The sequence below is a fragment of the Cavia porcellus genome, unplaced genomic scaffold, assembly GCF_034190915.1.
Source record: "Cavia porcellus strain 051 isolate PalLab524CR breed Dunkin Hartley unplaced genomic scaffold, mCavPor4.1 scaffold_19, whole genome shotgun sequence".
Classification (NCBI taxonomy): Eukaryota; Metazoa; Chordata; class Mammalia; order Rodentia; family Caviidae; genus Cavia; species Cavia porcellus.
Window position 1 is genome coordinate 12502574 of NW_026947502.1, and position 255828 is coordinate 12758401.

At 43.6% G+C, this 255828-nt stretch overlaps 4 protein-coding genes across 8 annotated transcripts; 2 read left to right on the plus strand and 2 right to left on the minus strand.

Annotated features, from left to right (window-relative positions):
• Positions 1 to 6651: 6651 nt before the first annotated feature.
• Garin3 (golgi associated RAB2B interactor family member 3) lies at positions 6652 to 9770 on the minus strand. Its single transcript, XM_003473283.2, has 2 exons — positions 9069 to 9770; positions 6652 to 7925 (listed from the first exon to the last, which is right to left on the minus strand). Exons 1-2 carry the CDS (start codon positions 9693 to 9695, stop codon positions 6747 to 6749), a joined length of 1806 nt encoding a protein of 601 aa, XP_003473331.2. The 5' UTR covers positions 9696 to 9770; the 3' UTR covers positions 6652 to 6746.
• A 14271-nt stretch (positions 9771 to 24041) lies between these two features.
• Itk (IL2 inducible T cell kinase) lies at positions 24042 to 83631 on the plus strand. The gene is made up of 17 exons (XM_003473285.3): positions 24042 to 24333; positions 45692 to 45796; positions 47544 to 47625; positions 49115 to 49243; positions 52845 to 52885; positions 56818 to 56969; positions 60518 to 60583; positions 61774 to 61828; positions 66215 to 66297; positions 67694 to 67827; positions 68199 to 68273; positions 69999 to 70170; positions 70620 to 70836; positions 71712 to 71776; positions 71863 to 71981; positions 76241 to 76398; positions 81072 to 83631. The coding sequence occupies exons 1-17, from the start codon at positions 24196 to 24198 to the stop codon at positions 81141 to 81143; spliced, it is 1863 nt and encodes a 620-aa protein (XP_003473333.1). The 5' UTR covers positions 24042 to 24195; the 3' UTR covers positions 81144 to 83631.
• A 9814-nt stretch (positions 83632 to 93445) lies between these two features.
• On the plus strand, positions 93446 to 211734 carry Cyfip2 (cytoplasmic FMR1 interacting protein 2). 5 transcript variants are annotated; one of them, XM_063230705.1, is made up of 32 exons: positions 93446 to 93598; positions 112034 to 112173; positions 113396 to 113555; positions 117870 to 117947; positions 119454 to 119555; positions 123427 to 123608; positions 124973 to 125069; positions 126262 to 126390; positions 128323 to 128427; positions 130235 to 130326; positions 132489 to 132606; positions 135559 to 135678; positions 136149 to 136274; positions 150455 to 150621; positions 151353 to 151500; positions 153527 to 153601; positions 154561 to 154714; positions 155680 to 155836; positions 156402 to 156498; positions 158933 to 159009; positions 159821 to 159929; positions 161630 to 161749; positions 166765 to 166964; positions 168398 to 168485; positions 181508 to 181651; positions 182663 to 182753; positions 183537 to 183667; positions 200382 to 200454; positions 201124 to 201218; positions 205929 to 206167; positions 207412 to 207559; positions 209035 to 211734. In XM_063230705.1, exons 2-32 carry the CDS (start codon positions 112082 to 112084, stop codon positions 209200 to 209202), a joined length of 3882 nt encoding a protein of 1293 aa, XP_063086775.1. In that variant the 5' UTR covers positions 93446 to 93598; positions 112034 to 112081; the 3' UTR covers positions 209203 to 211734. The 5 variants fall into 5 exon arrangements, with proteins under 5 accessions (XP_063086775.1, XP_063086778.1, XP_063086774.1 ...); XM_063230708.1 differs by having other exon boundaries at positions 113466 to 113555; XM_063230704.1 differs by lacking the exon at positions 93446 to 93598 and having other exon boundaries at positions 113466 to 113555; positions 130238 to 130326.
• Fndc9 (fibronectin type III domain containing 9) lies at positions 169324 to 172509 on the minus strand. Its single transcript, XM_005005150.4, has 2 exons — positions 172347 to 172509; positions 169324 to 170385 (listed from the first exon to the last, which is right to left on the minus strand). The coding sequence occupies exon 2, from the start codon at positions 170376 to 170378 to the stop codon at positions 169674 to 169676; it is 705 nt and encodes a 234-aa protein (XP_005005207.1). The 5' UTR covers positions 170379 to 170385; positions 172347 to 172509; the 3' UTR covers positions 169324 to 169673.
• Positions 211735 to 255828: the final 44094 nt, after the last annotated feature.

Sequence of the window (255828 nt, forward strand, 5' to 3'; positions counted from 1 at the left end):
ATTTTTCAGTCGTTGATGTAGGCTCTAAAAGAAGACCATCCCTTTGGGTGAGGAAATTCTGTGCACCTGAAGCTGTGTCCACATTTGCTGCTTGCTGAAGGCTGTTGATGGGCAGTGCTCCCCGCACATGAAGCCACAGCCCCTCATTGAAGGACTTTCTAGGTAGTGCATCATTTTTGCATATCTTATAGGGCACCCATTCTGATGAGAGGTTGTCTTTTAGAACTTCTAATTTCTCTTTCTTTTTTTTCTTCCTGCTATACTAGGGATTGAATTCAGTGGCCCTATCCTGCTGAGCTTGCCCTTTATTTTACTTTGAGATAAAGTTTCACTAAGTTGCCAAGGCTGCCCTGAAACTTGCAATCCTCCTGCTTCAGTGTTCCAGCTAGCTCAAATTCAGGTGTGTGCCACCTTGTCTGACTTTCATCATTTTATGCAGCCTGCTGCAAAAGACCTGTTTCCTCTGCTTAAGACTCCATCATGACAGACCCATGAAAGACCTTATATTTCTGTTGGTTGCTTGGTTGATCCCTTAGTTAGCATGTGTATATGCTATGCATTTGGCACACTTGTTTGTAGTCAGCTGTAAATGGATGGCTTCATTGCACCTGCAGCAGAATTGCTACTGTGGTGATGTTGCTGTTAAAAATATTGGCCTTTATCTGACATGGGAATTGCCCTGATGCCTCAATTGATATTTCTCTCTGGAGGAAGAGGCCTGTTGCTTTGAAATGTGTGGGTGTTTATGCATGTGTCTCTTGATCAAATGTCAGATAGAAAAACAAATGCAAAGAAAGTGCCTGGTAGGCAGAGCACACCCTGGTAAGCGAGTTACCACCTCCACTTCACTTTTTGGCATTTGGGTAAATTGTGTCTGCTCAGCTGACATCTTGCATGATTTATAAACTGTGCTCATATCAAAGAAGCCTTCAAAGGGAGAGAGTATAAAAACAAGACTAGGAGAAGGACAAAAGATGAAGCCATGTTCTGTAAAATGAGTGAGGTTCAGCAGTTTTTAGGTAGGCTGTAAATTTCAGACTCTGACCCAAAGATCTTGGGACGTGTTGCCTGCCTTTTTCTTCTGTTTTGTGCTCTCTGCATAACAACCTCTCACATTCCAGGAGGTTCCAACACAGACTCTTAGATATTTAAAATGTACCCGCCCCTCCTACTTAGACTACTATTCAAGGGCCAACTAAAATGACATATGGATTCCTAGCATCTGTCAACCCTTGAATGTTGAAAATCACAAGGTAAGATTTTCCAGACATCCCTCAGACCAACTGATAAAAGCTACCCTTGCTATTGCCAAACCCGCAGACATTTCTGACTTTTTGCTCTTCAGAGATGGTGCCTGTTTTTCTGGAAATCCGGCTTGTGTTCTAGAAGATGCAATTACAAGACAATAAGCCAAAAATTGCAAGGCTGGGAGATTTCTCTTACCCAAGCTCATGTGAACACATATATGCCCATAATTATTATTCTCAAGTCCAACCTTTATCATGTTGTAAAAGTAATAATTTCCATAAGCTCATTAAGTTATCATTTTTAAACTAAGAAACAATTCCCAGAAGTTCAAAATAGGCACAGAATCTAGAAAGCTGTTGGAGAAAAGCAGTAAATCACTTAAAAATGGAAAATCATTAGAATTACAGCAGATTCTCAACTCAAACCTTAAAGGCCAAGGGACCTTGGAGCAAAGTGTTTCAATCCCTAAAAATATAACAACTTTCAACTATGACTTATATATCATGAAAAACTTCTCTTCAAAACTGATGGGGAAGTAAGGTATTTTCATGACAAAAAAGCACCTTAAGAAATGTGTGACCACCAAACCGACAATACAAAACATTCTCAAGAATAGCCTAGAAAGAGACAATGACACCAGCAATGCAAAGGCTAAAAGAATGTATGTACTAGGCAGGGTAAGCAGTTAATCAAAGGAGGAGGATCATCAAGAACAGGAAAATAATGCAGTTACAAGAGTAAGTTAATACCTTTCAGTAATAATGCAATGTGAATGTTTCGTTTCTCCAATCAAAATAAAAAGATTGGAAAAATGGAACAATAAACAAAACCCAATGATATTCAGTATATAAGAAACACATTTAATCTAAAAAGAAATTCACAGATTGAAAAATCAAAGGATGGAAAACAATATCCCATGAAACCAGAACCTGAAAAAACAGAAGTAATTAGCTGACATATTTTCAGACAAAGTAGACTTCAAGCCAAAGCTGAGCAGAAGAGGCAAAGGTCTCTCCATACTGCCTAAGGAAACAATTCAACAGAGTTAAGAATTAAGAGTTGAGAGTTAAGAATTGTAAACATATGCACACTGAACACCAGCACACCCAATTTCATGAAACACTACTAGATATAAAAGAGCAGATAAACACCAACACAATTTTAGTGGGGTGTTTAATACCTCACTGTCACAACTAGACAGATCAAATACATAAAAAAATCAACGAAGAAATATCAGAGTTGAATCAAACCTTCAAACAAATGGACTTAATATATAGAGAGTAGTCCACTCAGTAAAAATGAAATACACTTCTCAGCACCACATGGAATTTTTTCCAAAACAGGCCACATGCTGTTTATATACAGCTAGAAAGCAGCTGTATATAAATTCAAAAGAATCAAAATTATCCCAGGCATATTATCAGATCATGGTACAAGAAATTGGAAACTAGATATTAATGGAAGAAAAAAAAGCATAGAAAGTATGCAGTTTCATGGAAAGTAAACAATACCTTCTTGAATAAACAATGGGCAACAAGAGAAATGAAGGAAGAAATTATACAATTCCTAATATCAAATGTTAATGCTCGTACAACATACCAGCACCTATGAGACACAATGAAAGCAGTCCTAAGACAAAAGCTTATAGCTATGAATACCCAAATCAGAAAAACCCAATGAGTGAATCCAAATGAATAACCCAATGATGCACCTCAAGGTCCTAGAAAAACAAAGGCAATGCAAATCCAGATTTACTATAGAGAAAGAAATTATAAAGATCACAGCAGAAATTAAGATTAAAACCTGAGGTATAGCTCAATGGCATAAGCACCTGGTCCTGGCAAGCACAAGGTCCTGATTTCAGTTTCTGCTGCAAGAAAAAAAGAAAAGGAAGGAAGGAAGGAAGGAAGGAAGGAAGGAAGGAAGGAAGATTAAAAATACAAAGGATCACTGAATTAAAAAGCTAGTTCTTTGAAAAAAAAAAATAGACAAACCCCTAGCAAATCTTAACTAAAAAGAGAAAAGAAAATGCAATTGAAAGTAAAAAAAGAAAAAGTCATAACAAACTCGGCCAAAATCCAGATTATTAGTATCTAATTTGAGAAACTATACTCTGATAAAATGGAGAATTCAGAAGAAACTGATAGATTCCTAGACATGTATGAATTACCAAACCCAAATCAAAATGACAAAAAGTTATATTTAAAAAACTCCTCAATAACCTAATAACAGGCAATGAAACTGAAGCAATAATTAAAAAGAAAAAAAAACTCTCAACTAATAAAACCCTAGATCTCAATGGATTCACCACTGAGTTCTATAAGAACTTTAGGGGAGTTGTAATGCCAAATATACCCAAATTGTTTAGTGAAACTGAAGGGAAGGAGCACTCCCAAAATCATTCCTAGGCGCTAACAGTATCCTGATTCCAAAATCAAAAAAGGACCCAACCAAAGAAGAGAACTACAGACCAACCTCTTTAAATGGACCTATCTTCAAAATTTCTTTATAAGTGCAAGAGATGAGGGGGTGGGGAGGATAAGGGGAAGTGTATTAAAAAAAAAAGAATTAAGATATTTCATGTACATGTAACAACTCCCCACGATGAATGTAATCTTAATGTATTACAAATGTGTACAAAACAGAGCAAAGAAAGAGACAGATAATAGGAAACATGGAAATAGATCTTTTGCAAATGGGAATGAGACCAAGAGATGCAGTAGGGGGTAGGGAGAAGGAAGGGATGAGGGGAAGTAAAAAAAATTAAGATGTGTTATGTATATGTACCACTCCACATGATGAATGTAATCATTATGTACTACAAACAATAAAAATTAAAAGTTTAAGAATTTTTAAAAAATCTTCCACAAGATACTGGCAAACAATGCAATAAAATCATCAAAAAGACCATAGCCAAGTAGGATTCATCCCAGGGATGCAGAGATGGTTTAGCATATTGCAAATCACTAAATGTAGCACATCATATAAATAGAAGCAAAGCCAAAAATCACATGATTTGACAAAATCCAATATCATTCATAATAAGATCCTTGAAGAAAGTAGATGTAGAAAGAAATTATCTCAGTCTGATAGAAGCCATTAATGACAAACTAATGACCAATATCATATTAAATGGGAGGACTGAAAGCTTTCCTTCTAATATCAAGAACAAGACAAGGATTCCATTAGCACCAATTCTGTTCAGTATCGTTCTTTAAACATTAGCAAAAGCAATCAAGCAAGAGAAAGAAATAAAAGGGGTACATATAGAAAGGAAGAAGTCAGATTATCATTATTTGCAGATGACATGATTCTTTACACAGAAGACAAAACATTTCACCAGAACTCCTACAATTAATAACCAAATTTAGCAGTGTAGCAAAGATACAAAGTCAACACTCAAAAAATCAACAGCATTTTTATGTACTAATAATAAATTTATCAAGAAACAAATTATGGAAACAATACCTTTCATAACAGCAGCAAGAAAAGTTAAATATTTACTTATTTATTGTCTTTTTGAGACAGGGTTTCACTGTGCAGTTCAGCTGTTGACATCCCTCAAAAGACTAAAACTAGGAATTCTGCTTGACTGAACTATTCCCCTTCTAGATACATATTACATCATATTACATATTACAGTGATACATGCATACTTATCTTTAAAGCCGCACAAGTCATACTGGCTGAATCTTGCAAGAAGCCTATATATCCATCAACAGAATGGATAAAGAAAATGTGGTAATTACACACCTGGTCTCCTATTATTTAACTATATATTTAAAATTCTTATTTCAGTGTTCTGAATATTCTTTTATGTCACTAAGATTTTATACTTGTGGAAGATGTCTTTCAGAATTAGATATTTTCTTTAAATCTCTCACAGATATAAAAAGGAAGACATAAATGAAATAATCCAGCTAAAGTATTTCTAAGGCATTGCCAGTGACTTAAAAATTGTGATTTCAGGGGCTGGGGATTTAGCTTAGCGGCATAAGCGCCTGCCTTGCAAGCACGCAGTTGTGAGTTCTATCCCTGGTGCCAATATTAAAAAAAGTAAAAAAAAAATTGTGATTTCAGAGATGTTAAGATAAAAATATATTAAACTCCCATGTACATACCCTCTTGATTAAGAAATAGAACAATTCAGCTGGACATGGTGGCACATCCCTGTAATCTGAGCTACTCAGGAAGCTGAAGCAGGAGGATCTTAAATTCAAGGCCAGCCTGAGCAATTTAGCAAAATACTCTCTCAAAGTAAAAAGTAAAATTAAATGGGTACTGGGGATTTAGCTTAGTGGTATACAGTATTTGCCCAGAAGGCATGTGACCCTCAGCTCAATCCATAGTATTACAGAAAATAATTCCCACTCTGTTCCAACTTCCTCCTATAGCCCACATCTCTCCTTTCATCCTGTAGATCACCACTACCCTGAATTTTGTTTATTCTACCATTTTTTGGCAAATATGCACTTCAAACATGGATTTTTTTTCTTTGTTTTGAACTACTGTATATATGGAACCTTATGGTGTATAGTTCTCTGACTTACTTTTATTATTCTACATTATGTAAGGTTCATCCACACTCAAATGAATACCTGCTATTCATTTTTATTTTTGTATAACAAGCCCTGGGGCATGTACCAGTTTATCAGTTCTGTTTGTTGAACATTTGGACTGTTTCCAGGGTTTTGTTCTTGCAAATTGTTTTACTATAAACATTCATCTCTCTGTCTCCTGATAAACACTCGCAAGCTTTTCTCCAGGGCATGTACACAGGAGGAAGGGGAATTGCTAAATTTCGATCAGGAGTCAGCAAACTTTTCCTGTAAAGAGCTAGAATGTAAATCCTCCAGATTCCATGGGCCGTGTAGTGTTTATGGCACACTGCAAAGCTGCCATTTTGGTGTGAAAACAGCCAAGGCCGCACCGAAATGAATGGCTGTGACTGCGCTCCAATAAAACTTTGCTTACAAATCTAAGCAGCTGGCTACTGTCTGGACCTCCCAACTTGGGCAGCAAAGTCCTGATCCAGAGGATGGCTCCACTATTTCAGTTACATACAGATGTTAGTGCATCCTCCCCTTCCCCTACAGATATATGGCAGTAGTCTTTCTTAGTCTACAGACTTGACTGGATCTCTGTATTCACAAACCTTCAGGAAGAAGGGAAGACGGACATGGGGACCTGAAGGTGGTGATGCATCCAGCCCATCTTCTGTGACCTTAGGGAACCAGAGACAAAAAGGAGCTGAAATCCTGTCCTCAACATTGGCTCTGTTGGGTCTGGGGATGTGAGGCTGTCCTTGCCTGAAGCATTAACATCACAGAAACCACTGTGAGGTCACTGCTGCTGGGGGACAGAGAAACTCAAATAAGACAGCACACTCTTGGAGTCTTAGGATCTTTATTATTTAAACTGTGACTGGCTCACTGGGGATCCTTTCCTGAGCCCAGCTCTCTGTTGTTATTGTTTCAGCTTCCCAGTTCAGCTCCTATTTAAATGGATTTGGCCTCAAAGATGACGGTCTCCTTTGTCTCAGACATCATGGTGCCACTGATCTCCAGCTCCTGGCCTTTCTGGCCTGTCTCCACCTTCGCCTGTATGTTGCACTTCTCCACTGTCTTTGACACAATACCTACTTCTCTGTCAGCTGATGTGATGGTTGTTTTTGAAGCAGGCACAGTTATGAAGTTCCTAAAAAATGAGCTGATTTTACTAGATTTCTTACTTAAAGAGCTTGAACTGGCTGAAGATCGTTTCTTCCCCACTTTGTGAGAGGACCTGGACTCCTTGTTGGAGGAGCTGTGGCTGGCACCTTTGTGAGAGGAGCCGTGCCCCTTGCTCCTTGTGTGACTCCGCCTTTTTTCTTTTCTTTCATCTCTCTTGTTCTTATGGCCAGACACAGACAGGTGGGCAGTTGACTTCCGGCTCTTGTCCCCACCTGACCTGTGCCCATGTCTTTCACCTGTCCTGTGGTGATGTGAACTTTTCTTACTGGCATTTCTGTCTTTCTTTTCTCTTCTTCCCCGTTTTTCCTTCCTGGCCTCCGCTTTGACCTGGGGAGCCTTCTGACTGCCATCCCGTTCGCACATGTAGCCTTCGCTCTGCAAGGTTGATACAAGAGGTGCTGCCTGTGACTGTGCAGCTTTTTCTCTCACAGGCCCGCTAGTCATCATAGCACCTGCAAAAACCATGTTCATGCTGTTGTCCTGGGAGATGCTGGTGGCCCCTGCCGTGGAAGTGCCCATTGAGGAGGTGCTTGTAGCAGCACCTGCCAGCAGCACTTTGATATCCTCTGAGGATAAGTTGGCAGAAGCCGCCATGGCCTTGCTGGCTACGTCCTTTCCTGGCTCCTTGGTGGCAGTGCCTGCCAGGGCTGTGGTTACCTGGCCTGAGCTTGCGGACTTAGTTGCTGCCAGGCCCATCGCACCGGCTGTGGCTCCCGGGCGCGTTGTTGTCCCTGCTATGACCATCCCTGTTGTAGAACTGGTTGTCGACCCCACAGCTGCCACACCACCCGTTGTCGTTGCTGTTCCTCCTTTGGTGGATCCTGCAGCAGCAGTAGCAAGTTGGATTCCCTCTCCTCCAGCAAAAGCTGAAGAGGTGGCTCCACACACCTCAGAAAGCTTCAGAAGCCCAGAATCCAGAGCCTCTTCTTCATAGAGGTCTGAAGCCTGTGCCAAGGGTGGGCAGAGGGGACAGGTAAAACAGAGAACGAAGTCAGAACTGCCTGATACACACATCCTGGAGCTGAGCAACTCAAGGGCTTCTCATTAGAACCCCCAAACCATCAAATCTCAGCTCCCATCAATCACAAGATCTCTTTTGCACACTACTGCCAAAAATCAGTTTCACTTGAACAATTCTAGTGCCAAAAATATCACAGATGCAATACCCTGCCCTGTGATTTCTTGTGCTTCTATGTTTGCAGTCCCAGAAGTGGGATTGCTGGGTCAGGGCATACATTTCACATTTTGGTGACTGCTGAAACAAAGTGTGTGTTTGTATGCACACATGTGGGCTGTTGTGATTTACACAAAACTCAGCTTATGATAGCCACAGGGAGGCAGATCATGGTTCAAATGAAACAAGGACTTTCTAATTGTTAAAACTGTTTTACACTAAAAAGTTGATCTCAAAGAAATAGAGAATAGACTAGCATTCAGAACCTGGGGAAGAGTGCGTAGGAGGAAGGTATGGACGGATGATTAATGGAGACAGGGATGTCTTGGCTAGGAGGGTTAACATAATGCTCTATGTCATAGTAGAATAACTTGGTTGACAAAAAATTAGCTGTATATTTTAAAAACTAATATCGAGGATCTTGAATATTCCAAGCACAAAGAAATGATAAGTGTATAAGGTGATAGACATGCATATTACCCTGATATGATTATTACATGTTATATATAAGCACTGAAATATCACACTGTACTGTATATATATAAGTAAAATTCCTATGCATCACTTAAAATACAAAATTGTATATTTTTTAAATGTTTCATAATGAATGGGTTTACTTATAAAATGCTCAAGAAGAGACTGGACCCTCAGGATGTTGTAGAAGCAGTTATAGCATTGGGGGTGAGACAGAGTAGTTGATGCCTAAGATGTCTGATATTTGGCATTATGGTGCACTTTGGAGAAGTACTTGAACTTCCCAGGGTGCTAAGTGCCCTAGCAGTGGTTCATTTGGCCCTAAGCCCTTTCAAAAGCAATGCATCTCCCAGCACAGAAATCCCTGTAGGACCTTCCCTGGGATTCTCCCCCTCCCTAAGCACCCCATCCCATTTCCTTGAGGCTCTCCATCTGCTTACCAATAGGCTCTTATCATCAGAACAGGCTGTATCCGCGGTCTGAACAGTTGGGGTACTACTGCTGCTGTCTGCTGGTCGCCTCAGGAGATACACAAGCTTTTCCCAATAGCAGAAGAGATCTTCACGTGTATCTGAAGAAGGGCACAGCTGCAGATAGAAAGTCCGACCCGTGGCAAGCTTAAGGCGCAGCTGTTGTTTCTCACGATCATGGACGGAGATCTTGACAAACTTCAAAGGAAGAAGCCTGGTGAGCTCCAGAGTCCTCGAGGGCTTCTGATTTCTTTTCTTGGTGAGCGGGCCACGTTTGACATGCTCATCACAGGCTTTGGCTGGCCGGGCCAGCAGCATGACATCAGGTAGCGGGAGCATGGGGCTGGTAGATGCAATGCACACGGTCACCATTCGGACACGGTTGTGCACGTCAATCACCTCTCCTTTTTTGCTGATCTGGATAAAGTCGCTCTCAAACATTGGTGCATACCTGAAGATCTCATACTCCCCTCCCTTGTACAGTTGCCACTGCAGATCCCCCATGGAATTGTTAAAAACGCCCATCCCGCGGTAGTCGCGGGCTGTGTAATAAGGTAGCACATATTCACTGCTGACGGTTCTCTTTGCTCCAGACATACTTGCCAGCTACAAACTGAGTTCCCAAGAGAGAGAGGGAGTGATGGCAACATACCATCTCCCTGCAAGGCTTCTGTCTACATCTCTTCACATCACTACATTTATCCTCTGCTGTCCTTTGTGACCTGTCACCAGCACATATCCCTTTGTCCTGTCCTCCCAGTAGCCTCCCCTCAAGACTGCTTCAGCGGCCCTTCCAAAGCAAAAAAAAAGACCCAGGCTACCACTTTCACAGGAAACAGGCTGGCCCTGCCACAGTGTGTTCGTTTTCATTTCTTTTTTTGTTTGTTTGTTTTTTGTTTTTGGTACTAGGGATTGAACTCATGACATCACGCTTGCCGGGCAGACAGGTGCTTACACCACTGAGCTAACGTCCCAGCTTAGTATATTGTTTTTAATTGGAAAAGGCAAAATACTCTTTGTAATGAAAAAGTGGATGTACTCATCCACAGATCATCTTACAGCAAAAACATTTTTGCTATGAATGAATTACTTCCTGGAAATAAAATCCTGGAGGGGGACCTTGTACTTGCCAAGGACAGGGATGCAATCTGGTGTCTTACCATGTCCTCAGCATGTAGGTAGCACAGTTCAGACAAGCACTCTGTAGATGTTGGATGAAAGGTGATGGAGCAGAGAAGCTTTTTTACCTCTCAGAACCAGTCTGGTTGTCACAACGGTTTCCAGAAGATAGAAAATTTTCCCAGCATTCTCAATTTTCAGGAGGTTAATTTTTCAAAAACAAGGTTACAGAGGGGGAGATAGGCTCAAGATTGTCTTGCGTAGGGCCAGCGTGCAGAGCTGGATTCTCAGGCAAGTCTTACAGCTCGGGTCAGAGCTTTTTGTCTGCCTTAAGCAGCAGGTCCAACTGTTACACGCTTGTTCCTGACAAGGAGATGTGGCAGTAAGCAAAACATGTGGGGATTTACTAGGAACCACAGGAATTCATAGAGGTCTTGAATCATCATAGGATTTCCCACTATGATGTATATTCTGCTTTACTCTTGATGTCTACTTGATAAACCATTGACGTTTTGTTTCTTTGAAGTGCTCTTCAGAGAAATTGTGGCAAAGACATTTTTCTGGATTTTTTTTTTCTTGGCACAAGGTGATGAAACTAAATTCCCCCTCCCCCAGTTAAAAAACTACTTCTGAAATCAGAACACATGCTCCAAACTCACTGATTGTTGTGTAGAAGTCTTGAAATAAACGTCAACCACAGAATGTTCTTTTTATATCTCCGTTACCCACCGCAGTGCCTAGCACATTATAGCTTTTCAAACAATATGAACTTACTTCTGCCAGCTGGGATTCATCCTTCCTTCCCTCTAATAAGCAAAACTTAATGAGCGCATTTATTGTTCAAGAACAGCTAGAAAACAGAAATGCAAAAATAAAGTCTCTGAAGATCTAAAATATTTTTCAATAGCTGTTGTTGCTTCTCCAAAAAAAGAACAAAGTGGTTTACATTGATTGTTTTATAAAGGGACAATCTCTGAAAGTCGACACAAGTTTAAAAATAAGAACTTGGTTTTCCTGTATATAATTTGTATAAATGATTATATATTAATATTACATGTAAGATATTAAACCATATAGTCTCATTAATTCAATTTAATTGAATCATTAAAAAGAAAGAATCACAACCATGTTATTAAGAACTTACTGTAAGTAAGGTGTGAGGCCAACCATTTTGTTGTTTTGCTTTTGAGAGACCGAGTCTCACTACGTAATGCAGGCTGGCCTTGAAGTCATGTATGTAGCCTAAGCTGGCCTCAAATTCTCACCTTAACCTCCTGAATGCTGAGATTTAGGGATGCACCACCATCCATGGCATGCCAACCATTTTAAAATTTTAAAGAGTTTTAATCTTCACAGCAGCCATAAAAGATATATTAGCTTTGATTTATAGAAGGGAAACTAAGACTCTGAGAAGTTAAGCAGCTTCACCAAGTCATAAGAGATCAAACGATATGAAAGTCCCAAAATATGGCAGTGTATAAATTATAGTAGACTGGGTTGCACTAATAGAACTCAAGTATATAAATAGTACTACATGTGCATAAATTCATCCATTCATTCAATTAATACTGTCTGGCACAGACTTTGTGCTGAGTATCCAGTAATGGATAAAAGATAAAATTCCTTGGTCTCATAGTTCTGTACACACTTCATGCCTCTCTGCCTTGTGAGTTCCCAGGTTTTCTGATGTTGGACCATCTCGCCTCCTGGTTTTACTCTATAAAAGTCTCTAGAAAAGACAGGGTTTTTGGCAACCCACTGGGGACCCCTTCTGTCTCTCTCAGAATCTTTTTCTCTCAAATATATTCTGCTTTTTAAAAAACAAAATTCCTTGGTCTCCTGGAGCTTGTACACAGGCAGGAGTCAAGTAAATTATATGGTGTGTCAGTGCCGATAGGGATACACAGAAAGAGAAGTAGGCATCAAGTGGGATGGCAGTGCATGGGCAGGGGGCACTGTTAAGGAAGAGTCAATGAGAAGCGACCTTTAGGCAGAGACATAAAATGGGCCAGGGAAAATCCCTTGCAAGAGATCTTAGGGATGGAGCCTGAGCTTGGGGAGGGGGCGTGTGATAGGGGAGGGGCCTGTGCTTGGGAGAGGGCTGTGTTTGCGGATTTAGCGTGCCCCTTGTGTTTAAAAAACTCAAGAATGGAATGGGGGAAGAGTGGTTGAAGATGAGGCTGAAAGGCAAGTGGGAGATGATGGAAGGGCAACTGTCATGGGACAGCCCTCATAGACCATTATAAAGTCTTTGACTTTGCCCTGAATGGGCAGCACTCTGGCCCCCACACAGAAAGAGTCCTTATGGCCACCATACTGAAAGGCGTTTGTGGCTATAACAGGGGAAGGAGTGGAGTTGGCAGCTCCTGCAAGAGGTGACTGGGAAAATATATGACATCAGGGAAAGGAATGGAAAGCAGCCAGTCTGCAGACACATGTGACAGATGCTTGTCTCAATGCACTGATATGTTATGGACATTAAACAATTTTTAATAAATATTAAATAATTACAAGTGAGATGTGGTGGTGCATACCTGTAATCCCAGTGCTCGGGAATGGCTGAGGCAGGAGGATCACTGTGAGTTGAAGGTCAGCCTGTGTTACATGGTGAGTTCAGGGCCCACTTGAACTACATAGCGAGACCCTGTCTCAAAACAAATAAATATTACAAAATAATGCAGATGGTGTCTTTTTTTCCCCCTCAAGCATTGGGGATTGAACTCAGAGTCTTGCACATTAGGGCCATGTTCCAACAGTGAGCTGAAAAGCCAGCCTTGTTATCTTGTTATTGCATAATTTTGAATAAAAAGTTCAAAAACTCTGTCTGTGTGTGTGTGTGTGTGTGTGTGTGTGTGTGTGTGTAAGGATGCACAAGAAATGTACAAGAGCTACCCTGAGGTACCTGAGGGAAGTAATGGCATGAAGATTTCATTTTTTTACATTTCCTTTTATACTTTTAAAAATTTTCACTGCATTTTCACTGCATATGCTATTTACATAAAAAGAAAGTTTATAGGTTTGTAAAAATATTGTACACAAAAATATTGTGTATTCTTAGAATATTTTGTTGATTTCCAACTTTCTTGTAGAAGTCAGTAAATAGCTTCATTTAAATTTAACTGGCATAAAATTTCAGAATTTGAAAATGAAAGTACGAAATAATATGCAACTTTATTTGCTTATTTTTAAGGCCATGTGAAAATTCATTCTCCCTCCTAGTATTTAAAAATCAGACAGATTTCCAGTCAATTAGGTTATCTTTGTTCATTGCCCACTATGTCCCATCTTCAGGCTAAGAAAATTCAGCTCATCAGAATATGTTTAAGAGTTTAAACATATGTTTAAAACTATGCCTCTCATATAAATGTAGAATGAACATGTATCAAAGATGTAATTCATTCATTCATGTTGGTTGATAAATCAGCATCAAAGGACAATAAAGAAGCAAGCCATAGCATTAAAAGAAGGAATGTTGAAATAATTTTCCCAGGTTAGATACCATCTGGTTAGATGCCAAAACAAAATTGTAACCTATGGAGTTATTTTTGTTACTAAACAAATAATTTTCCTCTCTTCTGAATAAAGATTCACACATTATTATAGAACTTTAAGGTGCTGAGACTTTAATCAGTTATAGTGTTCTTGTGTTGAAAATATTCTAAAATTAAATTGCAATTCTGTGACTATACTAAAAACCACTGAACTGTATGCTTACTGGATGGATTTTATGGTATGTGAAATATATTTTATGAAAACCATTAAAAATAATGGGTAGCAACACTTTAGGCTTGACACACTGAACCAATACAATTGTCTTCCTTGTTCTCCTAGACAATGAAATATCCTGGGGCAGCCAACGGTATCAAAGCTTTAACATGATATTGAAAGTATATTTGCCTGCCTTACATGTTTGTTTTATGTTCAAGCTTTGGGCACTTCTTTGTTATTCTTGTTGCAGCACTGGTGTTTGAACCCAGGGCCTTTGCACTAAACTACCTCCCCAGTCCTTTTTCTGTATTTGATTTTGAGATAGAGTCTCATTCAGTTGCCAGGGTGCCCAGGCTGAGCTCTAGTTTGGGATATTCCTGTTATAACCTCCCAGTGTGCTGGGATTACAGATGTATAGCACCACATCTGGCTGAGTACTTTTTCTTACAAGGAATAGACTGGGACATGTATAACCCATGACCCTAACTTCAGAAAATTTACAACCAGTTTGGAAAACATATATGGAGAAGAAAACAGGGCAGATAAATACATGGTGCAACCTAATAATATTTATCACTTGAAACCAACAATAATTGTTTCATAAGAAAGAAAACCATCAAAACCACAGTTCTAAAGATAGTATTCTATACATTTTAAACTGGTGTAAAGTTGAAGAGATGTGAACTTCATAAAGTGTATATAAGACACGGAGTCTATTTATAGACACATGAGGGAGGGTATAGGTGGGCAAAGTCTACACACTTATGCTGGGAAGCAGTTTCATGTCAATAGCTTTTGCTCCCCATGTATTATTTTGAAAGTTAAGGCAGTGAAGCAGCTATATATAGCCTTTTCAATGTGTATGCAGCCTAGGGAGGGGAGATATTGTGAGCTAGGCAGGATGTGAGGGTGGGGAGATTTCCATACCATACACAGTACATACCTGTTGGGTAAATCCCCGGCCTAAAATATAATCCACTGTACTTTTATGTCAAGCCAACTGAAGTGGCGTGGGACGAGCTGCGGTTCACCTTGGGCACCTAGGATTTCAGGAAGCCAACCTGATCTCTGTTTGGTAGAGAAGACTGCAGGCACCTAAATGTTCCCCTGAGTGCTATTTATGCAAATTAGCTTGCATCTGCCTCAGGTTTGAAAGAAAAATGAGTTGGTACACATAAAAGAAGCTGACCAGCAGTCAGAACAATTTTATTCTGAAGATTGTGGTCCTTTCTTCTTCCCTGTTGCTGTTTTGTTTTTCTGCTTTGCTCAGCTGCCTTCAGCACTATTCTGAACCAACATTCCTCCCTGCCTGTCCCAGTCTTAGAACTATTTCCCTCTCACCACTTCAGTTGGGCTATGCCAGTAAGCCAGAAGCTGCCCCCCAGGGTCTATGTATTTATTTCTTTGCTGTTACATTGAGAAGAGATTGTAGCTAAACACAAATATGATGAAAAGATTAATTCAGAGATAAAAAATTAAGATTAGAAACTATAAAAATAGAGGGAATGGACTGAACCAGGATCTGGGATAAAATGGTTATTGCAGGTAAACACCAAATTTACCTCTGAAAAATATAAAAGAAACATTAACATAGATGATCATTATCTCTGAGTGATGAGATTAGAAATGATTTTTACATTTGCTGATCTGCTTTTTCCATCAAACATGTATATCACTTTTGTACATATTTCTAAAAGTATCTCCTCCTGGCCACCTCAGTTATCACTATGGTTTTTGGTGTTTTTTTGTTTTTGTTTTGTTTTGTTTTGTTTTGTTTTTTGTCTTTTTTGAGACAGGGTCTCATTATGCAGTTCAAGCTGGTCTGGAACTCACCAGATGTCCTCCTGCCTCAGCCTCCTGAGTGCTGGGGTTATGGGTGTGCACCACCATGCCCGGCTTTATCACTATCTTTTACTAGTCAAACCAATGATTTCTGACACAGGACATCTTTTTCTTTTATTTTAAATTAAATTAGAAATTAAAATATTTTATGACTATGATTTTTAAATTATATAAACTATAACATGAAATGCCAGTTCCATTTGCTCAAAGTGTGATAATGTAAACTTTCTGACATTTTCCTGTTTCTTTTTTTTTTTCTTTTTATTTATTTTTTTAATCAGTACCAGGGATCGAACTCATGACCATGTGCTTGCAAAGCAGGCACTTATGCCGCTGAGCTAAATGCCCAGCCCCCATTGTCCTGTTTCTATACATGTATTTAATATTGATATAAAACATTAGTACAAAAAGCAAGATGACTTTGTACTCAGTTGCACTACTGAATTTGGTTATTAAATCTAGAAGTTTTTTGGAGGAGTTTTTGGGGTCTTAAATGTAGAGTAGCATGTCATCTGTCAATAATAATTTAACTTCTCCCATTCCTATCCCTATTGCTTTTATTTCTTTCTCTTGTCCAATGACTTTGGCTAATGTTTCCAGAACTATATTGAACTGGAGTGGTGACGGTGGACATCTTTGTCTTGTTCCTGATTTTAGAGTGAAAGTTATCAGTTTTTGACTATTTAGTATGATGTTAGCTGTTGGTTTGTCATGCATGGTTTTAATCAGATTGAGATATATCATCTATTCCAATTTTCTGTAGGGTTTTTATTATAGATAGGTGTTCGGTCAAATGCCTTTTCTGTGTCTATTGAGATGATCATGTGATTTCTGCCCTTGGCTCTATTAATATGTGTATTTTTTAAAATTATTTTGAAGGTAATAAAATACAACAGAACAAGACAGAATAATGCTAGTTGATACAATGCAGTAAAATTGTTATAGAACTTCACAGCAGGTTACCAGGATAACAGTAATAGGTACCATAGTATATCTCATTATCTTCACAATAGTTGTCCTTTCAATCAGGTATAGCAAAATCAAACCAAATACAGAACATCATAAAACCTATCAAAACAGAGTATTGAATAGAGCAATACAATTGATCAAAACAAAGCAAAACAGTGATAACACTATTTGCCTTCAAAGAGATGGTAGAAGGAAATCCCCCATATTTGCTATATTGCATTTGGTCATCCTCCCGAGAGATGCTCAGACCTCTGGCTCCCATTTGCTAATGGAGAGAAGGATGTTTGATTTTCAGCCTGTGTGCTGGTAGGCTCACAGCTGACAATCAGGGCGGCAAGTGGGTTGCTTTGTTGCGCAGCACCCTAACTTCCAACTTGGCGAGGATCTTGGGAGATGCTGGCTGGCTGGTTCTCTCCCTGGATCGCCTGCTGCTCAGTTGAGCCTCGCCTGCTTACCAGGGAAGCGAGTGGGTTCCTTTGTTGTCCAGCACCCTAAGTTCCTGTATTATGTTTATTGATCTGTGTGTATTAAACTATTTCTGCATCCCTGGGAGGAATCCTACTTGGTCATGGTGTACAATCCTGATGATTTGCTGCATTCTGTATGCCAGTGTCTTATTGAGGACTTTTGTGTCTATGTTGATTACAGAAATAGGTATGTAACTTTCTTTTTTAGTTGGATACTTCTCTGGTTTTGGTGTCAGGGTAATAGTTGCTTCCATGAATGATTTTGGAGGTATTGTTCCTCTTTCAATTTCATTAAAGAGTTTCAGTATTAGTGGCATTAGTTGTTAGTTCTCTAAATTTCTTTCTTTTTTTCTTTTTGTTTTCCTTTCTATTCTCTCTCTTTCTGTCTCTCTCTGTCTCTCTCTCTGTCTCTCTCTCTGTCTCTCTCTCTCTCTCTCTCTCTCTCTCTCTCTCTTTCTTTAACATGGAATCAACCTTAAGACCTCAGGCTTGCCAAGGAGACACTTGTGCCACTGAGCTATATCCCTGGCAAGTTCTCTAAATTTCTTGTAGAATTCAATAGTGAATCCATCAGAATCTGGGCTTTTCATTTTTTGTAAGTTTTTCATTACATTTTCAATTTCATTGACTGATATCATTCCTGTACATAAACAATAAATTCATTGAGCGAGAAATTAGGGTAACCACACTTTTCATAATTGCATCCAATAAGTGAAATACCTAGGAATCAATCTAACAAAGGAAGTAAAACATCTGTATATTGAAAATTACAGTGCTCTAAAAAAGGAGACTGAAGAGAATTATCAGAAAATAGAAAAATATCCCATGCTCATGGATAGGAAGAACCAACATAATGAACATGGCCATACTCTTCAAATTGTTATACAGATTTAATGCAATCCCAATTCAAATACCATTAGCATACCTCACAGAACTAGAGAAAACATTCCTGAAGTTCACTTGGAACCAGAAGAAACCTAGAGTAGCAAAAGCAATTCTCAGCAACAAATGCAAGGCGGGGGCATCACAATCCTTGATTTGAAATTATTATGTTGTAAAAACAACATCGTTGGCAAAAACAAACAAACAACCAATAACAGAACAACAAAAATAGACCTGAAGATCAATAGAACAGATTAGAAAATGTAGACACAACTCCAAACACATTCATCCACCTAATCTTTGACAAAGGGGCCAAACAGGTTCACTGGAAGAAAGCTTCTTTAATAAATGGTGCTGGAAAAACTGGCTTTCCACATGCTGAAGACTGAAACTAGACCCATATCTATCACCATGCACTAAACTAAAATCAAATGGATCAAATATCTAAATATTAAAACAAAACCACTAAATATTAAAACAAAAATTCTTAAAGACATAGGTATAGGCAAGACTTTATGAATCAAACTCAGATTGCTTGGGAAAAGTACAAAGAATCAACAACTGGAATCTCATTCTATTAAATAGCTTTTGCACCGCAAAAGAAATTACCAACAGAGTGAAAAGACAACTGATGGTATGGGAAAAAATTTTAGCCAGTTGTCCATCAGACGAAGGACTTATATCTAGAATGTATAAAGAACTGAAAAAAATCAGCATTCAAAACCCAATCGAAATACGTATGTCTGAGATGAATATGTACTTCTCAGATGAAGAAACATAAACAACAAATAAATATATGAAAAAATGTTCAACACATTTGAAAGATGCAAATTAAAATAACACTGAGATTCCATCTCACTCCAGAAAGAATGGCTAGCATCAAGAACTCAACCATGTGGGCCAGGAGGAAAAACAAGAAGCCAATTTGTCCTTCCTGTGAGCCAGCAGGAGCATGGGCTGGGATAAGAGAAGAGCCTCTCCCTCCCCACTAAGCAACCAGTTGATTTGGAGCATCACAGACTGAGTTGACAGCAACTGAGGTACAAAAACAAACTTAATTCTTGTTTTGACTTGGTGGGCCTAAAGCTGGTAGTCCAAGCATCTATTTAGAGGGTAACAATATGCAGTATAGCAACTGTGGTGATTTCCCTCTATCTTATTTTTGAAATTCAACATTCTCACTGTTTTATTTTGTCCTATTTTATTGTGCTTTTTTTCTTCAATGTTCTGTTTTGGTTGGTTTAATTCTGTTCTGTTTTGTTTGGTTTTATTATAACTTATGGCATGGGCAGCAATTTTGAAGATGACAAGAGGCATTATGGTAACCATTGTTGATTTCCTATTATTCTGTATTGAAATCTTGTATCATTTTCACTGCTTTGTTTTGATTGTGTTTTGATTCTGTTTTATTTTGTGTGGTTTTATTCTATTTTATTTTTATTTTTATTTTTGGTACTGGGGATGAAATTTATGACCTTGTGCTTGCCAGATAGGCACTTGTGCCGCTGAGCTAAACCCCCAGCCCTCTGGTTTTATTCTTTGTAAAAAAAAAAAAAAACTTAAAAAAAAAAAAAAAAAAAAAAGAATTTAACCAGTGGGGCATGGTGGCTCGTGCCTGTAATCCCAGCACTTGGAAGGCTGAGACAAGAGAATCATTGTGAGTTCAAGACCAGCCTAGTTTACAAAGTAATCTCAAGGCCAGCCTGAACTGTATAGAGAGACCCTGTCTCAAAAGGGCCAAAAAAAAAAAAAAAAAAAAAAGAACTCATAACAAATGCTAGCAGGGCTGTGGGGGAAAAGGAACACTTTTCCACTGTTGATGGCAGTGTAAACAGGTTCAACCACTAGGGAAATCAGTGTGGAGATTCCTCAAAAACTACACCTAGACCCAGTTATTTTCCTTCTGGGTATCTTCCCAGGAGAATTAAAAACATTATACCATAGCAACATTAAATTTAGTTTGCAAAGAACCCAAGGAAGAGCAAGGCCTTCAAAATCATTTAAAGAAGACAGCTGAAGGATCTCTTTGGTGTGGACATAAGGGAGGCTCTGGAGATATATAAGAAGCATGTTTGCTTATCCAAAGGACTGTCTCCTGCCCCAGGGAAGATGACTGCAGTTGTAGAGCCTCAAATGGTAAGACAACAAAAGAAGGCTTTTGGTCAGCTTCCTGGTGAGCCCATTCTGAAGCTCACATAATGATCAAGCTAATGATCAACTCATAGACCTGTCTTCTCGAAGCAACACTGTGGTGTTCCCTGGAGAAGCAACACTGTCCACTGTTTGGATATTTGGAAAGGGCAGATTCTACATCACCTCCAAATTCAGGCGTGGGTGAAGACCTAGAACTGACACAGTCATCATGTAGAAAGCACCATAGGGGTAAGAGGCAACTTCCTAGGCCTGTAACCTGTTACTCTTTAACAGCATGATTTGTATTTTAAGGTAGACGGGGACTCAAAAGTGTTTTCTTATGCTAAAAACTCTGCCTCAAGTGTTGAGCCTACATGTGCCTGGTAGGCAACCAGAAGGAGAAAAAAGCTTGATCTTAATTTTGTAAACTCTGGATCACATGCTTTTCAGCTCTGCGTATAGGCACAGTAGCCATTTCAGGAGTGCCTGCCTAAAAGCTGACAAAACAAGTTTTGTTAGCCCTGAATTTACGTACTCTATCTCATCTCTCTTCAAAATTGAGAGATTTACAGAAACTTTCAGTTATACCCAGAAATCTTCACTGCCTAAACCTAGGTTACCTTGGATTCTAGCAGAGCCCCACATGACTGAGACTACCCTCTGAGCCATGAGGATTCCTTTCACGAGAACCAAATTGCCCTTTCTTTATAAGGACTCAGCCTAAGCTATGAAATCAAAACTGAGATGACCAACTAGACCCCAGCCCATTACAGCCCCATGAAACTGGCCTGTGATCATTTGCTGGCAGGCCGGTCTGCTCCTTATCACACTGCTACTCCTCAGGTAGGGTCCTTTATTCATCTCCTCTTACCTTCTAGGTAAAGTTTTTGTTTGTAAATTCATACTACCACTTTAGTTTTAATTTCCATTATTACTAAAGCAAGGACCTATGCTAGCCAGTGGCAGCTTCAAATAAATGTCTGTAGCAACTGGAATATATGTGAATATGTTACTGAAGGTTAGCCAGTGATTCACAATGCCAGGACTGTCACTGAAACTGTGAGAAAAGAAAACCCAGTTCCGCTGATAAAATGCCAGCTTGGGATACCTAGCAGCCATCTTGCTGCCATGGAAGGCAACCGTCCTACCTGTGAAATTGGCACGGAACAAAGGAGTGAGAAGCACAGTTTCTGATATCATTGCTTAAATACTGGCATTCAGCAGTACCAAGATGAATTGGCATTGGGTATTTTTGTTTTGTTTTTAGTTATAGGATATTAAATGAGACTTTATCAACTCACCTTCATTTGAGGGTCCCAAGGCATCTAAAATATAATTGAAGGAATCAAGTACTTAGATGCCTTACAGTGGGGTTCTATAGACTCCACACTTGACACAAGAAAAGACAAAACCAGTCCTGCCTGTAATAGTGTCCCCCCTTCCAGCCTTTAGAAAACAAGACTTGCAAAGCCAAGAGAGACAGCTCCTGGAGTGCTGTGTGTTTCCTCTCACCTATACTTGTACCTACCAGCAATCAAGGAATGGGGACTTTAGAGAATGACTCTGAACTGGTGAGAGGTTCAGAATTTTGGAAATGTAAGGACTGTGTCTAACTCCTGCTTGGAAAAAGATAATAGTGAGCTCTGCTTATTTTGGTGGAAAGGGGGCTGGGACAAGCAGTATGACCTTTGATAGCAGGACAAAAATATCTGAGGTTTTCAGGCGGACGATGGCAAGCAATAAGTGGTATGTGGCTTTTTTTTTTTTTTTTCTGTTTCTTGGTCTCTTTCAGACAGTTCTCGTTATGCAGTTCAGGCTGGCTTTGAGCTCACTTTGTAGCCCAGGGTGATCTACAACTTGCAACGATCCTCCTGCCTCAGCCTCTTGTGTGCTGGGATTACAGGTGTGCACCATCACACCTGGCTGCATGTGGCTTATTTTCAAGGACATTTCACCCCAAGAACAATCTAGTGGGCAGTGAGACCTAAAGCAGTCAGAGGGTAGGTGGGGAGGTGAGCCAGCAGAATCCAAAGTCCTAAGGTTGAGTTCATTAGCCAGTTAGAGTGACATCTCGCATAAGGGAAACAGCTATTGAAGCTCTCAGCTAAAATAATTCTCTGAAAACAACAAAACATAAAACAAACGTTTGTCATGAAAGAAAAGCAGCAGTTGTATATCTAGCCCATCCTTCACACTGCTGCAGTAGCTGTGTTGAATGCTGTGATCCAAAATGCCTTTGATCCTTTTCCTTTCTTCTCTCCAACCTGAGCCTGACCTCAGAAATGGATCACAAGTCAAATGAGCACATGGGGAAAGAGGAGGGATGAGGATATGGTGCAAAAGCCGGTGAGCTTCAGATCCTGGGGCAAACCGCAGTGAACACAGAAGAAAAGCATTTCACTGAATATGTGCTTAGAGTATTGGTTATCACACTGAACTGGACTGTCTTTTCTTAACTTGGAAACTTTCAAACATGTTCAATATAAGGAGAATGGAGTTTAAAAAAAAACCCCACATTTATTCACTGGATTATAATGAGTAAATGTCAGGCATCTGATTATTTTATCAATCATTTAGTATGTTTCTGTACAAAATAAGGATTGTCCTTTAAGATGAGTACAGTGTCATTATCATGCCTTAAAAGTCAGTATTTATCTCTATCGCCAAATATCAATGGTTGGAATTTTCCCAGGTATCTCATCATGTCTTTGTGTGGTCAATCTGGTTTTTGTGCTCTGAATCCTAAATTCTCACTGGTTTGATGAAGTAGTCTTTTTATCTGTAGGTTCCCTGTAGTTTATTTCTTGCAGATACCAGGTAGTTTGCCCTTGGTGTTTCATATCTTCTGCAGATACCTAGCTACAACTCCATCTTGTCATTTGCCATGTTCTTTTTTCTCTTCTATTTCCTACAAACTCAGATTTTGGTGTAGAGGCTTGGTTAGATTCATGTTTGACTTTTTTCTTTCTTTTTGCAAGACTTCTGCGTGGGTGGCTAGTACACTTCCTCTCGCATTACCTCAGGGGACATTCGGTGTCTGGCTGTCTCTCTGTGATGTGAAAGACGGAACAGTGTGTCACCATGTTGTCAGCTTCTTCCAGGGATAGTGTGTTTTCCCACTGGTGTGGCATATGGTGATTTTAACAATCACTAGTGATTGTTGTCTAGATCCATTTGTTTTCCTAGGATTTCAAATCTAGGATGTCATGGCCCTGACTAAAGACACCCTTGCCCTATCCTCCATCCTGTATACTAGGATGCATGGCAAAAGACAATTAAAGCAGTAAATGGAGTGTGTTAGGGGCTAATCAGCTGGCCTTCAAATAGCAAGACCATCCTACATGAGCCTAGACTGCATGAGCCCTGTGCAATCAGGAAGATCCTTACATGTGGAGGAGGGTTATGGAAGAGCTCATGGGGATACAAGGTGAGCAGTACTCAGTGTGCTGTTGCTGGCTTTTGAGGAGGAGGAAGAGGCCAAGACCCAAGCAATATGGGTGCTCTTCAAAAGATAGGAAGGCCAAGCACATGGAGCTTACCCCAACAACCCACCAGAAAAGATCACAGCACCACAGACTCTGATGCTCTTACCCCTTCTGCCAAGGTCTTCCCCATTGGAGGACCTAAGCCAAGATCTTTCAGCGTTAAAATCCAATCCTTAATACATGCTGGAGCCTTAAGTTTCTTCAAGTAATCCTTTTCAAACCATGCAGCAAAGAGTACATACATTTTTTTTTTGCATGTGCTTTTTGGTTTTGTGAATTTCGAAAGGATGTGGTTGTGGCCTTTGACATCAAAAGAGAAGCTTGGCACTGTCAGCTGAAAGTTGATAGAGAGATAAGGTGAGAGGCAAGTTGCCTTTGAGAGACTCCCTGAAGATCAACTGCCTCCTGGTCACATTCTGGTTTGGAAGCTGCTTCCCCCTGGTTGTGCTAAGGGGTGATGCTCAAGACGCATCACTTTTCAAGAACTGGATCATGAACAACTTCATCCTCCTGGAAGAACAGCTAATCAAGAAATCCCAACAGAAGAGAAGAACTTCTCCCTCAAATTTTAAAGTCCGCTTCTTTGTTTTAACCAAAACCAGCCTGGCATACTTCGAGGATCGTCATGGGGTATGTGATAACTTTCATCTGTGTTTTCTCTTTGTATAGTATTTTATATTTGGACTGGGCAGACTGTAAAGGATATACACAAAATAAAACAGAACACATGGAAGACAAAAAACCAGAATACAATACAACTGATCAGAGGGGAATGTGGAAAGGAATCAAGAGATGAGGTATGCTTGACAGTTTTGGTCCTGAGAACTATAAGTTTGTATCCGTCACCTACAAAGCTAAGTTTAAGTTTTAAATCATAATGATATTTTATATGGCAAATTTTTATGGGGCTGAAATTGAACTTCATATGAAATATGCTACATTTTATGGGCCATAGATTAATAAAGTATTAGTATGTGATGAGACCCAAGGGATAATCTAGCTAGTTTTTCTTATTATACAGTAGAAGAAATAATATTTAGGATGCTGAGGTAACAGATCCAATGTTAACATTTTTATGAATTCTGAACATTTATGAATCTATTTGTTTCAATAGTCATCACTGTCTAATACCTTGCAACAATAATCTCCAGACATTTAATAGTCTGATATTTGCAAGGCACAATGCCAAGCCTCTGTATGCTTTGGAAAATATCCCAGGAGACTAGGTGTATCATATACAACTTATTCTGCATGTACGCCAGCAGTCCTTACCTGGAGGATTTTAGCAGCTTAGTGAGACTGGATTTATTCTTGTATCTAAAGGGATTCTCATATTCTATAACATCAGTGAGAGCAAAAGAAATGTAGCAATGTAGTTTGGTAGAAAATGGACTGGATGAGGGTCAGAAGATCCCACCTGCTTCTCACTGAGGGACTGCACCTGTCGAATGTCCACCTCCTGCTTTGGGGTTTTTGTTTATAAAGGAAAGGACTGGAAATCACCTTAAGATCCCTTCCTTCTTTAAGAATCATTTGTTTCTCTGCAGTTGTGTGTGGTTAATCTTTCTCAGCCTTTTATCAAAGCATATTTGATTTCTTATTAGATCATTGTATTATTTTACATCATTAGCAATGTAGAGCAGATGGTCACTTACATTTTACCAAAGGGGGAATCACATTAGGTGCTCAATGGTCACTTAGGCATGAAGGTTTTCAGATTCCTTGTTGGTGTCTGGACTGTTGGATGCGGATGTGAGTCTGGAAAGTTTGGAAAGCCAGGCCATAGAGCAGTAATCAAAGGGAATCCTGGAGGAGGTCAGGCTGGGTATGGGCCTCCGTATGCTTGGCCTTTTGAAGTTGCAAATAAAATAATGCCACATCTCCTGTAGAAGCAAAAAAATTATCTTCGGTAGATTCTTACTGATCAATAACTTATCAGTCAATCCAAAAGCACATGGAATTAAGTATGTGCAAGGCCTCATTGGCAGATAGCCAGGAGCCAAGTTTTAAACTTGGGGAATTCCGCATATCAAGCTGAGACATTGCATGGTGTCAAGCAGAGTTTATAAAAGTTAATTTCTTTTTTTTTTTTTTTTTTTTTTGTCTTTTTGAGACTGGGTCTCACTATGCAGTTCAGGCTAGCCTTGAGCTCACTTTGTAGTCCAGGCTAATTTGAAACTCACAATGGCCCTCCTGCCTCAGCTTCCCCAGTGCTGGGATTATAGGTGGGCACCACACCCGGCTCAGGATTTTTGTTTTTTTAAATAAATGGGACGTTTAAAGTTCATGTTTCATATTGAAATAACAGTCACAAACCTTAAGTTTTTTTCAAAGTCCACTTTGTGGTTTTACTAATTTGGTTTCCTGATAGTATGACATTGAATAGCTTATTTAGAACCGCAGGGCTTGACCACTTTGCTGTTTGTAAACCATTTGATGATGAAGTCAGTGCATTACTTGCAAATAATCATCCAACGAATGGTCTTGATTCAAGATTGCACTGGTTATAATTTTCATGTAGATAATTCGAAATTAATCTACTTTTTGTGAGCGTTATGAAAATTTGAGGGGTTATTGAATTCTTTCTGGGCATCTCTGGCCATAGCATCTACATTTTCTGTGTAGGAAGATAGGACACATGCGCAAATGTCAAATTTCTTTAAAATTCATAACAGCTTTTAAAGTTTCTCTCTTGTTTTTAAGTTTCTCTTTAAATGTCATAGAAATTTATTAGTTTAAAAGTTTTTCAAGGCCACTGAGAAAAATATGTGAATTAGTACCGGGCATGCTCCATCTATATTGTATTGCTTAGGATCATCACTTTGCACACAAGAGTATGCTGTGCATCATTTATAAATAAATGCTACTGGTAATAGTATCCATTTCATAAGAAGATGATGAAGACTCAGAGGGATAATGTTTAGTTTGAGCTATCTGAATGACAATTTGTCAGATAAAACATGGTCAGATAGTGGCAGTTTCATATAGCTCAGCTTAATACATAAAGTACTTAATTTAGGCCCTGTTATCTACTCGGTACCTAGTAAAAGCCATTTTCACGTTCCTGAAGGAAATGGCATGGTGGCATAATATGTTCTATTCAAGTGACGTATAAACTTAAGATTTCTTCAAAATCAAGCCATGGTCAGGGTTCTAAACTCCTATTTTGTGACTAAATGCAAGCTTGTGCGGCCATATACACTCATCGTAAGCCACATGATCCTTTCTTGCATGCCTGCGATCCCAGTACTCCACATGCTGAGGCAGGAGGGATTGCCATGAATTCAAAGCCAACTTGGACTACATAGTGAGTTCAAGGCCAGCCTGATCTACATAGTGAGATCCTGTCTTAACAACAACAGCAACAATGACAAAAATGAAATAAAATAAATGACATAATCCTAGTTTAGTCCTTTTTAGGATCTCAGCTTCTTTTCTGGATTTGCACTTATAAAATTATGCTCCTTTTAGTTATCATCCGTAAGTTTATAACATCATATGAAAAAATGGCTCCTTACATACTCAAGAACAAATTCTACAATTCTGCTAAGTGTTCTTTCTATCTTTGAACACCGTGCCTCTTGCTAAGGTCCTAATAATTCAATGAGCCTTTTATTTTATTGTGTACTCATTTGGGGCATCAGCTGCCTCTTCCCTTCCCAAGGGTTCTATGCAGATGTTTTCAGGATGCCCAGAAAGCTCCTCCATACTGCTGTGGCAGAGCCTCAGGAGGATCCACAGAGTTAGCAGAGGGTCCCTCACAGGCAGACCTGATCTCACGTGCTCCCCTATGCTTGCCGGTGTCTTGGCAAAGTGGTCTCTGGTGCCTGAACACCTTTAATAGAGGACAGTGAGTTATGAGGGCCTGGTGGTGCGATGGTAAATTGAGTAGCAGGCAGTGTGATGGGGCAGGGAGCTGGGGAGTACTAGTGAGTCACGGTGTTTGTCAATTTCTCCGGTATAGATGCTTCTATTGTGGCCATGTCAAGCTACCAATATGTTATCTACTCTTCACAAATTTTTGCAAATTTAGCAATCCACCCTCATGGGCCAGTAAAAGTCAAATCTACCTCATCATTGAAAGGCTTAAGTACAAATAATCTTCAGAGAAGTAGTTGCCAGCAATACACTTAGCTAATTATGGCTGACATAACGTCCTTTTAAGGGGTAAAACAGAAAAATGGGGGCCTTAGGTACTTAAGTAGGCACATAACGGAGGGGCAAGATGAAGACAAGCACCAGGGAGCGGCGAGGACAGTGTGGGCCAGGACAGCCGGATTCAAATCCTGCCTCCCTCAGCTTTCAGAGGGGACTGCAGCTGAGACATTTCACCTCTTTAAGCCTCTGTTTCCTGTTTGTAAAGTAAGGACTCTAATACGGCCTATCTCAAGAGATGTTAATGAATCATGACAAAAACATTTAACAACCTTAGTACTAACTCTTACATGGTAAGGTGATTAATATTCACATTTTTTGCCAAGCACCACCTGTGTCTTCTGAAAAAAACACTTAGGAGTCCTGGAAAGAATAGGATCTCTTTGCTGTGCTTTGCACGGCAAGGGAGTCATTGTTGTGGATGTGGGACAGAGTAGATACTCAGCGTCACCACCCGGCCAGCGTCCTCAGGAGGGCCTTGCTTCTGAAGCCTGCAGTCTGACCTAGCCGCAGAACCACCTCTTACTGTTCCCCCTCCCAAGATGTCAGGAAAGGAGAAAAGTCTCCTTTTTACTTGCTTTTGGAAGCATTACTGCCTACTGGTCAAAAATACAGCTTATGGTATCAGAGAGGTCTAGATGAGAAACCAGCTTCACCATATGAGCTGCGCGTATTTGTGTGAACTACTTAGTCCTGTGAAAGCCTCTAAAAAGCTATTTGCATTTTTAATGATTGCTTTTTAATGAGCTACAGGCCACCATTATTCTATAATAGGAAGAGAGTAACTAACATTTTCTGAGACTGAGCACTCACTGTGTGTGTCAAGCTCTGTGCTGAATAAGGATTACTTTGTCTAAACTTTATAACCATCCTATAAATTAGGAAGGATTATGCCCCTCCCCCCACATACAGAGCAGGAAATAGAAGCAAAGGGAATTTGAGAAGCTTGCCTGAGACCCCTTATGTCACCAGGGCCTTCGCCGCTCCCTGAGAAATAGTGCTTATTTCTGCGAACAGTTGTTTTTCCCTGGTAATTGGATCAGGCTGCTACCACACGTGAGATGTGTTCTTGCCGTGAAGTTCTCACTATGAAGGATGCCCTGGAAAATCACTGTCCTGGGGTACTTGGGTACTTCTCAGTGAGGCACGCGCTGAGCTCCGTGATTTCCACACACACCTCAGGACAAATCTTTGTCTCCATTCACTTTAGAGAGCTCCAGTGTGACCAAAATGGTACGAAAGCTCTGGGCAGATTTATCTCGCGATGTTCCTCTAGAATGTGCCTAGACGGCCACAGTCATCTTCCTGGCGGCAGCCACCAGCATCCCTTGCCGGGAACATCTCTAAGGAGGGGCCTCTTTACCTCTTAGCCCCTTGCACTCCTCTCTCCAAATGGCAAACCTGCACGAGCTTTCACATCAGGACTGTGACCCTCATCAGAAGCTATTGCTTCCGCATTCTTCCTGCTACCAAAAGATGGACACCGGAACCTACCAAACTGCGCCAGCTCACATACCTCTTCCTCCTGTCTGATTTCCAATCACATCCAATCTTGTTCAACTAACTTTAAAGCCTCATCTTAGATGGCTTAGATGCTTAGAGAGGTTTGCCTTGAATTCTCTACACTAGGTCAGAGTCTTCTGCTGTGTCCTGTATAGCAACGGGTATTCTTTTTTTTTCAGAGTATATGCCAAAGTCATCATTATCCATTTATTATTTTTATTATTATTGTACTAATATCATTCCCCCATCACCTCTTCCATCACATAATAGCTTTCTGAAGGCAGGCATCCACTTTGCTGAAGATAATGTTGACAGTCTACAATAGTGTCTGGCTCATACAACTCACCCAGTGTGGATAAAATAAAAGTAGAAAAGGAGAAAAGAAATGAGGTATAGATCCGAGTGGAGGTGAGAATAACACAAATGAACCCTCAATAGAGAAAGTCTCAGTGCCCAAAGAACAGACAACAAAGCATCACGGGACATGAAGAGGGAAATTCTGAGCATAGAAGCAAGTAACTAACACTCCTTGAGGGGGAGCAGCGATGATCTCTTTTTGAACAAGAAGTAGGTGGTTGTAATTTTGTCAGTCGGGTTTGAAAAGTACCTGTAGGAGTGAGCACAGGGCCAAGCTCCTCACCTCCCAGTTCTCTCTAGGAGAACCTTGCAACTCTGTTCTTTTTCCCCTCCCCCTGACTCTCCCAGCCTGCCTGCCTTTTTCCTTAGCTCCTTCCTTCCTTCCTTCCTTCCTTCCTTCCTTCCTTCCTTCCTTCCTACCTTCCTTCCTTCCTTCATCAGCTAAGCTCTCTGGAGATGGCATTCTGTCTGAGACTTTCTCCTCAGTCGGCCTCCTCCCACCTCATTGCTCTGGGATTCAGTTGATTCCAGCTGGACTCCTGCAGACCCTTAAGGCTGTAGCGCTGGTCATCTATACTACGAGAGTGAACTTTCCAAATTATAAATCATGCATCCATCCCTGCCTACCGCTGTTTAGCCACTCCGCAAGCCTCTCCCTTCCATGGTCGCCTCCGGCCTTTGGGATTTAACCTCATACCAGGCTGTCTTTATGTGGCTTCATCAGTCCGTTGTCCTCCTGAATCTTGTTCCAAGCTCAAGTTCCCACACAGCCAGAACTAGGACGAGGTGGAGGAGGCTCACACTTAATGGTTTTCAAGATTTTATGGTATTTGCATTCTAAATCCATTAAGAATTGAGTTTTTAAATTAATTTTATTGGCACACTTATTTTTGGTCCCTGCTAACATACATAAAAATGAGATTCATCATAAGGAATTTGTACCTATATAAGTAATATGTCTTGATTCTTCTTTTTTCCCCATTCCCCTCTTCTGCTTTCAACCCTTCTTTCCCTCTTTATTCACAAAAGCTTTTTTCCATTTTTTCCCTTCTGGTCTCTTTTTTGTTTTTCACTTCCTTCCCTTTGCCCTCCCCTCCCTCTTCTTCCCCTTCCCATTTGAACATTTTCTTCCTACTTCTCAATATCTGTCATCCATTGTGGTCTTTATTTATGCTTTCAGTTTCTCACACAAGAAAAACAATGTGATATTTACACATGTGTCTGATTTATTTCACTTAAAAGTGTAGTCTCAAGGAACATTCATTTACCTAAAAATGCCTCCACCTATCCTTCTTTATGGCAGAGTAGTACTCCACTGCATATAAAAACCACATCTGCTTCATTCATCCTTTGACGGGCACCCGGGGTATTTCCAAGATTTAGCTGTTACAAACTATGCTGCTACAAATGTGGGTGTGCATATATTATTGTGGTAGTATACTTTTAACTCTGTTGGGAAGATACCAAAAATAGAAATAGCTGAGTCAGATGGAAACTCTAGTTTTAGTTTTTGGAGTAATCTCCACGCCTATTTCCACAGTGGTGACACCAGTCTACACTCCTCCCAGCAGTGGAGAACAGTGCTCTTTTCCCTACAGCCCTCCTAGTCTTTGTTACTGGTTGATTTCTCGATAATTCCCATTCTTTCTGGAGTGGGAAATCTCAGTGTTGTTTTAATCTGCACCTCTTGAATACCCACCCGGTGATACTGAACATTTTTTCATATATTTATTTGCTGTTTGTACTTCTTCATCCCAGAGGATAAGGTAAATGAGACACATGCTTAATATTTACTTATTTATCTATTTGTGTATGCTGAAGACCTGACCCACAACACCTCGTGTGCTAGGCAAGCTCTCTGCCACTGAGCTGTCTCTAACCTGAGACACACACTTATCATTACTATAAAGTTATTACTTAGGTACTGGGGATTGAACCCAGGGCCTTTACACCGAGCTACATCCCTAGCCCCTCTTTATTTTTTATTTGTGATAGAGTCATCTTGCAGAGTCACTAAATTGTCCAGAGTGGGCTTGCTCAAACTATCCATCCTCCTGCTTCAGCCTCCCAGAGTGGTGGGATTGCAGACATGTGCCGCCATCTGCACTTAAAGGGGCACTGTTCTCAGGAAGAAGAGGGAGGGGAGGGGAAGGGAAGGAAGGGAAAACCCACCTAAATGCGGGCTCTTTGAATTAGTGTTCCTCCTCGCTGGCTGGAGCACTCAATATTTTTGCAGGCTGGTTTCTTGTTTGTTTCTTGCCTCTTCAGATACATTCTCAGACTCCTGTTTCATTTCTCCTCAATTTCTCCGCACGTACACATTTCAGCCTTTTGCATCTGCACTTGAATGGTTGGATTGTTGCCGTGTTTCCCTGTGTGTTTTCTGTCTCTACATGAATGAGAAGGGCAGTTCCAGGAGAGCACGGCTCATGGTTTCCTTCTCATCACTGTACACCATCCTCTAAAAGAGTGCTGATCACACAGTAAGGTGGTCCATAAATACCTGGTGCATAAGCAAAGCTCACATAACTCAAACTGAATTTTAAAGAAACATCTGGACATGAAAAGATGTTCAGCATCAATGGTCATTCAAGAGATGCAAACTAAAACAACACTGAAATTCCGTGTCACCCCAGAAAGAGTGGCTGCTATCAAGAAAGCAAGCAATAACAAATGGTGGTGGGGCTGTGGGGAAAAAGGAACCCTTCTCCACTGCTGGTGGGAATATAGGCTGTGGGAATCAGTGTGGACATTCCTCAAAAGCTAGGATTGGAGGTTCCATTCAACCCGGCTATTTCCCTTCTGGGTATCTTCCCAGAAGAATTAAAAACATCTTACCACAGTGATATATGTGCACCCATTTTTATAGCAGCACAGTTCATTATAATAGCCAGATCTTAGAAACAACCCAAATGCCCGTCAACAGATGTGGTATTTTTATGTAATAGAGTACTAAGCCATAAGGAAGGATAAACTGGACACTTTATGAGTAAATGGATGCACCTTAAGAACATACTCATCAGTGAAATAAATAAGACATATGTATAAACATCATATTGTTTCATTAGTGTGGCAAGCTGGAAGAAAATGTGTATGTGAATGTATATATATATATATATATATATATATATATAGTTAAATACATTTATACTACTGATTTCTCTGAGCTTGCTGAAGAGAAAGATCTGTGCTGGTGTTGTCTGGATGATTGAACGCAGATGTCTTGTACTCTAGATAAATGATTTGGGGGTGACAATACGCAGTGTATGTACCATTGTTGCCCCCTGATTGATGTGTTTTGAAATTTTGTTGTAATTTTTTCTTCTTCTTCTTCTTCCTATTCTTCTTTATTTTCTTTCTTTTTATCCTTTAATAAAATGGATTGGGGGGGAGCATCTGGGAGCCAGGAAAAGGAAGGACCCATGCTAAGTGCTTTGCAGTAGAGGCCTGTGCGGTACCTGTCTTCCTCAAAGGGGCCACATCATGAGCTAGTTATCCTTGTCATTGTAAAGAGAGCTTTCATTTTGGAGGCAGATATTCCTTCATTAAAATTAGATTTTCTTCCTGCTGCTTGAGGACTGATGCACTCATTCATCAGTTTCTACAGTGAAAATAGGCCGCAGAGAATAGTTTAAATAGGAGAGGTTGGTTTTTAACTCAATCTGAAAGAAATTTTAACTGGAAAGCACAAGAGCTCAGTGTCTTGAGCTGTGGGGTCCATGTGAAATAAGATGCTTTCATATAAAATTTAGAAAGTGGGTTGACAAGAAACTGCTGTAAAACTTTTCTCACTGGGGTCAGGGATTTAACTTAGTACTGTAAGCACCTACCTGGCAAGTGTGAGGTCACGAGTTCTATCCCTGGTACAAAAAAACAACAAAACTTTTCCCAAAGTTTCATAGGCCAAGTGTAAATATGCATTATCTCCTTACCTAGCTGGTAATCAATCTCGCCTTCATCTGCCAGTCTTGAAGGACACAGTTTTCCTCCAGATTCAGTGTCTCCTTCATGATACCCCAGGGCCTTGCTGAGAGGCCCAGAGAAAATCCCTTCTTTAGGTCAAATGTCCGATCTGTTTTTTGAAACTCAGTGCAAGTTTTTAATATGCTAATATAATAAGAACTTGATATAGGTCTTATGTTGCTATATCATTCCCATTAATCTAAGGGTTTTTTTTTTTTTTTTGGCTTGTTGTGGTTTGTTTGTTTTGGTACTGAGAATTGAACCCAGAACCTTCATGTTGAGTTACATCCCAATTGGTTTTTTTTTGGTACCAGGGATCAAACTCATGACCGCATGCTTGCAAGGCAGGCATTTATGCTGCTAAGCTAAATCCCCGGCCCTTTTTAAATTTTTTTTTTTTATTTTGAGACAGTCTCTCTAAGTCACTATCTATACAGGATAGGTTTGAACTTGTGACCCTCCTGCCTCAGCCTCCCAGAGTAAGAGGATAGATATGCAATATCACACCACCTGATCTACAGTTATTTATAAGCAGGTTTCCCTTATATTGTTCATCTATAAAAGAATTAATACCCAGAGTACATAACAAACTTTAAAAGCTCAGTAAAGGCAAAATCAAATAATACAATTAGAAATGACAAAATGTATGAGTAGCCACTTTTTGAAAGTAAATACAAAAGGCCAACAAACTTATTTTTAAAAACAGTCAGCTTCATTATCTATCAGGGAAATACAAATGAACACCACAGAGGAAATATCTTCTCATCCCAGTAAGAAAAGCTATCACCAAAAGGCAAAAAATAAAATAAAATACAACATACATGCTAGAAGAGATACGGAGAAAAGAGAACTCTCATACACTGTTGGTGGGACTGTGAGCTCGTGCAGCCACAATGAAGAACAGCTTGGCGCTTCCTCAAGAAAGGAAAACAGCAGCTCAGCAGCATAAGCGCCTGCCTGGCAAGCACAAGGTCGTGAGTTCAATCCCCGGTGCCAAAAAAAAAATGTAAAACAGATTTACTCTACACCTGCACACCATGTTTACTGTGGTGCTATTCACAATAGCGAAGATATGGGAGCAGCCTCAGTGCCTATCAAGAGATGAGTGGACAGAAACATTATATATGTATGTGTATATGTATATACTATATATGCATATAATATAGTGCGTATGTGTTATGCAGCCATAAAAATGGTATCATGTCATTTACAGCAAAGTAGGTGGAATGGGAAGAAATGCTAAACAAAATAAGTCAGACACAGAAAGATAAATTTTCTTGTTTTCTCACATATGTGGAAGTTTTTAAGTCAATCAAAAGATAGACTCATTGTGACCGGCAGCCAGAAAGCTTAGGGTAAGAGGACCAGTGGAAGGTTAGATAGATAAGGGTTCCCTGACACCGTTCGTCAGAATAGTGGGGAGAACTAGTTCCCAATTGTCTGTTATATGTTTTGTGTCTTTTAGTTAGAGGAGAGGAGCTCAAAGTCTCCAAACACAAAGCAATAATGAAGAAACGAAAATGTCACCTTGATTTGATCCGAACGTTTTCTATCTATGTTGAAATGTCACATTGTGCTCCGCAAATATGCACAATTATTATGTGTCAACCAGACATTCTTTTAAAAAAACTTAAGGAGATGGCATTGTTAATTGTCCTGATTTGGATCATTGCACACTGTAGGACTATACTGAATTATCAAACAATACAATTTTTACAATTAAAATAATTACATAATTCATGCAATTTTAATTTGTGTACTTAAACTACTAATTAAAAATTAAAATATACATATGTAGAGTCACATAAATTATACCTGCTTGATACAAAAAAATTGAAACACGGGCATTTCTCTAAAACTGATACCTATTTTTCTTGACCTAACACTGTACCAGGGAACTGTTTCTATTTTAGTAGGGAAAACAGACAATGAGGAAACGTCTAACTGCACAGCGCAGATGAGCCTGGTAGGTCTTACAATATGTCTAAGCATGCCCTGAGGTCAAGAGGAGAGGTGACTAGGGAGGAGACTGATACCTAAGCTGTGGTTTGAAGGACAAGGAAAGTGCCCATCAAGCGAAGAAAGGAGAAAGAGCATTGAACTGCGGCAGAACAAGGCTTGGCGGAACAGACAGGTTCATAGCTGCAGAGTTTAACAGCAAAGGTGAAAGACGCAAAGGCAGAAGCCCCGTGAGTCACGGTGGATCATGACGAGGAGTTTAGATTTTATTCCATGCACAGAGAAGCTGCCAAAAGGCTGGACAGGAGCGCGACGCCATCCCCCTTCCTTGCACACGTGCTCGTTCTGACCGCTGTGGGGACTGCAGAGAATGCGCATGCAAGGAGAGCAGGCCGGAAGCTGGGTGCAGCCACTGTGGGGGTCTCCTGCTCTGCTGTACGATATCCTGTTCTCTGAGTGGTTCTTCGCTTATTTTTTGACTTTCTTGTGGCAGGCTTCTTCCTGGGGGGGTTTTAGCCAAAAACATGTTTTGATGGGAAAAGTGCCTGTTGTATTAGGGTCAACATGAGGTAATCTTTAGTAAGGAAGACAGAAAACAAAGCTAGAAATGAGTTCAATAGACTTTGATTAAGCTCAAGAGAGAAAAGAGTAAGTTTTCAGCTCTTCATATAGTTAAAACAAAATTAAGGAAACAAACTGGGTGTGATGGTGCACACCCAATCTTAGCAGTCCTCCTGCCTCAGCCTCCTGACTGCTAAGATTACAGGCGTGTGCCACCATGTCCTGCTCCAAGTCTCACTATATCTTTTTCTGAAACCAGCACGTATAATTGACATCTTATAAACTCATTTAATGATACTTTACCCATACACATCTAAATATAGATAGGCATTCTTCCCCTTATTTTCTATTAAATGGCAGCATAATCTACACACATTCTGAATTTTTTTTTAGTTGGTTAACAATATATCTTGGAGATCAGTCTATACCACTACATAAAGAGGTTCAGTTTTTTAATGGCTGGATAATGTTTCATAAACGGATAAAATATCCCTGTTTTACATTTAGTCTATTTCCAATGGCTTGGTTAGCACAAGCAATGAGAAAGAAATAACTTTGCACATATGTCACTTGTCACAAGTCTTACAGTTATTCTCAACCAGGTAATTTTGCCATCAGAGGAAATTTGGCAATATCTAGAGAAATTTTTGGTCATCATCACTATGAAAGTAAGTTCCTCTGGCATCCAGAGCTTAGAGGCCAGCGATGCTGCCAAATGCACAGAAAAGACCTGAAATATAGAACTATCCAGCCCAAAATGCACTGAGGTTAGGACTCTGGGCTCTACAGAAATCTATCTAGAAGTGGAAATGCTGAGTCAAAGATATTTGCATCTGTTATTTTGTGAAATATAAGCAAATCATTCTCCACAGAGCTTGTACCAGTTAACTTTCCCCAGGGTCATGTATACAATTCTTGTTTTCGCAAAACCTCAATAACACCAGTATCTCATGTTTTGATCTTTGGTAGTCCAATGTTTTTTAAATGGTATCTAGGCCTAATTTATTTTCACTTCTGTTATCATAGTAACTTTGAGTTTCATAGTAACTTCATGTGTTTTAGAAACTTTTATTGTCTTTGTCTCCATTTTCCTGTAAAGTTGTCAGCATTCCCTGTAACTTTTAGGAGCTGTTTTTCTATTAGCTAAATCCTTTGTGCAGCCGTTTTAACTTACTTTTTCATGGTTGAGTGACTCTTCATCGAACAATTATTCTGGAATTCTCATTCCAAATATTTCCATTGACAGCATTGTCATAGGCCACAAACAGGAGCTTCTGCAGGACACTTGGCCTTATTTGCCACATGCTCAATCTGTCATTTAATAAATATTAATTGACCAGCATCTCTGTGTGAGGAGTTATTTCCTGAAATGCAGTGAAGTTGTTAGTGACTTACGTACTTTGGCTGCTGAAATTTCAGTGCTTGAGATGAAGACATTAAAATACACTCTTTCGAACTCATGAACCATCCCCTATTTCCTCTCCTGGCAAGTGCAGAGCTCTGAAGACGGATTGCAGTAGGGACACCTGGAGCCGTCATGTGCGGGGCCCTTGGCAGATCCCCTTCCTTGGCCTGCAATGCTTTGTCCTTGATCTTGTTTTCCACATAACTTCTTTTCTCTCTTCCTGTTTTTGTAAGTGAATCTAAATGAACTTTTTAAAAAATCCTAGAATCATTTATCTTTGTGTGCTATGTATTGGGCTTAGAGATTACTCCTGAAATATTACTTCATTTGCAAGATAAATATACCCACAGAAAGGCATCAAGAATTGCTTTATTAAATCCATAAAGAAAATAGCTATCCTTCAAGAGGAACTGTGGTGAATCTGAACCTCGATGGACATAAAATAGCAGGTGTCAGGTGCTGCCTGGCTGCCTCAGCTGGCTGAAGGGGTGACAGGGTTACAGGGACCGAGGGCTGTACCCAGCACTTGTGTACCCAGCACTGAATGGGCACCCCTCTCCTAGTCCTCACCAGTGCTGCACTGCAGGTGGTGTTTGTAAAGTTTCCCACAGCTGTGAACATTACTTTCCTTTCTTTCTCCTTTTCATATCTCTTAATACTTACTGTAAAAAATCTTGAATATCACAGAAATTTATTTCACTGCAAATTTCTGCTACACTGATGCCCACAGGAGATGGCCAGTGTTAGCAGTGTGGATCTTCTGTCCTCTTGGATTTTTTTCTTTGGATATTGTATATACTGATATATATTTCGTCTCTTTTTCAAAAATGAGATACTATGCTTTGGTTTAAATTTGCCCTTTTTTACACTTAGCCTGTATTTGTATTCCTCCATATAGATCACATCTTTTCTGTACTAATGGTTACCTAATAACCAGAGTGGATGCATGACAATTAATTGAAGCTTTTTCTACTGATGGATTGAGCTTATCTAGATTTACTTAGTATCATAAACAATGTTTTCATGAACATCCTTCTACTAAAATCTGTATACATTGTGAACAAATGTGTCCATGGGATAAGGCCTTATAAGAGAAATGTACTCATTTATTTTATTTAACTGGGGTGTGTGTGTGTGTGTGTGTGTGTGTGTGTGTGTAGTGTTAGAGATTAAACTCAGGGCCTTTGCACTAAGCTACATTCTTGGCCTTTTAAAATTTTATTTAATTTGGTTTTTTTGGAAGGGTCTAAAGGGACCTGTTCTCCTCTTAAGGGTCTCAGTATGTTCAGACTGGCCATGAACTTACTATGTAGCTCAGACTGGCCTCAATTTCACAGTGATCCTCCTGCCTCAGCCTCCTGAATGCTAGAATTACAAGAATGCATCACCATATCTGGCTTATTTTTTGTTTTGGGATGTGGTTTTATCAAATCCCTGAGAGCCAAAGCTAGGCTTACACTAATGATCCTCCTGCCTCAGCCTTCCAGAGCACTGAGATTATAGGCCTGAACCACAACACCTGGTTTTAACTGCCAGTTTTTTTTTAATACAGTAAAAGAAATGTGTGATCATGCCAAAATATTCAAACAATATGGAAGGATATAAGTTTAAAAAAAAAAAGAAAAAAAGAAGCTCTCTTTTTACCCTCTGCTTGCAAACCCTAGGACCATTCCCACTGGTCTCTGTTCTTAAACAGTCTCTTATGAGAAAATACATCAATAATTTGATAGATGATTAACTGCCCTCTCACTATTATATTGCATTATAGTTCTTTTCTTTTTTCCCCCCTTTTCTTTTCTGCATTTTTTCCTTTGTATAAATTCACACCTCTTACTTTGGGCAGGCAGAGTGCTACTATTGAGAAGATAGCAGACCTTAAGAAAACTAAATTGTGTTCCCCACAGCCAGCCTCCTCGTAAACCATAGTGTGAAAACCTGCAACGATGAAAGCCAGATGACTGTGGGTTGGTCTTGTGGAGAGGAGGAGAGAGAAGGCGGGTGTGGATGGGTCATAGTTTCCTGGCTTTCTATTGGCCCAGAGAGCCCCAGCCTCAGCTGCCTTTGCTCCAGACCTTCCCAGAGCTTTCCGAGTTCCTCTGCTTTAGCTTCCGTTGAGGATGGACTGGGGAGAGGGTGGGAGCAGTTAATGGCAGTTGCATGGCTTCTCTTCCTGTGAAGTACTATTTCCATAGAGACATCAGTGATAGCACCTTTCACTGGGTGCCTTCCATGGCTTGGATTATGGTAGCCTTGAGCAGCAGTTGCCAGCACCTGCATTGGTACTGGAGCACTAAGGAGCCAAGAGAACCGAGCTCAGAACACATCCCTCACCCAATGCCACAGGCACTGCAGGGATTCAGATCCTGGCTTTTCTACATCCTGAATCCCTGCCTTTCTCTTCCTATTGTTTGAGAGCACTCTTTTTCATTAGACAGAGAAAACTGAGCTAGGAGAATGGCAAGGAATTTGTGGCCTACCTTAAACAAACTTTGCAGAGGGGATGAACCCCAAATCAGGGAAGACTCCTTAAAACCAATTTTAGAACTGATAATCTGCATTGTTCTGTGGGTGGGGAAATAACCCCCAAATCAGTCATTTAAGTTTTACTTCAGTAGGATATCAGTTTTAATTTCATGTATACCACTGTGAAATTTCAGATGATACAGTAGTATACTATATCCAGAAGGGGCATTAAAGGAAATATTTGAAATGCCATGTTAAAATCATAACAAGAAATATTTCCTGGGCTTAGGGAAATTCAGATACTGCTACATATAGTTACTGTTAGAGTGAGACCCCAGGAAGGTCTGGAATGTGCCATGCTCTTGTGTGATTCAGTGAAAAAATGCTCTAGGCCAGTGCCTAAAATTCCATTACCAAATCCCGCTCTGATCTCAAGTGTCTGATGTCTCTCCTAGTATAAGCTCCTCAGAAACAAGCCAAGTTTTAGGCCCTCAGTTAACTTATACTTTATGAGTGTCTGATGAAGGTTTTTATGGGAGAAGGAGAGGAAATGCAAAATGGTAAAGCCCAATTAGAACAAATGTGACCCAGTTGGAAAGTTCAGGAAACCACCTCCTTTCATGATTTTGCCCTGATTTTACAAATAATTGGAAAAATAAACAAATGACTCATATTGTCAAAATCACCACTCTCAACAGTTAAGAGCTGTCCTCCCCATTGGTAGTTCCTGGTTGCACTTTTGCCCAGAAGAAAATTCCCAAAAGAAAATGTAGATACATGAAAATGAAAGATCAAAGTGTCCTTTATGGGCAGCATTTGAAAAAGGAAAGGAAAGGTAGTAATGTTGAGTGGCCCATTTATCATTTTAATGATATTCATTTGTAGCAGATGGATGTAGTTGTTTTAAATTCTCTTAATTAACCCTTTGGTCTAAGGGCTATTTTATACCACTTTTTAAAAAGTGACTGAGAGACTCAGACACTTGCCTCAAGTTGTACATTGTAAAGAACGAAGCGAAGACTCAAACCTGAATCCTCTTGCTCTAAAGGCTCCAGTTCTTCCCCACGCTGCTTCTCCAGAGTAGAAATATGAAATCCACAATATCCCCTTTACATGGGGATCCAACACAGAGTGTCTCCTAAGGTGTGTGCGGAGCTAGCAGAGCAGTGTCAAGGTCAAGGTCCCTTGAGTGAAGAGGAATTGTCATCCTAAGGAACAGAGGATGTGCACATCTTTGAAACCCAGCACAAGCATTCCACAATGCCATGGGGGCAGAAATCAAATTCTTTTAGGTCACAGCCTGGAGAAATAGGTCATGCAACAGGTTGTTCAACACTGAGCTTGGGTAATGAGATCTTCCTGTGACAGTCGGAGGAGTGCAGAGCCAGGAAGCGCAGTAGTTACCCACTTAGGCTCTGGAGTTGTAGACTTGAACTGACGTGCTGCTTTTGCACTGAGATGAACACTCTGAATCTCAATATTCTTACCAGTACACAGGTAAGAATAATATTTTGTTGGGTCATGGTTAAATCAGATGAAATATTGAGTATAAAAGTGCCCCCAAGCATTGTCCTTTTAAATTTTCCCTGCCTATATCTCTAAAATTCACAATCCAAATTCTATATTATGAATTAACATTTAAAAAAAAAGAATGTAAAAGCCATTCGCAGTCTCTGCACAGCAGCATCCTGGATGGCATTTGGTATACACAGATGTCTGGATGAGACATTAAAATGTGAGGTCAGTGTAGCTATGAGCACAGCCAAGAAAAACAAGGCTAAGCAAAGTCCTGTGACCTTCATCCCAAGTGGTACAGACAGAATAACAAATAAAGATGAGAGCAGGTTTATTTGGTGTCTCTCCAGTGGCTTTCGTATGGTTTCCTTGGAAGAATTTGCCCTGACATTGTGCAGAAATAGTGCAGTTGTTAGGGATGATTATAGGCAACTGCCTTTTCCCAGAGACTGAACTGTGTTTACCCACAGACCTGCTGCTCCCCAGTGACCCACTAAAGAGGGCACAGTGAGTCCTGGTGTTTCCCACAGATTAGGTCTTGTGAGAGCCACAGAGAACTGGCTCAGAGCCTGGAGAGGCAAGCCAGATACAGCGAATTGTAGGGGAAGAATTCAAGCTATTAGGTGGGGATGAGAGTGGGATTGGTGGTAGGTCACGGAATCCATTCCAACAGAAGCGCAAACCCGGGAGAGAGCAGGCTCACCTGACAGACTAAATTCTTTTCTGAGCCATGTTTGAAATCAATGAATGTTAAGAAACCAAAGGAGAACATTTCAGTTAAGAGGGGAAAAACTTCCTTGAAAATTGTGTGACTATCTAGTACTTAAAACAAGTCCAGACCAAATAGACATGTGTTAAAAATGTGACTTCAAAGACTCAGTACTAATAAGGAATATATTACATTACATTGCATATGGTTGAACATGATAGTATTTTAGATCTCTCTCTTTCTCTCTGCTGCCCTAAGAACAAATCATTCCATTCTTTTTATGGAACTTATTGTCCTTTCTGCCTTCCCAAACTTATGATGGGGGTCACATCCTGATCAACCCATCCTAAGTTAAAAGTATTGAAAGTAAAAAATGCATTTAATATGCCTTACCTACCAAACATTCTAGCTTAGCAACATGGCACACTGCAATGTCAAATCTGTCCCCTCATGACCATGTGACCAGCCAGTAACTATCTTGCATGGTATCTCAGGAGTATCAAAGTGTATATTGCCAGCCTAAGAGAAAGATTAAAATTCAAATTTTGCAGTGCAGTTTCTAAGAATGCTGTTGTGCTCTTTTAAAGACAAATAACTCCTAAGTGGAAACATTAGGTGCGAGGCTGTATGTACCATGTGAGCCTCGTCACTCCACTCCCTGAACTCAGAACAGCATCTTAGACACAGCTGGCCCTTGGTCAGTATTTTCTGGATGGTTAATTGTGTAAGCCTCAAATCCAATTAAAGTGGTTTAAAATGTGCTTTGCTGTGGTGAACTCTGTTCCTTTTTTCCTAGCTGAGAAACACTGAGGACCAAATATGGTCCACAGATACCTTTGTTTCTGTGCTTATGAATCTCTGAACTCAGTTGTTTTCATAGACAAAAGTTTCAGCAGAGTTGTCATGTTTTGCCTTGAGGCTTCTACATCATTTCATTTCACGGACTGTGCTCGGGAAATAACCCCACAGCAAGGAACAAGGTAACCTCAAAGCACAGACTCTGTTTACCAGGAGCTGCAGATGGTTGTTGAAGGAGTGGTTTCTTTGTACTATTCTGTTTTGGAAAGACAGATTAGCCATTCCTGAGAACTATGATTATGGGCAGCGTCGGGGTATGTATTTCTAGCTGCGGAAGGCACTAACTGAGGAGATAGTTTGAACACAAACAGCACATGTTTTCAGAGGTTTTTATGGGAAGACAGACCTACTACATCAATAGGTTGAAAAAGCAACTTCTATAGCAATATGTAGAACAAATGTTCATTTTTAAATGTATTTTTTTATTTTAAAGAGAATAAAACCAAACAAAATAAAACAGAATAAAGACAAAATCAAGACAAAACAGTGAAAGTGATGTAGAACTTCAAAACAGCACAATAGGAAATCAACAATGGCTACCACCATGCGTCTTGTTATCTTCAAAATTGCTGCCCATATCCGCAGAATAATAAAATCAAACAAAACAGAACATTTAATAAAGCAAAATAATAAAATAGGACAAAAAACAGTGAGTAAAATAACAGATTTCAAAAACAAGACAGAAGGAAATTCCCCAAATTTGCTATATTGCATATTTTATCCCTTTAATAGATGTTCAGACTACTATCCATAGGCCTGAAAAATTGACCAAACAGAACAAATTTTAGGCTGTTTTTGTACCTCCGTTGCTATCAACTCAGCCTATCCTCCAAATCAGTCTCAGCTGGTTGCTCACCGGGGATGGGGGTCAGGTGGGGTAGGTAAGTGTTCTTATCTCACAACCCACGTGTTGGTCAGCTCATGGGAAGGACGAATTGGCTTCTTGTTTCTCCTTCCAAGCCCAGAACGACTCAAATGTACATGTTTGTTTAAATATATCTCACAAATGTGCGAGGAAGACCAATCTATCCTAAATGGTTAATCTTGGCTATGTCAGGGTTGGAGAAGGTGCCTCAGCACTATAAATATCTTTTTTGTGTGCCTCCATATTATTTTATTTGTCTAAACATGAATGTGTTTTGCACTTTCAGAAACGAATAAAATAACTTTTCTAATGAAAAAAAAATTTAAAACACCAAAAAGCTTCCTGTGTTTGATGGGGTCTGCTTCTTACATCATGAATTTGTTCATCTCAGTTCTGTACATCAAGTATCAGCTGCCAGGCTGGTAATTAAAAATCAAGAAGTAAAGATTTTAGTCTGAAGATATTGGTGATGTCATGGCTCCTGCACCTGCCAAATATACACATAAATCATGATTCCCATGCAACAGTTAGGACTTTCTTAACCTCTTTATTCAGGAATGTTGGTGAGGTACTTGTTATGACTCAAGTACTTTGTTTACATTGTGCTGTTTTATTCTTCAATGTAAGTGTTATTATCCTTATAAGATGTAGGATCCAGGGTTGGGGATTTAGCACAGTGGCATAAGCTCCTGCCTGGCAAACATGAGGTCATTAGTTTGATCCCTAGTGCCAAAAAAAAAAAAAAAAAGATATAGAATCCTGGAAGATCAGAAGAGTTGCCCAGTATCACAGAGTTGATAAGAAGCAGAGGGCAAGTTTGAGCCTCCTCTTTCCCATGTGGTGCTCATTTCCCCACTATTTGCTACCCTGTTAGGAGCATAAGTTTTAGTAACAAGTCCTGCAACTGGTTCCATAGCTAAATGAAACTATTTTCAATAGCAGCCTAATTCTAGGCTCCTGCAAAAGGCTTTTGTGCTCCAAAAAGATTTTCTTTCCTTGTCCCACTGAGTGAGACATCCTATCCCCTTCTCCAAACATGAAGTCCCTTAGAAAATGCATGATATGTAACATCATTATACATCACAAACTAGCATATGAATGAATTTGTTATCCAGAAACTATATCTGCAAAGGAATGAGACATGAGGCCAGTGAGATTTGATAGGGAGGGGAAAGGAGTAGAGAAGAAACAACTGTAGAGCACAGACAGGAATATCATGCAGAGGTGTCATTGTGGGGCTGGAATAACTGAGGAACAGCAAGAAGCCAGTTGTAGAAAAAAGAGCTATCACTAGCAAAACACATCAGCAACCAGGTCAGGCCTGAGCTCAACTGCTGTCTAAAAAGTCATGGATTTGCTTATGCATGGTTCATTCTGCATTGATCACACTACCCATACCAGTGATGAGTTCTGCAAATACTGCCATTTGTCACCAAGGCAGTAGGGCATTGATACTGTGACTCAGTAGCTAGAAATTGGTCACCTCATCAAGAAACAATTCAGATGGCACATTCTCCCATGAGTCTGTTCCAAGTCTTTCTCAGATTGAAGGCCAGGAGCAGTTGGTTTACAATGCTGTCCTAGAACTTTTCTAGTACTAGATTTCTAGAAGCAGCTCTAGTCCAAAGCTTCAGCTTCTCTCTTACTTAAATGGGATGTTCTGTTCTTCTCATAGAAAAAGCGCACCTTGAAGGGCTCCATCGAACTCTCCCGAATCAAATGTGTCGAGATTGTGAAAAGTGACATTAGCATTCCATGCCACTATAAATACCCATTTCAGGTAAGTTCATTGTCCTAAAGTGGACAGTTCCCCATTCCCTGGGCCATGGTTAAATTCCTGTCATTGCAAGAGAAAGTGAAAAAGGCGTGATTCCAGTCCAGACTTAGAATTTAGACCAATCCTACAAGGAAACTTGTGCATTGTTCTTCCAGTCAGTGACATTCATTCATCACTTGTTCCACAAAGCCTACGCACAAAATCTTGAAAAGGCTGCTATTCTTCTTCCCTTTTTCTCCCCTGCCTCAATGAAAGTCCTAATTACTCTGCTTCTGGGAGAAGAAAAAGCTTTTATCAATGACCTCAAGCCTCGAGTGCTTTAGATACAGTTCACTCATGAGGCCACAAATTGTGATCCAACGTTAGAAATTTCTTGCCATTTTCAAGGGGGAAAGCCTCAGTTTTTACAGTCTGAGGGCTATCAGAAAATGGTGTCTTGTCCAAAATCTTAACCACTAGCAATATGTGTTTTTTCCTATTTCATTGTAAACTATTTAAGATTAAGTGGTAGTAATATTCTAACTCCCTGGTCACACTGGTCACATTGCCTGTGTTCAGTGGCCATATGTGACTAACAGGGCTAGTATTGGACAACACTTTACAGAATATTTCTCATTGCAGAAAGTTCTACCGAACAGTGCTGAAGGCTGTCCCTTTGGAACCTTTGTCTGGGTTACCACCCTTGGTATTTATGGCTCCAAAGGTGATACATCTCAAGTGATACATCTCAATGCCTCATTGTTGCTTGGCATCCTGAGGGGTGAATATTCTGTTTTTAATGTGGTAGAGAAAAGTGACCCCTGTCAGTTGGAATTTTTAGGACTGAAAGTCAAAGGAATGACATTGGTTTCCCAGTTATTAAAAATCTCAGTTGCAAATGAGTGCATGAAAAAAATGATGAAATTCAAAGATCTGTGCCCTAATTGATAGTATTATACCAGTGTCAATTTCCTGCTCTAAAAATGTACTGAGCACTAGCCGCATAAGAACTGTTCTTAGCTTGGAGCCTTATAAGAATAGGTGACAGGTTATCTGTCCAATCTTGATTATACAGGTTGTTGCCTGTGATTGGGTCTAGGGTAAAAGCTTGAGACCTTCACTAACTTTCAAAGGGAGAAATATTTGAAATCAGGCCGCATGCCTGTAATCCCAGCAATCAGGAGGCTGAGGCAGGAGGATCACAAATTTGAGGACAGCCTAGACTACACAATGAGTTCAAAGCCAGCCAGAACTGCATAGCTTGAATCTGTTTTTTAAAAAAAGAGCTGGGTTTATGTAAGATGTTATCAGTGGGAAACGTGGGTGGAAGCATACAGGAACTCTGTAGTATTTTTGGAACTTGTGAATTTTAAACTATTTTAAAACAAGAAAGGTTTTTTACAATTCTTATTACATATTTGTCATCTAACAACTTTTACATATTCTGGCAGAATATTTTGTTAATCCCTGGAAACTTAAGAGAAATAACTGTGCCACCTAAGCAAGCGAACTTTCTCCTGCCATCTTAACTTAGCAATTTCTTTCCTTGTGGCCTGAATTTCTGAGACCCCGAGCTGGGAGGGTCACTTTCTGATTTCACAGCACATAAACACCTAGCTGAGAAGGACACTGGTTCCCTAGTCATCCAGATTTGCTTATGTGATGACAGGCACTGGAAGCCCCATGCTCAGCCCTGTAGACTAATTAGAGCTGTTGTTATTACATCTTTGGACACCCTGCTCACCTGGACTCTGTGTGTATGTTTCTCTAGGTTGTGCATGACAACTACCTCCTGTATGTCTTTGCTCCAGACCGCGAGAGCCGGCAGCGCTGGGTGCTGGCCCTTAAAGAAGGTAACTAAACTCTGTGCCATTGAGGTCACTGAAACTCTTGATCTCATGGTAGACACAGGTTCTGTGATAAAATACAGTGTGGTTTGAAAGCCCCTGATTTCAAATATTTCTCCCTTTGAAAGTTAGTGAAGGTCTCAAGCTTTTACCCTCGACCCAATCACAGGCAACAACCTGTATAATCAAGATTGGACAGATAACCTGTCACCTATTCTTATAAGGCTCCAAGCTAAGAACAGTTCTTATGCTTTTAAGTGGTTCATTTTAAAGGATTACATTTACTATCTAGGCTTTTAAGGAAAAGTTTGCCAAGTTCTGGCATAGTGACCAGATAAGAGTCAGGCTTTTGAGTTGGATGACTCCTTTCCACATAGTCGTTTCTTGGGCCAATTCTTAACCACCCTGGGCTTCAGTTTCCATGTCTACTAAACAAGGAGAGTGGCAGTAATAACAATACTTGCCTCTAGGGTCAATCCAAGTATAAATCTTAACCCATATTCAGCACCCAATAAATATTAACTAGTTTTAAAGTCACTCAGACCGTCAGGGTCTTTCTTAAGCCTTACCTACCTGCAATATAATTAGAGCTAGCACAGTGTCAGAGTCCTGTGATGTAGAGCAGGCTGCTAAGGTGAAAATCTCCAGTTATCAGTGTATAATCTTAGCCAAGTCTCTTGACCTTTATGAGTCTCCATTTCCTCAGGTATGAATTTTGACTATTAATAGTCATAGAGTTGTGAGAGCTAAGTGAATTAGGACATTAAAGTACTTAGAACAATACCTAGCCTCAAAACACCACTGATCAATATTCCTGATTATTATATTATCATTCTTCAGCCCAAAGCATCCCATGTGTCCGGAAGTCTGGGCTCAGGTAGTATTCTGTCTATAATGAACTATGGGAGCTAAGGATACAGAGGTCTGAAAAATGGCAACAAAAAGTCTGTCCACTTCCACAGTTGCTGTGTGTCTCAAGTGAGATATGAACAGACAAGTGCTGGGTAAACTGGAAAGTGCTCTCACATAACAGCTACAAGAATGGACCTCACCATGTCCACTGGCCAGCCTCCCTGTGTGAATGGGTTTACATGAAGGATATTGAGGTTAGAAAAAGTGCTAGAAATGAACTGTCTAGTTCTGTGGGGTTTACGCCTTTTTTTTGGCAGTTCCAGAAGCCATTTTTTTCCTACCAAATTCTTACCTCAGAGCCACATGTCTCTAAGGGACAAAAGCAAAATTGCTGTAGTTGAAGGTGAAAGTAGTGATGAGGTAGAAATCCCGTCCTCTCTTCCGATTACTGCTAATGCACCAGTGGGGTCCATTGACCTAACAATAAGTTTACCAGTCTCATTGTTTAGCAGCGAAAAGGGAGGCTCAAGATGATGGTTCACTTGACCCAAAGACACACACAACCAACTGGAGGCCTAGCCAGAGAGGAACCCTAACAGAATGGTGTGGAAATAACTCTTCCGCTGGTGTCCATCCCTTTCAGAAACAAGGAACAATAACAGTCTGGTGTCCAAGTATCACCCCAATTTCTGGATGGATGGGAGATGGAGGTGCTGTTCTCAGATGGAGAAGCTTGCAACAGGTTGTGCCCACTATGATCCAACCAAGAATGGTAAGACTGGGAATCTGCTTTCATCTTTGTAAAACCCTGTGAAGACAAAAAGTTGTCAATGTCCTGCCATTGAGAGTGTCATTGACTGAATGCTACATTTTCAGAGGAAAATCCTCTTCTGTCTTTCCTACCAGCCTGTTTATGCTTTTTCACCTCAAAGCTCTTGCCTTACATCTCTTGGCTACTCAGAGTGCATCCTTTGACCACCTGCAGCAGCACACTCTAGAAAATTACTAGAAATGCAAATTGTCTGGTTTCAGCCGAGATCTATTGGATCAGAATGTGACCTGGAATAAGATCTCCAGGAGACTCATGTGGACAGTAAAGTTTGAGGAGCACTGCTATAATCTCATATTAGGAAATTTAATCAATTTAAATTATAGACACAGTCTTAAGTAGTACAGAATAATATTCACTTGTCTGTTACAATGACATCATATGACACACATGTCTATAATTACACAAATTTCAACTGTTTTATTACACAAGTTCAACTTGGGAAAGACGAGAGAAAAAAGAAACTTCATTTCATTGTGTGGCTTCTTCCTACCCCTCCAAATTTGCCCTCTATCCTACCCAATCTCAGAGAAAAAAGAGTGCACACTCTAACTGCAAAGTGAAAAAAAGTAAGTTGTTTATCAGCGTTTGATATGAGAGGCTGAAGTCCTGGTGACTGGAGTGCAAAAGCTGATTTTATGTTACGTCTTGACTTTGGGACCCTCACTTCCCTGTCTAATGCACGGCCGCATGTTTTATATCTTGTTTCTCACAGCGCTCTGGGGTGGGTAGTGTGATGTCAAAGACGTGGCTGACCTTGAGCAGTTAAGTATGTGCAGGGCTGTACAGCCAAGAAAGGCTCCGCCAAACCATCCTAGACTAGCAGGCTGGGGCAGGAGGATTGCCACAAGTTTGAGGCCAGCCTGGGTTCTATAGTGAGTTCAAGGCTGGCCTGAACTGCATAGCAGGACCCTGTCTCCAAAAAAAAAAAAAAAATAGGAATGATGGCCATGCAAACTCTTTTGCACCATTTTCCTCTCCTCCCAACCTTTTTTTTATCAGTTACCTTTTCTCATCTGTCAACTTCTTTTTTGCACTAAGTTTACATATATTAGATTGACAACCCACAGTGGACGTAACACGTGGCTGGGTTTTCCGTGGCTTCCTGAGTCAGTAGCACTTTTAAAACCACCACTTCTCACCCCATACCTTGGGGGGAAAAGTCTTATAAGGGTAGCAGCTCTTTGCCTCAGGAAAATCACATTTAGCAAGACTTAGAAGTTAGTGATCCGCATTTTAATCCTGTTAGCCCTACTCACAAGAGCCTGTATTTTGTAGAAAAGAAATGAAAGGCTTGACATCAGTGGGATCTATCATACTAACAGGAGGGCATGGGCTTACTTCTGTAAAAGCCCTCTGCAAAGCTAGTGATCTACTCTCTAAATTCCTGCCAGCACTTCCTGTGGGCCTCTGAGGGGCCTCTTGGCCACTGAGGCCTCTAATATCCTCATCTCTAAAATACTGGGGAAGGTCTTAGTGACCTAAGATGAAATACTGTCTCTGCCCCCTTCCACATCTGAAATGCTGTGAGTCTGAGTTTCCAGTTTTCACCATGCATGTCACAGCTACCCCTACACACTGTATACAGGTGTTCTTCCCCCGAGAACTGCATGAGTGACAGCAAGTGTTGGAGCACCCTAATGAATCACCATAACTATGCTTGGTCACAGCAAGCTCCTCTCCACAGGAACCCAGGGGTTAACAACTCTCAGCCACCTCCACACACGTGCCACGCTGGTAATGGTGTTGCTTCTGCACAGCAACATGCTGCTGTGCCCACCACACAGAGAGGCACGTAGCACCTCCTTACACCATCCTCTTGTGCCTTAAATAAATAACCTCACACACATCGTTTTAACTGAAGTGGGAGCAGTTTTTAAGTTTTAAGCTGTGAACATAGCACATGGTCATACGCTTGAGCGGAAGGCTCGTAAGATTCTTAGTGTTGGCACATGGATAGTGCTGGGACAATGAGCCCAGAGCTTTAGAGTAGAAACAACCATCTGGGATGAGTCCTAGCCCTGGGATTTCATGCCTGTGTGATTTGATGTTTTTTAACTGCTTTAGGCCTCTGAGGCAGCTTCTTCATCTATAAATGGGGTAAGGATAATGATATATTGTGGGCTGGTTAAGAGATTTATAGAAGTGGCAGAACATTCCTATCGCTCCTGCTGGTACTTGAGTCCTTGATAAATGGTCTTTGTGTCTACTGGTCTTCCTTATTTGTGGACTAAAGAATCTGCGGCTGATATACAGCTGCGTGTGTGTGTGTATCTGGAAAGAAGCAGAAGTGGTTGAGTGGAAACAGATCCTACTCATAGTCACATCCACTGGCATATCACATCAGTGTCGTGCAGAGGGAGGGGAAGAAAGGGAAGGTGAAAGACCAGGGTCACAGGAAGAAGAAAGAGATAAAACAGAGTGTCCCAGGCTAGAAGGAGCCCAGGCTCATCATGCTGGACCTGGGGGGCTGGGACCTCAGTTTCTTGGCTCCAATCTGAGAGCTAATAGGAACCATGCTTCTAATCATGTGGGGTATGTTAATTATATACCCAAATTAATACCCTGGCCTGCCCTAGCTTAAGGATTCAGCACTGAGCAGGGCTCCAGTATCAAGATGTGAATCTCTCTTGCTATCCCTGCTGTGAGCTGTCCATCTTCAAGTTCACTTCCCATGTGGATGAATGAGGACCTCACACCAGCCTATGGAGCCCTTTCTGCTTATCCCTAATTATTAAAGAGATCTTTGTACTGAACTGAAGCCCATATAGTTACACACACTGCTGGACACACACACACAGCTGTGGCCCACTGATTCCAGACCTGACCTTTGCAGTGCCATGAAAGAGACATAGTGAAAGATGGAGATGAAATGATGAAAGGAGGCACAGAGGTAAAAGGAGAGAGAGAAAAGAAGAGAAAGGAAGAAAGGAGAGAGGAGAGCTAAAGAGAGAGAGGTATGGAAACAAGAGGAATAAACACAGAAACACTGGAAGTGTGTGGTTTGGGGGAGGCAGCAAGAATGAGCAGTCAGATGCTTCAGGCAGTGAAAACCAGATCCCATCCCACTCAGAAAGCAGCACACTGACACCCTCCTCCTCTTTCTCCTCCTCCTCCTCCTCCTCCTCCTCCTCCTCCTCCTCCTCCTCCTCCTCCTCCTCCTCCTCCTCCACCTCCACCACCACTTCCGGCACACAGCAGCATTAGGAAACCAGTGAGTCACCGTCCCCTGAGTCACCTAGTTCCACTCTGGGTGGCAGATAAGTTCATAGAAATCTCTGTACCAGAGGGAAGGGCCCAGGTGCCACCTTCCTCTCCAGTCAGGCTTTAATGTTGACTTCTTGAAGTTTCTGGTGCCTCCTAGAAAAAAGGAATTGGGAACCAGCAGCCTAAAGACATAAAAGGCAGGCTCTGCCAAGGCCGCCGCTGCTTGCTCCGCGTCTCATTACCTCTTCGCAGCCCCTTCTGTTCTTTTCCTCAGGCCCCTTTTCTCTGAAAGCCTGAGTGTCTCATGCTCACTTGCTTTTTCTTTTTTTCATTTTAGCTTCAAAAAAGCCTCTTCCTCCTACTCCTGAAGACAACAGGGTAAGTGAGAGCCCATGTTCCAGGTACAGGAGGAAGTGGGGGCGGCAGCACTCTGGGTCTGGCGTCTGCCTGTGTGTCTCCAGCCCTGGATGCCTGCTGCACACTGCCGAGATCCACGGAACCTGACATGTCACTTTCTCGGGCTGTTCCTTGGTTTGGTCATTAAACATCCACTGCCCTGTTTTCACTCCACAAACACTTGTGCTATCAAACCATGTGTTTACTCTATGGCTTGCCATGTGATCGAGGGCTTTGGAGACCCACATTTGATAATACATCCCGTATTTCACTTTTACTGCCTATGTTAACACTGAATATCTCTGCTGTCCACTTCAGAGGGTAATAGTTTCGTGTTTCATTCCCACTCCCTTTCCTTCCCTCTCTCTCTCTATCCCTCTCTCCTTTCTTCCCTCTTTATTTTTCTGTGGTGCTGGGAATTGAACCTGGGGCACAGGCTAATCCAAACATTAGGCCACTAAGCTACAGCCCCAGGCCCTCATGCTCACTTTAAGTCTGGAGGCAGGAGCTCCAGGAGAGGTTTTGAGGCTTACCTAAGGCCACTTACCTACTTAGCAGGACCGAGTTTCTTCCTGGCATGATGCTCCAGTGGTGCTTCTCAAAGTTTGGTCCACAGAGTCATGGCAGGCATCAGCCTCACCTGAGAGCTTGTTAGAAATGTGAATTCTCCATGGCTACCCCAACCTGCTGCATCCAAAATCCCATGGAAGGAGCCTGTAATCTGGATTTAGATAGGCCTCCAAGAGATTCTGAGGTGCATCCAAGTTTGAGAACCACTGGGCTATAGTGTCTTGACTTACAAGACTTTGGTGGTGCAGCACTGGCTCTAGGGAAGATTATTCCATTAAAAAGGCAGGAAAATGGCAGAGGAATAGGCCTTTACTTTGTGAACACATACACATACACACATTCAAGTAACAGTCCTCTGTTTCAGGGCCTACAGATCCTGCTTTCTCGTGCTTCTTCCTGAAGAATGAGCCCGCTTTTTTCTTTTTATTTTTTTTCCTTTTTTCTTTCTTTCTTTTTTTTCCCCCTCCTCCAGCCAACATGTTGACATTTCAAAGCTGGCATCTTCCCCATCGGCAAAGCTAAATCCTCCAAAGCTCGGCTTGGTTTTGAGCTGTCATCAGCCCACTCGCTCACAAGCCAGAAGAGGTGCACTTACACTGTAGTGGAAGACAAGCTCTCTTTCCTTTCTTTCCTGAGATCTGAAGCCGTGGCAAATCCCCCCACCCTCCCCAGCTCCATCACAGCCCCACTTACACCTGCACTCCTAGGTGCCTCTGCTCCTGCTCCCTTTCAGTACCGGTGAAGGGGGAGTCCATTGCCCCTTGGACTCACTCCATTTGGCTTTCTTGAAGGAGCAGTGTCCATGCCATTTTGCACATCCTTACTGTGGGCTTATGCTTACGTTATAATTTCAAGTACACATCTAAAGCCATTGCAGGGTTTCTCTGACCCTGAGTCCTTGAAGCCACTTCTCTCTCCACCTTCTTCTGTCACTCAAGGGGCATGACATCTCAGGATAGCACCCAGAGAAACAGCATTTTGAAACTATGTTTTTAGGCCTCATGCTCCATGTAAGAATGCATGAGAGGCATCAGTCCTCCTCAGGGAGACAGAGGTTATTTTTGGTCAAAATGGACACTATCCATGGTAGGAATAACTGACAACTGCAGGTGTCTTTTGCTTGTGGGGAGTAAAGGAGCTCAAGCTCCACAGTAAAGCCCAAGTTCCTGTCTTTCTTGGCTCCTCACTGAGTCCTCTAAAGCCCCTCCCAGTCACCCAGAAGAGCTCCCAGAGGCCATTCAGGACATGTCTGCCTTATCCGTTCCCCAGCATCCCTGGGAGGCACCCTTTTCCTGATCCTGCACCCCAGGTTTTCTGTGAAGGCACCTTAGCCCATCAACACTCCCCCCAGTAGGGCCAGGAGAGCCCTTGTGTACAGGAAATGGGGTCTGAGGCCTGTACAGAGTGGCCAGCAAAGCCTCCCTAGCTCATAGGCCTCACATAGTCCTTCTGTTTGTACAGATGCCATCCTTGATTTTTCTAACATTAATCCAGTCGTTCTTGACCATATCAGACCCAGTGTTCCCTTTTGTGACAAATATTTTGTGTGTTTTTTTTTTTTTTTTTTTTTTATCAGTACCGGGGATCGAACTCACAACCACGTGCTTGCAAGGCAGGCACTTATGCCGCTGAGCTAAATCCCCAGCCTGACAAATATTTTGTAAAGTTCCTTTTTGTTATCTGAAAAGGAAGTCATAAGTAATACAGCTATTATAAACACATATTTTTAAAAGAACCTATACATGCCATAATTATAATATTAAGCACAGGGGAGAATTTATATAACACACATTTGTGTGTATAAATATTGAGATATGATTGTCCCAAAGTACATGCTAAAATAACCAGTTACTTTCGCCTGTAAACTGAATCCCATTGAATTTGGCAACTCAATGCAAGTGATATAGAAAGGTTTTATTGGTGACTCAAACACAATGTTACCGCCACTCATGCTATGATTTTCTGTCTTTGCCACATTCTGAGTTAAGTGTAAGCTCCCCTCAGTGCATTTCTGGGAAACTTAATACTCTGTGCCAGCCAGAGGTAGGACCTAGGCTTAAGGTCTTCGTAGACATTATAATTATAAGCAGATTTCTTACCACATGGGAAATCAGGGGGTGTTCACAAGTTTTACAGGATGTGGGACCTACAGAGCATTCTTCAGTGGTCCATGCCCACCAAATACCTATAACCACACTTCAACTTGTAACAACCCAGCTACTCTCCTAGAGATCTCTACAGAAAGGTACCCTATAATTTGAGAATTCTGATCTTTCTCTTCCTGGTGACTAACCAGTGAGCTGGACCTACTGTAGTGTCCTTCCATTTCTTTCCTGTGTCTTCTTCAGATGTCCTTGAGCACTATTTCTCTCTCCACTAGTTCCTCAGCAAAAGCCTCCTGTGCATCCATGCTTGTGTGTAGTGATTAATACACCACCACCATCACACCCCACCCCCGTTAGCTCCTTCAGTTTCTGTTCTGGGGACCCACTCCCTCAGAAAGATAAAACCCTCACACCCTTTAGCTCAGATAATTGTGTCACCAAATACTTCATCGTACTTAGAGAACTTGTGACTTCCTGACACTGTCACTTCCCAGCCAGTGACTCAGTCTGTCTCCATATTTACTTTGTGCCTGAATCTGCCAGCGTGTCACAAGTGTGTTCATCTTGAACTCTGGTGATTGATTTCTGATCTTGTCGTCACACTCCCAATTGTTCATCCCAAGAAAAGTCCCACAAGACAGAGAAGTAGTTCAGAGAGGGTACAAGAGAAAGGAAGGAGCTTGTGTACCAGTAATGCAGGAAGCATGAAGACTGATTTCCCTAAACTGGCCATATCCATTTCCCCATCTGAGCCTGTTTCCTATCCTACATGACAGAAAAAATTTAATGATCTCTTAGAGAAATTTCAGCTCTGAGTCTATGGACGTGGACACACCCACAAATTAAACCAGCCATGCATGGGCTGAGTGACTCCGTAAGGAGCACACCTCCTTCCAAAAGTGTGATGCCTCCAGGAGGGAGGCTGCAGACCAAGACATGGTGCAGACAGAGAAGCTTGTGGGCAAACAGGCTGCTTAGACTCCAGAGTGGTTGAGATTTGCCTCATATAATAAAATCCGATACTGATGTCTTTGCATCCTATTCAGCTGCACAATTCTAGCTCATAAAAAAGGCCGACAGAGGAAAGCAAATAATCTCTGTAAATGCCTCTGTGGATGAAGGAGCCAACCTATTGATTTGGCATAAATCTAGAGTAAGTCATACCTTAGGAATTTTCTGACCTTGCTTTGCATTTCACCTCTTTTTATGTCCTTGCTTGGTTTTGTTTTCCCTTCCCAGCGATCACTTCCAGAACCTGAAGAGATCCTGGTCATTGCCTTGTATGACTACCAAACCAATGATCCCCAGGAGCTAGCGTTGCAGCGTAATGAAGAATACTACCTGCTAGACAGCTCTGAGATCCACTGGTGGAGAGTTCAGGACAGGAATGGGTAAGGCGTCTTTGTGGTCCTTGACCCAGCATGTGAGGTGCCATGAAATGGAAGATTGCGCTGCAGTGATCCGGTCCCACCCTCCTCAGTGTGCCCTCCAGGCCCTCAGCACCCCATAGGGAAGGAACACAGGGGCGAGAGGAGGAGGGGCATAGCGAATGCTTCTTCTTCTCAGAAGGGGCCAGGAGGCAACCACTTGCCCTGCTGCCCTCTGTACCCGTCTTCAGTACTCCGGGCCCCAAACACATCTAAAAATCCCCTGGGTTTTTCCACCAACATCTGCAGTTTGAGAGCTTGGAACTTGTTCTGCCCACCACTATTATTCTTGAGTGTTAAAGTGCTGTTGATGTACACCCATGATGAAGTGCTTATTTTTGGTGGAAGAAAAGTTATGCAGAGATGGCACAGATCGGTAATTATGTCAGGAAGCATCAGAACATACTAAAGCTTTATTTGTTTTGTTTTAAAGGGAATAAATCAAAACAATCAAATAAAATGAAACAGCAAAACACTGAAGATGATATTGGCAAAAACAAGATAGTAGGAAATTTATAATAGTTACTATACTGTATATTGTTAACTCTAAATAGATGCTCAGACTACTGGCTTTAGGTCTGCAAAGTCAATCAAACAATATAAGCATTAAGATCTTTCTTTACTTTAGTTGTTATTATCTCAGCCTGCTGTCCTCTGAATCAGCCAGTTGCTTGGGGTTGGAAGGAATCTTCTCTCCCTGCCTAGGCACCACCTGACTGCTTCCTGATTCTCTCCCACCTGACCCGGACTGTAAAGATTTAATTATGAGTACAATCATTGAACTAGCCATCCAGGTGACTTGTGGATGTAGTAAGGATAAAATTATTATTAATTTAAAAATATGAAAAAGGAAAACATTCTAGCTTTTTCTATATCAATATTTTATTTGAAAAAAATAATGTAAAAGAAAAAAATTCAGACTAGGAATGTAGCTCAGTGGCAAAATGTTTGCCTAACCTGTAAAGGCCCTCAGTGGGATTTCCAGCACTAAAGAAAAACAAAGGAAAGAAGGAAGGAAGGGTTGTAGGTAGAAATATAAAAGCTAAGCTTCTTCTTGACTCCTACCTCAATCCTATCAGTACTTTCTGGTGTGTCCTAGACAAGAAATATATACTGATATAAAGTGTTCTTTTTATATTTGCATTAAGATGATTTAATCTGTACTTTGACTTTCTTTTGACATTAAATGATAAATCTTAGTCATCTTTTTATATCAACACACATATCAACCTCTTTTTAACACACTTGTATACTGTTAGAATGTATGGTTTAATTACAAATATTTTAAGATTTTGTGATAGAACATTTATTGCTCAAGTTAGTTGAGTTTTTCTTGTTATTTTAAACAAGTATGCAATGAATATATTGCATTTGTTGATACAGCCTGGCAATCTTTTGACTACATTATAGAACATTTTAAATTGTTGAGTCAGAGTATGTGACAGTATAATTTTGATAATAATCTCCTCGAAAAGCTTGCCAAATTTACATTGCCCCCAAAGGGTTAGGGATGTGCCAACTCTATTATTAATCAGATAAACGAAGGAAGGGAAGGGAGAGAGAGCGAAATCTGATGAATTAGAAAAAAAGAGGCATATAAGTATTTTTAAAATCAAGGCTTGACTTTTAAAATCCTAAAATTTATAATCTTGAGATTGCTTCTCTTTAAGTATCCGCATCAACCCCACTGTAGGGACAGATGCAGGAGAGGTGAGGTGCGTACAATGTGGTTAGATGGAGAATGGTGGGTTGAAACACAGTAGCTTGCTAGCTAAGAGCAGAACTCAAAACTCTTTAAACTGGAACTTCTCATTCCAGTTGACTAGGAGGGGCAATCTAGATTCTAGACTACCTTGGTCTACAAACACCGAGGTCTTACTCAAAAATGTATCAGTTCAATCACCTGACATTTAGCAACCCTAATGTGCCAGGAACTCTGCAAGGTCCTTCCCCCCAATGACAGTTTGCCCTTCTTTCAGTGGTCTATGGAAAAAGACTCCATCTGCACTTCAAAGGGCAGGGAAGAGGAGCCCCTGGAGGCAGCCTGTGGGGGAACTTGCTAGGTGTGCTTTCAAGTGGCCTGGTTTTGGGAAAGCACATGAATGGGGAGAGATATGACTTGGACTTTAATATCAGGACTCTTCATATGTGACTGTGGTCAAGTCACTTACCTTCTGGGAACCCATTTCCTTATCTGTACAATGCAGATGATATCAGCTTTTTCCATCTTACTGCCTTGAAAAAAAAAATCAGTGAAAGGATGAAAACGAAAGGCTTTGTAAATACTACATATCCCCATGGCTGTGAGGATTGTCAGTTGTGGAAATAGCCCAATTTAGGTTGGCATATTAAAACACAATTATTGTATTCAATAGCAAAATATTGTTTGTTCTACTAATATAATTGTCAGCATATAATGCAGCTAAAAAAAAAAAGACAGAATTAAAAGAAATTCCAAAAAAAGAAACAGAGAAGGATTAGTAAATTTCACAAGCTGATTCCCATTAATTAGCCTTGAGTACCATTTAGGATGATTCTGAACCTAGATGCTTGATCTTCCAAGAAATTGTGCCATGACTGATTAGTCACGATTGTCTTGAAAACAGTTTAGGTCCCTTGATGTTTTTAGGTAAGGGCCAGATGCCTGGAAAACAGAAGGGACTTTGCTCTCACAGAGTATGAATATGAAAGTGCCTGGAAAACTGTAAAGCTATTCATAAATGTAAAAAATGTTGATATGCTTATTAATCTCTGGGGTTTTTTGTGCACAAATACTAATTGCTGATCAAAATTGCCTTCACACCCCCAAATACAGTCTGGCTTTATTTTTTTTTTCTCTTGCTTATATAACTGAAGAAGCTCAATCAAGGAGTCCTTGAATTAAAAACTTATAATATTAAATGGGAACATCTTTTAGGGACTGTGGTTAGAAAGTAGTTTCTTTAATTACATTAGTTTCCTGGCTATAAAATGATGGCACTAAAGTGGAAAAAAGTACTGATTATCACACACACACAAAGTTTCATTTTGAAAAATAGAATCTAAATATATTTGTTTTTTGGTCTTTTTGAGTCAGGGTCTCTCTATGCAGTTCAGGCTAGCCTTGAGCTCACTTTGTAGCCCAGGCTGGTCTCGAACTCAAAACAACCCTCCTGCCTCAGCCTCCCAAGTGCTGGGATTACAGGCATGAGCCACCACACCCTGCTCTGTAATATTTTTTCAGTAGAAAAAATTTCACAATAAAGAGAGATAGCAAACAATTTTTTAAAGTAAAATGGACATTTGTTATGTATTATATTTGAATAATGAAATCTATTGCTTTTAAACAATAACAAGCTTTTGTTACTTCTACCAATTCTCTTACTCTAAAACTTTAAAATACATCTTATCGCAAATGTCAAATACTCTGAGACTTCTTCACCTGGAACTGACTTTTGGTAGACTGAACCTACAAAATGGAGATGTATTAATCAGCTCTGTATTAGTCTAACCACCAATTTTCTTTTTAACAGGCATGAAGGGTATGTACCAAGCAGTTATCTGGTAGAGAAATCTCCGAATAGCCTGGAAACCTATGAGTAAGATACTTTGTTTTTGGAAAAAATACCTACTACCTAGGAATCCTCCCTTGCTTGAGAAAGTTGTGGTTGACTATAATAATCAGATGGTTTCTTTTCTTGATATGCTTTCTTCTCTGTTACTATCTAATCCGCTAAACAATAAAAGAAAGAGGATGGGGTTGATATGCTATCTTCTTCTTTTATCAAAGGAATGATTCTCAGGTATCTGAGAAGATTGCAGTAAAAAGAAAAGATTCTATTGGGAACTCCAGAAATATTGAGGAAAAAAAAAACCCTATGAAAACTGGCTCACATATAAACTGATATAAAACTTAGTTTACTGCATGTGTTACTTCCAATACTAGGACACCTTAAACCAGTAGGCATTAAATGTCTGTTTAGCCTATTAAAAGTGTTTATTTGTAAGCTGTCATTTAGGAGGAAAGCTCCCAGAGGTATAATTTTAATGGAAGTCCAGAATGTTTAGTGAAATTTGAGTGCACAGTACAAAGAACCTACCATGCACACCTGTGTCCTAGTTCAGAGCCCTCAGTGATTCAGAAGTAGTTACACAACCATTGCAATGCTTATGCATACAGCTCACATCTTGGATCCTAAACAACACTCCCCACTGAAAAGAACCAGAACTCCTTGGTGAAATACCTTGAGCATTTTGAGGTTGGGACAGGAAAAGGACAAGATGAAAGTTTTACTTATTTTCATCAGATTATAAAATTATAAAAATAATGCAATTACTTTGCAAAAGATTTGGAAGACCGGCCTTAAAAAGAAAAATATGGCAGTTGTTTTAAAAGGATATTTGCTGAACTTTCAAATTGGTGTTAACTTTTTATAGCTGTACTAACACTTTTCTACTTATAACCACCCACTGACTTATGAAATAGAGAGGAAATTAAATGTTTTTGTAAAACTCTATCATGGAAAATCTCCAACATGCACAAAAACAGAAAATAATATGATCAATGCTCCCAAACCCAGCATCAACAATTATAAATATTTTGCTAAATCTGATCTCTTTGTGCCTCTCCAAGTGAACATTTTACTACCTAGAAATGAGTAATGCGTTTGCTTTTGAGTTAGAAAACACTGATAGAAACAGAAAGTGAATAGATGATTTGTCTGGTGTTATTTTTTCTCAATTAAAGCTTAAAAAATACTATTGACACATGACTTTTTCCTGCTTCCAGGTGGTACAATAAGAGCATCAGTCGAGACAAGGCTGAAAAACTTCTTTTGGACTCTGTAAGTCTCCTTAACCTATCTGTTGAATTAAAATAAATGGCTGCATACTGTGGCTATGCCAATGCAGTCGGTTGGCATGTTAGAGTAGCAACAGTTTTCATGTCCAGGGGCAAATATTCTGGAAGGTTTCTTGACCAGCGACCTTTAGGGAGGAAACCGGGGGAGAGCTCCAGACCATGGTAACAGCACGGCACCTGCGGAGTCTCCACCCTGGGAGCTATCAAGACTCTCGCGGTACGCCCACTGCCCTGCTGGCTCTGGAATCAGATTCTGCGTGGCTGGTCTGTGTGTTCAGAGGAAATGTGGCACTTGTTTTCACTTACTTTCCTCCTCAGCAGTTTTTCCTCTAAAGCCATTCACTATGAACAGCAGGACTGACCTTACCCAGGAATATCAGGATGAAGGGAGAGGGGTGCAAGAAGGCACAAAGCGAGGTGAAGTGAGGTTGAACTGTGTTCTGGTCCCTGTTCTCCAACTCAGTAGGCTCTGGGATAATTTTTCCTCTTCTGGGATTGTGTCCTGTCTGTGTTGCCTCCTCCAAGATGCCTTCCATACCTTCCCAGTCCCTCATCACAAAGTGTTGTTTCTGTCACCTTGGAACCTCTTGGTGCAATGTTACTATTTCTCCAATGACTCTGTTCTTACTCTGTCATGGCGCTTTTGATTTCCTCTCCTGACTTAATTCCATCTAGTTAGAGATGTAGTTCTTAAAGAGTAGGTACTTAGTAAATCACTTAGTACCCTTTTAGTATCTCACACACCGTGTGGCCTGCATCTCAGGCAGGAGCCTTATCCAAAGCATCAGTTTATCATATTTGTGTGATTCTAAGACACCATCAGAATGCGCTGTCAACTTAACAGTAGTGTTTCAAGATAAGAAAGGACCCGCCTCAGAATGAAAGTTGGCTGTGTATCAGAGGCACTTGGAGACACGCTGCATATTGCAGCTGGACAAGGCTACAACCATCAATCTGTCTTTTTATCACAATTTACCTTTGGTGGAGATTATTTTCCATAAGGTCACGTTTGACTTGCATAGACAGAAAGAAAAAAATATATATTCCTAACACAGCCAACCTGTCTCAGGTGAAGATGGGCAATGGAATTCAAGCGTCCAACAGATAATATACTACAGCATGTAATAATAATGACCAATCATAGCCCTAATAGTCCTTGTACTGGGATTGTATTCCAGGAACAGTTCTATGCGCTCTACTTAATCTTTTCAGCAGCCTTATGAAGGTACAGACAAGGAAACTGGTGTAAATCAAGAAACATCTGGAATTCACAATGTTAAAGTCCCTTTAGAGAGCATCTGGTTCATGTACTTTATATTAAAGGCAGATAAATGAGGAATAAGTTCAGAAAGAAGATCATTAGCATAGTTTGGACTAAAACAGGGATCCTTCTTCAAACGTATGTGGCACACACAGCCATTAATGAAGACAGTATTAATCAAGGAATACATGAATTGCTTTCCATTTTTCTATCCCACCAGAGGTGATACATCACCTACTTTTTTCTGTTGTTACCCCTTTGTTTTTCTGGATAAGGTAGCAAAAGATAAAGTGAGACCTTGGGTATGTCCCAAGGAAGTACTTCGTGGCTGCACTGCACAAGCCAGTGCCCCCTTGCATAGCAGTGGAACAAGTGCTGACCTCTGAGGTCCTTGTGCCTTGGTTGTGACTATCTCTGAGCTCCTTGAAGGAAGTGGGCAGTAAAGCACATGCTACACTTTCATCGGAAACCTTGACGGCCTCGGTTCAAACCAGAGCTTCCTGATGCTATCATCAAATGCTTCCCACAGCAGCTACAACGTGCTCTTCAAAGATAACTTAATACCTATCAGCTCATCAACAAATAAACAAATGTGATAGATCTGGATGATGGAATGTCAATCTGCCATAGAGGAAGTGAAATATTGCCCTCTGCTATGACTGAAGTGAGCCTTGAAAACAGTATGCTAGGGGCTGGAGATTTAGCTCAGCGGCATAAGCGCCTGCCTTGCAAGCAGGCAATTGTGAGTTTGATCCCTGGTACCGATAAAAAGGAAAAAGACAAAAAAAAAAAAAGAAAAGAAAAGAAAAAAGAAAACAGTATACTAAGTGAAAGAGGCCCATCACAAAAGATCCTATGTTCCTATAGACCAGAAATTGCATAAATTGCTGACCCAAATGGACAAACCAAATTTTTGAAAAATCAGAATTGAAAAGAATGATTTGTAAGCAAAAGTTAAAAGGGTTTTTGATATTTTATCGAATAAAGAGTTAACATTTATATCCAAAACAGGATAAGTAAGAATCTGTTGGGTTTCCTTCTCTTTACTCTGCTCAAGATCCCACACACAGCTCCTCGCAGATGATAAATCCACAAGAAGGCCAGCAATGTGCAGAACATTGCATTTTCCAAAGATTTATAACAGTCTCCTGAATTTAAAAAACATGATATGTAAAATACCTAACATAACCTTGATGTGTGCAAAAGACAAAGTGAAAGGACTGTTTGAGGTCATCTTAGAGAAGCGAATGTAGTAGCTTTCTAATTTTGCTGAATTCTTCATCTACACTCAAGCCGCAGCAAGAGAGGGCAGCCTGAGCTCTCTGCCTGGAAACGGAAGGCTGCAGATGAAGAGCAGAGATCTAATCTGAGTGTCCAGTTCCAAAATAGATTCCTGAAATTTCCAAGGCAGATCAGAGAAGTTTGGGGATTTCAAGAGTCTGTTTAGTACTCAAACTCAAAATTTGTAAGTTTGACCAGGATGTACAATGATGTAAGAGCAAAGCATCTCCCACTTCCGTCCCTTACAGGGTTACAGCCAAGTTATAGGAAGCAAGCATGACTCTGTTGTGAGGATGAGCTTTTTAACCATCAGTGTAAAGAGAGAGACTACTGATTGGGACTGTTAAAAAGATTAGTTTTTGTTCAGTTAAATCAGCAATTAAGCCAGCAGCTACCAAACCCACAAATGCATGAGCTCATATGGCAAGTTTTCAAAATGTCCAGGAACCAGGATCCCCGTGCTGGAGATCTTGGTGCTTAGGCACGGGGTGGGGAGCATATTCTGTTACACTGTCATATTTTTTGTTTTCAGTTACTTCAGAGGATTGTGCAAATGAATGATTTGGGTCACATGGGTTTAGGGGGCGGGATCACATCAGTGGTTCTCAATCAGGAGTGAGTTTTGTCTTCTGTGAGACGCTTGATATGTAAAAGTAGAGGCCAGGATACTACTAAACTACCAAGAGCGCACAAGATGACCCCACCTCCCATGACAGAGAGAACAACTGGGCTGAGGTTGGGAGAACCCTGGGGTGGATTATCTTTATAAGATTCTTTTAAAAGCCATGAGTCTACATTTCAAACAATTACCTTGATTTACATGCATGTGTATGTGTGTGTGTGCCCATGCCCACCTTTGGGACCAGAAGATAGATGGGTTTATGTTGTTCTACATGATATCTAGTTTGTTCTGTATACTATTAGTGTATACCCACCACATGAGACCCCTGTCTGACTCTGACCTCCACTTAGGGCTCTCACAATGTCTATATTAAGTAAATAATAGGTTTTACAAATATTACCAGACAGAGTTATAGCTGGGTGGGAACAGAGCATTATGCAAGAAGGACTTAAAAGAGAGCTCAGATTTTTAAATTCTCATCAAGAATGAATAAGTTGGCATATCTATTTGCTTATGCATATTTTGTCAGAGCTGGCAAAATTTCCAGAGTTATGAGAGGTACACTCTTGGGGTGCTCCATTCTCCCAGCTCCCCTATGAAGCCAGGAGCACAATGCTTTTCCTCCTCCCCTGCAGCAAAGTCAGGACCTGGGAAGGGCGTGAGAAATATATTTCCATTAATGAACTGATGACGCTTCCAGGAAAGGAAGTTTTGTGCCTGTGTAGGGAATGGAGAAGCGGTTTCCAAATCTGCAAAATGGAGGCCTCATGTAGCAATAGCGTGGCTATGGGCTTTGCTCATATGCCAAAGTTCAATTCCCAGCTCTGCTACTTTCTAGTGTCGAGCAGTGGAAAAGCCACTTAAGCTCTCTGACACTCTGTATCCTCTTTGGAAATGGATGATGATAATGTCCAGGTTGCAGTGTTTTAGAAAATATCTGCAGAGTTCAATTCATGATGAGCCCTAAGAGGACAGGATGTGAGTCTGTCTGTTCTCACTCATGGCTAGAGTGAGCCCTAGAACTTGACCCATGCAGGATCTCAAGAAACAGCTGTGAAATGAATGAGTGAAATGGTAGCGACTATTACTGAACATCTGATCTGTGCCAATTAGTACTTTTTCCTTTCCCGAGAAAAAAGTGGAGCTGCATGCATGGGCCTGCTTTTCTGAGATCACTAACCTATCTCTCTTTCCAACCAACCCAGGGCAAAGAAGGAGCCTTCATGGTCCGAGATTCTAGGACTCCAGGAACATACACTGTATCTGTTTTCACCAAGGCCATTGTAAGGTATGGTACTGACCCAGCCACGTAGAGAGGGAGACACTACTGAGGTGGGGGTGGCTTGGGTTACACACAGCAAAGTCAGACAGTGCAGAAGGTAGAGGCTCCCTGGAAATGCTGTGGTCTGAGAAGGTCAAGGCCACAGAGGTTCAGAACAGAACAGAAGGTACTTAGAGCCACAGCAAGGGATATGTGCCAGTCTGTCTTCTTCTGCATCAGTATGCCTAAGAGCAGAGGTCTCAAGAAGCAAAATACTCAGCCCTACATTTGATGAGACTATCATTTCATTCCATATATAAAGGAATAAAATTGTATTTCCAACTGGAAGTGAAAATGTATAGATTCCAGTTCTGTCTCGACTAATAAACTCTATTAATTGCTTACTGTGTGGCAGGAAGTTTGCAATTTCCAGTCCTAAGAACCCCTGGGAGCAGGCATTACCCTTACTCAGCTCTCACAGAAGAAACCAGGAGCTCAGGCACTCAAAGAGCTGCTGGTGCCTCCCTAAGCCGGTAGGGCTGGAGCGGCCATGCCCCCTCCCTGTTCCAGCCTGGCAGATGACAAGAGCCTCACCAGCAGCATTTGCTTTCTTCCTAGAAAACGGTGTCTAGGGGCCTATCTAGCTTTGAAAGCTCATTAATAATAATTAAACAACTTGGTAAGCCCAGAATGCAGTAATTAAAAAAGGAAAGGAAGACAATTTTTGAGGTGTCCTTTGGGAATGTTTGTCAGAAGATAGAGGACATAAACAGAACCCAGGGGAAGAGCAGCATTTAGACAGGTGATGAGGAGCAAGCCACTGTCTCTGGAAGGGAGAGAACACAGTGAATGTCACAGAGGGGTTGCAGCTCTGTCATAGCCAGGGGACAGGGAGGAGAGTGACCTCAAACCTGTAAGATGCAGTAGAGATGAGAGAATGAGAGCTCAATTCTGGTTTGGGGGCCCCCCAGATCACCTGAAGTTCTAGAAATTCATAAGGATGATCCCTCATGCATAAAATAACATTCATTAAGATAATTTTAGCAAAGCAATATTGAAAAATCCACAAAAGGAAGAGGCATATTGGGCAAAGTCCATAGGAAACTAAATGCAAGCTTTTAAGAGACCTGTTGGAGTGGAGTCATGCAGGATATGCTTAATTCCTCCAGCCATGAGTTGTGGCAACACACGTGGAGTATTGTCCACTCGCCCATCCACCACTGCACTGCTGGCTAGTTGGGCCAGGTGCAGCCTCAGAGAACTTCTGAACACCACAGAGCTGGCACCAGCAACCAGTCTGTCCAGATTACTGTATATCTGCCATGCTTGTGGGAGGCTATAAAGACGATACAAATCTGGCAATAGTAGATGTTTTATGTCTCGATATTTTTCTTAATAATCACTGTGCCTCATTTGTTTAAAGTGAGAACAGCCCCTGTATAAAGCATTATCACATCAAGGAAACAAACGACAACCCCAAGCGATACTATGTGGCTGAAAAGTATGTGTTTGACTCCATCCCTCTCCTCATCAATTACCACCAGCACAATGGAGGAGGTGAGTTCTTAAGGCAAAGCCAAAGGGGGACACTTGCAAGGAACTTAGAAGGAAGTGATGAAAAGCCCACCTGGCTTCTTCATTCCAGACAAGCTGGCCTTAAATAATAACTAGATAGGCAAGCAGAAAAGGGTGCCAAACGGTTGATGATCTCAGCCATCTTCCATGAGCAAACTGTGCTATGGAAATAACTCTCACTGCCTACCTGTCCGTGTGTGTGACTCTGCCCATGGATAGTGATACCAGTGGTTAGACTTGGGGATTGTTTTCCAGAATAAAAGGGGCTTTTACATCGGATCTTTTTCCCAGTAATTTACTTTGGATTGGTTGCTACAGCAAAGCCCTAACCTTTGGCTTCTCAATCAACCCAGGCCTGGTCACTCGACTCCGGTATCCAGTTTGTTCCTGGAGGCAGAAAGCTCCAGTAACTGCAGGACTAAGATACGGTGAGCAATAAAACAAAAGAATGTTAAGCATTTGAGCTAAAACTCGTGTCTCTGAAAGTGAGGGACAAATTCTGAGTGGATTTCCACAAGCCTAACTATTCCCAGACTTCAAATGATCCTTAAAACAGGAATATATATATATATATATATATATGAAACTCTGAGTATTTTACAACAGTTTGTTTAAAGTGTATGTATGAGCACATAGACCAAATCCGTATCCTCTAGCTTTAAGGAACAGTTTGTCAATGTAGTGTTTATTAACAATGTAGTGCCTACTTTGAACAAAAGGCTCTTCTAACGCTTTTGGAATTGTATTAGAAAGAAATGCCTTAGGACTGTGTTTCTATGTATTTTCTAGAACTTTTTTATTATCCAGTTTGTCAGGCATTTTGCAAAGGCTATGAGCCAGCAGTATCCAGGATGTTTGCATAGCAGAATATTAAAAGTTTTTGAGAACTAGGGATGCAGATCAGTGGTGGAGAATGTGAAATTGATTTCTAGCAGTGGGAAAGAATACAAAGTTCAGTATGCTTTCGAGGGTGGCTCAAACATTTACCTGGTAAGCTCTAGGTCATGAGTTTAATTCCTGGTACCAAAAACATAATGATAATAAAATAAAAGCCTTTGGCACAGGGTGCATCTCCAGCAAGGCAGACCCTACCAAGTCCTTTTGTCCTAATGACCTGCTTCACTTATTTGGAATCATCTGCCTGGAACTTAAAACCATTTGAATTTACATCTCTTCAACAAGACCATGTATCTTTTTGTGTATCATAGGTTGGTGGTTCTCAAATTTCAGTGTGCATCAGCACCTTTTGGAACACTGATTAAAAATGTTAACTGCAGGACCCTGCCCAGTACTTACCAAAACACACACCCCGAGAGTGGAGTCTGCATTTTAAACAAGTGCCCTGGATGATTTTGATGAAGGTGGACAGAGAGAAGCATTTCCTCCCTAACCAGCAGCATGCCGGGCGCACAGCAGATACTCCACACAGTTTGCTCTTAAGTGTCTCCCCCAAAGAGAGAAGTCTGGCTATTTCTGGTATTAAATACCGAACATCAGGAAAATATAATGCATCTTATTATCCTTATGAAAATAGTCACCATAGAATCCTCAAGTGCTGGGTGAGATCTCAGAGATTATCTGGTCACTCATGCTGTCACTGGTAAAATTGAGCTCACATCCTTTCATTTGTTTATCAAATATTTATTGAGAACTGGCCATGTGCTGGGCCCTGTACCTTTGTACAGTTCTGTCTGAATGTGTCTCATTAACCGCTGCTGCTGCTTACCCAGCAGAGTTCTGTGTATATGGTGGATGATTCCAATGGATGGGTAAATGAATGAATGAATGAGTGAGTGAGTGAGTGAATGAATGAATGACAAACTCAAATGAAATTTGTCCTATGTGAGAAATAACCATAAAAATTTATAGAAAATGATTGGGTCCTTGCAATAATCCTTTTATTTACTTGCTTTCGTATCTTGATGAATGTCATTCTTCTCCTTTCCACATTACTTTCACACACACATTTCTAATGATTTTGAATGCATATTCCATATTACTGGTTTGGGGGGAAGATAATTATGTGTGATAGTTCCAAGTTTAGAATTTATACCATTTGCCATCTAACTATAGGCTAAATTTCTAGCGAAGCCTATTGTTTTCTGTACCCCCATAACTCATTTTCTTGCTTTGAAACACTCTCTCTCTTCCAGGAAAATGGGTCATCCATCCCTCAGAGCTCACTTTTGTGCAGGAGATTGGCAGTGGGCAGTTTGGCTTGGTACATCTTGGTTACTGGCTCAACAAGGACAAGGTGGCTATCAAAACCATCCAGGAGGGGGCTATGTCTGAAGAGGACTTCATCGAGGAGGCCGAAGTCATGATGTGAGTGGTGACAGCAAGGCTCTGTGGCCACCTGGAGAGGGTGCTTGCTGCTGGGTTCTTTATGTGTCACTCTAATGTCACACAGTGTCCCCTCCCGATGCAAATCCCAGCAGCAGCTTCTGTTGCACAGAGAACCGTGAACCTCCTCACTCTGGTTTAAAAGGCCTGTGTGGTTGGCCCTGCCCACCTTCGAAATTCATCTCCTACTCATCTGTCCTCTGATCTGTGACATGCCAGCTGCACTGCCTCTGTTTCTGTTGCCCGCCAGCTGATTCTCAGCCATCTTCAGGTCTTGACTCCAGTGACACTGTCATTTGCGTGAGTGGATGGAGTCTTGTCTCAAAACCATGAGTTGGACAAAGTGGCATTCAGCTGTCTAGTGCTGTAAAATATTCAGCATTTTTAAAAGCCTGAGTTTGGCCCAGCTCACCCTTGTCTTTTTCCTCTAGGAAACTCTCTCACCCCAAGCTGGTCCAGCTGTATGGTGTGTGTCTGGAGCAGGCCCCCATCTGCCTGGTGTTCGAATTCATGGAACACGGCTGTCTATCAGATTACCTGCGCAACCAGCGGGGGCTCTTCGCAGCAGAGACCCTGCTGGGCATGTGCCTGGACGTGTGTGAGGGCATGGCCTATCTGGAAAAAGCGTGTGTCATCCACAGAGATCTGGTACGTGCGCATGACTTGCTGTGGGAGGAGGAAGGGACATGGCCACTGAAACGCAGAATTACCGGGGCTGAGAACGCATTAGGAAAGAGCAAACCACACACTGCCTCTCTTCCCTTCTTAAGCTGCTTCTTTCCGTGCCCACTGCAGGAAGTCCTGGCAGGAGAATGTTCTGTGAGCACTCACATCTCTGCTCTCACCTCTCCCTTCCTCCAACTTACACTCTGAGTGTTGGTTTGTGTTCGTCCACAGTGGACCTACCCACCACTCCTTCTTAGTCTGTCTGAGCTTCAGTTTCTCCTGGTAAAAGAAGGAAATGGGCAAGCCCAGTTTTTCTTGGGGTTTATTGAATCTTCCGGAATCTCTGGTGTTCACAGCTCAGGACTATTCTTGTGACCTGGGGTGACTTGCAGGCTCTTTCACACACAGCACTCGCTGGAGTCCTATATCTCCAAAGCCCTTTCCAACACAGCCTCTGCGTGCGAAGGAGGGGCAGGAGCTCCCTGTGTGGGAGGGATTCTAAGAAGCTAAACCAGTTTTAGTCCATGGTAATCTAATGGGAATCCATTTCTTCCTATTGCCCATACGGTCAGCACTTCTATCCCGTCAGGCTGTGTTCAAGCATAACCCTGGGTCTGTTATCTAATTGGGATCCAGGAATGAAGATTAGCTTACTCATCCTAATAAGAGTCTTACACATTCCCATTCCGCCTTCCACTCCCTCGTAGCCGGTGCTGGGGAAGCTTGGTTAGTGTTCGGAAAGCCCCTCGGTGCCATTGCACAGCAGCACTCAGCGAAGCAAAGGCGCTGATGCTGGGGGACTCCTTCATCACCGACATCCGTCCACGGTTTGCCTTTCTCTGTTGTCTCCTCTCCAGGCTGCCCGAAATTGTTTGGTGGGAGAAAACCAAGTCATCAAGGTGTCCGACTTTGGGATGACAAGGTAACATGGGAGTGTGATGTCCGGGGTCTCAGCAGTGGGACTCAGGCTCCTGGACATGCTAACTTCGTCCCCCCTGATGTCCCCAGGTTTGTCCTTGATGACCAGTACACCAGTTCCACAGGCACCAAGTTCCCCGTGAAGTGGGCATCCCCAGAGGTGTTCTCTTTCAGTCGCTACAGCAGCAAGTCGGACGTGTGGTCATTCGGTGAGTGACACGCTGGCCCCACTCCATGTCCCTGGGACTGTGGCCCACCCATTTCTCTTTCAAATGGGAACCACTTACCCGGTCTCAGTATGGGGAGGGTGTCTGTGTGGGGACAGCCCCAAAATGTACATAGGGGCCCTTATGATTGTGTTTGTTCCTAGAGATTTTAAACTGGGAGGGAAATGAAAACCAAGTAGAAATAATATTCTGCTAGTGTCAGCAGCTAGCATGAATCTTTGCTTCAGGAATAAAGAAATTTGTGCACGGGGCACAAATTTACAAGGAAAGTTTTCAACTGAAAAGAGAAAACAAAAGGTTACAGAGCTCTGATAAAACCTTAAAACTATCCCCTAACAAAGAAATGTAAGAAAAAATAGAAAAAGGCTTTGCTTTGAGAAACTGAAGGTAGTACAGGTCTCAAGAGGTGTATCAGACTGCATGCTCACAAAAGGACGGAGGTGCAGTGGGGGGCTGGGGTCCTGTTGGTCTTTACCTCCGTCCTGGTTTGTAGCTTGCAGAGAACCCTCTGACCCATCAGTCCCTCCTGACTCTGCTCAGGGCTGTCTCAGTCAGGTGAGGCTCTGCTGGAACCCAAGGTGCCTTTAGGTTTAGGTCAGTGAAGATTTCTGGGTGTAACTGAGTGACCCTATAATTATCTTATCTTGGTAGCCTGGATCTTGAGGTGCAATGAGACAGGCTAAGGCAGTTAGGCCTAATAAACACTGTTTAACCAACTTTCAGACAAGTGTCCTCTAAATAACTCGCGTGCCTATAGGCAGAGCTGAGAGGATTTGGTGTTACAGAATGAAGGTCAGTTTCGTTCTATTTTTAGTTACCTAGTAAGCATCCGGTAGGCCCAAGTGAGTCACAGTGTTTAGGAAAAAAACTTTTTAAGTCCACATATGCCTCAAGAAAACACACACACACACACACACACACACACACACACACACACACCCATGCTTTTAATGGGTAACAGTTTAAGAACCCAAGAGTTTGTCTTCTATCCCTCTGACTCTCCTAAGGTCAAAAACTGCAGCAGTCTGAAAATGAAAACATCAGTGCTCTGAAGGCAGGGAGCTTTTGTGTTCAACATTATGTTTCAGTGCTCAACCCTCAAGGATTCAGGAAATAGAATTCCGGAAGTAGGATTCAGGAAATAGAACTCAGGAAGGAGAACACCGGAAGTAGGATTCAGGAAACAGAATTCAACAGCAGTATATTGAGTATCTACTATTGCCAGGAGTTAATCTGGGTGCTGAGACTGCAAAAGTGCATAGAACATGAAAAACCTCTGTCATCTTGGAGCTAAATTTTAGGGGAGGGGGAAGAGGCAGATAACAGCATAAATAAGCCAACCAACATAAGACACAGTCAAGCAGGGGTTAGTAAGGGCTATTCCTAAGACACTAATGGGGTAGAGGGTAGCTGGGGTGGAAGAAGAGTCTGCTTTAAGTCTTGTTATCTGACACGGAATGCGTGAGCAGAAATACAAGTAACAAAAGGGAAGTGTGAACATTCAAAGAGCCAGGGAACAGTGTCAGCAGTCAGCAAGGACAAAAGTGTGATCTGTCCAAAGACCAGGGGACACTGACTCGGTGCAGAAGCAGGTGATGCAGCTGGCAGGGGACAATGCGGAATCAGAATTCCTGAGAAGGCCAGATGGACATGAATAAGGGAGGAATGACTGATGGGAAGGACCCGGAGGTCTTGCTGGATTTGTCTTGTTACATCACAGTCCGCGCATGCTCAAGATGTCTGAGTCGCGTTCTTGTCTCTAAGAAGCACACCAGACACCTGCAGCTTAAAAGAGGAGAGGTTTGTTTCGATCCTGGTTAGAGTCTGTGACGGGCCAGCTCCAGGGCAGTGTGGGCTTGACAGGGGGGCACAGCAGAAGACAGCTGTCCACTGCACGGGAGCCACGAGGCCCAGAGAGACAGGACCAGTCTGGAGGGAGACAGACCTTTCCAGGTCACATCTCTGGTGACTCACTTCTTCCAGCCACACCCTCCCTCCTCACAGCAAGGCAGCTCTGTGGCCCTCCAGTTCTCTTCCAAAGCCTTGCCTGTGAGCCCATGAGGCTCTGGGGAGTGTTTTTGATCTGAGTCGTAACACAGGGTAGGCACAAAAATACACCAGATAACCTCTTTTATTTGGATTACAAGAAGCATTATACTGTGGTAGAAACTGGAGAGTGAGCTTGCCCTTCTCTGTGAAGGGCCTAAAAAGGTGTACTAGTGACCGGAACCAGGGGAAACCTGGCTAGTTAAATACCTCAGGAAAAGAACTAATTTAAACATCGTTAACATTTTAGAATGTCCATTTCCAGGAACCAAGATTGATTATGAGTATCTCTGATCTATCCTTAAAACAATCCCTGTTCACCATGTTTGGCTGCTACTTTGTTAGCCAGGTTTCAGTCATAGAATGAACTTGGAAGAAACTGCGCTGATGTCATTCTCGATGACAGGCCTCTCCTGGTGCATAGGGCTGGGAGAATCAGGGGCCACACTCCCTCCTTTCCCCCACAGGTGATGGAGGGGCCACACCCACCCAGCCAGCAGCCCACAGAGACGCCTGGAGCTGCACTGGCATCTGCACCTTCTCACTCTGAAAGGGCCTCATTCAGTCACGGGGTATCCGTCAGGCTGGGAATTTTCTGCTACAGTTTTAATTGAAGGGTTGGATGCAAATCATCCCTGCCTAAACTGTGCTGTTTGAAAACCATCCAGGAATGAGGTTGATGGCTGAGTGCAGAAGGAAGTGGCTCAGCGAAGAGAAGTTTGGGGAAACCAAGGTGGCAAGAGACCTGGCAGGGCTGAGAGCTTTCTGCTGCCTCGGCCCACTGGACTTTGTCAAAAAGTGTTTCCCCCACCCCCACCCCTTGGCCCTAATTAGCTTTGATATTTGAGCAAGTCAAGGAACTTATTTGAACTTTCCTCAATTCCCTCATCTATGCATTAGATGGTTTTGTTTTAGAGCAATTGTTTTCATGCCATGTTTCAGTAGTGTTCTACTTTCAAAGTGAATCTCACTGGAAATCCTGGCACTTGGGCCACTAATCAGCCTTCTTTACAGTCAGGCTTTGAGTTTCCAACTCCTCAGGTATCTCTGAAGAGTCCCCAGGAATTCTGAGCCAGGGGCATGGCCTGAGACTCAGGAAGCTGCTGTTTGACCAAGTCTCTGAGATGATTTCTATGTAGCTGTTTGGGGGATTATAACTTGGGAGCCCCTGGGTTAGTTCATGTGCTCTGCTGACCTGTGAATATAATAAGCACATGATAAAAATAAGGCTGGCTGTGGCCTCCTGCTAAGGTTAGAAGAACAAAAGGGATTAAATCAGAGATGAAGAATAGAAAACACAAAGATGTATTTTGCTGGGTCTATAAAGTATGTAATACAGGTTGAGTTTCTTTACCTGAAATGCTTGCAACCAAACAAGCATTTTAGATTTCAGATTTTGAAATATTTACACACCTAATGAAATATTTTGAAGGTAAGACTAAATCTAAACACAAATTCATTTGTTTCATATATATCCATAGCCTGAAGGTAATCTTCTTATACAATGTTTGTTAATAATTTTTGCATAAACAAAGTTTTCATGCTGTGGAATTTTCCATTTTTTGTGATGTCATATCAAGTCTCAAAAAGCTTGAGAGTTTGGATTTTCAGTTTTGTTTTAGTGTAGTTTTAAAACTTAAATAAGTTCCCATTTTTAACTGCCAATATCTGACTTCTTTTCTTTTAAAAAAAATCAGAAAATAAGACAATCTTGAGCCCCCATTTCTATATGCCATGCTTTGACTGGCAGCCAAATCCACGCCACCCTACTAAGGCAAAAGTTTCAGTCTCTGGTTTCCTACACTCTTATCAGTTCCCACTGTATCTATCACGTGCCGCCCCTTCCGTTTATAGCACATGTAGACATTTGAGTTTTCCTCCTTTAAGAATTTTAGTTGCAATGTTTTAGTTAAAAGTAATAAAGGCCTGATCTTGAAAATGCTTTGCTTCTAGGAAAGTTGGGAAATTTTTAGTTCCTTAAGCATTTTACAAAACAAAAAAGAAAAAGAAAGAACAGAAAAGAAATAGAACCGGCTTAAGAAGCCTTGGCCATGCTTAATAGGATACTTCCACAGGTCTGGGACAAGCGACTTGATTTCTGACTGCCAGTGAGCCTCGGTTTCTAGGGACAGGTGGGCTCCTTTGCCACCTGGGGACGCTGCCCTTAGCCGTCTTGTGTTCCTCATTGCTTGTAGGTGTGCTGATGTGGGAAGTCTTCAGCGAAGGCCGAGTCCCCTATGAAAACCGAAGCAACTCGGAGGTGGTAGAAGACATCAGTACCGGATTTCGGTTGTATAAGCCTCGACTTGCCTCTGCTCCCATCTACCAAATCATGAATCAGTGCTGGAAAGAGGTCAGTAGACAGTGGTGTCCCCCTGCGTTAGAGTATGTGACCACAGCGCTGCATCCTTTCCCAGAGAAAGGAAGCCTTTTAGAAATAAGGAGCGGGGATGAATAAAACAGATTAGCAGGAATATGACTTTAAGAATCCCTTAAAAATTTTGAATTACTATTTTAGTTGTATGTATTTGTGGAATACAGTGAGATAACTCAATACATGTACTAATGCATACAGTGTGTAATGATGGAATCAGAATTTTTAGCATTCTTTCTCCTTAAATTTTTAAAAATAAATTTTGATTAACACAGCAATTATAAATTTTATAGCATACAGTATGATGTTTCAATACATGTACATAATGTGAACTGATCAAATCAAGATAATTAATGTTTCTATCTCCTTATCATTACAGTATAGTTAGAGCCTTATACTTTTCTAATTAAATATATAATGCATGCTGTGAACTAACCACCTACTGCACAGTGGAAGGAGAGCTCACCCCTTCCCCATCCGTGTCCTGGGTCCCATTATACAGCCTGGCTCTGTTCCTCCTCCCTCCACCTTCTCCAGCTATTCCACATTCAGCCTGACTCTCGGCTTCTGTGGATGAGAAAGAACATGCAGTATTCGGGGGTTTTTGTATGTGTGTGTGCTCAACTTATTTTACTTAGTACACTGTCTTCTATTTCCATCTATTTTGCTGCCAATGATAAGATATTCCTTTCTGTGGATGCCTCAAATTCCCTGGTATATATAGCACACAAGCTTTCACCTTTCACCTGTTGATGGCACCTAAGTCGATTCTATACCTTAGCTATTGTGATTCCTGCTCCAACAAACAAGGGAATTCAGGTAACCTTTGATATGCTCATTTAAATTCCTTTGGATACGTACCCCAGAGGAGGAATTCTGGGATGTACTGTAGTTCTAATTTTAGTTTTTTGAAGAACTTCTATTCTGTCTTCCATCGTGATTGTTAATTCACATTCTTACAACTGTGTATGAGTTTCCTTTTTCCACATTCCCACTATCACTTTTTTTAGTCTATTAACAGATTTCCTATTCCTAACACAGGTAATAGCAACCTTAATTATAACTCAATTTACTATATAATAGCACAAACCATAAGATTCAAAGATAAAGATAGGATCAGACTTCAATTTTATTTTTTATTTTATTTTCTTTATCATTATTACTTTTGTGGGTGTGGTGCTGGGGACTGCAAAAAGGGCCTTTCACATGCTAGACAAGTGTTCTACCACTAAGCTACAATCCCTAACCCTGGACCTCAGACAAGAAAAATCCATAACATCATAGAACCACTGTATATTTATTAGAGGAACAGAAATTTACCTTTGCTATGAGACTATTAAAGTGGATTAAATAAAGATCATACTAATCTTTAATACTTCACAATTTGTAGTTGCTCTGTACTCTCGCAGACAGCTCAAGTACCCTGGACTTCAGTCGAAGGCTTTGCCTTTAGCCATAGGAACACACGTCTCAGATATTTTTGATAAACCTGAAAACTGTTCATTGCTGCTGTAAGTGGGAAGTTGCTGAAGCAGAGCGTCAATAAAAATTCACAACAATGAAAGACAACAAAGCGGAATAATTTTTAAAATACGTATAGAGAGGACGTTTGGATTTTGTCTCGGCTTTAACACATCTTTATCTCAGACAAGTTTCTGAGCCTCCTTTCTCTTATTTTTAAGATGATTAAATAATGTATCATCTGTAAAATTATAGAGCTTTTCCATACAGAAGCAAACAGCAAAAACATAAGAACACAGAACTATAACATATGTAACATACCAAGGAGAGAGGGAGCCAGGAGAGATCACCAGGCTGTGTAAGGGCAACACGCCATGAAGTGTATCGTGCCTGGGTGCAGGAGGCAGAGAATGCGATGAGACCATCTGCCCTGAAAAGAGACAAGCCTGTGCCTTGCATAGGGATAGCGAGAAGGCAGGGAACATTGGGCAGGAAGACCCGCAGTAAGCATCTGTGCTCAGAGTTCTCCGGCAGTCTTGCACCTCGGTAGGCAGAGTCCTTGAAGTATCCAGTATAAATTCTTGGATGCTTCCAGATGGCCCCACGACATGCAAAATTTTTTGCCATATCTTATCACCGCCACAATGTCCCATGCTGGCTGATGACAGCCTCAGTGCTGAGCTGAGTTGCCTGCAGAGAGCAGCTCTTCTGTGGGCAAGCAGGCTGGGGGCTGGAGGAGTCGGGTCCAGGTGGAACCTTACAAATACAAATCCTGGTCACTTTATAAGGATTACATAATATTATAATCATGGTACCTAATATTTCATATGTTTTTCTCTTTAAACTTTAATTAATAGGCTTTACCTTTTTTTAGAGGTTTCCAGTTTAGAGAAAACTAAACTAAGACTGCAGAGAGTTCTTGGACACCTTCTCTCTTCAGTTTTCTCTAATTAACATTTTGCCTGAGTTTGGTACATTTGTAACGAGTAAAGAACCTCTATTTATACATCATTACCAACTGAAGTCCATAGTTTACATTAAGGTTCACTCTTGGTGCTGTGGAGTTCTGTGGGTTCTGACAAATGGTTAATGGCCTGTGTCCACCATCACAGGATCACGTAGAATATTTTCTATCCCCTAAATTTCTCCTGGACCTCTCTTTATCTGTTCCTCCATGTCCAGACTCCTGGCAACTACCAATTTGTGCCATACTTCAGCTTTTCCAGGATGTCACATATGGGAATGATACACTATAGAGCCTTTTTAGGCTGGCTTCTCACATTTAGTAATATGATTTTAAGGCTGCTCCGTGTCTTTTCTTGGTTTGATGGCTCCTTTATATTGCTGAATAATATTCAACTGTATGGATAGATCATTGTTTGCTTCTATTTACCAGCTAAAGGAAATCTTAGTTGCTTTCAGTTTTCAGCACTGATAAATAAAGCTGCTGTACATATTTATATGTAGACGGATCCATTTATGTGGATCTGTTTCTGATCACAAATTTTCACCTCAACTGGGTAAATGTCTGGGAATGTGACTGTGGATCATAAGGTAAAGCTATGTTTAGTTTTGTGAGAAACTGCCGGGCTATCTTCCATAGTGGCCTTACCATGTTATCTGTGTCGGTACTTTTTGTGCGGTATATCAGTCATTTTCAGAGACATGTAGCAATATTTCATCTTTGTTTTAATTTGTGTTTCCCTAATGACGAGTGATACTTTACAGCTTCCATATGTGCATTTGCCCTCTGTACGACTTCTGGGTGAAATATCTGTTCAGCTCTTTGGCCCATTTTTCAAAGAAGGGTTTTTTCTTAATTGTTGAGTTTTAAGAATTCTTTGTATATTTTTGTATAGAAATTCCTTATCATATGTTTTGAAAATACTTTCATCCAGTGTATAATTTGTCTTTTCATTCTCTTAGCAACATCTTTCTCAGACCAGGTTTTAATTTAATAAAGTTCAACATCCATCTTTTTTCCTTCATGAATTGTGCTTTTGACATTACACCTAAAAACTCTTTGCAAGACCTAAAGTCACCCAGATTGTTTCCTATGTTACCTCATGAAATTTGCATAGTTTTGGATCTTAGATTTCATTCCATTAGCCGCTTTTGTTTTTTTTTTCTGGGTGCATTTTGTGTTTATAGTTAACAAATGAGCACAGTTAATACATTTTAGGATTTTTTGTTTGTTGGTTGGTTGGTTGGTTGGTTTTGTACCAGGGATTGAACTCACCACCTTGTGCTTATCAGGAAAGTGTTTGAGCCACTGAGCTAAATCCCCCACTCTTTGAATTAGTTTTTGTGAAAGGTGAGATGTCTTTTGCTAGAATCATTGTTTTGATATGAATGTCCAATTATTCTAGCACAGGTTTGTCAGAAAGATTTCCCTTTCTTCTTTGTTCCTTTATCAGAGGCCTGTTTACTGGATTTATATGGCTCTATTTCTGGTCTCTCTAGTCTGTTCCACTGTTCTATTTGTTTATTTTTTTCACCAGTGCCAAACTGACGTGATTACTGTAGCTTTGTAGGAAGCCTTGACATCAGATAGTGTCAGGCCTTCAACTTTTTATCATTATCATATTGGCTCTTGGAGTCTTTAGCTTTACCAAGTAAATTTTAGAATCAGTTTGTCAATATCCATAAAATAACTCTCTGGCATTTTGACTGGAATTGGGTTGTTTAAGTTTTGAAGAATTGCCATCTTAACAATGTAGTCTTTCTATCCATGAATGTGAATGTCTTTATATTTATTTCAATCTTTGATTTCTTTCATTAGAATTTTTGCATTTTTCCCGATAAAGCTCTTATTATATTTTATGAGACTTAATTTTATGAGACTGAGTATTTCTCTTTTTTTATCTAACACTAATTTTATGATGCATTATTACACGATGTACTTAATTCTCGAAACAATTTTATGAGATAGGTTTTCTTATTTCATCTCCTTCTTACAAATGACAAAAACAGCCTCAAGTAGTTGAGTAACCTATCATATAGCTAATGACAAGTAGCGCTGAGATTTAAAACCAGACTGTCTGATTGCAGAAAACCTGGTATTAACCATGAGGGCATAATGGCTCCAATATAACCTAGATAGAAACATGCTTGCTTTGTGGGCTTGCTTTGAATTTAGCTGTGATAGATGAATACGAGGAACTCACAGAGTCCTCTCTCTTCCTCTCCAGAGACCAGAAGACCGGCCGCCCTTCTCCAGACTATTTGGACAACTGGCCGAAATGGCAGAATCGGGACTTTAGTGGAGATTCGCTGCCAGGCCATGGACTGTACACCCTGAGCGGAGGAGGACTGTCCTCCTTCCACAGAGCATTAGCAGCTGTCACCATCAGCCCCGGACCCTCCAGAAGCAGCCTGGCCTGTGGTGCCTGCTCCTGAGCTGCCACGAAGGCAGCATTTTGACAGAGGCCAGTGGCCAGACCATAGGCGGGCAACTCCACCACGGAGCTGAGGGCCAGGCCACACAGCAGGGCTGTCCCTGTGCCCCGCTAGCCTCTGGTCCTGGAGTGCACAAACTTCCATCTGACAGCTTTCGGGAAACATTTCTTGCACTTCTTAGCAATAGGGAGAGACAGATGAAGATCACAGATTCTTACTTTTATTGTTATTTTAAGCCTGCATCTCAAGTTTATGGTCAAGGGACTTTTTTTTGATCCGATGTAATATTCGAGTATACGAGGGAGGGCAAGGAGAATGAGAAGCAAGGCCCTTCCTCTGAGAAAGCAGTGAGTTGATTAAGGCCAGGAAGAGAGTTCTGTAGCTGTAAGCTGTCAGCCCCCACTTCCTGCCACAGATGAGCTGGAGCAGCTTCTCACATAGAGGCCGGATGTCCTGAGAGGCAGCTCTCTTGAGGTTACAGAGCCCGCTGCCATCTCTCTGCTTGGTGCAGCATGGGGAGCTGTGCTGGATGGATGGGCTGAGCCCTTAGCATACTTTAGTTGGACCATTGGTATTTGATATCCAGACAAGAATGGGACAGTTTTTAAGAGCAGGAAACCAACAAGTACCAAACAGGCCTTAAGTTCTAACCACTCCAGCTCTCCCATTTTATACCAAGCCACACAAGTGACTACGCCTCCTCATCTACACAGAATGAGAGGAAACAGCTACTTCTGGACTCTCATCTTTCAAGCCTTTGGCAGTCAGCCCCTTGTCTGCACTGTTTACCCACATCAACAGAGGGCAGCATCGTGCTGGTCAGCACAGCCCTGCAGAGGGATTGAAGGTTATTTAGGCCCTGGGGGTTGACACTTTCAAGGTTGAGACATCAAGACTCCCCAACTTCTAGGAGAGAAAAAAGGAGTTTGTCCTTCCTCAGCCTGTCTGGATGGAAACTGAGTCAAGCACTGACTGAGGTGCTTCCATGATGTACAAGGATGTCTGCTGTTGATTGAGCACTTGAATAAGCAAAGTGAATATATGCAGAGTTACTAGCCATTCCTACAGAATCTCAGTTCACCATGGCCCATGCCAACCCCTTGAGATAGTAATATTGTCCCCATTTTACATATTATAGAACTGAGTCCTTAAAAAATCCATGGTACCTGCCCAAAATGACAGAACTGGGGAGTTCAGAGCTGGGATTTTAGTCCAAATATTTCTTGCTAGAGTGCAAACTTTTTTTATTCTTATTCAACATTGCCTCCTACTGAGAAGGAAGAGAATTGCAAAGGAGGTCCGCATTGCAGAGGGGAAAGACTGAGAGCCAAGGCAAGTCACGCAACAGCACCAGTGAGTAATTTTGCTTCTGCCTAGGCTACAAAGGTGAGCAGTGCAGCCCCCAACTTGGATCAGGATCTTCACCTTCTCCATCTTCACCTTGATCACAGTTAATGACTTTGGAGTTACTCAGTTAATTAGCGTTAATCTTCCCGGTTCAACAGTCAGTTTGCATAAAGCCATTTATAGATGAGCTTGAAAGCAGCTTTAAAAGATGCTACGGCGGAAGCGTACATGTGCCCTCTAATTATCATCCTAACTTCGAGTGTTGTCTTCTCATGGGGAGCGCTTTCCATGATATGAGAGACTTGATTCTCCTGTAGTGTTCACATAAAGCTCTTAGGAAAATTAGCACGAGTGTTGCAATCAACGCTTCCTAAGTCCTATGATGTCTGACTGGCTTCAGATATAGATGCATATCCTTTAACTGTAATTATTGTGAAACAGAGAGCCTTAAGATAAAATATCGTTCTGAAGATAATTTTACACAACTTACCACAATCATCCCTGTTTATTTCTCAGCATTTTGTACATTCTCTTTTGGAAACCTTACCTAGGGATGATTTCTGGGACATCCAGCCTACAAGAAAAGCATCAAAATTGACTGGTCTCTGTGGTTTGGTTTAGAAAACTTTCCCTAGTATGGTATTATCTTTTTTAATCTCAGATTCATGGGCCTTTAACTGAACATGTGTGAACTGCTCATGCCCAGGGTTCGGTGTCACAGAATAGGCTTCTTGCCTGACGTTTGTTGCCCTCACGTTTTGAAAATGGTGCCCTTTTCGCAGAAAATTCCTTTATTCAGTTTTAGTTGTAGTTGCATTTTGTAGAAATGTATTTTGTATCTTTCGTGACTGTGTATTTATATGTGGATCAGATGTCTATTTATTAGTATATAATCACTGCTACACATTCAAAATAAAGAGGTTGCAAGTATCCTGTATCCTTTGTAGAGCACAGCAAGTCAAAAAAATTGCATATGGCAAATAAAGCTGTGTATGTTTCAACAAATGCAGTCTGTATGACTTGGGTTCCATATTTCCCAAAAGGCTAACTCCAGAACTTTGCTTAAGTAAAAGTGACCGTGTGGTTTCATCTTCCACAAATAGATAAAGACTATATAGCCAACCACATTCATTCAACACACAACTATCAAATGCTTCCTATGTGCCATGTGCCCTGGGGGACGATGAAACAAAGGTGAAAAAGACAAAACTCCTGGTCTGACTGACATATAAACAAGTGAGGTTGTAATGCAGCATTGACAGCAGCAGAGAAGGCGGCATGAGCCTGGAGAAAGAGTAGTGGACTCTACCAGGGGAGGGACAGCATCATGGAAAACTTCTCCGGGTCAAAGCATGGTCCCTGGACCAGCAGCATCAGCACCAGCACCTCCTGTGAAATGCAAGTTGTCAAGCGGCTTCCTTATTTGTCAGATAAGAACCTGGGCTGTAACACTGTCCAGACAATCGTATGCACATTTTAGTTTGAAAAGTAAGTTTATATCTAACTGAGTTTTGCAGAGCAAATGTGTATATGATGCAACAAATACTTTCCAGATAAAGGGAACAGAATATTTTGGGAAGCTTTAGCTCAGTGTCTCTCTGTGTGTTCTACTAGGAGGAAGAGAAGTTGAAATTGAGGATGTGTATCTAGGCATATTTTAAAATCCCAAAAAGGTAAAATTTTACCCTGTCGGTAGAAATATCATTGAGCAAGAAAAGAAAATCCAAATTGCACTTAAACTATATTCTGCCAGCCATGTGGTGAGTAGACTGGAGAAAGGCAAAGCTGGTGGAAGAGAAATCGATTTGGAGATGAATTTTTTCCTGTTCACAGCACCAGGTTATTGTTCATACTCGTTCACTGACATCTGCTGTGTGGGTGACGTGTGGAAATTTGTAATTCAGAGTTCTTCAGTGACTGCTGGGCAGCAATAAATAGCTGTTCCCTTGTCTCTTAAAATTCCAGTGCCATAAGAGTTGTGTTACTTTTTGGGGATGTGGGGCACTGTGTTTATCAAATGCTGGTGTCACTGTGGGGGTCAGTTCAGTCCGTGACTTCTCTCCAGACGTTCCAAGGACTCACCTCGGGGCTGGGCACCCACTGATGGAAATTCACACGGGAGAGCTCTAAGGGAGGTTGAGTGGCTCACCACGTATCCCTGCTGACCCCATTCTCCCTGAATCTCTCACCACATGAGCCCACTGTTCTGAGAGAGAGACAAAATATACCTCGCTCAGCTGAGTGGGGAGTGTGTGTGTGTGTGTGTGTGTGTGTGAGAGAGAGAGAGAGAGAGACAGAGACAGAGACAGAGACAGAGACAGAGAGATAGAGGATTGCAAAAAGGGCTTTAATTCCCTAGTTAGAAGGGTTTGAGGTTGTGACATCAGAAAGAGAAGATTAAAGGTGAAAGCTCATTAGCACAATAAACATCTGTTTTTATGTTAGAGTATGTGTTAGTTTAGAATGCTTCTACGAGGACTGCTAGAAATTGGGTTTCCCATACCCCATTCTTGAGAGCCATCTCGTGTGTGTGTGTGTGTGTGTGTGTGTGTGTGTGTGTGTATCAGGACTCTGAGATTCTCTCCAATGCATAATGTATCACTGGCTTGTAAAATAATGGAAACACAGGTATTATTGTGAGTTTTAGAAATTATTTATTTATTTCATAAATACTATCCACCTACTATGGTTCTGTATTAGGTAGAGGGTTTAGCACGATGAATAAGACCTCCATTAGGTGACAAACACATCCCAAATCAGGCTAAGTTAAGGAGAGCATATTTACAAAAGAGCTATTGGAAACATGTGGTTCACATTAGGAGCACGTAACAAAGTGGCACAGAGGGAAATGGCAGCTGAGGAGTGTTACAGTTCAAATGTGTGGGTCCCTCCACAATTCATAACCCCAAGTTAGTAGTATTAAGAAGTGGGACCTTTTGGTGACAGGTCTTGAACACTCCAACCTCATGGTTAGGATTAATGCCTTTATAAAAGAACATGAAGGACTATTTCTTTTGCTCTCCAACTCTCCACCATGTGAGGGCACAGCAGCATGGCACCATCTATGGAGCAGACGGCAAACCCTCGTAGAACACTCAGTGTTCTGGAAATTTGATCACAGATGTCCCAGCCTCCACAACTATGAGAAGAACTTCACGTTGTTTATAAGCTATTAGCCCAAGGTATCTTGTGATAGCAGTGCGAAGTGACTGAAGTGAGGAGTTGCCATGCACACGCCCTAAGGAATGAGGAAGGGAAGTGGCCTTTCCAGTACAGAAAGGAGCCACCTGGAGAACATTGCCTTGAAAGGAAAGAGCTTTAGTGGTGGGCAGAGAAAGCTCAAGGCAACAAACTTCACAGGGAAAGATGCGCCCCACTCACCCCTCCATCAATCCTTAGTATTTCTGGTTGGTCCAACCCAATTGAAAGCCAGAGGATCCAGGAGCTGTGCTCCAGCACAGCAGTCCAGAGAGGTCAGGCTCCCGCGGCAAAAGAGCAAATTGAACAGCCTGCTGCAGACACAGACCCTTCCTCTAAGAAGCTTGCAGGACAGAAAACATCCCAAAACATAAGCATTGGTCCTCATTATATGTGGACTGTATATTTGAAAACTTGCCTATTTGCTAAAATTTGTTTTAGCCCAGAAATCAATATTCGAGGACTTTGGTTTTGTTTTAGTTCTTCTGCAGTCATTCATGATGTGCCTATTTGTAGAACAGTAAAATTTTGTCCTTTTTTACATGCACATTCCCAACTGAGGTCAAAGAGGGCAATGTTTTATTTTCCCATCTTGTGCTGTAAACAAGTGGTCTTTTTGTAATCTGTTTAGTGTCAGAACTTTTTGCTTCTGTAGGAGTTACTTTGGTATTCAAAGTAACCCAAAATATAGTGGCAAGGTGCTATTTATGGTTCCTAACTGTGAGCACATTGTAATGTCTTACATTTAAAAAATAACTACTGTATAAGCTTTCTGCAAGCATGAGTTCCAGTTCTGTTGACCATGTACAGTATTAATGAATCAACAGTATATATTAAAGGTTATTTTAACAGAAATGTGCATAAAGCAAAATTATATATTGATTGGTTGACAAGTATGGTCTGCTGTAATCAGAAGCTTCTAGGAAAGTCAATGTTTGCTAGTTTATCATTCATGCTAACTTTAAAGACATAACTTCCGTACAACAGGAGTGAACTGCAATTGCCAGGGGTCGTTGTAGGTTACTTGATGGAGATGAGGGAAAGCACAGAGAACCAAGTAAAAACACCTGAGAAAGGGACCAGGGAGGTGTTCCCCAAGGATGTGTGAAAGGCAACTAGAGGTTCCCGAGTAGAAATGTCCTCCCTTGGGATAGGGCCTGAAAGGACATTTCAAGCAGAGAAACTAGCATGCATCAAAGCATATCTTCTTCCAACTTCTCTCCCTGCATTATGTTTATGTTAGAAACAAAAGCCTTGAGGTCCAAGCCAACAGATACCAGCCACAGTCACAGGAGAGTTTGTTGAAGGAGCCAAGGAGATTATCCATGGCCCTCTAGGTTGGAGCCACACACCAGTCAAGATAGCATCACCAATCTCTGCTTTTTTTTTTTTTTCAAAGACTGATTTTGAGTAGAAGTGTTGAGAACCTGAGACAAGATACACATTCCCATGTTTTTCTGTTTTGTTTTCTTTTTCTTCTTTTTGAGGCAGGGTCTCACTATGCAGTTCAGACTGGCTGAGCTCACTTTATAGCCCAGGCTGGTCTTGAATTTGCAGCAGTTCTCCTGCCTCAGCCTCCAAAGTGCTGGGATTACAGATGTACACCACCATTCCCGGCTTGTTCTGTCTTTCTTAAAGCACTGTGTTTGACATTTACAGCAATTTGAGGATGACATTGCAGTGGGATCTTATTTGACAGGGGAGGAAAGTGATAAACAGAGACGGTTAAGTGACACACAGGGGCAGTAGACTTACTTAGCACATGTGAGACTGAACTCAAAGCTTATGCCAAGCCTTGCATTGTCCCTAGGAATCACACCAAAATTTAAATCATTTTAATAGCAACACTGATGGTGATGATAGCTTACATTTGTGAGCACTTATGAGGTTCCAGATTCTGCTTAGCACTTTACATTTGCTATCTCATTTATTCACCATGAGCACCTTCAGGGATAGGTAAAATCATTGTCAGTTTTACAGATAAAACACATAAGGCTCCATAAATTAAAGGGATCTCTCATGGCCTGGTAAGTGGCAGAATGGGGTGTGCAGTCAGACCTGTGTGTCCCCAAGTTCCAATGCTCACAATCATTCTGTGGGACTGATATTAGATCCACTTATGCCAAACTCTGAGAGCACAGCAACACCAAGGGTTATAGCTCGGTTTCACTGCAGAATTCTAAATCCAGTTGGGGATATGCTTATACTGTTTTGATCAGTTCTTATCTGAAATTATTGCAAAAAGTATTTGTTTAAGGATGAAATGTTCTTTGCCATTAAGTTATGTGTAAAAGAGCTGATCTTCAAGGGAGGTCAGGTATCCCAAAGTTGTAGAAAATGAGCACAATGAAAGAAATACCGCAAAGAATGGAAGGCATGCATTTCCATAGGACCCAGGATGAAGCCTGTAATGTTTCAACTACAAAATAGTCCTCCAGTTTCCAATTGAAACAAGAACAACAAAAACAGAGCTGCTTCTCGGAATGTTTTGAGCATAAAATGAACCTACTCATATAAGCATAGAAGCTGGCTGCATGCAGATAAGTATTCAAAAAATATCAGGTCAAGGACATACACTTTAACAAGTTGTTACAGATTCAAAGGAAGAGTTAAACAACCCATTATCCTTGAGAAAGGCCCAGGATCTAGGACAGGCCAGCCTTCCTCTTTCTGAGCCTGAATTCCTATACCCATAAAATGAAGCAATTTGGAGCAAGTAGGCAGATACTATCTAGTGGCTAATCTAAATCGTGTAACTGACCATGAAGTTTCTCTTTTGCTCCCAACAGTACAAATACTACAAATACTTAAAGCCAAATATATGGGGCTAGTGCAGCAACCTGAGAGCACAAAGAGGAATTTTTATTATTTTGGGTTTTTGTCAGTTTCGTGTCTTATGCATGCTTTTATCATAATTGCCTATTTATTTCCTTATTAAGTAAGTCTCCATTTCATTTCGAGTAAGTTCTGGTCCAGAAGAACATTTATCAGTTGGTTTATTCATAAGTCCAACAAAGTGAGTCTCACACACCTTTGACACAAATACAAAATGTGCATTGCTCTGTGCTTCTAGCAGTGCCTTCCACATCACTGCTGCCTTTCCTCTCACTCCCAGACGCCCTGGGCTCTGACCAAACACCGTATGACTCCACTGCACACTGTCCCACTGTACTGTAAGCACATAGCAGCACAGCTGTGACACTGTCCAGCAGATATGTGAGCTATCTCTGAGTTTCATTCACATCTACAAATATTCATAGCGTGAGTCTGTCTGTATCTGCGGAAGTTCACAGCTCAAACTTTTGTACTTCAAACTTCAGTACAGTACTCAAACTTACTGTACTTCAAATTTTTTTCTTGCTAATTTTTATTTTCAATCTATATATTCCTGCAACACATGTGTCTTGGTTACTTTTCTCTCTTTGCTGGGACAAAATACCTGACGCCCAAAATGAAGGAAGGAAAGGTTTATTTAGCTTACAGTGTGTGGAGGTTTCAGTCCATAATCAGCTGGCTCCAAGGTAGCAGGGATGGTACTGGAGCAACACTTCAAGGCAGCAGCCAGAAAAAGCAGCCAGAGCAGAAGAGGAGGAGGTGAACAAGCCTCTTCCCCTCCCTTATATATTGTAAGCAGGCTACACTCTCCTGCCCCAGGGCGGGTATACCACCTCTGTGCCTTCTTCTTACACAGTTTGAGCATGTTTACAAAGTGAGTTGGCTTCCTGTTGAGTCTCTTAGTTAAACTTCTAAACTTCTCAAGTTGATGAAGTGTATTGACCATAACATGTTAAGTATAATTTTGGGATAATAAACAAATGAATGTGGCTTGGAACAAGGAAAATAAAGTACGTAACTGCAGTAAATGCCATGGGTTTGGTTTCAGTAACTCAGGCAAGTTTTTTAGTAGCTTTAGTTTCCTCAATTGTACAGTATCACAAAGGATTATATTTCCCTTGTAGAAGAATTGTGAAAATTAAATTAGTAATGTGTGCAACATATGTTAGTCATTTTTATTTTGTGTGTTTCCCCTCTCTAGAATCAATTCTCATGACCATTCCAGATATTCCATGGCTGGTTTCTGTGAAGCAGAGTGTGACAAAGGTTTTTGAATGGAGATCTCAATGTCCTCAGTGATTTGATACTTTTCTTAAATTAATCACCATTGCCTTCCATAGAACAGGGCCTGAACCACAGCTTTGCAAGTGGCAAAACAGTTCTCATACAGTAGCTGCCATCTTCTCATTGCTGATTCCTAGAGTCTGGAAGGGAGGGTAATTTGAAGGCAGTAGATAGTCAGTTACTAATTTAGTCAGTCAGCTAATTTTTAATGACAATCTGTGAAGATTTAACCTTGAATTGGCTGTTCATCTGATCCATTTGTTGACAGAAATGTTATATTTCTGGCTCCATGTCAGTCTTTGAAGATTCAGTGGGATAAGATAAATATATCCCTGGCTCTCCCAGATGTTATCCTCAAATGGTGAGACGCAGGCATTGTGTTAAACACTGAAATGCAGCATAATTAGCAATATGAAGGAGGAAGCACAAGGGGCCATCGGATCAAAGACAGAGAATCCTAAAGCAATCTGCACAAGGAGGGATCATGGAGCAAGTAACAGCTAAAGGTATACCAGAAGAAATTAGGCAGAAAAAGCGAGGAGAAGTGTGAAAAGGGAGGGAAGGGAAGAACAAAGTATTCTAAACAAGAAGCTTTGGCTTGTACAACAGTCAAACATGAGTGAAAACATAGCAAGTTTGGAGAACTACAAAAGGTTCCTTTTAGCTAAAGCACAGCAAGGGTGCTCGCATAGGAAGAGACATCAGAGTTAGATGCTAGATCATCGTGTGCGCTACCTTCCTCCTTGCTGAGACAAAATACCTGACACCCAAAGTTAAAGGAGGAAAGTTTGATTTCAGCTAATAGTTTGTAGAGGATTCAGTTCACAGTTGCAGGGTGGCATGGCAGAGGGACATCACAGAGGAGAAAGAGTTCTCAGCAGGCAGAAGACAGCAAACCAATGGAGCAGCAGCAGGAGTATCAGCAAGCAATGACAGCGGCCCTCTTTCTGTCCCTATGATGTATCCAGGCCAAATGCCCTTAGTGCGTAGCACTCACAGCCAGAGAGGGCCTTCCCATTACACACACGATTGCTGATTTCTAGAGTCTGGAAAGGAAGGTAATTTGAAGGCACTAGATAGACAGCTATAATTTTAATGGCAACCTGTAAAGATTTAATCTTGAGCTGGCTGTTCATCTGATCCACATGTTGACAGAAATGTTATGTTTCTGGCTCCTTAACTATGTCAACCCAATCAGTGGACTAACCTAGTAATCACACACCCTCGGTTCCAGCACTGCACACTCAAGATCCAGCCACCTCTGGAAAGTCACCATGTTTGAAGTAATGATTTAAGTGAGATGAGTGATATAACATCTAACTATAAAGAATCGTGAATTCTCAGTACTTGCGAAATGATGTGAGCTCAGAGAAGTTAAAGACTTCATAAGTCCTCCTGAGACTTGAGCAGCCCACCCATGACCACATGTAGCTTCAGGGGAACATTTATCTACAAGCTATAACAACCGCTAAGACCAATCTGATAGGTCATAGGCGTGAGTTTGGGCTTCATTCTGAGAGCAGGGTGTAGCTAGTGGACTACTTAGCCTGGAAGGAGCATGCCCTTTTGTTCCCATTCACGCAATTTCCACATAGAGGGCTATTGGATTGTGTCCAATCTACTTAATTTTACACATGGGGAAATACGGGGTTGAGTCTACTTGCCTAATATCACTCTGCAGTTGGTTACAAAACTAGGACCAAAAAACGAGCCTCTGGATTTCTGACACAGTTGCTCTACAAAACCCTTAAAAGCAGCTGGAATTCAGGGATTAAGTTAATTTTTTTTTTGCCTAGATCTAACCAAATCTATAGGTAATAGTCTTTTCTTGTGATCTTTTGTAAACAGCTCCTTCCTGAAAGGTGAAAAGAAAAAGAACAACAGGAAGAAATATGTCTTCCAGATAATTGAAACCTAAAATAATATGCACTTCAGAATAAAAATCAGATTTACCAGGGTTTTCACTGTTTCACTAGCACTGGAAATCCCAAGGCACACAACACAACAGAAAATGGAAACTTAATCATTAAAAAAAAAGAAAACAAAAGGAACACGTGTTCTTTTTTTTTTTTTTTTAAGTCATCATCCTCCACACTACACAGTTTTCCCACATAGCATTAGGGAAAGAAATATATGTGTGTCTATAAATATGTAAGTCATCATTTCTGAAATAGGCATGTAAATGAGATGAGTGATGTAACATCTAGCTACAAAGAATATGAATTCTGAGCACTTGTGAAATGGTGTGAGAGACCAGACTTCACAAGTCCTTCTGAGACTTGAAAAACGGTGGCTCCTATATGACCTGCGATTTATAGGAACAAATAGCTGGGTGATCCTGGGTAAATTTATGAGCTCTAGTGAACACTGCAGAAAGGCTCCCTTGTATCAAGATGTTATACCTTGTTATATATATATATTATAAAGTCTCAAGTTGCTTTCAAGTTAGTTACCCTCAAATTATTGAGGTACAGAGGGTAATTGTTATTCTTTATGTTGCAATCTCGCAGCATCTCAAGAGCAGAGCGGTAAAATAAACCCTTTGCTTAGGTTGAGACTTCTACCTGGTCTGAAGGCTCCCTAAGCTGCATCTCAATGAGCACAGCTTCTTGGAAGAGTCCCAGCAGATGCACCTTGAAGGGAAAGGAGCCAATCATCTCAGTTCCTTCTGGATCCTGGCTTTCCCCAGGGTTGTTCAGAAGCGCTTTCCGTCTCCTCTTTGCTCCAAAAGCAATTCTTCTTGAATGTAGTGGCACCTGCTACAAAGATGGACGCTTCACGATTCTGCTCCAAGGAACAGAAAGGAAGTGGGAGAGGACTGGTCCCCTTCTGCAGTATCGGAAATCAAATCCAGGGACGCTCAAGCACTGAAGTGCTCCCCCAGCCTTCTCTAGTTGCAGGAGCTGAGCTTCAACTTGCATCTTCCAGCCCGAGCCTCTTTCAGTGCTAGGGTTCCAGGCGTGCACCACTTTGCCTGGCTGGGAGTCCTGAGCCAAGAGCCTAGGAATAAGCAAGGTCAATTAGTGGAAGGTCCTAACCCCGGCTCAGCTGTAATAAGACTTCACCCCGCTCCTTCCCTTGAGCTCCCAACGTTAACTGGACGCTTGCTAGGTTAATTGACTCTGGTGATGATACATTTCACGAGGGCAGGGACCCTTTTCTGTACACCAGTGAACATCCAGCTCCAGGCCAGGCGCTTGGCACAGAACAGGTGACCCCTGCAGATGAGCTAGATAGATGAGCACTTGGAGATAATGAGACCAATGAGATCCGAAAGGGGCCGAAGCTTCCGCCCTGCCCAGGCTGCAGGTGTGGTTCCGGGTTGATGGTGGGGGGAAGGGGGGCAGCCTTCCTTCTCCAGCCCAGAGTAGGGCGGGGGCTAGTTTTGGGGTGGAGGACCCTGGACGCGGGTCACCAAGCCCCGAGGCCCCGCGCCAGCCACTTCCGGCTCTTTGTGTGACAGCTGTGGCCGCTGAGGGGCCCAGCGCCAGGGCGCGGGGCCGGGGGTGGGGCGGGCGCGCGGGGCGGGGCCGAGGGCGGGGCCGAGCGCGGCCGGCGGAGCGGAGCCGAGCGGAGCGGAGCGCGCACAGCATCCTGCGCCCGGCGCGGGGCCTGCGGTAGCTCTGCCCCTGCCGCCGCCCTGCTGCAGACCCAGGTAAGCGGCGCGCGCCGGCCTCGGTTCCCGCGCGGTGCCGAGGCGCTGCGGGAGCCCCGGACGCGGCCGAGAGGATGCGCGGGGACCGGCGTCCTTTCCCTGCCCGCGGGGGGCGCTCGGCGCGGTGCGGCCTGGGGTCCCCGGAGGCCTTGCGGCGGCCCTGCGCGACCCCTTGGCCCTTGGTCCCACCGTGGGTCCCCCGCGCGGAGTCACTGCGCTCCACTGTGCGGGGGGCGCGGGCAGATGGGCGGCAGGTGCGCGGCCTGGGCCGGAGCCGGGAGCCGGCGAGGAGGCGGCGCTGACCGCGCGGGCTGGAGACACCTGCCGCGGCCACCAGCCCGGCGACGGCCGCAGTCTTACGCCCAGGTAGCGCACAGCGCGCGCCCCCGCCGCCGCGGTCGCCGGCTGCTCCGCGGAGTCCGCTGGAGCCGCCCGGGCCCTGCCAGCCGCCGCCTCGGGCACAGCGCGCAGCGGTGCACCGTGAGCGCGAGATGGGTGGGGCCAGGGGCGCGGGCGCCCGAGGTGTTCCGTGGTTGGCGGATCTGAGGAGCTGGAGGCACGGCTGACCTGCTTTGAAGCTGTGGCCTACGTGGGCATCACTTTTCAGCCTGGGGGGCAGGGAGCAAGTCCTGGGGAAAAGGTTGGTTTTCTTGATCTCTGTAGCACCTGGAAACTGCCAGCTGTCTTGGTGGCTTGTATTTTCTGGACAGCCCTAGCACTCTCTCAAAGGCTCGGCCCAACCCCGGTGCAGGGGCAAGAAGCAGGTGTGGTCAGTGCGGGCACCGCAGCAGGTAGTATGGTCTCGCAGAAGGATGGCACCCCAATCGGAGACCCTGGCTGGAAAGGACACAGTGACAGCCCAGGTACCTCATCAGGCCGCGGAACGTGACTTTGAACTTTTCTTGTCCAGTTTTCCAGAACAGTGGAAACAAACATCAACGGTTGCTGAGCCATCGGTTGGCCCTCCTGCTAGGCCAGGAATGGGCAGCGATCTTTTCCTGCCAGTGGCTGGGTGCCAGCGCCTCTCCAGGGTGGCCAGTGGGACAGGGGCAGTGCTGCCGGTAGGAGGGATAAACAGGACACTGGGCTCCTGGCTTCCACTTCTCACCTCCTGCCTGTAGGTCTCCACCCAGGGGTTTAGGCCCTGTTGGGACCCACACAAGAGACCCAAAGGCCTTCTAATCCTGGGAGACAAAAATCTAGGTCCATAGCCACGGTCAGGTGTGGGGGGCCTTCAGGACTGTTTTCCTCGCTCTCTGTCATGGCTCATGTTTTTTGTGAGGCCTCCCACCTCTACTTCCCTGGAGCTTCTTCATCATCAAGCCTTGTTTTCAAGAAGCCTAAATACAAAAGAATTTCCCGTTTGATACAGAACCGATACATTAGTGCGTTTGACCAAAGAGGAAACGGGATGGGAGACATTTTAATGGAAGGCAAAGCTAAGCAATTGATGATCTCTAATGGTAGAATTTCAGAGATCAGCTGGAAGTGGGGGTGAGTAGCTCTTTTGGGGAACAACTTCCTAAAATGGTCAGTAGCTGTGGGAGCTGTATTCATCAAGAGCGCCTGGGTTGGTCCTGAGGTCAGATGTGTGGAAGTATGCACAGGTGAAGCTGCTCAGGGATTGTATTTACTGAAGGCTTTTGCTGTGCATGCAGTGTCCACCTGTGGGATGTGACACGGAGAGAGCTCCTTGTTAGCTGTAACTGCCATTCACCAGGGCCATTACAGGCCACAGGAGTGTGTTGTTGATTGCCTTGTTGTTTACAAAAGCCATTGCCTCTGGGTAGTTTCCATTGCTGAGCCCAGGGGCAAGCACTCAGTGCTCACTAAGCTTCTTTTACTCTTCCCAAATAATGCTGACCAGTTCTGTGGGCACCCAGGCTGCCTCATTCTGTCTGAGTTGGAAAATGGAAACAGAAAAGCTTGCACTAAGCATTAGGTCAAGAGTGGGGTGTATAGTCCAGTCCAGTTGGAGAGTTTTACTCTAACCAGAGGCTGTCCCAGAGAAGGAATTTAGAGAGTACTGTGCTAGACAGCCCCAGGAGAACAGCCCGTGTCCCCTCTGATAAACTGTGCCCTGTCCCTGTTTGCTGTTCAGTGGGCCTTTGCTGCCCTCATTGACCAGAAAGCAGAATTAGGTGATGATTGGCAACAAGCTAATTAACATTGGTAGCAGCACTCTGGGGAACAGCGCAGGGCTCCTCCTCAGGCTGGAGGCTTCTTGGCGGCTGTTAGCCCCAGGGTTCCACCAAGAGCTTCACAAAATGGCCTTTTGTAGCCTCAGTGTGGCCATCATAACAATGAGTCTATTTCTTCACTGGTGAGTATTAATTATTCACTTGTAGCTGACTGTGAAGAACGAAGCCAGACATCAGTCACCGCCAGACATCAGTCACCTCGTTGGAGCCTTTGTAAAAGCCCTTTGGTCTTGTCACTTGGAGGAGCACAGCCATGTCTGTGGTTCAAAGGATGGCCCTGATTGGTGGCTGGAGGGGGCGGTGCCCGCTGCTGTCTTCTAGGCACTGAATGGGAGGCCAGCTGTGGCGGAGGAGGGGCGGGACATCTGGGATGCTCTTGTGAGAGACACATGTGAGCAGAGTGCTTACCCATAACTTCTGTTTATAGCTGGATTGTGGTGATGTGTTATTTACATAATTATTAAGAATTTGGCTCATGCATGTAGTGAACGCACAGCTCTTATTAAGCCCTGTAGGCACAGAGCTTTCCTGGACTTTGCTTTTTTGAGGGGAGTTGGTCTCTGCCAAAGGTACTGAAATGAGCCAGGGACTTTGTGTCAGTGAGGGCGCCTGGTGGGAACTTGAGTTGGCAGGGAGAAGGAAGAGGGAGAAACAAGTGAGCAGAAGCCCCGAGGTAATGCTCACATTTCAACACACGGTTCAGAAAGGACCTCTTCCTCTGTGCAACCAACCAGAAATGTCAAGGGTGTGCCTTGCCTTGCTTCTGGGATGGACAAAGCAGAAGGCTAGGCCATCGTGACTTTCTGTGTGCCTTTAAGTCAGCCACCATCATTCTGTCTTTCAAACTGAGCCCTGGAAAGTAGTCTGTCCAACTTGTTACCTGCCTGTCCCCACAGGAGCGCTGGGAGGAGCTAATGTCTGTGAATCACAGTCTGTGGTGAAGCCATGGGAATAGGAAGAGAAGGAGGCTCCTACATATGTGGCTGTTTTGGATGGGCGTCCTCGATTCCTAAAGGAACACTTGTATGAATTATATAGTGTGTGTCGATTTTAGCAGATGAATCTATGGCATCTGCCCTTTAGCCAGCTCAGAACTGAAAGGCACTTTGTGATTCGCAGATTCTAGAAGGTCCCTGGTTTGCCTTGCTGTACAAAGACACTTCAGAATTCAGGCAGTGGGTGAAGGATACCTCCCAGGATGCCCAGCGTGTGGACACTGGTTTTCTAGCTGTGGCCATTATGCCGAGGGCTATATGCCATGTGCCTCCAAGTGTGGCACTTGAGCCATGCTGCTTGAGCCCTGGCAACAGAGAAGAAAATGGATTGAGTGCGAATCTTAAAAGAAATCATGGTGAGAAGGCAGAGCTTTGCAGAGATTATTCTGGGTGTGTGGCCTTAGGTAGCCTCATAGCAGCTCAGAAGCAGGGCAAGTGGAGAGGAAAACAAGCACCAGCCCCATTGCTGGCTGCACCATAGGCCTTTTCGTAGGGTGTTTGCACCATTGGCAGGTCATCTTCCAGCAGCAGCTGCTCGCTCCCAGACTTGATTCTCCAGGTAGGGTAGACAGATGCGGAGTTTGGCCACATTATGTAATGTGTTCAAGTGTAGCAGGAAGGGAGGTCTTCCATTGAAAGCAAAGGTGCGGGACTGCCAGGGAACCTCAGGAGACTTCTGAAATTTGGAGCAGCTGCCCCTGTGGGAGGAATAAGAAATCATCAGGGGATGAATGAGAAAATTGTCTGATTTCACTGAAGGCCCAGTGAAATCAAAAGACTCTGTGGGGCTGACCCTCATCAGAGATGCCCAGTATCTCAGTGTTAAAGGAGGGGAGCACCTGAAAACTATTTTCGAGTTGTGCTTTTAAATTGTGATGCTTCAGTTGGGACTAGGTTGAGATCCCATCTCATTTGTCAGAATGGCTGCCATCAAGAAGACAAAAGACAGTGTATTTGGGGAAGAAAGTGGGGGAACTCTTCTGCGCTGCTGATGGGAATGTAAATTAGTCAATCTCTATGGAAGTCAGTATGGAGGTTCCTCAAAAAACTAAAAACAGAGCCACCATATGAGTCAGCTCTGCCACTCTTTGGTGTCCAGCCAGCACAGTTAAAGTCAACATACTCTAGGGATACTTGTGTATCCATGTTTGCTGCAGCACAGCTCAGAGTAGCCAAGATACAGAACTAACCTAGGTGTCCATGTCCATCAGGAGTGAGTGAATAAAGGAAGTGTTGTGTAGATACACAGCAGGGTATTAGCCATAAGGAAAAACAAAATTCTGTTGTTTGCAGGAATGTTGGGTGGATGTGTGAAGGTGTTGAGTGAAATAAACTAGACTCAGAAAGACAACTACCCATTTTCTCCCTGAGACATGGTGTTATGGCTTGTACCTGGATCTCCCCTATCAAAGCCTCATGAGGTCATAGGTGGGGCTTTTCAGAGGTGGTGGGTCTAGCGTGTGATGCTGAGATGAAGGAAGTGATGCTAGGATTGAGTCATCCTGTGATGCTAGGATTAAGCCTGCCCCACCCTCAGGGTGTGTAACCTGGATAGGCTATCGGAGTGGAAAGAGAGTCCCTACTTACTGCTTGCTACTTCGCTTCTTCCTTACTTTGCTGCTTCCTGCCCATCATGAACCGTTTATCCTCTGTGATGCCCTGCCTTGGAGCCAGCCAACTACGAACTGAAACTTCTACAAACTGTGAGCAAAATAAACCTTTAACTTTGGGTGTCGGGTCTTTTGTCTCAGCAACAAGAAATAAATAAAGATGCATGGATTCTTAAAAGATGGCAAGAAAGGAGAAGGAAAACTAGTGTTAGATAAGAGAAAAGAAATAAAGAGGTGTGGGGGAAAGACTGTAATGGCAGGTAATAGGGGACTAGCAGAAGGAACTTCAGATGTGAAACTAGCAGAGGAGGGCAGGCAAAGGGGTGACGGGGTGCAGATGATCACAGCATGCTGAGGGCGTGTGTGAATTTGTTTGGAGGAAATCCACTTACCCATATAGCCAATTAAAAGTGAAAACAAAACGATTTCCTTAAAAAAATGTAACTTTTAAAGACTGCTTTTGATGAGGTCTGTATGAGGAGACAGTAACACAAAGGCATAGGTCAGCCTTCAGTCTCTGAATCTGTTGTCTTTTCATGTGGGAAAGCATAGTGAGGACATATTTCTTACGGTTGAAGATGGAAACTATAAGGTGACAGAGTTTTCCAAAGAAGTCCTCTCAGGTTCTTAGAGTAATAAGGCTATTTATTTATTTTTATATGAATTTGTTTATTTTTTGAGTCAGGGTTTCACTGTGTAGTTCAGGTTGAACTTGAACTCTTGCAGTCCTCCTGCTTCAGCCTCCTGAGTGCTGGGATTCGAGCCATGTGCCACCATACCTGGCTTTAAGTAATAAGGTTAATGTGGGTATGACAGCTTGGAGAACCGTGATGTATTATACACATGTATATGTTTAACCAGAAGACAGATATTTTGCTTATTGGTTCACGTACTCAACAAATCATTTACAAAATGTTAATTAAGCAAGTGACACCTAGATCTTCTAGTTGTTATGGATCACATTCAGAAAAGATGATGATCCCAGCATTCTTCATCATCCGAAGAATTAGCAAACTATAAAGCAATTTGTAAATGCAATAAGGAATTACCAACCCAGTACTGCAATTTCTGTAGAAATCGAGGGAAATGAATGTTAAGTAGGGTTTGGCTGTGCAGACCTGTGTGGGAGAGGCGAGTGTGGACCTGGCCCTTGATAGGTGGGTGGGGTTTAGGAGCTGCAGCATACATGCCCTAGGTTCGCCACCACTGACTACAGGTAGTGTTGAAAGTTTGAGCAAAAGCAAAAAGCATAATGTCCTTGGACAGATTCCTGTCAGTGCCCTGCATGCCTTGGCCTCCTTGTGTGGTCTGTGTGTGTCTTGGTTACTTTTCTCTTGTTGCTGGGACAAAATACCGGACACCCAGAATGAAGGAAGGAAAGGTTTAATTAGCTCACAGTTTTTGGAGGTTTCAGTTCATAACCAGCTGGCCCCAAGGCAAGGTGGCATGGCTCTGGTGCAACACCTAAAGGCCGCAGCCAGAGCAAGAGGGGTTGGGACACCAGCAAACCTCTTTTCCTCCTTTATATTGTACACAGGCGACCCCTGCGTTCCAGGCTGGGGGTAGCAATCACAAAACCTCCTTGCCCTCCTCTTGCCAGGATAAGGATGTTTACAAACCAAGAACCCCGGCTCCCTACTGAGTCTGTTAAACTTCTAAACTGCTCAGGTTGACTCAATGTATCAACCATAACAGTGCTGGTCTTTAAGGAAATTCTTTGGCTGGAATGTCCCAATCATATTCATAGCAATTTGCTTTAGGGTTGAGGCGCCCACACAGAGACTCAAGTTCAGTGATTTGTGGACTGCTGGTGGTGGTTGTTCTCTCCACTTTTTAAAGATGCATGATAGACAGGATGGCCATGGTCCCTATCACACATCTACAGCCCGTTGCTCAACTCTACCCATTTTCTTCTATTCAGCAGGAAATGTTGTGGGGACCTCTGAGCCCTTTCCTCATATGTAATAAAAACTCCAGATATCCAGATATGTGCAGATATCGGTGCTTAAGTGGTTAGTGCAGCCTTCATAACACCATGAATATTGTGCTTGAGGATCACTACTAGGCCAACCTCTATGTTTTACATACAAGGAAATTCGCCCTTTTTAAATGACCGATAGTATGATTTTAGAGCCCACAACAGTCTTCAGACGGAGCTGTGTTCAGTTCAGGCATTACATGTTCATGTGTGAGAGGCAAATTGGCTGAGCTGCAATGCGGTTTCCCAAAGCTGAGGTCCATGTGCTCCTATCCGTTGGCTCTGCTTTAAGGCTCGCTGAAGGGTGTCTTCCCTTTCTGAGTGTGAGCAGGTGCCCCTGAGAGGCAGCTCCACCCCCCAGGTGCAGTCCCACTGGTGTTCCTCTTGTGGCGGTGGAGCAAATCAGCAAGCTGCCTTTGGCAGCCTGACCTCCCTCGGGGTGGTGGCCCTGAGCTGCTGGTGTCTGTTGTGCCAGTTACCACCGGAAGCCTTTCCTCAACCCTGACAACACAGGAAGCAGCCAAGAAAGATGGCAAGCCCAAGGTCTCTTTCTCAGGCACCTCTTCAAAAAACAAGAGGAGGGTTGCAGAGGCTTGTGTCAAGGCTGACTGGGGGTGCTTGCTTGGACTCAGGTCCCCCGAGTGGAGAGAAACTACACACTTAAACAGCAGGCTGCCCTGCTGATCGTGCCACCTACTGGCCTGGTGTCTGAGCTGCTAGCAAGGAAGCCTTAGGTTGTGGTTTTATAAAGTGAACTTAAAAATCTTTGTCAAAGCTAGACATTCACATGTCTTAAACAGAAAAATCCAATAGCACTGAAAGTCTCATAATGGAAAACAACTGTCCAGGACTCACTGTTCCCTGGGGCTTTTGCCTTTCCTCACCATTGTGTCAGGAGCTGCTCCCACAGCTCTAACGCAGCCCATTACCTGTCCTCACATTGCCCCTGTGATTCCTGCTGTGCTGAAGGACAGTTCTGCTTTCTTCTCCCATCCCTTCCCCTTGCCCCCATTTCCCAATTTAGCAGGAGCTGTGTTCTAACCTAAGTCCCACGTAAAGCATCTGTAGCGTCAAAATGTGTAAGTAGTAATAAGATGACCAGGTAATATTCTTGGTGTTTCTTTTCCTGTATGGATTTTCATCATGTTGCAAAATTAGAATTAAATATTTTGCTCAGTTTTCTGTCTTTCTATTTAAAAAATACTCTTTTCCTTTTCAGGGTTTATTGACTCTGGGACTGCATCAAGCGGTCTTCCCAAAAGATTGTAGTGTTGCCCCCCAGTAACCAGGTGACTTTGCACTAGTCTCTCTGGGCCCATTTCTTCATCAGTAGGAAGAGAGGAGGCAGGCGCTTTTGCATGTTGTGAACCTCAGAGCCCATCACCCCGCCTCCCAGAGGCTTTTGTCATCTGCAGAGGGTTTCCTTTTGGGTGGGGCAGCCCCAGCCCAAGAATAGGTGGTGAATAAACAGCAGAGGCAAGAATGGAACAGGCTCCTGGAGGGGCTTCAGGATTCTTTATATATCCCATACACTTAGGCGATACAGGATTTGCAAATATTTCCTTGCATCCTGTGGGATCCTCTTTCACTTTTCAAATGGTGTTCTTTGAAGCACAAAAATTTTTAATGTGTTTGTCTTACACTTTATTGCTTGTAATTTTGATTTCATTCCATAATTCGAGGTCACAGAAATTTTCACCTTTGCTTCCAAGAACTTTATAGTATTAGCTATAAGTATTTATGTTTAGATCTGTGGTCCATTTTGGGTTGATAATGTTACATGCTGTGAGGGTAGGGGTTTATTTCGTTCATTTGCATGTGGATATGCAAGTGTCCCAGCACCACATACTAAAAAAAGTATTCTGTCTGCACTGATTTATGTTGGTAGTACCCTTGTCAAAAATGAGTTGACCAAACTGTGAAAGTGCTTATTTCTTGATTCTTAGTTCTGTTCTATTGGGTCTTCATGTCCATGCTGCTGCCAGTACCACACTGTTTTGATTACTACAGTTTTATAGTGAAGTAAAGAAGTAGGAATACTTGTGTGTATTTTCCCAAGATTGTCTGCACTATCCTGAGTGGATCTCTTGAATTTTCCTATGAATTTTAGGATCAATTTATCAGTGTTGTATAGAAGCCAGCTGAGATTTTGATAGGCGATTGTGTTGAATCTGGATCAGTTTGGGGAACACTGCAGGCTTAACACTGTTAAGCCTTCTAATTTATAAACCTGAGATATCTTTTATTTAGGTCTTTCAGTTTTTAGCAGCATTTTATAGTTTTTATTGTTTTATACTTGGTTTAAATTTATTCCTGACTGTTATATTCATTTTAATACTGTTGTAAATAGAAGTTTTCCTGTTTTCATTTGCACATTTTGTACTGCTTGTGTGTAGAGCTAGAATTGATTTTTATATGAATTTCATTACCATTTTAAAAATAAAAGGAAATGGACTAACTGCATTCAAATTATATATCTTTTTAACCCAAAGTGTTATTTCAACATGTAATCGACATGTAATCAAGTAGGAGTGAGATATTTTGCCTCCTCTTTTTGCACCAACTTCTTACGGTGTGGGATTCATTAGACACTGCATGCTGTAAGCTTTTTAAACTAGTTATTTAAAACCTTAAAATGGATATTTTAATAATTTTACATATAAGGTCATGTCATCTGCATATAGTTTTTTAAAAAGTCTTTCTGTGTATTCTGGATGCCTTTAGTTTTCTTAGCTAGGTACCTTATGTAGGATCTTCAGTAAAATAGAAATCATGAGAGCAGAATTTCTTGTCAGCATCCAGGTGGCGGCTGCTTCTTTTTTAAAGATGATAAAACCCAACAAAACAAAACAGAATAAAGCCAATCAAAACAAAGCAGTGAAATTGGTACAAAACTTCAAAGCAAGATAATAGGAAAACAACAATGGCTACCATAGTATATCTCGTTATCTTCACAATAGTTGCCCATTCCATCAGGTATAGCAAAATCAAAGCAAAATAATAAAACCAATCAAAACAACATTGAATAAATCAAACAGTTGAGACAACAGCAGCAACAATAACAACAACAAAAACAGAACAACATTGGCCTTCAAAAACAAGATAGAAGGAAATCCCCATATTTTCTGTGTTGCATACCATTATCCTCCCAGTGGATGCTCAGAACACTACCACCGCCCCCCCCAGCTGCAAAGTCAACCAAACAATACAAGTATTCAGTTGCTTTTTGCACTTAGTTGCTATCAAGTCAACCTGTCCTCTTAACCAGCCGGTTGATTGGTGGGGGGCAGTTCTTGGGAGGTGCTACCTGACCTCTCCGTGAGCCCCTCATGATGGGCGCTGCTTACCAGAAAGGCTAGCTAGTTGGCTTCCTGGTGGGCTCCTTGCAGTACCAGCATGGCCCATTCTCAGGAAGCACTGACTTTTCTCTCCATCCAAGTGGCTTCTGTCCTATGGCTTCACTTTACGGGTTCATGCAGGAACACCCTAAAAGTGGTTCCAAGTGGCTACAAGGTTGGCTCATTGGTAAGTGGATTGCTCCCGTAAATGTTTTCTTCTCCCAGCATGTCAGAATAGACTTCATGATCCATTTTGGTGTGCACTGTGGGATTCTTTTGAGACAGGGTTTCATTGTACAGTTCAGACTAGACTATATATAACTCAGCGATCCTTGTGCCTCAGCCTCCCAATTACAGGTATGCACCACTGCATTAAGGGGTTCTTGGAAAATGTCTTTACCCCAGCTTCTGTGAGAAAGTGGGCTGTTGTGTGTGAAAGGCTCTCAGCCCTAAGGAAACTGTGACCTGTGGAGCCATACACACAGTGTCACAGCAACTTCAGTTCCATACATGATCTCCAAACACACACAGGTTACAGCCTTACATAGTAACGCCATAGGATCTGGCTGTGCTCCAGACTCCTCCTTTGGGTTTTCCCTTAGACAAATGCTTTTGATTCATGTGTATATTTGTATTTCCACAGTTTCTTTGTATATATAAATATATACACACACCTATGTGTATATGCAAGTGTGTGTACAGGGTGCATGCAGGCACCTCTGCACACATGTGTGCACACAGGCAGGTGTGTATTACTTCTAGCTAGAGAACCACACAGTCTGGGAATATATTTCCTGGCCCCTTGATGTTTATGAATCCCAAAGATGACAGTTACCTAGTCTTTCTAGCTTGGCAACATTGTGTTCTCCAAGAAAGAAAAGGCAGCTGGCCAAACTGGAAAAGAAAAAAGTGCTTGGTATTTTTCAAGAGAGTATAATATGAAATATGGTCTAGTAGAGACCTATAGAACTAAAAGTCAGGCTATCCCATTTTGACCCCACCCTACCTGTGCTAGGAGCTGACTGTGTGACCTTGAATAAAAAGCTTGTCTGCTCGGTAACACTGTATCCTTGGAAAAACCGATAAAGTAACATTTGCTGGAAACCAATGTGAAAGACCTATAGATTTGATATCTTGGGGTAACAGTAATAATGCCTTCCTTATCTGTAGGAGAATTGTGGCAATGCTTAATTTATTCTTTTAAAAACAAGCTGTGGACTCACTGATATTAAACAAAACTATGAGGCTGTGACTGAGCTCCTGTTCCAAATCTCATTGATCAGACCAGACCAGGAAAGGAGCCACTCGTGCCAAATGCCACATAATCAAGTTGAAACTTTAGGGATGCAGGAGACCCTCAAACTGGCCAGTGTCCTCAAAAATGTTAGATTCAGTACATCTGAATCAGTATAATAAATGAGGAAGTCCTCTCTGTTTTAACTCCTACGGAAAGTAACTGGATAGGACCTAACTCACCTGCTCTGCTGCTTTGTTGTACCCACCTGACCAAATCCACTGCTCTGCAGTTGCGTAGTGCAAACTCTCCTTCGCTTTGGGAAATGGAAGCTGCCCTGGAGCATAAATCATGAATAACATCCAGCTAGGTTGATAACTAAATTCATTGTGCTTTTCTCTTTTGATACTGACATTTCCTGAGTGCTTTCCCTGGTGCTGGCTACAGTTTTAAGTAATCTACATGCTATAAAGTTATATAACCCTCATAATAAATCACCGAGTAGGCATACTTTATAAATTATCATCCTTTTACAGATTAAAAAAAACCCAGATTTAGAAAGGTTAAATAATATGCTTGTGATTAAATAGTTTGTGAGTAGCAGCTGTCAGGCACAAATCCAAACCTCAGTCTTACCCACAATTCTAGCCTAGTGTTCGACTTCCGCAAGAATACCTTTTTCTTTTTCCTCCTACAGAATCCCAAAGAAAAAGACAGTGCAAACCTTCTGCGTACGGGTAGCAGTGTTCTGGTTGTGAGTGTTGGAGCCTGCATTTCCAAAATCAGGTTCTCCTAGCATGTATTTTTGGGATCTGCTCCCACTTACCTGGGTCCATCTGTCATTTCAGTTTAAAAAGGGCAAAAACTCCTCTCTGAAGCAAAAAGCCCCAGTGAAATCAAGCCACTGACTGTAAGATGCTCAATTGAAACCTGCCACAAAAATCCCACTGAGAGCTTGCAGCTGCTTTTGGTAAATGGTGCCCCAGGCACACTGTTAATTTGAAAGTATTTAATTTTTCTTCCAAAATGACAAAATGGCCAATGTTCATAGACTTCACATTAAAAAAAATTTTTTTAAAGAAGATTGCCCAATGGGTGGGTCATTTGGACCAGAAAAGCAGGACTGACTTAAAGTACACTCCTGTTCAAATTTGCAGAACATTTTTTCCTTTCTGATTTGATGTGGGTTTGGCAGTAACTTCCATCACTTGAGCTAAAAATGTCTGATTTCCTGCTCCCTGAGGCAGTGAAGGAGCTAGGAACACACACAAACCCATTAGAGAAGCTGTATTTGAAGAAGAAAAGCGATTGCTTTATGTAAACAAAGCCTCTTAATTGATTGGTTTTGTGGGTTGTTCCCTTCTTGATTCCCTTCAAGGAATGTAAGCAGTCCTGTTATTTTAAAAGGGGAAAACCTTATAGGTTGTTCTGGTAAATGAGAATTTTGAAGTTGGAGAAGCTCTGAAGAAACCCAGGTTCAGGGGCTGGGATGTAGCTCAGTGGCAGAGTGTCTGCCTGACAAGCTCAAGATCCTGAGTTTGATTCCTGGTACCAGAAATAAAAAATAAAAGAAGAAACCCAGGCAGATTCCAGGAGGAAGAAGGGAAAGACCTAGGCAGATAGGGATGGAGGCAAAAGAGAGAGAAGGGATCTAAATGAGATTGAGGAACTAATACACTGAGCTGAGGCTTTTATGGGAAATTTCAAGCATGTATAAAATTGCATAAATGTGTTTCTATAAAAGTATAGATGTCATCTCTGTGAATGCATTGCACGGTGCCAGAAGTTGTTTACTTGTGTCTGATTTTGTTGAAACAATCCCTTATATGAGTTTACTCATACCTTAGTAATTATTTCTACAAGATACTGACCTGCTTATCATTGTCTAGAACATAACTTTATATCGTTATCACACCTGAAAAGGTTTAACACATGCGCCATCAGTACTAATTGTCTAATTTTCCCATACATTTCATGATGTTATTTTCATGATGGTTTGTCTGAACTAGAATCTTAATCAGGATCTGAATACACATTGTAATAATGTTAGATCTCTTAAAAGTCTTTAGTTTTCCCCTCCATTTTTTCTTTTCCTTTTTTTTCCTCCCTTTTCAGTTTGTTAGTTGACACTGAGTTGCTGGTACAGCAGAGTTTGCCACGGGTGGTTCTGCGCTGACTGTGTCCCTGTGGTGTGTTGTGTCCCATTCCTCTCCCCTCCGCACTTGCTGTGAATTGGCAGTGGGGGCTTTGTACATTTCCTGTTGTATCCAGCGTTCTTCATAGGTGTTTGGGCCTTGTTCTGTCAGGACCAAGGTAAGGTCTGATTGCCCTCCCTTTAGTGATCATAGCAGCTGTTAGGACCAGTGTGTAGATCCTTTTATTCATTAGACACTGGAAAACAGGGGTATCCTAGTTTTCCCTCTTCTGAGACAGACAGGGGGAAAAAAAACCCTCTCTTATGCAGGAAAAAGTGTCCTGCTCTTTTCCCGTTTGGTTTTCCCATGCTCTATTGAGGAAAGGCAAGCCATTTGCTTCTTTCCTTTATGTTTACTGTGTTTTTGCTCTCAGCTTGAAAGTTGATCCGTAGGCATCCTTCAAGATAACAAAATGATGAAACCCTACTTTTTATGAAGTGTCTTTCTGATCTCACGCATGTGACATACTCACTGTTGTTCTGGTGCATTGCAGTTATGCAGATTGATGCCCACGTCGCCCCATCTTTTTGGCTTCAGATGGACTCAAGTGTCTCTTAGACATAGCTCCAGTAACCGCAGGTAGATAGTTTTCTTGATTTCTGGTTCGACGAGATGTTTTTGCATTTCTCATGTATTGCTGTTTTGCCCCTCCAGATCTGGATTTAAGGACTGCTGATAGCTTTGGTAGGAAATGATGTCTGTAGACCGCAGTCTTCACGCTGAGGGTGCTCATTGCTCAGGGTTGGTCTTTGCTTTTAGATCATCTCAGTAAACAGAAACACATACACATGACACACACACCTATGTATATATAAACACAATTGTATGGACCAAGATATGTGTGTTTTCTTATGTATATTTGTGTGTATTTAAAATATGTGTATGTATACATTTTAAAATATATACAGGTGTATTATATATATATGTATACATTTAAAAATAAAACATAAATTTCTATGGATACTACAAATCCATATCTAGGATTTTAGATACTTCATGTAAGCCTATCATAAATCTAGGACAAGATCAAAATTTAAAGTATGTTTGCTACAGAATGCCTATTGTTTTTGTATCACTGAAAAGAAAGATAACCAAATTAAACCGTCCTGAATTGGAAGCCATCTGTATTGGTTGCTTCTATTTTGTTTTGCTGGTACCGGAAACCTAGCCTGAGGCCTCCTGCACTGAGCTACATTCCCAGCCGCCACTTTTTTTCCCTGAGTCATGGTCTAATAAACTTGTACTCCTCCTGCCTCAGCCTTCCAGTGTGTTCTACCATGACTGGATTATGTTATATTTTCATGTGCTCTCCTCAGGGTTATATATGTATCTCCTTTCTGGAATGTCAGGAGTGCCAGTTCTTAACAGTGATAGATATTTCATAATTGTTCATTTCTTTTACCCTACAGTGCATCCAGACAGTATCAATATATTACTAAAAAACAGATTTTATTTTGCAGCTCTTCACTGGGAATCTACCATCACATAAATGAACTATAGTATCACTTGGAATAGTTCCTTTTTGTGTTGTGTGATTATCCCAACAGCTAAAATACACATCCCTTCATTTAGTTCATTCTGCTTTTTGTTTTGGAAATTACATTTAAATTTTAAATGCTATTTTATAGTGACAGAAAATATTTTCACCATTTCACAGTCAAATCTACAAATCAGAGTAACTCAAAGAATTCTAGCCTGGGGGCCGGAGATGTAGCTCAGCGGCACAAGCAGCTGCCTGGCACGTGCAAGGGACTGTGAGTTTGAGCTCAGGTACCAAAAAAAAAAAAAGAATTCCCTGTCCCCTTAAAACCTATTCCCTCCTCTCCCTCCTTTCTGACAGGTAACCAGTGTTTAAAAATTTACAGTTTGTCCTTCCATTGTTTGAGTCGTTTTTTCTTTCAGCGCTTTCTGGGCAAGCGTTCTGTTCTCTGCTGAGCAGTGTCCCCAGCCCTCAGCTATGGTTCTGCCTCCTCCACCTCCCAGAGTGCTGGAATTGCAAGTGTGCTATCCCTGGTGGCTCACAGTTCTTAAATAGGAGATGCATGTGTGTGTATATACTGCCCCTCTTCAAATAAAGGAGAGGTGCCCAGTGGGCTGTATCCTGGAGCGCATCCCATGGGTCACGTGATTTCGCTCCTGTCTTAGTGCTCCTAGTGCATCATGGGAGAGTGGTGCATCTCTGTGCTTGGGCTTTTTGCAGTTTTTCAAAGTTGCACATTATTCTGGCTGTGGTGGCCTTGGGCAGATGCCTTTTTGCATTTTGGCCAGTGTCATAGATACCTAGTTGCACAACTGCTGGTCAGCAGGTAGAATGCTTATGAAATTTCCTTAGATGGTGCCAGATTACGTTCCCTGAGGGTTGTCCTGTTTTACATATGAGGGCCTGATTCTTTGCAACCTTGCTGAAAGACTTGTGCCATCAAACTTTTGGATTTTTGCTGCCAGGGTAGTCAGGAAGAAGTGATATCTCCATGTAATTTTAATCTGGAGTTCTGTATTGCAAATGAAGTGGGATATTTTCTAAAAATGTAGTCTTACAGGTCTGAAGCGTGGAGCCCAGTCATTGTGTTATTAAGAAGCTTTGGCCTGAACAGAGCCAAGAACTGCTAATGGACAGCGCTGAGCATAGGACAGACCTCATGGCGTTAAGCATAGGCTCACACTGAGGTCCAGGCATTTGGGAGGAAGTGTGTGGCGACAAAGATGACCAGGGACTGCATCGAGGCAAACTCAGATTCCAACTGTGCTCCCCCACTTGATGGCACCTCACCTGGTCACATAAATTCTGAGCTTCTATTTGCCTGTCCAGTAAAGGAGTCATATTTCTTACCTTTATAAGGTTGATGTGACATTAAAATAGCTGAGTGCTTCCCACAGTGCTTGACAAAGACTAAGCCCTAAAGAAATAGAAGTAGTAAGCCAATTACTATTTGATTGAAGAGAATTAGCAGGGCTCTTGAAAATGGACTTGATAGTATTACAAGAAAGAAAGGAGTCTCTTATGGTTTGCCGCAGGCCTGGACACCACCCCTAGGGGTCTGGAGAGAAGCCTAGGTGTGGAGAGGGCCGGAAACCACCGGAAGCCAGGCTTGTGCAGCGGGTGTGGCCTGTACAGTTGCTACAGTACACACCAGGAAGGTGCGTGTGAGGAGGCAGTGAAGTGTGACTGGGAGCTGGGAGCTGACGCTTTGCAGCTGGTGCGGGCTCCACCCCCAGCCTCCCTCCTAAGCTTGGCCCTGCAGAAGTTCTGATGGAATGACAGCGTGACCTTGGGTGCATTCTGCAGCCCTCTCAGCTCCTCACACCCGTGGACCGAGGTTGTATGTGGATGGTCCTTTCATCCTCTACTGTCTGACCCAGGGTGCAGTCAGTGAGCTGCGCCTCCAGCCATGTGGAGGGAGCTCTGCCCCACACAGTGTCCTCTTTATGGTCCTCACCTTTCTGGCAAGCTCAGTTGAGATTTTTGTTGTTGTTTACCTCTACTGCTTTATGTTTTGGCCTTGTTTTATTTTTTTTCTTCATTTATTTCTGCTTTTGTAATGATTAGTCCCTGTGTTCTCATTTCTATGGGGTGGTTTTTCTCTCTTTAGATTTTTGAATGGAACCTTAAGCTCATTAAATCCTATATTTTTATTTTCTACTAAGCATGTTTAAAACATTTTTAAGTGCACCCTGCCTTTGAGCTCTAAGTGCTTTATCATTTTGGTTTGAATTCCTCTGTAGCTATGAATAACCTTTATGTGGTTTGTGCTTGCTTGTTTGAAGTCTTGAGTATTGAACCCAGGGCCTTGGAACTGAGCTGTGTCCACAGCCCGTTTTTATTTTGAGGCAGCTTTCAGAAAATTGCTAAGTTGTCCAAGCTGAGCTTGACTTTATGATCCTTCTGCCTCAGCCTCCCAGAGTGCTGAAATTACAGGCATATATGGCCATATCCAGCTGCTCTGCATGTCTTATAAATTTCCAGAGGAGTGGATTTTTTTTTGCTATTATTTGTATTATTGGCATCTAATTTCATTGCATTATAATCAAGGTATGTAACTTCTAAGATACCATTTTTGGAGGAAATTTGTGACAGTCTGATTTTTAACTTAAATCATGCATTGTCAGTTTTTAATCACTGCTTCACGTGTTTGGGGAAAAAATGAATATTCTGTTTGCTGGGTGCTGAATTCTTAAAATAGCAATTAGCTTGAGTTGGTCAATTGCTTTGTTTAGATCCTTTCAGCTTCAGTGCCTGGCAAAGTTATCGTCCAAGCAGCTGTGCTTGCCATGGTCCAAGACACAAAAATACCCATTGAGGGCTGATTGGTTTTGTGTAGCTCATAAAACAAAGCCAATCTAAGGAAACCATTAGGGCCCTTCCAGTTTTTTCAGACAAAGTTGATTCTCAGCAGTTGAATTCTTTTAGTCCCAGCTTAATTAGCCTATGAAACTGAGGCTCTGGCTTTTGTGATCATGGATATTTATGCTGTGTAATCATGGAAGGGTGGAACTGATAAATATTCATATGAAGAATGGAAGGTGGAGAACTATAACCCATATTCCAGTGTCTGGCATTAGTTTGAAGTCCTTTTGCCCTTAGCCACGTGGTTAGAAGATGTCACAGAAACAACCTTACCAGCTATGGGGACAGAATTCAGCCTTCATGTTGGTCAGAGAGGGCAGCGGTGAAGCTTAGCCCAGGTGTAATGGGCACACTGTGTTTGGAAACTAGGTTCTCAGCATCAGAGGCACAGGTGGAGGGCACTTGTGACAAAAGTGCCAGGTGGAAGTGGCCTCAATGCGTGGGATCTCCCTTGATCCTCCAGGAGGGGCTCAGACAGGGTGAGGTCGAAAGAAATGTCTGCAGACCCCTGCAATCCTTCTTTGTCCTTCTCTTCTCAGTGCAGAACACAGAAGCCGCAGCCATGACGACCCACGTCACCCTGGAGGATGCCCTGTCCAATGTGGACCTGCTCGAGGAGCTGCCACTCCCTGACCAGCAGCCATGCATCGAGCCTCCACCATCCTCCATCATGTACCAGGTGATGGAGACAGCAGAGCATGCCAGGGAGCCCCGAAATCCGAGGGATCCCTAAAATGGTCTGCCCTGTAGGCCGTGGTGGGGGAGTGGGAGCTCAAAGGTGAAGGGTTGAGAGCCGAGGAGTCCCTTGTGTTCTCAAGGAGCCCAATTTAAAGTGTAGATGAGCGGATAAACATGCATCAGGACTATTTACTTTCTCCAGGGAGAGCTTGTTGATCTTTTCTGACCCAAATCCCTTCCCAAGTGTCACTGCTGCTGCACCAACCATGTTTTCGAAGCTCTGACCTTACCAATGAAATATTGCAATTTAGAACCCCCTAGAGCCTGCCTGGGTAATTACTTTTCCTCCCTGTAAGTGAGAGGAGTGTTAGGACCTGCACAGCAGCTACAGCTCAGGGAAGTGGGTCACAGTTGTTAGCTTTTGCCTGAGAACAGATCTTGTGATAAACGCGTTGGATTGCACAAAACCGTGACCCTGGCAGGGTGCAGGGGGGAGGGCAGCGATCAAGTGCTGCAATCAGAAAGCAGATGTTCACTGGAAATCTGTGCTGCACTTGACCTTTTCAAGTCCTTGACTGCTAAATGTGGCTACAAATACATAAATTTTAGTTATATTTACTAAATTGTTCAGCACATGCTTGGTGCTTCCATTCATAAATTTATTCACATTTTCTAAACCAGATTAAAATCTTAATTTTAATTTCTCTCTGTATACACACATGTATTTACCAAATATATATATATATATATATATATGGTAAATATATATATACACATACATACATTTTTTTCCTTTTTATCAAGAAAGAATTTCTGTTATATGTATTGCCCTATGATGGTTTTTGCTTAAAATTTATTACCAATACTTTTCTATGACCATACTATAGTAATTCCACATTATGTTTAATCACCTTATAGTACTCGTAAGATGTATAGATATACTTAGCTTTTCACTGTGGATAAACATTTAGGTTGTTTCCAGTGTTTTTCACTGTAAAAATGCTGCAGGATGGCTCTTACACATGCTTCCTGAATGACTGGAGCCAAGCGATAAACGTCTTCGCTTTGAGCAGCTGTGGACTTGTGTCTTTCCGCATTTGTGCAGCTGAGTGTACCTGATCATTGGGAGACCCTGTCCCAAGCCTGCTCCTGCCTGGTGTAATTAAGAGAAGGGTTGATGTCACTGTACGTTTGCACAGAGAACTTGTGGTGTTTGTTGGCAGTGATTTGCTTCCTGGACACCCAGCCATCCAGGACCTGCCTCGCAACAACCAGCGTTCTCTAATTCCACAGGCTAACTTTGACACGAACTTCGAGGACCGGAATGCATTTGTCACAGGCATTGCAAGGTACATTGAGCAGGCAACGGTCCACTCCAGCATGGTAAGTGTGGTGCACATGCGCAGACCTGCTCCGCCTGGAACAGGCAGGGCCTCGGGTATCTTCTCACACCAGGGGCCTGAATTCCAGTATTGGTAGAGCCCTATCTCAGCCAGGCTTATCTCTGAGCCCAGTATGTAGCTCTGCCGTACCACCTCAGTGCCTCGGGGCAGCTGCACCCCATTAACTTTCAGCTCTGCAAATCCTGCTCAGTGTAGGGCTCTTCTTAATCCCTACTCCTCACTTCCCTGAGCTGTTAAGAGTTTTTGGGTTAACACATGGTTGGATCCTGTCTTGTCTTCTATTTCATAGGTTACTGAGCACTGGCTATGAAATTTTCTTCTCTTAACAAAGTAGAAATTTCCTCAAAGAACAGACATAGTGGTCTTGACTTGGTAATAACACGGTTATTGACTCATAGTTACTGATGGCTTAAACTGCTTCGCAAGAGGAGCTGGTTATTTCTGTCTCAGGATATGACCTAAAGAGGGAGGGAATGATCATGCCCCTGCCTCTGGGGCTGCCTTCACAGGCTCTGCCTTTGGCTCCGGGGCCCCTTCTCAGTGTGGCCTGTGTATCCAGTGACTTAGCAGACCTGAGTCCTGAAGCCAGTGCCAGTGTGTGCCTAGAGAGATCAGTGTCAGTGCGGAGGAGGTACCCTAGGATACTAGGGACAAGTCCCAGTTCCTGGTGAGTCAAGTGGGAAATGGATGTGCTCCTCACTTGCTAAACACCTGTTCCCTGCAGATATTTTCAGTTCATTGTCTTATTTATCCTTGCATGAACTTTTTCTGTCATAATGCCCATTTTACAACTGAAGCCCTAAAACAGGGAAGAAACTTGCTCAGGGTTGCACAGTTGACAACTGACAAATCTAAACCCAGATATGGACTCCTTTCTGAGACCAATAAAAATGCACAAAGAGTCCATGTTGTGCTAAAGGTTTTGAGTTCTGTATTTCTGAAGGGGCTTCAAGACGGCCAGATAAGTTTGATAAGGGAAGTGATGACCCATTAGGGTATAATAAAGTATTACTGCACTTTAAAATATTTTTGGGATTACATAGTAAGACTGTATTCAAAAAAATATATCTGGGGCATTCATGTGTGATATCACTGAAGCCTCATAGTAGCCTTGTGACTTGCAAAGAGATCTTTGCATCCATTTGAGAGATGAGAAAACTGAGACCTAGAGCAGTTACTGACCAAGTTGCCTAGGATCCTACAAGTAGTAAGTCCCAGCATTAGACCTGAAATTCAGCACTGATGTCCAGTCCTGATCTCTTTTCTGTACTCTGCTCTCAGTCAGGGATGGGGAAGGGACACCAGCCTGGGGGAAGGGACACCAGCCTGAGCGAAGGCACAGGATTTTGAGTGATCCCTAGGTTTGGGCTGAAAGGCACAGGCGGGGACTTGTCTGCTGCATTTCTGGATGTTAGAGAGGGGTCAGAACGTGGAGGGCGTGTCAGTGAGACTGCTATACCAAAACACCACAGTCTGGGAAGCAGAAATTTCTTTTCTCTCCATTTGAGAGGGTGGTGTCAGTGGGTTTGGTTTCCCTGATGACTCTGTCCTGGGTTTGCAGACTCCTGCTTTGGGCTGCTTCCTCGTGTGGCCATTTCTCTGTGTGTCCACCCTATGGCTCTCTTTGTGAGCCCGTTATCTCTGCCCAGAGGGACACCAGTGCCATTGGCTTGGGCCCAGCACAGTGACCTCACTTGAACTTCACCACCTCTGACAAGGCCTGGCTCCTAAATCTAGTCAGAGTCTCAGGTACTGGGTTTAGGGCTTCAGTAAAGGAAAGGACACAGCTCAGCCTAAAACTGAGGGCTGTCATGCATTTAATGGAAAATCATACACGGTAGAGAGTTTTCCTCCCTGGGACAGGGCGGGCAGGCCCTGCCTGGGAAGGTTCCCTTGGGAGCTGTGAATGGTAGTTTGGTGATGGCCAGGGGGACGGGGCTGTGAGCAACACTGGAGATGCCTCCACCTGGCTCCACAGTCCCCCAGGAGCCTTGCTGAGTGAGATATCCCAAAAGTTGCACATTGGGCACACCAGCAGGGAAGTCTGAGGGAAAGACTGGGTCTGAGGGTGATCAGGTTTTATTTTCTGTTGCTTTGGGAAAAATCGATCATCAACTTCCCTGCTGAAAGCTGTACAGATTCATTCACTGACAAGAAGTTTAGGTCAGAAGCCCTGCATGGGTTTCCCTGGGTTAAATCAAGGTGCCCACAAGGCCATGTGACCTTTCTGGAAGGTCCAGGGGGAAACCCCGTGGCCTCCCTTTTTCCAGCTCCCAGAGGATGCTCCTGGTCCTTGACTTATTTCTAAATAGTCTGTGACACAAGGCACCAGATGAGTCCAGGAAGAGCCCAGGATCAGAACTTGAGTCTCCTGAGTTGGTTCCTGGGGCTGTTTCTGCCCCACCATGCTGGCCTTTATTCCTGGCTGGCAATGCAGCAGGTCTGGCTCGGAGACCCTGGGCGGGGTCTGCATCCTTCTTGTTCCCCACTCTTGCTCAGGACCCAGCACAGAGCCTGGGCCCCATGAGTGCCGGTGAAACATTGGTTGAATGAATGAGTTGAAACTGCCATGGGCAGCGTGGGTGCTAAAAGCAGCCTCCTGTTCTTCACGTTGCTTCACTTCCCCTTTTTGACTTAGCAGTACTGACTTAGTACTGAAGCAGACGACAGCAGGAGAGACCCACAGGGCGACCTTGGTTCTTTCTGATCTCAAGCACAGTGTGTTACTGGTTTTTAAAGTTCTCTAAATTAAGAATTGAAACTGTGACATCTGCTGTGGAAAATAGAACTGTCCTAAGTTGTAAACTCCAAATTAATCAGATCTTGTTGACAAGATCAAAATATTCTGATTTAAAATTAAATCCATAAAATTTAATTTTTAGATAGATACAAGTATATACAAAGACAGATGGTCTAATATTCTTTTTATATTTCTGAATCATACTTCCTATAACAAAATCATTTAAATTGGACAGTTGAGCAGTGTTAGCATACTCACCATGTTAAACAGCCATCCCAACCATTTAATTTCCATCACCCCCAAAGATGCCCGAACCTTTTAGCAGTCCCTCCCAGTTCCTCTCTCCCTGCTTCTCGGGGTAAGCACTACTGCTCTTTCTGTTTCTATGGATTTCCCTATTCCGGAAATCTCTGCCCTGTAAACCACACAGTATGTGATCCTTTTCGCTTGGCTTCTTTCACTTAGTGTGATATCGTCAAGGTTCGTGTCGTAGACCTGTGTCAGTGCTTCATCACCTTTCTTGGATAAGTCGTATTCCACGGTGTGGATGTACCACATTTTATTCATCCAGCCACTCACTGATGGGCGATTGGGTTATTTCCGCTTTGGGGCTGTTGTGAATAACAGTGCTGTGACATTTGTGTTACACACAAATCTTGAATCTACGCAAGTTTCCATGTGGTGTTTGAGAGGCAGTGACTTACTGTCAACCGAGGGGTTGAGAAGTGGGAAGCTGGGATTTCTGCTCAGCTGTTTGGATCTTGAGCTTAGGCTCGCTCCACGGCGGCATTTGGCTGTGAGTGCGGGTGAGTGAGCCTGGCGCCCGGCATTTCTGAGATTGATTTTCATGCTGCTGTTCCTCCATGGGTTCTACTTACTATTTTTTAAAACTTGACATTAGTTTGTTTTCCTGCTTGTGAAATAGTAATATGGTCTCTTAGATTAAAAATGTGAAAATTTTGCTCCCGTATATTACTACAGTACATTATACAGTACAGTATATTACATATGTTCTAGTACTATTATACTACATTATTCATATAAAACAACTCAAAATATTCCAGCCCCATGAAGAGCTTCTCTTCCCAGCTTGGTGCCTGTCCCATCAATTTCTTTTTAATACACCATACTATGCATTCATAATTATTGCTGTTTATTTTAGTTTTTAGCTTACCTACTGCCCAGATGGTTTTACCAGTTGCTTTTTCTGTCTCCCTATCTCCTGGATTCCTCTTGCTGTGGAGATGCACAGACTTGCATCATTCTGCCTAAGGTGGCCATGCATCTTCCTCAAAAAATATGGTCCGGTTTTAGAGGCCTTGAGTTTATGAGGAGGATAATTTAGGTCAGTTCTGCCCAAACTGAAGGTCATGTGACATAATTGGGACTTTGGGGGAAAAGCAGGTTCCATAGCCCAGGGAGGGCTGGACAGAGCCTGGCAGGTGTTTCTCGTAAAGCCCGCCCAGCTGGGCAGTGCAGAGGGCTGAGGGGTGCAGGTGAGCGCATTCAGGGAGGGTGCAGTTTCTCTCTGCTGAGCCCACGTTGCTCTTTCAGAATGAGATGCTGGAAGAAGGACACGAGTACGCGGTCATGCTGTACACCTGGCGCAGCTGCTCCCGGGCCATTCCCCAGGTGAGACCTCCTTGCCTGTGTCTCTGGCTGGCGTTCCCACTTCCTACCCCTCCCCCGAAGCTGTGCTGAGCCTCCCCAGTGGTGGGGAGTAAGTCAGGGCCAAGGAAGAACGTGGAGGACATTCAGGGGACTTCCTATAAGACCCATGACAAGACCTAAGCCCCAAGCCCAAACATGTACTTCCTAGTACGTAATAGGGAGAGTGTTTTATTTCAGATGCTGTATATGTTAACTGTCTGTCCCCAACCCCTTGCAGAAATGTATGAAGTTAAAAACAAGACCTCCTCACCCCACACCTAAGCCTGCCTTCCACCATAGATAACCACTCTGAGCACTTGGCCACAGCATTTTCTGGCTCTTTCCTGGCATTAGTATTATTTTGTAAATGACCTCTTTTATAAAAGTACATTGTTTCTATTTTATATTGTTCTGCCTATTTGCTTTTTTTCCACCTAATACTTTATGACTGACTTAAAGTTGGAACAGATACTACCATCATTATCAGGCTCATATAATTCACAGGTTCCATTGTGACAAAAGCAACAAACTATAAGTGTGCAAAGTAAACAGAAGTGTCTCCTCCTCCTGCCTTCTAACTCTGGTCCTAAAGGATATCTGCTGTTCACAGTTTGACTTGCACCTTTTCAGATTCCCTGTGCTGGTGTTATCTATGGACACTTATTTTACAGTTTTGTTTTGCTTAACAAAAATGGAATTGGATTATACCTACTGTTCTGTAACTTTATTCACCTGTTGATAGTGAAAATTTATGTAGGTCTCATTCCTTCTGTCAGTTCTTAATGCAGTACCATCGTATCATTTTGTCCATTTAAGCATCCACTGATGGATATTAGTCAGATGCTTCCATTTTGAGACTCTCTAAGCAATTATAAAAATTTATCCTTGTGCCTGCCTTTGCTCGTTCTTTAGGCCCGCCAGCATGGTGCAGTCTTGGAATGTGTGCTTTGGGAACATCTGCTGTGTGATTCTGTTGTACTTGCTGGTTGAAAACCATTGGGCAGGAAAAATGGGTTTCTTCATGACACATCTTCCTTGGCTAACACTGGCTTGGGGATAGTTAGGGGAGCTTTGTACCAGCTATGTTGAGAGGATTGGACAGGGTAATTCTTCCCGCTTAGCGTTTCCAGGTGCAATAGAATAGGAATTGGGGAAAAGGTAGCAAAGGAGGGAATCCATGCAGATTCCTTTGATGTGTTCTGCAGAATCCATGCAGAGCATGGCTACTGCTCACGGTCACGGCACAGAGCAGAGATGGAAGAGGGTTCTGGTCCCAGGCCAGCTGGTGTCTTTTCTACAGCCAGTCCCTAAGTGATCCTTCCGCCTCCTGCCGGAGCTACCCCAGCCTCCTCTAATCGGGTGACCCTGCCAATTGTCATCCAAAATGAAGCATGCATGAGGGTAAAAAGAGGCCTGCTTAATAAGGCAACAGGGGTGAACCATGGCTGCCTGGGCAAACCAGGACTTTGAGATGCTCCGTGCCCACAGGTGAAGTGCAACGAGCAGCCCAACCGAGTGGAGATCTATGAGAAGACGGTGGAGGTGCTGGAGCCAGAGGTCACCAAGCTCATGAAGTTCATGTACTTTCAGGTGAGCTGGCCTGCGTGGGGCCACACGAGGAGACTTGAAAAGGCCTCCGTTCTTGCCAACCCTGGGCTCTGGACTTCCGTGCTGTGTTATATTATTTATTCATCTAGCAGTTATTTGTTAAGAGCTGCCCACTCAGCCCCGAGTGAGCAAGACAGACAGACAGGTGCCCCGCCCTTGTGCAAGTTATGATCTCACCACTTTCTGAAACAGCTCTGGAATTCACCTTTCCTTTGTGTCTTTACAAAATATGATAAAATATATGGTGACTATTGCTACCAAGTGTTCTGCAGGGGAAAGGCAGGCTTATAAAAACATTACAGGGTGTCCTCATCCACCTTATTCATGATGTGGCACCGTACAACCTTTCACCCTTCCTCAAAGTCAAAATGACCATGAAAAGCAAATATTTGCATCAATTCAGAACACTGAGGTAACTGTGACAGTGCAACTAAAGATGCAGGAAAGAGGACAATGGCAAGAATGATAGGATAGGGGCTGGGGATTTAGCTCAGCGGCACAAGCACCTGCCTGGTGAGCAGGTGGTCGTGAGTTCAATCCCCGGTACCGGTAAAAAAAAAAAAAGAATAATGATGGGATAATGAAATTAATGACAATGTGTCTTTTACTGTAATATTTTTTTTATTTTATGAAAAAGGTAAAAACAATTCATAAAACAATGGAATAACAATAGTTAGTACATTACATGTTATCTTTAAGTTGTACATCCTAGCGAGCATGTTAGTATGCTTTGGGCATAAAGAAAGACTAGCTGTGAAATGGACAATACATTTCCAGGGCACAGCAAGGGCTGCAAGTAGCATAAAGTTCACAGCATGCCTGGGTTGTAGAGTGTCTACTGGTGGGTGCTGCTTTAGGGCTTTTGCAGAAAGTGGCTGCGAGTGGACTTTGCATGTGGGAGTGGCTGTCGTGATGGTCAGGAGGAAAAGCTCCAGGAAGAAGGCGCCGCAAGGCCAGAGCTCTGAGGCCTGGAGCGCTCTGATGTGCTCAGGAAGTAGAAGGCAGCTAGGGCGGCTGTGGAGCAGCAGCCCGGGGGGAATGGTGGATGGGGGTGTGGGGTGGGAGATAGGGAGCCCTTTACGTGGGCCCCGTGGGCTGTGAGGTTTTATCCCAGCGGCACGGGATGTCCCTGCCAGTTTTGGTTGCATGATCTGATCTGAGGTTTTATGACATCTGACTGCAGTGTTGCAATAGATCACAGTTGGGGGACAGAAAGATACTGAGGGGGGCAGCTGGGGGACCAGTGGGGAACTGGAAGAGCAGTCATTTAAAGGAGGAAGGAAGAGGGGACCAAGGGCTCCCGGGAGTGCCAGGTGAGAGAGTGGGCTGGCTGGACAGCAATGACAGAAGAAGCACATCGTGAGCAGGTCATTGTCGCGGTCACTTTGGAACTTGTGGAGGACCACAGTGAAAGGCCAGTTTGTAGCCCAGTGTGAGCTTCATGCTGCACTGGACCTACCCTGTGTATATTCCCTGAGGAACTGAGCTTCCTGTTGAGACTCTGGAGTGCTGGGGTCCACCCTGCACCCAGCACAGGGCTGGTGTCTGGTAGGTGGGACTCATGGAGCCATCATGTGGCTCCAGCCAGGAGCTCCACCGAGTCAGATCCCAGCTCTGCACTCACGGTGTGTCTGCGAGCTGGGTCACCTCCCTGACACCTGCAGGTGTTTCCCTGTGCTGGTGCCTGCCTCCTAGATTGGTGGGGGGCGAGGGCACAGGAGGTCTGTATGCAAACAGCCAACTCGAGCTACTGTGACGGCTACAGAACGGCTCAGCACTGGGGTAGCGCCAGTGGCCTGCCTTCCTCAGGCCTCTGTTCTCTTCGAGAAGCAGACCTGAGAGGAGAGACGTCAGAGGCTGACAACGAGCTCATCAGATCAGTGAGAGCTGTGCTTGCTGTCCAGAGCTAAAGCCCTACCCTGCATGTGGCTGTGGACCTTAAAATCACATGAAATGAAATATTCAGCTCCTGAAGCACATGGGGTGTATTTTAAGTGCTTCAGAGCACATGTGATAAGCAGCTGTCTATTGGACAGTGATGCCCAGGAACATTTTCATCACCACAGAAGCTTAATTGAACTCAACTCTGGCAGCAGCGCCTGCAGCCTGGCTTGTTCTTTCTGGGAAAGCCTGGCTGGTGAGCATCTGAGCCTGTGGGGGTGGAGAGGAGCTCACAGCGAAGGATTCATCTTTCTTTCCCTCCTTGTCCCTTTCTCCCGTCTCTCCCTAAATTTCTTCTCTTTCCCTTGCTCACTCTTCTTAGGCTACTACATCAGCCTCTTTTATCTTGTTGGACCATCCCCCACAGCTGCTTCACTGAGATGTAATGTACACCCCATACATTTCACCCATTCAGCATGCACAGGCACAGTTTTCACTGTATTAGAGTTGTGCGTTCATCACTAGAATCAGTTTGAGGACCCCCTTCACCCCCCAAACCATCACCTGATAATACCTCCGAAACCCTTCTGCCCCTGGAAGCACGCATCTGTATTGTATCTCTATGGATTTGCCTGCTCTGAACGTTTCCTGTAAATAACGTCACAATATGTGACCCTGTGCATCTGGGTTTCTTTCAGTAGTGTAATGCTTTAGAGGACCACCTCTGTTGAAGCACCTGTTAGAAATTCATTCCTTTTTATGACTGTAGCATAGTCACACATTTATTTGCATTTTTATTTTTTCCCCCACCTTTTTTTGTTTAGTTGGTTGATTTTTTTGAGACACAGACTCTAGTGGAGGCTGGCCTTGTACTCACTATGGAACTTAGGCTGGCCTCGAACTCAGGGTGATTCTCCTGCCTCAGCCTCCCGAATGCTAGGATTACAAGTGTGTGTCGCCACACCCCGCAGCCCACGACCAGCTGTGGAGCTGTTAGGAGCAAAATGCAGACATTTGTGTATGAGTTTTTGTGTGGCCGTGGGTATTCATTTCTTCTAGGAGTAGGACTAATCATTTATTAACTACCTTAAATGCAGCAGCCTTGTGCATCATTTCCTGCGTCCCCATCATGGATCTCATCGCTTTTGCAGCCACTGTGACCCTTGACGATTACACTGCAGACCATGCTACCTGCTCCAGGGCCTCTGTCTCTTCCCAGTTTGCTCATTCAGAGCTCTCATCCCGCAGAGGTCTACAGGAGTCAAGGCCCAGCCCTTCTGACTTTGCTCCAGCTGATTCCCTGACTGAGGCCGACTTCCTCCCTGTCTCAGCTGTACCCCAGTCCCTTTGCCCTGGCTGTTCACTTCCCTCCACTGTACCCGTGTTTCTCTCCTCTTTCAAATTCTTTTCCTAAGAGTCACTTTGTCATGATCCCCTCTCTGCATTCTCCTAGAGGGATCGTTTTTTGAGCCTTCCCAGCGCAAGGCTTTATTTCTCAGTGGCACGTATGGCATCCTGACAGAGAGAGTTTCCTTCTATCTTCACCCATTAAGGCACAGACACGAGCCCTATCAGCGGCTTGTGCAGTTGCCTGTTTTGCTCCTTGCTCTGCAGTAGTGCCCAGCGTGGTGCCTGGCACATACAGGTGCCCAGTAAACAGTTGGTGAGTGGACCTCTTTCTCCGGATGTCCTTCACCTGTGGGGTGCCCCACCTGGTGATGGTGCCAGGGCAGCAAACATGAATCTGACAAAACCCTCCGCAGCAAATGGGTGCCCAGTGAGTTCACTGGCTTTGCTCCCTGAGGCGCAGGTTCCAAGCTCAAAGTCAGCTTTGGATTTGAGAAAGGCGCCCTGGCCAATTTGCCCTTTACAGCATGGCCTGGCTCTGCCACCAGAAACCTCAGCAGGCCACTCCCACCCCACCCGGGACCACCCAGCCTGGCCTCACGTGCTTGCCGCCCTCCTCCCGCAGCGCAAGGCCATCGAGCGGTTCTGTAGCGAGGTGAAGCGGTTGTGTCACGCCGAGCGCAGGAAGGACTTCGTCTCGGAGGCCTACCTCCTGACGCTGGGCAAGTTCATCAACATGTTCGCCGTCCTGGACGAGCTGAAGAACATGAAGTGCAGCGTCAAGAACGACCACTCTGCCTATAAGAGGTCAGCTCCGTCCACCCCCAGCCAGGCTCCTCCTGCAGGGAGCGGTGACAGCGTGGGGGCGGGGGAGTCCCAGAGCCCGTGTCACGGCTTGCTGCTGGTACCAGCCCAGCCATGCCCCAGACACAGCACGGCTGGGCCCAGGTCGGCGTGGTTTGAGGTGTAAGGGCAGAGCCAGGTCCTTAGAAAACTTGATCTTTTCTCAAGATGTAATCAAGTCCCCATTTTCCTCCCCGGTGGGAAGGTGGTCATAGATTGCTCACCTTAGTCCATTTGTTTAAGCTACATGCATTCAGAGGAAAGGAAGTGAATTGGCTTGTAAACCTGAGAAAGTGCAAGCAGGCCCACATGCAGGCGCTGTGGGCCCAAGTCTCTGCTGGGCTTCTGTTTCTCTGGGCTCCTTTCAGCCCTGCCCTGCGGTCAACTCCACCAGACACAGTAGCAGCTCCAGCCTTTAAGGGAAAGAGTGCTGCTCCTTCCAAATGCTTTTGCAAAAATCCCAGGAAGAACTAGCCTTAGTCTGCACTACATGCCGTGCCCTCCTTCAGTCACTGTGCTGGGCTTGGGGTGCTCTGGGTGGACAGTGCTGAGTCTTGGAGTTGGGGGTTCAGTGTCAGCTTAGAATGGCTGAGATTGGGGGTCATCTCTAGAGGTCAAGAAGCAGCCATCCCAAAGCTCCCTTGAGTATCAGGATGTGTTCTGGGCATGCTTCTGGGGGAGGATTTTCAGCATCCACATCATTGATAAAGAGAGACCCGGGCAGGAGTGAGGATCCTGTCATCATGGGTCACAGTGACACAGGCTGCACTGCTGCCAGGTGAGGCTGGGACATCTGGGGACCTGTATGTTCCTCCCTCAGAGCCTGCTCAGGTTCCCTGTACCTGTCATCTCCTCAGCTGTAGTCCTGTTGGCGTGGTTAGACTGGTTTTGCATGCTGTGCTTTGCTTCAGAACATAGAGGGTTTCCTGTGGGGAGGGTAGCACACACAGAGCCTGGGATCCTCTCGTCACTAGATGTGCAGCTCCACGGGAGGTCACAGTGAGCCCCAGGGACACTCCCTCCATTGCCTCTTGGCACTGCTGCCTGGCTGGTGAATGCTGGTCCCCATTAGCTTTCTGAGGTTTCAGGATTTGGGGCACATTCTTGCTATTTAATTTCAATGCCCTGTCACGGTGCTGTACGCAGCTTCCCCGGACAGCTCTGAAATGTGCTTTCTTTTAACCTGAGAGTCTGCTGTGATAGTCAGGGCTCACTGACCTCAGGGATGGGATCCCTTTGAGCAAGCTGGGAGCAGGATTCCATGCAGCCCAGCTCAAGCTGACCGTGCCTGGACCTTCCTGCTGAGGTGCTCGCTCTCTGTGTTCCAGGGCAGCCCAGTTCCTCCGGAAGATGGCAGACCCCCAATCCATCCAGGAGTCACAGAACCTTTCTATGTTCCTGGCCAACCACAACAGGATCACCCAGGTGAGGGCAGACACCTGCTAGTCCTCCCTGGCATCTGGGGAAACAGGCAGGGACCTGGGGGTGGACAGACCTTGAGTCTGGTGCATAGGGTCTGTCCATGTCTTCCATTTGCACTGCACTTCCTGAGAGGGATGTGACGTTCCCTCTCAGGTTCAGGCCCCTTGAAGCTGCTCAGCCAGGTCTGTGGTCCAGTGTCTTGTACAGAGAGCTGGACTACCACGTCATCCATTATGACACCTAGGGCAAAGTCAAAGCCTCAGTTTCCTTATCTGTAAAACGGGTCTGTCATTTTGATGTTACGAGAATCCATCTCATAGGACTGTTCTCAGAAATAAAACCTTTAGCCCATGGAGCATGCCACTGGTCAGGGCATAAGAAGACACAACTGTGATCACCACCTCCTCTTTGCCAGGGCACATGTCCGCATCTGTGAATCTTGTGCTCTGCCCAACATAGCTTGACTCCTCTTGCTGCCTTGAGTCACCCTAAACAGACCTCAGCAAGAGCATCTGCAGGAGTCGGGCCAATGCTGCTAGCTCATGGCTGTGAGCCTCTCTTGAGGGTTTTCAGCCCAGATCATTACTGAGACCCAGGCCACTGCTGCTGTGGTCACTGCTCGAGGCCGTCCCGTGTCCAGGGACCCTGTAGGGAGCCCAGCAGTGCCCTCCTCTGTGTACCCTGCGGGGTTTCAGCTTGTCACTTCGGGGAGACAGGCCTGGAATGAGGACCTCAGCTTTCTGTGCAGGAGGTTTCTGTACTGCTGTGTCCTGCTGGCCCTGTTATCCTCCCCACCCCCCACCCCCCCATGGTTCCTCTCTGCCATCATCCACACCCCTGGAGGGAAACGGGAATACTACAGCTTACTGCTGTAAAGCTGAGCTGCTTGCTCCTCAGCTCAGCCCCAGACAGCACCTTCTTACCCTCAGAATCACCCTGGATCACAGGAAGGGCTCCAGAGGAGTCGGTTCCCTGCCGTGGGGAGGTACCAAGGGCCCTGACCACCGAAGCATGTTGGAGGCACCGGCTGCTGCGGGCTGTGCTCTGCCTGGGCCTGCTGGGGACTCCTGTCCATGCCGTCCATGCCAGTGCTCAGTGCTCAGACACAAAGCCAGCTGGGGGCGTGCAGGTGGGGCAGGCGAGGATGCAGGAGGGTGCCTGCTGGGCCTAACTGGAGGGCGCTGCTCCTGTCCAGTGTCTCCACCAGCAACTGGAAGTGATCCCAGGCTACGAGGAGCTGCTGGCCGACATTGTCAACATCTGTGTGGATTACTACGAGAACAAGATGTACCTGACCCCCAGCGAGAAGCACATGCTCCTCAAGGTACAGCTCCCCACTCGGGCCGGGGCCTGCCCCCTGCCTCCTTCCTTTTCCAATCATTTTTAAATAATGCTATTTCTTTTTTCTTAATGATCAGATCCTGCTGCCTATAACGGTTTGTAACCTCCTCCTTTCCTTTAACATGCTGTGTTCATCTTCGAGATGTCGCTAAGACTATGTCAAAATACAATTTTTAATGACTGTCAAGCATTCCAGTGTATGAGGATACTTTTATTTCACATATCTTTTGTGACTGAATAATTGTTTGCTAAACTCTGTTAAAACCCCTTACCCCCCAGTAGTGTCATATTTTTTTATTTTTTCTCCCAAACCCTTATCTATCAGAGTTTTTCTTTCTTCTGTCTTTCATGTCACTCTTACCATTCTAAGAATCCCTTCTCTGGGTCATTGCTCTTGACTTTACATTTCTAGCACCTTGATTAAGTTTCTAGGGTGCATCAGTTCATATTTAGTTACTATAATAAAATACCAGAGACAAACTCAAGTTTCCTTAGCGAGCAGTGCAAACAGCATGGCAGGGTCCTTTTGGTTATATCACATCAGGGCGGAACACGTTGGTGTCTGCTTAGAAAGCCGCCAGGATGCAGTCAGGGGCCTCCATCGTGATGGCCTAATCTAATCATCTTCTATGGTGGGGTGGAGTTTTCACCCTCTTAATACTATTACTGAATGACTCCAGGGATTAAACTTCTGTGCCAGTCTAGGGGGAGACTGTATTCAGACCACAGTACAGGACAGAGCAGCTTCATGACTGGTTCGCTCTGGCTTCTCTCAGTCACTATCAATCCAGAAAGGTCACCAAGTTCAGGCCCCTCCTACAGCGCCTCACCTGCGTAGCCAGTTGCTACAGCTGTGTTGCAGCCAGAGCTGGGCTGTGAAGCTCCTGTCTAATAAGCAGGCCGCCTCGCTGCCTTCAGCTTCTCCAGACCTCCCGTTTCTCTCACCTGCCTTTAGTCCCTCTGCACCTTTGTTTCCCAGCCTACTTCCCTCGGAATTCTCCACTCTCCTCAATCTGGCCTCCAAGTTTTGCTCTTTCTTGGCTCACATGCAGTTGTGGTGATGAACTTGGATGCCACAAGGGGGCACCATCCACCCTTCACTGGAAGAGTGTGTTGCTGGTGGTCAAACACCAGGCGCTGAAGGGGGAAGAGAGCTTAATCTTATGTCCTAGGTGCTGGATGAGAAATTGAGGCACAGCGAGGAGTAACTCCTGCATCCCCACAGCTGGTCATGTCCCTTCAGCTGAGCAAATGACACAGGAGCAAACTGAGCTGGATTCAGGGTAGTGTTGGATGGACTGAAATATCAGGAAAGTTAACTCTTTCATAATGGGCTTTTCAACCACCTTTTAAAAACAAAGTCATCTGTGGCTCCTTGGGTGCGTTCACGTTATTGCCTTCTTAGGGAAAGATGTGGCTGCTTGCACATGAGCCCACTTCCTGGCGGTTTCCCAGCGCCTACCGTGTGCTACACACACCCTAGGAAGGTCCCTGTGTCAGGGGGGACCTAGCAGATGTGGATTAGTTCCCGTTCAGAGGCTGTCCCTGAGCTTGGCTGGCTGGCTCACGTCTCCAGTTCCTCACATAACAATTGAGGCTGTGGTGTAGAATAATACTTGACTTGTAGTAGTGTTGTGATCATTATGAACTATTATTTATAGTGATACTAAAGTCCTCAGCATAGACTCTGGCCCTTCTAAGGGCTGAGAAATGATTATCATAATATGTTCCTCTCAGGTTAAAGTTCAACATCTTTCTTGCCTTTATTTGAAGACATCTGAGTCTTTGTAATGAATGTGGATCTCTGTGATGTGGTGGTGGGTGTGGGTGTGTGTGTGTCACCACGTCCTGGACCTGTTCTTTAAACTTGCAGTGGATGGGATTGGTTTCCAAGTTCTGTCCCTTCTCATTCTAGGTGATGGGCTTCGGCCTGTATCTGATGGACGGAAATGTCAGTAACATTTACAAACTGGATGCCAAGAAGAGAATCAACCTTAGCAAAATTGATAAATTCTTTAAGGTCAGCAAATGGAGCTGGGACCGGGCAGGGACCAGGGTTACCAGCACCAAAAAGCATTTTGGGGAAAGGAATGAAATTAGTCAGAAACTCTGGGACTCATTAGTTGAACGGTTGCTGTAAAGACCCCACGCAGAGGAGGAGGAGAGGAATGGCAGGACAGGTGCCCTTGGAAGAGGAAGTTAAACTGCAGGAGGAGGCAGTGCAGACATTATGCATGGCTCCGTGGTTTGGGCATGGCTAGGACTTGTCTGAAGGCCTTGTGAGTCTTTGGTCTGCTCCTCTGCCCTGTTCCTGAAAGTCCCTTGTTGGCTACAGAAACAGGTACAACCAGTGGGAACCCTTGCTTCTAGGTGCTCATGAACCAGAGCTCAGGGAACTGGGAGGTGGAAGACTACACTTAAAATGGATTCACGTTTTCCACATCACAGCCAGGGGCTACTACCTCAGCTTGCCGTCCTCTCGGTGCAGAGAGCCAGGACATTCCCTCCATCCTGTGCCTCTGGGAGCTCAACTTCTGGCCCCCAGTCTTTGAAAACACAAACTCGAGGTTGAGTCATAACTTTGACAAGGGGGTTTTGTACTCTGGATTGACTCATGTAGTTAGTGTGTGGCAGTGTTGGGCCTGGAGTCTGAGACACAAGAGTGTCCAGGTTAATATTAATAGCAAAACCCCTTGAATAGGCAGAGCAGAGGGCACAGGCTTGGTGTGGGTCCCACAATGTCTTTGAGGCTGTGGGAAACATAAGTCACCTGGAGGAGTCTTGTGGCCTGGCTTGGGTTCTTTGAACAAGGGATTTTAAATTTTCTCTGGAACTTCCCCAAATGAAAACAGGGCTCACCTTAGAACAGAGATGGCAAACCTTATGGAGCGTCCAGCGATGCAGACGGCCCACCATGAACTCTGCTGCCTTAGGAGACCCTCGCAGAATCTGCCTCACTTCAGCATGAATGAAGTCAGGCAGGGGGCAGGATGCAGCCACCCCACAGATCGGTCCGGTGCAGTCTGGCTCTGCACCTTAGCACACAGGCGGCTCCTGGTGAGACAGGAATCTCAGTGGGGCTAAGTTCCCCAGGCTGAAAAGGCATGAATACTAAGAGCATCGCCTTTGAGTTTGCTCAAGGACTCATCGGGATCAGAGAGCTTCGTCGGAGCCTTGGGATATAATCCTGGCTCCTTGACTCTAGCCAGCCTCCTCTGAGCCAGCCTCCTCCGTGTCAGTTTCGTTTGTGAAGTGCCAGTGTCAGTGGCCCTGATTTCACAGGTTACGGTGTGGGTCGGGGCGGTTTTGTAAAGTCCTCCATGCAGAGGCAGCAGATGGCAAGCACAGCTGCCCCTCCACTGGCCCTGGCTTTTGTTAGGAGTTCCTGCCCTCCAGTATCAGGTCCACGGTCTTGCCGTGGTAATGACCCTTTCACAGAGGCCACAACCAGCAGTCACACTCAGACAAGACTCCTGGAGCAGAGTTTGGAGCAGCAAGGATTTCTGAGCTGGGGGAAGTTAGAACAGAAAAGACCCGGCACGGAGAGGACAGCCAGGTGTTCCTCTGCCTTCATTCGTTTAACTGGCTGTGTGACCTCTGGCAAATTACTTCACTTCTCTGGGCTCAGTCACTTGGAACATGGAATTGACTGGAGGCAGGGAAGGACCTGTATGCTGGCTGGGGCTCCTCTCGGTTCCAGAAACCTAAGGTATCACTATTGGTAGCACAAAAAGGGGGCCGGTCCAGGTACACACAGGCCTGCGCTGAAGACAGCCGTCCCAGCCCTCCATGGCCTGAGTCTCACGCGCTGTTTGCTTCCTTTACAGCAGCTGCAGGTGGTGCCCCTTTTCGGCGACATGCAGATAGAGCTGGCCAGATACATTAAGACCAGTGCTCACTATGAAGAGAACAAGTCCAAGTGAGTGCCTGCCGTAATGTCTCTTGGCTCCCACAGGACGCCCAGCCCGGGCAGGGGGCTGAGGGGCCACTTCAGCCCCTCCTCCCTCCCCAGAGCCCTGGGCCGGCAGGTTCCATCCACCACCACTGCCACCATCACCTCCACTGCCACCACCACAGAGGGCACCGGCTAAGTGTGCTCCGAGCCCTTTTGTATCTGCCCTTTGCTGCTAGGTTCAAAAGGACTCAGAGCCTCGCCACGTCCCTTGTCTGACTCAGCAGTAACCTGCGTGTCTCCTTAGTGGGACCGTGGGCATCCTTTTCCCTGAGAAGTGGGGAGGAGTGGCTGGCCCTCAGTGGTCAGGTGGAGAGATGGTGGTGTCCTCCGTCACCCCGATTTGCTCCTCAGGATTTGTGACCACACAGTAAGTACGTGGTTCAGTGATCAGCTTGGATGATTCTGGCGGTGCAGGATGTTCACAGCCTCCTGGAGGTCATTTTATAAACCAGGGTGCTAGGAACTCTGTGCCGGGGCTTGGGTGTCAGTGGCTTCTGGAGTTTGGAGAGGTACTGGCTCCACCCTTGCCTATGCCTTGGTCCCCGTGGCTGTACAGACAACTCCTGTGTGGGGCATGTTGCCCCAAACGGAGTGTGAACAAGGCCTTTCTATGCACACTGGGCATCCTTTGGTCAATGGTGAGAGAGTAGTGCCTTAAAAAGATGCCTATAACCTCGGCGTGGTGGTGCACACCTAAATCATAGCCACCTGGGAAGCCGAGGCTGGAGGCTCGCAAGTTCAAGCCCAACCTGAATAATTTAGCAGCACCTTGTTTCAAAATTGTAAAAGGACCAGAGATGTAGCTCAAAGTAGAGCACTCGCTTAATATGTGCAGGGCCCTGAGTTCAATCCTGAGTATCCAAAATAAAGAAGGAAGTCATCAGAATGTCCTTAAGCCACACCTGCTTGGTCCCGAAGGGAGGCTGTCCCAGAGGGAGAGTTTGGAGCAGAGGAGGCTTAGCTGCTTCCCTCCCCTTTCCCGTGTGAGTCCTCCACCTCCTGCAGCTGGTGGACATGGAGCCTGTTGTGTGACCAGGCAGGAAATTTGAATGCCAATGTCATTGTCACCCCAGAAGTAGCTCAGAGTGAAGAGTAAAGTCCAAGCATGAGGAAGGCTGTCACCATTCCAAGCCTGCTTATAAAAACCACTTCTGGCCTTGTTTTGTTCTGTTTTGTTTCATTTTGTGCTGGCGTTGAACCCACAGTCTGGGCACTGAGCCACAGCTCCGGCCCTTTTTATTTATCTTGAGACAGTCTTGTTGAGTTGCCCAGGTTGCCCTCAAACTTGCAGTCCTCCCGCCTCAGCTTCCTGAGTAGCTGGGACTGTGAGTATGTGCCACTATCCCTGGCTAGGGCCCCTTTTGAAAAAACTCTCCAGTGTTTTTTTGTGTTTTGGCTTGTTCAGGGCTTGTGCTCAGGCTGTCTGCCAGTCATCAGCTCCAGACAGTGAGGGAGGGGAGGGAAAGGAGGCTTTTCATTCACCTCCTTGTCCAGTCAGGTGGTTTTCTAATGATGTCTTTCCAGAAAAAGTTGAGGAGAGGGATGAGAGGAAGGAAGAAAGAGAATAGGGGGAGAGGAAGGGAAAAGAGAGAGGCCTGGTAGAGGGAGATGTATCTCAAAGTGGACTTTCTCATCTTGGGGTGCATCCTTGACACCAGATAACTGTTGGAAAAGGGGGTCCAGCCTGTTTAGTCTTCCCCTGCCCTGGCCCAATGGCCCCTCCAGAGCCCCACCAGAGCCCCACCAGAATGTCTGTGCTTTTAGAGTGTGTAGCAGGAGGGCTGCCTGCTTTGATTGTTTTAGCTCAGACTCCAGCCCTTTGTATAATGGAGGGGCTGTGATCCCCACCCTCAGCCCTCGGCTGGAACTGGTAAGTATCGGTGCCCAGGTATGAGGGTCCTAAGGCTGGGTCTCGGAGGAGGATGAGGAAGGACTGTCGTGCTCAGCCTGGGCTGCACAGTGCTGAGTTCAGCAGGCTCCGGTGCTGAAATGGCAGGAATACATTTTGGTTCCACCCAGGGGAGCTGGCTGATCGGCTGAGGACCAGGTACAACTAGTGAGTGGAAGGAACCAGTTCCAGCCAGCTGCCCAGGGCCAGGCCCCCTGACCGTGTGATTTCACTGCAGGTGGACATGCACGCAGAGCAGCATCAGCCCTCAGTACAACATCTGCGAGCAGATGGTTCAGATCCGGGACGACCACATCCGCTTTATCTCTGAGCTTGCTCGCTACAGCAACAGTGAGGTGAGCGGCCCAGGTGCGCCCAGGCTGGGTGGGTACGGAGCATCTGGGAAGGACCAGGACATGGGGATAAAGGAGAGGACAGGGAGGGAACACAGTCTGAGGCTGAGGGCAGCATGTGCGTCTTAGAGCCAGTCAGAATGTAGGTGAAACTTGACAAGGAGCGTAAGGCATGGTGTGGGTATATTTCACCCAGTCATTTTGCTTCTGGTTCTGCCACTGTCCCTTGCAAAGGACTCAACATCTTTGCACTGCAATTTCCTCATCTGCAAAATGCCTGTAATACCAAAGCCCAGGAAGGGCCTGGGGCTGGGGTAATGAAGAGACAGTGGTTAATGGTTGTAGGGGTGCAGTCGGGTAGGAGGAGTAACTCCTAACATTCTGTTGCACAGTGGGCTAACTGTGGCTGACAACAGTTAGCAGGTATTTCAAAGTCGCTAGCAGAGGCTTTTGAATAAATCCAAACACAAAGAAATGGTCAGTGTCTGAGAAATTAGATATGTCAGTTACTCTTATATGCTCATTAGGCATTATGTGCATGGGTTGAAAAATTATATCGAGTCCCATAAGTATGTATAATCTCTGCATATCAGTTAAAAATAAAACAGGGATATCCTGAAGGGTTGTTAAGAAAATTAAATAATTCAGTGCATGGGACAGGTATTGCGCCTGGTAGATCCCTGTATAGGACCCAAGCCATCTCCACCTTTGATGGCAACAAGATAGGTTCTCAACCCACATGTTCCTACCAACGTCTAAATATTTTTTTTAAATTACACAGGAATGAGTGATTGTTGTAAAAAAAAAAAATCATAGATGCATTCAGGCACAGAAGAGGGCTGTTGTAATCTCGTACTATCTCAATAATGGATTGCATTTTTCTTTTTTGAACATGGATACATGGTTAGTGCCCAAAACTCAGACAAAAACAGATAGCATAAGGAGGGACAATGTGGTAAAATCATACTACCCCAGAATAGTTAGGATTGATATCTGGAGACATGCTTCCCAGGTCTGTTCTGTAGCTTACCTTTCATAAATGTGTGTGTCCTGTTAGACACAGGTCAGCTGCCTGGGCTCCTTTGCTCTGGAGGGCTCTGCCCCACCTCACAGGTCTGGCTCCCTGGTTCCACCATGTGGCCAGCAGCCATAGTGATCTGCTCCTTTGGAGATGGCATTGATTATAAAGCCCAGTATCTGAAATGGGCACCATTTTAACAAATGCAGGCCGTGTGGCCATTAAGCTAGTGGCTCCCTTGGAGAAGATAAAGCCCAAGCCCTTGGCCTTGTTACCAAATGTGCCAGTCCCCTAGACAGAGCCACGGGAACCACTTTTCTTGAGTGCCGGTGCTCCTTTGCTCCTGGTGGAGTTTTCCCATGTTTGAATATTGTCTAGGGAGTATGACAGCGACAAGACTGCACAGGCTCAGTAGAGGGCCTTTCTGAGTAACCCACATCCATCATTCTGGGACTGCACTGGTTCACAGAGGGCTAGATGCAGTCACTTGGTACCTATGTAGGTGCAGCCAGTTCTCACTAATGCAGGAGTTTGAGTCTACAAAGGGGCTGTGAGTTCCAAATTAGCACATCTTCAACCGTCTCCAAAGGGAAACAGACTTGTGCAGCCCTTTTGGCACAATATTTTCATCAACCAGAGAATACATAATTGTGTTTCATATGTGCTTCTATCTAAAGAGACCTTAGGAGATATACTTATATTGTTTGTTGGCATTAACAGAGGGCCTATAGTGTCATCACTTATTCCTGACCTAATCTTATTGAAACATGTATGTTATAGCTTTCTTGCAGGTAGGGCCACATCCATTCCTCAACCCTGAGCAATCTGCTTTCTCTCTATAGGTCTCCCTATTCTGGATGTTTCCTATAAGTAGTACATCAGCCCTGATCTTAGGGGGCCATTTCCACTTGTGATATCACCCATGCAAAGTGCAAAACCATGGACAGCATGGTGCTGAGTAGACTGTGAAAAGGACTTTTGTTCAATCTGAGAGCTGAAACCAAAGGCCAAGAGTCTTTTTGTGCAGCCTCAGCTGGAAACATGCATATGTTTACAAATGGCTGAAAAATCACAAGTGTTGATTTTAGGGTTACAAGTGGGTTTTGGCAAGTAGATGAGTTCACAAATAAAATATCTGCCAATAACCAGGACTGGCTTTACATCTGTGTATGCGTTCGCACATGTAGTGTGTCTGTGCCTATACAGACTTACGTTTTGGAATGTATAATACATGAAGACAGAGGTTTGTCTGAACCAGAGCTTTTTAATAATGAGTCATGACAAGTGAATTATGAAGTCAATTGAGTGACTTGTGATTAGTATATGAAAGAGAATAGACGTTAGAGGGAATTCCATATATTAAGAGTAAGATGAAAGCCCTTATTGGCAACTCCTAATTCAGCCACTCAGGAGGCTAAGACAAACAGATTACACATGCAAGGCCAACCTGTGCAACTTAGCAAGAACCTGTCTTCATATAAAAAATAAAATGGGCTGTGAATATAACTAACAGGCAGAGTAATAGCTCTGGGTTCAATTTCCAGAGCCACCAAAGGTAAGTAGGTAGATAGATACATTGGTTGTTGTGTGGAAATCATTGCTCCTTGCATGCATTTACATACTTAGTATCTCAGTGCAAAGGTGTATTCTTGAGTCACGGTGCAGTCTGCACTGTACTCCTCCTATAAACACAATCAGAAGAGTTTGAAAGCATGGAATTTCAGGCCCAGGGGAGGTTAAGAGTGGGCACTTCACCTCCTCATTTGGGATCCTCAGGCATTCATGGCCTTCAGCAGGACACTTATCTGAGGCCATTTCAACTGTTAAGGGGATGTAATCATCGCACTTTCCTGTAGAGTCCTTGGGGGGAATCGGTAAATCGGTGTTTGTAAGTACAAGGCACATGGATGGTGAGCGTGATGGTGAGTGTCTCCCAGGTGGTGACGGGGTCCGGACTGGACAGTCAGAAGTCAGACGAGGAGTACCGTGAACTGTTCGACCTGGCATTGCGGGGACTGCAGCTCTTATCTAAGTGGAGTGCCCACGTCATGGAGGTGGTACGTGTCCTCTGGCCTAGGCCCTCATGCTGACCCCTGTTCACTAAGAATCTATCTGCTCTGCCTCTCTCCAGCTCTCTTTTTAACAGCTTTATGGAGGCTTAACTCACACAGCACACTGTTTAAAGTGTTGCTTTAGTGGATTTTCATGTATTCACAGAGTTATACAACCACACTTCAATTTAGAACAATTTTATCATTTCAGAAAGAAACTGCATATATCACCCACCATGCTTGCAGCCCTGAGGAATCTACTTTCTGTCTCTGTAGCTTTCCCTATTCTGGATGTGCCATTTAGATAGACTCATGATGTGTGTAGACTTTTCTGTAGACTTTTATTTTGCATGCTTTCAAGGTTATTCCATGCCATCGTTTGCATGGCTGAGTAATGCTCTCTTGCATGGACACGTGACGTTCTGCTTCCCACTCCATCAGCTGATGGGCATTTGGATTCTCCCCACTCTCCTCAGTACTCCTGGAAGCTGGTTCACCCCACAGACAAGTTCTGCAACAAGGATTGCCCCGGCACGGCGGAGGAGTACGAGAGAGCCACCCGCTACAACTACACTAGCGAGGAAAAGTTCGCCTTCGTGGAGGTAGGTGCGGCCCCTCCTGAGGTTTCCCCCTGACGAGACGGCGTTTTACTGGGGTTTTGGGGGTGAACCCAGCCATGCTGAGAATGTTGATCATCTTTGTGTACCCACCTTTCCATGTTTAAATGTCTACTTCGGCCACCCAGGTTAACCTCTATCAGAAGTTCTTACTCAAACAGATTAGAAACTCATGTGTTCCTCAGAATGCTGAAGGGAAATGTATTCTTCACTATAAGAAAAGACTCAAAGAAACAAACAAAAAACACCTGGCTGAAAAAGACAGCAAAAATACCCAGGTGAATGAGTGATCAGAGAACAGTGGATTGCAACTAAAACAAAATATAGTGTTTGACAGTCAGGAGAGAAAAGATTTGAAAGACTGGTGATGCCTTTTGCAAGTTGAAGCATGGGACATAGACATCCGCATGTGTTATTGGTGGCTAGTCTGCATTTAATGGGCTACCTACAAAGGCAAGATGAGTGTGTATATTCACATTTTTAATGTTTATACTCTTTGACTTACAAGTTGTTCTTTTAGGAATATATCCCTGGGAAATAAAACAGCTGTCAAATATGAGTGCATAGACATTTGCCGCAGTTATTGCTTATAATACTAGAACAGCTGAAGTAGCTTAAGTGTCTTTGTATATGGGACCAGGTAAGCTAATTATTGAGCTCTGCACAGCCTCTAAAAGGATGTGCCTGTGCACAATGTATTGTTAAGTTTCATAAAGGGAAAGAGTACCATTTACAATAATCCTTTTTATACTAAAATTAACTTTATTGGTTTTTCAGCTTATAACATTATCCTTTTGTATATTTGCTCAAAACATAAAGGTATATATAGTTATATATGCCAAACCCACAGTGATCATTTCCAGAGGGAAGACTCTTATGTCCTACTTTATAACCTTTCTGTTTGTTTGATTACTCAGTGGTATTTCTGCTGGGAGGAAAACTCTCTTATACTAGGTCTGTCATTAGCGTTTGAAGCCCAACACAGGCTGATCTGGAAGCGAGAGTCTTGTGTCCTAGCCCAAGGCCCGATGGTCTCATCTCTCTGACCTCAGCTTCCTCATCTATAAAATGGCACTGATCTTACCTCTCTCTCATCCCAGAGTTATTGTTGAGAATCAGACAACAACTGTCCAATAAGGTGATGGTTGTAGATGAGCTTTGAAAGCTTAAAGGATCAAATGAGAGGTACGAGGTTAGAGATGTTCCTTAGCAGATCTGCAAAGCATCCTTGCAGAGACACGGTTCGCTGGTTTAACTTCAGGCAGGGGAAGACTCGTTTTGGCAGCTGACATTGACCTGTATGGCCCCCTGACCTCTCATCTCCTTTGCTAATAGTCAGTCTGGAAGAAAGTCTCCCGGGCCCCATCAGGAGGGAGAAAGTCTTCCTGCAACCCAGTTAAAATGACATTGAGAGTCGGGTACATGCAGCTGTGCAAAACTGTCCATGTGTCTTTCCTCAATAAGAGAAACGGTTTGTGCTCTAGATAATTCAGAAAAGGCTCCTTCAAAGCCCCCCTACCCCATTCCCCACAGCCCCAGAGCAGCATCCAGGCCCCGTCTCCAGAACGTGTGACTGGATTTCCTTCTAGTTCTTAGTTTGCTGTGTGTACCAGGTTTTGCCACTTTTGGTTTATTAGTAGATCATGTTAGAAACTTGTGAAAGAAAAAAATAGTTCAATAATAAAGCAGAACGGCAGCCTGAACCCCACCCCTCTCTCTTCACCCCGATTCTCCAAATAGGAAACCAGTCTTTCGTCTTGTGAAGGTATTTCTTCTGCTCTTCCCCTCTGAGGGTATTTATTGGTTTTTCAATTTAAAGCATTGTCTGTCCTACTTTAGGATATAAGGATTTAGGTCCTCATCTTCACCTGCCATGCTCTGCACACTCGGTTTCCCCATCTTCACATAGAGTTTCCTCCTTTTATGGTAGAAATCAGTAATCACCTTAAGTTATGAGAACCAAGAAACTTGTCCAAGGGTGAGTCACAGGGTCCATGGCGAATACATTTGTACCCTTGTACAATTTTAGGTGTTCCTAAAGTTGCCAATGTCTTTGTGTGTGTAAGTAAATGAGGACGGAACCCAGAGCCTTCTCACTGAGCTCCATCCCCAGCCTTTTCTATTTTTTATTTTTATTTTTATTTTGAGACAACCTCAGTAGATCACTAAGCTTCCCAGGCTGCACTCCTGTGTAATCCTCCTGCTGCGGACTCCGGAAGTGCTGGGATTACAGGCATGCATCACTGTGCCCGGCTACCAGTGCCTTAGGTTTTGTTCGTTTTACACGAACTAATTGAAAAGGAATCCCCAAATGTAACCAACATTGTAAAACTCCTTACAAAAACATTAATCCCGTGTATTACTTTTTGTAGTTTATTATTCTTTTTTTCTTGGAACCTCTCCTTCTGAAGCCCTCTCCTTCCCGTTGTCCTTGGACCCGCTGCCTGGCTATTGGTTCCAGCCATGCCCTCATTATCTTGCAAATTATGTGTATTTCCTGTGTTGTATCTTTAGTCTCCCTCTTTTTTCTTACAGAATATATCCTCCTATAGCTTCTAAGAAAAGATTATGTCTGGAAAAAAATAAAGAATATAAATGTCCATAAATGTTTTTATTTCAGCCTCACTTATAGTTGGCAAGACATAGAGAATTCTAAACTGTAAACATTTTTCCAAACACTTGAAAAGGTTACTTTCTTGTCATCTAGTCTCTATTGCTGATAAAGGGTTGAATTCTAGTCGATTCCCTCATTCTGTGTTTTTTCCATCTGTGGGATTTTTTAAATAATAGTGAAATCAAAGTCACATATTACAAAATTCACCCTTTTACGTTATACAGTTCAATCATATGTAGCCTGTTGTCAGAATTTTGTGACCATTACCAATGTCCCAGTTTTAAAACATTTTTGTCACATCCGAAGAAACCTATACCCATTAGCAGTCTCTTCTCATTCATACCCGTGTTACCCTGCAGTCTGTCCCTATATGGATTCCTGCTCTGGAGATTTTGTGTAAATAGGATAGTGGAGTATGTAGTCCTTTGTGATTGGCCCCTTTGATCCACATTGTTTTCATAGTTGGGCTGTGCTGTAGTGTGTGTTGGTGTTCCATCCCTTTAGAGTTGAACAATATTCCATTACAGGGATAATCCATGTTTGTTTATGTGTTCAGCAGTTAAATAAACATTCAGGTTGTTTGAAGTTTGTGATTACCAGGAACCATGCCAATGTGAACATTTATGTACAAGTCTCTGTATGCTTAGATGTTTTCGTTTCTTTTGGGTGTGTATCTGGGAGAGAAATTGCTGGGCGTGTGGAAGCTGTGTTCAAACTTCAAGGGACTGCCAGATTGTTTTCCAGAGACACAACACTGTTTAGTAGTTCTGTCCACAGTGTCTGAAGGTGTCACTTTCCTCACTTGTCACCCCACCGATTGCTGTTACTGCCTTTGTGATTTTACCATCCTCATGGGTATATAGTGGTATCTCATGGTGGTTTTGATTTGCAAAGCCCTGATAACTAATAATACTGAGCACCTTTGACTGTGCCCACATGCTTTGGACACATGTCTATTCAACCCTTTGTTCATTTTTAAATTACAATTTGCAGTGGTGGTGGTGGTGACGGTGATGGTCGTGGAGGTGGGTGATACTAGTGATGGAACCCCAGACTTTCACACTGAGCTGTACCCTCTGCACTTTTTTTTATTGGTGCGTTTTAGATGTACCTAGTGATCACATTCATCTTACAGAATTTTACCTGTACATAGTGTAATTTGCTTCTTTTTTCCCATTTCCTTCCCCTCCCTTCAACCCCTCTTCCCCTCAATATTTACAAAGGCTTTGTTTCTATTTTCCCTTTCTCTTTTTTGGTTCTTGTCCCTTCCCTCTTTTGCCCTTCCCTTTCCCGTTTTTCCCTTCTCATTTGAACATTTTCTTCCCATTTCCCAATATCTATTATATGTTTTTGTCTTTACTTACATTTTTGACTTCTGACACCAGCAAAACAACACAATATTTACACGTGTCCAGTTTATTTCACTTAAGAGTATGGCCTCAAGGTGCATCCATTGAGCTAGAAATATCTCAAGTTTATCCTTCCTTATGGCAGAGTAGTACTGCAGTGTAGAAAACAGCCACATCTTCTCTGTCCACTCAGCACTAGATGGGCATTTAGGCTGTTTCCAAAATTGAGCTGCCCAAAACTGTGCTACTGTAAACCAGGGTGTGTGTGTATCACTGTGGGGTGATGTTTTTAGTTCCTCCAGGAGGATACTTAGACAGGAAATGCAACTTGTAATTCTAGTTTTTTGTTTTTTTTAAGGAATCTCCACACTGATTTCCACAGTAGTTGCACCAGGCTAACCTCTCACCAATAGTGGAAAAGGGTTCCTTTTCCTCCACAGGCCTGCAGCATTTATTATTGGTTGATTTCTTGATAATAACAGTTCTTTCTAGAGTGAAATGAGATTTCAGCATTGTTTTCTGTTTGTTCATTTTTTTTTTTTTCTTGGTGCTGGGAATCAAACTCAGGACCTTGTGCTTACTAAACAGGCACTTATACCACTGAGCTAGATTCCCAGCCCCTTAGCATTATTTTAACTTGCATCTCTCAAATGACCAGTGATTTCAAACATTTTTTCATGTATTTATTTGCCCTTTCTACTTCTTCATCTCAGAAGTGTCTTATTTCTCTCAGATCCCTATTTTTGGATTGAGTTTTAAGGTCATTTTTGCCAAATGATCTTTAAGTGCCTGTTGAGATGATTATATAGTTTTTGTCCTTGGATATCTTACTGTAATATATTACATTTATTGATTAGTGTATGTTGAACCATCCCTGCATTTCTTGGATGAACTTTTCTTGGTTATGATGTATAATCTTAATGATTTGCTACATTCTGTTTGTTAGAACGTTACTGAGGACTTTTTCATCTATGTTCACCAGGGAGATTGGTCTTTCATTTTCTTTTGGGTTGGATCCTTCTCTTGTTTTGTTATCATGATAATTCTTGCTTCCAGGAGTGAATTTGGGAGTTTTGCCTCCCTTTGAGTTTCATTAAAGAGTTTGATAAGTAGTGGCATTAGGTCTTCTCTAAATTTTTTGTGGCTCTCAATAGTGAATCTATCAGGGTCTGGACTTTTCTTTGTTGCTAGATTTTTAATTACATCTTAAAGATCACTGACTGATACTGGTTTATTTAGAATTTTTATGTGTTCTTCATTCAGCTCTGGTAATTCATATGTATCTAGGAATCTGTCCATTACTTCTGTGTTTTTATTTTATTAGAATACAGGTTCTTGAAATAGGTATTGATGATTTTCTGGATTTTTACAGGGTCTGTTGTGATTTCATCCTTTTCATTCCTAATTCCATGGATTTGAGACTTTTCTTTCCTTTTCTTATTGATAAGCATGGCTAAGTGTCAATTTTATTTAACCTTTCAAAGAACCAACCCTTTGATTCATTGATTCTTTATATTGTTTTCTTAGTCTCCATTGCATTAATTTTTGCTCCGATCTTTCTTATTTCCTTCTTCATATGAGCCTTTGGGCTTGACTTACTCTTCTTTTTCTGGAAGCTTAAGGTTCAATATTAGAGTGTTTATTTGAGCTCACTCTGGTTTTCTGATAAAAAGAAAATTTACTGCTATAAATTTCATTCATAGGGCTGCTTTCATTGGCTCCCGTAAGTTCCAGTGTTGTTAGCATTATCATTTAATTGTAAAGCTGCCTGTATTGTATTTCTCCTTTAATGTCATCTGTGACCCTTTGGTTATTTAATTTCCATGTTAATGAAGTTTTTGTGGTTTCTTTTGCTACTGCTTTTCAGCTTCACTGCACTATTATCTGATGGTATACATGGGGTAATTTCAATTCCTTTGCATTATTTTTAAGCATGTTCTATGAGCTAGTATGTGGTCTGTTTGGGAAATATCCCCTGTGCTGCTGAGAAGAATGTGTATTCTGATACTGTGGGGTGGAACTGTGTACACATCTGCTAAGACCATTTGTTCAGAAGATTGGTGAGTTCTGATATTGTTTATTCATTTTTCATCTAGTTGATCTGTCTGTCCATCTGTCTGTAACAGTGGGGTAGTGAGGTCCCCATCATAGTTGTATTAGTGCTTATTTGATTTTTTCTGCTGTTAATATTAGGATATGCGGATATTCGGTGCATATATATTTATGATTGTTGTCTCTTCCTCTTAGAGTTTTTCCCTAGGAAGTATTTAGTGAATTTCTTTGTCTCTTTTGACCAGTCTTGGCTTGAAGTTCAATTTGTCTGTGGACAGAATTGCTACCCATGCTTTTTTTCCAGATTTCTGTCATATAGAATATGTTTTCCACTTTTGATTTTCACTCTGTGAATTTCTTTTTGAATTAAGCGTATTTCTTGTATGCAGTATATTGTTGGTGCTTGCTCCTTGGCCCATTCTGCCAGTCGGTTTCTTCTGATGTCTACATTGGTGACTGTAGCTGGTATGTATTGACTTATCCCCGTCATGTTATTTTCCTGTCATTTGTTCTTTTTTCCCCCCTTTCTGTTTAACTACTTGCCTTGCCTGGTTAATTCATTCTATTGGGGTTCATGGAGCTCTAGTCTTTGCTTTCTCTTTCTAGAATGGCCTCAAAACATATCGGAGTGCTGTTTTGGTGGTCATGAATTTCTTCAGGTGTTTTTTGGCGTGGAAGTGTCTTATTTCTCTGTCAATTTTGAAAGATAGTTTTGCAAGGTATGTCAATCTCTATTTTCTTTTAGGCCTTGACACACTGCACTGCAGGTGTTCCTTAACTTAAAGGTTTGTGTTAAAAAGTCTGTGATTTTAATGGGCTCTTTTTTATTGGTGATTTGTTTCTTTTCTGTAACAGCTTTTAATATTCTGTCCATGTCGTGAATTTCTGGAATCTTGATTGTTATGTTCCTTGGTATAGATTTTTTTCATCCTGACTAATTGGAGTTCTACATGGCTCACTTATCTTATGTCAAATTCTTTTTTCATGCTTGTGTAGTTTTCTGCCATTACTTCTGTGAATATGGTTTTGAATTTGTTTGAGCTATCTCTGTTTTTTTATTCTGATGAATGAATTTTTCATTCTGTTTTTCACTCTGATCAATTCTGTGCTATTCTTCTTTGCATCATCTAGCAACTGTTGGATTGATTTTTTTTTTGTAGGCTCGTGCTATTTTTGAGAAATGTTTCTTTTTGTGATCACCAACTGCAATCCTGTCTTCTATAACCTGATATTCCGTTCTCACATTGGTTTATTCTACTGCATATACTTCCTTTGATGGAATTTTCAGTCTCCTGAATATCTGTTTCATGGATCCCCTTTCTTTCCTATGTTATGTGTTCATGGTTTCTTTCATTCCCTAAAGTCTACTATTGTATTTTTTTCCTGTATCTGCCCCAGAGTCCCTAATCATGCCTTTCACTGTGGTCACCGTCTCTGTAGTTATCTGAGAGATTATTTCTGATTTTATTTTTTTTCTAGAGCCCCTTTCATCTGCTCTGTTGCTTTTGCTGTTACTTCAGAGAGTCCATGTGGTAGTCAGATTGTTCCACCTCATTGCCCCTGGGTTTGTCTTTGGAGAGCTGGAAGTCTGAGGTTGTATCTTGCTTCTGTGTCTTTTCTTTTAAATTTTAATTCCTGAGCTAATGCTTGTAAATTGCTTATGGCATGTAGCTTTAGCACTAGTGTAGAGAACTCGTGGGAAATGATTGCTTCTCAGAGATGTCCTCTAGGTGTTGCTGGCTTTGAGGTTTTTGAGTGTGTTTCAAGAGCCTCTTCAATTTATTGGGCATGAGAAGTAGCTGCCTATTTGCCCTAAGCCCTGGTTCTTTGGCACTGCCCTATTATACTTGATCCTTAGGCAATCTCAGTCTTGGTGTAACTGGAAGAACAACTGGTTAGAGCAGTTATGTCACCTTGGCCAAACAGTACAATCAGCAGTCCCAATAACATCAAACACAGCCTAGAAAGTGACAAACTGTGGTAACTATTAATTTGCCACCTTTAACTCTATGAACTAGATTTGTAGTTATACAACAAAATCCAGAACAAAGCAGAAAATCATACATATTAAATATGCCCCCAATATGGTAATTTTTTCCTCAGGAGAAAGTTTAAAAGGAGTTTGGTGGAGAGACAAATCAGTAGAAGAGGAGGAAGAGATTAGAAGCAAGGCTGGAGCACAGATTATGCAAATTTAGGGAAACTGGTAAAGAGGACAGGAAGAAAAGAGAGAAGGGAGAAATAAAAACAATGAAACAGAGCAACAGCAACCACTAAAAAAAAACTGTAGAAGCAATGTTCACAGTAATGCAAAAATAAGAACAATCAAAAAATAAACAACTGGGAAAAAAAGAAACAAAGAAATAAAAAGTCTGCCTCAGGGCACTGTCTCTGCTGTCATTTATTTTTTATTTTTTATTTTATTTAAAGACTAAACAAAACAGAAAATAGGTAGAAATAATACATAGGTTCAGAGAAAAAAATAAGCAGTAAAAAAAATCACTAGTTGATGTTTACATATTGTTTTACAAATAGTTGTTCAAGATACAAAAATGGAACATGTAAAGTGGGAATTCTAACAGCGAGACTTCTGCTGTCATGTTAGCCCGAGTAAGCAGACACAGCCCAGATCTGTGTTGATTCATCCAAGCAAGCCAGCCGCCGATTGTGGGATAGCAGTGGCTAATCCCAGCAAGCCTGCACCTTGAGTTCCACTAAGTGTAGGCTGGTTTCTTGCTGTGAGGCTGGAACTCAGGTTTTCAGCCTGCAGCACACTGTGTCTCTTGCCATCTTAAACTTGGCTCCCTGCCGGCTGGGACTCAGTTCCTTGACCACCTCCCAGCTTGAACTTGATTCTGCCTCACCTGACACTGGGAGCCTCATGCAGCCTCATGACCACTCTGTCATCTTCCTGAAAGTTGCTTTTTTGGAGGGGAGTATACAATCTAAGTTGCTAAATTTCCCAGGCTAGACTTAAATTTTTGATCTCCCTGTGTGTTGTCCTGAGTGCTAAGATTACAGGAATGTGCCACCGCAAAGTGACTAATTGGTTTTTTTTTTTTTTTTTTGTCCTATTGTTGAGTTGCAAGAGTTTTTATATGTTTCAAAATAAGTCCCTTATCAGATACATATGTCTCTGAAATTTTCCCCCATCCATAGTTTGTCTTTTCATCTTCTGGATGATATCTCTGAAGGTAGAGAAGTTCTAAATTTTCACATCCAGGAGTCCTGTTTGCTTTTCTTTTGTCAGTTTGAAAACTCACAAAACCCAAGGTCCCAAAAGTGTACACACATTTTTTTAAGAGTTTTGTAGTTTTACTTCTTAAGTTTCGGTTTTTGATCTACTTAGAGATAATTTGTTATATGGTATAAAATAGGGATCCAACTTCAGTTGCACATGGTTATCAAGTCATTCGGGCACCATGGCTGAGAACAGTACAGACACTCTTTGTCCACTGAATTTTCTTGCTACTTGTTACGGTTTGAGAACTGGTGGTCAACTTAACGCCAGCTGGATTACATCAGCATGCATTGAGAGAAGATGCTCCACCTGAGGAGGGTTGCCAGGATAAATAGGTGGAGAAGAAGGGAGGTGTTGAGAGGGTTGAGGCCTTAAGGAGGCATTGTGGGTTCTCCTACGAGTTGCTGTCTGAGCTGTTGATTCTCCCGGAGAAGCTTTGGTCCTCACATTGAGCATTGCTTCCTGGCTCTGGAGGGGAAGACATGTGCTGCTTGGTCTCCAGGATGAACTCCTCATGCTGCTTCCTGGCACGTACTTGACAGTGCTTGTCTTGGGAGGAGCTCGGGGGGCCTCCATGTCGCTGAGGACGGCTGTGGTGCCTTTCAGGATAGCCCTGGTCTTTGTTGTGAGTGTGACTTCTTGGCCCCAGCGTAGAACCATCATCCCACTAGCACAGCTCTTTCATCCTGCTGGCATAGACTTTCTGGCTTCCACCGCTGACCCTTGGGTCTTCCCGGCATGGATGTGTAAAAGAGACTGGCGTGGCTCCTTCTTGTGGACTCTGGACCTCCAGTTGGACTCGTGGGAGGCATTGTCCTGAGCTCTGGGTTTTTATCTGGATCATGTGGGACATTGCCGTGGGGTGTAGGCTCTTGACTAAATAATCTATGTCTTTGGTGTTGGGGATAGATTTCCTGCATTTTCCTGTGTTTACCTCCAGTGACCATTATAAAAATATTATAAACTCCATGTCCTAATCCTAGTTGTTCTGTGGGTACAACCCCTGACTACAATACTACCCCTCATAAAAACCTACTGACCATAAAAGAGACAGTATTTCATGACTTTTAAATCTCTTCTCTTGATCATTACATCCATCCTTGGCCAGTTCCACACTGTTTTAATTACTGTACTTCTGTGGAAAGTTTTGAAATCAGGAAAGCGAGTTTTCTACATTTCTCTTTCTTCTAGAAAATTTTAATACTCATCTCTTTATCTCGTTTTTCTGAAATTTCAGTGCAAAGTCTTTTGATGAGCACCTTTTGAATTCATTGTTTAGGATACTAAACAGGGGTGAGAAATTTATTTTCAGTCTGCTTTACAAGATTCAATTTTGAACTGTTACAATTTTAAATTTGGATTATGAAATCTTTAATGTGCAAAAGCACTGCCTTATTCTTTGCATGCTCCTTTTTATAGTATCATGATTATGTGTTGTGAATGTGATATCACCATGAAGAATTACAGAATGTTGTCACTAGTTTTATTGAGATTTATGTTCCATAAACTGTAGTTAGTGTATAATTCAGAGCCTTGAAAGTTGTGTACACTTTTGAAGTACATGATAATCACAAAGTACAGATCATTTTCATTTTCCCTTAAAGATTTCTTTTACTACCTTGTAATTTATTCCTCCCACTGTCCCAGCCCCAGGTGACTACCTGTTTGGTTTCTTTTACCATAGATTTATTTATATTTTCTTGAATTTTATGTAAGTATACTTACTGCAGTGTTTGTTTTTTGTGTTTGGCTTCTGTCACTCAACATATTAATTTTGAGATTCAGCTGTATTTTTGCACATCAGTAGCCTGTTCCTGTTATTGCTCAGTATAATTCCATTGTATGCTTATCCCACAGTGTGTTTTTTAGTTCTTGATAATCCAACTTTTGACCAATATGAGTAAAATTGCTTCAGATTATTTGAGTATAAGTTTGTGTGACTATAAATTACACTTCTTGTTAGAACGGTTACTTCATAAGCATGTGTTTAATGTTTTCAGAAAATGCCAAACAACGATAAATCATATGTTACCGCCAACACTTTGTGGGAGTTGTGTCACTCCACACCCTTCTACCTGTCCTTGGTGTCTTAGTTACTTTCGCATTACAGGGGACAAAATACCCAACACCCACAAGTTCAAAGAAGAAAGGTTTATTTGATCTCACAGTTTGTAGAGGTTTCAGCCCATAGTGGGCTGGATCCAGGGTAGGGTGATGTGGCAGACAGGTGTGGCAGGGGAGAAACAGTCCATTACATGACAAGCAGGAGGAAGGAAGCAGCAAGCCTGCCTTCTTTCTGTCCCTTTATAATTCCCTTCAGGCTCCTGGTTAGTACTAGTACCACCCACACCAGGCTGCGGCTTCTGTCATCAGTAAGTCCATTCAGCTACACCCCAGAACTATGCTAAACCAGCTGGTGGACTAATCCAGATACCACACACCCTTAATCCAGTATCACACATCCAGGATCCAGTGCCTACTCAGAGCTGCACTTGTGAGCACATGAGGTTCGGGGAAGCATCTAGATACAAGCCTTAAGAAGATAAAGAGCCTTTAATTTTTGTAAAGTCCAACTTACAGTTTTAATATTATGCAGGTTGCAGTTCTTTTGTTCTAAGAAATGTTTGCCTACCCCAGAGTTGCAAAGATTGTCTCTCCTTTCTGACACATTTTCTCTTAGACTCTGGATTCTAGTTGGAGTCATTCTGAAACATGGCTTTCTGCCTATCACAAGGCTGGGCACTGGCCATGGGCTGCCCCTCTTGGAATTCTAGTCTGACGCAGAGTCCAGCATGTTATTATGGATGTGATAAATGTGGCAATTATGTGAAGGCTGATTTTGCACGTTTTCCCCTTCAGAACTCTGAGCCAGTCAAGAAACTACTACTTGGGGGTGATTAGGGTCAAAGGATCAGATTTGATGCTGTTAAATTTGGACTAGGGAACGTGACTCTCACCAAAACCACCATCAGGCTCCTCCCGCATCCCATCGCCCACCATTAGCTTATGTGGCTGCTGCATATGTACGTGCCTGCCCTCCTCGAGGAGAGGAGGGAATTCTGGCTTTGAGGAGAAGACAGGAAGCTGAAGAGAGGACATGTGTCTGCAAAAGGCTGGCCCCAAAAGACAGAGCCAAGATTGGTCTAGGTGACAGTCATTATAACACCTGTCTCCCACCTCTCCAAACAGACAAGCGGCAATGGACAGACAGAAGGCAGAACGAGGAGAGCTGCCGCTTCAGGAGGTGTGTGCCTTCTATGCACCCAGAACGCAGTTGGAGAAATGATCAGCAAAGCAAAGATTGTAGCAGATGCTAAGGGGAAGCTCTGTGTGACAGGCACTAGGGTGCAGGGTGTATGGAGAGGCTTCTAAAAGTAGGAGTGTGACTCAGTGTGGGCCGTTGGTCACCAGTCAGCAGCAAGATCCAGAGCTTGTGGCATGTTGAAGATCAGCCTCATCAGGAAGTGAACTGTCCCACCGGGCTGTTTTATAGGAAGATTTTCTTTCTTAAAAAATATATTTGTGCCAAAAAAAACCCCAAAAACAACAACAACAAAAAAATTCGTGGGGGGGAAGATTGGAAGGAGTTAAGATGTGTTATGTGCATGTACCAACTCCCCATGATGAGTGTAATCAGTGTGTTCTGCAATGTGCTAATAAGGATAATAATTGTTAAAATTTTAATGTACTGAAATGGTGTAACATATCAGTACCTGTATGCAGTGTGTAATGAGCAGTCAGAGGAATGAGCAAATCCATCACCTTAGATGATTGTTTGTAGTAGAAACATTCAAAGTCCTCTCTGGCTTGCACCTTGGAAAACCCTAGTTCCTGCTGTGGCATTGAACATTAGAAGTTGTTCCTCCCATCCAGCTGCACCCTGAACCCACGCGCCCTCCTCTCCCGCATTATCACCTCCCGTGTTGATTCCCATGCGGTGATAGCCGCTGTGGTATCCGCTGCTGCTTTCAGATCCGTGTTCCAGTTTTCCATAGTGCTTCTGTCTATGCCCAACTCCATTCACCTATTAAAGTGTTTTCCAGTTCTGTGCACGCTGCTGCAGACAATGGTGTTTCTTTCTGCTTTACGGCTGAGTGATCTGCTGTATACACATAGCTCATTTGTAAAATCAGATTCTAGTGGTACAGTTTAGATATACATCATCATCACATTCATCATAGGGAATTTTTACCTGTGTGTGCTCTCACTTGATTCTGTTATTTTTTCCCCGTTTCCCTACCCCCTCTTTAACTCTTCCTCCCCTCCCCATTTACAAAAGCTTTGTTTCCATACCACATTTTCTTTATTTGTCGATCCGTCAAGTAGCTCAGTTAGCTTAGCTGTTGGAATACTGCTGCAGTACACGTGTGAATGGAGGTGTTCCTTCCACGTACTGATTTTCTTTCCTCTTAGTATATACCCAGAAGTGGATTGCTGGATCATAGACAGGTTTCTGGTTTCTTGAAGAACTTCCATACTGTTTCCCGTAATGGCTGAACCAGCAGTGCATGAGACTCCCCATAGTGGGGCTTTGTTGAGGAAGGAAGCAGAGAACTGATCTGTGTTCATGTGGTGCACCGTCTTTTGTCATGTTTTGTTTTTTGCTTTACTGGGCATTGAGCCTAGGGCCTTCATCAGCTGTATCTCCAATCCTGATTCTACTTTTTATTTTGAGACAGGGTCTCACTAATTCTCAAACTTGCAATCCTGTGGCCTCAGCCTCCCACCTGGAGTTAGTGTTTCTTACCTAGTGACTCCACTTGGAGTGTGTGTTTCTTACCTAGTGACGAACCTGCACTTTGAATAGTCCTGTCTTGATGCTCCTGAATTTCTCGCACACTGCTGCAGTGTGGGGAAGGCTGGCATACGGAGGCATGGTGAGCCTGACTCCAGATCTCTGTCCGGCCAGGTGATCGCCATGATCAAGGGCCTGCAGGTGCTCATGGGCAGGATGGAGAGCGTCTTCAACCAAGCCATCCGGAACACCATCTACGCAGCCCTGCAGGACTTTGCCCAGGTGACCCTGCGGGAGCCCTTGAGGCAGGCGGTACGCAAGAAGAAGAATGTCCTCATCAGGTGGGATTTTTGATGGCCCTTTTCAGGGCCACATTGGAAATAAGGGGTGCTAGGTACAGGCTAGAGAGGAAGTTCTTGGCTCAATCTACTTCTGGTCAACCTCTAAACCAATAAAACTGTTCCAGCCAGTTCTAATAGATCTTCTTAAGAGAGTTAAGTCTCAGTCTCTGAGTTTAAGTCAGATGCATCACACTGTTAATAGCTTTAAGAATATGGTCAAATTACTTCTCCAAACCTCAAGCTTCTTCCTTGGTAAAATGGGGATAATGCTACCTACTTTACAGCCATTGTCCCCATGGGTATGGCAGAAAATGAGCTAATCCACGTGTAGACCTATGTGTTCGGCAGTATAGAGTAACTTGGCAACAAGTATAAACTAGTGAAACCTTAAATAAACCTGTATTTAATTGGATTAAGGAGTCTCCCCAAATACCCACAAAGGGAAAAATCTCCTGCCTCCCTCAGGTCCCATCCGTTTGTATGGCCGCGATCTGAACTTTAAAACATGAAGTGGGCAGCAGAATTATGTAGGCTCATTGCTGAAATGCAGATTCCTGACTGTACTTTAACTAAATCAGGGTCTCCAGGTTAGGACCAGAAAGGAGTGTGAATCACAGGAACCCCAGGAATCCTGAGCCAGGAGGTCCTGGGACACCATGGGCCCTGGGACACTTGTGGAGCCTCCTTCTGGCATGATGAGCTGGCCTGAGTCTCAGTTCTTTCCTCCACAGTGTCCTGCAGGCCATTCGGAAGACCATCTGTGACTGGGAGGGGGGCCGAGAGCCCCCCAATGACCCATGCTTGAGAGGGGAGAAGGACCCCAAAGGTGGCTTTGACATCAAGGTGCCCCGGCGTGCTGTGGGGCCGTCCAGCACCCAGGTAAGCAGCTCCAGGCTCAGCCAGCTGCTTTGACTCACAGGCCAGCTGGGCCATGCATCGTGACTGGACCACAGGGCAGCAGGACAGGGGCTCGTTGGTCAGGGGGCGCAGGGTGGAACAGCCTCTGTGGCCTTCTTCTGACACCTTGCCATGATACAGGAAGGAAGGCTACTGGCCTAAGATTCAGGAGACCTGGATTCTCGTCCTAGACACCTGTGTGACCTTGGGCATGTTTCACAAGCTCTCTGTGCCTCAGTTGTCTAATCTGACCGGGGGTAATAAATTACATTGCCCTATTCCAGTATCTCCTAGCCCTGTGAAATCAGATTCCAAAGTATGAGAGGAGCTTAGGGTGGAATCTGTATGCATCTACCCTGCCCCTTGCTAATAAACTCTACCCCCTCTGCAGCAGCACCTTAGCATGGAAGCCCATAAGTTCTGCCTCCAGTGTGCTGTGTGATCTTCGGCAGCACCTTGAACTCTCTGACTCTGTCTTCTCAGAAAAATGAAAACTTTGAGCTCTTGTTACTGACAAAACACTGCTTTTCCAGCATCCCCCAAAAACTGCAAGCCTAGAGTGCCCTTGTCACCACAGGGAAAGTCTAGTGATCAGAAATACTCAGATTTTCCAACTGGAAATTCCGCATATTAAAAAGTAGCCTGTGATTTATGTAACGCAGTCAGAGTATTACAAGGTAAAAAGGAAAAGTAAATAATCTGGGTGATGGAATTAAATTCTTGTTCACAGTCTGCTTTTTGCTATACTGAAAAATCGCAGACAAGTTTTACTGCAGGCTTTAGCGTCTCCTGGCTCCAGAAGTCTGGAAACCCCACTCCACAGATCTGTAAGCCTCTCTGCTCTGAGGCCTCTGAGCTTGGGTGTCTGACCCCTCCTAACCCCTCTCCTGTGTGTGTGTCCTTGTCTGGCAGGATCCGGGGCTGGGCCTGGGCAAAGTGAGATCTTTGCAGGGTCATCATAGCTTTCCTTGACTTCATGTCCTGCGTGTCCCCTGCTGGTAGCAGGATGTCCCAAGGATGTTTCTGCACACTGTTCTATGCAATATGAGGGGTCAGAGGCCTGCCAGGCTGGGCAGGGCCTCTGGGTGCTTCCTAAGACAGGAATGGAGATGAGAGGGGACCAGAGGCACTGGGTGGAGGGTGCAGCAGAGAGGGAGGGGAGCCCCGATGTGGGTGATCGTAAGAGGGGAGGGTCACAGACAGTTAAGCCCAGAGCCGCCAGGCACGCAGGCGACCTAGACGTCCTTAATCTACCCCTAGGCATCCAGGACCGGAAGAGCCCTTGGAGATAACTAGTCCCAGTGCCCTCCCCTAACTTCCAGGTGGGGAAACTGAGGTCCAGAAAGCAGAAGTGACTTGTCCAAGTCACAAGGCGAGCTCCAGGCAGAGGTGGGACAAGTACCCAGGTCTCCTGACTCCCATCCCGGGGCTCTGTTGTGGCCTTCAGAGCACACGGAACACCGGCACCTCCCAGAGCCTGTCGGGTGAATTCGGTGCTCTGTTCAGTAGCTGGGGAAAGAGCTGCCCTGCCTGTGGGTGAAGCCAGTTTTCCTGTAGTTAGAACTATATATGTGTCAGCAACCCTGATGCATGAGACACGGGAATCCTTGGAGGACACCAAAGGCAGCGTTAGAAAGTGCGTCTCGGTTTTTGGGGCCAGTGAGACCTGGCGGCCCCTGTGGTCCCAAGTGGTGGACCATGCCCACCACACTCATCCTCCCTGTAAAAGGAAACACTGTTCAGGGTGGCGGTTGCAGGGCCCGGTGGCTGCCAGGCCCGCTGAGTGCCAGGCAGTGGTGGGAGACCCCAGGCCAGGTGTCGAGGCAGCAAGAGGAGCATGGTTGTTGGGAGGTTGGACTGTCTCGGAGGTGGCCCCAGCAGTCGCGATGGCTTTCCCACCGTATACAATACCTCTCGCTTTTCTCTCTCTCTCTCTTTCTCTCTCTCCCTCTTCCCTGTCTCTCCTGCCCCCCCATTCCCTCCTCCTTCTCTCCTACCTATGTCTTAGGCCTGCCAGTGGTCCCCGAGGGCTTTGTTTCACCCCACTGGTGGCACACAGGGCCGAAGAGGCTGCCGATCCCTGGTATCACTCCGCCTGGCTGGGTTGGTCTGGGTACCCTGCTCCAGGAGGCCCCGGGCATGGACTGGCCCGGCTCCTCCAGGCCCCCTGCAGCCCTAACATGCAGACAAATGACGTGAAGAGATCTAGATTAGCAGAGAGAACAGCCCCACTGCTCTTGCGCCCTTTGCATGTAGGGCACTGTGTAATAGGAGTAACTGTCTAGTTGCTTCCTGTGTAAGTACCTGTGTTAAGTTAACCTGTGGTCCACCCATTCTGGGCCAGGCTGTGCATGCAGCCCAGGCCACCAGAGGGCGCCATGGCTCATGGATTCAAAACGCTGAAGGTCAGAAACTAAGGTGGTTGGGGGGAGTTACGGTGTTCTGATCTTATCTGATAGCTCAGCTCCTCAGACTGTTAGAGCGGAAAGGGCCTGGAATAGAAAGCGTCTATCCACGCCCCCTTGGTTAGGTAAGACAACTGAAGCCCAGAGTGGGGACTTTGGCACCTAAGGTCACACAGCAAGTCATTGGCAGTACCTGCCCTTGAACCTGGGGTCTTTTGTATCCCCCAGTCCAGTGCTCCACCATGGCTATCTGGGAAAGCAGCAGTGACTTTTGAGTGACACGGAATGAGGTTCTCTGATGCCCATGCCCATGGCTGAGCAGGGCAAGCATCTCTTGCTGGGCTTTCTTGAACTGGACAGGGATGCTGTGGGGCCTCTCCTTCTCAGGATGGCCTATCCAAGTGCTGGGCATGTGGCTCAGTGGTAAAACACTTGCCTAGCAAGCATGAGGCCCTGGGTTTGATCCCCAGCACTGCGAAAGAAAACAAAGGTTTTCACAGCTCCAGATTTGCTTCTCCATGTAAACTGGTGCTTCCTTAAGACCGTGCTTTTAAGACCAGAAAAGAAACAACATACAGCAGCTTTCCCCTCAGGGTGGAGGACCAGCCTCTCACCTCGTCTCACTTTCTCTTTCAAGCTCTACATGGTGCGCACCATGCTCGAATCGCTCATTGCAGACAAAAGCGGCTCCAAGAAGACGCTGAGAAGCAGCCTGGACGGGCCCATTGTCCTCGCCATCGAGGATTTCCACAAGCAGTCTTTCTTCTTCACGCATCTGCTCAACATCAGCGGTGAGCTGCGGGGCCTGGGCCTGGACAGGAGACTGCAGCGCTCCTCGTCCTTGGAGGGACAGAGGCTGTCAGCTTGGAAACTGCAGAGAAGGCCCAGTCATGAAGCCAGAGGGGCATGTTGTGCCATCAAGGGGGGACAAACACTTTGGCAGATTTTGGGAGCTAGGGAAGACCAGGCTTGGTGCAGCCATTCCGAAAGCTCAGTTTGATATTTGCGGTTAATTGTCATGAAGTCCTTAGGAAAGAGGAATCAGAACCAGGAATGCACATGCAGTGTCACAGTGGGCAGGGCCAGCCATGGGACCCCCCCCCACACACACACACCCCAGCTCTCTAAACAGTTCTGGTGCTAAGCAGCAGCCATAAGCTCACTGGGGTCATTGTCCTGGCCGAGGAGGCCCCCAAGTTGCACCCCAGTTCTGTGCTCTTTATTCTTGCTTTGCCTCATGGGGTACATGTCATACTAAAGTATTGGAAGGAAAAGAATGGTGACCTGGGGATGTGAGAATCTTAATATGCTAGTAAAAATGATTTTAACAAACATTCCATGGTTCTTCATTAGAAACTGACCCAGGTAGGGCTTTCAAGGCCTCTGAATGGTAAGGGATCCAGAATTGCCACATAGAAAGGGAGAGGAAGCCTCAATCCTGCTATGCTCTTACAATAGTATTGGGGTGCGTTTTCAGGATGGCTGTGTAGGAGGCTGTTGGAAATGATGGGGAACACTGAGTTCTAAAACATCACTTCCTCTTCCCGTGCCCTGCTTCCATCTGTGAAGTACACCAAGTGCCCTTTCTCAGTGGATGCTAAGCTGCAGTCCAGGCTCGGGACAGCAGGGTCTGCTGGGACAGCACCTGCCATGGTCCTAGCACAGTGGTGATGAAAGTGGTAACAGTGACAACAGCAGGAACTAACCAGCTTAGAGCTTTCTGGGGTAACCCAAGGCTCTTCCCTTCTGTTTTCAGAAGCCCTGCAGCAGTGTTGCGACCTTTCCCAGCTCTGGTTCCGAGAATTCTTCCTGGAGTTAACCATGGGCCGGCGAATCCAGTTTCCCATTGAGATGTCCATGCCCTGGATTCTGACAGACCATATCCTGGAAACCAAAGAGCCTTCCATGATGGAGTAAGAGGCAGGATTGGGACAATAAGGAGGCTCTTGAGAGCATTAACCCTGGGCATAGTTCTCCAGCAAGCTCCATTCTTTCCAGAAGGAAGCACTGAGTGGACTAGCGATGAGGCAGTGTGACCCACCCAGGGGAGAGCACCCGCTGAGGAACAGGTCATGCGCGATCATTGACCTCAGCCTTCCAGGAGGACTAGGAAGTCTCCTTTCCTGGCTGTCTTCCCTTGACTCGGTCAGGCCCATAGCAGCCAGGCTCATAACCATCTCTGGGTATCAGGGAGCTAATGTTAGCTGCCACCTGATTTCCTTTAGTCCCAAGCAGTTGTTTTTGGGCCTTGACTTCATTAGCGTTTGGACTTGTGATTTCCATGGGCAGATGGAGGCACTGCCCATCTTGAGTAGAGAGTCCTTCTTGAGTAGAGGCACTGGAAACTTCAGGGAGAGCAGTGGGTTCCTCCCTCCTGACTCTGTCATCTTCTCTCCCAAGCCCTCATGTTCCCCAGGCTGCATAGCTGTACTTTAAGGAGAGCATTAGCACGCTGCTAGCCCTGGTTTCTCTCCTTAGGTACGTCCTCTACCCCTTGGATCTGTACAACGACAGCGCTTACTATGCTCTCACCAAATTTAAGAAGCAATTCCTGTATGATGAGATCGAAGCCGAGGCAAGTGTCATCTTGCTTTTGTTCCTGAAGTTGTGTCCTGAGTGGCTAAACTTTGCTATCTCTCTAGCTATTAGCATAAAGTGGGGGATCAGTGACTTATTCAGTGACTTATTCACCGAGATTACCAAATATAATCATATACACATTGAGACACACACACACAAACACCTCAGTTTGTGACCTGCTTTCTTTCTCTACTCATCTGCAGACTCTTTCTGCACTCTGAAGGGCTTCATGTGTGTGCATATAGATATCTGAACTTGGTCTTCCACTTCTGGTTGCAAATCCTGACCCTTGGCCAAGCCTAAGACTTAGGGACTCACACCTTTCTGCACAGTTTGTAACCTCAGAGGCAAACCCAGAGAAGAGTTCATGTGGCCCTTGAAAGGGCCCAGAAAATCTGGGCGAAGCTCTCAGAGCTAGTTCTAGCAGCAGAGCTTCTTGGGGTCTTGGCAAACATCAACCTTGACCTTGTAGCTTCTTTGCCAGGAGAAAAATCTGCTGGGGACTTCGTCAAAGTTCAAGCTGAGGCCTCAGTTACCTGGGTTTGAAGACAGCACATTGCATAATACTGTGTTTCTGCTTTCTGCATAATAGCAGTAGCCAGTAAAGATAATGAAAGTTCTAAAGGGTTGACCTTGTAGAGCTGAGATTGAATAGGAATCAAAATTAATCACATAAATAAGATGTTTCATTTACTGAGTGTGGTAGCACACTTAGTTATTTTTCTCTGGTTACTGAAACAAAATACCTGATGTCCAAAATTAAGAAAATAAAGCTTTGTTTAGCTCACAGTTTGTAGAGGTTTCAGTCTATAATCAGCTGGTTCCAAGGCAAGGTGGCGTGGCTAAGGGGCAGAAGTTCAAGGTGGCAGAAGATAGCAAAAGCAACAAGAGCAAAAGTAACCAAGATAGAATTTGGTACTGAGCATGGGGCTGTTGCTGTGACTGTACTTGGCAGTGTGATTCAAGAGCCTTTGGGAATAGCTTGTGGGAAGAGTTTGGAAAGGTTCAAAGATGTCACCAGAAAGAGTAGTGCTGGAACATCTTAGTCCATGCTGTGTGGGAGATTCTGTTCAGAAGACCAGAAGGCTGATAGAAATCCCACTGGTAGGTTCAGGAGGTTTCTACTGGAAAGAAGAACTACATTGGTTGTTGAATACCAAACTATGTATAACTTGGCAGACTATGTCTGCATTTTGCTCCTGTCCAGAAAGTTTGCCTGAGACTAAAATTAAGAGCAACAGACTAATTAATCTAGCAGAAGAAATTTCAAGGCAGTCTAATGTTGAGGGAATGGCATGGCTATGGTTGGGGGCTTATAGCCAGATTTATTTTGAGAATCAAGAGCAGAGAGCCCAGTAGGATGATTTAAAACATTGTGAGTTTGGCCAGACAGGAAGTTTCAGTGAAGCTGTGGGCTGCAAAGATAGGGCAGAGGAACTTTTGATTGCTCAGAAGGAACATAAAAAATGGCCTGAGGGCATCAAAATAAGCAGCAAGTCGTCACCCTTTGCAGGCTCAAAACTGCAAAAGTGAAAGACATTGCTTTGAGGAGAAAACTGCAGAGCACCATGCTCCAGAATGCTGGTGGCCTAGAGAATTTGTTCCTCAATGGGGTTCAGAGTGTCCAGTGATCCATGCACTCAACACCTACAGCCAAATAAACTTTTCCTTCCTTAATTTTGGGTGTTTGGTATTAGAGAAAAGTAACTAAGACACACATGCCTATAATCCCAGCACTCAGGAGGCTGAGGCAGGAGTATTGCCAAGAGTTTAAGGCTAGCCTGAGCTACACACTCAAAAAAAGAGAAAGAGGCCTCCTTTGACGTTATCTTTGTGCACTATTACCACCAGAGCCCTGATCCTCTAACATCCCACTTTGGCCATTTTCTGCCCGTGGTATTGAAAGATGTAGTTTAGATTTTCTGTGCCTGCAATGAACTTGTCTTCCTGCCGAGCTGTGTCGTGATCCTCATGTAATGCTGGAGTGCTTTAAAAACCAGAAGTTTGAAGAAGGAGCTTTTACGTTTCTAATGAATCTTCATGATTAAATTTGCCAAGCCAAAACAAATCCTATGAAAGGCAAAGACCAAGGTTATCAGCAAATAAACAGATGAGGTGGGCAGTGCTGCTGCTACCGGGTAAGCAGCCTGAGTGTCACCACAGGGTACCAGGGGTGTCCTGCTCCCCCTGTGCAGGCTGCTGCGTGACAGCCAAGGACTTTGCGTCCTCTCTTGACTGAGGACCTTGGGAGCAAGTGACCAGTCTTACTTCTTCCTGAGCCACAGCCTTTCCATTTTTATTCTTTCAGAGCTGTTAGGGTGCTCTGGGACACACTTTATACAGTCTTGCCCACTGCCCTCTGGTGGATGCATACATTTCTGCACAAAACTAGGAAACATTTCCTAACATTTCCTCTTCCTCCTCACCAGGTAAACCTGTGTTTTGATCAGTTCGTGTACAAGCTAGCAGACCAGATCTTTGCTTACTACAAAGCAATGGCTGGCAGGTAGGAGAGCCCACAGGCTTGATCTAAGACTGGTTCCTGGCAGACAGTTCTTTGTTCTCCCTTCTGTTGGGAGATCGTGCAGTTCCATGGCCTGGTCAAGGTGCTAGAATGTACTAAAAAGGCAAAGAGGGCAGATACAGTACTAACTTATGGAGCCTGCAGTCCCTTGATGAAAAGTGATGAATGCCCAGTGACAGGGAGGTGATGTTCCATCAGTGAAGGCAAAGCCATGGGACTTGAGGCCTGTGTAGCAGTTAAACCTGGACTAGGGTTTGGGGAAAGGAAGTTAAAGATCATCTTAGGAATTAAGTAAGATGAGGTGAAGGATGGGACAGGAAATGACACATAAAAGGAACTTCTTGTGCAGTCCCTGGGGCAAAACTTTCCCTAAGACTGTTGGGAGGGTTAATGGGACTTGAGACAGTCACTGTCCATCAAGGCCACAAAGGGGCTGCATGGTGAAGCACCAGTCTCTTCACTAAACTGGAGGTGAGGACAGGAACTTGGTATCCTCAGTATCCTGAGTGTTCCCCGAGGTATACCAAGCATGCGCAGAATTGCTTTTTTGGTAAATGAATTAAAAAAGAAAGCAGTTCAACTCTTTTTCCCATCTGGAGCTTAGAAACTTTCTCTCATGTGCTTCCATGGGTGAAAAGTACTTTGGGAGACCTTGCAGTGGAGCAGATAGCAGTTGTGTCTAGGACATTCCAGATAGTCCTCTTTGGGTAGATCCTGTGATCTGGAATTGATGTCACTGGGCACTGAGAACCAGTCACTGTCATGTTCACTGTTTAACTTTGATTCTTTTCAGTGTCCTGCTGGATAAGCGTTTTCGAGCTGAATGTAAGAATTATGGGGTCATCATCCCGTATCCACCATCCAACCGCTATGAAACACTGCTGAAACAGAGGCACGTCCAGGTATGGTGGAGGAGAGCCATTGTGGAAGGGAACAGGAAGGAGTGGGGATCTATGAAGTCAGCGTGGAGCTTAAGAAATCAGGATTCCGTAGTGTCTGCCCTGGGAACAGCCTAGAGTAGATTTCCAAGAATAGATGTCACACAGCCTCAGACTCTAACTCTTCCTTCTGTGTGAGATGTAGGCTTCTCAAAGCATCTCCAGCTCATACCTGGCAGGTAGTGGGTACCAAAGCCTTTGTCCTGTGGTCATTAGCTGGAGCCCCCTTCTTTTCATTAGCACTGCAATGCAGACATGGGTCTAGCTCTTCCTGGACAGGGCCTAGATGCTGTGTTAACCTTGGGTTAAATCCAGGGTGGAAACTGCACTCCACTTTTGTGAATGGACATTTGATCCCAGAGGGAGAGGAATCACTACTGGGGGCTGAGAAAATGCTTGTTTAAAAATGTGAAGATGAGCCGGGCACCATATCAGAGGTCCCCAAAGACTCCGCTCCCTACCTGCTGTGGTCCACCTGGTGGCGCAGTGGCCTTTGTGCACATTTTGTGGCCCCTGCTCTCTGTGAAGGATCAGAGCTGAGACCCAAAAGATGCAAACAGTGAAAACAAAGGACTTAGCCTTGAAAACCCTGGACACTCCCATGGCCTTGAGAAATCCAGAGGACATAATCAGAAGAGGAATGGACATAGTTTCTCCTCCACCAGCACAGGCCCAGTGAGAGCTTTCTGTTCAGCCACTCAGAAGATTACTGCTGTCAGTAGCAATGCAGCCAGAATTAGCCACTGGGTATTAAACCCCGTGGGCTTCATGTGCATGTGTTATCACAACACAGGTCCCTGGTCAACAGTAGAAAATTTATCCTAAGAGAAAAGCAAGGGAAAAAAATACTTAAGAACAATCACTTGGCACCCAGCAAAGCATTGTATACCCAGGTGGTGCTCACTAAATGTTTACTGGTACCTGCATAGCATGTATGAGCATGCTCACGTGTATCCCCATGGATATTAACAATTATTGTCTTTTCCATCCTTAAATCGGCCCTTCATGCTCTTGCTTTTAAGTTTGTCCCAAGGAATGCACCCCCTGTCCCATTGCTGCGGTGGCTGCTGTCACACTGTGGCTGATTTGAGCCCAGGGCAGATACAGGAGGAGCCTCAAGCCTGAGTTTAGGATGTCAGCACATCCAGTTGTGGGAGAGTAGAGTCTGCCCAAAGCCTCTTTCTGCAGCCTGAATGAATGGTATTTTTCCTCAACTACTTATTAAGCCTACAGGGAAGTTGAAAGAATAATACAGTAAACACTTGTCTACCCTATAGCCAGATTAATGATGATCAATGTTTGACTCTATTTAGTTGACTTTTTTTCATTTATATGTTCTGATACACACATTAGAGTCAGTTTGTGTGTACATGTGCCTATGTTAGTGTAAGTACATTTTTATTAACCATTTGAGCATAAAATTGCAGATACCATGATATTTCACCACTGCGTGGCTCAGCCTTTATTTTCTAAGAATGAGAAAATTCTCTTAGGAAATTGAAATAAAATTGCCAAACTTGGGAAATGTAACAGTGCCATTTTCCACTTGGAATCCTCAGGTGTCCCAGTGTTTCTCATTTTAATCCCTATCCTTTCAGTGCATTGCATTAGTTGTCAGGTGTTACCATGAATCGTAAGTGACCGGCCCTCTTTCTGCTGTCTAGCTGTTGGGCAGATCCATCGACTTGAACAGACTCATCACCCAGCGCATTTCTGCTGCCATGTATAAATCCTTGGACCAGGCCATCAGCCGCTTCGAGAGTGAAGACCTGACCTCCATTGTGGTGAGAGACTGAGGGCTGGTAGGCTTTCTCCTCTGGGTGGTCAGACCTGAAACCCAGCTGGAATCGTTGTTAGCTGTGGGTCTCTTTCTTGATTGGACAGGGCAGGAGAATGAAAGACTTAATTGCAATAAGAATAATCGTATCCTCCTGAACAATGGGACGAGGGGCAGGGTGCAGAGGGGGATCTCCCTGAGCCTCTAGAAATGACCATGCCTTGGGCACAGCTGCATGTCCACACGACCTGAAGGGCTGAGCAAGTAGGCAAATGTTCTCAAGAAACTAGAGGAGACAGCACAGCAGACGTCGTGGGCAGCTGTAGAGGATCCAGCAGCTCTGGCATTGGTTTAGTGCTCTGTTGTTACCAATGTGAAGTCTTAATAATATTTTAACAATGGCTCTCCACCATACCTGGACTTGCCTCATCAGCATTTTACACTTAACCGGGCATCGTGCTGGCCGTTCTGATGCTGCCCAACCTGGGAACAGGCCTAGTCCCTGTTCTAGAAAACAATAATTGGAACTGCTTTCTCTTGATCTTCTCACTCCAAGAGTTAGAATAAACCTTACTGGTGAACTTTAAGGTAATCAAAGGAAAACTTTAATACTTCCAAAGCAGATGAGAAGGAAAAAAAAAAGGGAAAAAAAAACCCTAGAAAAATCACTTACTAGATTATAACATTAAGTATTGTGGACAAAATCTATCTGAGCGAAGATGAATGGGAAGGAACCTTGAGAAGGATGTTACGTCATTTGTCAAATATGAGGTTCCTGGAGCAGGTGCATTTATAGAGACAGAAAGTTGAAGTGTAGTTGCTGAGGAAAGGGAATTAGTGTTGAATGGCTGGAGATCCAGTTAGGCAGGCGGCATTTCTAAAGATGGACAGTGGTGATGGGTGGCACAGTGACCCCACTGAAGGCCATGTGCTGAACACCACAGTGGCTAAAACCATAAACGTGCGCATAATTCTCCACAGTACAGAAAGTTACTCAGAAAAGAGCTTCGAGAAGAAATGGTCCATACTATAGTCTTAAAGTGACCCTGTCGGACATGATTTAAGTCCAAAGGAAGCAGAGTAACTTTACAGTGGAGAGAGCTGACAGGCACCATCTTACCACGGCCCAAGTTCTAGGTCCTGAGGTACATTATTATTTCCATCGTGTGCCTGGTGAAATGCACACTCTCAGTCTTCTCAGGAGGAAATATTAAATAAACTCTATCAAGTGTCATTGTTTAAAAAAAAAGTGAATAATGCTTTACAAAAATGCCCTGTCTTGAAAGACAAGGAAAAGTCTGAAAACTGGAAATTAGAAATGAATGACAACACATCAAGTTTCACAACTATAAATGCCACATGGGATCCTGAATTGATTCTTAAAGGGGGAAAAAGATCTTGGTGGGAAAATGGATGAAACCTAAGAAAAGTATATTCAGTTGATAGTGTACACTGAAATCTCTTCTTTAGATAACTGTACAATGCTTATGGGAGGTGTTAACATTCAGGAAATGGGATAAAGGATATGCAGGTTCTACTGTTTTAGCAACTTTTCTGTGAGTCTACAATTACTTAAAGAGCTTATTTTTTTTTAAGTGAACAAAGTGGCAAAAACCAAAGTGACCAAGAACTGGGACTCCAGAATTAGACCACCTTTAAGTCCCATCTGGCCCTGCCATGTGCTGACTGGGTGATCTTAGCAGGTGCCTTATCTCTAAGCCTGTTTCCTTGACCTTACCAGGGAGAGAGTGTTAGAATCTGTCTTATAGTATTGTTAGAATGAAACAATAGGTGACATCTGGAAAGAATGTAGCCTACTTTCTAGTATTTAATAAACAATAGCTATGAAAAAAGAAACTTAGAAGTATAATGCAGTGCTCTCGTGGAGAATTTTCAGCACTGTTTCGTAGGATTTGCACTAAGACCTGAGCCATGGGTTACTTACCAAGAATTGCATGAATCCTTCTAGAAAATAATTCATCCACCTCTGTTTCAAGAAGTACAGGTTTCCTTTGTTTGTGCCAAGATGCTGGCAGTGATTATCTCCAAGTAGTGGAAATTTAGTTTTTCTCTTCTTCTGTTTACCTCTGGCTAGTTTTCCAACAGTGAGCATGTCTGATGGGAAAAAGAGATGAGCGCAGTACGCGTGTGTCTGTGCATGTGTGCGTCTTCCCACCCCCGAAAGGCACTGAATGTTCTCCTAGCTGGGAACAAAATCAAAACAAGCAGTGAAAACCCTTGTTTATCAAGGGCGGCAGCAGCCCCTCCAGATCTTCCCCCTGCCTGTGAGGCCCCAGAGATCCCAGAGGGTCAGGCTGACCTCATGTGTGGGCTGCGAAGCCCTCACCTCCTTGCAGACCAAGTACTGTGTCCTTCCTCTCCTTAAAAACACCATTCTGAGATGAGGAGACTGCTGCCTTTGAGCTGGGAGCACTTGCAGACACTTGGAGAGGTGGCCACCTGGTTTTGCACAGCTTTGTCTAGGTGAGGTCTGATGCAGCTGGACATGGAGCCTGTGTTTTGCTGCGTGGCGTACTTGAAATTTTGAGCCAACATATAACAGTTGGAAGAATTCAGATAAAACTTCAGAAGCTCTGACAGTGCCAGCCTGTCATTCCGGCTGGCAGCAGTTGTCTGGAAGTGACTACATGTTCCTTTAGATGGCCAAGCTCCCTTCATTTAGCTGCAAGCCCTGTAGGCACCAGTGAGTCAGTCCCCTGTGCCTCCCAGGCCCTGCAGTACCAGAGTTCGAGCCTTCCTTTCTCTCATCCGCCTGCGGCTGCCGAGCTGGCCAGCACTTGGGCGTGACCGACACTCAGGTTTCCTGGCTCCTTCCACTCCACCTCTGGTATTGCCTGTTTGCCTGTTGTAGTTGCCATTTTACTTTCTGTGTGGTCTGTCAGTAAACTGGCTTTGCTGATAAAAGCTCAGATGCTCCCAGAAGGCCCCTAAACTGCTCCTGTGGCCTTTTCCCAGTGTTCTGCACCTTGGTACTCTCAACTGTGTGTCCGTCAAGCAGAACAAATTCAGTAAAGGGTTTGTGTTACCTACCAGGGGCTACTGGATCCCATGTCCTAAATGCTGGTGCGCCCTTGTGAAACTTAAACTCACGGAATAATTGGCCGGAACTTGTCCCCCAATTTCTCACTGTGATGATCCCCTTCCCATCCTGAATAGGACACCGCCATGTGCCAGGCAACTCAGTGATCTTAGGAATAAAGTCATTCTCAGTTGCCAATTTATTATTTATCTGCTGCTTACGCATTCTAAGCTAATAGACGCATAGGCACAGTGCACCCCTCTGGGGTCTAAGAGGCCAAGGCAGAAAGCCGATTCTGCATTTCTGTCCTTCATTGACTTCATGGTGCTTGGGGACTGGAGATTGAACTGAAATCTAGATTCTTTCTTTGAGAAATGTAGGATTTGCCGATTCTTGCCATTCTGACGTGGCAGCCGTCAGATGAGTATGAGAGGGGCAGGTTCACCTCTGTCTGGCGGAGGGGCTCCCCAGTGAGCCAGAGACAGCCCACCCCCAGGGCTCCCTGCAGCTTGCCTCCCTGCCCTGGTCTATCGGGCTGCTGTGGCTGTCGGTGTCTGTTAGCTTTCTGCAGGTTCTGCACTGTCAGTTGACAACCACAGAGTTGAGCCTGAGTTCCTGAGTGGTGGAGCTCACTCCCTGGAATGATGGAGATGATCAGAGGCAGGACACGACGAGAGGCAGCTGAATCCCTGCCTCCTGTGACAACTTCACCTTGTCACTAAAACTGGCCCTCGACCCGTCCTGCTTGGATGTCTGGTGACCCCCACTACATTTATATTGCAAAGCAGTGTCTGCCTTTTAGGAGACGCTTGCAGCACTGTGTCACAGGGCACACATGGTGTGGAATCAGAAGGGCTGGGCTCACCTTCCAAACCCTGTTGCGTATTCCCTGTGTGATCCTGGGCGAGTTCCTTGACCTTACAGACCTCAGTAACCTCACATTACTGAGGTCTGCCTTCTCTTTCTCTAGCTGTCTCCTGGGCATTCATGCTTTTCAATGGCAGTGAAGTCACAGGACAGCCAGAAAGCAGAGCGAGCCAAAGAGATTTCACTCTACTGTTTGCCAGCAAATCCAGGGACCCCGTGCACACACATCCTCTTTGACCCGCCCTCTACCTGAAGGTGACTCCAAGTGGCCCTGGCCTGCAGCATCTATAGGTCCCTGCCCATCACGGACCAGCTGCAGGCTGCAAGGCTTGTGCCACAGCTTTGCAGGCCTCTAACTGAGGGGTCTGTGGCCTAAAGGAGGAGGCATTTGGTTCCATCTCCTTTCAAAATTGCATGGAAAATGTACAGTGGATAAGAATGTCTACTTTGGGACCCCATTTCTTGAGTTTGAAACCAAGTTACCTCATTTCTCAAAACCTAAATTTCTGTACATGTAAAGACAACAGCAATACCGACCTCACAGAGCTTTGATGAGAATTTAATGTATTAATACATATAAAGTTAATACGTGTGAATTAATTTGAACCAAGTGAAGTTAGCAGTATTTGACAGCATTTGACCTAAAACAGACTTCGTATGGCTCAGCCCAATAATAAGCACAAAGAAGATGGTCTCTCTTGCTGCTTTCCGCAGGGCACAGAAATTGCCTCTGGTGATACAGAGTCATGGCTTTCTTTTATATTACGTGTGACAGCGAGGCACAGGCTGTCCTCTCCCCAGTATAGAAACTAGAAAGCAAGCAAATGTGCTTTCTGCCCTAAGGATTGCAAACAGCATTTCTACATGGTTGGTGGTCTCCTTGCAGGTGTCAGCATGCAGCCCCTGTCTCCCACTGTAGTCCCCAAATAGCATGGCAGTTTCTTCTTCTCAGAACAGGGGAACATTGTGTGGTGCCACTGTCAGAGGGTCCCAGTCCTCTTGTGCAAGGTCAAGATACTGTCTGAGCGGCTCTCGCCTGCCTGAAAGAAGCCAGCAAGATAAAGTGCCCTCACCTTGCATGCACGTCTTCAGCAGTTCCTGTTCTCTGCCTGCAGGAGCTCGAGTGGCTGCTGGAGATTAACCGACTCACGCACCGGCTGCTGTGTAAGCACATGACACTGGACAGCTTTGACGCCATGTTCCGAGAGGCCAATCACAACGTGTCTGCCCCATATGGCCGTATCACCCTGCACGTCTTCTGGGAGCTGAACTTCGATTTCCTCCCCAACTACTGCTACAATGGGTCCACAAACCGGTGAGGGAGACCTTGTGCAGTGGGGACCAGGGCTAGGTGGGTGTCAGCTGCCTCCTTTAAACTGGACCCAGCGCTGTGACAGGCATCTCTTGGAGCCTGTCTTGGAAATAGGCTCTGTGCCTCAGGCAGCGATGTTGTGTTGAATAAGGAAGCACTCTGCTGCCTCTTGGAGCTGGTAGGCTGGAGGAGGCTTAGGTGGTCAAGCAGTCACCGGGAGGAAGTACCCCAGCAGTAAGGTGAAAGCCACTGCCTGGTCCTACCCAGGGAGTGGAGCAAACCTCAGGGGAGGCTGAGCTGCAAAGGAGGAGTAGGAAGAAAGTGAAGTGGCAGGAGAACAGAATCCCCACCAGCTGCATGTCTGCAGAGCTGAGAGGTTAGTGAGGACCACAGCAGTGCAGTGGGCAGTGGTTCATGAAAGCTCAAGCAGGGGAGAGCTTACGCTACCCATAGGCCATATCGGAATCTTGGAAGAGCTTGAGGAAGGGGGTGCCATGATCGCATTTTCTCTGTCAGGACTCCCAGCCACCTGACCATGTGTGTACAAAACAGGCTCACACATGACATGATGGCACTTTTCTCCTGCAAGGAGCACACAGCTTGCATCAGGCACTGGGGGCCTAATCTGTTTGTCCCTGTAAAGCTTCATAGCCTAGTGGAAGCGGGACCTGTGCTACAGTTTGTGCAAAGATGGAAGTGTCTGTAGATCCTCTCAGTACCTCAGGGGCCTGGTTCAGGGTACACTGTGCAAAACAGACTTCCAGTTCTGTAAAGATGGAAGATTTTTAGCACATGTTTGAGCAAGGAGCAGCAGTCTAGGGCCCAGTCCACAAAGCTGTAGACACATGGAGTTACCAGTTGTTTTGGTAGACCCTGTGAAAGGGAAACAGGTTTTGGGTGATTAGAAGAAGGGTATTAAGAATAGTATTTGATGACATGTGAAAATTACTCAAATGCATCATGTGGTATTGGAGCTCAGCTGTGCTCATTGATTTACCGCTGCCTGTTCAGCCATGGAGGGGAGTTCTTGTAGCAGAGACTCTGGTTTGCAAAGCTGAAAATATTTGCCTTCTGCCCTTTTACGGAAAGAATTTCCTGAACTCAGCTCTTGAAATTAAACTGGAGGTGGTAGACAGGACCCTAGAAAAAAGCCTTTGCAGGCCCAGCACATACACATTTTGCTACCCTGTGGCCTCTGAGCAGCCACCAGCCCTGAACTGAGCCTAGGAATCTGAGCTGCAGCTTTGTCCATTTATGGAAAGGATGGGAGGGGGACAGCGGTCGAGTTGGAAGAAGTCAGAGGAGTTCAGTGCCTTTGACGGTGTGGTTGTACAGAGTGAACCTTCCCCTGGTTGAGGGGGACTGCTGTTTTGTGTCCCAGGCAGGATACTACTAGGACCCAGTTAACCCCTTCCCAATCTCTGTTCTCTTACTAGTTTTGTCCGAACTGCCATTCCATTTACTCAAGAACCACAGCGAGACAAACCTGCCAATGTCCAGCCTTATTATCTCTATGGCTCCAAGGTAAGTAGCCCTTCCCTGTCCTCCCTGGGAGAGGTCCAGTGAGAAAAAAGCAAATAGAAAAGTGTTCCCAGAATCAGAAAAGCTAGAAGGCGTGGAGATTGAGAGGGAGCAGTGAGATCCAGGCATTAACAACTGCGAGGGTCCACGTGCATCTTTATTAGTTCACAGCTAACAGGGATGGGGTGGACGTGGACTCGGGGGTGGATGCTGGTGGAAACTGGGACGAGCCCCACACCAGGTTGCGTGGGGAGCTAGGTCTGTGGGATTTCTTGTCTCGGCTCGCCAGCTCCCCTTGTTTCTCGGTTGATGCAGTGCAGCATCGTTCGGTGATTCTGGGATTTTGCGCTGCGTGATTCATTTCTGGCCCCAGATTTGTGTGAGAGGATTAAAGGATGCCACTCAGAGAGTGAAATATGTCACCTAGCAAGAAAGAGGACAGCATTTTTCTTTCTGCTGGAATAAAAATAGCCACATTTGACCCTATTTTCAACAAGTAAGCAGAAGTGGACTTAGGGGAGGAACTGACTAGCTGAATACCGTAACGTGAGAGAAGCTTTTCTCCTACGCTCGGCAGCTCTAGATTTAAAAGTGTGAGTAACACAAACTAGTTCTTACTACTTGAGCCTGACAGGAGTAGTATATGGCTATCTTTTAAAATATGTTTAAAGTTTAAAAACATGATCCAACTTTAGGAAAAAGTATTATTAATAACAGTAAAGATGGTCCATGGTTTAAAAAAAATGAAAGCGGGGAATGAGGCGAAATGTGAGTGCCGACAGGTTTGAGAACACTGCAGTGTAAGGCTTCTCACGCTTTCCAAGGAATGACAAAAAGCAAGTCACGAAGAGGCTGATCCTTTATTCCAAATCTACGGCCCACACATTTCCTTCCAGTACTATGCTTTATTTAAGTCATGCAAACTTTACTTTCTACTCCATAATAGGTCCATACTTGATTGAGTGTTAGAACAATGCCTGGAAATTCTTAACTGGGCCCCCAAAATGGACACTGGTGAAGCGAAGCCATGCATGTCCCGTGGCAGCCCTGGGAAAGCCATGCTTTCTAGAGTGAGAAGCTACATGGTGGGATTTACATCCAACATCAGGGGTCCACAGTAGCACTGACACTTGAGGGGAGAAAAGTGGGTAGCCTGTATATTTTTACAGAAGTTGTTAGGTGCAGGGGGCTTTAGGGTGCATGATGGGGGCTGTCTCCTCTCTTCTCCCTGCAGAGAGGCAGTATGGCAGGTTGCTGGCCACCCACCCTAGGTAGGGCGCCCCCATCTGGCGCATTCTGCTGGGCTTCAGCTTCCAGTTCAGCCACAGCCCCAGAGTCCTTGCGTGGCATCTCCACCAGGGGGAGCCCCTGCAGATCTTCTTCTCTCTGACCAAGAGCTAGCACCTCCTCAGGCCACCGCACCAACCCATTAGCTTCCTCCATATGGCCAGCTCTGTAAGACCATCGAGGCTCATGACAACGTATGCACCAGAACTGCAGGCAGATAAAGGCCAAGACAGCTGTGAAGCAGGCCAGCAGGATGGCCAGCAGCACCCAGAGAGAGATTTGGGGGTCTACCAGGGAGCTTCCGGCCGCCAGTGGGCTCTTATCCAGTGTGTGGAACATGGTGCAGTAGTGCCTGTAGGGGAAGGCAGCCTTCTTGCAGCTGATGCAGAGGAAGTAGAGCGTGGACGGGGCGAGGTGCTCCAGCACCACAGAGCTGACGGTTCGAGGCACCTTCTCCTCGTGGTGGAAGCTGTAGCGAAGATAGCCAGAGAAGATGCTGTTCCAGTTGGGCCTGTACATAATATGGTAATAGTCCTCCAGGCAGGGCTCTGAGGACGACCAGGAGATGATGGCTCCCGTGTAGGAAATGTTCCCAACCTCGATGTTCATCCCGATTCTGAAACCAGAATCAAAGTGAAGAGTGACTTCCCCCTCCAGTCATAGCCACCGTGCCCTGAGTACAGGAAATGGGCCCTGAAGGTGAACGCCCACTTCTCAGTCAAAGAAATGGAGGCACAGAGACCCATGACTTAGCTAGGCTAGAAAAGAAGGGGCAGATCGGAACTGCACATGGAGGCTGTCTCAGCCCGCCTCCAGCTCTTATAACTCAGCCGCATCCCACCCTGGCTGAAATCCTTTCAGTACAACACTAGCTCATCTTCTTACAAAAGGATGGAAGGACAGACGGAAGGAAAGAAAGAAGGAAGGAAGGAAGGCAGGAGACCCTCAGGGGCCCACCTTAACCTTGCTGGCTCTGACTTCTTTCCTCTCAGCATTTCCTTCACCTGAAATTTCCCCTCCCAACCTGCTGCCTCTGTTCTGAGTGCTGTGGCTCAGGGATCTGGAATGTTGTGCCCAGTGCACTGCTTTAGACTGCCAGTTACGTTCTCTGTGTCGGTGAAGGATAGAGATGCACCTCATCTCTTGTTGCCAACTGGTTTTTCATTCTTTGTGGAGTTAAATTTGTTTTTTCAAAGCTGAAGGCACCAGGAAAGCAGTTGCACAGGCCAGGGTGATCAGCTCTTAATACAGTGTGGCATTCCTGTTCAGTGTTCCTGGCACTGCCCGGTACTGTGACTGTTAGTGACGGTAGTAGCCACCCACAACGGCAGCTGGTTGCTGCGTCCGGGTCACATGAGATGCTTTACATGCAATAAAAAATTTCCTTCGTTCTTCATCACACCCCGAGTGAGAGTCCCACTTTGCACGTGAGCAGCCTAAGGCCACTCAGCTGCGGTAGAGAGAGGACTCAGAGCTGCCTGACCACTGCACTTGCAGAGGCGTGGCTGCTGGACCTGCTTTAATAACAACCACGTTGCAAAACGAGGTACCAGTACTAAGTCCAGCTGAAGTTTTTCCAGGCTAATCCTCTGAGGCCTCTTCAGAGAGCTGGCCTTCCTGCTTTGGGAAGAGACAGCCACCTTTGGGTTTCTTGGTTTCTCTTTAATTCTGTCTGAGATAACAGTCCCCCTCCACTGAATTTCCCCTGATCAGAAATCTGGAGGCAGCTATAATCAACCTGTGTGTGCTCTGGTCTGGGAAATCTCCGTCCCTCCTCTCCCCATTAAACACAGGTTTCATTTTAGGTTGTATTGACAAGGGGAAAAACAGTCACTGAAATCCAAAAAGATATTAAGCCAAATTGGCTGCTGTTGCCACCTGCCTTTCTCCCCGCTCTCTTGTTTTACTGCCCTCTTTCCTAGGAGAGGGGAGCTGCGGAAAGATGCAGAGAGCATCGAGTACATTTTCAGTCCTTATTTTTCTTCTCTAGAGATGGCTGTGAACTAACATGATCAGGAAGGGAAAGAGCTCCTTTCAGTTGGGGAAATTTCTTGGTACGAGACGACAGATGGAAAGGGATGAGACAGGTGTGCTCACATCTTTCCAGGGAAGGTTGTCGGAAAGGAGACCGAACATTTGTGCTGGCTCCTTGATCTCCTCGTATCCACTTCCCCTCCCCACACAGCCGACAAACACGCTTCCCACCACAGGAATCGAGCATAATTCACTCCTTATGACACATCGGGAGCGACTCCATAAAACCCTTGTGTCGGGAGTCATCAGGCATCTGTTCTCGTCATGCAAAACCGTTTCTCCTGCTTGCCTCATATCAGCAACGGGCTGTTTTTCACAGCTCCCTACAGTAGACATTTTTAAGAGCTTTCTTTCAGGATGCTAGCATCGTTCTCAGCTTTCAGAAGCAAATCTGGGTCCCTTATTTAGTTTGCTTTTGCTGCTCAGTTTCTAAATTCTCCCTATGATTAGCTGTTCGTTTGCCGTAGCCTGGCCCTTCTCCAAGCACAGTGTGACAGGAAAAGCCATTTCGATTTTTCAAGACGAGCCAGCTCCGTCTCTTACCTGCTGCTCGCAGTGTATGTGGTCAGAGCTCTGCCCTCCGAGGTGGAGTGGACCAAAGCTGATGGAACGGTGGCTTCCTCCGCTCTGGGTTCTCCTGGATGTTCACTCGCCACTGAGTAATCCCACTGTCACCCCCAGTGCTCACATTATTCATTTCTTCACATCAGCATCATTCACCATGGCAACCAGCAGGCATCTACGCATGATGCTTTCAGGGACCAGCCTGGAAAGGCTTTTGCCCATTGAGAAGATCTATCATTCCTTTGGCCAAAAAAGCATTAACCATCCCCAGCAGAATGATCCTTAGGATGCTACTAATTTTTCCAGGGCATCCAGATTTTCACTCCAATGAAAATGATCATTTTATTGCCCCGTCTACATTTTTTTTTTTTTTTGGACAATGGTTTCAAAAGCAAAGATACCCTTCTTAGTTGTTCCACAACTATTAGTAAATTCATCCTCATCTCTCACACCTAATCCCACCTACTACCTCTCGGGCATCTTCTTTCTTTATTCTCTCCTATGGCTTGACTTAGTTTATGTAGGCTTTATGCTACCTTCATCGAGACCCTCTTATCTTGTGGTTCCAAATTCTGTCATCTATAAAGCCACAGCTGGGCCAGATAAGGGGTGACAGAAGGCACAGCTGCTATCCCTGGTCAGTCCCGAACACCGAACCATGTTGCTCAGCTATCATGCCATTCATGGTGGGTTGTCTAACACCATCACCCCGACTCCAGAGCTTCAGAATGTGACCTTATTTAGAAATACAATCTTTCTAGCTGCAATTAGTTAAGGATCTCAAGATGAAATCATCCTGGATTTAAGATAACTGGAGTTTGTGAGAGAAAGGACAGGGAGACTTAGACCCAGAGACACACAAGCAGCAGCAGCCACCTGAAGACAGGGGCAGGAATCAGAACGGTGCTGGCACGCAGCCACCAGGAGCTGGAAGAGGTGGGGAAGGAGTCTCCCCTGGAGCCTTCAGACAGCGTGTGGCCTAGCCAGCACCTTAATGTTCTAGAGTTATGAAAAAATAAATTTCTATCATGTGGGGATACCAGGTTGATAGTAGTTGGTACCCGTAACCCTAGGAATGTAATTCAGCACCCCTGCTAATCAGACCAGAAAGAACCACGGAGTTCTCAGCAGCTCCTCACCTATCAGTCAGCTGGAGCTGACACCCAGTGTGGAACCGTTCACTCTTCCTGGACCAGAGGGCCCCTGCTGTCCTGTCTTTTTTTGCAAGATGTCTCTCTCGAGATTCAGTCCTTTCCTGTTCCCGCACCCTGTACGATGCATTGCCACCACTCTGTGAGGGAGAACACACAGCATGCCTGAAACAGAAGCTAGAGAACCGCTCAACCAGATTTAGACCAGAATAGTTTTACACAAATTATGTATTTTTAAAAGTCATTTTTAAAATCTTTTTTGTGCCTATCATATCCCTTGGGGAGGCCCACACACACACAAGTGTGCTGCTGTAATATGGAATGTAAAAAGCTGGTCTCGAAGAGACTAGTGACTACAGGCCCCTGAGAATAGTGTTGGGGGGCTGGGGACAGAGAGAAGATGGCTAAAGGGTACAGTGGTGTGTTCAGCAGGAAGAGTACCTGCTGTCAGGTTAACTATGGTTGTAAACAGTTAATTATTTTGAAGATACCGATAGGGAGGATCTCGAATGTCCACAACACAAAGAATACTGACATGTGACTGAGGTGACAGAGAAGCCACTTATGCCTATCTGACCATTACACATTGTATACATGTATTGGAATGTCACACTCTACCCCATAAATATGCACAAGGACTGTGTGTCAGTTAAAACTAGAAATACATTTTTAAGAAGTCTGCTTCCTCCTCCTTGGTTCTTGGCCACAGGGTCCAGTCAGACCCATGTCAGTCCCCAAGCAAGCTGTGTCAGTGATGACCACAAAGTCAGGAGGAGCTCCCTGGTGAGCCAAGGCGCTGCCCCAGAGACTGGGGTGCCGATGTTTGTGATCCGATGGCACCCAGTCTCCCGGGAGCCTGCCTTAAATCTGGCAGCTGTACATATAGTATGTCTCTTCCTGAAGGCTAATGGTGATGCCCGCAGAGCATAAAAGCATCCTCTCCACAGAAGGCCCAGTGCTGCAGCTTGCAGATGCCTTTGGAAAGGTTATTTTGAGGGGAACAAAAATATCAGAGTTAAAGGACCTGAGAGTGCCAAGGTAGAACTCAGTCCTTATTCCACAGAAAGTGGGAAGTTATTTTCGATGTTCCTAGACAACATTTTTCATTGGGAGCTTTTTGAGGAATTAAGAGGCTCAGAGCACATGGGGCCTAACAGCTATTTTGTTTCAGTCCCAAGAGAAGATGCACTTTTCCTCAGGCTACATAATGGATCAGGGACAAAACTAGAAATTGGGTCCCTGACTGATCCTGCCACGAGGACCCGCAGAAGCCAGAGCAGCTTTCGGCAAGTGAGATAAATTACCCCATTCATTCTTCCGCACTGGCACAGAACTTCCACAGTGCATTCAGGCTGTCGCCTGCCAGCTGCCAGGCCAGGTCGTCCCCATTTGGCTTGTGTCAGAAGTAAGTCACTGCCAGAGGAAGTCAGCCTTGAGCGTGGTCCCTGCACCCTTCCTGGAGGTGGCAGTGAAGGGATGATATGATGGCATGACTTAGTCCCAGAGCTGGAACCACTGGGCCAGAGGCCAATCCTGATATGTAGCCTTCAGCAGATTCCTTTACTTTCCTGTGCCTCAGTTAATGTATCTGTAGAAACGAAATACCGTATAGTGTTGCTGTAATGGTGAGATGAGCCATGGCTGTGCAGTACTGGTCTTAAGAACAGTAGCTGGCTATCAGGAAAGGCCAGAGCTGTTTTCTGAGGTGCTCATAGCTTCACCCCAAATCATACTTCTCTGCTCTGTCCCCCTTAAATCAGCCTTTTGGGTTTAGTTTTTTAGCATACAAGCTCCTTGTCCACATTAAAGGACACACGAAAGTGAATCATGGCAGTGAAACTTCCTTCGTACAACTCGGAAATAACCACTGTGAACATTTTGGTGCATTGTGCATGTTTTCTCGTCTTACATGACAGCTTTTTGAGATAAGCCAGATACCCACAGTGCATACGAGAAACTGAAGTTCTTCACACAGATGACTTAGGCACTGTTGAAAACCCAGGTCACAGTAGAGGGGTGCTTTATACCTAGGCCAGCAGTCACAGAGCCTGAGCTCCGGCGACCACAGATTCTCCTCCTGGGAACTTGTGTCCCTCTGTGATGTGTGTCCACAGTGGCCCCTTTCCTTGCATTAATTGATTCTGAAGAGGTGGAGATGGGGCTTGAGACAGTAATGGACTCCAGAATGATAGGAACAGATGGACCTTAGAGACCCCGCAGAAAACGTGCAGCCACCTGTGTGCAGCTGATAGAGCCAAAGAAAGCGTCATACAGTCAGCAGGTGTTTACTCTTGGGAACATGCTGTGTGCTGGAGTTCAAGTACACCAGCTAAGAGTGCTGTCACTTGGCAGTGATGTTTTTTTAAACAAAAGGAAGTAGGGAGAACTTTTTAATCATTTCCCAGTCATTTTTTGGCTTTTAGAAACTATCAATGTGGTTATTTTGTTCGGCATGGCCAGCACCTACTCAGTGATGCCCCTGTCACAACCATTGTGTCATCTCAAGGAGATTCGTGCTTGCTACTTTTCAGTGCTGATGCCAGTAGGACCAGTGCCTTGCTGCAGTGGGCCAAGTACTTCTCAGCAGGATGCCTGCCTGGCCACCAGGGTCCCACTTAGTCTGGCCAGGGGACTCTGCCTGCCCCAGCGACACCATCACCAGTGACACCAGCCACTTCATGGCCACCACCCCTCCCCGTGTCTGCACACTACTACTCCCAGACTCTACCACAGTTCACATACATCACATGCACCAGTCCAGATGGACGGCTTCTGTCATTGTACAAGTGGCAGCCTGTACGTTTGGGTCACGCCAGTCACTTCATTTCATTGGGCTCCAGATTCTACCTCCATTAAGCAGGGAAGACTCACTGTCTCCATTATTGAGGCTGGTAATGGTCCCCACACAAAGCAGGTCCTGGTCCTGAGACCTGTAAATGTTATGTTCTTTGGCGGGGGGGGCGGTTTTCTCTACAGATGGAATTAAGTGAAGTATCTTGAGATGGGAGTAGGACCTACGGGCCATCACACAGAAGACAGAAGTCCACACAAGTCCCACACACGTGCTAACCAAGCACTGGAGCCCCAAGAATACAGAGGAGAAAGTGATGTGAAGACTTGGCAGAGATGTGACAGTCAGAGCATTGTGGTCACAAGCCAGGGATGGTGGCAGCCACCAGTAGCTGGAAGAGGCAAAGACCACTTTGTCCCCTGAACCCCTTTGGTAGGAATGTGACCCTGCCAACCCTTAACTGGGGTCTGGTGACACTGATTTTTGGCTTCCAGAAGGACTATATGAGAGAGTAAGTTCATGTTGTATGCCACCAGGTTTGTGGCCATTTGCTGTCATCTGGGAAGCCATGAAGGAAAACTCTGAGAAACGTTCCATGCTAATGTATCTCACACTGTGCCGAGGATAAAGAAAAGGGATCCCATTGGTTTCCTCTGAAGATGTTAGCACAATAGGGGGATGTGACAACTTAGAAGCCTCAGTTCCTGCTCTTCCCTTGCCTTTTCCAAAGCAAGGGAAAAAGGAGCATATTTCCTGTGACTTCTACAGCAACTCCCTGAGGTCTTCCAGCCTGTGAGAACACTAAGGAGAAACCCAAATGTTTGAGACCCAGCTCACCTAGTACTGAGAACAGACAGGCAGACACTTAGCAGTTTTACCCAAGCTCCAGCAATAAGTGTGAACCAGTAACAGCATCAGTCCATGCTTTGAACCAGCTTCCCAGCCAGGGTGGTAGTGCTCTGATACTCTTTTACCTGCTCTGTGTTAAGCTGCAGCTCTCTAACCTGAATTAGAGACAGTGTGTTTGTGTTTGTGGGCTGATGGCATTCATTAGGGAAATTGTAATGAAAACAGGAAATTAGAAACAGTTTTAATTCCTCTTGGGATTCCTGTAAACAGCAATCGTGATTCCAGAGAGCAGAGATGCAAACAGCTTACAAATTCAGTTTGCCAAATGAATAGGCCTCATTATTCTCAGCCTCTTTACCATCTGCTGAGAGCTGGAGAGAGGCCTTGTGGTTAAATGTTCATTTACCACCGTTACAAATGATGAAAGCACTCAAGGTTGATACATATATATCACAATTTTTTAAAAGTCCAATCTCCAGATAGTACAGTGCCCACAGTTCCCCAGATCACATCACCATAGTTATCCTCTCCTTAAAATACTGGATTTTTCAAAATATACTTTATATTCAGTGTTGCCAAGTAATAACATGGCTCTGCTTCATTTATCAGGATTGTGGATTTCTTAACAGACCTCGTAAAGTTACCTGTTTTCTGTAGCATGGAGCTAGCCAGGTGGTTTTCAGTGAGCAATCAATCGATGTTAAAGCAAATAAGATCCAATTTCCTGGTGGACCCACTGGTTATAACCTTGGGCCACCAAGTGTTTCTTCAGCATGATGGCTGAGTGGCAGATCTCCAGTAACCCTAAATTCCTGTTTTTCCTTTGTCAAATCTCAGAAAATGCCCAGGCTCCCCTATTCCCACATTTTCTCAATAGGGCCCAGCCTCCTATTGAGCCACCAGGTCAGATGGGTGCCCTCCGGGGATGTGTGTGTTTGCATGCGTGTAAGTTTCCTCTTGCATGTGGGTGGTGTGTCTCAGCATGGGGCTGGCGGGTGCTTGTTCACTTAGGAGGAGCACTTGGACTCCAAGAATTTCACACCGGCTCTCCCTGTGTGCAGTGCATGGTGGGCCGTCAGCTGAGGCCTGAACTTCCCATCTAGCCCAGAATCCAAAGTGGGCATAGCAATGCCATCCGGAACCTCCTAAGTGCACCAAGTGGGTCTAGGGGTAGAGAGAACATTCGTAAACACATGTGTGTCAAAACAGTTGCAAAATTTTCTATCCTCCACCTAGAATTTGAAGTCTGCTGAACAATTTCTGGACATGCATTGCTTTGTGCTTGCCTGGAAGCTTCCACGGGGAAGATCCTATGAGGAAATTCCAGCCGGAAGCTGTTCTTTCTCAGTTTTTAACTTTCTGGGTTACCTGATAAAATCATGCCCATGACCCTGATTCCTGTGAGTGCCTCTGGTGTGCTGCACAAAGCACCATTTCCTGCTGTGTGTCAGGCAAACCCCTAACTGTCTTGGTGGATTTGACCTCATCGTCTTAGGGGAAGCCAAGGCTTCAGGGTTTAAGTGACACCCAGCTGGTATACCGGGGAACTGGGTTTTGATCTCAACTGTGGCTGTGCCCACTCTGGAGCTCCTCCTCTAGAGCCAGAGCAAGGAAGAAGGGAGAGTCAGAATGCAGTACAGTAAGTAGCTGATTGCTTTTTGTGCCCCCCTCAGTTATCCATCTGAGCTCCCTGCTATTCAGAAATTCTATTTATAGAACATTTGAAGAGGGAATGAAGGAGAACGGCCTTCCAGGGTCCAGAGAACCCCCAGTGTGAGCAGGAATGATGAGCTGTTGGGGCAGGAACTCTGTCATTTGCCCCTTGGCTAAGAGCAGTCCAGGCATTGTGCAGGGTCGGGCGATGTGCAGCACTCTGCAGGGGAAAACTCAAAGCCCGGTTCTGTGTTTCTGTCTTTGAAAATAAATGTTAGGAAGTGAATTGGGCTGAGACATACTCAAGTGGGGTTTTAAATTTTTATATTGGGGGATAAACATTTCCAGTAAAACATAAAGTCATCAGGTCAGGCTGTTCTAACAAGCGTACTATGACTTAAACAACAAATACTTCATTTTTTACAGTTCTGGAGGGTGAGAAGTCTAAGGCTTATGCGTCAGCTGGAGTCAGGTTTTCAGACAGCTGACTTCTCGTTACAGCCTCCCATGGCGGAGGGGAGGAAGCACTGCTGTCTCTTTATGAGGACTCTAATCCCATGCAGGAGGTCTCTTCCCTCATGAGACTGACTGACCTCCTGAGGCCATCACCGCTTCATCCTATCCTGTTGGAGATCAGGGTTTCAGTGTGTGAATCTGGGGGGGACCCAGACCTAAGGTCTGTCTGCACGGATTTATCAAATCAGCATGACGAGGAGCCTTTCCATCACCCCAGAAAGTCCTCTCCCCGCTTTCCAGCACTTAACCCTGGTGGAAAAGCATTGGTTAGGTGTCCTCTGGTGCTCCTCCGAAGGGAACAGAAAATATGGGGTAACACCAGGCAAACTGCACCCGGGTAGGGGAGCAGGCACCTCGTGGCATTCTGTGTTCTGCGTGCTTCCCAGCCTTACCCCGTCCTCAGCCTCGTCGGATAGGGGGCCTGTTACAGAGGCACTAAAATCACTGCAAAGAAAAATCACACGGCCAGGTGCCAGGATTGGCTCAGTCTGACACGATAATTCCTGTGCTTCCAGGATTAGCTTGAGTGAATCGCAGACTCTAAAGCTGGTTGCATTTCCCTGTCTGCATAAACTGCTGCTGGCCCATACGTTTAGAAAGCATATAAACTCCGTCCCCTCCCAGGCTCAAGTAGTGTGCACTGTGACAGCTCCTCAGTGTTCGGAGCACAAGCCTGCTCTTTCTCACATTCCAAGCCTCTCGGCCTGGAGGCCCACGCTCAGCAGACGCGCTGAGCCTCCCCTCGTGAGTGAGTGGGGGTTCCGGTTCCTCACGATCCCTTGTTATTAGTGGGAACTCAAGTTTATTCTTCCATATCCTTACTGTTAGAAAAGTACTGGAACAGGGACATTTTTGGTAAAGTTGAGGGTGATTCATGGGCAGCAAAACATGCTTGAAACTGAGACCACACTTGGTTAAGTTTCCCTCCGAGGCTCCAAAGCGAGCAGAATCATGCAGTCCTCCGAGATTTCCTAGTTTTTGTTAGATTCATGTAGAATTTCTGACTGGTCAGCTATTTAAAAATTTCAGCCAAGAGAACATCAGGTCTCACCTGCCTGTATTTGTGTGTTCGTGCAGAAGACTGCTGTAATCTCAGGTAGGAAAACTATATGCAGAGCTCAATTTTGAGATGAGATCTTATATAAATAGCCAAGGATGGTTTACAGAACTCAGATCCATAGTATACTATTACGGATACAGCTAAGAGCACAGACTTTGAAGTCAGCCATACCTAGCTCAAATCAGGGCTTTCTTATCAACAGGCCATGACCTCGAGTGAGCTACTGAGTACCCGAGCCTCAGTTCCCTTATCTGTGAAATGGGCCTGTCATATTACATACTGCATATGTGTGGCTTCAATGACAGTGTGTGTGGAGGACTTTACGCAGCCTGGATGAAGTCCTCCCTACCTAGCATCTCACATGGAGCGCTAGAGTCAGTGTTGATTTTTATATCCTCACCAGACACATGAGACCAGTCAAGGGCCTCATATTTTGGACATATTTTCTCAGGCAGAAAGAAATCTTAACGACAGCTTTCTAGTTCAGCTAAAATCTCTCATGGGAGCCAGATGATGGCAACAGCGTCCAGCTCCACTCTGCCCGGCAGTGTTCATGACATCTTTCCCTTGCTCTGTTGCTCCCAAAGTTGTGCAAGCACTTATTTAACCCGGTCCCCGCCACTTCACAGAATTAAGGATCCGAGGGTCCAAATGCCCAAATGTTTTTCCCAGACACTGAGAAGTCCTCTTCCGACCCCTGACCTGTTCGTTCCCAGGACCCCGTGATGGAAGCAACCAACAGTAGATGCTGAGTCGTGTCATGTGCACCCCGTTCTTCCTGCCAATTCCTAGTACCACATCGCCTCTAGGGAAAGAGCAGCCAGCCATTCTGTCTCTGTCCCATGACCCCACTGGGGAAAGCCCCTGCAAAAGACAGTTTTGCCCAGAAGACTTTCCCCTCTTCCTCTAGGGAACAGCCCCTCTTTCTGGTGACCTGCGCTCCATCCACTGGTCACTGACCATGCTCTCCCTGTGACCAGTGTCATGCAGGGTCCCCAGTGAGAGGGGTCTGATAACGTCAAGTGCTCATCCCGCCTGTCCCCGTAGCATCTCCTGCTGGGACCCTCAGCAGCATCCGTTCAGGACCATTGCTCACTTTGTCACCACCTCCGTTTTCCAGCCTCTCAACATCGCGTACAGTCACATCTACAGCTCCTACAGGAACTTCGTGGGACCCCCGCATTTCAAGACCATCTGCAGACTTCTGGGCTACCAGGGCATTGCTGTGGTCATGGAGGAGCTGCTGAAAATTGTCAAAAGCTTGGTGAGGAATGCGCACAGGTTGGGTGGATATGCACAAGATTTGCTTTGGCTTGTACCTGTGAAGCCCAGGCACTCTGGCTCTTCCTTTGGAAATGACCAGGGAGTCCTGGGGCCTTCCCTCTTGATAGTTCCTGTTTTATTGTTCATTTCTGGACACCTTTTGACCGGTGGCTTTGCCTTCCTTTTTATGGCCCTGAAGTCCTTGTTTTCATTGGTGTATTTTGACCTTGAGACCCTGTTCATAATCCTACCTGTGTTGCATTATCTAATTTAAAGAAGACAAATCCATGATGCATGGGTTGCCATTTTCTACTCCCATACCTGCGCCAGACATCTGTAATCAATTGCCACACTTCCTCCATTTGAGATTTCTCAACTGTTATAACAACAACACTGTACTCGCTTCAGGTGCATTCTGTATTCCTACCAGCATTCTATTTCAGCCCATAGATGGTCGTCTCACCTTCACTTAATTCTCTCCTGATGCACAGCACACAGATTTTCCTGCATAAAAGAAATAAAGTAAATGTATAACCGGGTCTGGAGTAGTGAGCGGGTTCACCTGCCAACTTCAATTTTTAGCTATGTGAAGGAAACATAGCACGAATAGTTAAGGGCGAGGAAGCCAAATTAAGAATCAGATAGGAAAATATGATAATTGATTAAGGATGTCTACCTTGGACCCGGGAGGAATGAATGTGTTATGAATTTTTCATGCTTAATGTTTCTTAATCTCCATAGATCCCGGACTGTATTTCCTTTCAGTGCTTAGTCCATTCCCAAGAGGACTCCTGGCCCAGAAATGTGTCTTCCTCAAAGTCCACATGCCCTTCGCTCCCTTTTCTGGGTTCTAAAGAGAGTGGGGGTGTGCCTGGCTTTTAAGTGAGAATCTGCGCCTCCTGTTGGGGGCTGCCCCCCGCCCCGCCCCAGCAGCAGGGCCTCAGCCCCCAGGTTGCACAGCAGTGTGCAGCAGCAGCAGGCCGTCTCATGCACCTGTGCTCCTCTTTTGCAGCTCCAGGGAACCATTCTGCAGTACGTGAAAACACTGATCGAGGTGATGCCCAAGATCTGCCGCTTGCCCCGGCATGAGTACGGCTCCCCAGGTTAGTAAGAGCCCAGCTCAGAGTGGGGCAGGGGCTCTGGCCACCCACCTTGGCCTGTTGCTTCTCTGCCCTGCCATTGAGCTCACAGAGCTCTGGCTTCGCACCCTGGCTAGAGCTTTAAACCCTTCACACCCCAGCCTGAGTAGTAGCATCACCCGTCAGTCTTCACGGCCTCAGGGCCTCTAGACCTGCTCCTGTTGGGAGGAGGGGGGGCCAGGACATAGGCATGTTTCTCTACTCTCCATTTGGCCTGGGGAGAAGGAAAAGATGGAGAGCATGATGTTTAACTCACAAGCCATGACGCGTGCTGGTCAGTGTGATCCTGCAGATCTGGCACCCGGTTCCAGTTGCACCACTGCCTTTCCCTGGCACTGTGGCAAGTCGCCTGCCCTCTCTGAACCTCATCCGAGAAGAGGCTCCGAGTGCCTAGTTTATGGAAATCTTTAGGAGTAATAAGTGTCACAGATAAAGTACAAAGCATGCTATTTAACACCTGTAAGTTAATAGTCATGTTATTGACCAATCAGGCAGTTAGTATAATAAAAACCTTTTTGGAGGGACACCTGAACCAGGGCCGCTCCATTTGTTTGTGCTTGTGTGCCCATGTTATTTTGTTCCAAACAATAATCTGAGCCAGCTTCTGGAGCTTTCTGCAATACTGAGCCCTGCTGAACACCCACCTTCGTGCGCGCAGATGGTGGGGGTGCAGTTTGCTGGCCAGGAGTCCTGTTTGGGGATGCTGCTCGGCTGGAACCTGCCACTGACCGTTCCCTTTGTCTCCAGGGATCCTGGAGTTCTTCCACCACCAGCTGAAGGACATCATCGAGTACGCAGAGCTCAAAACAGATGTGTTCCAAAGCCTGCGGGAGGTGGGCAACGCCATCCTGTTTTGCCTCCTCATAGAGCAAGCGTTGGTGAGTCCTGAACCCAGCCCAAGGGATGGGTCCTCAGACTGGCACAGTGGATGTGCGCCCTGCTGAGCAGCAGCCCTGGGATCCAGGCTCCCTCCTCCCTAGGCGCACTGGGCCTCAGTCTCCAGTGGCCCCTGCCCGGTGTCCTCTGCATGTCGATGTAGAAAGGGCCGTGCTCTGTGGGGTGGGCACTTTCAGATTGGATACGGCTGGGGGCATGAGCAGGAATTCACTGAGGAGGACTTTCCAGGCTGAGGGAGGCTCCTACAGCGTTTTAACCTTGGAGAATGGGAAACAATGGCTTTCCCCTGCGTGGGGAGTTTAAAGGTGGAGAAGACCTAACGCGTGTAAAGTGTGTATCCTAAGAGCTAAATAACGGGGAGTAGTTGTTGAGGAAAAGCCTCGTCCCTGGGGCCCTGTGGTCTCTGTTCTCTGTGGCGGGCACAGCCTGGAGCAGTGAGCGGCTGGGGAGGACGTCCCTCTGGGCCTCTCTTCCTCCACTCCTTCCCCTCCAGGGAAGGCACTGAGGGTGGCTCCCTCCTAGAAGAGGTGTAGGGTACGAGCAGTGACCAGAAGTAAGAGACAGTATGTCTGGCTTTATTCTGGAGGAGGAGATGAGCAGAAATGCATACAGTCAGTGCGGCGGCCAGTGATGCCTGCTGAGGGACCAGGCAGGGTGACGGGATCGTTGGGTGCAGTGGAGGGTTCCGGAAGGGCATGCTGTCTTTGGACATGATGGAGCTTGGTGTCCCTAAGGAGGAAGGAGTACAGAGCAGGCTGGAAGAAGCAGGACAGGGAGCCTGGGGCAGGACCCTGGGGTGCGTCTCGAGAGCCCCACAGGTAGCCAGGGGAGCTTGGGAGCCCATGAGTGAGGGGATGACTTTCCCAAAAGGCCCTGCTGGCTGCTGGGGGGAAGACCTGGCTGGACAGGGAGTGGAGGGCAGGATCCTTTGCAGCCCTGGAATCACCAGGGAGAGAGCGGAGCAAGGAAGTGGTGGCCATGGTGGAAAGAGCATTCTTTGCCCTGCTGTGTGACCCGGTGAGCCAAGGCCCTCCCTCCTGGTGTCCTCCTCCTCTTCAGTCCAGGGCCAGCTGCCCTGTCAGACCCCCTGCCCCCGCCAGAGCCCTGAAATGAGCACGGCGCCTTTTGCTCTGTGAGAAATAATTGCTCCTCTGTTGCCCCTCTAAGTGGACTCTGGAGACAGGTAATGGCTTCTCTTTATGATAACAGGTCGCTAACGCAGTTCAGTGGGCCGGAGTTACCATAGCAACACCTTCCGCTGTCTCAGGGATAAATAGGAAGAACAGCCCAAGGCCTCCGGGTCACCGGAAGGTGGAGGTGGGAAGGGCAGGTCCCCTGCATAGCTCCTTTCCTGAGGTGCTGTGACCAAGAGTGGCACTTCCATCCGGGAGGCCTTGAGCGAGGGCTGCAAGGAAGGGAAAAACCCTTCTGCATGGTCACTCCCAAACAGTGTCCCTGAGGACAGCAGGCACCCATGATCAAAGACTTCCAGGCAGAGAAAGACCCCACAGCATCGCTATCCAGCCTTCTTATAAGCAAGAAAGTGGAGAACCAGAAAGGGGAGCTACCGCCAGGTGTCACATAGCAGAGCCAGGGACGGAAAGCAGAGGGTTCCAGTGCCCAGTCCAGGTCCTGGTGTCCAGGCCGGGTGGGCTGGCAGAGCAAGAATCGGGGCTCGCCAGAGCTGTGTGCCCCACTTTCTGCGTTAGCCGCTGGGGAGATCTCCAGCAGGGGCTGTGCCTGCCGAGTTTAGAGTGGGACATGAGCTTTCTGTTTTGTTTTTATTTAGGAAGCCAGAATTAAATATGAATGATTGTTTTTTATTACCAAAGAGCACAAACTGAAACCTGCAGCAGGCAGAGAAGCCTAATGGGCACCCACCCAGGGCATCTGGGTAGCATGTGGGGTGTCCACTCTTCTGGGAGATGGAAGCAGTTACAAAGCAGGACTGGGGTGGGCCACTTCACCTGTCGTCTGTGGGGCTCTGGGTTTCATCTTCTTTTTATCACTTTCAAGAAAGAAAAGAAAAAGTCATTTTTCAAATAGTAACAAGACATGGCAAGAGACATAATGTTGAGTGAAAAAAAAGCAAATGCCTAGACAAAACACATTGTGATGTCTTCCATGTAAAAGGAAACTCTGAAAATAACACTGCATTGAGGAAAAAATTAGGAGAAACGCACAGCAAGTCGTCAGTCATTTTCTCTGGGTACCAAATGGAACACCAGGGTTAGAGGTCAGCAGAGGCTTTGGCCTGATGCAGAAGGTGTCAGTGTCCAAGAGGAAGGTACGTTCATGTGTTAACCTGAACATTAATGTTAACAGTCATGGAACATAGGGGCTTTCAAAAACCGGGATTCTGAAACACGCAAAGCCTTGACCGTTTTCTGCCTTTTTTCTATAGTTTCAGCATTCTCTCATGCCACAACTACTTTGTCCCATTCTCAATTTAATCATTGTCTTTAAAAGATGTTAGACATAGTCCTCTAATTTATAGACAAGGAAATTATGAAGGAATTGATCACTGGGATGAAAGTATACTTTCTTCTTTAAGTTGTGGGCTTAGAAACATTCCTGAGTGCAGCATGCAGCATTAGTAACAAGCTCCTGTTCCTTCGGTGGCGGGGTGGGGAGGGGATTGGTGTCTGCAGGTAGCCCGGCGTGTGTACCTTGATCACGGCACACGCCCTGTGACGCTCCAGATCTGCCAACACCACACTTACAGTGCTGGGTTATTCACGTTACTGCGCAGACTCCCCAAATAACCCTGATGCTGACTTCCACCCCTGGAGGTTGGTGCCGTTCATCCCTGGAATTCGTAGAAGCGGCATTTGTCAGTCTGGCTTCCCTGTCCTGTCTGGCTTCTGTCATTCAGCGCTGTCTCTGCAGCTCCTCCATATTATGTGTGACTTGTGTTGCTGCAAAGTGGCGGTGTAGGAACGGGCTCCCTGAGTCATAGGTTTTATTGGGATGGGCATTTGGGTTGTTTCCAGCTGAGTGCTGTTAGGATCAGACGGTAATGAATACCCTTGCATGTGTCCTCTGGTGAATATGTGGTCTCTTTTTTTTTAGGGGGACACAGAGTACTTTAGCTTCAGTGGATATTACTAAGCAGTTTTACAAATCAGCTGTGCCAGTGTAAATGCCCCCTGAGCAAAGTGGGACAGTTTTCCTTGTCTTCCATCTTCGTGAACAATCAAGTCATCGTGTAAAACGAAGCCTTTCTAGGGCTGTGTCTTGATACCTCATTTTGGTTTTAATTTCCCTGATGGTTCTGAGTCCCTCTCCATGTGGCGCTGGCCCCCTGGACTGCCTCTTTTGTAAAGTGCTATTCAGTTTCCACCCGAGTTTTCAGTGGGGTTATTTATTGCTTTGTGGGATTATTCATATATTATCCATGTACATTATACATTATTGTAGCTCATCTTTTGAGGAGCGGTAGTCCTTACGATTAGTGTAGATTATGTTTTCTTCTTTTTCTGTGGTTCTTTTTGTGACTCAAATCTTCCGTAAATGCCTGAAGACATACTACCTCCTAAAAGTTTCAGAGTTTAACCTTTGGAGACCAAACAGATCTTGCCATTATACACCTGGAATTGATGGTTATATTTAATGGGAGAGTGAAATCCAATTCCCTTTCTTTCCACCTATAGGGTTAGTGCTGTGTTGATCATGAAAAAGCCATAAGTGGTTTGGTCATACTGGGCTCTCAAACGTTGGATTTAAACTGAAATGGATCGGTATTTGTTAAGTATCTGTTTATGTGTGTCATTTTGTAAAAAAAAAAATTCTTATGAGCGTCTCATGTTTTCTTGACGCCCCCTAATTTGGGAAATCATGTCGTGGTCATTAGAGATGCAGGAATCACAGTTTTGTTTGATCCTATGGTTTCTAAAATCAGGTCGTTGTAGTTACGCGGATACACACCAGAGGGCGCTGTTCACACATGTGTGTGATGAGGACCTGGCCTCGGGGAAGACAGCCTTTCCAGCTCTTTTTGAGGGCTGCCCACCCACGACGTCGGTGCATGCTCCCCCTGTGTCCCTGTTGCTTTTTTTTTTTTTAACCTCCATGTGGTGGAGGGAGGCACAGTAACACTACGGTCAGTCATTTGAGAATATTGCCTCCCTTTCAGGAGGCCAGGAGAGTCTGAACCCAAACTCAGTAATTCATGCTTTGGTCAGATCAGTAAAAGGATCCTGACAGACAGGGCAGGTTAGCTCAGCCTCTGTCAGTGCCACCCATGCTAGGGCCTGACAATCCTTTCTTGCCCTGGCTGCCGTCAAATTGAGCGTTATTTCTAGATTGTACCACTAGATGGCAGTAGAGCCCCTTTCGCAGATGTGACAACCAACAGTGCCTCCAGAGAGAACTCTTGGGAGGACAAAACCTTCCTCTGCTGAGACCTGATAATGTGGTCCAGCTTCACATAGGGAAGATGGAAACCCAAGGCCCTGAGAAGGCCCTGATTTTTTTCAGGGTTACAGGTATGGCAGGAGTTGGGATAAGGATCAGAGAGGACCTGGGACCCTATAGCCCTAAGGGAACATACTCAGATATGCACAGATGCATAGATGAATGAGCCCTTCAGGTCCAGCCCCAGGTGTGACCGACATCCACCATGTCGACCCTTCTAATTTGCTCATAGACTGGAATAAATATATTGACAGAAAACTCAGGGAGACAGAAAACATTGCCAGGCTAAGATAACCACTGTCCACTTTCCACAGGATCTTCTTCCAGATGCTTTTGTGTTCTGACATAGACATTAACTTTCGTCATGAGCTCTGCCTTTTGTAAACGAATTAGTTATAGAAGTCCTGTTCAGGGAACTTAGCTGAGTGCGATCGGGGCAGGAGAAAGGGGCTGCTCCCTTTCTGTGTTATATTCTGAGCTACTGTTTGAATGCATTGCACGGTTTGTCACTTCTTCCTTATAAGGAAATACTTGTGCACTTAAATGTGTATAATCCGGGGTATGAGAGAGTAAAGCTCTAAAGCCCATCCTCCACTGCCCATCTCAGACCCTCGCTCTGTACTCCCCGGATTCAAGATATTTTGCCCATCTGAGGGAAACTCCTCCGCTTACCAAAGACACATGAGCCCTGATGCAGGGACACTGATGTGTGACCTTGGCCTTTCTGTAGGTGCAAGTGCTCCAGGACCAGAGCTGAGTTGGAGACCAGCCAGCTCTGTGCGACTCAGTGGGGCCCCTGGACTCCAGGCCCTCCCATTGAGCGCCTGTAGGGTTTCAAGCATATTTTCATCTTTTCTGACCCAGCCTAATCTGGAAAATAGTCCTACAGTCATCAGCAGATAAGGACCTGCCCGAATGGCCTGAAAAGGCAGAGTCACTCACCACACACCGGAGTCCCCAGTCCCAGGCAAACGGTGGGGCTCGGGAGATTGTGCAATGGCACTGTTAGGCATCACCACTGTGACAGAGAAGACTGGCCTTCTGGGGTGAGCAAGATGGGCACAGAGCTTTGAGTTGTTTTACTAAAAGGAAAATGAGAAATTAAGCCCGAGAAATCAAGCCCTACTGTTTGTTCCCTGTTTGCTCAGAGCTCCACCAATGAAAGTTTGAGGTCAAAACAGTTTCATTCCTACCCGGAGTGAAACATGGGATAAATGGAAAAGTGATCTGTGGAAACAGAATGGCTAGGAAAGAGTCCCCAAGAGCGGGGCCGGTCTGTACCTTCAGCACCTGACACAGGCCGCGTAGTTATGGCCAAGGGGGTGAATTTCCCCCCTGATCCATACCTGTTTGTCCTCTGAAATCTTCAGAGATCACCATTCGGTGTAAGACAGGGTTGCTAAGTCCCCTTTGTGCAAAGCCAGCTCAGTCCTTGGTATTTCTCCGGCTTTCCAGAGGCTGCAGGAAAGCAGAGCCTTGGTTATATAGTGTTGTACCTGTGCCTTTTCTAGGAGGAGACGCCAGTGCACAGAGCCGGGGTTGCTTATAAAAATCACTTGGAAAACCTGAATGTCCAAGGTTTGTTCTGTTCCAGGAAAATTAGTATCTTTGGAAATGGAACCGGGAATTCTAAAAGCTACACTCCCAATCCTAATGTGAAGCCACAGTAGGAGAACTCCTCATCCAAAAGCAGTCTCCTTGGACCAGTGTTGCTAAAGTTTAGGCACGACAGCTTATCACAGGTATTGCCATCTCTGTGACCACTGACTGTATTTCCTGCATGATAGGAAATTGTACCTTCATTTAGAAAATCGTTATGTCTTGCCCTTTTTAGCAAGCAACCGAAATAAATTCAGTAGAAGTAAAGGTTTGGGGTGCATGCAGCTCAGTTGTAGAGCACTTGCCTAGCATGCACAAGCCCCCAAGTTTGATCTCGAGCCCCACAAAAAAAGTATGAAAAACCTGTATTCTCGTGCTGCCTTCTCAGACCTCTGAACCCAAGGCACAGCCTCTTTTCTTTTAAAAGCAGGATCAGCAGACGTGCGGAGGGTGTTAACACCTGCAGGTTCCAAGTGAAGACTTTCCATTAAGGTTGTGAGGAACATAGGAAATTCACGAGGAAAAGGGCCATTATTACTAACTGTCCCCAGTTCCTTCCTTGGCTGATGCTAACCTCAGGAGACACTGACATATAGTTTAGGGAGTGGGGGAGTGAAAGCCCTTTCTAGGTCACAGTTCCATGGCTATACGTATTTTCCAGTTGACACAATTCTGACCATGATTGTGTTCCCCCATTGGCAGTCCAGGAAGTCTAGGTGAGACAGAGTAATGTACCATGTTATTCAGATGCGACACAGATGGATGAGAACACACACAGCCCACACAGACTAGGATAAAATTGCATGACTTATCCTGGAAGGGAGGGCCCAGGTTGCAGGACGGATGCCACACACACATCTCCACTGAGCTTCCACTGCAACTGGAGTCCCAAAGCTAGGCCCTGGATGCTGCAGCTGGCCTTTCGTGTGCATGGGAGGATGCGGGAAGCTTAACTTCCCTGTCTCACTGGGGCTTAACGTCAGTCTGCAGGAAACACTTACACCAGCACCTTGAGCATCCATACAAGGGAATGTCTGGAGCACTGGCCCTCTGGTTAGGCCCAGCACCCCCCTGCCCCTGAAGTCAGAAAACCAGAGTGGGGTGGGGAGGGGTGACCTTCAGGTCACAGCTCAGTGCTGGTCCCTCACTTGACAAAGACAGAAACATAATGTATACCTTAGTACCAGGTCTTGTGGGCGCCTCAGAACTCAGAGATAACTTGTTTAAAATATTCCTTTGAGATAGGTTTGTTTATTTCTTTTCAATAATTCAACTCAAAATTGTAGTTTGGGTGTTTTGTTTTTGTTTTAACACAGGAGCAGAGCCTAAAGGTAGCATCTAACTCTGTTCCACATAAATCTAACATCCTTAGAATCACAGTGAAATCTGTACAGATGGTTGGCTCTTTAGGTCATCTTTTAGCTTAGTAAAATCAAATCCCCAGATGGGCACAGAAAAGCTTGTAGACTTTCTGGTGTTTGATGGAAATCCTCACAGTTCATCAGCTTTAAACTTCTAATAGATGAGGAAACTTTTAAGACTGAAAGCAATAATACAAAAATAAAGTCGGAATCTGTGAAGTTGTTCCACGTGGGCTCCTCACCGTAAATTAGTGCAGCATCCTGACTCCAAAGTTTGTTCACTTTCACTTGACAGACAGCCAATGAGTTCACAGTAAGCTTCGGATCTTATTCCTGTCTGTGATTCTGCTCCCCTAACTGTGATAGGCTGGTGGCTGGCCCAGCCTGAGAACGGGAAGCGCTGTGTGTATGCAGACACGCGGGTGTCAGCTTTGTACCCGACCCTCCGAGAGCACTGTGCGGGTCCCAGGGGCAGCGGGCGCCGAAGGTCTTTCTGCAGTGTGCTGTGTCTTACTCACTCTTCAGAAAACTCATCGTAGTTGGGTCCTGGGTCCAATAAAATTTTTCAAAACTATAAAGGAAACTATTTAGTTACACTGAGGAAATTTCAGTACTGATTTCATGTTTTTGAATATCAAGAATTTTTTTAAAATTTAGGTGATCTCAGTCAGGCTTTGCAGGAAGATGTGGGGTTTTTAGGAGTTGCATGCTGAAATATTTTCTAAAATTTGGATTTTTCATGATGCAGAGTTGAATGGGGGGAGATCTATTCATGGGACTAGAAAGCTGAAAAAGAAAAAAAGTCATTAAACTGACAGTCATAATGCATGAGGAGGAAGAAAAGTTCGGAGGGTTTCTGTTCCTTCCCCTACTTTGGCTAGTTGAGTTGGTAAGGTTTATTTTTGGGAACACACGCCCTGGAGCTACTCCTGACCTCATTTTTCACACTTATAAAAGGCATCTGCTTGCACCGAATTGGGCCATGACTCTCACACTGAACGTGTATTTGATTTACCACCCAGGAAACACCAGTTCAGGATCATAGTAAAAGGCAGACATCTCTGTGGAAGCTTCCTGGGCCACATAGACTCTGAGTGGCCCTAAGAAACTGGCTGTCTTCATCCTCTTGACCATGGTGGGGAGGCCACCTTCTGCTTGGAGGGTCTCAGCTTAAGAGAGGGGTGAAAGCCAGCTGATGTGACATCCCCAGAGCTTAGTAATCAGGTCCTTCCTCCTCTCCCCTAGAGCAGGAGACTGCGTCAGCCTGTGTGAAGCAGTGGTTGATTGTCTACAGTGCTCAGGCCACTGCTTGCCACAAGCCCCTGCCTCTGCTCTTGCCCTGGACTCCAGCCAGGCAGTGATGGCGCCTCCCCTAGGCCCGTGACTGCACCTTCCCTCTGGCTCAGACCCCTGCCATCCCCCAGGCACGTTTCACACTGGGCCCGTTCTCTGCGCGCGCCCATCGAATGCCCTTTTCCATGAGGAACTTGGCAGTGGTTCTCTGCCGGCAGCTTCTCCTCCCGCACCCAGCTCGTTCTGTTTTGTCTCCTGGCCTCACATGCCCTCTGCTGTCTTCCTCCCTAGATTATAAAAACTAGGCCGGAACACACTTTATGGAGTCCAGGCCCCTCTGGTTCCGTGGAGCACATCTGCCTGGTGCCTGTGGCTCTGGGTTCTCCATCAGATCACACAGCAAGCGCTTGGCAGGTATTTGGTGACCTGGAAAAGGGAGGAAAGTGCTAACACTCAGTGTGTGTGGTGTAAGGGTGGCTTGCTGCCCTGCTCCTGGTGTGAAAGTGGCCTTTTCCTCACTGCCGAGGCTGTGTGCTGAGACCTAAGGAAATAACCGAAAGTCCTCAGTCTCCCCTCGATCCCAGGGCCGCTCTGCCTTTCCTTGGTCTCCTCCAGTCAGAGGACTTGAGGTGCCCGGGAGGGTGGGCACCCCGAGGAGCACCCACCTGCACGTACCACCTGCTGTGTGTTCCCCATCCTCCGATGAGTTTCCTTCCTGATGTTGCTGATTCCCGAGGCCGGATCTCACCCCCAGCTCCACAGGGGCGCAGACCTTCTGTGCAGGTGCCTTTTCCACAGGTGTCCTCGACTTTCCACTAACTCGGGATTCCCTTTGCCCGCGTCTCATGGCAGCGTCCTCTGAGCAGAGGCCCACACGTGGGTGTCAGTCTGCTCGCGCTGGTCTCCTGTCGCAGGTCTGTGGCACCAGCTCCATCCTCTCGGTCCTCTCTCTCTGACCCCTAGCCCAGCTCTCGTACCCTGCATTGTTCAACAACCCATTTCCTCCCTCACTTCTTTCTTGCCCTGCAGCTGGGGGTAAAACTGCAGATCTGATCCCGCATTTCCTTGATTTGGGTCTTCAGGACCGTGAGTCTCGGGAGTATTTGCAGGCTCTGCATCTCACTTGCCTGCCCCTGCCAGCGAGAATCCCGAGCAGCCTTGGAAGTCAGGCCTCTGCTTGGCTTCCTTCTCCAGAAGCCTTGCCCGGCATTCCCCTGCTAGCGCGGGGTGGCTGCCCACAGCCCTCCCGAGGGCAGCTCTTGCTAGAATTGCCTGTTCGGCTGCTTTCTCTGCACCATGCACGCATCACACCTGCCACACTCGCTGTTCTGTCTCTAGCACCTTTCAGGGAGCTTCAAGTACAGTAGATGCTTATTACTTGAAGTGCAAATAAAAGAATTAATCTCTGCACAGGCACTATCACGGAATAAACATGCCCCAAATTTGGCACTCTGTTTGCCCTGTTATCTCCGTGTTCTCTGGCCTCTTAGCAGGTGTGGTGAAGTCCAGGGCACTGTGGTCCATTTAAGACAGCTCTTTCAGCCCGGGGGTCTCAACAGCAGGACAGTCCCATCTGCAGTCAGCTTCATGGGGGCTCTAATCAGTTTCAGTGGCTGAAAAGAAAAAGGTGCTGTGGGCTGGCGGGGAGACTCCAGGATGGTGAAATTTCTATAGAGCTCTGTGGGATGGAATAGATGGGGTGAGTTCACCAAATGAGGGGTCTTACTACTTTAGACTCCTGCCAGCAGATATGAGTTGCCTGCAAAGAAGTTATTTATACACATTTAAGGAATAGAGGGTACCTCAGGGGACAGAGAGCTATCAGAAATCTCGTGTTATTCTTCAGAGTGCATTAAGTTTCAACAGTGTCCATTCCTGTGACCAAAATGATAAGACACTGTCAGGTATGAGTGAGACTAAAAAGTTTAGATTTTTCTCTTGTTCCTGTTTTTTTTTTTTTAAATAATCTTCATGTTTTCTTAATGTGTATGTATAATGAGAAAAAAATATTTCGAGCCTTTTTGTCTTGCATCTGTTTTCTGGTGCTTTGAGTCTGGTAGTTTATAAAGAGGATGCACTTGTATCGTACAGTTCTGGAGGCCAGGGAGTCCAGGCTGAGAGCTGCATCTGGTGAGAGCCTTCTTCCTGATGCCAACTCTGAGAAGACACAGGGATTTCACAGCATGGGGCTTCGTACTGTAGGAAAGCCACACAGATGTGATTTTTATCACAGACTCAGTCTGCAGCTGACCCATTAATCCATGAATGGGTTAATCTATTCATGAGGGTTCCGCCACTTTCCGGATGTCCTCCCAACCTGGCATCAAACTTGGAGGATTTTGTTGCAACATGAGTTTCATTGCAGACATGTAAGCCGTGGCATCTCCCTGGGTGCGTGTGCTGCCATCTAAAAAAGATGGATATTGAATGAGGTGGCCGTGAACCTAAGTGTCAGCCTTACTGTGTACTTCATAGCTGTGTGGACTGGTTTTCATCAGGTGCCTTGGTGTCCTCACCACACAGGGGACAGTGAGCCCTGCCTCTCATGCGTGAAGCAGAGAGCAGGTACAAAGCTCCTGGCACACAGCTGATGCTTGCAAGTGCTGTCTCTGCTTCCCTGAGCAACAAAGCAATTATGCAGAAATTCGGCATAGGGACCCCAAAGAGACCAGTGTCTTTAGTGCAGCCTCTTTACATTATTGCATTTAAATTGTTCTTAATTACACATGATGACAAACCAAGCATATCAGCGAACTTATGGTAGAAAACACTGCTCTTGGGTTTTGATCCATCTCTCCTCAATTGCATCCCAGTCTCCAGGGCAGCCTGTCTGAATCCTTTCTGCTTCCCGTGGTTATTATGTTATATGTCTCCTTGTTCATCTGAGGATGGACTTCCGTTACATAATTAGCAACATTAGATGACACTTGTTGACTCCCTAGTTGGAAAGCTGAGACTTTAGCTCATTTGTATCTCTTCTGTCTTCCTCTGAATATTTGATTATTCTGCTTACGTTCCCTTCTCTCCCCTGTAATCATAGATAATGCACTTACACTTCTGCCCCTTTCGGAAATATGATTTAATATCTTGACTCCTTCCATTGAAAGAATGAGAGACCACAGAAATGAACACTCCTGGTACCTCCCCTTTCTTGCTCCTCAGCTACACTTTTACTGTTATATCTTCACAGCTGTATTCTAACATAATGTTTGCATTTTGTTCTGATCTGTGAGTCACCCTTAAGTGTAGCCTTCAAGTAAAAACCAGTACTGTGTGCATTAAACATGTGCAAATATTATTCCTTGTGGACCAAGGTGCTGGCTAGGATTTCATTTCCTTTTCTGTGATTACTGCAGCTGACGCCAAGAGCTTTTCGTGTTGAAAGGAAGACGAATCAGCTGCTTTCAGGTTTTCCAAATAAGAGGTATTCAAGGTAGTAAATACCTACTTACACCTAGAAAAAATTAAAATATCAGAAAATCTCACTACATGGAGCATGTGTTTAAAATAGTTCACATAGACTAATCACTAAAATTAAAGACAAGATAGTTCCCTCCATACTAAGGAAAAGTCTCCAGGCCTGTTTAGGAAAGAGTCTGCTCTCAGTGTTTGTCTCCTTACACACCACATACTCAACTTTGATTCCTCGTGACTCCTGAGCAGTTACTGTAAATCAGGCTCAGTATTCACTTAGGGTAATAAAACAAGAGTTTAAAATGGTGTTGTCTTCGCCTCTACATTCCAATGGGGGGTAGATACTGATCAGATGGTCACGTGTAGGAATATATGGTCTAGACCAGTGGAGGTGAGCCTACGGCACATGTGTTACAGCAGGCTGTCACCACTGAAAGCTCTAAAAAGTTTCCCCATCCTGAGCTCAGATTGAGCTAAAAGGGAAGATCCTTTGAGAACACCGTGCAAAAAACCTTCATGGGCAGCGGGGTGCCGAGGGGGCAGGAGGTGCTCACCAAGCATAGGCGTGAAGATTAAGAGATGGATTAGGGAGCATTGCGGAAGGAAGAGGTGCTGCCCTGTCTACACAGTCTGTCCAAAGGACAGAAAGCTGTGGGGCCCGGGAGAGGGACCCAGGCTGTGGGCTGTACAGGCCACATAAGGACCCTGGCCAGCAGGACAATGCCTGTGGTTCCTAGGCCGAGTGGGAGACCCAGGGAGATGCGTAGGACAACGATCAGACCTCAGCCTTGATCATAGCTCCACGTGGAAGCTGGTTGGTAGCCCTCATGCAGCCCTTTGTGCGAACCCATTAGTAAAGGATCTCAGCTGAGGAAAACCAGAGGCTTCCCCAAAAGTGCTGCAGAGGGTGTGGCCGCCTGTGATGTGAACAGAGTGTAAGCTCCTCCCCTGGGAGCTCCCAGGCAAAAGCTTTCCCACTGCTAGGAAGCCACATCCTTGCCTCACCTTCATAGACAAATAGAGAACATGTACATGTACAGGAAGGAAGAAGCCCCCCAGAGCCCTGTGGGCTGCAGTTTGCAAACTTGGTGGGGAGAGGCTTTTGGAGGGGTAAGTGATACATTCGCAGTGAAAGACCCACACCACTACACACTACGTCCATCTCCTCCGAAGACACCCTGCCCAGTGAACGCAGCGCCGCCCTGGTGGAGACTTGGGACCATCTTCCTCTTCCCCCATCCTCCCGAGTGGCCCATACCCAGTGCACCCGCGGTAACAGAAAGGCAAGTTGCTAATCACACAGGGGGCAGCCTTCTAGAACAAGGCATTGCTAGGAGCAACTGAAATTTTTCAGAGAGAAAAAGATTAGAACACTTGGCAATGGGCTGTGTGTACCAGACCTCTTCTTGAAACAACTGCAGTAGCCCCTCATAATATTTAAAATCCAAAGTTAGTATCATGTGCATGAGGCCCGCACATGATCTGGCTGCTCCCTATCTTTTTTTAGTGCTATCTGCACTATAATCCCCATATCACTATCTCTGGTTTATTCTCTGCACCAGGGCCTTTGCACTGGAATGCCCTTATCTCATAGCCACAAGATGAACTTCCCCACTTCATTCCATTCTCTAGTCAGTTGTCATTATCTTAAAGATTTTTTTCCTAAATACCCTTCTTCATTGGTTGCTACTCCCTGACCTATTACCCAGCCATGCTTTTATCACTGTCTGAAACCTTGTTTATTTGTCTCTATCAGCTATAAGTTAAATTCCACAATGCAAAGATCTAGGCTAACTTGTTCAGCGTCATAGCTGGGAAGCCTGGAACAGTGCCTGTCCTTAGTCAAGATTTGTTGGATAAATAGGTGATAAATGCTTAACAGTCTTCTCATACTTGGAAAGCTGTCATGTGGGCAAATAAATTCATTTATTTACAGGGTAACAGATATTCACTCATTGAACAAGTAATTATTGAGAAATTACTGTATGTTTTCATAGGAGTTATTTTGGGGCGGGGGAGGGAGGGCGGACAAAAGGAGAAATACCATCCCTGCCTTGAGTTCAGAGTGTTATGGTGATTCATGTGCAAGGAATCAGTAGAGACTGAATCAGGACTCAGACTATATGATCTTGCAAGGACCCCCAGGTGGAAATGGGGAGAGGAGAATGAGGTCTTTGGAAATGCCAAGCCCTGCAGTATCCATGCGGGAATTTTATCAGGGAGCCGAGTATGGAGTCTGGAATGTGAGAGGGGTCTGGATGGATACTGATGTGGTGGTTCATGGGGCAGGTGAGATAAGCCAGGCGGGCGGAAGAGGGAGAAAACCAGCATTTAAGGGAGGACAAGAGTAAACCTGCAAAGATTAGCTAGAAAGGAGAAGCCACAGCGACGGTTTGTGCTGGCCCAGGGCTGAAGAGGACAGTGTCTGGCCCTTTAGAGACACCGAGTAGGCTGACGACTGAGGGCACAGGGCGGTTCTTGGCAATCTTTGCTAGAGCTGGAGCTGTCAGTGCGGCTGCTGGGCATGTTTCTGTCAGAGGAAAGAAGTAAGACAAGCACGTGGGCGGGGTTTAGGACGCTATTACAGTGCCCATCCTGCAGGGAAGGAGAGACATGGAAGGGTGGCAGTGAAGATGCTGAACGAAAAACACATTCACTGGAGCTCTGAAGTCCAAACGAGGGTCCAAGATGGAAACTTCCAGGAAGCAGCTTTGGCTTAGAGCAGAACGACGTTTATAACCATTACAGTTGTTCAGGAGTGGAGTTCTGGCTGCACAACGCTGCGCTCTTGAATATTAAGAGTCTTGGAAAAATAGCTTGAATGTACAGAAGAATAATGGTGTTGAATCAGGAATCTAGGTTGCTGTGTTAGGGAACTAGAAAAAAAAGAGCAAATTACACTTAAATCCAGCCAAAGAGAAGGATGGTAAAGAACAAAAGTCAACCTTGAAAACAGAAGACTAGGAATGAAGCCAAAAGCCATTCTCAGGGGAAGGTGCAGTAAAATTGACAGCCTCTAGCACGACTGATGAGTGAGAGAGAGAGCACAAGAAAGAAGAGAAATGCAGTGAAAATTATACCACTGCACACCTCATAAAGATGTAAAGCAACTCAGCATCCATAAACTCAGATGAATGTAGCCAACGTCCTTGAGAGACGCAAGTCTCCAAAAGTCTCCCTAATGGGGAAAAAATAAGCAAACGGAATTGTCCAAAATTAACACTACAAATAAGTATCTCTCATGTGTATAATGATCCTTTAAAAGAAGCCAGTTGTGGTGGCCCAATCGTAATCCCGATGCTTGAGAGGCTGAGGCAGGAAGATTGTTGCAAGTTCGAGACCAGCCTGGGCTACAAAGTGAGCTGGAGGCTAGCCTGAACTGCAGAGCGAGATCCTGTCTCAAAAGACAAAACAATAAAATAAAACAAAATCAGGAAACTAAAAATTACATAAAGAGGATAATACATCACCAGCAGATGGGGTTTCTCCCAGTTATGCAAACTGGGTTCATCACTCAAAAGCCAGTCAGTGTAACACACTCTGTGAACACGAAAGATCAGTCTGCATGACCCCTAAGCTGGTTCTCGAGCCGAATCCAAGCCTCCCTCAACACAGCAAGGCAGACTGGGTTATGCAGCTCCCGGTGTAGAGAGAAGCAGCTTAAGGAGGCGGGAAGCTTCCCTCTAACAGACTCAGAAGGACAGTGGGAGCCCCAGGTCCCTCAGGAGGGAGGGAGTGTAAAGTACCTCCCTCTGGTATCCTCATTTCAAGAACCCATCTGCAGTTTTCAAAAAGGAGCGTAGGGGTTCCCCTCTTGAGTCCCCGCTTTTGCAGATTCCCTACATGAGGTGAAGAAACCAATGGCTCTGAGGGCCCTGATGTCTTCAGGGGCTTAGACTCTCAGACAGTCAGAATGTGAAAGGAGCTGGTCTGTCTACAGTGCATGCCCATGGCCTGGCGGAGGGTGCCCGAGCCAGGCCCTGCAGTCTGAAAAGCCGCCCTCAGGGGTTCCAGGACGCTAAGCCCAGCGGCCCCCTCTTCCATTTTACTCTAACCAAACTTTTCCTCCAGCCGTGGTGGTTCATGATTACTCACAAGCTGACTTTTGTATGTAGCTGATCTCTGTCACATCCCGTCTGACCCCCATTCTGATTTGTCTTTTCTCACTAGCTGATGTCTGGTGTGGAGAAAACCAGACTAATCAGACACAGGCCTTTGCACAGTTATTCCAGAAGAAGATCGGACCAGTGACCTCCTGTCACCCTGCAGACCTCACAGCCAGTCAGACAGACACAGCCTGGGGCTGACTGTCTCTGTCTGATCCCTCTGCCATGCACCCTGATTCTTCAACAATTCCTTATAAGATTATAGTAAACATGTACTGAGCTCTCATGTGCCAGCACTGTGCTCTGAGGTGATGCATTCTCTCATTTAGTGTTACAGCAGCGCGTTAAAGAGGTCCTGTGCGCCTCCTCAGTTCGCAGACAAATAGACCTAGAGGCTTAGTCATTGGCTGAGGTCTCACAGTTTAGTGTTCACGTTTTTCGGCATAAAAATTCTTCCTGGTGTAAAATGAAAATTGTGTTCTCTCTCTGCCCTTCTGTCCCTGCAGTCTCAGGAGGAAGTCTGCGATCTGCTCCATGCTGCACCCTTCCAAAACATCCTGCCTCGAGTCTACATCAAAGGTGAGAAACACCATCAGCAGCTGCATTTAAGCTTCGTGAGGGTTTTTTTGGTTTTATTTTGATGTTTGTTTTGCAGTATTAGAAATCGAACCCAGAGCCTTTGCACTGAGCTGCTTCCAAGTGCGCCACTGCACCTTTTATTTAAAAAAAAATTGAAACAGGATCTTGCTCAGTTGCCCATGCTAGACTCAATCTTGCAATCCTCTTGCCGCAGCCTCTTACAAGTGGGGTTGTGAGAGGCTGGGGTTACAGCTGTGCTGTGAGCCTCCGTGCCGATTTACACTCACTCCCTAATCACACTAACGTCAGCCCTACAGTCAGCAAGAGCAGTTCAAGCTGTAGGCGTCAGTGGGACTTAGTCACAGAATTGCTGAATTGGAGTGGACCCTGTAAGTCTTGTTCCTTCGAAATACTCCCAGGCAAGGCCGTCTAACCTTGGTGTAATTTCCTCACATGGTGGAAAACTCACCACTGTACAAGGCCCGTGATTCCATGACTGTACAGCTCATGGAAAAGGTTTCTTTATACTAAGTCCTTATCACGTGTTCCACAACCAAGGCGACTCCAAGCTTGGAGACTCAGCCACATCAGCAGTCCCTGAGAGAGAGGCTCCCTCCTAGTCATGCACTGTGCCCCAGATTTCATTTTCTGCTCGTTGCTGCTTTGCAGAGGGGGAGCGCCTGGAAGTCCGGATGAAGCGCCTGGAAGCCAAGTACGCCCCACTCCACCTGGTGCCCCTGATAGAGCGACTGGGGACCCCTCAGGTATGAACCTCCTTTCATAGAGTCCGAGGACCCCAAGGGGAAGACAGTGTGACCCAACCTGCTCATTTGACAGATAGGGAGCCTAAGGCGCAGGAAAGGGAAGAAAGCGTGAGTACTGCAGAGCTGGTTAGAGGCAGGAGCAGCTCTGGAATGAGAGCCCCAGGCTCTCGGGCTTGAGTTAGAGCTGCTGCACCCCTGTATCCCGTGTCCTGCTAGGGAAGAAGTCAGCCACGATCTGTTCCACCCTTGCTAGAGAGCAAGAATTCTGCTGTGCTGTCTCTAAGTTAAAACCCCACACAGGTCGCTTCTGGGCATTTTTACCAGAGAAGCTCAGTGACAGGAGATGGTATGGTGACCCATGTTTGCTAACACAAAAACTGAAAGCAGCTTGATGGCGGTCAGTGAGATGCTAATAAAATGCAGTACAGTCGTCTGAGTGTCGATGAAAAGTGAGACCTAGGGACACTGGTCGATGTGCACAGACCCTAAACACACAGTTGTGTGCGTAAAGCAAATTGAGCTACATTCCAGTACCACTGTTTTTAAATACACACACCAGAAACTGAAGGGAAACTTTCCCTGATAGTGTCTGGGGTGCTGTATGCCTTGTTGGCAACCTCTGACAAGGCACAGTGACTGAGGGGAGGAAGGGAATCCAAGATGCCCCAGCTCTGTCTGTAATATAGGAATGTTTTCAAAGGTGCGTGGATTCGTATGGTAGGCACGCAATTAAAAACTGTTTTCAAAGCCCATTCGAGTGGCTGTGGGCACAAGACAAGCTAGACAGGTGCAAACCCTGCAGGAAGGAATCAGAAAGGAAGAAGTGAGGGAAAGGGACAGCGTAGCATGCTGCTTGGCTTCACACTGATACCGGCAAGCTTTGCGTCTCAGGGTGAGGGGGAAGAATTCAGGAAGAAGGAAATGAGGTACCAGAGAGAGATGAGACTGTTGAGAAGCGACAGGATTGAAGTCCTCTCTGGAATCGGTGACCCTCGCTGGGGCCATCACATCCTCCACGGAGGTGGTGCTCCCTTCAGGCACCGCAGGGCAGGGATTTGGAGCTGGATGCAAAGCCCACCTGCCCAGGTGTCACCCTGAAGGGCCGCATTTGCTACCAAACTGCTCCTGAAAATGACAGAGCTAAGCTGCATTTCCATTCCTTGGCTCACTGCGGAGAACCCTGGGATGCTGTGGAGTACACACACTTGCTTTTTTGGCCTCCTGGACTTGAACAGAGGAGATCCTCTCACATCATTTCCTTTTAGGGAGAAATCCCCCAAGCCAGCGACATGTCTGTGTGCCTGCCCCGCAGCTGGTGTCATCCTGCAGGAATCCAACTCCTTGAGCCCAAGGCTTAGCATGTGTTTCCACTTAGAGGACTGTGAATTCCTTCCCTGTTCTGGCCAATACCACTTCCTCAGAACTGATAGAAATCTCTATTTGTCAAATGCTGAGTGTTGAACAAACACAACTCTAGACATTCCATGAGAGAGGAAATGCCAGTTTTATAAGTGGTCCCCCCCCCCCCAGTTTCTCAAGGAACAAAATTGAAAAGCAGTCAAGCTGAGAACAGTGACTCCTAGGGACTGGGAAGGAGGCAGGGATCAGTGCATGCTGTGTGCATATATGGAAATACCACTCTGAACCCCGTTAACACCTACAAATGGTGCATGTTCATTAAAACAAACACTTAAATGAAACAGCTATCCATAGACAAAAAAAGAAACAAAAATCCCAGAACAAAATTTAAAAAGCAGTACTTCCAAGTAGCCAGGGTCTCCCTTCTGCTCAGATGTCTAATGCCAGGTCAGCCTGTCTAGATATCTGTTATGTAGGTCAGTGTGGCATATTTAAAGCAAAAACATTTGAGCTGCTCTGCATTGTGTTTGTATTTATTTCTGAGACAAATTGAAGTGACCTGGCTAGTTGTCCAGCCTTACTGTGAAAAGAACATTCAAGGGGTCAAAGGACAGTGGGCCTTGTCTCTAGCTGTCCCTGCAAATCACTGCATAGTTAGTGAGAACCACTTAACATCTCCACTTTCCCACCTATGGAAAGGAATAGCTACTTTCCCTCCTTAGTTGAGCTGCCTCTCTTAATTGTCATAATGAATAAATAGTGTAAAACTTCCACAGATCGTAAGGGGATGAGGAAAGAAGGGATGTTCAGATATAATCTCCCTCCAAAGGGTAATCAAATGACTCCACTACTTCAGAGACCAACCTGTCCCGCTCCCAATATAAACAGATAAAATACCCAGCCACACACTGGGGGTATTTGCAGCAGACCATTTCTGAAATGCTTTTTCAACACAAAAACAAAGTGATAGATGTACCCTAAAAAAAAAAGCAGGCATGAGAGACAACTCAATACAAACAAAAGTACTCAGCCTTCCTGTCATCAGCAAGCTCGGATCCAAATGCACAAGATGTACTTTCATCTCTCAAGCTGGCAAAGGACTTTTCAACAATGGTTACAGGATTTGGGGGGACAGGACCAGGGTGCATGAGCCGATGTATTGCGCTTCAGCTTTTCTTGAGGCTCGTGTGGGGCTGTGCTGCAAGGGAAAGCAGCCTTTTGACCCATCTGTTACTAGGAATTTATCCCAACAAAGTGCGCACACATAGGTTTGCAGAATTCTGTGTAAGGTTGGCAGCTTTAGAATCCTCCACTGTAGTAAAAATTTGCTAACAATTTAAGAGAAGAGGGTTAAATAAATTGATATATCAAAGGTTATTTAGTTACCATTAAAAATCATGATACAGGAAGTGAATTTTTAAATTACAGATAAACCTCTAGGACAGGATGCTCCACATATGTAATAAACCTGTATACATGTTAACATAACCACAAACAGTATTCACGTATCATCATTTTTTGAAAGCTCATCGCTAGGTGATGAGATAAATGATTTTTGTTTTCTTTCTTATACCTTAAAATGTTTGTAATTCACAAGTTTTTAAAAACTTTCACATGGTGACAATTTATTACTGGTATGGTTCATACAACTATGAAGGATAAACATTTGTCTAAAAGAGAGGAACCCGCCTCCTCCCATTGGCTGCAGTGGTCCGGCTGGTAGAATTCAAAATCGGCCTGGGGGTTGTGAATTCAGTTGCCAGGTTTCCTGCTTCCTCAGCCAACATGCTCAGGCCCTGAGGTCTCGTGCAGATGAAGCAGAAACATACGTTATTTAGGAAGCCAGTACTCCGTATACATTGGTCCGTGGGAAAGTTCACCACTCGAGAGCAAATCTGGGTTCTTTTGTTACTGAGCGGCAGTGTTCTGTGGAAAACCCTTTTGGGGTGGGGCAAATGGAAGAGGAGTAAAAGCAAAGAATAAGAAGCAAATCAAGCACAGGGCTCAGGATCATTTCAGAGATTATTCTAGCCAACTGTCAGCTTGCAGGAGGTCCCCTCCTTGAGAACAGTGTTTGCCTGGGGAATCAGAATGAGTCACTGTAAACCGAGCTTTCCTTATCTTTGTGTTTAAAACACATTGAGAACTTCTTTCCCTGTTCATTTTCCCCCCAGATTTCATTACATATACGGTTGTCATGACAACTGCACACATGGCTCATATTCAGGAGTCTCCAGCATCCGTATCTCCTGGTTTCTTCTGTGGGTTCACTTAGGCTCCCCTCTTTGGAGGATTCCTGGGAGAGTGCTCACAGGGGCAGTGGGCCCTGGTTCTGGGGGAACCCTGCCCAGATGCTGTGAGTGAATCAGAAGCCATTTCAGGCCCTTTAGCTTGGTCCCCAGACTAGGAGACCTAACTTTGACCGTAGATTGTAATATGTATCTTGCTTTGCAGGTAGCTTTCAGCAATTCTACACTTAGGTATTGTTCTCAGAATGTAGTGTGTTTTGATGTACCTGCCAGCCATGGAATCACTAGGTGCACAGTAACCAGAACCCAGAGGAGAGACCAGTTGATTAACGTAGATCACATGTGCTGGCCAAAGGAGGATTTCTAACTAGAGGAAATAATTCTGTGACGTCAGTGGCAAATTTTAAAAGATTACCATAAGCTCTTTGTTGCACATTCAGCTGTACAGATATATTTAAAGTAAATAGCAAATCTCACCATTTTTCCAAGCCCATCTGCTCTCACAAGTGATTTTAATCTAAAATGTTTCTGTATACAGACACATATCCCATGTCTATGTCTATTTTTGTCTGTGGAATTATATGTGAATTCTTTGAAGAGGATTGTGGTATACATCATTTTCTGTAGCTTGCTCTCTTCACTTTAAAGTTACACCTATAGATCTAAACTAAAGGAATCAGATCCTGACTTTAGACCTCACTGGCTGCCTCTCTGAACCACAATTTCCTTATCTGTGAAATGGGGATATTACTGGGACTGGGTGCTTAGAAAAGGAACTGGTGGTGTGGTACCCATTGTAAGTATGCACTAGTTATAGTAACAGTACAGTAGTACTGATAGTATCATCTCAGACTTTAACACCTGCCTACCATTTCATGGGGTGTTAGATCCTAATTTTTAATAATCATTCCTCTACAAATGGCTCCTGGATTTTTATATACCACAAGTCAGACAGTGGTATGTATGACTCTCTGGGAAAGATACTAGGCCCAATAAATGAATTCCAGGTACAGCTGGCTTCATTGTTTAGGAACCTCTAGGGCCTGGTGACAGCTGGGATCACAGATGTGCATCAAAGGTTTGCATATCCTTCCTTTCCCAGCAAATCGCCATCGCTCGGGAAGGTGACCTGCTGACCAAGGAGCGGCTGTGCTGTGGCCTGTCCATGTTCGAGGTGATCCTGACCCGCATTCGGAGCTACCTGCAGGACCCCATCTGGCGGGGCCCTCCGCCCACCAACGGCGTCATGCACGTGGATGAGTGTGTGGAGTTCCACCGGCTGTGGAGCGCCATGCAGTTCGTCTACTGCATCCCCGTGGGCACCAACGAGTTCACAGCTGAGTATGTACCTCCAGCGCGGGCAGAGCCAGCCACCAACCTGCTTGTTCCCTGAGAGCACCAGTGGGATGCCAGAATTACACCAGGAATGTGGCCCTGGCCGGCCAGGAGTTCTGTTCAGAGCACCTGGTATGCCAGCAGGCGGGACCTGCAACAGTGCTGACCCAAGGGACCATTCCTGTGCCCCTGTAGCTTAAGGGGCCAAGGTGAAGCCACACATAGACACGAGATGTGTCTGCAGCCAGGAAAAAAGGGGGACAGGTGGCAGAGAACAGAGGTGAATGGTTATCAGACTTTGGTTCACAGCCTACACAGAACCTGGTCTTGGGATCAGCTTGGAGGAAGGGACTTGCTGGGGAGGGCAGCCGTCAGCTGCAGGCACAAAGGGAGTGTACACAAGTGCCCAGATGAGTGAGAGTCGTCAGGGGCCTCAGCTTCCCGAGACAGGATGCTGGGCTGCACGAACAGGCAGGAGCCCAAGGAGGGTGCAGCATGAAGACTCTCACTGCCACCTCAGTCCTACACAGCTCTGCTCAGGAGAACAGGAGCCCTTTGGAGTCTTCCCGCCTTGCCCCTAGAGCAGACAGAAGCAGGACACAGTTCTTCCTGCTCTTTAACCGACTAATTACCAGGACAGTGGTAGAGAAGGTAGCTAGGCCTGCTCTGCAGAAGTCAAGAACAATGAGAAAAATGAAGGCTGTCCAGAGAGAATGGTGTTGGGACCACGGGCTGGGAAGGCCAGGCCATGGCCAAGGACATGTGCAGAACTTCTGGGTGGGGAAGGCAGGAGCAGACAGACCTGGGCCTGCAGTCAGAGCTGTGTCAGAGCCCCGGGGACTCATGGCCTCCCCATACCAGTAGCATTGGTTCCCTGCCCACTCACAGAGCCTCAGTCCTTCTGCCAAGCCTGCGCTTGGCACGGTTCTTCACCCCACAGAGCCAAGGGTGAGCCTCCTCTGACTTGCCTAAATCTCAAGGGCTGGTTGGATGTTCTTCCTTGTAAACTCATCTCTCTTTTTTTTTTTTTTTCCAAACATGCCTGCTTTTTATTAGCAGGATCAACACCTCTTTGTGGTTTGAAGGGCTCAGACCTCGGAACAAAGGAATCCACCTCACAGCTTCCCTCACGCCTATCCTCCAGAATAAGTGTGATGGCCCTAAGGTGGGCCTGCTCTCAGGCTGTGCCAGAGCTGCAGCCACAGGGCCTCCTCCCTGGCCCCTCACTCCAGCTCTTCTCCCCACTCCAGGCAGTGTTTTGGCGATGGTCTGAACTGGGCCGGCTGCTCCATCATCGTTCTGTTGGGCCAGCAGCGCCGCTTTGACCTGTTCGACTTCTGTTACCACCTGCTGAAAGTGCAGAGGCAGGACGGGAAGGATGAGATCATTAAGAACGTGGTGAGCAGGCTGGGCTGGGGCTGGCCTGCCGTCAGCTTCCATCTGAGGAGGGGAGGGTGAGCTGCTCATGGACAGCACCTGCTCATAGCCCACTGAGATGGATCAGGTCACCCCAAGGGCAGGACAAGGCTCCTGACCTCACCTACCCGCCTTCTGTTGCAGGTGGGCTGCTGGAGCTGGCATCTTGGCACATTCACCAGAGTGGAGCTGGGCTCTGGGATGGGACAGGTGCCAGTCTGGCTAGGCAAGGCTGTTGTGGGAGACACATGGGGCAGGAGAGGGCGGTCAGAGAAGACTTCCTAAGAGGCAGTGCTGATGCTGAGTCAAGCAGCCACCTGCAAATGGCATGCGGGACTTGGGGGACATTGCAGACAAAGGTGCAGAGGCATACAGGGAGGGTGGTGACCAGGAACCATGTAAGAAGAGAAGGGCAAGAGCCACCTTACAAAGAGTGCCACAAAAATTGCAGTCAAATAAGATCTACCAGTTTGACTAGTGGCACACATTTCATGAAACTTTTTACCTTTCCCAAACTGAAACTCTGTGTGTGTACAAAGTAACTCTGTAGTCCCTGGCAACTGCCATTCTATTGTGACTGACCACTCCGAGTACCTTCTGTAAGTGGAATCTTAGGATATTGGTTTCTAATACTGGTTTGGTTTATTCTTAGAATAATGTCCTCAGGGTTTACCCATATTTTAGCATATGTCCAAATTTCCTTTTAAGGATGATTATTATTTCATTGTTATTATATACTATATTTTAGCTAAAAATCCACTGCTGGACACGTTGGTTGTATCCATCTTTTAACTATTGTGCATGATGCTGCTGTGAATATGGATATACAAATACTCGAGTCCCTTTTGTTCCAAGAGTCGAATGGCTGGGTCACACGGTGATTCTGTTCGGTCAGTTGAGGTGGTTAATATATCATCTTACATCCCAGCAATGCTTCAGAGTTCGGTTTCCCCACATCATCACCAGGGCTTGTTACTGTGATGTCTTCTAAGACTTGTGTAGTTATAACTCTTACGTTTACTCCTTTATCCATTTTGAGCTAATTTTTATGTGTGGTACAAAGTTAGATTCCAGGATTATTCTTCTTCATATAGATAACCTGTTTTCCAGCACCATTTATTAAAAAAACTAACTTTCCTTTTTTGAATAGTCTCAGCAGCCTTGTTGAAAATCATTTGATCATATATGAAAGGGTTGATTTCTAGGCGCTCTATTCTACTCCATTGGCCTAGACAGCTGTCTTGGTACCAGTGCCACACCGGTGTGATTATGGTAGCTTAGTAATGTTTGAAAGTTGCAAAGCTTTAATTTGGGGTCATAGAAGGCCTTTAGGCAAGAGAGTGCCACAGTATTAAAGCCCTGGGGCCCTGGACTCCAGCCTCACTGAATCCGCCTCTTTCTCACACATCCTCTACCTCTGCTTCCACCTTAACCTGGACATCCTTGTCCTCCTGCAGCCCCTGAAGAAGATGGCCGACCGGATCAGGAAGTACCAGATCTTGAACAATGAGGTTTTTGCCATCCTGAACAAATACATGAAGTCCGTGGAGACAGACAGTTCTACCGTGGAGCACGTGCGCTGCTTCCAGCCGCCCATCCACCAGTCCCTGGCCACCACCTGCTAGGCCTGCAGACCTTCGACCCCGAGGTGGGAGGAGAAGCAGGCACGAAAAAGCAGTGGTCAGCCTGCAGCCGGGTCCCACCGGACAGTGTGTGAGACGGACCTGGACACTAAGAACCTCCCCAGACACAGCCGCACCACTCCCGAGGGCTGGGCTCGTGCATGCTCTCCCATGACATCTCCATGGTGGTCTTTGCATAGTGTAACTGAAAACCAAGTAACAGGGCAGCGTGTGCTTTTTTTCTTTTTCTCAGCCATATTCAAGCCCCCAGTTTCATTCTTTCTCATCCTGCAGTCCCCCATCCATCCACGTTTCCTTCCCAGGACCTCCTCCCAAGAAGATCTGGAATGCCCTCATGTATGTGGCCCCAGGACTGCAGTCTTAGACACTGAGCAAAGAGTGTGGCCATGCCAGAGAGGTTGGCCTGCCCTCCCCATGCCTTATGTCACTGGCTTCCTTCTCTCCTCTGCCTTCTTCCCACCAGCCCCCCTGGTGGCATCCCCTCCTGCTGTGATGTTAGAAATACTGCCTCTACCATCAGGAACGTGCTTGGACTAGGACCGAGAACATGTGACCCAGGAAGCAGTCCTGGGTCAGCATGACGATAGGGGATGTTGGTTCTGCTCTTTCACAGGCTCCCCATGAACAATGCCCCTTTCAGAATGATCCTGGAGAAAGTTAGAAATGCTTTTACAGTTGTAGCCCACTGAGTGGAGCCGGGTTAGGAGGACAGTCAGGCCTGCTGTGTGGAAGCAGTCTGTGAACTCAGCCTCAACCAGAAAGCTGCTAAGCCATCTCGTCAGCCTAAATGCTTAGCATTGGGCCCCACAGGGCCATGGCATTGAGAGCACAGCATTGGACAGTGGGTCATAGAACTCCCACAGCCTCACAGTGACCACATTAGTGTCCACTCCTTGTCATAGAATCTCTCATCAAGAAAAACTCCCACAGGAAAGAAAGTACAGGGCTGTTTCAACAGGGGCCGGAAACGTCTTGTGGACAAGGAGGTAGGCAGTAAAAATCCCCCCTCCCCAAAGAAGGGGTCTCGTTCGAGTGAACGAGAACTTTCATTGGCCACTTTGCTCACAACTTCCTGCCCTTCTGATGCTCCTCAAGTTAGAGTTTGGGGTATATATTCTCTCCAGGGGCATATTTACTTCCATTTTCCTGACTGAACCAAAATTCAGACAGAATCTCAGTCACTGAGTGTGGTGAGAGCTTTAGGATGCTCATTAGAATATATCACTTTCAAAGGAGTCTGGCTTTGAGCTTCAGAGAACATGTTCAGTGAGATATTGAATACTTCTTGCCTAGGGAGGAAAGGAGAAGAGCAAAGAATAATAGTGACCCAAGCCCCTAGGAAAGATGAATTGAAATGGTTGCCTTTAACCAGATGGTTCATGTTTAACCACAGGGAAGAAACAGAAAATGTCCACAGCCAGAAGCTTACGCGATACACTCATGTCAGGTATGGTCCAAAGGCCACCTGAGGGAGAGTGCTTGAGATAAGCATGTTCGTGCATAGAAACGTATGCACAAACCTACAACCTACTAGTTCTGCCTCTCTGGGAATAAGGTTACATGGTATACATTCTGCAAAAGCTATTCAGGTTGTTCTATTGTGCATCCAAGTTTGAGAACCACTGCTCTAGAGAAATCATTCTGATAACCTTGGGTTTTGAGCTACCTCTCAGCCACTTAAGAAATACTTATACTGCAGTGTAGGAAGATGGCTCGGATCGGAAGTTGGCAGATCCTCCCGCCTCACACTGCCACTTCCTGTCCTGGTCATTTTTCTTCTGGACGGCCGTGGGTGAATCCCGAAGGCAGCAGAGAAGTTACACCACATGGCAAAACGATGCGGTAGAACATGCCACAAAACCCATGTAAAATCTCTAAGCTCCAGGACCTTCGGAAGCTCCAGTTCCTTCTGGAAATAGTAACTGGCTCTCTTTTCAGGTAGATGACTAGCTTTTAAGTTCTACGTTTCGTTGCAAATCTTTGCAGAGGCTGGGACCCTCCAGTTAATGAGGTTGCTGATTCAGCAGCTCATCTCTCACCCTGCTTTGGTAACCCCAGCGTTGACCCCCTGGGAGAAATCACATTGTCTCCAAGTGGTTTGATCCCAGTAAATTGAGGTTTTCCCTTTCAAGTGAGATTTTCATTTCCTCAGCTCAGCAGCAGCACTTATTTATGAAAACTGGACAAGTGTCTTTCCTCTGTAGTGTTGTTACTGACCCCCTTTTGATTTATTTTTAATGTGTCTAAGGAGAAGAGCTTAGATTTTAAAAACTTTAAAATTCTGTTTGAAAAACTGTTAAATGTACCATATTTGTATTAAGAGTTGTTGGAAATTTTTGTACAATGAATTTACATTTATTTATGGTGACTTATATTTACGCTTGTGATCAAATAATGTTAAATTCTTAAATCATATTTGCTATGCAGCTGAAGATGATATTTTGATTTGTATTTTGGGGGTACCTGTGTTAAGAAACATTTTCATCTCCATTAAAACTGCTTCCAAACTAGTAAGCTCAGCATTTCTTTCTTTTTTTTTTTTCGGTACAGGATCGAACTCATGACTGCCCACTTGCAGGGCAAGTGCTTATGCCTCTGAGCTAAATCCCCAGCCCGGAGCATTTTTGTCTTGATTCCTGGTCGTTTTTCATATGCATGGAGGCCACATTATAATAAATCACTAAGGAAACAGCCTGAGAGAATTCAAGAAAATAACAAGGTATCAGCTCAGCTCTCCCTGAATTGAAGGCTTATTTTGCTTTCTCCCTGGGAGAATTTTATCTTTAAAACCTGATTTGAACTGGCAAGATACAGAAAATAACACCTGCTCTTGGAGATTCCGTAGCCCCACCCAGGGTAGCCACACACTCTACGTCCCTAGTTTAGGAGCAAAAAATGGAAGCTAACATTTGAGGAATCCTCAAATATCCAGGCACCACACTAAATCCTTTCAGCCAATCGCAGTCACTCTGCGGGGTGCTACACATCTTACAGACTGGCTGTCCTGTAAGATACAGATACAGAGTGAGGAAGCTAGAATTTGGAGTTCCAGAGCCCAGCCTTTGCTGTAACATTCCAGTGAACTGCTAAGCCGGGCCAGGCCCCAGTGCAAGATATGACCGTTTGGTTACTGGATAGTTTGAGCTTCCTGAAGTAAGATTGGCCAGCGTCTGATATTGAGAGACAGCTCAGAAGATGAAAGCGAGACCCCCACCTGTGAGCCATTTGGAGCACGGATTGCAGAGAACAAAGGAGGAGGCCTGGGCGCACAGGGAAGGAAGCTAAGCTCCTGTCTGTGTGCTGGCTGGCACGTGGGCTGGGGAGCAGAGAACACCTCCCCCTTTAGACCCCCCCCACACCTCACCACCACCACTCCAGCACCACACCCCACCCCTGGCAATGAGCAACCCGCTGATTTGGAGGGTTGTTTGATTGACACTTGCAAGCCTAAAATGGAACAACTATGTAGAAGACAAAAATAAGCAATGTAGTAACTATTGTAGATCCCTAGATGTCTTAGCACTGTTTGAATTTGTTTGATTGCTCTGTTTTATTCTTTTTCAAACTATAGAGGGGGGAAAAAACTGAAGAAGTTGGTGGGATCTAAAATACACAATAGATAGTGTGAACTTGAAGGGAGGAAATGTCTAAAAAGAAAAGGTGGTAGCCGTTGTTAATTTCCTATTACCTTGTTTTGAAGCCCTGTATGGTTTTCATTGTTTGGTTTGGTTTCATTCTGTTTTGTTAAGAGTCTAATATGTCTGATGGTATGGACAGCTATTTTGAAGATAAGATACATTATGGTAGCCATTGGTGATTTCCTATTGTCTCTTTTTTTAAAATCATTTTGAGACAGGGTCTCACTATATAGTTCAGGCTGGTTTTGAACTCATTTTGAGGCGCAGCTAGCCTCAAACTCTCAGCGGTCCTCCTGCCTCAGGACACCTGGGATTACAGGTGTGCATCACCACGCCCGGCATATTGTCTTTTTTTGAAGTCCTGTGGCACTTTCACTGTCTAATCAAACGTTTTGAAGAATAGCAGAAAGAAATCTTAGAAATGAATAGTCTGAAAAGTAAAATAAAAGATACAGTTTAAATCCTCAAAAACAGACTAATACAAGAAACAAGCCTTCTGAATATCTGAATCAGTTTTTTTTTTTTTTGAAGGAAATAAATGAAGAGAGCATTCAATAATGTTGGGACATCATTAAGTGAACAAGTATCCATATTTTTTGAATAACCAAAGGGAAAAGGAAAGTGTAGTGGCACAGAAAATCTATGAAATGAACCAGCAGAAAAGTTTCCTAACTTTGGAAAAGATGCAGACATCCTGGCTTAAGAGGCTAAAATTTCTCCAAGCACACAGCCAAAAAAAACACCTTTAACCGTTATATATTACAGTCAAACTCAAAAGTTTAATAAGACAAACAAAATGCTAAAATTGGCAAAAGAACAGCAGAAGAAATCACCAACACCGTGAAAAGACAACCCACAGAGAGGAAAAAAATTATGCCACCTGTTCTTCAGACAAAGGGCTTCTATTTAAAACATACAAAGAACTGAAAAAAATTAGACCCTCCAAATTCTAATACCCAATCCAAAAATGGGCCTCTGAGATGAACAGATGTTTCAGAAGAAGTACAAATGACAAGTATATGAAAAAAATGTTCATCCTCACTGGTCATTCAAGACATGCAAATTAAAATAGTACTTAGACTTCATCTCACCCCAGAAAGAATGGCTATTAAGAAATCAATCAATAAAAAAGGAACCTTTCTCCACTGTTGATGGGCGTGTAGGTTGGTGCAGCCACTGTGGAAACTGGTGTGGTGATTACTCAAAAAGCTAGGATTAGCAATCCCATTTGACTTATCTGTTCCCCTTCTAGGTGTCTTTCCAGAAGAATTAAAAGCATCATACCACAGCAATATATGCACAACCACATTTATAGTGGCACAGTTTGTAATAGCTAAATTTTGGAAACAACCCAAATGCTACCAACCAAAGAATGGATTTAAAAAATTGTTTTTAAAATACAATAGAGTATTATTCAGCCATAAAAAGGTAAAATTGAGCTAAATGGATGGACCTTGGAATCATAAGCGAAATAAATCAGACACACAGGTAAATATTTCATTCCCTCTTTGATGTGAGAAACTGAAAATGCAAACAAGAACATAAATGTACCATAGATAGTGTGAAATAGGAAAAAAGAATTCAAAAGAAAAGTAAATAGGGAAGCGAAAAGGAAGGAAAAGGAAAAAATGAGAAAAGAAGGATGAAATGAAAAACTGAGCTCTGTGAACAGGAAGGGTAAGTGACTTGAAAATGAGGTAGGAATGATTTTTAAAAAGGCATGAACATGTATCGTGTATGGATACAAATTCCCTATAATGAAGGTCGTCTTTATGAATACCTAAATTGTATCAATAAATGTAAATTTAAAAATAAATAGAAATAAAATTTGCAAAAGAAAATTACCAACTCAAAATTAAGGTCATCTTCATTACACTATCAGATTTCTCAGAAGGAATCTCACTGGTCAGAGTAGAATTCCAAGTCTTAAAACAAAATAACTAACAACCAAGATTAGTATACCCAGCAATGCTTCCCCTCAAAAATGAAGGAGAAATAAAATCCTTTCAAGACAAGTACAAACTGAGAGAGTCTGTGACTAGACCAGCTTTATTTACCAAAGATGCTTAAGGAAATCTTATATCCAGAAGTGAAAGGTTACTATTATCATGAAAGCATGAGAAAGCATAAATCCTGCTAAAAGGGTAAATACACAAAAGAAAAACAGAAAAGAATCAACCATTGCCAATAGAAAAAACCATCAAACTGTGAAGATATATAAGAGAGGGAGGAAACAAACAAAGAATATATAGAGACTAGAAGACAGTTTTTAAAACATAACAGCAAAAATATCTTACCTATCAATAATGTTGAATGAACGCAAGTAAACAAGAGCCAACTGTATCCTGCCTACAAGAAATACACCTTAGGGCAGTGATGGAAAACCTATGTGTGTTGTTTTTCTTTTAAGATAAAAACATGTTAATATATAAGTGTGTTTTCTAAACTAAAACCTCAGTGTGCAGGTTTAACTGCAGTGCTGGCACTTTAGGATAAATGAGTTAGGTGTTAGGTTACAGTTTGGGCACTGCTTTTAGAGCTTGTCACTGCCTTGAGTTATGGTGTGTGACTTAATCCCAGCCCTCAGGAGTCTAGAACATGAGCATTGTGAATTTGTGAACACTCTAGGCTATGTGGGGAGCTGAAGGCCAGCCTGGATTATATAATGAACCATATAAAAACATGAAATGAAAAACACACACAAAGAAAAATACCTGCGCACTCTATGCTTATTGTATCACTATTCACAATAGTAAGATATATCAACATGTGAATGAATAAAAAAAGTGATTCACTCATTATCTTTCTGTCTCTCTCCCCATCTCTCTCTCCCCCCAGTCTCTCTCTCTCTCTCTCTCTCTCTCTCTCTCTCTCTCTCTCTCTCACACACACACACACACACACACACACACACACACACTTATACACAGGAATATTACTCATCCATAACAAGACTGAAATCTTGCCATAGTAAAAAGAATGAAACTAGAGGACACTATGTTAAATGAAGTTTAAGTGAAATAAATTAGACATGGAAAGACAATTACCAGCTGTTCTTATATGTGGAAACTAAAAACTGTTGACTTGAAGGTAGTGCAGTGATTACTACAGACTGGGCAGTGGGAAGGGAGTGGACAGAGGGGCTGGACTTTTATCACTGTGCTATGGGCATGTATTGAAATATCACCCTTAACTCAGTGTGTGCGATTAATGTATGATAATAAAAAATTAGAAATAAAACGAAAATTCAAAAGTTTACATGCTTAAAAACAGATCTTTAAGCTTAAATACAAAATTTTAAATATGATAGTTTGAGCTAGTTTAAACAAAAGATGTCTAAGCTTTACAGATCTGTTGAAATGGCTCAGTAAGATGGGGAAAAATAAAGAAAAAGAATAAAGACAGCACTAGAACATATGGGACATTACTACGTGAACAAATGTACATCTTGAGAGTTCCATAAGGAAAAGAGACCAACTTAGGGTCAGAAAGCTTCTGTAATGGAATAGTTATTGAAGACTTTCCCAGCCTTGGAGGAGATACAGGCACCAAAATCTGAAAGTCTCAAAAACTCCCTAAACAGATGCACTCCACCGAGGACTTTAGTGCGCATTATAATTAAATGGCTGTATATCAAAGATAATTTTAAGAGGATTAAAAGGAAAATGTCAGTTGATTCTGGGAAGATGGCAGAACAATAAGCAGCAAAGTAAAAAGCCCCTCTGAGAGTAATAGCCCAGATGCTGGCAGATAGCATTCTGGAGAACACCAGAAGGAAAGAAATGGATCCTTTTGACCCAAGAAGAAACTAAAATGAAAAGAAAGAAAGAACACAAAAGAAAAGAAAGTTTCAAACAGAAGGCGGCAGACAGATGCGCTCTCATGGGAGCCAGACCCACCACATGCGAAGTGCCACTGGAATCCAGAGATGCATGGTCACAGTGAAGTTGGAGGTTGGAAAGCCTGAAGGCCTTGGTGGGAAGACGTAGTCACAGAGGGTAGCAGCGGGCCAGAGAACTGCACTGGCTCACAGTGAGTGTGGGAACTCAGTCCTCCCGCAGGAATGGGCAATTGGCTGGGTACCATTTTGGAGTTGGGCAGGACAAGCCCAAAACCAGAACTACCACCGGCTTCATTCAGCCACTCCTAGCACAGAGCAGATTGGTGAAAATAGCTTGGACTGAGTCCCTCCCCTGTGTGTGATCCAATAGCCAAGGCCAAGGTTTCCCTAAAGCTATCCCTAACCAATCCCAACTAGCTCAGATGGGAGGGGCCAGCCTGCCCTGCCCCTGCATATACTCCAGTAGTCACCAGCAGATAGGGGAGAGCAGCAATCCCTAGCCAGCACACTTCAGAGTAATTATAACCAATACAGGAAGTACCAGGGACCCCACTACCCACTTGTCTGGAAGAAACCAGGAACACGATAAGAGGAAGAAGCAAAAAGCAGTCTCTGGCCTCCAACCCAAGCAGTACTGGTCCAGGAGATGTAAACATGGAAGAGATCAGGAGTTGTACACCTGCAATTTCTGAAGCAACAGCATCTGACATAAATAAACAACTTTGTGAAACTATAAAAGAACTTAAAACAGAAATATTAATACAAGTAAAGGAAGATTAAGAAAAATAATAAAAGAATTGCTAAGCACCTTTCAAGAAGACACAGATGGAAAAATAGTGGATCATAGAAAAAGGAGGGAAACCTTCAAGGAAGAATATTTTTAAAAAACTTAGAATACATGAAACAGATTCAAAGAAATTATCAGGAAATTAAAAACTCCTTTGAAAAATGGCAAAACTGCTTAAAGAAACTAAAGATAGACTATCAAACCTTGAAGACAGGTTTGCAATTTGAGATCACAAAAGGAAAGATCTCTTAAAAATAACAAGAAACCAGGAAGTAACAATACAAAGGCTAGAAGATGAAAAGAGGATCTATAACTTAAGAATAAAAAATGTGAGTGAAGAAGCAGGGTAAACAAAAATGAAATAAAAAAGGCTATTCACAGAAATAATTAAGGAAAACTTCCCAAGCATAGGAAAAGGAAATGATATTCAGATATATGAGGCATACAGAACTCCAGCCAGCTATAACCAAAATAGATCTACACCCAGACATGTGATAATCAAGATCCCAGAAATTCAATACAAGAACAGAATATTAAAAGCTGTCAGAGAAAAGAAACAGATGACCTATAAAGGAAAACTCATCAGAATCATAACAGACTTCTCAACACAAACCATCAAATCAAGAAGAGCTTGGAGTGAAGTATTTCAAACCCTGAAAGAAAATGACCTCCAACCCAGATTGATGTACCCTGAAAAACTATCAAAATTAAGGGAGATACAAGATGCTTCCATGACAAAGTGGAACTGGGGGGTTCATGACCACCAATCCAACCCTACAAAAAGTACTGGACATTCTAGAGAGAGAGGGAAAAAGTCCACAGTTTCAGGAACAGCATCAGAGGGGGCTCACTGAACAAGGAAGACAATGGAATGAAGGGGGAAAAGTAGACAACCAGCGGTAGAAAAATAGCATGGCAGAGATGAGGCAGAGAAGGTTGGCCATAATCACTAACATAGATGGCCTCAATACACTAATAAAAAGAAACAGAGGCAGAGTGGATCAGGAGATAGGGTCCATCAAGATGCTCTATCTAAGAAATATAATTAACCAGAAAGAGGGTTTATGGACTGAAAATCAAAGATGAGAAAATAATGCTCTATGTGACAGGGAACCAGAAAAAAGTGGGGGTAGCTCACCCATCAGCTGCAGATTGGTTGGGAAGACATAACATTTTTATATAATGGGGAACTACTCAGCTATAAGGAAGGAAAACTTTGAGGCTCTTTTAGGTAAATGGACACAACTTGAGATCATGCTCAGGGGCAAAAAGGTTCAGAATCACTTAAGTGAATAGTGGGTTGCCTCCCTAATCTAAAAACTAAAGGAGTTGGTAGGATCCAAAATGTACAATGCACCCTGTGGAAGTGAAGAGGAGGAATTGTCTAAAAAGAGAAGGTAGTGGACACTGTTAATCTTGTATCATGATTTGAAACCCATATTATTTTCATCGCTCTGTTTAGTTTGGTTATATTCTGTTCTATTTTGTCTACTTGTACTAGAGATGATGCTATAGACAGCTATTCCAGTGATAGCAGGATATACTAAGGTAACCATTTTTGATTTCCCATTAACTTAATTTGAAGCCCTGTGTTGCTTTCACTGTCTTGTTTCGACTGATTTTATTTGAATCTGTTTTGTTTGATTGCAGTCTTGTTTTGACTGATTTTATTCCATTCTATTTTGTTTGATACTGATTGTATAGGCAACTACTTTAAAGACAATAAGATTCATTATGATACCCATTCTGGTTTGACTATTATCTTCTTTTGAAGTCCTATAATGTCTCTAATGTTTTGTTTTTATTGATTTTGTTCTGTACTGTTATGTTCAATTTTATTATGCCTGATGATATGGGCAGTTCTATAGAAGATAACAAGAGACATCATGGTAACCATTGTTGATCACCTTGTATTTTGGTTTTAAGTCATGTACTATGTCCATCCTTTTGCTTTGACTGACCCCATTTTGTTTTGTCTCGTTTGGTTTTATTCTCTTCAAAATAAAAAAATTAAATTAATTTTTTAAAAAGAGGCAAATGTCAAATTACACATAAGGGAATCCCCATGAGATTATGAGTGGGTTTTTTCAGAGAAGAAGTAAAATTTTTCCCAGAGATGTAAAAGCTGAAGGAATTCATCACCACCAGGCTTATTGCACAAGAAATACTTAAAGGAGGATATAAATGGAAATAAAAGGAAGCTAACTACTAACATGAAACTAAAAAGTTCACCTGTAGCCAGGCATGGTGGCACACATGTGTATAGAGAACCACCTGCACGGCTCTCCCTGAATAAAGAGCATTTACCTCTACTTGACTAAACTCGGTCCTATCTCCACATACTGATATGTACAGAGCTGGCTAAACTATTTCCTTTTCCCTTCAATTGGCTCTAAGCAATGCAAATAGGGCTGGCTGAGGTACTGATGTGTAATCTTTGAAGCCAGACACCAGTCTCGGTTCCCCTGCCTCAGTGTCTCCCTAAAGGGTTGACCCAGCGGGATGCAGAACCAATGCTCCAGGGCTGTCAGCTGGGTTTGAGTCTCGAGATAAAAGTCTATGACGTCCCAGAGCACAAAAGTTTGCACATCAGAAACTGAGGCACCACACCCGAAACATTAAATGCTACCTCGGTTGCGTTTTGCGGATCGGTCTTTCTGCCTGCCCTTCTTTCCACGTATTGCAGAGGTGCTTTCTGGCCTCCTAGCTAGCCCAGCTCATACCATTCTCACAGTCACTCATCCTTTAGCCAGTCCCTTCTTCCTGAATTACTAAAATCTAGGTTTGGCCTTGGGGTGAGGCCTTTGTTCTATAAAACTTCATCTGAGCCAGACTTAGGACGCCTTGGCTGCCCAAAGCCATAAATATGTCTTAGCCTCCTTATTCTCATCGTGGTTTGCACTGGAGAGGGTAGATCGGGATTAACTTGCTAGAATTCCAATAACTTTTCCAAAGGATTACATATATAAACTTCCTTGACCAGAACAAGGATGGGAAAATGGACCTCTACACACCTGTATTCCTAGCACTCAGAAGGCTAAGGCAGAAGCATCAATACAAGTTTGAGATCAGCCTGGGCTACGTAGCATGTGTAAGGCCTGTATGAACTACATAGCAAGACTCTGTATCAAAAAAAAGAAATAAAATTTTTAGAAAGTTCAGTGGTAAAGGCAAATATATACAGATTTGTTTCCAAGTTGTGTACTCTATAATTTATAATATATATATTTATAATATGAAGGTTAAAATCTAAAAGAGCAAATAATGATAGTAACAATAAGATAAGAAATAAGTATTATGAAAGTATGAAAAGATAAGAAATAAGTTATGCGACACCAAAAATATAGATGGTGGAGAAAGATGAAAGTAAGTTTTTGTACAATACTAACAGTATTATCAGTTTAAGACTGTGTTATAAGATGTTTTGTGTGAGGTTCATTGTAACCACAAGACATACAACTATAGCACATACACAAATTATGAACAAAAAGAATCAAAACGTAGCACTATAGAAGATCCCTAAGTCACAAAGATAAACAACGGAGGAAGAAAGAATGGCCGCACCAATCAGAATACGACCAAAAGGCAGTTAGAAGTCTTGTCCTTACTATCAATGATTACTTCTAACATAAATGGATTAAATTACCCAATCCAAAAACAGAAGTTGAGTAGGTAAATAAGATCCAGCTCTCTACTGCCTACAATACACACACTCAGCTTTGAGGACACACTTAAGCTGAGTGTGAGGGGGTAGACAACTTCCCGTGCAAATGGCAACCAAACAGAGCAGGGATAGCCTATAAACTTGAAGTGAAAAACTGTCACAAAAGACAACAATGACGTTATTTATAAATAAAGAGCCTCAATTCATCAAGAGGACATAATTATTGTAACTATGTATACACCCAACATTGACATAATTACAATGTCAAAGTAAATATTAATGGATACAAACAAATATAGATAGCAAATGGTATTAATATAACATAATATATATTTATATAAAATTATCTATCCAACAAGCAAAGCACACATAAGATATTCTCCAGAACAGACCATATGATAGGCCACAAAATGAGTCTTAACCAATTCAACAAAAATTGAAATTATACCTAGTATTTCAATCACAGGGATATGAAATTAGAAATCAACATGAGAAATTTTGAACATCTCAACTTTGTGGAGGTTTAGCAGTATACTAACCAATGCATAACCAGTGTATCAAAAAAGAAATCAGAAAGGAAAATTTTAAATAGCCTGAAAAAAATAATGACACCCCCTATATCAAAACCTATGGGATCCAGCATAATACAGTCCTAAGAGGAAAGTTGATAGCAATAAAAGCCTACCTTAAAAAAAGAAAAATTCCAAATAAAATAGCATTATACTTCAACCAACTAAAGAAAAAAAAAAGAAAGAAACTAAACTAAATCCAAAGTTGGCAGAAGGGAAAAAAAATAATAAACCTGAATATAAACAAATCAAGTTAAAAAAAAACATGCAAAGAAAAAAATCAATAAAACATTGTTGAAGCAGAAACCACAAACCCTTAGTTTAGGAAAAGAGAATACTCATAAAATTGAGTATTTTGTGAATGAAAGTGGAGACATTACAACAGATGTCTCGGAGATAAAGCATCACAGTTAGGTATGTGAAAGCACATGCCTCTTAAATCTTAGCTCTCAGGGTGACAAGTTCGAGCTCAACCCAGGCAATCTAATGAGGCCCCATCTCAAAACAACAAAATAAATAATAAAGCACGCAAGGGTATGTGCACCATAGACTAACTTCAAATAGTTCAACCTGAGGTTACCCCAGGGACTTGTGGTCGTTGGTTCTGGAGGAAGCCTTCCAGACACGCTGTGTTTGAGGAAATGAATGCAGGGTCTTAGGCTCAGCAGAACGCTGCTGGGACAGCACCAGATGCTTTGCTAAGATGTAAACGTAAAGGCCAGGTATAGGCAGAGATGGTCCCTGGGATAACTCAACAGTTTAGTTCTCTCTTGTCTGTACTTTACCCCTCCCATTTCCTGCTTGTTACAGAAAAGACTGTAATAAAAAGCCAGAGAAAACTGTGATCAGGGCTTCAGTTCTAGAGGCTGTTGCCTTCTGATCCCATAACTCTGTCTCTCTCTTGTTTTCTTTTCCTCTACTGCACCTCGTTTTTGGGACGTGCTTCCTCATAGAAACCAACATTTTGGTGCCTGAACAGTGACCTGAGACTTTAGGAAAGAATTTCAGTGCTAAGCAGACTAGAGAAGAGTCGGACAGGTAAGTTCGATTTCTGGGATTTTTGCATCAGGGTTACCATGGGAAATTCTTCATCTCAACAAGCCTATGTTCAGGTTCTAAAAACTTTGTTGAAGAGTTTGGGGGTTAAAGTGAAACCACAGTCTTTCACTGAATTGTTTGCCTTGATAAGAAAACATCGATATCGGTATGTCCTAAGGGACATAATGTTATAAATATAAAGCAATGGAGATTAGTTATGAAAGCTTTGAAACATGCTTAGCAACACAGAAACTCAGCATTAGAAGGCACTCCTCCCCTAACACAGAAGGGGAAAGGAATTAGCTCAGGTAACACAAAGAACAGGTCAAGCTCTAGAAACCCATAAAGATTTATCCCAACCAGTTATACTCTTAATTTTTCCATTATCTCATTCTTCTACAGCTGTATTGTGACCAGAAGCTTTTTTAGAGTGGATTTTTCTTCCACACAAGGAACAAAAGCAACTCACTACCTATACTAATAAAATCAATTTAATGGTATCAGTTATGGGAAAAGATTTTGAATCTTTGTTTTATCTCTGACTAAACAGCATTACAAATGAATGAACAGTGACAAACTGGGCTTGCTGATTACATTGGAAAGATATACAATCACTTTCCTTATTCTAAGATTTTACAGTTTCTTAAACAGCATAATTGGATTTTACCAAAAATTGTGTGTTTTGAACCAATACCTGAAGTAGACATACTATACTGATGGTAGTAAAGGAAATGCTAGGTATATGGAAGGATCTCAAAAGTGTGGCAAACTCCCTTTCATTCTGCACAAAGAGCAGAACTTGAGGCAGTTAATCAACTTCTATCAGATGTTCCAGAATCCATCAGTATTGCTACAGATTCTCCATGTGTATGGCTCACAGTTAGTTATATGCAGTCACTTTGTCTCATAATGACCTCGATCAATTGTCCTGCCAACTGCAAAGTCATATTTGGAATAGAGATTTTCCTCTTTTTATAACTCATTCTCATTCATACTTTCCTGGCAACATGGTTAAGTAATGAAGTTGATAACCTCGTTGCTATTTCTTCACAGAATTCGCTAGCCACTCAATTTCATACTTTAACTCATGTAAATGCCAAAGGTTTACATCAAAAATTTCCTCAACAAGCTTGCAAAATTACTCTATCTTGTCCTTCTTGTGGAATGCTCAATAATCCTACTTTTCAGCCTGCTACTAGTTCTAGAGACTTCAAAGCAATGAATGGTGGCAAATATTCATGCTTTGGGGAAACTTAGATTAGTACACATTGTGATTGACACTTGTTCTAGCTTTATATGGGCCTCTGTACAATGTGGGCAAAAATGTATACATGTTAAAAATCATTTGTTAGAATGTTTGTCCAAGCAAGTAAAACTGCCCGTGGATCTGCTTATACATCCCATGCTTGCCACCATTCTGTGCCTTGTGGGATGTTAATCATTATCCTGGCATTCCGTACAGTCCTTAAGGACAAGGCATGTTTGGAAATGCACACGCCACTTGTAAGACTAAGTCAGCAAAACAAAAAGGGGCCGTATGAAATCACCATGTCAGTTACTCCAGAAAGCCCTATTCACTTTAAATTTTTGAATATTAGAAAAACTCATCTACTACAGCAGTGGAAAAGTTTTGGGTCACTATTATAAAAGGTCCCCTGGAACCAATAGGGCAGCCTGTTTTTTGGAAAGACGCTCATACAGGACAATGGAAAAGAGGTATTGTTCAGACATGCAATCAAGGGTTTACGTGTGTCATTACAGACTCCAGAGAGTCTGGCTACCTGCCAGAAGAATTACATCTCACAATGAGCCACAAAAGAGTCAGGTTTGATCTGGATCCTCCCGTGGAAGAAATGAGAGCCATGTCACTGCAACACCACCTAGTGACACCGACCAGGAACACTCGAAAAGCTCAACCTCCGACTTGGGGACAACTCAAAAAGCTGACCCAAGAAGCTGAAAAACTACTGAATTCTACCGGACGGACATTCTCAGCTGGTAATATGTTTCTAGCCATGTTGGCTGTAATAGCCACGACGGTAGGTGCAAACTCTTCGGAAAATTTAACACATCATTATTGGGCTTATGTTCCAAATCCTCCACTAAATAAAATTGTAGAGTGGACCGATGCTCCTGTACCAATTTATGTTAATGAATCTAGATGGCTTCCTGGTCCATATGATATGCGGGGACCGTTAATACCAGGAGAGGAAGGAACAAAAATAGAAAATTATTTAGTGGGGACCGAAGGCCCACCTATTTGTATGGGCCATGGGGATCACTGTTTGAAGGTCGAGCCCCGAGCTTGGTTATCGATGGTAAGGAATAATTCTTTAGATCATGGCCATCCCTCTCTATTTTTATTTCAAGCTTGGGCTTTCAAAGGAGCAACTTTTATTACTTCTTCTCCTCCAAAATTACCACCATGCCATCAACGGGTAACATCAAAAATATCTGATTGGGTTCATTGGGAGGCATGTAGGTCCAATACTGGCCGAGTTTTACTTAATACTTCCTATGGAAGCATCATTGATTGGAGCCCTTATGGTTCTGCCCGAGCTGAATTTTCCAACAGGGATCTTAAATGGAAGAGATGGAACAATACTATTAGTACACAGGCAAATGAACCTATCGTGTGGCATGGTGGAGGTATGTCGGAGCCTCAACCTAAAATAGAATATGGTCCTCCCCATCCGTCTTTGTGGAAGTTAGTATCAGCATTACATCCTTTACGTGCTTGGAAGGGATCTTACACTAAAAACAAGAAAGACACTCAGCTCTCTTTTACTATTAATTCAACTCATTACACACAAGCATGTGTTCATCTTCCTTATGTTATCATGATTGGCGAAGCAAAGTGGAATGCCTCCGAATTCCTGCTGACATGTACTAAATGTAGATTTTATACCTGCTTAAATAATTCTATTCCATTCAATCATTTTAAGGACAGTATATACATTCTTAAACAAAGAGCAGGGATATGGATACCTGTTAATTTAGAAAGACCATGGCAGCAAACCCCAGCATCTTATATGTTGCAAAATTTTCTAGATAAATTAATAAAACGCAGCAAGAGATTTCTTGGGGTCCTGATTGCGGTTATCTTGGGAATTATCAGCATCACAGCCACTGCAGCAGTAGCAGGAGTGGCCCTTCATCAGACAGTACAAACTACTCAGTTTGTGCAAACATGGCATGAACATTCTGACAGATTATGGAAAACTCAAAGTTCTATAGATGAAAAATTGGCAACTCAAATAGCAGATTTGGAACAAGCAGTGGTATTGTTAGGAGATCAAATAATTAGTTTACAAACACAGTTACGGCTTAAATGTGATTGGAATAGCTCTTCGTTTTGTGTTACTCCTCATCGTTATAATAATACACTTTTCCCTTGGCAGAATGTCAGAAAACATTTAATGAATCAAGGAAACTTATCCTTTGAGATTGGAAATCTACAGAAAGAGATCTTTGAGACATTTAACAACAAACTAGAATTACTACAAGGAACTGATTTGTTAGAAGCTATGGGCCAAGGAATAGAACATTTAAATCCTTTAAAGCAATTTCATTTCTTCGAAACATCTACTGTTGTTCTCTATGGTATTATAATTGTTCTTTGTTTGTCCCTCATCTTAGTCTGGCGACGCTCATTCAGAAGACGTCATGAAACGGAAAGAAGAATCGCAGCCCTCTCGCTGATATTACAGAGACTTGTCAATAAACAAGAGAGGAAAAGTGGACCGTAGATTAACTTAAATTAGTTCAACCTGCGGTTATCCCAGGGACCTCGCGCTCCGCTAGGCCCCGTGATTGTTTGTTCTGGAGGAAACCTTACCAATGCATTGTGTTAAAGGAAATGAATGCAGGACCTTGAGTCTCAGCAGAACGCTGCTGGGACGGCACGAGATGCTTTGATAAGAAGTGTCCAAAAGAACAGTAAACATGAAGGCCAGGTATAGGCAGAGATGGTCCCTGGGATAACTGAACAATTTAGTTCTCTCTTGTCTGTACTTTACCCCTCCCATTTCTTGCTTGTTACAGAAAAGACTGCAATAAAAAGCCAGAGAAAATTGTGATCAGGGCTTCAGTCCTAGAGGCTGTTGCCTTCTGATCCCATAACTCTGTCTCTCTCTTGTTTTCTTTTCCTCCACTGCACCTCGTTTTTGGGACCTGCTTCCTCATAGAAACCATCGAGGGTATACTTCAGTACAAAGGCCCTGGGTTCAATGAACATATTCCTAGAGAAAGATACATAGCAAAGTTGAATTAAGAAGAAATAGAAAATCTAAACAGACTAACAAAGAGATTAAAGTAGTAAATCAAAACTTCCAAACAAAACAACAAAACCAGCCCAGAAGTATATGGCTTTACAGATTAATTCTACAATTAAAGATGAGTTAACATCAATACTTCCTAATCTCTTCCAGAAAAACAATAGAACTGGAGATAATACTTCTTAATATGTTTTACATGGACAGCATCAATTTGATATCTAAGCCAAACAAAGATACTACAAGAAAACAGAATTATAGACCAATGCATCACGATGAACTCAGATGTAAATATATTCAATCAAATTTTAACAAATATAATTTAATACATCCAAAAGATGATATGTTATAGAGAACTGGGCTTTATCCTTGACATGGAAGACTGGTTTAATATATGCAAATCAGTCAATGTCATAGATCACATTAACAGACTGAAAGGCATAAAGTACCTGATTGTATCAATTGATTACAGAATAAGCATTTCACAAGTTCAACAACCTTTCTTGAAAAAAAAATTCAACTTATAGAAGGGAAATTTCTTGACATAAAACACACCATTTATGAAAAACCAGTATCTAACATAGTAATGAGAAAGCTCTTCCTCAAAGATCTGGTATGAGGCGAGATTGTCCACTCTTGTCGTTTCTACTGCAAGTAATACCAAGAGCAATTAACCAAGAAAGAGGAATGAGATGTACTCAAGTTAGAAAGAAATCATCAGGATTTACAGCTGACATGGTATCCTATGTAGAAAACTATAAACCATCAAAAAACTGACAGATCTAATGAATGAATTCAATAAAGTTACAAAAAATAAACCCAACATTAAAAAACCTATGCCCTTCTATAAGGACCTTCTATAAAAATTCAAGGAAAACATCCCACATACAGTATAATTTTAAATACTTAGTTTTAAAATTAATTGACTATACTGAAAGCTATCAAATATTGACTTAAAATATACAAATGAATTAAAATATTCCATGCCTATTGAATAGTATCAAAAATATCCAAACTGCCTATGCTATGATATAGAATCATAGCAATAGTCATTAAAACTCTGAAGTCAATAGTCACAGAAATAGGATATCTGAAAATTTCTATGGAGCCACTGTGAATAGCCGAAGCAATTCTGAAGAAAGTGATGGGAAACAAATTGCATACCTCATACTTTCTGCTTTAAAACTCTGTTGCTAATTTATCCTAATTAAAACAATGTGGTACTAGGATTTTAAAATTCATGGACCAGTAGAACTGAATAGAAGGCCAGAAATAAATCAGAGTCATTATTTTTTGGTTAAATATCTATTTGGTTGTCTATCTTTTCATAAGGGCACCAAAAATACAATGGGAAAAATGTAGTCTCTTTAGAAAACAGTGCTGAGCAAACTGAATTTTCATATACAAAACAATAAAATCAACACATTACATACAACAATCAACTTGACCTGAATGGAAATGACCTAAATGTAAAACCTGAAACCGTAAAATTCATAAGGAAATTTTTAAGATGAAAAGCTGCTTGACATTAGCTTTGGAAATGATTAAACAACTTCGAGTATATACAGCATAGGATATAAAAGCAAAAATAAGTAAATGAGACTACACCAAATGAAAAAGCTTCTGCAAGGCAAAAGAAAAAATAAAAACAGAAAAGGCAGCCTAATACATGGAGACAATACTTAGAGATTTTATATATGTAAGACATCAATATTCAACTCCCATAATTTGGGTCTGCAGTATCCTCAAGGCCTGTATGCTAAAGGTTTGACCCTCAAGCTCATGCTGTTGACAGATAATGCACTCTCCATGAAGTGCAGCCTCGCCAAGGAAATTAGATCACTGTGGGTGGAAACACGAGGACATGGTTCCTTCTTGTCCCTTTCTCTTTGCTGTCATGGAGTGAAGGCTTCATGTGCCACTTGCTCCTACCAAAGGGTTACTGCCTTGCCACAGGCTCAAAGGTGATGGGCAAACCAACCATGGACTGAAACCACAAAGACCTTGAGCCAAAATAAATATTTCCTGCTCAAAAGGTATTTATCTCAGGTATTTTGTCACAATAACAGAGAGCTGCCTAATACCCAACAATTTTTAAAGAAGTAATAGAACTCAATAACAAAAAAATAGAATGACCATATAACCCAATGATTGATTTGCAGTCTAAATACCTAAAGGAGATTAAATCACCATCTCAAAGATATCTGCATTCCTCTGTTTAGCACTGCAGCACAATGCACTTTAGCCAGGAATAGAATCAACCCATGGTGCCCACCAATGGGTGAATGGACAAAGAATCTGTTGTGTATTACATGATAGAATGTCACCAGCCTTAGAAAAGAGTGAATGGGTGAATGCACACAGCACCCATGGGGTATATACATAATGGAGAATCACTCAGTCTTAGAAAAGGAGATCCTGCAATTTGCCACAACATGTGCCTACCTTGAAGACAATATTACAGTAAGTAAAATAAGCAGATAGAGGAATAAAGTTATTGCATGGCCTCACAGGTGAAATCTTAGAAAAAAAGAATAACTCAAATATACAGAAACAGAATAAAACAGTGTTTGTCAGCATCAGGTTGAACCAAAGAAAATCACAAGCTGATTAAAACATGCAGAGACATAAATATGTAGGATAAATAACTGAAAGGTCTGATTTACAGTAGCATACTAGATTAGAATCATACTGTATTATACATAAAGTCTTCACTGAGTAAATTAAAGCTGCTATTGCCATAAAGTTGTGTAACTGAAATATGGATATATTAATGTGTTCCACTATAGTAATTCATGTAAAATATCACATTGTATAACAAACATACTACAAACATTATTTTATTATAGTAGTACATATAAATGCAGATTTACACATAATGGAGTACCTATGACTTCTTGACACATTCATACATTGTGTTATATTAAAGTCAGGTTAAGCATATCTCTCTCAATCATCTATCATTTCTTTCTGGTTAAAAAAGTTAAAAAACATTAAGCATCAGGCTGGAGATTTATCTCAGCAGCCTAAGCGCCTGCCTGGCAAGTGTGAAGTCATAAGTTTGATCCCCAGTACAAAAAAAAAAAACCCCATTAAGTATCATTTCTTCTGTTTTTCAGATATACAGTGTATAATTATCTGTAGTCATTTTACTGTGCAATAGCACATCAGAAACTCTTTTCTGTATAACTTAACACAATCAATCAATGTATCCCATCATTCTCCCTACTGTCCCCAGCTTCTGGTAAAAACCATTCCATTCTTAACACTGATGAGAGATTTCACAGACGTGAGATCAGGCCTAACCTGTCTTTCTGTGTCTGGCTTATTTCACTTAACGTGATAATCTCTAATTCCATCTATGTTGCAGCAAATCACAGGATTTAGTTCCTTGAAAAAGCTGAACATTACCATCACATATATTTTCCACGTCTTTTATTTGTTCACTTGTTTTTGCGGAGGTTTTGGTATTGAGTTTAGTTCCTTTCTAGGGTGATCAACATATGGTGAATGTTTGTTTTAACTTATAATGATGGGATAATGTTTCTGAAGTGAGGGGGTATTTTGAGCACCTTCAGAGGGTTTAATTTTCTGGATATTTAAATTATCAGATATATAATTTCCCCCCATGCTGTAGTTTTCTTTTCATTCTGACAATTTTTTCTTTTATCATACAGAAGTTTCAGCTTGATGAAATCCCACTAGGCTGTTTTTATTTCCTGTGCTTCTGGATTCTTGTCTAAAAATATATGTCCATTCCAATATCTTGAAGCACTTCGCCTAAGTTTTCTAAGTAGCATCACTGTTTCAGGTCTTATGTTTAAGTTTTAAAGCCATTTTGCACTGATTTTCTGAAACTGCAGGGGTCTCATTTTTAAAATTAATTAAGAAATTTTTAAATTTATTTTCAGACAGGATATTGCTATTAAGAGTTCCGGCTGTCTTTGAACTCAAAGCGATTCTTCTGTCTCCTGAATGCTGGGATTACAGGCAAGCACCACCATGCCTGGCTCATTTTATTCTTCTGCTCATTTACATACAGTTTACCTGCAGCATCTTTTGAATAGGATGGCCTTTCTCCACTGCATGTATTTGATGGTCATGCACATCAGTTCTGCTAGTCTGTGCCTGCTGTGGTTATGCCAGCTCTATGCTATTGTGGTTATCATAACTTAGAATGTTTTCAAGTAGTACAGTTCTTCCAGCTTTATTTTAATCAAGATTTATTTTAAAGTTCATGTTTTCTTAAAACAGAAAGTATTTTTAAAAATCTATGAAACTACAAACAAACACATCATAGACAATCGTCTCGCTAAGTCGACCATGAAAAAAGAGATGACTCAAATTGTTAATATCAGAAATAAAAGTAGGGGAAATGTCACAAATTTTACAGAAATCAAAAAGAGAACAGTATGAAAAATTATGTGCCAAGAAATTGGATAATCTGATGAAATGCATAAGCTTCTAGAAACACAATATCTATTAATGAATCACAAAATCTGCATATATATATATATATATATATATATATAACTGGTAAGAAAATGTAATTGGTGCTCTGGAATTTCCTAATATAGAAAAGCCTTGAATCTCATGGCTTCTGAGAAAATTATAACAAACATTTAAGAAGTTAGCATCAGCATTTCTCATGACTTTTTTTTAAAAACTGAGTAGAAGGCACACTAATTATTATGAATTCAGTATTACTCAGATTCCAAAGCCATAAAAAGATACATGAAAACTACAGACCAATATATCTTACAAGCCCTAATGCAAGAATTCTTTTTAAAACACTAGCAGAATAGAAATCAATAATACATTAAAAGAATTGCACAACATAACCAAGTGGGATTTATTTGCAAAATTCAAAGGTGGTTCAATTTCTAAAAATCAATATACTGTCTCACATTAACAGAATTATGTTTTTTAAAAACCTACACGATTTCCTCAATTAATGAATAAGGGACATTTTGAGAGAGAGAGAAAAAAGAACACTCTGCAAACCAGGAATAAAAATAAATTGTTTCAACCTCTTCAAAGATAAAAGATTCAAAGTGTTTCTTTAAAGTTCAGGAAGAAGGAAGGATATTCACTTTCCCTACTTCTATAAAATACAGTGATGGAAATTCTAGGCAAAGAAATGAGGTATGAAAGAGAAATAAAATTCATACAAATAAAAAAGAAAACTTTTTCTATTCATAAGTGATGATCCTATTTGTACAAAAACCTAAATGTTCCATATAAAAATCTTAAAACTAGTAAGTTAATCCAAATAATAGTATATGAAGATAACACACAAAGAGCAGTTGTCAGTGTACACACTAATAATCTAGTGAATTATGAAATTATGAATTATGGAATGCTCAAGTAGGGTTCATTCCAGTCGTACAAGCATAGTCCAACATATATAAATCCATAAATCTGATCCAACACATCACCCTTCATGTTTAAAACTCTCAAAAAAATTAGGTGAAGCAGGAACAAACCTCAGAATACCAAAGGGTATATATGAAAATCTTTATCAATATCATACTGAACAGGAAAAAGCTGAAAGTATTTCCTCTAAGATCAGAAATAATAGAGTGTCCACTTTCACTACAGTTATTTAACATAGTACTAGAATCTTGACAAAAGTAAGAAATACAGGGCATCCAAACTGGAAAAAAATTGTTAAATTATCCACGATGCAAATGATAGGACTTTACACACAAAAAAATCCCAAAAAGTGCATCACGAAGCTTTTAGAACTGATAAATCCAATGAAGTCGATGGTTACAAACTCAATTTTAAAAACAATAAAAGTTCTAAGTACATACAATGGAGAAAAAATGGTCTCCTCAATAAATGAGACATACTGGTAAAATTGGATACAGATGTCCAGAAGAATGATCCAGATTCAATCCTCACGTACAAAAGAATCAACTCAAAATAAATCAAGTATCTAAATGTAGACTGTGAAATTATGAGATTACTAAACCCTAAGAGAAATACTTCAAGGTTTCATTTGAAGTCTTAATGACAAACACTTCAAAATTTTTCTTAAAATGTTTTGATTATATTTTCTTGTAGTATTTACATAGTTTCTGGTTTTACATTTATTTCTGGCAGACGCAAAAGACAGAAAACAAAAATGAAAACAGACAAATGTGACTACATCAAACTAAAAAGCTTCTGTGAAGCAAAGGCAACAGTCAAGAAACAGACTACCTACAAAATTAGAGGAAACACAAATTATTCCCCAACAAAGGAAAATTCCCAGAGTGTAGAAAGAACAGCAAAAAGATAGAGAATCTGTTTAAATCTGGGTGAAGGGTAATTCTCTAAGAAGACATATAAATGGCCAAGAAGTCCATAGAAAAAAACTGTTTCACTAATCATCAGGGAAATGCAACTCAAAACCATAAAGATCACCCCAGTTAGATCAGACCCTGACACCAATAATGGCCACTAGGTCCCAGGTAGAGCCTTCAAGCTACTTTACAGTGTTAGAGATCACGTCAACCAGTGCTGCCTTTGTAAGTTAAATATTCTGGTAGTCACATCCACAGAGCAAAGAGAAAGAGAGACACTAACCAGCCTGCTGATGGATCTGATTGTGCACAGGGTCAGTGCCCAGGGAAAAAAGGTTGGCTTGGAGGCTTGGCAGCTCCAGAAAGAAATAATGGAGCAGGACAGTAGCTCTAGAGACAAAAAGTAAAATAATATAATAAAATAAAGAGCTCACAGCTACTATAAATTGCTAAGACAGCATAGGGTTTTACTCTAAAAATGATTCCTTTCACATGGTAGGTTAAAGTTGGAGCAGAAATACAATACAGCACCTCCCTATTAGAGGTTTAATCAGGACCATTTTGGGAAGTGGCTCATTTTCTAAGGCTGAGCCATGGAATAACTATAGAACAACTTCATTTCAGGGTTTCCAGGGTTCGCTTACCACAGTAACTGGGTGAAAAGCAGCTAAGGAAAACAGTAGTGGACAGGGTGCAGGCTAGACATAGACCACCTGGTAGTTCAAGTCCAGGCCAGGAAGGACACAGGGAGGTAAGAAATTAGACCCAAAGAGTGTGGCTTTCAGAGGTGGGGGGATCTTACTGGCATTAAGTTCAGTGGTCTGATCGGCTGCTCCACTGCCTACAACCAGCAGAGAGATCAGAAAGAAGACTTATCAGGTCCTGACCTAGATCCTAGTTCTCCCACACAAGTGTACGGTGGAAGTTTAAATAAAATGAGACAAATGGTATGATTTAGGGCTCCAGGAAGGTCAAAACCCTTTAGCTGAGCCCCAGACTCCGAGGACTAAGACAAAAACTTCTCTGGATGGTCCACTTTTAACAGGTCCAACAACAAGGGGCAGGGAAACTGAGGAAAGTGTAGGCAATGAGCAGGACCTGGGGAGTCACTTTAAGGATGTCTCCAAGTAATGAACCATGTCAATTTAGTAGAACTGTCTTATGAAGACATGGTAGGAGTGAGACTATAGGAATAATACCTGCAGCCCAGTCTCTATCTTGTTAATTGGGGTTGGAGCCAGAGTGTCCACAGCTGTGGCCTTATCTTGCTCTTTGAGGTGTCTCTGGCCTCACAGACCACTATAGGCTTCAGCCAGGACCAGTGATTCATAGAGGTTCACTTACTATGAATTAGCTCCCTTCACCAGGCAGGCGACTGAGGCCTAGGACAGACTCACAGATAAACATAGAAAGCCAATTAGTAAAATTTAAATCCTGCTCAGAGCCCCTTAGCAGTGATCTCCAACAAAGACTGATTGCTTTCCCCTTGTGTGGACAAGGGCAGGCCCCAGCTTACACAGCTGCCACAGTCTGGGGTGTATGGACAGAAGGGGCTCTGGAGGATGTGTTGAGGGGGACACCTGTAAAGCTAGGCAGAGAAAACCATGACTTGCTGAAAGGCAAGGCTGCGTATTCTAGAAGGAAACCGCTCATTCAAAAATACAGAGAAATTTTTTTTAAAGATATTTTTCCTTCATTTGGGAACAGGTTCCTTTGAATATTTCTCTGGACTTTTCTTTTGCTGTTTTTTTTTTCTTACTTTTTCTTTTCTGTTTTTTTTTAAATCTTTTTTAACTTGTCAAAATGATACTTTATCTCACTTTTCTCCTTGCCTTCTAATACTTAATTTTTCAAAGTTTGTTTTCATTCTCCTATTCCCCATCACCTCTATTTTTGCTAGTACAATAATACCTTGATTCACAGATGCTTCTGTTTTCACACAACTGAGTTCTCAAACAAAAGTGTTTTGCAAAATTCTGCTTCTGTTCACAAGCTTCACATTGGCTAACAAACACTACCGCAAACATTTTCCCACACAAACACAAGGGCAGCCTTTCCCACCCACATCATATAACCAGTAAGCTTTGTTAACCTTTAGACAGTGTCTTAGCTACTTTCTTGTCACTAGGATACAGTACTCAGGACCCACAGCAATGGTTTATTTTGGTTCACAGTTAGTAGAAGTTTCGGTCCATATTTGGCTGGCTCCATGGTAGGGCAGCAGGGCAGTGGAGCACGGCAGAAGAGTCTTTCTTATAGCGTGGCAGACAGGAAGCAGGGAGTGAGGGCAGGAGTAGAAAAAAAGAGATAAACCTACCCAGACCACACCACCGGGGATCCAACTCTAACCAGATCCAGAACGTCAGTCTTAAACTCATCAGTGATCATCACGCCCCTATGATCCATTCACTTCCTGAAAAGCACTACCTGTGAACACATGAGACTTTGAGGAGGTGTCTAAATATAAACCATAACATTCCACCCCTGACCCCAAAAATACCACCTTTTATGCAAAATCAGCATTGCTGCAAAGTCCAACTCCACAGTTTCCTCTAAGATTTAGGGCAAACTCTTAGTTGTGAGCCTTTGTAAAAGCAAAAAGAAAGTTAAACGCTTTTAACATACAATAGCATGGGATAAAAATTTCCATTCAGAAAAGGAGAAATAAGGGGATAGAAGGGAATGGGACCAAAACCAAGAGTGAAACCCAGCAGAGTACACATTAAATCTATAGTTCCATGTCCAGCACTCAGGACAGTCTGTGGCAAGAGATTAACTGCAAGTGGCTTGGGCAGCCCCACCCCTATGACACTGCTGGTAGCTGCCATTCTGGTGTTCTCTCTTGGGCTGGCTTTGCTCACTCCTTATGGGTATCTTGAGACAGTTCACGTTACTGGTTTCTGCAACTTTCTGGGGTCTCCATTCCTCTTTTGGCTTCATACTCACAGCTTCACACACTGCTCACTCGGAGGAGCACAGCCTGCGCTCAAGCTTTCTTCTGAAATCTGGGTTAAAGCTTCCCTGTTGACACAACTCTTTCATTCTGCAAGTGACTAAAACCAGCACTGTGTGGATGACACTGAGGTCTGTTGCCATCTGGAGCAGTAGGTGGGTCATTTTGCATCTTTCTTGTGGTTATGGAGGCTTCCAAGTACTTGGATGTCTGGATATGAGGAGATGAATCTCAGGAAACAAGTTTTCTAGAAGCAAACACTTTCACTTTTGTAATTTTGAACCTATGAAAGGTGAGACCCTGCTAAATCCTCACATGACCCTAAGCTACTTTTCAAGTTGTACTATGGTAAAGTGCTTGGCTTCTTTCTAATGGTAATCTTTTTAGTAACCAAAAACTCTTCTTCTCTAACTTTATAGGACCTAACTTTACTGGAGCTTCCATTCTGATCACACTCAAAACTTAAAATTATTTAGCTGTGCTTCTGATTCTTAAGGTATAGCAAAATCCCCAACAGCACCCAAGTTACAGCCTAAATGTTTGGCTGCCTTGAAATTTTCTCCATAGATTAGTTAATGCTGCTCTTAATCTCAGTCTACCTCAAAGTTTCAGGAAAGAAGCAAAATGTAGACAAATTTCTACTAGATAACACACATGGCCTGGAGTTCAACTGCCAGTGGAGTCCTTGTTCCCATCTGAAATCTCCTGAGCCTGGGCCTTTCCATGTGCTTTTTATCAGCATGCTGGTCTTCCGAACTCTGACCAGAATCTCTCATCAAGCTTGACTCATAGCATTCTAGGGTTGCTTCTCTAGCAGAAGTCCCCAACCTTTCCAAATTCCTCATGAACCAGTTCCAAAGGCTTCTGAACCACAGGCTCCGGAAGGATCACAGCAACAACCTCACTTTTTTCTGGTACCCAAATCTGTCTTAGCTATTTTCTCGCCATTGAGACACAATACCCCACACTCACAACTCTAAGGAGGAAAGGTTTATTTGGGCTCACAGTTTGTAGAGGTTTCAGTCTAGTCTTCTGGCTCCAGAAGGGTAGCATAGCAGAGGCGAGAGAGTTCTTAGCAGAGTGGTGAGAGGCAGAGAATGATCAAGGGATCAGTATAAGGGATGTGTCAGTGACCCCACCTCCTTTGACCAGGCTTTAGCTCCCAATATCCCATTTAACTATAAACTTATCAGAAGGTTAACCTATTGGTGAGGACTTCCGGGAGAACATGGCGGACAAATAACAGCAGCCACGGAAGCTCTCTGAGATTACCAGTTTAGAATCCAGGAATGGTGCTGTGTGAGGAGTCCTACGCGAGGGGAGATATACCCTGCCGACCCAGGAATGAACTAAGCTGAGAGAAACCAACTGGAAATGCAATCCTGATGCTATAACAGGAACAGATAAAATCTCAGTGTAGAAGCGGGATCCCGTGCCATTGGAAGCCGCGATTTGAATTTCCTATTACCAATACTGCGTCCCAATCCACACGGCAGGGAGAGAGACACTCGAAAGCTCTGAGAGCTGGAATGAGCGAACCAAATGGCATTGAGAGCAGGACTGGCAGGGAGCCCTGCATCGACCTGCGGTGAGTGAGAGAAATGGGGACCCTTTCATAGACTAGGAGGCTCCAACAGAGGACATTCTGGGAATGAGCAGACTAGCCAGAACAGGGCCCTGCAGTGACTTTAGTCGCATATTCCCCTCTCAAGCAGGAGTGGTGGGGAGCGGTTGGCCTGGTGACACCATGGACTAACATCCTGTAGGCTAGCCCAAATCAGGTCCCTGTGCCTGGTGGTGCACCCTAGCAGTGAAGCATTCAGTAGGTTGACCTGCAGGGATGGGCCCAGCAGAGGCTGCCCAGGTCTGTGTCTCCCTAGTACACTACAGTGGGTGGGAACACCTAGCCGGTGGATTCAAACAAACTGTAACAGACAAAGAGAAAAAAAAAAAACTGGATTCCTACATACGCTTGTATGGAAGGAACAAAAAGTATGGCAAAAGGGAGCAACAAGAAAGGGTCCTCAGTCTCCAATCCTGAGAACACTGATCCAGGAAAGGTAAATGCAAAAGAGAATGAGGACAGAAAACATGCAATATCAGACACGGCACCTATAGACATAAAGTGGTATCTCCAGAGCCTCATAGATGAGTTCAAAAATGAAGTATTTAATTAAATAGAGCAAGAAATAAGTAGAATAGTTAGAGAAATGCTAAGCACCGCCCAAGAAAAAACAGATGGTGGAATGGAAGAACAGAAAAAAAGGGGAGAATTGTTTGATGGAGAAAATAGAGAAAACATAGAATACATGAAGCAGGTTCAAAGAGATTACCAGGAAACTAAAAACTCTATTAAAAGCTGGCATAACAGCTTGAAAGAAACTAAGGACAGATTATCAGAACTGGAGGACAGATTTGTAAGGTGGGAGCATGAAATGAAAAACTTCTTAAAAATAACAAGAAAACAAACAGCAATAATACAAAGACTAGAAGATGATAAGAGGATCTATAACTTAAGAATTAAGAACATAAAAGAAGAAGTAGGGACACAAACAAATGAACTGCAAAAGCTATTCACAGAAATAATCCAGGAGAATTTCCCTAATTTAGCAAAAGGTAAAGATACTCAGATGTATGAGGCATACAGGACCCAGCCACCTACAACCCAAACAGAGCTACACTCAGGAATATAATAATCAAAATTCCAGAAATCCAATATAAGAACAGAATATTAAAAGCTGTCAAAGACAAGAAACAGATCACTTACAAGGGAACACCCATCAGAATTACAACAGACTTCTCAGCACAAACCATCAAATCACAAAGAGGATGGGGGGAAATAATTCAAGCTTTGAAAGATAATAACCTCCAGCCAAGATTGATATATCCTGCACAACTGTCCTTAGAAATTGATGGAAAAACAAGGTGCTTCCAGGATAAAGAGGAACTAGGGGAATTTGCAACCACCAATTCAACTCTACAGAGATTGCTGCAGGATATTCTAAAAATGAAAAATACCAAGATTCCAGAAACAGTGGCAGAGCGGCTACAATGAATGGAGCAGAAAGCGAAATGAAGAGGACAAACTTGTTATAACTTGGGCCCTGGTATAAAATCCAAGGAGGCAAGAGACCGAAAATTTAGGTGGCAAAGGCTTTATTTCCAGGCCTGGCGACCAGTCTCCGGGAGCCAATTTGGAGACTGTCCCCCAGAGACTGAAGGGAGGACTTTAAAAAGAGGCTGGAGGAAAAGGGTGGGGGGAGACAAAGAAACCTGCAGAGTCAAACTTGTTGACCCGATTCTGGAAACTGTATTGCTGTCCACTTAGCTCTGACAATCTTGGGAGTTCCTGGTGTTTCTCAAATTACTCCCATCCTACAGACTGACATTATCTCAGAGTGGCACGTCTGCAGCAATATTTGGAGAAGAAAGTGGGGAAGTTAATTATCCCAGGACAGCTCGTCTTCACTAGTGAGTGAGAAGGGGTCACCAGTTATGAGATGCTGGAACTTAAGTTTTACAAAGATCTGATATCTAACTCATTTGATACATACAGAACAAAAGGAAAGCACCGATCGGGGTTTGGGCCATAGTATTACCCTGTAATTTCTTTAAGCTAAGCAGTTCTTAAAATTGGGGCAGGCTCATTTTATGACAGATCATCACTGGGTCGGGGAGAGGTCACCAGAAACCCAAATTCTTTATGGCCTAGATAGATAGGTGAGGGTAGCGGGAGGCAATAAGGCGCCATACAGAACAGAAAACGGCGGTTATGTGTCAAGGTCAGGGTAAAGGGTTAAACTCATATGCAAATCTCTCTGCACACAAGCAGGTTACTTTAAACAAATGTAAATTAATTGGCCATTCTAGTTTTCTTTAGCTCTTTAGCAGAGAATAGAGGCACCTAGCAGTGATTAACAATCCTTGTTAGCTTGTTTTAGCACAACTTCTGTAGTTTGTAGAGGGCAACAATGGTTAACATATCAATTAAGTGAGATTCTTGCAATTCTTTACAGAGGAGAGTATTGCTCAACATATCAATTAGATCACTTAACATATCAGTTAGGGAAAAAGGATAAAACAAACACATTTAGTAAGCCACTTTACAGGTTTGCTATAATACACATATAAGGAAGCTATTTTCTTAGAGTACAACAAAACTGACAACTAATGACAGAAAAAGAGCTCAACAGAAATGAGGCAGAGAAGGTTGGATGGTAGGAATAGCCATTTTGGAGAAAACAAGACATCATAATAGGTAGTGCTGATTTAATATCCTCTTGTTTTGAAGTCCCATCAAGCTTTTGTTCTTCTGTCTCCATCAGTTTTAACATGTTGTATCTTATTGGATTTTATTATATGTGATAATATAAACAAAAACTTTTATAGACAAGGAGATTATACAGAAACCATTGTCCATTTTCTGTTAGTTGTTTCTAAATACCCTGTAATACTGTCATTCTCTTGAACAGTTTTACATTGTCTTGATATGTTTGATGCTACAGTATACAAAGTTATACCCAAAGATTTTAAGGGAAGAGACACTATGGTAACTACTATTATGTCGAGATTATCTTGTGGTGAAACACTATTTTGCTTAAATGGCTATGTTTTGACCTGCACTGTTTTGTTGTTATGCCCTCTTTTTTTTTTTAAATCTCAATCTCCTTTTTATTATCTACTTTTTTCATTTTTATCCTTTTAATTAAGGGAAAAATAAATAAAAAATAGCAGGATATATTATAGTAACCCACTTTGATTTCCTATGAACTTGATTTGAAACCCTGTATTGCTCTCACCATCTTGTTTTGACTGATTTTCCTCTATTATGTTATGCTTGATAGTACTGAGTTCGAAAGTATAGGCAACAACTATGAAGACAATAAGATTCATTGTGACACCCATTCTGGTTGACTATTACTTCTTTTGAAGTCCTCTAATGTCTCCAATGTTTTGGTTTTATTGGTCTTATTCTTTACTGTTTTGTTCAATTTTATTATAATTGATGATACAGGCAATTCTTTTTAAGATAACAAGGGGCATTATGGTAACCATTGTTGATCACCTTGTATTTTGTTTTTATATTATGTATTTTGTCCATCCTTTTGATTTGACTGACTCTATCCTGGTATGTCACATTTGGTTTTACTTTCTTCAAGAAACAAAAAGTAATAAGAACTGTGGGAGTAACGAAACCTGAAATGTGTAATTGTCATTGTACAAAAGAAAGGAAAAGAAAGTTCTCTAAAAGATATGACTGCATATATATTTAAGTGTATGATAGATAACCATATTACTGAGTTTTGTTGGATCATTGAACAAAACTGTTTGCAGTCTCACTGTTTGAAAGTCCCCTCTATATGCTTTAATTTTGTAACTTCAACAACTATTTCTAAGATGACAGTATGTAATTAACTAGTGATTTCCTACTGTTTATTTTTTCTGAAATTCTGTATAACTTGTACCCTTTTTCTGGTTTTTTTTTTCTTTTTTCTCCTTAAATAAAATTAAAGAAAATATCCATTGGTGAGTACCATTCACCCATGATTCAATCACCTCCTGAAAGCCCTGTCTAGAAGCACATGAGGCTCTGGGAGAACATGCAGGTATAAACCATGATAGTTAACTCTATGCTATTACTGTTACATGCATTTGTACTATTAGTGGAGGTATAGTTGTTGAATTTAGTAGACATTTACCATATATCAATATTTGTTTGTCTTAGCATTTATACTGTATAGGCCTCTTCTCTATGGTTAAGGGTGGTGCATTATTGGTTCTTACAATGTGTCAATATCCAGTTTATCTTTGATGCTATTATTGTTGCTGATTTTGCTATTTCCAGGATGGCATAGTTGCTGTCATTAACTGATTTTCTCTGTATGCCAGTATCTGGATGGGTGGCCTTTATGTCCTAATAATACTGTGGTCCATTCCTAGAGAACTAGGTGCTGGGTCAGTTACACTGCATCCTTCCTTTCCAAATTACATGATTGGATCTTGGGATAGAGCCAAAGGCCCATAGTTAGCCACTGTCAATACTGAAAAACAAACAATAGTGATAGAGGTCTATGTATTAGCAACAGTCTTTCCACTGCAACCAACCTGCAAATACACACACACACACACACACACACACACACACACACACAGGACACACCACACCAGAAACAGAAGACAACAAAATGTCCTAAAGCTCCCGTTCCCACAAAGCTGATCCACAGGGCATTAATAGAGAAAAAGATCAAAAGCCACACACCTGGATTATTTGAAATGATAAAAGGGAAAACTTATTTAAAAGATCAAAAAGGTACTCAGGAAGCTCAAAAGATAACTAAACAATGGAATAAAGCAATCAGGTTTGCAGAAGACATTAGTAAAAGCTAGCTTAGACAGACAAAATGATACCAAATTTGAATGATCATTTTAGTAAAGAATTGGAATCTATGGAAAAATACTAAGTATAAATCCAGGAGATTAAAAATTCTGTATAAAGTATGAGCGGCTGAACAATTGGACTTAATAGATACCTATGTGTGAGATGTTCTACCCAATAAGAGAATGCACATTCTTTTCAGAAGCACGTGGAACTTTCTCCCAAATAGACCACAAAATAGATCAGTTCATAAAGCAGGCTTAAGCAAATTCAAAAGAATCAAAATTATCCCATGAATTTTATCAGACCATAGCACAATAAAACTAGAAATGGCAAAATGAACCATAGAAATTATGTAAGATATGAAAATTAAAATATGCTTGAATAAGGGGTCAAAGAAGGAATTCAGGAAAATATTAGAGAGTTCTTAGTATCAAATGATAATGCCAGTACAATATGGCAGAGCCTATGAAACACAGTGAAGGCCTAAGATTTGAGTCTATAGCTGTGAATGCCCATGTTACAAAGAACAGAGTAGGGCCGGGGATTTAGCTCAGCAGCATAAGTGCTTGCCTGGCAAGTGCGAGATCATGACTTCAATCTCGGTACCAACAAAGAAAGAAAGAAAGAACAGAGTAAGCCCAAATAACTTATGCACCGCAAGGTTCTAGAATAGCAAGGAAAATCCAAATCCAAAGCTAGGAGGAGGAAAGAAATTACAAAGATCAGAGCAGGAATTATTGAAATTGGGACTAAACGATATAAAGAGTCAATGAATTGAAGGGCTGGTTCTTTGAAAGTACAAACACAAACAATAAGCTATTGGCCAGTCTTACTCAAAAAAGGGATTTAGCTCAGCAGCATAATCGCCTGCCTGGCAAGCACAAGGTCATGAGTTTGATCCCGGGTATGAAAAAAAAAAAAAGGAAAGAAAAACCCAAATGCTATTAGAAATGAAAAAGGCAAAATCACAATTGACACCATCAAATTCCAAAGATTATTAGTAACCATATATAGGGGCTAGGGATTTAGCTCAGTGGCATAAACACCTGCCTGGCAAGCGTGAGGTTGTGAGTTTGACCTCTGGTACCCTCTCAAAAAAAATCCCTAGGGCCATATACACTATTTTAAACTATAGTCTCTAGTGACACATTTGTGAAAGTTAACATGTTTTGGTCTCTTCAGACTTACATTAATACAATTACATATATACAATTCTTAATATACTCATTCTCACACCAAAAGCAAAATATTCAAATGGTGACCAAAATCCAACACAATACTTGATTAGTTAACCTGGTTACAAATATATAAAAATATTAAAATAAAATTAAAAGATTACAATCACAATCATTGCTTTCCATTAACTTTTAAAATGGCATGGCAAGACTAAAAATTAAGGATCTCCTGCAAATTCAAATACACTCTTCCCTTCAAATGAAAGACTTCAGTTCGTTTTCCATTGTTCTGTTCTTCCATACAACCAAGCTGGTAACTTTCCTCAGGTGGGCCACCTACATGCAGCACCATTTAATTCAGCTGATTTAATTCAGCTGGTGTTAAGGTGACCACTAGTTTTTAATCTGTGACACTAGGCAACAAGAACAAAGCAGGAGACATCACAATCCCAGACACTGAAATATATTACAAAGCTATAGAGGAAAAAAACACCAAAGCATGGTACTGGTACAAAAAGACATGTGGATCAATGGAACAGAAAAGAGAATGCAAAAACAACCACGGACACTTCTGCTATTTGATCTTTAACAAAGGTGTCAAAAACATGCACTGGAGGAAAGACAGTCAATGTTTGAAGTGGTGCCGGGAGGCTTGAATCCAGGCCCATATCTCTTACCATACACTAAACTAAAATCACGATGGGTAAAAGATCTAAATGTTAAAATAGAAACACATTATCTGCTTAGATAAAATCCTTAAAAACATAGACATAGGCAAGGACTTTCTGAATACAACCCCAATGTGCACAAGTAATACTAGCAAGAATCAACAAACAAGAATATACCAAATTAAAAATCTGCACAGCAAAGAAAACCACCAACAAAGTAAAGAGACAACCTAGAGAATGGGAAAATATATTTGCTGACATTAACTTAGGTTAGGGACTAATCTCTAACTATACAAAGCACTCAAAAAAGATTAGACCCCCCAAATAAAAGACTCAATCAAAAATGAGCAAGTGAAATGAACAGACACTTCTCAGAAGTACAAATGGCCAACACATTTAAAAACGGTCTCCAGGGCTATAGCTCAGCAGCACAGTTCCTGCCTGGCAAGCCCAAGGTCCTGAGTTTCATTCCCAATACTAAAACAAACAAAAATGCTCAACATCACAGGCATTAGAGAAATGCAAATAAAAACAACACTGAGATGCCATCTTGCTCCAGAAAGAATGGCCATGGTCATGAAATCAAATAGTAAATCCTGGAGAGGCTATGGGGAGAAAGAATTCCTGGTACAGTGTTGGTGGAAATGCAAACTATTACAACTAATATGGAAATCACTGTGGAGATTCCTCAAAAACATAAAACTTTCTTTCTTTCTTTTTTTTTTTTTTTTGTCTTTTTCCTTTTTATTGGTACCGGGGATCGAACTCACAACTGCCTGCTTGCAAGGCAGGCGCTTATGCCGCTGAGCTAAATCCCCACCCCCAAAACTTGAAATTCCATTAAACTCAGCTCTTCCTCTTCTAGGTATCCTCCCTGAAGAGTTAAAGACACCATGTTACAGGGATACATGCATACCCATGTTTCTAGCAGTGCAATCAACAGACGAATGGAGAGTGCTATTTATACACAAGGGAGTATTACTCTGCCATAAAGGAAGATACGCTTGAGTCATTTGTAGGAAAATGGATGCACCTTTAATCACAATGTTAAGTGAAATAAATCAGACACACAAGCTTAAATATTATATGGTTTTTCTTACATAAGAAAACCAAAAATTTAAAAAGTAAAATAAAATATAGGAGTTAGAGAGAGATCTTTTGCAAATGGTAGAGGAAGAAGCAGAGAAAGGATACATAAGAAAAAAAATTAAGATGTTTATGTGCTAACTCTCCATAAGGAATGTGACACATTTGGTAAACATGCACAAATAAAAAAATAAACATTGAAAAATGATTTTAAAACAAACAAATAGAAAGATGTGAAGAAAGTAAAAAAATCACACAAACTGTTGGAAATTTAAACTAGTCCAGGCCATATGGAGTTTCCTCAGAAAATTAGAAGTGCAACTACCACGTTATGAAATTCTGCTACTGGGTACTTACCAGAAGTGAACTCACACCTACATTCGCATATTTACTCCGGCCCTGTTAATAGCCCAGCTGTGGAACGGATCTATGTCCATCTGAGATAAACGAGAGTGTGGCACAGACACACAATGGAATTTCAGTCAGCCATGAAAAAGAATGAAATCCTGCTGTTTTCAGGAATGCAGGTGGACCTGGAGGCAATTATGCTAAGTGGAAGAAATCGGGCCCAGAAGGGCAAATTAAATAGTCTCACTTGTATGTGGAGGCTAAAGTGTTGATTTCAAAGAAGCAGAAAACAAAATAGTGGTTACCATAGCCTGGGCAGAATGGGGTGGGGGAGGGAAAGGGCAGGATCGGTGATAATTACACTTGGATAAAAAGAGTAACTTCTGGGCCAGCTGTGGTGGTGCATGCGTGTAATTCCAGCACTCATTTGGCAGCCTAAGGCAGGAAGATCTCTGCAAGCTCAAGGCTAGTGTGGGGTCCATTGTGAGCTAAAATCAGCCTGAACTACACAGCGAGACCTGTCTTGAAAACAAAACAAAACATGAACTTCTAAGGTTCAATAGCAAACATAACTATAGTTAACATAATTTGAATTATTTGAATTTTTCAAAATAGCTAGTAGAGAAAATTTTGACATAGAAAAGATGTAGCAGGTGACAGCTATGCCAATTATTCTCTGATCTGATAATTGTATTATTTAAATGTATTAAAATGTCACTGTATACAATAAATATATGCAGTTACATGTCAGTTAAAAAGTTTTAAATGTATTTTAACAATCAGACTTCATGAAAATTAAAAATGTCTTTCCCTCAAACTGGAAAGTCTATGCAGTTGTGTGCATGAAATGGAAGAAAATATCTACAGCTCATAACATAATTACTAAATGGCTCAGCAATTCCACTCCTGGGTTCAGATACAAAAGAATTAAAAGCGGGGTCCTAAACAGGTGTTTATCTAAATTCACAGAGGCATTATTCAAACAGTCAAAAATGCAAACCACCCAAGTGCCCATCAGTAAATGGATAAACAAAATGTAGTATACACAACTGAAGGACTATTCCTCAGCCTTAGAAAGGAAGGGAAATCCAACACACCACAATGGGGATGAATCCCATGGGCATTATGCTAGGTGAAAAATCCAATCACAAGCCTACTCTATATGATTCCACTTACATGCAGTACCTACCTAAAGTAACCAAATACAGAGAGACATAGCATAGAATGGTGGTTTCTAGGAGCTGGGGGGGAGGCAGGATTAATAGTTATTGTTCACTGAGTTTCAATTTTGTAACATGAAAAAAGTTTAGGAAATGGATGATGGTGATATCATATAACATTAATGTATAGCACTTAATACCTTGAACAGTAAAAATAGTAAATTTTTGGTTATTTGTATTTTGCCACAATGGAAATTTCAAAAGAAAAATCTTCCATGGTCACAGACAAGGAAACTCAAGAAGTTATATAGGAGGAAAAAAATATGCATAGAATGTGAAAGAGAATTTGGTTAAGTCTAACAATCAATATTTATTGAGCTGTCTCCATGCTAGGCACCAGAACGAAGAGTGTTAAGTGCTTTCTTCATTTAATCTTTGCAATAATATGAAGGAGGTAAGTAGTAGTGTTTGCATCATTTTATAGATGATTCTGAGCTACAAGTCTCTCAGCTGCTAAAGGGTAGAGCTAGGATTCAAAATTGAGTAAGCTCAGCTCTAGAGCCAAGCTTGTAACCACCCAGCTTGCAGCAATACACAGTGCAGTGCCCCTATCCTGTGGGGTCCCAAGACAGGACCACATCACGGGTTTGGGGAGATCTGGGAAGGAGAAAAAGCCCTTCTAACTGGGTTAAGGTGGTTTGGGGGAGGGCCATCCTGAAAGGCCTTCATGGTAGAGGTTCCACTTGAGTCTAAGCTTCAAAAATGAGGCTTTGAACCGCTAGACTTGGAGGGAAAAACAATAGAGCACATAAGAAATTGAGTACTAACCTACAAAGTCAAATGGTGATCAGGGAAACGGCCCAGCCACTACTCACTTAGACTAAGTTCAGCATACCTGGGTCCCAGTCTCATACTGTGGCAGGTCATGAATGTCCCAAATATACGATGCGTGTTTTAAAAACTGCTGAGCATCTTTAATATTTGACACTCGGCATCAGGGTAGAGCAATTTATAATCCCAAATAGCTACCCCTTCAGGCCCAGGTTAACCATGCAGGTCCATTAGGGACAGGTGACCACACCCAGGACAGTGAAGGAAGCTGGTGCATTGACTCTCCTGACTGGGACAGTGGAACAGGAAAGAAGGCTGAGCCATGGAGGCGTGTAGATATGAGGAAACACACATCAATCATAGAGAAGAACTTTTAAAACCGATTTTCAACTTTAGGCATGTCTTTAAAGGATTGTTGGGACAAAACTATAATAATGCCATTAACTTTCTGCTGAAAATCCAGGGACACACTTTACGCCACGTATGATGTATACAGTGGTCTGAACTGGTTATTAGGAGACATGGTGACAACTGTGTCATTCTATGTCATTGTTTAGAAGCAGTCATTCTAAATGTTTTATGAGTTTGCTCAAGGATAAAACATTTGGTGAAACGATCTCACAGTATAACAACTTTCAATCGTTTCATGAAATCACTAAAATGCTGTAATTCAGTCAAGGTAAAAGACACACTAAGAGTTAGATAATAGGACATTCTAAACTTAATTCTGAATGATGGTCTTTGAGGAAGTTAAATTTTTGAATTTGCACTGACTTATAATTATTTAGTATGAACTCTTGCTTACTACTAACCTTATAAACAATTAAAGGCATCTAAATGTGTCTAATTTGCTTTAAAGGGATTAGAAGACATTTTTACACATTGTTTGAAAACTTATTTTCTGAAATAAAAATGCATGTAAAAGTCACAATGAGAGATTTCAGTGAAATGTAAAGAAATTAAAACACCAAAATAAAAACGTTTTACATGGCTAAAATTCACATACAAAATTCAAACTAATTTTTTTACAAAGTTTCTTTTAAGCATTATGGATCTAAGTTAGTCTTAATTGAAGGAGAAGAGACTGTACTGTACTTCTTTTGGGGAAAATTCTTTACATTATCCCAGAACTGAAAATTTGAAAGAACAATTCATGAAATACACTATCATCCAGACATTGCTTGAGAGACAGTGAAACTTATCAGGAATATTTATAAAAGAGAAAAAAGTATTTTGTAGCGATTTCTGTGAGAACAATCATTACACATGATCTCGCTATGGCAGATAAATGTAATATGTAAGACACAGGGTTCACTCTGCTGTAAACATCATTGACAATCCCTACTGTTACTCATCAGAAACAAAGTTTTCCAAATTGATATTCATAAAAGCCCAACCAACAGCTATAGGGACTCAAGAAAATTGGCCTACTTTGGCATCACTGAAGATAGAACACAAAATATACATAAAAAAATCTTGATTATAAGAACATAATATTGCTAAAATACAGGCAAGAAAAAAGTAAACGGCATACATGGGTAGAAAATGCAAATTATGTCCTTATTTTATATATTCAGCCATCACCCGCCCACAGACAGAACCTTACAAATATGTAATTATCTTGGATTTTTGCCACATTCCAGTCATATAGAAACCATGATTTTCCATATATTTTATTTAGTGTGATATGGGTATATATTGTCAAGTCAGGAAAACAGAGCATGTTTGACCACAGACATAAGACTGTGAATTACTTAGAGACGCATGGTATTGTCCCAGAGGCCACTGTCTTGGGGAGGGGCAGACGCTGACTGTGTGCAGTGCAGCTAGAGGAAATAAAGCCCCCGGGGGAGCGGGGGATCCATGAAGACAAACTCACTGCCCTCTGGTCAGCAGGAGAGCTACTGGCTCCCAGAGCCAGGATCCACTCCCAGTAAGGTGTCTCCTTCTGGGTCTGTTCCCTGCTGGTCCCACATACTTCACTGCCTCCTGCCAGTGTATCCAGCAGAAGACGGAATGGGACGCGTTCCCTGGGAAAATGGGCTGGGCAGCTCCTGACTTCCTCTTCCCTAGTGAGAATAAAACCCAGGGATTTCTGCCTTCTAGAATTTCACACTCACAGGAAAAGGGAGAATCAAAGAGCTCCTGCCTGGAACTTTTTTTTAATTACTTCCTGACAAGGAGCCATGCCTATGGAGTGAGCCAGAGAACGAGAATTGGGCTCCTCCAGGGGCTGCAGAGAGGATGGGGTGGACCAGACAGGGCAGCCTGGTCCAACCCACTGACTGCCACCAGTCTCCTTTCATTTACTTCTTCGTCATCATCCCCATTATGCACAGGAGGACCCAAACTCTAAACACAGCAGAGATTAAGCAACCACACTCACTGCCTCTCGTGCTGCTTACCTGGTAGTATCCATGGTTTGTGAGGTGGTGTCAGACAGGCTGTGTTTTCCACCCGGGCTGCCACTGACCAGCTCTGTGGTCTCAAGCAAGACTCAACTTCAGTAAACGTCTGAGAAATAGCCATAACGGTGTTTCCCTCTTAGGTCCATGTGCTGACTAAATGATCCAGTTAAGTACCAATACAGTATACAGCACTCAAGTTTGTAGCTGTTACTAATGATGAAGGTCAGGGATTTAGAGAGGGGTCAACAAGCACAAGTCAGTGAGTGTCTTGTGTCATCAGCATGAGGGCACCAGGATTAATAATGGATGATTGGCCTTTCAAGGGACCCTACTGTCCGGGGAGATATAATGAATACTGAATAATTTCCATTTGAAATAAGTATTGTGTAGGCCATAGCGGTAACATAAGAATTTATTTTATTTTTGTCTTTTTTTTTTTTTGAAGCAGGATTTTACTATGCAGTTCAGGCAGGCCTTGAACTCACTTTGGAGCCCAGGCTGACTTTGAACTCATGGTGATCCTCCTGCCTCAGCCTCCTGAGTGCTAGGATTATAGGTGTGTGCCACCATGCCCAGCAACATTAGAATTTATGTTTCCCTTAGGAATGGTTATTGCAAGATCTTTAAAATGTCCTCATTAAGATTTCTTTGGGCCATTCTCAAGGTTGGGAAAGAATCTTATGGATGCTAATTGAGTGTATGATATATCTGTAAAAATCCATTTATCTGCAGGCTTAAAATTCGTCACTGCTCTCTATGAAGTTTGACCTCCATAAAAATGTACTACATTAAAAATAGGATAGGTTCCCCTTTGGACATAGCCAAGGGTCAGCAAACTGTGCTCCCCTGAAATTCGGTGCACAGTGGTATCTTCGGGGACATGTGTTGGCACTCTGTACCAGATTCTTAAAGGGATTTGGGGCTCCTAAAAAAGTTAACAACTAATTACCAAGATTCTTCCCCTAAAATGAGGACCATTCGCTTCTGGTGCTACCAGGATTTGGTCAAAGCTCAAACGACTCTACAGACCAGGCTTTCTGGGAAGGTGGGACAGAAATTAGGTACAAACATTTGCAGGACAGGTTGCAAAACAAATACAACAGCTACCCTGGGTAGGGGGAGCAAAATGCAGATAATTATCATCTGTTGATCTTTAGCTCAACAGAAGGAAAAAAAAAAAAAAAAAAAAACCACGGGCGTGGCTTTTTATTGGCCCAGCCTAGGCCAGCAGACTCCAGGGGAGCAAAGTTCTGATCCTCCCACATCCCCAGTCTGGTGGGCCATGTAGCCTCTCGCGGCTGGCTGGGCAGGTCCTCTGTGGAGGTGGGGAGATTTACCTTACCTGCCAAGCCTGAGGAAACCTTAACCCGCACGCTGGATTCCTCTGGGGCCACTCATTGAGTGCCCACGCACAAACCAGAATTTCCTGAGCTCCCGTGAGCAGCCGGAAGTCAATGCGCAGCTGCACAGAAGGTGGGTGTTCCCACCACCGAGCTGTGGGTCAGGGCAAGTGGAGAAGAATGAGATGCTCAGCCTGCCTCTAAGTCTCTCTTCTGGGACCTGAGCAGGCCTGAAGGATGCACGGAACCTTAGGAAATCAGAACGAGAGCAGAAGCTTTGCAGGACTGGGTGTGGAAATCAGATTCCTGCTTAAAGGTCACCCCCTTGATGAGGCCTGAGCCTGACCCGGTTTTATTTTATAATGCCCATTGTTACACTAGGATTTTTTTTTTAAATTTTTGCTTATTCGTAGCACATCTCCCCCTTTCTGGAATGTAAGGACCAGGGACCTTCTTTGTTGCTAGAACAAGAGTCAGCATGTGATGAGTAAGCATTTATTGAATCCTAAGGACTGACACCAAGGAAGTGGCTGCCATTGCTATTCTGTGTGACAACGGAAGAAGCAGGAGGTGAGCGACTGGGCAAAAACCATGCAAGGAGAAAGCACCATCGCCTGGTGCTCAAGTCTAGCTTCAAGGTCTGCGCCCCACGTATGGTGCTGTCCTTCTTACCCAGGCCCTTTGTCCAGACCTGTCTAGTTTCCCCAAATGGCAGTTTCCCCAGGACTCCTCTGAACTTAAGACAAGAGACTGCGAAAAGAGATACAAGTATGAAGATTCCCCAGAAAGGACCAAGAAAGCCTGGCCACAGGATGCTCCTGGGAGGCTCCCTCTAGGGAGGCCTTGGTGATCCCTGTGCAAGCAGGCTTTCACACACACTCACCCCCAGGGCTGGGAACAGGCAGACCCCACCAGGCACGGTGATAATTAACCAAGGCCTTATTTGGTGCTGGGTGCTGTTTGGAACTTTCTATCTATAAACTTGCTGAGTCCCGAATTAGCCTTAGGAGATCTGTGCCATATGATTCTCCTATTACTGATGAGGAAATTGAGTCTCAGGGATGTTAGGCAAACTGCCCAACAGAGTACGGCTACAGAACGGTAAAGGCAGCGTATAGTCAGGCTGTCTGACTCGTTTCCTGTTTTAACCCGTTCTACTCTGCATCTTAGCAGTGAACTTGAGAATAAGGCGCCCATTACAGAAGCACACACACTGGGTAGCTGGATGACCCTGGACAACCCATGCGGTTTTCTGACCCCAAACTGCCTCTTGTGAATACATGGAAGGGATCGGCTTCCCCCAGACTACTATGCTCCGTTAAATAGGTATAATAGTTAGTATGGGGGGGGGGGTTCCATTACCAACTGAGGTTGGAATAATATAGGTTAAGCTAAATTAGGCAGGTCCTTTCTGTAGCTTTGTTATGCTAATGTGCAATGGGAATCTCCAAGAGAGGATTCCAGGATTTAGCGTTCCCCAAAGTTTTATTGCAGTGACGTGAACATTTTAAACACCAAGTGCCTCACCTGTGGCCCAAAGCCCCTTATTTGCTGCAAAGTGCCTGCTCTGCCCCTAGTGCATTGTTTGTTCTCAGCTGCTCTGCTGCTGGGCCGATGCCGGGGTGAGCTCCAGTGCAGACAGGGAGGACACTCTGTATGTCTGTGCCTGCGGCACCGGTGTCACAGCTCACCACCACCACTTTACTGAGTACAGAACAATGTGGGGTCACGCGGTGTCCCATGGACCTTAGATCAGGGTACATGCATTAAATAAGGGTGTTTATAGGAAAGTGATAGTTTTTCCTGAGATTAAACAGAAGTGTCTTCCTTTTCTTATGTTTAAGAGAGGAACTTGTGTGACTCCTTTAGCCCTGTAGGTGTATTTAGGGTAGAGAGGAGGAAAGAGAATTTATTGGTTAAGCGCCAACTCTGTTATCATGATTTGAACTGTGTCTCCTTTGGAGATTTTATTGCAAGGAGGTACTGTAATGTTACAGGTGAAAATGTTGCCTCTGTAGTCAAATAAACATGGATTTGCATCTTAGCTTGCTTTCCCCTACACTTAATGCTATTTTTTTTTTGTCTTCTTTTAAAACAGAGTCTCCCTACATTGGCCAGGCTGGGCTCAAACTTGCCTCTCTCCTGCTTCAGCCTCCCAGAGTGCCAGGATTTCAGCCGGGTGCCACCGTGCCTGGTTTTAGATTACCATGTGATAGCTATACTGTCAGAACTTGGGCAAGCCACGTAACTTCTCTGTGCCTCAGTTTCCTGTTTTGTTAAATGGACAACAGGGCACCTACTTAATAAGATCTTTATTGCATCGCAAGAATTATTGCTAATGCAGTGCATGAGAAATGCTTACAGAGAATTGGCACAGAGCAAGTACTCTCTAAGAGGTAGCTTTATTATTATCATTGTCATTCACAGTCTTCTTTTTCAGATAAGATAGCTGTGGCCAGAAAGGAGCCATGATTTGCCTAACGTTACACAAGTATCATGAGTGGCTAAAGTGAGACCCATACACAACCACAAAGCAATTCCCTTTCCCCAGAGTCCCTGAAGCAGGCTGAGCTTCCAAATGCTTCCAAATGCAACATCTCTCCATACCGCACCTCCCATCATACTACTCTGGAGTGAGCAGGAATTTCTCTTTGGGACTCAGACCGCATTGTCCAGCAGCAGCACTTGCATTCACTTGGCAACAGCACATCTGTGGTCCAGGGCCCTGACAAACAGGCCTGGAGAGAGTCCCAAGCCCACAGGTGGCTTTTCAGAAGCCTGTCCATCCAGGGTGTTCTCTGGCCTTTCTTCTGAACCCTAAGCCAGCTCTGCAGGTGCATCTCATGAGAACATGGACCAATGTACACCTGATATCCCAAGAGGATATTCAGCCCACACACCAGTGAACCTAGGGTCTTCCAAGCGCTCACATGAGTGCAGAGTCTTAGCTGCTGCTGCAAAGGAGGGGACAGAGGGCAAACTCACAGAGGCCAAGAGGATCAAGGTTCTGAGCCTCTGCCCCAAAGCAACAAAACATGGCTGCTTTTTAAAGACATTTGTGTATTGTCCTTCCAGATAACTTTCTGTATGGACAAAAGCTTGCTGTCCCCTGTGATCCTACAAAAGAAAAAGGCTTTAAAAACTAGCAACCCATTTCCTCATGTTCACCTCCTTATTGGGTGAATGGAGACGAGATGGCAAGGAGCTGTCTCAGGTCTCAGTGCATTAGTGGTGGGACAGAAACTAGAAGAGCTCCCCTGCCTGGTAAGCGGCTGTGGTGTGGCAGGCTGCAGCTGCCCCAGGGGGACAAACACCAGCCTCTCCTGAGATTCGAGCCATGTTGGAACTTAGGACCCTGGGAAACCAAGCAACCGGCTCACCTCCCTGCTAAGCAGTAGTGAGCCTACTGGCTCAGGGCTGAGAATTAAACATCCCACCCACCCCGACCTTAGCAAATGAGCCAGAAATCTGAGCATCTCTTGGGAGGATGACCATATGCAATATACCAAATAGGGGGATTTCCTTCTACCATCCCTTTGAAGGCAAATATTTTTATTACTGTTTTGCTTTATTCTGATTAATGGTACTGCTCTATTCAATATTCTCTTTTGATAAGTTCTATAATGTTCTGTATTTCATTTTATTTTGCTATATTGGATTCAAAGAACAACTATTGTGAATATAATGAGATATATTATGGTACCTATTACTGTTATCCCGGTAACCTGCTGTGACGTTCTGTACCAGTTTCACTGCACTGTCTCAATTGGCTTTGTTCCATCTTGTACTGTTGTATTTTACTACCTTCAAAATAATAAAAAGATTTTTAAAAAAAGAAACTAGAACTCATATTCTGAATTTTTTTTTTACTAGCCTTGCAAACTTCAGAAATTAAGATGGGATCAGTAAAAACAAGTTAAAAAAGGAAAAGAGAGCTTCAGTTTATTGCTCATATTAAAGTTGACACGCATCTCTCAGCCTGTCTCAGAATCACTGTGTCCTCCCTCCCTGTACCCACACACCGAGTGCTACAGGCCCAAACAGGCCCCAGCAGGCCCAGCGAGGCAGCGTCACTGTGATGTCTCTCCATCCCTACCCCGAGGTTGTCCATGACTCAGAGAAGCAACCAGTAGGGAACACAGATGACAGGGCAACAGGC

Excerpts from the sequence above, each read along its gene's own strand:
- Garin3 (XM_003473283.2), bottom strand. The coding sequence starts at position 9,695 with ATGTCTGGAGCAAAGAGAACCGTCAGCAGTGAATATGTGCTACCTTAT. Across the intron at positions 7,926-9,068 it reads CTGATGATAAGAGCCTATTG|GCTTCAGACCTCTATGAAGA; the intron begins GTAAGCAGATGG and ends CCCTTGGCACAG.
- Itk (XM_003473285.3), top strand. The coding sequence starts at position 24,196 with ATGAACAACTTCATCCTCCTGGAAGAACAGCTAATCAAGAAATCCCAA. Across the intron at positions 56,970-60,517 it reads AGAGTTCAGGACAGGAATGG|GCATGAAGGGTATGTACCAA; the intron begins GTAAGGCGTCTT and ends TCTTTTTAACAG. Across the intron at positions 70,171-70,619 it reads GAGGAGGCCGAAGTCATGAT|GAAACTCTCTCACCCCAAGC; the intron begins GTGAGTGGTGAC and ends TTTTTCCTCTAG.
- Cyfip2 (XM_063230705.1), top strand. The coding sequence starts at position 112,082 with ATGCCCTGTCCAATGTGGACCTGCTCGAGGAGCTGCCACTCCCTGACC. Across the intron at positions 136,275-150,454 it reads AAAAGTTCGCCTTCGTGGAG|GTGATCGCCATGATCAAGGG; the intron begins GTAGGTGCGGCC and ends CTGTCCGGCCAG. Across the intron at positions 206,168-207,411 it reads ACCAACGAGTTCACAGCTGA|GCAGTGTTTTGGCGATGGTC; the intron begins GTATGTACCTCC and ends TCCCCACTCCAG.
- Fndc9 (XM_005005150.4), bottom strand. The coding sequence starts at position 170,378 with ATGAACATCGAGGTTGGGAACATTTCCTACACGGGAGCCATCATCTCC.